Raw genomic sequence first — 259444 nt, 5'->3', positions numbered from 1 at the left:
GTTTCATGTCCCTACGCCTGCTGTATCTATGCTCAACAAAAGGAGATGAAGAAGAATACTACATTGCAAACCTTTTGCACTTTAGTGTACATTTTAGCTTCACGTAATGGTTTTATTTGTAATTATTTTTGTATTTTAACATATTATGGTTATTTGGCTCTTGAATTGTAAACAGTTGAGACCACCAATGATGCTAGCTAACATCTAATGGCTTATGGATGAACTCTAAGGTTATAGTTATGATTCTAAATGTAACTATTTTATCCAAACAATATCAAATAGTTTTTGGGGGTTTGGTTGTTAAAAACAGCACAGTTTCAAAGACCTGCAGCTATTTTCTTACATTTCCTTATATTACTTTCCATAATTAAAAAATCCATGTATGTTTCTGTGTTTGATGACATTATTATACTAACTTATTTTTCCTCTACGTACTTACTTACTTCATCTACACTTACATTATATTCTATTTAAATCTACAGTATTAGACTGTATCAGTACTATTTCGTCAAATACATTCTGCAAAAACCCTTAGAATGAGTGCCAACACTTTAAACCTGTACCAAATATAAAAATATTGCTTCTGCGATATCATCATGGTTATTTCAATTGCATAATGTATGTACGCCAGAACAGAAACATCAGTCACGCAATGAAGGCAGAATCGTTACTCAACCACCCACAATCCACCATTCCACCAACAAGCATTTACAGTCGGGCACACTACTTATATCACCACTAAACACTGGTATTGAAGGAAATTGTGACATTCACAATCATCCAGTACACTGGGCTGTCTTAAGTGGCCAGATGTTCGATTCTCTCTACAGTGGTGTTATGGAACGTGTTTGCTGAGAACAAGGACATTGTGTTGTTGAGCAGTGAACTCAATCATACGTGAATGTGCTGTAAAACCAAAACAATGAGCTAAAAGAGGCCGTACAATGAGGTGATTATGCGCTGTGGTTTTGTCACTTTGAGTAACCCTCTTTCACACATGTATTCATTTGATTCCATGTTAAAACAAAAAACGTATTTAAGTGATGCAGATTCGATTTTATGGGCCCCAATCATTCACAGAATGTTCTGTAGTACAAATTAGAGCGAGAACAATAGACTTGGAACAACGCATGGAACACAGATGCGTTGCATCGCCATTAAATGGTGAAAGCACAGTTTCAGTCGCAGAGAGAAAAATACAGGGGAACATAGTCATGTCAGGGTGTATTATAGAGACCCAGAGCTGGGATGATGACGCACAGTGTGAGAGACTGGTTCAATCACTGACTGTGATTGAAGTAGCATGTGTGGTACTCCAGAGTCTGGCCCTCGTGATGCATTGCCCACTCCTCATTTACCTCCTCGACCAACTCAAAGATGTTTCATGACCAGTCACCTGCTACCCACTGCCGGCTGGATGTCACTACAGCTATGCTGGCAAGTGAAATAATTATTTGGCAATTTATTTGTGGCTGTTTGGGAATACTGCTATGTTTCAGTATACTCAAATGTGAGAATGCATGTGTTTACTCGTGTTGGAAGTGTTTGTCTCCCTTTATGTATCCATGCACTCTTTCCTGTGTGTGTGCTCGTGTGCGTATACGAAAGAGAGGGGTTAGGGAGAAGTCACTGAGTCAATGCATAACCTTGTCTAACCGACTGGGTATCAAACTCATGACAACTAAAACTTTTTCAGCCCTGAAGCCTATTTATACACCCGTACAAGCCTCTTTGATGTCGGCACTTAAAAGCACCACTAACTCACCCTGGAGGAAGAGTCTGGCACACAGAGGATGCTCTGGATGTCTCAGCCCGTGTGTGTATGTGTGAGAATATGTGCACTTGTGAGCGCATGTACGTGTGTATGTGCATGCTCGCCATCCGTGTTTAGCTTATTGATGACTAACCATTTTTAAACTTTGATATTTCTAGACTTTACACCTCTCCTCCCTTTTATGTCCATCTGCTCCAAAGTCTGAACGTCTGCAGTCTTTGTTTTGGGGTGAGATGTTTTAATACACTTTCACACATTTAAATTCTGCCAGGACATTTTTGCATCTCGGTTAAAAAAAAGAAATCATCTTCAAGTCTAAACCTGAACTGCAATTGGTCCGATTGTTGAGTATGTATACTGTACCTGTGTCCTTTATTTCAACAAGCCACTGATCTGATAGCCTACATTGTATTCCTCAGACTGCCGTAGTCTACTTGGCTACTTGGCATATCCTTGGCATTACGCCATTGCAATTATCTTTTGCTTTCACTTTCTTTGGAGTGATCTTTTAATCGTACCGCTACCCACCTTAGTCTCAGGCCAGTCTTTGAAAATCACTTAGCATTTTTTTGTCCTCTCTTTAATGTATATCTTTTCTTCTATTTCATGCTGTTTTGTGTCTTGCAGCAGCGTACTGCTGAGCAGGAGCATGTTAACAAGACTATTATGTAACATTTTCATTAAAAAAAGTTTGATTGAACTTATACAAGCATTGAATTTATATTCCAAGCATTTGTTGTCATAGAGGGATTTAAGTCCAACTAAATGTTTTATTTTGTTAATGCTAGTGATGTGGTGCACATGGTACATGGTGTTTACTATTCTAGTCTTCAACACTTGGTGTGAATGTGAAAATGCAGGGATGACACAATACAATGTTTTCAGGGTCTGTGAGGCCCTTTAACAACTAAAGGGTGGGGTGTGTTGCACCTCTAACAACATCCAATAGTGATATCAGAGGGTGCTGACACACCTTGGAGTACACATACACATCACTGCAGTAAGGTGAGAAGTTATACCGTTAAGGTCAGCAATATTTCAATTTTGCTCTTCAACGTTGCTCTTTAAATCTTACAATTTCATTCCAGCTATAGCACAAACTATTGAGTTAAAGATGTCTATTTTTGAAGATAAAACAAAAACCAAGCATGTCAGTGGCATTTAAGAACATAGGTTGCTTCACCTGAATTTCACCTTTCTTTCACTTCAGCTGGATTGATCCTGGTTCAATGTCTAAATAAAGATGACTGGTTAGGGTAAAATAAAAATGCAGGTCCTGGCACCACTCCCAGAAAGTCTGTCTCTGTCTCACCACTCAATGCTTGGCTGCCTCTCACCATCTCACCATCTCTCTCTCTCTCTCTCTCTCTCTCTCTCGCTCTCTCTCTCTTTCTCTCCTCTCTCTCTCTCTCTCTCTCTCTCTCTCTGATCAGTGTTGCTTCCAGCCAGCGATAGAGAGGAAGTCTGAAAAGCTCATGCAGAGAGAGCAACTCCAGGAAATGACAGCAAGAGAATGACTGAAACAAGGAAAGTGCACGTGTGCCTGACTTATTGTGTGTGTGTGTGTGTGTGTGTGTGTGTGTGTGTGTGTGTGTGTGTGTGTGTGAGTATTACATGTCATTCTCCACTCTCTCCAGCTTTCTACCTGTCTGATTATCTTCACTTGAATGGATACGACCATCAGCCTGACAGGGTTATAATGCATAGCATAGCATGAACTGTGGAGAACCTTATTGTTTTAGTCAAAATGGAGCTGCTATAAATATGTTGCAACTTTCACACACACACACACACACACACACACACACACACACACACACACACACACACACACACACACACTCCAAATATGGAGTGTCATTTGCACGAGGCATTTCAGAGCAAAACATGAAATCCATTTTAAGGCGTGTGTGCACTCCTGCCATGATATCACTGAAGTGGTTGTCCCAAGTCAGGATGCACATGAGCTGCATGCAGGAGACGTGATGATCGTCATTTCAACACTTAAATCATAGATGTTTCAACCCTTAAATGCTGTAGGAGAGGAAATGGAAAGTTGTGCTCTCTGCCAATGATATGAAGCATTAATGGATAATATAACACACACACACACACACACACACACACACACACACACACACACACACACACACACACTTCAGTGGCTCCTGAGAGGAACAGTTCTGCAGTTTTATCAACCCTGAAATGGGAAGCGGTTTGTGGTATTAAAAAGGAATATGTGACAGTGCCAAGTGGAGGCAAAGAGGGTGTTGGTCAGGAGGAAGAGAGCAGAAAGGAAAGTACTTCAGGCGAACAGGGGCCCTGTAATCCTAATCAACTCGACCATGAAACATGATTCTGGTTCAGAGACGAGCCTCCCTTTGGCTGATGCCAAACATGGAGAAAGTAGTGAGTTGACTATCACTGAAAGAGGAAACGTACATAATGAGAAGCAATACACAAAATGCCTGTCAGAATAAGCTTTAATGTAAAAACATCATCAATTATTATTATTCATAATAATAATAATAATAATGCATTTTATTTGTAACGCACTTTTCATTCAAAAATAATCTCAGAGTGCCACAGAGCCACTGGCATTTAAAAAGCTTTCTTTTTTAATATTACCCTCAATGTTTATCACCGTAGAAATACAAGAGTCTTCTTGACAATTAAGTGGTAATATATAAGTGGTACATAATATATATGTTTTATCAACAACAAAGGTGAAATCATTTTAACTCGTGTCAATACATGAGTTAAAATGATTTCACCTTTGTTGTTGATAAAACATAACTGTATCCAAAGTAAGTATATTGTTCACTCACGCAGTGGTCCCTATACTATAATAAATATGTATAATATATAGTAGTAAATTTACATTTAGCCTCACATGTTGAATTAAAACCAGGACAGGGAATATAATGCACCATAAAGTTAATAGAGATGAGTTTCAGACACAGTCCATGAGTTTCACCTGCTGTTGCTCGGGATTAGATGCCCGTTGAATGTGCTAATCAGAGCTGCAAATTCAGAACACTATTTTGTTGCAATTAAAAAGCACTGCACAATAGTTGCTGAATGTTTCCATTGACCAACAATCTCAAATGGAACAGCCTGAAATCCATTGTTGCCAATGTAGACACACGGCGAGCGCCGCCGCCGCGGTGTGAAAGCATTTCCAAGCGCCTACTTTTTCAGGGTGCGATTGCTGCGACCCAAGATAACAATAGTTAAACTTTTGGAACTCTGCCCCAACATTTTCTTGTAAATAGGTTTGTATCTTTGACTTTTCTCCCAAGAAGCAGATATTTTCTGAAACATCTGTTCATTGTTTGTGTTGATGATTGAACTGTGAATGTGTGAGTCTCGTAAAATTGTCTAACGGGAAAAATCCATGGCACTTTGCTAATCTATAAAAAAATTGTATGACATAGGAAAAAGAAAATTTGAGAAAAAACTAAAATAATACAATGGTTGGTGTTGTTTTAAGAATGAATGCAATTCATTTACTTTGACTGCAGGTACAAGAGGCCAGATATATTGATATCCTATAAAACATATTCTGGCAAAGTGAAATATGACTTTGATTTCTTCATATTTTTCCCCAAAGGAAACACTTAAGATAAGTATGTCTATGTCTAACAAGTACTCAGACCTGACACACATAGCTGTAACAGAAGTACTGAAACGAGACCACTTGAGTGCCCAAAAGCTTTTATAACAAATTATTGTTTTAAGAGAGATGCAAAATGGCTGCTGAAGGTTGTACCATCAAAGTGTGACCACAGGTGAGGACATGGGGATGGTACATGATTTAAAGCATTTTAATGAGCTCAGGCCATTGTGTTTCTGCATGTATAATTATCGTGAATAATGCCAGTGAACTGTTCAGTTACCTCCCACTGTGGGTCCCTGTGTAGCCAGTCCCTTCGCTTTCACATCTGGCTAGAGCTTTGAAGTGTTAAAATGGCAGGTGTGCCATCTACATGCCACACACACACACACACACACACACACACACACACACACACACACACACACACACACACACACACACACACACACACACACACACACACACACGACCGCCATGTTGGTGAAAGAGAGTGAGACATAGCCCTTTGTTGGCAGGTACAAAGAACACACACATTGTCGTTTTGGTGTTCAGGGACTGTTTTTGATAAAGCATAATCAGATTCACACATCTTAGGTTACTGCGGCTTTAATGAGCAAAAGAAAACAAGCTTAAAACACACATGCTTGTCAGACGCAAGTCATCAGGGAAGAACGTTGACTTGTCTCAAGTCTCACTACTCATGTGTGAAAGATCTGATCTAACACAATTTCCCCTCCCAGTGGCATGGCAGAATTGTATTTGATGGATTTTACACACATGCGAGTACACTCACACACATGCAAAAAGTGCCTTGAAAATATGTGCAAGTGAGCCAAAGCCGCAGTAGAATAAGTAAAAAAAAAAGAAAAGTCATTGTCAGTTGTCACTGTTCCAAACATCAGCTTGCATGTCTCGTTTTAAAGGTTGCAATGAGCCAAAAAGTTTGACAAAAGTACTTGGTTATTTTCTCCTTCTCTGGGTACGCACAAATGTGATCGCCAAAAAGAAGCGTATGATGTTTTTTAATCCCCAGTTTATCGTGCATTGCAGGAACACAGAAAAGCAGAATAACACAGCAAATAGTCTTTGAAATACAACACATATGGTGGAAGAATAACTCAAATCCTTTATCTTATTAAAAGGACAATAACACAAGAACAGAATTCACATCAACTAAATTTACTTAAAGTATCACAAGTAAAGGTAATTATACTGCAGAAAATCTCCCCCTGTGACTGAAATAATATCACATTAGTAGTGTGTTAATGCTGATGCGAGGTTTTGGAAATTTTAACAACTTTAGGCTATATACAGTAAGCTAGGCATCAGTAAATACATCTGAGAGGCAGGAGATAATTAAAGGTGTAGGAAAGGAAATTAATAAGTAACATAACACTGTTAAGGTGAGTGATTTCAAACCCTGTGAATCAGAATGAGAGCCAGTGGCTCTGGGAGGTTTTGAAAAAACAAAATGAGCACAACATTCCAGTAGTTAATGTCCTAGAACACTAACGTCAGGTGATTTTCACCCGAGCGATTGTGGTTACGTAATTTTCATTGTGTCGCTTTTGTTGTGGCATGGGTCTTTGTGTAGCTTCATGCTGCTTACTGAAGTTATTAAAGGTGGGCGTGTCTCTCTGCTCCAATCCCATTTTTTTTCAACAGGTGATTTTCACCCGGCGTTAGTGATAGAGGGTGAAAACATTTTGGATGGGTTTTACCATTGCAGGTAGACTTCCTCTGAAGTTCAGGCTCACTGCAAAGGTCCTCAAACGCCTTCTCCTGCTCTTCTCCCCAAACAGACTTACCTTGAGATTTGTGTGTCAGAGGCTGCGGAAGAGTCATGCACCTGCCAACCAGACCCAGAAATGACTTCTGCTGGGTTTTGGCGGTTGGTCTCTGACAGGCTTGAATTAGCTGTAAGAGGCTTGGCAGCTTCAGTAAATGGCAGCTGCCTGCAGCCTTTGTACAAATTTAGAGTACTGCATTGTGCGCTCTCTAAATGAGGTCCTCAAGTCTTGGCATCGGATCTGCATCAAAGTCTGACTGAGCATTTACCTTGCGAAAGTCAATGCAGGTCAATTTTCATCTGAATGTCATCCATCACCACAGGAACCAACCTTTCAGGGATTCGCTACATCTTCTGTCTGATGGGAGTTGAATTATTCAGGTTGATATCATGGTTGACGAGATTTGTTCTTCTTGGCTTTTTCCTTGAATGGATGGGAAAGAGGAATAATGGGCTGGAGCTTCATCTGCCGAGCGGAAAAAAGCTGAGCGGATTGGTTCTTTGAAATATATTCACCCACAGTGTCATCCTCTCCCTCAACTGCCCGCACAAACATTTGCTGTTTTTGTCTGAGCTTCCCAGGATTTCCAAACCTTCAGCAGATTTATGTGAAACGTTGGTTTGGGATGCCTTCTCTCTGGCAATCTCTCAGGTAATGGCTCCCAGTTTCCTGGTCACCAAATACGGACCGTGCCACCTTTCCAGTAACTTACTTCCCAGTAAGCAAATATATGTATTTAACAGGGAAGCTACTCATCCTTAGCTTACTTATTTACATATTGGATTATTTTATTATTCTAGGATGCCAAGCAACATTACGCAAATGGACTGACTAATGAAGACTAGCTGTTCAGCCAATTAAGAGATATTTACATTTGTTTGAATGTTGATTAATGTACATTATCCAAACAGGTTGGTTTAGATGACTGGTTTCTTTTCTGTGAGCTAACTAGGAGATACACATACATCCCTAGACCCTGAAGCTTCCAGAAAGTGTTTTAACGCTGGACACGTCCCCTCGCTGTTCATCTGTTATTTGATTGGACGCTGCAGCTGAGCGGACTGATCGCTGGAGTTTCATACCAGAGTGAAGACGATCACAGATTAAACTCAAGTTATATAATAGATCTGTTTTCTTATTCACCATCTGGTTAAAATATGTTCATTGTAGGTCTGAACAACAAAAGGACCATAAACAACTGTCTTCAAAGATTTGATCTGTTGTTTCCCTCAATAACTTTTATTATGTATGTAATTAAAATCAGAGAGAGCTGAAGAGAGGAAATGCTTGTTTACAATGCGTAATGAAGAGAAACTATATTTATATTGTGGGTTATTTTATAATGGTGTCACAATCAGAATTTCAAAACATACCGACGTAAATGATAAATAAATAAATAAGACGCATTCCGCCGGTAGAAATGGATCCTGCGCATATAAGCAGGACACATCACAGTATATAAATACTCAATGCAGTTTATTAAACGGTAACAGACGACAGAGAAAACATCTCCACTCTGACACTCATGATAAATGTGTCTTTATTAATATAAATTGTAGTTTAATACCATTAAATCAACTGAAAACATACAATAATTGTTATCAATATTTTAAGTGCATTTTTATTGGAATGTTCGCTAAAAACTCTCCAGACAAAACTCTGTCAGCTGTTAAAGCGACTGACAGCTGATCAGCTGTGATCAGCTGTCAGTCGGCCGAAGTCATCAGAAACCGATGTCGCTTCACGTGACGCTTCAGAGGAAAGGACGTCTCATGTCTCTTTAAACATAATAGGCTTGTTCGTGATGAGCCAGTTCTGCGCAGAATCGATCGGCGGCGATCGTCGCGCAATGCATGCCGGTTAGATTTGTGTCCAACTTGCTCCCGACTTGCTCTGACATCATGCACACGTGGTCAACGATACTCTCACGAGATCAAGTCACCGTTGATTTCAGAGTCAGCCACCGCAGTTGCTTTCCAACGATTGCGTGGCCCAGTGCATGATGGGGAAACGCCTGGCTGTCGCCACATCAGAGAGCTGATTGGCTCTTAGATCTGACAACAAACACCACGTGTTGTAGAAAATCCTTATTTTATGTGTAGTTGGAATACTTAACGCTGGATTATTGGCTATTAGTCTCATGTTTGATCTAAAAACATTTCTTGTGTGGTTGTTAATACAAAATCGTATTTATACAACACACACCAAAACTACTAGTAATGTATTTCACAGGCAGACATAACAAGACCAAAAGATGCAGCTACACACACATTTCTACATAAATATATATTTACAAACACATACAAATAAATCCAAACGTGATCTGTAAACTATAAGTAGACAAAAGTTCGGAACTAACAGGAAGTCATTTTTTCTGTAACTTCCTGTGTCTACTTTGAAGGCAGCTGAAAACTGTCCGACTTGATCGCAGTTTCTTGTCAACGCCTCCTGCTGCGGCCGCCTGCTCTCGTCTGGATTCCAGGCGAGACGCAGCTCTAACGAACGAGCCTATTTCCTCGCGTCTTCTCTCCCTGCTTGGTTTACTTGCATCTCTCCATGCATCCCTGGTGGGAGGGACTAAGACGCAAGGAAAAGATGCAAGTGAGGGAAACGGGGATGCAATTTAGAGACTTGGGATGCACCCATTGTCTCCCTTGATCCCTGATTGGTTCCACCTGTTCCCCATTACCCTCATGTGCTTATAGTCTGCGTCTTCCCTTTGTCCTGTGCAGAAGTGTTTCGTCTCATGTCTGATTGCCTAAGCCAGCGCCAAAGCCATGTTCATAGCTACCGAGTTCTTTTCGTAAGTGTTATCCTACCTCGAAAGAGCGATTTTTGTTGTAACTTTCCTAGTCCAGCTTTCTGTTTCTTAGTACTTAGTTCAGTCGAATCTTGGACAGACTCCCTTGGAGAGAGTTTCAGTTCTTTGTCATAGTGAGTTTAGAATTGTTTAGCCTCCATCTCTTAGGAGGGTTTTTGTTTTCATTAATAAAGTCTGCTCACTGACACCTCAGCTCTTGAGTCCTGATTGGAATCCCGGCCTGACAGTTACAGTGAGTCATAAAGCACCACAAGTGAGTTATGGCTCCATACTGTTTTTTTTCATACCATTGTTTTTTGTTGGGATTCTCCAGTGCTTTTTTTTTTTTTGCAGCACTTGACCAAATTACTTAGCTGTAATAAAGTTACATAAAATAAAGTGACATGAAATGGAAACTCTCAAGTTATAAATTCTAATTAAGTATAGTACTTGTAAATTAGTTAATATCTATCCTCATGATCAACCTTTAGGTCAAATGACAAGCTTAGAAAAATATTGATATAGCAAGTAATAATGATATACGGTTCATACACAGAAAGCACTCTAAGAAACAGTGATCCTGTTTTAAAAATAACCACAGTGTAATTATTTTTCTGGTTTGCTTGGCTGTGTGTGTGTATGAGGGAAAAGATGAGGCATCAGCAACAGAGTAATTAACAGAAATAGGTCTTTGATCTTAATGAGATTTTTCTATACTTGTCAGTGTGTGAGGGGTGTATATATATATATATATATATATATATATATATATATATATATATATATATATATATATATGTGTGTGTGTGTGTGAGGGCGTGCGTGTGTGTCTACATTCTTTAAAAAAAGTAAAAGTCTCCTAAATTATCCCAGTCTGAAATTAAAAGCGAACTCAATTTCTGTGCATAACAGCAGGGAAGCCTGATCTTTGTCTGCTCCGGTGACTTTCTGCTTTTTGTTCACCGATTACATGTCATTTCTTTGGAATAACAGATCTTTAAAAAAAAACTACATCAGTTTTTCTTGCCAACTTTGTGAATAATTGACTGGAAGATAATTTGAATGCTGAACAGTGGCAGCAGGAGTCCACTCCATTGAGCGGTGAGATTGATGCATCTAAACAACACCAACAAACATAGCCTGCAATCACTCCAGAGGGGATGCTCCACTGAGAACATCATTACAGACTCTGTGTTGCCTGCTAAATCAAAGAGGTTTCCCGGCTTTGAAAAGAAAGGCTGATGCCGACCAGAGTGGGAGAATCTTCCAATGATGAACCAAAATGTTTTCTAGTCTGAATGAACATGAATTAAACATGAACATCAATTAAACAAAATTACCAAAAAATAGAATGAGCTAAGGTTTTATGTGCTGATCATGGAAATAACAGAATTGCTGGTTCAAGCTAAATGATAGACAATGCAATATTATCAAACATAATACAGTAAGATTGGAAACATACTATGAAATACAATCAAATCGAATACAATTAGTTTACTAACATTTATGGAAATGTTTACTGATCTGATGCAGCAGGTCAACATCATTTTGTTGTGCTTTCCAAAACTGTCACAAATCAAATAATAGACAAGAAATGCTGTGGTTAAAGGAACCGTATAAATTGCTCTGGAACCAACAAACAAAATGCAGCTATGCTAAAACAACCAGGGAAGAATAAGATTGCTATGATGACAAATGTGGACGGAAACAATGCAGGATTTAAAATATGTATTTTAATCATTCAACACGTTTCTTAGACCTCAAAGATACAATTAATGTGTTTTGGTGAGTGACACTGGGGACATTTAAGGTTGGGCTTGGTACGGAATATAAACAACTTGGTGGTTATATGTCATTTTGAGGCAATCACTAAAATAAATAATATATTTTGGGAAGAAAGTCTTGAGACGTAACAAGAAGCAAAACCTCAAATAATGAGTGTGCGCAATAGAAACATTACAAATGTAAACAGTGCACAACCTTCTGCCTAATTAAATGGCCACCTTTCACTGCAGGAACCTTTCCAGTAAACATTTTCAGAAACTCAAGAACTTGACCGCTGTGGTCTTGATCTAAATATAATTTGTGTCCTGGTACTTTCCAATGGCCCAGAAACTATTAAGGTAGAGTATATTTTTTTAAACAAAGACCACAACAAAACAAAGGAAGGAAAGAAGGAAATAAGGGAGGAGGGAAGGAAGGAAAGCAACAATAACATCCAGTATAATCAAATTAAAATTCCTGAGCATATATCCCATACACACAGTTATACAAAAAGAAGAAAACATATACTGAAAGAAACAAGTTTGAGGAATGTAATGGAAATTAATGAACCTTACCAATCTCCTTTAAAGAAAACAAATTCGATGTAAAACACTTAAATGTCTTTAAGCGTTTATTAAACAGAAACTTGGAATAATTCAATTGAATGGACAGAGCTCGTCACCACGGATGGTTCGGAGGTCTGACCCAGAAAAATAGTTCAACATGAGCTTTATACATCAACAATTATTATTGAAATGTTTGCCCCTTTTCCCCCGTTCCCCCTGCTCCTCTGTGTTCTTCTGACAGGCCTTGGGAGCCTGTCTAGCACCTGTTGTTTGGCTGCAGCCCTGCGAGCAAAAGTGAGAGCACAGAGGAAGAAACAAAAGGATCAGAAACGCAAAACAATACAGAGATCCATCGGTTATTGCTTTACACGGATCGCACAGTTCAGACTGGGACAAGATGAACTGAACTCTCCTTTCAGAGTTCAGCTACACATTTAAGAATAAAGCACTTATGATACATTTTCCACCACAAGGTACACATAAAATGCTTACTCATAACATGCTTACATACACACTATGACAATAGTGTGTATGTAAGCAATGATGTTCATCAAAAGTGTGTCCACCAACATGCAGAAATGTATTTCTTTTTGAGCAAGGTAACCCAACTTTGCTATGTCCTGCTGTTGTTTGGAAAACTGCATCTGATTAATTGTTGTATTTATTGAAGTAATGTGAGTTTGTTTGGTTGCATGGGTGTCGCCAAATGAACCCATACTGGAATCTGAAGGAATACAACTTTAAATTGTCCAAAGATGAGAGTTAAAATGCCAGTATGCTTCATTGAAAAATTTCTCTGAGAAACCTGCTGTTTCTCAGAGAAATACAGTATCTGCGAGGTAACTCATTTGAATCGTCCGCTGCATAATGAGGCCGTTCAAAGTACTCACTCTAACTTCTGCAAACTTTGACTTGCTAATAAACACACTAGAACACTTTGAGGAATGCATAGATGTCACTGGGTAAATGAACAAATGTTTCACACTTTCTGAAAACTTGACCTTTTTAGAGCGCAGTCTGTTTTCTGTTTGTGGGACACAGACGATAGGTGTCTTAATCAAAGTGGAGCATTTGGTCCGGGCTGCATCTGACAGCTTCAGACAGTTTCTCATTACTGAGCTGGCATTTAGCATTTAGTCATTTTAACATGCAGCTCCACTCTTGTCTGCTGAGTCAGAGCCCAGTCTGTGCCTTCCGACTCCAAAACACACCCAAACACACTCAGTGGGACATTAACAAGGTTTGAAAACACTTAATGGAACAGTAAACACTGACTAAATAGACTGATTAAGAGTGATAAAGAGAACAACGCATAGGTATAAATATGGAGTGACAAAGTCTTTTGCGTGCTTTGTTAATTCTTTTGCTTCATTTGCTTACTTAATTCATTGTGTTGATGGCTTGTGTCTCTCACTTTCAGTGAGACACTTGCTTCCTTTTATTACTGTAAAACTTTGTAATTTTATTCCTAACCCCGCAGTCACACTTTGAGTACCATAATCAGCAAGTCACTGGAAAACTATAAATTTCCTTTAGAGCTGAGAAACAAAACTTGGCCGTCGTGTGGATGACACACAATCCCTTCAAAAGACAAAAAGTTGGCCACAGTTGAACTTCTCTGAATCAATGGGCCGTCAACAGCCAATCAAATTCTCACACTTCGCTGTAACCCCATCACTATAATTGTGTTTCATGAACAATGGCGGGTGAAAAATGGACGAGAAGCTGATTACAAGCATTCAAAGATTCCCAGTTCTCTACTGCTTTGATTTGAAAGGCTGCAGAAATAAAATGATGTTTAGAGAATGGCTGCAACCATCATTAAGGTCAATGTCAAAGCATAACTCGAGCATGATTGAACATTTTGCTCATTTCCTGCTTTGTCCTGCAGCTTTACATCATGAGTACTTACTCTCCATCACATTTGGAGATCTCTTGTGTTGCTTTAAGCACTGGTGGGATACAGGACGTTCTAATTAACTGGAACAAATGTGTGGGTTTAAAGGCCTATCAGACAGTAAAACTGTGCAGCGGTTTATGATACTGAAAAACAGAATATCACAACCCTGGACAGCTATCACGATTGCGAACAGTTTCTTTCGGCCTGACGATCATGAGGTAAACAGTAGAAATATGGCTTTTACTTGACAAAGTTATCCGCCAGGAAAGTGTGCTTGTATAAGTATGTGATTGGCCAACGCAATGCCTTGTTTTATGAAGCTGCAATGTATTGTGGCAAAAGTTGAGCCAGGTTAAACTTTTTTGCCAGATCATCTTGTGTATTCTTTGCAGAAATCCTCTGGCTTTCCAACGCTGCCGTGTCAATAGACTGACCTCATTTAAATAAATGCAGAATTGACATTTTGGATCCAACATTTTTGGAGCTTGACCCATACTAGGGATACCCATACCATTATTTTAGAGTGATTTATTTTGATGAGGTAACATATTGTAAAGTAAGTAAATCTTCCCTTATTGTCTCACCATGTCTCTTGCAGTGTTCGGACATGAATGAGCAGATTCATATGAATATCTTAATTGTTTACGAGACAACTAGCCAAACTGCATTTGCTGATGAAGATCATTAGATCAAAAGCTCCAGAACAGCTGATGAATATATCTTGTTGTTTCCTCAACTGCTGTCTCCAATAAGGTCAAGAATAAACTGATAAACTGATCCGTTTCTGCCTTCAAATGTCATAGTGACTCACTCAGGGTAAACTATCTCCTGTTGCATTGTTGTTAGTAACCCCTGCCTCTCTCCGGTGTCATAATTTAGGAAATCCCACGGTAAAAAGGCCGTCGACCTGCCAGGTAATAGGACTTTTAACCGACTATCACATGCTACCTGTACTGCACATCTCGCTGCTACACAACACAGTATCAGATTATCCCCAGGCATACAGTGAATCCTCATCTTTGTGTTGCAGTCAGGATTATTTTTCCCTTTGTTGTGGAAGCACCAGGAAGAAAGGAGACTTTGAGACGTAATAAAAGCAAAACCCATCAAAATAGAACGGACATCTACTGGAACTCTATATTACCGGATGACTCTCCAGTACACCCAAGTTAGCTGCAATAACATTCAGCACGTTCATTTATTTAGTTGGCATGACTCAGAAAACCGGCACAACACTAGCAGCACTAGGCTGCTGAGCCAAGAAAAGCTTCTGCCTGGCAGCACCTCAGGTACCACAGGTGACACAGAGACCTCCTCTTAATGTCCACAACAGTAAAACTCAAATGCCGGCAAAACACACACTGAATCAACTTGGACTGAAAAGACTACAACTGTTTCAATCCAATACGCATAACATGCACAAGAGAATGAGTGCATTTATCAACTTCGGTGTGCACATTCTTGAGAGAGTGTGTGTGTGTGTGTGTGTGTGTGTGTGTTGCACAGAGAGATTCTTGACTCCCAATAGATGTCATTATTTCCACTTGCAAGCTCTCATCTCAGCATGAGTGCAGAGGTATTTTCATTATTCCGTCTGTGTTATTTTGTGTGCGGGCTCATGCACACATGGATGAGTGTGTGGTAGAGGAAGGGAGGGAAAGAGGCATGTTTTTGTGTATGTTCGTGTGTGGGCTTCAAAAAATGTCTCTCTCCCAAAAAGTTCTACTTTCTGGTGCTTTCTGGTGAGCTGAAACCTGCGGAAAATCTAATTTCCAACTAAAATTCCTGTAACAAAGGAGCCATGGCGCATCAAGTGTCACAGCGTCAAGGGAATCGGTTCAAGTCACTGGCACAAACACAATCTTTCATCTCGTTCAGGAGCAGGCTTTTGAATTAACTTCATATGTGGCATGACTGTCTATCAGGCTGGCAGGCACAGGGTTTGTGTGTTGGAGAGTGGGATGGGGTTCACCCCGGGAGAAAATAGATGACACGATCAATTACATCAGCAAAAAAGCTTGCAGGAGGTGTAAAAAGTGCTTTTGTGAGTGCTGCACCTGGATAAAGGCAGTCAAGCGTTGCTTTGTTGCTGTCAGCACCACGGACAGCTCCTTGCTCACTGCACCATGACTTCAGGTCTCATCACTGACTTTACCTAATGTTTGACCAATTAGTCCATGTAGACTAATTTAAGAGACATTTAATTAAAGAATCTCAACATTGGACCCCGGCTGGTGCATAATTGCTGTGCCTGTAACTCGGATGATGTCTGACTCAGGAGGTTGTCAGTTCTAATGCTAAAAGTGTAGAAGGACTGTAACAATAGAATAATAATAAAATAAAAACCATCCTATTTTTAGGCCCTTTCCTCGAAAATTGCATACCCAAACTAAAAAGGGTGTATCTCTGCAACCACTAGGGCTATTTGAATAATTTGGGTGTTATAATAAAAGGTACACATGTCAGATTTTGTTCAGATGTGTAAATATCAGTCTATATGTTACTGGTTAAGAATAAATGAAGATGACACACAGAAAACAATGAAAAGGTGTCAGGTCCGCCTAGAAAAAAAGCACTTTCAGGATAATTATTTATTTGAAATGATGCAGCTGTAAGTAAGGTCTAACTCTAACCTAAATCATATCACAATATGTGAACATTATCTCTGCAAAGGTTGACTTTGATAAAGTGAAGCAGAACAAAGTTAAGGAGGGTTTAGTACAAAGACAATTCAGGCGAGGACATTTGCATTGGGGCACATTTGCGCACATCTGTGACATTTGAATTTTTTCACATGTCACCAGATATTTCTCTTGTATATCACTTATGGTGTTCAATACATCGAAATACAGCAGTTTGGGGCTTTTTTTTTCATAAAGCAAGCTATGATTTACAGTTTTATACAACATCGCTCAGTCTCCCCCCCCCCCCCTAGGGGCGATTGTATTTTAAAAGGTTAAACTCGCATTCCAATCAAAATGTCTTTCGCTGTTGAAAGCATACAGCAGCTCTATAAAATGACATTGAAAATGCATGCTTTGATATTTTGTTCACTAGGTGATTCAAACTATAACAGGTTCTGCAGAGTTCACTAAGTTACATTTAAGACATGTAATATCACGTAGAATGTTATAGTTGTTTCACAATGAGTCACAACTAAAAGCACTGGGGACAGCCTCTATTGTCAAATCATATATTTTTCAGTATTTCTCATTTTTAACCATATGATTAATCAAGTTAAGATGACATGAATTTTGATTAACAGAAAAGGGATTGATGCATTCATCAATGAAAAATGATTATGTTGTTCATTTAAGTTGTTGCTGTAATTTTGCTTATTATGAGTAAATGGTGCTGACTGACACTCCACAAAAGAGGATTTCAGCATCGTCCACTGTGAAAATAGCCCTTTTCAAACAATTGTTAAGTTTATAGGTTTTACGCCTCTCGACAGCCTGCAATTAGATACAAAACACATTATATCTTAAATTGCTGGCTACAGCAGGCAAGATAAATATGTAACATCCTTTCAATTGAATTTATGAGTTCTTTGATGCCTTTTATTGAGGGATGTAATTTTTTTAAGACCTACGGTTTCCCTGTTAAAAGATTGTGAATTTCCAATGTCTTACCTCGTTATCAAACTTTAGCAAATCAAATTAGTTGCAATTCCTATCAGACTAAATGCACCCTGTGCCTTTCTGTCAACTTTTATTTGAATCTTTTGTATCTCAGGCTTAATAGCTTTAATAGTTTCTGCTTAAAAAATAATTTCCGCTTTCTGCCATACAAATTAATTAAATACAATTAAACTCTAGTTTAATTTCAGTTAAAGTCAAATCAAATTAATTACGTTCCCTGCTATTCACAGCCGTATAATGTTCACGAGTGTTGGTTCTGACCATGTTCTATTAAAGCACCTAAATGATTCAATGAGTTGTTAAACATGTGATATATAGAGCTCCACATCACCTTCAACAGTATTTCCCAGGGGTGCAGTAAGTGGAGTTGAGTGTTGACTTTCACAACCCTTTTCTCAATTAAGCTGTTATTCTACTTCACTTTTTATCTTCATCAATAATTTGAAAATGTAAATGTAGACGTAAAGGAAACAGACAATATGCAGTTAGTTTATGCCCTTTCACCATCGCCTTACTCTCTACTCTGTTCCTTTCCTCTTTAGTTGTGAAAACTGTGACTAATTTGATGCTGAACAACTCCCTGCAGCATTGAGTGAGATAGAAAAAGAGGGAGACAGACAGACAGAGACAACGAGAGACTGGGAGGGCAGAGAGATGAAGACAGCAGGCAGTGGAGAGAAAGGTAGAAAGTGAGACAAAAGAGAGAGGCAGACAGATAGACAGACAGACAGAGAGAGCGAGATAATGAGGACAGACAGAGCAGAATATCTCAACACTGAAATACTTCACACTTCACATAATATTTTATTCTTACCATCAGATTTCTAGCTTTGAGATTCTACCCTGGGCGGACAGATTGACAGACTATTTTTCATCAACCGTGCTTTTCCTCTCCGGCTCCTGCAACAGTAAACCTCTCCCTAAATGACTGCCATAAATCCTCCACGAATCCACATATATTTCTGCCATATTTCTGGTGACAGATGATTATTTCTGCAGAGGTTAATGTGTGTGTCCACAACTACTAGTGTATTAATCTCAGTAACGTAATCAAATCATGAAGCCGTGGTTGTGATTATGGTTGTGTTTTGATTCAATATAATAAAGAACAAAAGGCCCATTTAGAAATCAAAATAAGGTTCCTGACCTGAAAAATGAATTGTTAATTTAAGAAGTCCCTCTTGATTTATAAATTAATATATTTAAAAGGTAATGATTATGAGGGTCCGGCTATATTGTTAATTCATAGTAGCTAGTGTAGTTCCTGTATATATGCAGTTGACAGAGCAAAACATATTCATATGATTTTTTTAAACCTGTACAAACATACTTAGTTGATGATCCATGGAGGAAACTTTTTTCACTTACCCTGCACTATATAATACAAGTCCACCACCTTCCAAATTTTTTCCATTAGATAGGATTCACCGTCAAAAAATATTTGAGTCAAACCAATGTTTGTGATACCTGTTTTAACAAAGGTCACCCTGGCCCAGATGATTGGTAATCTGAGTCTTGCACCATTGATGCTCTCATGGTTTCTCTATTCTATTTCATATTTCCCAAAAAAACGTAAACTTTAAATCCTTTCAATGTGAAACAACACTTCCTCACAATAAAGATGATGTTGTCTTTGCAGACAAATATTTTCTTTTTTACTTTACTGCAGAGGATAAACTGCTAGAAAGAGAATTTTCCATCTGTCTTTCACTCCTCTTACCATCTGCCTTTGTGATAAACTGAGGCGTTAGTTCTGTTTGTGAATGAAGAACATTAATCTCTTCCTGGTTTGTGTCATAAAGCATAAAGTACAACTCGACAAATGCAGGCTAGCGTCCGATAGAGGCTGATAGTCTTCCTGAACCTGTGCACTCATCTGTGTTCTGCCATCAAACAACCCCATATTACCCACGTCTGGCACATATATGGCTGCCAGATTTGGCTAAGATGTTGGGATGTAGAGTTGGGCTGAGAAACAGCTCCAGCACGGTGTCAACATCTGGAACAGGACCAAGGAACCTGTGAAGAAACCAGGCATGCAGCAATTTCCCACTGTGGGACTAATAAAGGATTATCTTATCTTATCTTTTACCTGCTGTTGTTTGGGGCCTTTCTGGCTACCCTGAAAAAAAAGCTTCAAGTCTTACAGCTTCACGTCTTTATTATACAAAAAAAAAATATAAATGTTTTTTTGGTTTCTGATCTTTTCTCAAAGAACACTATGTGATTTATAGATCAGATCTGTTTAGTTTAAAGTATTTATGCTACTAATAAAAAAAGTATTTATGCTACTAATAAATACTTTAAACTGAACAAATCTGATCTATAAATCACATAGTGTTCTTTGAGAAAAGATCAGAAACCAAAAAAACATATATATATATATATATATTTATTTTGATTGTTTTCCTGTTTTAGCATTAACCAGTCGGAAAGCTGCTGGTTCTCCGTCTACGTAAAGGCACAGCTTGTTTTAATTGTAAACTACATTTTCTGTAAATGTATTTACTTTGTCTCCTGTTCCCCTGCTGGGATTCAGTTTGCCCCCTTGGCTGTCAATCAAACATAAACAGTTAGTTTGGTTAAGCAGGAGAGAAGCCCTTCTGCCAAGACCTTTTAATAAAAGAAAAACTCTTCACAATGCATTTGAAAATGGGCTATTAGCTCTTTAGTTTATAACACATTTAAGTTAAGTCTTTCACATTCCTTGTTATCGCTGCAGACACTTTGCTTGCACTTTTCAAACTGGTCTGACATTTAAAAAAGTGAAAGCAGCAAACACTCAGTGAAAAAAATTGCATTTTGAAAGAGGTGATGATGAATTACGTTCAATAAGAGGCATGATTTCTACCTGTAAATGTATGACCCACTCTTGTTCGACATCTAGCTCCTACTTTTTGCAATTTTTTATTGAAATTGCAGCTGAACAGAAACACAACACAATATATGAGCCTCTCACAGGACGATTACAGCTGAGAGCGCCGTCCCAACCGACCTCGTTGTTGTGGAAGCAAAGCACCCAGCCTCCAGTTCTCTCTCAGGTAAACAGTGTTAGCTTTGTCAGCACGATAGCCGCATTTTGCACCATTAGCTGCAACCGAAATGCTACCAATTTCAGATCTTGCACCTTTAAAGTGTTTCTTATTGTGCATGGCAATAAGGTGTAGCATAGTGCTGAAGAAAACAACAGGGGACCCACACTGCAACAATCAGTGGGTCTCTAGTCACACCCTTGGCTGGGCTGGTTAGTATGGAGATTTATTGCCGGAGGTTAAATGAGGAGAAGACTTTGCTTTTGGGAGAAAACCAGCCGTCTGCTGTGGCTTCTAACCATGTGAAATATTAACAAGGCCGGGGAGTGGAGACAGCCCTGGCCTCTGCCTAACGTCAGGGCAGGGACGGCATAGAAAAGGAACTTTGTTCTAAAGAGGAAGAATATAAATAAGATAAAGGAAGCCACAGGCGAACCAATGCTTTCTGAAGCTCCAGAAGCTAAAAGTGATAGAAATCCAATGGAAGAAAATCTGTGAATCCTTATTTGATGATTCACGCTTGAGCGGAGCGATCTGATAGATTCCTTCCTGTGCTGACTGAAGTGTTAAACAGGTAATCAATGACTAATTGCAAACAGATTATCATTTTAAGTAACCTTCTGAGCCCGACTGCTTGTGAGTCAGTCTGAGCTCAGCATGATGAACTCCAACATGATGCAACAATCCTGCAATGGAGACACACACAGAGAAAAATATGCAGACTACACTGCTAATATATGCATGTCTTCTGTTTTTAATATTTTTCCCGATTCATATGTTGGTCGTATCAGCAAACCAGAAGGCACCGACTCATTCTTGATGTAGCACAAAGGCTGCCCCTCGAGAAGTTACAATGATGCTCATATCAGCAAAACTGTAGGCTTTTTCAATCGCTGCAAGCAGAGACGACTTGACATTTGTTTACTGAAGAATGGGAAAGAGGGGAAAACAGTGATGGAGATAAGGGTGAGTACGAGAGAAGAGGATATGAAATGCAACAAAGGATGCAAACTGGATTTCAATCTGCCATTAATCAATTCAACTTTGCCGCGTTTGAAAGATGTTTTTTTTCTTTTTAATCTCGACTTTTCACCACCGGAGTTGCAACAAAAGCATCTCACTTAGATATTTAATTTAGCCTGTGAAGGGATGCCTGGGCCTCTTCAGGGAGCCGACTTCGACTCGGTACCTGAGGAGACAGGGGCCAAATGAGGCAGGCTGATTGCTACTCTGAAACGTGGCGTTGTGCAGCTGAGGAAGACAAGACCAGTGCCGAGAGGAGATCTGTACCCTGACAAAAGAGGAAGAAGTGAAGGGGTGCGAATGTGTGAGAAGGTGTGAAGAGAGGCCACAATTACTGTAGAGATTCATTCTCATCTCAGAGTAGAGTATTTCTCTCTCTATCTACCACACACACACACACACACACACACACACACACACACACACACACACACACACACACACACACACACACGCATTATGACTGAGCCATCTCTTCAAAGATGATGTAAAAAGATTAAAAGCGAGAACCAAATTTCTCTACCGACCTTGTTGCTATGGCGATGCCCAATTTTTTTCTCTCTCTCTCTCTCCCTCTCTCTCTCCCTACCTCCCCTCTTGCTCTCTCTCTCTCCCCTCTCTCTCTCCCTGGTCAGATCCTCAAATCAACATGTGAGTGCAGTCCTGAATACAGTGGCGGGCAACCTGCTGGGGTGTGTGTGTGTGTGTGTGTGTGTGTGTGTGTAGGTGTGTGTGTGTGTGTGTGTGTGTGTGTGTGTGTGTGTGCGCACGCGTGCTGCTGTTGTCGTTATCTGGTGACAACGAGGGAGCCTGAAGGAATCAGACCTCCAAAATGGATTTCTGAATTTGCAATGACAATTAATTCTTGAAAACGTGAAGTCATTGATCATAACCTCATCATATCCCCAACACATATTCATTAAATCATTGCATGTTTCCATCACGATTAGATCAACATATTAAATGTGATTAGATGCTTGTCAAGCACCAGTAACTTTGTGCCATGAGAACATTCCCACCAAAGATGGTATTTCAGTTTTTTTTAAGCAACAGTTCAACATTTTGGGTTTGCTTTCTCGACCAGAGTCCGATCAGAAGGCCAATGCGTCTCTCAGGTCTGTGTGTGTTAAGTATGGCTTCAGAGCCAGGAGGGAGTTAGCCTAGCTTAGCATAAAGACTGGAAGCAGGGGGAAACAGCTAGCCTGGCTACATCCAAAGATGAACATGTACCCAGGAACACCTCTAAAGACAAGGCTTTTTTTTTTTAATAAAAAAATTGTGTTTGTGAACAGATTAAACAAATTAGAGATAATGTCAGCTGGAACACCTGACGACGACAACAATACATACATTTCTCATTTGTGTCTTGTGTTAATATCTGTATAAACACAAATTCACAATAAATGCATTGCGTTTACTACATTTTCAAGCGACAACCTACAAATTATCTATTTGGGTCATGCGGTGCTTCTTGCATATCAAGGGGGATTTCGTAGACGGTCCGACCTTCTGACTTGGCAGTAGGCTATTCACTGCCTCCGCCACATGCTGCTGCCACTCTATAACCTTTTTGGCATTTGGGTCCAGCAAACAATATATTCCTCTTGGCTCTACCTTCACAACAAGTTCTTAAATCTCCCACTGGGTGACATTCCTGTTACAGCCCTTTTCTCTGAATTCGTCATCCTTCTCTGCATGTAGTTGGTATCGATTCATAGTTATTTCGGGGCGTTTCACTGACTTTTTATGGAGATACTAAAAGGGTGGGGCAAGAAGCTCGCCCTTCTGTGCCAATTTTCAAGTTGATGGGATCTATAAAGGGAATTCAGCATGGGGCCTGGGTACACACTGTGTTATAAATCAGAATATTTACGGGTGTAAGCACTTTTTTCATTGGCCAGTAAGCAACCTTCTGATGTGAGTTCTATACACAGCTTTATAAATGAAGCTCCAGGTCAATTTATGCCCATGAGACACCCAGAGAAATACAAAATATATACTCTAACTAATGAAATTAAATAAAAAATGTTCCACAAAATTGCATTTAAACCTTTAGTGTGTGAGTTGCCTTTACGTTTGCTTTTAAATATTCTCTGCAGAAGACTCACACCGTAAAAATAGACTAAACTACTTCCTGCATTAGACTGAACTACTTCCTGCAAACACAGAGTGTGTCTTCAGAAAGCAACACAAGTAGTACCGATCCCGCCAGAAGAATCATTGGCTAAATTTAAACTTCAGAGGCTTCAGGGTAGAAAAGAACAATGGGATGCAGGAAACAGAGATGGGAGAGGAAGGTAAAGGGGGGATATGGTGGGAGGAAGGAAGAGATGGAGAGGATCGAAGAGGAAGAGAGAAGTGGGAATATGCAGACAGATGGTAGATAGCATGGAGATATGTTGACCTTTGACACTGATTTAAACTCTAGGTTTTACTACACTACACATTCATATTGCTATTGACTTAGAGTTATTAACAGGTAAGTACATTCAATATTAAGATTGAGATAAATTTCTCGGCATGGAACCACGTTGAAAAGGTGTTTATCTTACCTCTGCGTCAACTTTAGGTAAGACTTACGAGGATACTAAGTTTAGATGAAGTTGAGAGAGTTGAGCATCAAAGTTACATTTGACCCAAATTTCCCAAATGAAGGTGCTTAGAGCGAGTCCCTGAAAAAGTTGATAATTTCATCTGGATGTGGTAATACGGCGAATCTAGTAAAAATGCAAGACAATACTTACTGGATTCATTAATAGCACACTTCAAAGGAAGGACAATTTAGTAATGAATTGCTCAGTCGTGCACTTTGAATATTAATTATTCATTCTCTGGCACAAACACCCTGGAGACCTAAAAAGTAGGTACTTTTTCCGGATTTCTGTGGAACATTCGGCATACCATTATGGTCCAAAAATTATTTGTTCGCCTCTTTTTTTTTACATGAGAAGAAACCAATACTTCTGGAGAAAACACTGCATAAGTAATTCAAGAGAAGATTTGATTATAAGACATTGTATACCAGGACAAACTCAATTATACTATGTACACCCTCGGTAATGCCATCGGACGCGGCTGTGCATCACTGGAAGCTCTTTCTGTTTAGCTGTGACATGATGAGGTCAGAAGGGATTTACGTCACAAGGCAGATCACGTTCAAAGAGGCCGGAATGCCATAAACCAAGGTGTTTACTCCCTGCTGGGGTTCGAGGGCCACTCCGAACAGAAATATATAGCACTGTTGCTGATGCTGTTTCTGGAATTTCCTTCACTGTTTAACACTTGCTCCCTCGCCTTCTCCTCAGAACTTCCTCTGCTCTTCAAGGATTGTCATCATGTTTAATATATATTAGTGCTGGTGTGATGATAGTGATGATGATACATTGTGGCATTGTTTTTCAGTCTTTAAAAAATAGATTATGAAACAGGTGTTTTTGGTTCTTTATTACGATTGGCCAAGCCGCGTTCAAGGTCGTAGTTGTGACCAAACTACAGCAGTATTACTGCGTCAAACTAATTATTATAAAACGTCAGATTTTAAAGCATAGATAAGTGGTTGGACGAGATGGATAAATTTGAGGAGCCAAATAAAAAAGAAAGCAGACAAAATTAAAGTTCAAGAAACACATACGGGTCTGTTCAACAGACTATGTGACACGTTCTGTGTTCTGGACTTGATCATCCACCTGGACGAGAACGGTCTACGCTGTCATTCAATGAATGTACAAAAACAAAAAGGTGACGGCCGAAGAAACAAGGTTTTGAGATTTATGTTTGAGCAAATGGTCGCTACACTAGAGAAACACATGTTGTTGCTGCCGCTCCCAACCAGACTTTTTTTCCATCCAAATGTTATGTAACTTTATTTGTAGCCTATTACACTCATGCTGCTCTAGCTGTGTTGTCATTTGCTCGTGAAATACGTTTCGTTATCGTGTAGCTTGGTTCCTCAGCAAAGGGACAGGGCTATTTTGTTATAAAAATGATATTGCTGGTAAGTGTCAACAGCTTGGGGAAAGTGAGCAGATTCATATGTGGTTATAGTGTAACGGCAACATGGTGAGAGCTTTTCTCTCCTTTCATCTCAAGTTAGTACTAGAGAGTCCATGGAGGTGGTTCAAACACACCTGGTCAGAGTAAAACATCCCTGTACCAGCAAAGAGTGCCAACATGATTGAACACAACTTCAACAATTGCACAGTTAATGGCATTATCTGGATACATGTCAATAATCACCCCAAACCTTGAGCAGGCTTTCCACTGTGTGTGTTGTTTGGAAACCATCCAGCTAAATGTTGCTGAAGAACTACATTGTTTAGCGGAAGAATGCATATGTGTTATCAATAGATTATTGCTCTTGACATTGCCCCTTAGTTGCTGTAAAATCACAGCCTGTAATTCTGGTCCGACTCTGGCTATATTTAAAGAGCAAATTGTCAAACTTTAAAGGGCCCAATCTCCAACACTGTGAATCTGGTTGACATTGAGCCTCCTGCACACAATTTGTATTCATTACAAATGAAAGTGATTAGCCTAATGGGGTGCAATAATTAAAGGTCAAAATCTTTACCTCAGACGTGATCATTCAAGACACTGCAGGTCTGACTTTGAAAAAGCGTGCAGGGGTGATGCAGCTTGGCACACAGTTCAGGAATTTAAAAAGTTACAGTGCAATTCAAATGTGGTCATGAGTACAGTGACATGTTCAGTGTCATCATATCAAATCAACAAGGCTGCTGTGCTGTGAGCGGATAAAACGCTCTTTAAGATAGGACTTTAAACCTAACTCATTTCATGTTTTTTTTCCAGGTTGCTAGTGGTGCCGACATTGGTCCTTTATGCAGGATATGTACAGGACCTGCTGCTCTAGTGTTGCAAAAATAGACTGTGACTGATATGGACTGTAAAACCTTCTGACTGTCAATCTTAGTCAAATGAAAACCGTCAAACATTGCAGATTATAATAAAGAATAATAATGCACCCTATGCATGTTCTGTATGCACATTGAACATCATATCTATTGCCGCCACACTGCCCTCAACTTGGCGATGGCTCGCAGCTGATTCACTAAAAGTGCAAACAAAGGCAACAGTGCGGACGGAGCTAACATGTGGAAGAACCAGAGGGGTTGGGAGGGCGCTATTAGCTGTTTCCAGGGCTGCACTGGACAAATAATCAATGACAAAACACATTAAGAATTCAATTGATTGCACCGAAAGGGGACATCCTCATAAGACGGCTACTTCGAGAAACAGCAAATATGAATCGTCTTTATTTATATTAACCATCATTGTTGCGTGTCCTGATAAACCATACAGTGAAGGAGTCAATACATAATTGCTAAATAATAAATAATGTCTGATGATTCGTATTAACACATGTTCTTATCAGTCAGGAGTCGTGGGTTTAAATATTAATAGATATCAACAGTCTGTGTGGAGAAAAACGACAAGAAGGCTAAGTCTCTCCTTGACGATAATTTACTATAATCAGGCAGGTCAACTCATTAAAACATGCAATATTTAAGATCTGTGTGAAATAGTGGCAGTAGAAAGTGCCAGTGGGCACCTTTACGGCCCCCTGAACCTCTAGCTGGCTTATTCCCACATGGTTGACGACTACATATCTTTGTGGAAGGCCCTGTTCACCAAAGTAGGGGTTATTTTATCATGGCACTTTTTGAAGGTAGCCTATTTATCACATTCCCTCTCTCTTAATATTACTTGATTCCCTCTTACTCGTAACAGCTTTAGTGTTTTTAGGGGATGACAGGTGTGTGATCATTTGTGGTTGGCCGGTCGGGGTTAAGTGACATCACTTGATGACATTTATCAGGATTAGCGCAGCTCTCTCTGGAGCCACAAAAGGCTTTATTTTATTATTTATCCATATGCAGAAGTACTCATAGACGTGTAAATAGACTTGATTTTACCCTCTGAGATTGCCCTTCAAGCATTGTGCTAATCCAACAACTGCACATTTGTGTTAAAGTCAGCCCCACACACCCAGCTCAAGCCTCCGATGCTCAGAGAGGTGACATTACACGTTGCCTTTCCACTGCCAAGTCCCACAAAGCTTGAATCTGTTCCTGATCCCGTCTCTGTACCTTGCAGATGGCAACTCCACAAGGTAGTGATTCTGCATGGCTTTTCACCTGCAAGTAGCACTCTTGGGCCTCTGTGTTCCTGTCCTGAACAAGGTTGTCTCATCAACCAGTCAGAGGTGTATTTCAGAAAATCCAATGTCGCAAACTCATCTTTTATTTAGTGCTGTAAAGCAACTGTGCTCAGAAGCAGACTAGGTGAACAAAGCAGGTCCTGTGGATTAAACACATCTTAATTGAGGGAAACCAGGCATCCCCAGTTGTCAACAGACATGCTACAGAATGAACAAACAAATAAAAAAGGTAAAAAAAACAGCAAGGAAATGGTCAAAAACAACCAAAACAGGCAACACAAGGAAGTAGGCTGGAAAGCTCCAACAAGGAGGCAACACAGCTAATCAGGCAAACTTGAAGTTCCCATGAATGCTGCATATATATGACTAACAAGTCGGGGACAGTATCTAAAAATGACTGGAAAAGTTAAGTAAAATAGAGACAGTGGATCCGGTGAAGTGAAACACTGTTTTAACATGCAGATCAAAAGAAAGGGAAGCAAAACCACCTAACAGATTCACAGTGTTAACAGACTCTCAGCAAAAATAGTTTTATTCCAAGATGAGACGAGCAAAACACGTCTTTATTTTCTCCATTTGTAATGTTGCCACACACACAAAAAAATAATATTGTATTTATTAGTTACTTTGAGCTACTGTCTTGCTCGGGTTTTGCGTTTGCTTTGCTGGTGAACGTGTGACTCAAGAGCACGAGAGGGCTCAGTTCAGATCTGTGCAAATCTCTCCAGTGCTGTGTCATATTTATTTTAGCAGCCTAGTAGATAGAGATAGCTGCCGCTGACTGCTGCTCAATAATAGATAACCGTTCATTCCTTTAAAAAAAAAAGAAGCGCTCACTATTCATCGTTTTCCTGCAGAGAGCTCTGTGAGGGAAAGATAGAGGCGGATGAAAAGAGAGAGAAACAGAGCCAGAGAGGAGGAGAAAGAATCACGTCGTCTCATCAAGTACAAAGTCGGCAGAGCAAAATGCATCACCAGTAGACCAGTGTGGGGTAAGAGAGTCAATGATGTATCCAGGGGGTTGTTGGGGGAGGAGAGCAAAGACATAAATGTGTTGGTGGGGTTGTGTGAAGATGACTCACTCTATGTGACACACACACACACATATCATGAAGAATCCCTTCTTTTTTTCCCCCCTTCCTCCACCATCTTCTGTCTCTTCACCTCCTTCTGTCACTCACTCTTTCCACCGGCGATGAAGTCATGCCACCACACCCAGTGTTGTGTCCCCCTCTAACACGCCTGACCAGGCTTTGGTCTGTTACTACTGAAAGCCATTAACCCTTGAAGGAGAGTGTTGGGGCCACACGCACAGCATCATCCATAAGACATGAGCTCTGGCCCGCTTTTCTTAACTAAAGTAGACAATGAGATGCAGGCAGCAAATTTGCAAAGAATTACTTACGGATGAAGATGTAACTCTGGATTACGTTTTTAATTACATCAATGCAAGCTTAAAACAGCTGGTTGCGTCCCATCTCCTAAAAGCGGTAGACATTGGTTTCCTTTCACCACAAAGGACTTAATAATGAACATATTTGTTGGGGATTATTTTCCGATTAATACAAAAAAAGGACAGCATGCTGTAGTGAGAATTTACGGCAGCATGCGGGATTAATTCAAAATAAACACCAATGTCCATAATAAGAAAGGAAAATGTCTGAAGTCTAATGGTCTGTCTCATTTTTGCCTTTTTAATAGTTTTTGAAGAAAAAATCTGTTCCTGAGATTTGTTGACAGTTTCTTATCCTTTAATCAGAGGTGGCAGGTAATTTAAAGCTCTTATGAGTTGCTTTTAAACGGTTGTTTTAGAGGGAAGGTTCATATGATGTAGCTGATTAGGGGTCGGGGAGTTTGACTTGCATTTTCCATTCAGTGCTTCAGTGAAATAAATGGAGAATGTATTTAATACTTTTAACTTATAGGCCACATTTTATTGTAATCAAATTTAATTTCCCGTCACTTAGCTAGAGTTAACGGCTTTATGTCAATTACACTCCTAACGTGTATTTATTGCACTCATTAGCAATTTTCAATAGTTCCTGTTGTGCTGTTAATCAGTTTCGTAGGAATTGATGGGTTCTCACTGCTCTGAATAATACGCCGCAGCAGACTCCACAGGCTGTCAGGTAATAGGTTTCTTTTATAAGTGAATTTAACTTTAAATGTGATTCAATTTAGCCCGCCTTGTGGGTTTTTGAGCTTTTGTAAATCTTTTGTCGGCTCAGTTGTGTTTAATGCCTCTATAACGCTCTGAAGAACTCCAGGCGATCATTCAAAGTCGTCCTCCCAGGTAGTAAACTTTTCCATTCATAAACAAAGAGTTACAGTCCAAAAACATGATACTCACACATTGAAAAAAAACTGACTCTCACTCCCATCAATGATTAATTTAGTCTTCTGGCATACGAGTGGAAGTCATTATAGAGTTTTATTACCTTTTTTATTGCTTTTCAGAATGCAATTGTCCTCTATAATCTACTAAGGAATTTATTGTCTAGTGTGTGATGTATAGTGAATGTTGCCTCCAGGAGAGAACATCAAGCAAAGAATATTGAATTGCCCCGGTATTATTATTATTATTAGCATAATTAACAATCTGACCTACTCAGTGATCTGTGTATGTCTCGAGCACCCTGATAGACTGCTTAAGAAACAACTGTTCATCTTTTCCTCCTGTACTGTGATGCATTCCCCAGTGAAACAGAATATTTTAGCATTGTAAAGTCACAAGAGGGATTCAAATACAATCCTACGCATTTGTTAACATAAAACCCTAACGGGCTAAGAGCATTGCGTGATACAAAGCTACAGAGGACTGAGACTCTTCTCTTATTGCTAAAAGTTCATGTCATGATAGTGTTTGGTTGAAATCGGTTGATACAAGCTCACGTAAATGTGATAAAAACAATGTTAAGTATGTCTCAGAAGTTGTTAGAGAAATAGTTTCACCCTTCAGTCTATGATAAATACGAAGGTACCAAAGCAGCCGGTTAACTTACCTTAGAGCATAAACACTTGATTACCAAAGCCGATCAATGTGATTGATTTGTCTTTATTGACAAACAGTGCATTGTAAATTTAAGACTCAGAAAGTTAACAGCTACAAATTCACACACGCACAATGTACACACATTTAACTGCACATTGAACAGCACACACACATTATATTACACACACACATACACACGCGCACACAAAAAGATGCACAGGCGTGTGCATACTCACATTATATTACAGCATTATAATACATTACAGAGGGATGTTCTGACTATATGAGCAGTAACACCGATAACAGTAGTGTAGGTAAACAGAGAAAGGCAGACTACAGCTGATCACTGAGCTGTTTTTTTTTTTTTCAAGAGAAACCAATATACATTACATACATAAGGTATGGCAAGCAATAGGAAATTAAATAAATAATTACAAATTAAATAATTAAAAAAGGAGGAAAAAATAACAAGTTTTTGCATTAGAGAGTTTACAGCCAGACTATTTGTGTTCAGGTTAGTTTGATGAAACATGGATCAAAAGCTAAAATGAGATGGGAAGACCTTCACTTTTACAGTTTCAGGATAATTGCTCTTAAAAACCAACAACACATTGCATTTTTTGTTGTGCGAGTAAAAGTGTTACTTGTCAATACATCCTTAAAGGTTAAAAGAGCAAACGTTTGTGAATAGTTTATCAGCGAATAAAATGAGTGATGAACTTGTTTGCCTTTAAAACTGTGGAGATGCAGACTGGAAGCAGATTGAGTTGTACAGAGAGGTTGTGGGCTTTCGGAGAAGAAAGAGGACAGCTGGGTAGAGCAGGGAGTGACAAAAAGAGAAAGAGTAATCTCTCCACACCCAGGCTCATTTTTATTCATACACCAGTGTCAAGCTTGGCCTCTCGCCCATCCACCCCTCCTGTTTTTCTCTTCTTCTTTTACACTTTCCTTCTCCTCTGGCTCCCTCCATTACTTATTCCCTTTCACGTTTTTCCCTCTCATCTCCAACCTCACCTACAGTATATATTACACCGGAGCAACAGGAGAGGAGAGAAGCAGCTGAGTCCGTCCAGTTCTTCCGGAAAAAAAACCTGCAATTAAAAGATAAATCCACCCTAAAGTACGTACAGGTCCTTCTGGTGACGCACCTTTTATTTCTGGGCCTATTTTGTTGTATATTGGTATATTTATCCCGTTATGAGTGGTTGATTGGCCAAACATAATGGGACATCATGTTGATATATTTTATCACAGTGGAGTCTGAATAGGGTTCTCTATCTAAAACATCTGCAGTAAATGTCAGGTTTTGGTGTCAGTCCCAAGCGAGGGCTTTTGTCTGCAGCTGCCATTTGTACCGCCATTCAACAATGAGAAATTCATCATTGTCGTCCCCATTGGCCGTGATCCCAGCAGACCAGAATGCATGAGTTTTTGCAAAGGAAAGAGACTGTGGTCACAGATATATAGGCCAACCTTTTTTTAGAGCAGCCAGTTTCCACACAACAATAAAGTGCCATGGAGCACTACATAACAAAATGATGTTCTAATTAAACCATGCATTACACATAGAGAAACCTGAAAGAATATCCATAGGTGGATCTTTCCTTTAAAGGAGAAACCCACCGTAAAACAATGCGGTAGCTGTGTCCCAAACCAATACTATATAGAGATGTGAAGTGGGAGGAGCTATTTTGGTGCCTCAGGTTTGCAAGTTAAAGTCCCATTCATTTTTCCAAAGGACAATGATCATTTAAGGCAGATTCAAATCAGATTGTTCAAACCAACTCTGGAGGTGGTGGTTGTCTCCCTCGTTAGGTCTGGATGGTTGTTAGCTAACAGCAGCTTAACTGTTATTGTTGAGAATAAACTGCTGAAGTGCAGAAGTTCTTCTTCTTCCAGCTGTTGGCAGTTACTAAACAGCTTCAGCTTTGTTGCCACCTCCTTTTTGACTGGGTGAGGGCCGAGCCTGATCTGCAAGTAGCTCAGTAAAACCAAAACAGATTGTGATCAGTGCAGACAAAGTGCAATTTAAAGTGTCTTAACTTAAATCACATTGGTGGTCAAAAACCACTAATAGCACTATGGATTTATGTTTTGATGAGTGGTGGTTCTCTCTTCACATGCAAGCGTAATATGAAGAGATGCACCAATGCATGCCAGTAAAACTGCACCTTTCAAATGTCAAATATCCATTAATAATTCTTTAATAAAGTATTTTTTTAGTTAATATACCGGCACATTTTCGATATAGAAACCTAAGACTTTAGTATGTACTGTAGTATGGAATTGGGACACAGCTAGGAAAATATTAGATCTTTAAAAACTCTGCTATGAATTAGCGCAAGATATGTCTGTAAAAACAGTCAAAAATAAATAGAGAATGGCCAGAAATTGGACTTTCATTGGAAGCGTGGTGATTTTGTTGTGTACCATTAAACTCTTTAGAAACGAAAACAAAATGGAAGCATTTTAAAAGCATCATGTCAAAACTTCCTACTTTCAATAAAAAGGATTAAAAAAAATAAATCTAATTTAGCCTTGAATTAAAAAATGAGCCCATAGATTCAGCACTGATATAATCAGAAAGTTAACTTGCCCAAACATGAATCTCTTTGTTTCTTTGTATAAGAGTCTTGTTCACATACACAAATAGGAAACTCTCAAAGGATTTAGTAATGTTCCTCTCTGTTAGGGCCTTGATTCAGGGTGGATTTTACTTTTAATAAGCACTTCAGAAAACTAACATCAAACACAGTTTTCTCCATGAACTCTTGAAGCACCTCATCTTGCATTAATCTCTTCATATAGTGCATGATTAAACAATGAACGATCCCATTCTACGCAGTAATGTGGACAAAACCCACATCAGTCGTGTTCCTGAGAAATCCTCTGCGGTGTATAATTCTGCTCAAACCAACGCGCCATAGTATAAATACAAGACGTCCTTCATTGTCTTTTCACAAAACACTGACACGGGAACATGTAAAAAGCCACATCTAATCTTGCTAGAAAGAAGAAGAAAAAAACATGACGCAATGTATCGACACATCATACGTAGCTTAAAGCTACGTAATGTATTAGGAAGCCTCTCTGGGTTGATAGCTTTTGTTTTACCTGCATGACATTCATTAGGTGGCATTCAACATGAGCTTTTCTGCTCACTCTTAGTTAAACCCTCGATCCAGCGCTAAAAGAAAATTGCCACGGACATCTATTTACAACGAATTACGCCTCTAAACTACTGACACCACCCCAGTTGATCTCAATCCTCTCTGATAAAAGGTTCAATAAGCTCTCGTTTCCGGGCAACAAATGCAATTCCAGTCGCACCGGACAGTTCTTTCCACAAAAACAGTGGAAAAATGTAATGTTTGGAGGTTTTTCTCAATGTCACAGCGTTCATAAATGAAAGCGTTCGGGCCATCCGGGCAGTGGGGAGCGGCGGTGCGAGACAAACACAAACACATCGTCCTGTAGGACATGTCAGCAGTAAAACGTGTCGAAGGCAAACAACTAAATGCTGTCCAGGAAGGACAGCACAGAAAAGGATCCAAGGGGGATGACAAATAAAATCACCAAATACAAAGCAGGGCTGCAGACTGGTAATCCTTGGGACGTGGGGGCACACGCACGACCAGAGGTTTGGGCTAAAGGCAGAGCGAGCCGGCTGTTGTTTCACAACTGGTAATCTGCTCAGCGCTGAGATAAAAGACTGTGCCCCAGAGTGAGATCAGGCCTTCCAGATAATGTATTTTATGAAGACAAGTGAGTCAAACATCACATGACTGCAGCAAAACATGATAAATACGCCAGAGCATTTTGTATATCACTATCTTTGCTTGTTAGATCATTTCTCTGACACGTTGCTTGTAAATGGGTGTTGCGTAAGGCCTGCCCCATTGAAAAGGTTGCTCTCCACAGATGTGAACATGGATAGGTCACTTCATGTCATTTCATCTGTAAACTGACACAACGGTATTAATCACCGATGTCAATCGGGAGGATATGTGGCTGTCAAAACAGACTCTGAGAACGATGACATATTCAGCAGCCATTGAATACCAAAATGAATTGATACAAAGGCCCCCTGCCTGCCTGCTGTAGAGTGATTACCATCTGGACGGCAGCGATACAGTTTTGACAGAAAGGAGATTTGTTTCATGCGTGGACACAGTGCATGAGCATTGGATTCTTGGTTCGTTCATGCGTCGTGTTAATGCCTAACTGGCAGTCAGCGTGAGGATTTGCAACCAAATCACAAGAACGTTGCCTTTGTGTGTTCATAACATTTGCATCTCAGTAACTAGTAACGACTCACTATCTACAGTATATTTCAATGTTTTTCCTCTTTCTCTATTTCCTTTCTTGAGTTGCTTAATAGCTTGGAAAAAAGACTTATTACACTGCAAAAGTTTGATATATCTTCACCTGATGTTGTTTCCGCTTCCCGGTCTCTAATTGCCTTTACTCTGATTGTTAAACTTAATCTATTGTGAGTAACTTCTGAATTAAGTATTTTAAGTAGGCCAGGCCTTTCTAGCTCTCTGTGTGGAATTGTTTATCTTTTCCTTTTGTTGCATGGAAAGTAAAAAAAAAATAGAAATATTAAAACTTTTTTTTGTCTGCAGACCACAGCACTTACAATTTTGCTCCAGTGATGAGTGAGAGGAAGATAATCATAGAGAACTCACAAAATACTCCAGTGGTGATTAACTTGTTCGAAGCTGTTGGCAAAAGTGAAAGCATATAGGAAATAAACATCCCATATCATAATATATACAGACTCTTCAATATGAAGATGGATTCACAAAGTCCCATTCACTGTTGGTTCTTATCCGGATTCAGATGTTAGCAGTTCAGTCTCAACAAAACATACCGGAGACGACAACAAAGCTTGCGATGGGTCTCCAGAAACACGTTTTTTAAAATCACCTTTTGTCAGGCTTTTCGTCCAGTTTGTGTCCCTTCATGGAAATGTCTGTTCAGTCAGTTTCTTCTTCACAGTAGCATGTTTGTGTGATTTATCCCTAAAGAAAAAACAGGCCACTGAATCAAACAGTCAGGCGGGGGAAAACTGGTCTGTGGAATTCAACGATGGAAGTTATCTTGCAGGGAGATTTTAAGGGCGAGGGATTGTAAAACCAGACACTAGTTTTTTTTAATGTTGTTTTGCAGTCACATATCATGTCTGCCTTGTATTTTGTATGCGCAAACTCTACATTGAATTCCCTCCAAGAAGCATTTAGTTCACATAAATTTGCTAAATGGTGTGAAAGAAGTCTGTCCAATGACTGAAGGATGACCTGGGGACCGCTGAGGCCACGCAGACACACAGATGGCCACAGTGATTGTTAAAAACATGGTGCTTTAGATCTCCAAGAGCAGCGCATTGTTGAGATGTACGAGGGTAAAACAGAAGTGTAAAGGCGACAGCCTGCTCGCTCAGACTGTACACTTGCCAAAGGTTCACACTGTGTCACTCCCCTTTGTGGTTACACTGATTCAGTAGGAGACTGGTCATCGATGCTGTGCCTCATCGACTGAACACTGGTCAGGATTTTCTTCTGGTGTCCAGCTAGAGACACTCCAATCCTCTGAAGATCTCTGGAAGAACACAGAAAGAGGCACAGATATGAGGTTTCTTCATCATCACACACATGGCTACTTTAAAAAAGGTGGTATTTGCTACTACATTAATCATGAGTGGGGCTTGAATTGGAATAACAAAATGTACGTGTGCTTTAAATTAGCACAGCAATGACATGCTGGGGAAGGTTTGATTGGATTAAATCATGACTAAGTAGTAATCTATGGGTTCGATTAATAATTTCTGAAGACAAAATTACAAAATATTATGCATAATTCTTTCTTAGCTTTTAAAAGTATAGCTACATATATTTGTGTGGATAAACTGCTTTGGGGAATAAAAGCAGCAAAGAAATGTCTTATTTTTTTCTTATTTAAAGGTCATGATGGATGTCCACAGGATCGAAAATGGGCCTAGATTTCAAAATATAATACATCAGTCCATTTTTTCCCTGCATAGCTGTGCATCTTCCATTGAAAGACCGTTCAATACAGTTTAGTGGCACATAGCCAATTCTCTGTGGCTCTATCTGCTGTCTCCACAATGGTTCTATGTTAAAATATAATTAATTGATCCCTGTGGGGGAAATCATCTATATGTTTGAGCCACAGTGGAGTGCACAGGGATCGACTCCAGGTCTGAGGTTGGCGTCTCGTCCAAGGATAATGAAGCTCTCAGACAGGAGTGGTGCTAATGTGCTTCCTTCCTATACAGGCTTGTTTAAGCAAGAATCTACCTTTCTTTAAATAGCTAACAACCAAATTAATTCCACTATGCATTATATAAGGTAAATTAAGATAAAGAAATTCTCACAATGGCAGATGGTGAAAGGAGTGAAATGCGGATCAAAACAGTCATAAACGCTGAGGTATGGGAAATAGCTGGATGAAGGCTTTAAAGAAACCACGGCATCACCAACATCAATTCTTAATATTTTGACTGGCTCAAATCTTTTCCAGCAATTACAGTTTATTTGACACACTTGTTTTGTAATTGTCAAAGTATGATGAAAAGAAGAAGAGAGGATGGAAGCAAGTAATTCTGGGAGATTGTTCAGAGAGACAGACAGGCGTGGACATGGAACCAGAAGTCGGCCAACCGGCCGTCCTGCCAGTTGTCCAACTAACAAGACACCGACTTGGCAGAGTCGTGTGAGAAGTAGGCCAGATAAACAAAAGCGGAGACGCAGTTAAATGAGTGGACTTACTCGGCTGTGATTTGTGTGACGAGCGGCAAAGAAGTGAAGCCTGAGCCCAGGAAGGAGTCTCGATACTGGGACATCTTCAGCGCAGCCAGCCAGTCTTCCACAGAGCTCACCCTGCTCAAGTCCGGAGCTCCACGGTCTAACAAGGGATGATGGGAAGGACTACACACAGAAGATAACATAGGAGAGACAAGGAGGTGTTAATAAAAACACACAATTCTGTGTGTTTGTGTATGTATATCCGTATCTCTCCTCACCCGGGGGCGACGTTGTTGGTGCCGGTTTTGAGAGATGCAGGGTTGCGTATCATTTTGTCCAACATGCTGACAATATCGGGGAATTTTGGCCGTGCGTTCCTGTCTTTCTGCCAGCAGTCCAGCATCAGCTGGTGCAGCACGACCGGACAGTCCATGGGAGCTGGCAGCCTGAAGTCCTGCTCGATGGCATTTATCACCTGGGACACAGTGAGAGAGGGAAGGAAGGAAGGAATGGATGAAAAGAAAGAGACAAACCATCAGAGAATTATTAGAGGACTCTCAGCTCATTTGATTTGGTTTTACAGCTCCGCAACAGTTTTGGTTCAGTGTCACCGCTCTCATCGGTACTTTACAGGTCACCAGATTTATGACTCCAAATAAAGGCTAGTGTTTCTCTGTTGCTCTATTAACACATTCATCAGCAATTTTAAGCAGGATAAGTTATCAAAAATAGATTTTCAGAAAGAAAAAACACAAGGATTGACATTTAATTGACATGTATTGGAAAAGGAATGAGAACTGGGAAGGGAAGCAATATTTGGAGAAAAAAATATATATTACTTGTGAGCAGACATTAGTAAATTGCACTCAGCATGGTGCTGGTTTATGAGGCTGAAGATATCAGACAGATGAAAGAGGCAGAAAGATGAAGAAGTTGAGACCTGCTTTCTCACTGCTGTTTCGGGGAAACTATGTATGTCTCAAATTTTGATTTGTGACTTCCTGTTGGCAGAGAAGAGTTCAGTCTTCTCTGTTACAGCTCCTTTGTGATTTTGGAAGGTGTATTTTTTTTTTTTACACAGGAATCCTGCCTCGTTCAGCTTTAATTAAAACCCCAAAAAAGAAAACTTGGATTAGTTAAGAGGATTCAATTTCCATTTGAGAACTTCATCCCGACACAGCGTGCAGTCGCACAGTATATATCCAGATATTCATCACTAAGCAGCGGTTGGCGCCTGCTGCGGTCTCTGATGTCGAGGCAGGTAGTTTTACACTGAGGAGCTTTTGATTTAATTATGCCAGCGCAGATATTGAGAATGATAAAGATCTGTCTAAGCTTTTTCTGGGAAAACTTTGAGGCAACAATGTTGTATTGCAGAGAGGTTGTGTTAAATATGCCAGCCTACCTTTGAGTGTAGAATCTAATTATCCCGAACATCGCAGAATAAAACAATTCCTTTGACTGAAGGAGTAACTAGCTGCCTTGCCACCCCAAAAAAATGAAGAAATCAAGGAAAGGAGAAAGTTCTGTGATCATTATCTCAAATTAATCAGCCCCCTGAGCCAGGAATGTGTGAATATTTGTTAAAATGTCACCCAAACTCAAATAAGGATTGTAATGCTTTAAACTCACATTGTTGTGTAAGCCGATGACCTTGCTTATAACATTTTCTGTCTTTGTAAAGATTTCAGATATGATCTATCTTTCATCTCACCCTCCACACTATCCTTTAGTGGCCCAATAGATATTTCCATGTCATCAAACCCTTTGTTTCCAGTTTTTGTACGCATTAACCAAAGAGAGATATAACGTGTCCATTTTTTATCTTTAGAGGTGCTGGTAGACGGCTTGTGTTACCTTTGAAGTCTTTGTGCACGGCAAGAAAGCAAATAAGCATATTTTCCCAAAGTGTCAAACTATTTATTTGAATTATTTTGGTATTATAGTCAGATATAGTTATAGGAAAGGTACATTTAAGGTCAACACATTCTGGCTTTTTTACACCTTTTTTAAAATGTTTTTTGTCTGCTGGTCACAACCCTGCCATTCCCTCATTGTCCCGACAATGTTTCTTCATCAGCGGAACACATGCTCATTATTCCCTACGTAACTGATCTGAAGCAGTGCTCTCCATTTTTTGCCTTTTTGAGTCCACACCCCGCTTCTAAGCTCTTACACTGTGCCTTTATTTGTGGTGCTGCTGCTACGTTTTTAAAGACAGATTCTGCCTTTAACAAAGCAGATGTGGCATAAAATTCCTTGAAATAATACTTCCCGAACTCCCCGTAAATGTAAAGTTACTAGCCAGTGTACTTGTAAGCCTACCGAACAGTAAGCTGAGGGAATGCGGCGCTTCGACTAAATTCAGCGCCAGGGATTTGTCTGCTCGCTGACTGAACTCTACTTGACCCCGACACACTTCTCAAGCTTTGTGCCGCATAAATTCTCTCTAAGCACCGCTGTCAATCAAAATAGCACCGAGTGTAGTAAAACATCACAGGTCTCTTTCATGATTAATTCATGTCGAACACAGCACCTGTGGTGGCTTCCGCTGACAATTTCACCGTTCTTTGAAATCCTGTATGTGTGTGTGTGTGTGTGTGTGTGTGTGTGTGTGTGTGTGTGTGTGTGTGTGTGTGCCTTCATACATGTCTGCCTGCATGTGTGTGGTTCAGCTGTATGTGTAGCATGTGTGAGTTTATGGTGTGAGGTTCATGCATAGTTAATGCCCCAGCAGACCCTCGTTAGCTATAGAGGTAACACACACTTTCCCCATCATTATACACTGTGTGTGCCATTAAAAAACTGTCTCTGTCATTAGACTGACTCTGTCATTACCACTGTATAGAGCCACCATAAGAGAACGAGGGGTGAGGCTGCAAGGGAGGAGGTGAGGAGAGACAGCAGGGGGGAGGTAAAGGGGAAAGCGTGAAATAATGGGAAAGAGGTGGTTAAAGTGATGTCGATGCTAATGCAGGGAAATGGTTTTCTGCTGACAAAAATAGGGGGATGATTTCTTTCTATTAGTTGAAATTGTGTGTCTGTCTAACAGTTAGAAGGGCATTTCGCTACTGATTACCTCCTCATCAATCGGACAGCTAACCAGATAGAGAAAACTTCTCATATAGTCCAAGTTAATGAGGTCTAAAGCAGGTTAAACATGGCTGGAGTCTAGCTCTGTGTCTGGAAATGTCACGTCCTAGGAAAGTTAGGGATTATTTATAGCTATTACTTCCTAATACAAAATTATTTCGAACATTTTTAAGCACAACTGAGGCAATATTTTGGAATATTTTCTGCAGCAACAACATTTATTTTCAAGTTTAAATTCAAGACAAACTGGAGGCTTGAAAAATTCCCTGGCTCCTCTGTGTCCAAGCTCTTAGATAGATAGTTCCAGAAATATTTAAATTTAGAGCCGCAAAGCTTTGAAGTGGGTTTTGGTGCCAAAACTAACTATAATTTGAGCATCACATTCCTTTTCGGGAATAGAAACCTAAAAATAAAAATTGTCAGCAATACGATCTTCTGGAACCTCCTTTTTCATATACTGTACGTGCTCCCCTTTAGGTTTAAATAGTACAATTAAAGTGTTGTAATATGACACATTTTAACACAAGAATAGTCGAGAACTTAGAACTTTAAAAGAAAATAAATGCCAATCATGTCTCGCCTGAACAGCACAGGGATAAATGAAACCTCAAACCACTTAATAACATCATTGAGATGCCAGCGAAAGGAGAAAAAAAAGGTATCAAAACGCTGCAGCAAATTGATACTGTGAAGGTAATTGGAATAAAATTGTCAAGACAATGAGATATTCCCTGAAGAAAAGATGCAAAACCAAATCCTGATGCCTTTTGGTCTGATGTTCCAGGAAACAAACATTTCTGTGACACTTAAATTGATGCCCTCATTTCCCGTGTTTTTCCAAGAACTGCAGACACCCTGCTGTGAGAGACGGCAAAGGAAACAAACATGCACGCCAACCACCCTCCCCCGTCCCCCCCACACACACACACACACACACACACACACACACACACACACACACACACTCTAGAAAGGCAGTGTGTGACAAAAAAAGGGTAAACGTATACAATCCTATACAGTTTTAGAAATCAATGAGAACAGAAGAAAATAGGACAAAGACTCTCTCTCTCTCTCTTATGCACACACACACACACACACCTACACTACACGGGACAGACACACACACACACACACACACACACACACACACACACACACACACACACATATACAGTTTTAGAAATCAATGAGAACAGAAGAAAACAGGACAAAGACTCTCTCTCTCTCATGCACACACACACCTAAACTACACGACACACACAATCCTATACAGTTTTAGAAATCAATGACAACAGAAGAAAACAGGACAAAGACTCTCACTCTCATACACACACACACACACACACACACACACACACACACACACACACACACACACCTACACTACATGACACACAAACACGACTCACATCTTGGTTGCTCATGTCCCAGTAAGGCCTCTCTCCGTATGACATCACCTCCCAGGTGACGATCCCATAACTCCAGACATCGGAAGCCGACGTAAACTTCCTGTAGGCGATCGCCTCTGGAGCCGTCCACCGCACCGGGATTTTACCCCCCTGGGAGAAGAGGAAGAGAAAAGGGAAGAAGAGAGGCGGAGATAGACGACGGAAAGAGAGCAATTTAGTTTCACTCTGGACGTGAACATCTACACACGCATCACGTGGTACTAAGTCTGATAATGCCTCCTGTGAGACAAATACATTTTCTAATGTGTAGTAACTACAACAGCTTCACAGGGCCGCGAGCGTGTTTTATGTGGATGGACCGGCCCAGCCTCTCACATAGTTATCAAAATTACCATGGGAACGAGAAAGAAGTTTTGACCATATAGAGATGCAGCATATCCTCTCGAGGATAAGTTTAATGCATGCTCCATGTGTGTGTGTGTGTGTGTCCTCACCAGTGAGCTGGTGTAGGTAGGGTCAGAGGTGTCATCCTCCAGATATCGTGATAATCCAAAATCAGACACTTTACACACCAAGTTACTGTTAACCAGGATGTTCCGAGCAGCCAGGTCCCGATGAACATAACTCATTTCCGCAAGGTACCTGTAACATAAACAAGATTTATTGTGTGGATGTGTGTGTTATTTATCGGCAGTTACCTGGGCTACGAAAATAAGTAAATAGGATTCAGTGTGTGTGCGTGTCAGTGTATGCGTGTGTGTTATCACTGCAAGCCACCTTTGATGAAATAGGAATGGGATGTAATGTCTGTGTACATGTACACATTTGTGTGCTATCACAGTTAGATACCTGCAATAAAACACAGATAGGATCTAGTGAGTGTGTGTGTGTGTGTGTGTGTATGCAGTGTTTCAAGCTGCCAAGCCAATAATTTGTGGCACTCTTATTTAAATAAATAGACTTGTGTTTGTTCATGTGTGTGGTGTGTGTGCGTGTGTGTGTGCGTGCGTGTGTGTGTGTGTGTGTGTGTGTGTGTGTGTGTGTGTGTGTGTGTGTGTGTGTGTGTGTGTGTACCTCATTCCAGACGCGATGCCCCTCAGCATACCAACCAGCTGAATCACTGGAAACTGCCCATCATTTTGCTGCAAAACCATGAACCGTGACAGGATTATTTATATTTTTCCGTTATTTTATATATTTTTTACTTACATCTAGCTATTTTGAGAAAGAAAAATATATGTCAGTATTTCACAAACAATGTCCTCACAGGAATTATAACAAACAATTTGGGGAGGAAAAGAAGTACAAGTTTTTTCCAACCAGATGACAGATACATGTTACAAAATGTGGCTGTCATGTGGTTACGGAGACGTGGAAGACGAGCATAGAAAGGCAGCCTACGGATTGCTGGTGATGTGGAAATGTGATATCATGTTTTATCTTCAATTTACAGTAACAATTTTAATGATTACATTTTCCACTTTCTATCATTAGTAAGGACCTATGCTTAAAAGTGCTCCTAAGATTATTAAACAGTGTCTAAAATCTCCTGCCCTCATAATTTCAAATTTAATGGAAATGGTAAATGGACTGTACTTTTTCGAGTCTTCCGGCCACTCAAAGTGCTTTAACACTACAAGTCATCATTCACCCATCCACACACTGATGGGAGGGGCTACCATGCAAGGTGCCACCTGCCCAGCAGCACTATCTAATCATTCATACCAATTCACACACACACCGCAGGGGGAAAATCGGGTTTAAGAGTCTTGCCCAAGGGCACAACGACATGGACCAGTGGAGCCGGGGATCAAACCAACCGATCCTTTGATTGAAGGACGACCCCGCTCTACCACTGAGCCGCTGCCGCCCCTCCACCTCACTTCCCGCTGCTGGGAAACTGCTTCGACGGAGAGGAGGGCGGGCACATGCTTGAAAGACAACCCGTCGTGACTGTAGCAACTTGAACTTGTCACAGCGCATGAAGGCCGATTAATATCGCCAGAGAGATAATTCATTCATTATTAAAAAGGATTCACCAGATTGTGTGATGTTCTGAGTGAACAGGCGGGTGGCTGTGCTGTGATTGTAATGCTACACAGTGAGATAGGTGCCATGGGGTGAGGCGAGGAGGGGTCTGATTAGGGGGCGTTAACATTCCTTTCTGTCATGATTCGTCCCAAACGGTCGACTTGATCACAGAAATGGCCTAATTAAGATTCAAGCCACTTTCAACCTTGAAATGCCGATTTTTATAAATTTGATGAGAAATGTCAAAATTAACACTAGTATTGGTGTGTTTCATCAAGGTACAGTCATTCCATTTAATTTATAGCTTAACACATATGCAGCTATTCTTTAAGAATGCTGTTTTATCCCCTTGAAGAACATTTCAGTTCGCCAAATGTGTTTTTTATGCTGGATTTATTAAACAGGGACTTTGATAACACACATTGGTGGGCTTTCATTGTCCTAAAGATGTATAGTATGTGCAATGATGTACAATTGGCTCATGCTATAACTTAAATAATTTCAATCAGATAATTAAGAGGTGATATTTATAGATTGATGGTACTATTTGATAATCTTTGCAAATATCTCCATAATGCACACAATCAAACATAACATTTCCTGAACTGAATACTGAAAATCAACAGAAAAGAAACACACATTATCAGGAGCTGGAGGCTTGTTGTAGTTATGAGACATGTTGACAAAAACATTTTTGCTCTTTTACTCTTTTCACCTTTGGGCCAGAAAGTCTCCGTCTCTTATAAACCTCCCTGCTAACATAGTTGCAGTCGAAGGTGTGTGTGCGCCTTTTAATTCACTTTGTGCATCAAACCGTGCCTTTGATGCTCTTCTAGCCTAATCCTCTGCAGGCAAAACCTTCTTCAAGGCACAGACACACAGACACAGACACACACACACACACACACACACACACACACACACACACACACATCCTCTGGGTCTTGTGCCTGCAAGATGGTCACGCTAGGACAGCAACACCAGTGAGATCGATCATTTTGTGTGTGTGTGTGTGTGTGTGTGTGTGTGTGTGTGTGTGTGTGTGTGTGTGTGTGTTCTCGCATGAGTCAGCGGATGATTTCTGAGTCAAAAGGGGTCACGCTGTGAGAACCAAACATCAAAGAGTTTCTCTCTCTGTCTTTAGAGGCACCTCGAAAGGAGGGCAGGATCAAAGAGTCGAACAGACTGACGGACAGACATCCTCGCAGGATGAAGAGCGCAGAATAGAAAAGAGGAGAGAAAGAAGAGCAGGAAGTTGGTTCTGTGTTTGAGTCCTATTCTCAAAAACTCCCTCTCCATCTTTCTCTCCCTTTGGGTATCTATGTGTTTGGACAACAGGTGGTTTTGAACTGAAGAAATGTGTGTACATAGATATTGTCGTAAAATGCCTCAACACATACAGTATGTGATGTTTGTAAGCTATTTTTTTTTAATTAACCTCTCCTACCTTGTGTTAGAAAATGTTACTCAGCCAAACTACTTAACTACTTTCAAATTGTAAAGTGCGAAGGGCGGTTTCATAAAATCTCTGTTGCTTTCTCCGCACCATAAGACTCAACCTGCTGATGAGGACCATGTGACACAGGAGAAAGCTCCAGAAGAAGCAAGTATGTAGACATTAGTTTGAGACTGTCAACTGCGTTTGGGGTCATTGTAGCAGTACAGTGTACATTCCTTCACCTCTTTACCTCTGCATCTGGCAATATTTAAACTAAAGATATTATTACATAAAGTTCAGCAGTACACTGTTGGAATATCTACACATGTGTGTGTGAACAGTATTTATATGTTTTTTACCCTGAGAAACGAGTCAAGTGCTCCATTCTCCATGAACTCTGTGATGATCATCGTAGGCCTGCTCTTGGTGACGACGCCCTCCAGTCTGATGATGTTTGGTTGGTCAAACTGGCCCATGATTGACGCCTCGGACAGGAAGTCCCTCCTCTGCCTCTCAGAATAACCGACCTTCAGGGTCTTGATGGCCACAGGAATTTCCTTTTTCCCGACAGGCTTCAGGCGACCTCTGTACACCTCCCCAAACTCACCTGAAGAAGACAAAACCATTATGTGGCTGACATTAAAGCGAAATGGAAACAGTACAACATACATGTAACGTTCTTCAGGAACTGTATGTGACTGAGCAAGAAAATACAAGTAGATTATTGGGGATATTTTTTAGTTTTTTTAAAGCTCCTTTGAATTCAAAATGTTTAAATAAATGGATTATACTTCATAATAGCTGTACACTATTAAGCATTAGTTAAGTATGAGTACACACCTCATTCATCATTTATAAAGCATTGTTCCACACTTTATAAATGATGGATTCACCATTTGTAAATGAAGTATTATGTAATGCTTCATAGCGTGCAGTTATTATAAAGTGTTACCGAGCCACAGGGCCAGAGAGTCTGCCTCTGACCAAATATCAGAGACAAACAAAAATAAACGGTAACACTTCATAATAACTGCACGCGATAAAGCATTACATAATACTTCATTTACAAATGGTGAATCATTTACAATGTGTGGAACAATGCTTTATAAATGATGAATTAAGTGTTTACTCATACTTAACTAATGCTTCATAGCGTGCAGTTATTCTAAAGTGTTACAAACAAATGATTACATATTAAAAGGGGTGAAAAATTATTGCATTTTAATCCCATTTTCCGATGTAGAAATGTCTCACCAGGCTGAGAAATTAGATGGGCTGAAGTTCAAACTATTTGGCTACCATTCATTATTAAAAACTCTCCATCAATCAAACTAGAAGGAGTATAGTGTCCTTTGCAGCAGCTGAGTTGGGTAGTAGCGAGAAGGACAGTGCGTGTTAAAGACATAAACACTCAGTTATGGGCGCTGCCCTCTGCACCCTAATGGGTGAATTCACAAACAATGGACTGCATCCACCGACGGCACAATGAATTGCACATCACTGGCAACCGCTATGTGCCCCCGTACAGCGCAAACACACCCATAAAGGTTTGCAAAAGATAACAATAATCTATGTGGGTATAAAGTATAAATGTTACCTATGCGCTAAGAACACAGGGGGCAGACAAAAGAGAAAAAGAAAAATGCAATTTCCAGCCTAAAAGCAAACCTCAAAACTTCAGGGAAGGAATTTAAACGTGGCAGAGATAAATAGTTTTTGGGATTTAAATATCCCAGTCTGTCAGTATGCTTCAGTTACACAAACTCTCTCAAGATGCTAATTATTTGTAACTGTGTGTAGCTATTTGCATACATTTTACATTACCAAATTTAATGGGGATCCACCGATCCAACTCTTTCAGTCCCAATATGGATATTTGGGCTTTGGGCATCGGCCAAAAACCGAGAACCGTTGCGATGCTAGCGTTAAATGAATACGCTGCATGCCTCACTGTGTCGAAGGGAATGGGACCATCCTTTTATATTTAAAGCAACCTTTCTTAAATTTGTATAACTAAATGTGACAAATGAATGAATAGATATAAATGTACCGAATTGTTATTTATTAAAATAATGGTATCTTATACCAGATCGGCTTATCGTCACTGATACCCGATCCAGCTATTTGAGTTTATTTTTGTGTTATTTGTGCAAGACTGCAAAGGCCGCCGCTTCGTCTCATACGGATGTCCTTTGAGCAGCTTTGCTCGAGCAGATTGGCTTTGGTAAAGGGGACATTGATGGTATTTTTACAGACCGAAAGAACACCAAAAATGCAATCCCCTCAATAGCTCTTCTCGGGGGTATAAGACGTTTGTAGCAGGGGTTACAAACAAGATAGAAGCGACAATGTCATTATCATTGCAAAGGTACTTGGCTTTGCACACCACACCTCAAGTTTCCTCTCGTAGTTTAGGGAAGCAAGGTGACCTTAATGGATAAAGAGACAAAAGATCATAGGTTCAATCTCTGCCTGCAGTTTAATTTGTGTTGGAGGCTGAACAGTTTCATGTGTCCTGGTGCATTCATTTACTGTGCGGAGGTCTCTGTGGTCGCACAGTATGCCATTTGTCAGCTAGGTAGGTGAGTTAGCTTTTGCTCCCTGACAAGAAGTAAGAATGAGTATTTCACAATAATGACACAGGTCTGATTAGACCTTTGCGGTGATGGCCATAGTTTTGAGTTATGAGGTCACAAATCTCCATCTACCAACAGGAATGGAAAAGGTGTCATCAGATCTAATCAGCCAGATTAACTGAAACAACTGTGTGAGTTCTCAGAGGCTTTAATAACTTCATATATTAATGAACATTTTGTAGTTTCATAAAGCAGAACTGGGATCCAGCTGGTGTCCCATATTATTCCTGTTGAACTGACATTGAATGAGACATGTTCTCATTTGGACCCTTCAGTGCAATGTCCCACAACGTTAAAAACAAAGAAGAGAGTAATGCAGTTTGGTGCAACCAAAAAATGGATTTTGTTATTGCTTTCTTCATGCATTGCTATGATGATCTATGGATTGGTTGGTTGCAGTCGGTTCCGATGCCAAAGATATGTCTAGAACTTATTCAATGTACAGACAATTTCCCACAGTGCTGGAGACACAGATGTCTTTTGTCAAAATAAATGCAGCCATATGCTGCTTGGGGACGGGAAAATTGAATATCACTTCAAAATAAAAGTCGTCATCTCAGAGATATAAATCATGTGTGAATAATGGATGACTGATGGGAATTGGATGACAGGCTGTGTCGTCCTGTCTCACTGTGATCTCTGCTCCACATCTCACTGCTCGTTAAAAAATATATATTGTCACCGTCCTAAACCAGCTGAAGACGAGATGGATGGAGGGAGAATGGAGAGAAAGGATGGGGCGAGGAAGGAGGGATGGAGGGTGAAGAAATGAACGAGTGAAGAATGGAAATGAGACATGAAATGAAATTTTGATAATAAGGGAGAAGAAAGAAGGAAGCGTGGACAGAGGAAGAGAGAGGCGAGATCAGGTGACTTGTCACTTCCTTTTTTTTTTTCTAAAACAGAGGTGGTCAAGGGGAAGATGGTGCATTACAAGAATAAGTCATTGGTTTTATTCTAAAGTCTTAAATCTACTGTCCTTCTAAATACAGTCGAAGTAAATTAACTGGCCTGTCAGGGGCGATGTTATCACTCATTTCTATTTTAAATTAAAGTGTTTCAGGCCTTAAAGTGCTTTTTATGAGGGACCTTTACGAGTGATAGTAATAAGGAAAGAGAAAAAGAGCGGAGAGAGAGTAAGAAAAAGTGAGGTGAGATATTTTTATCATCTCCTTCGGGTGCCTTCCTCTTTTATCTTCCCTCCTCAATCTGTTGTTCAGCTTCCCCCCCCCCCCCCTGGTTCTTTGTTTTAGCATTTCTCTATATGCAAACACACTCTAAAACTCCACAGAGGCTGAATCACAGAGAGATATGAAAATAAGAGGAAGTATCAAAGAAGTACAGAAAGAAAAAAACAGAAGGGAAAGTTGGAGAGAGGGAAAACGAAACGAAAGAGATCTGGATATAATTGTACTTTATACCGCAGCAGAATTGGAGAGAGTCAACAGTTTAAGGGCTCAAAGTCCAGCCACATCTCATATCACCCGGTTCATATTTTCCTCTCCCTATGCGTTGTTTTCATCCCTCCTCTGTCACCTCTGGCTGAGGTAAGAAACCTTGCCCTGAGAGAAATAAAGCGAGAAACGGAGGGATTACGGAAAGCCTCTCAGAGCGGCTCAACAGACCAAAGCCGTAAGCACATACTCACAGCGGTGAGGGTCTGAATCTGGTTCATGACCTTTATCACCTAGAGCTCCATGGCCATTTGGGTTTGATTGGTTTTGGTGCAAAGAAAAAAAAAAGAAAAAGAATGAAAAGTTATGATTTAATAATAGTAAAAACTGGGCTGCACGGTGGTGTCGTGTCGCCTCACAGCAAGAGGGGCAGTCCTTCTGTGTGGAGTTTGAATGTTCTCCTCGTGTCAGCAAGGGTTCCCTCCGGGTTCTCCGACCTCCTCCCACATTCCAAAGACATGCAGCTTAGGTTAATTGGACTCTAATTGGACTCTAAATTGCCCGTAGGTGCGAATGGTTGTGTGTATGTGCCCTGCGATAGACTGACGACCTGTCCAGGGTGAACCCTGCCTTCACCCAATGACAGCTGGGATCGGCTACCGCGAAATAAATAGAATAAAGCGGTTCGGATATTGCAATAGAATAATAGTAAAATCATTCCTCCATCTATTGTGGATTAAGATTAAAAACAAATATCCCTAATAATCAAAAAATCTGGTCAAGATAATGAGTCGTTTAGTTCAAACAAAAAAACAATTGACACGCATTGTGTTTCAATTTTGTCTGTCCCTTTGGACGAAAGTGGCAGTGTTTCCATGCACCATAGTCCTTTTAGAGAACCTCTCATTTTACTATGACAGGGTCTGCCAGTTTGCTCCGCACATTCCTGGTTCTTTTATGCCCCCCTTCCCTCCAGCGGGTCCATCAATAACACCCTGGGCCTCCAACAACGTGACGTCGGTGTTGGCGTTGAGGCAAAGCTCTGCTCCTGCAGCTGGAGGAGGAGACGCTGCTGCTTCCCGCTGAACTCTCCTGCTCTGGCCGGGGCTCCGCCTGCAGGTCGAAGGCAGCAGCAAAGCTAACCTGGGTCTGCCTGCAGCAGGCTGGTTTCTGCAAGAGGCCCCACTGGAGTCTGAGCTAAAGGAGTTCCTGGTCAAGCCGCATGATTTTGCAACGAATCCAAACCAGTGGCACCGATGTCAAACATTAAAAGTGTTCATATAGAAATAGTCAATCATCTTCTGGCTCAGTGGTTCTCAAACTTGTTTTGTCACGCCCCACTTTGGAGGAAGAAAAATGTTCACTGCCAACAAAATTGTAATAAAATCATCTATGCTGAATTTGCATTGAAATCACTTTTTGTGACTCCTCCATCTGTGCTTTTTCAAATAATAGAATAAAGAAAATTGCAATCACTTTCAAGTAAACCAGATTGCTCCATCAGACAAAAACTAATAACATGTGCAATCACTTTGTTGGAACAATGCAAATAAAGTTATATCTGTGCAAAAAATTACTAATATTTGGCACAAAAAATTAGCTTATTGTGGTTGCAATTAACCCGTTTTGCACTGATTATCTTTTCAAGGTAATAACGATAACGTGCAACCTGTGCAAAACTAAAGGAGAGGAGAGAGGAGAGAGAGGAGGGAGAGTGGTCCTCCTGAAACCGCAAGGTAGCCGGTTCGATACCTGTTCTCCCCATAGTTTGCATGTTGAAGTGAACCCCTGGGTGCTTCACAGCAGCACACTGCTCCTTAATTACTAAGGATGGGTAAAATGCAGAGAATCATTTCCCCACAAAGGATTATAAAACAAATAAAAAAATCTGCATGCCCCACAGTTTGAGAACCACTGTTCTGACACATTTACTTATGCAGGTCATATAGAGAATGTGTATTACATTGGGACTGTTTCATAACCTGGTAGAAGTTCCTCTCAATAGCTTTTAATAAATAAATACAGGAATATGTGCCATACAAACTAACATAATTAATTAGATTTGAATACAATAACTCCAAGACGAGGCTACACGATGAGGTCTAAATGCAGCACCCACCTTAGTTTAACATTTTTTAATAATCCAAGTATCAAGGTTGTTCTCTCTGTATTCCTGACAGACACATTTTTCCCCCACATTTTGAGTGAAATGATTGAATATGTTGCATAGTTTCCGTACTTGGGAATCAGTGGTAAAAGAAAGTATTTAATCTCAGCAATTTTAAAATATGTCCATATTTTTTGTTCCTTATTTCCATCTTTTCCCCCCATCTGACAGCTCTGTCCCCTCGCTAAAATCAGAGGATGCACTGGGACTCCATTTCACATCCAACTTTCTCTATTTGCCAAACTTCACACAGCATTTTTATAGTTCAGATGAGATAGCCAAAGAGAATGCACGAAGGCAGTTTTAATTTATTCCTGTGAAAGTTTTCAGCATGAATAAAACATCTCTCCTGACTTCAAAGTAAAAAAATAAAGCAAAAAAATAAACTGACATTGCACGTTTCCAGATCTTTTCATTGACACAAATATCTGGCACAGTTGAAGTAATTGATTAATTTACTGTAGACTATCTGCTGCTTCAAGTGACAGTTAGTCTCATTAGAGAAAACCAGAGTTTCTTTTTTATAATTTCCCTTTTGAAGCAGTTTTATAGCATATATGAACATGGACTGTAACTTTGATTTTCATCCTAATCTTGAACAAAAGCTCTTGTTCAAGTAGAATGAATTCACAGTAATATTTGAGACCGTGAAATAACCATGGATTTTCAGTTGAGGTAGTTGATGAGTCAATATTGAACACTTTATAGAAACAACGAGAGAGAGAGAGAGAGAGAGAGAGAGAGAGAGAGAGAGAGAGAGAGAGAGAGGGCAAACCAGGGGTTAAAGACACTAAGTCTATGAAAGTATCTACCTGATCCAATGACTTCCTCTATTTTGACACAAGAGGGGTCGATTTCCTTGGCAAACTCCCGAACAGCCTCATTGGGGTCCTCGTAGGTGAACGGGTCTATGTAGATCTTGACCCCTGGTGAACTGTGACCTTCAGACATGGTGGGAAAGGTCACTGTGGGGGTGGGACCACTGAACATGTCAGGCCTCAGAGTCACCTCTGAGGAAGAAAGTAGGAAGTGTAAATATAAACGCCGTTTTAGAAGTTTGGTGTATATCAAGGTATAACTCAGTGAAGGTTTTAGTGCTGGTCGTACCTCCTCCTGCGTTGTACTGCTGCAGCTTGTCACCATACATACTCTCTTTACACTGCCTTCTTCTGCAGCACAAACACAAACGGAGAGATTTGGGAAAAGAGGCGAGCAGACAGAAAAGTTACAGAAAAGTGAGAAAGGCTAATTGGTTGCGCTGCATCTGGGAGGTCGTGGGGTCACAGAAATACATTTCTGTGCAAAGCCATGTTGTCATTGTTCAAAAATAATTTGGGGGTAATTAAAAATGTTGTTCTCAACTAATTTTAATTAATTGCCATGTCAAGCTTAGAAATACATTTTCCTACAGGGATAATTCCATCTGCATTATATACAAAAATGTTACATTATATAAAAATGTTAGTTTCACACGATAACAGATGGTCGTACACGAGGGCCGTGGGGATTCTACACCTGTTAGCACGTGACTGAGCTTCCAGGCTGTGAGGTGTGGTTGAAAAAAGCTCTGGAAAATGCCAGTGAATGAAATCTGAATTAAGAATCCTTGTCACAATTTGTATTAATGAATGACGGGTGAATTCCAATTTAGCTGCTTCAGTTTCAGGTATTGTGCACGCTGGCTCACCGTCACACCGTCAGGACGTACTGAGACACTTGAATAGAAAGGAGCCACTGGTAATGTTATTAGTAACACCCATGCTTCAAATCAAAATGTCTGCTGTGAAAAGGACCGATACGATGTTGGGTTACAGAGTGTTTGCACTGCAAATAGTCACATTTTCACCCCTTTGAATGTGAGTGTGTGTGTCTGTTACCTGGTACAGATGATGACGATAGCTACCAATGAGACGATACACACTCCACCCACTAAAGAGCCTGCAATCAGGGAGAGCTGCTGTCCCAGCTCTGACTTATACTCATCTGCAGAAACACACACACAATCAGCCATCTTCATATTTTTGAGATTCTCTTACATAAACACAGCTGAGCATTTTCGGGAATGGAAAACATACAAACAGTCTCTCTCTCTCTCTCTCTCTCTCATTATCATTCACACGGCTCACTTCACATGACTGCAACACACAAATTCAAAGTAGGGCAGAAATGAATTACTTCACCACCAGATTTTCACTCTTCCTGCACCTCGCACATTCCTCCTCTCTTTCCTCTCCACCATAAAACCCCCACCAACACACACACACCTCCACACATTCCAGCCAGCCAGCCACTTACCGTCGGTGAGCGTTTGGAAGAGCATTTCCTTGCTGTAGGCGCCGTAGCCGGCCACAGTGCGGGCCCTCACCTGGACCACGTAGCCGGTCCCCGGCCTCAGACCCTCCAGAACCACATTGGGTGTTTTGCTCTGGACCTCTGAACTGTTCTGCACTGACGACAGGGACTGAAGAAGAGATTGAGAGAGGGATGCATATGTTTCACAGCAAGCCAAGACGGACCATAACACTTCGTCAGTCACTGACTAAAAGCGACTAAAATGTAGTCCTCAGTTTTGGCCTTCGTTAAAACAAGATTAATTCGTCCCAAAGTTATTTCATTCATCTTGTCAAACTCCATCACATTTTTTGTCATTGTCCATTTCCAACAGTAACAAAGAACAGTTCAAATACCCTCAATTGATTTTGTGTCATATCCATCCATCCATTTGTCTCATTCAATTCACACCTTAAAGGGTCATTTCACCGGCATTACGCCATTTTCACACTTACACCTGGTTGCCTATTGTCTATTCATAGAAATATATTGGTTTTTATTTGTCCATATTGAGATATTTGCATTAACACCGATACAATTGAGGAGAATGGAATTTTGTTCGTGGTTCTCAAATAAAATACTTTTTTGAAATTATTTCATGTTGTCCCAGTTACTCAGAATAATCCAGAGACATATGTGTCAGTATTTAGTGCAGCATCAGAAAAAAAATCTATTTACACTTAATGCACTGGGGTGGGACAGATATTTGACAGACTCCTCCTCCTGAGGTAAATTTGACATCAGACCTATCAGGCCTATCTTTTAAACTCAAAGCTACAACCTTTTACCTCCATCGTTCTATGCGTCTTCTCACCCATTTCTTTCAGATAAAAAAGGTTTTTATTGCAGCAAGATCGAAACTGTCCAGAAGGAACGACAGATATGGTGCGGTGATGGCATGAGAGGATTGGGGAGGGAATCATGCCGTGAGGATGAAGGAGGTGGAGGGGTCGACGGGAGAGCATAGGAGGAGAGGAAGAGAGATGATGAGGAGGGGAAAGAGCCTGAAGAAAATTAGGGTTGGGGGTGGAGAGAGAGAGAAGAAGAAGAGGGAGGACATGCACATGAATACAAAGGGGTTAAAGATGGTTGAGTTTTCATTACTGTTATCATTATGATTCTTAATAACAACCCCCCTTGATCGTCCGAGACAATTTGTTGTTCTTCTTGATTTTTTGTTGTTGCTTGTGGCTATCGTTTTTGTTACTATTAATATATGAGCCGTCTTGAATTATGTACTCGGAATTCAAGACAGCTATCTAAGGTATCTTAATATAATGTATTTAACATAATTTTGCTGGGATTTATTTTACTGCACTACTGATAAACTGCACTGCGACCAGCCAGATTCCTACTGCCATAATTAGGAGACGCAACACAGGGCAAGTTTGCAATTTTTAAACCTGGAGATAATAATATAGCTATATTTGGAAGTGGCCACAGAAATGGAGGTACTGTGTTGGGGTGGGGTTTGGATTTGTAGGTATGTGTGTGTGTGTGTGTGTGTGTGTGTGTGTGTGTGTGTGTGTGTGTGTGTGTGTGTGTGTGTGTGTGTGTGTGTGTGTGTGTGTGTGCATACGCTTGCCACAGTGGAAAGGTTAGAGGGCAACCCATCTGGGAAGGTCTGGAAGCCAGAGATAAGTAGTGGGGAGAATTCCAGCCTCACTGTGCCATATCAAATTTACAACATTAAAATCTCATTATCTATAGAGTGGCTATGAGGGGAGGAGGAGGTGAGGGAGGGAGGGAGGGAGTGAGGAGATGGAGGGAAAGCAGGTGGAGAAACGTATCAGAAAAGGAGATTCAGTACAGCTGTCTGGTAAAACGCTCTCTTTCGCCCGGCTTATCAAACTGCTCCCAGAGGAATTCTTCACTTGAAGCCATGAGCTAAAATTAGTCACTTTATGTGGATAGCTTGTCAGTGTAATATGCATTATTTCTCCCTTCTTAAGATGTCTATCAAGGAAGAAGAATGAAAAAAAGAAACAATGAAAGAACTGCCAGCTTTTGATTCTGGGACATTATTGGCTCCCATGTTAAATAATGTTAAAGCAAAAGGCAGCGGCAAATAAGTCCGGCTTACAGTAAAGTCGCTGCCCTGATTTTGACAATGCAAGTGTTTTATCTGTGACTGTCAGACTGCAGCTACAGTACATCTCTCTGGTGCAGCTCCTCTCACTCTGTCCTAAACTCTAACTCTAACTCACTCTAATTGCTCTCCGCGAGGCAGAGTGTCAACTTTCTCTTTCTGCTATTCTCTGTCAATCCCCAGAACTTCACTTTCACACAAACTGTGCACAGTAGCACCACCTGACGCTAGGTGCAGCACCCCCACCTCCGATCATGCACTTGTATTGTTGCATGTTTTACACGTTACAACCCTGTTACCCGTAACTTCTTTTATTTATTTTTGAATCATCACCAGCAGCGTGAGCGTTCTCGATGGTTCCCGATACAAATGGTGTACAGTGGTGTACAGTGTCCTATAGATTCAGACAGTTTTTATCCAACAGCTTATGACAAAAGTACACGTCCGATTTGCCATTTTCATATGGACATACTGTTTGGATGAAATAATGTCATCAGGTGTAGTCCGCATGTGACTTACAATGTTGCAAGGGCCCCATACTGTGCTTTATTGTTTATCTAATGTTCCAATGTGTGATTTGCTTAATTAAAATGTGTCGTTTACTGTACATGATCATTTCAGCCCTCATGTGACAATAACACAGATATTGTTCAGTGCCTTCTAAAATGACTGTTTCATTCAAGTCAATAGAGTATTTTCTGAGATGCCACCTCTATAGTTGCGTTAAGGGAAATAAACCAGTCTTGGCTGTTGGTAGGAGTGACTGTGGTTTCTGCTGACAAAGACAGACACTTTGCACAGCCAACTTTACACCTTAGCTTCTTCCCAGAAGGTTTTGAGACGGTACAATAATGTGATGATCACAAAAGTTTAGCTGTCAAGATCATTTAAACATCATACAACAACAATGCTGCCGTTTATTTGGTGAGCACAGTTAGGACATTTTTTAACTCTGCAATGTTTCTTCTCTGAACACGCATGAAACACATTCTGATAATGACATGAATGCATTTCAGTATTTGCAATAACAGTCAAGATCTTTTTGAAACGCACTTCATAAATAAAAATTAGTAACGCGGCTAGTTGTGAGAGGAAGACAGGAAGGAGCATGGTAATAAACTATACTGATCATACATAATGCACAAAACATTATTAATAAAGTATGACTTGATTTGGCTTATTATTGAGAGCTTATATAATGATAGCCGTTGTGCTGCATTTAGTTATAGGGCATAACTATCTGTACGTGGCACACACTGAACCAAGAGAAGCAACCACAATAACAGAAAACGACACAAGCTCTCGCTTTCCCTTGAGCAGCACAGTGAAAGTATAGCCTTCCACTGCACTACGTTGTGCTGTAAAATTGGAAACTGTGAGCGACCCCTCTGGAATCATGGACTCTCGGCCTGAGTGTTACCATCAAAGAGAATAGATAAGAAAGAGAGTTGACAACAGTGCTGAGCATTTACAGTTTGTAGTTATGATTGTATCTAAGTATTTTATGTATGTGGTTATGGAAGCACTGACAGTATGTATTAAAAAAGAAAGAAATGAGCACAGGCACTAGCAGTGGTAGCCCCAAACTATTTTTCTTCTTGTTTCTGTTCTGTAAAAAGGAAAGCTAGATGGCAGGAAATCAAACGTGGGCTGTGGATGAGGAGGCATGTAGTTCTTTTGGTGTATCTCACACAATCCCTTGTAAGTGCACTGCTCTTTGTTTTTAATCTGCGGTGAAAGTATATCTGTTTTTGCAGCCGTTGGCTCCGCTTCAGAAAAGAAGAGGATATACTTACGTTTAGCTTTGGGTGATAGAGATATGCTTTTCATTCCACTTTCAGTCTCGACATACTGAATTATAAAAGACGACAAGATATTTCCTTTCTTTGGAGTTTTTTCCCTGTCCCGGAGCAGCAGTCTTTACTGGCAAAGCAATCAGTTCCTGCACGATTCACCCCTGAATCAGAGGCCCTTGTTGGTGCCCCGGGTTTGGCCTTCTTTATGCAGGCTAGTTTGATCATTGGACTCCTGGAGTGAAGTGCTTTATGTCTCAGTCTCCTGGTTCATACACGCTAGGACCTTGTCCACTACAGGACAGCCGAAGGCTTCAGTCAGACACTCTTACAGGCAGAGTGGTAGGGGTTTTGATTTCAGCAGCATCCACTAGCAAATACATTTGTGTTTTAGTCTTTAAGCGATTAAGTTTGAGGGATAGAAAGATCTTCCTGTGCTCCCAAGGTGTTGATATACACAGCAAAAAGCAGTGGAGTGACTCAATCATCACATTCACTGTTTATTCTCTTTCGCAAAAAAAATTAAAACAAGCCCTTGGAGATGGGGTAAGGCACTCAGGCATCTGGAGGGAGATCAGAGTAGAGCTGCTGTTCCTTCGCATTAAAAAAGGAGCCAGTGGTTTGGGCAGCTGTTAAAGATGCCTCATGGGCTCCTCCCTTTCAAAGGTTTTCTGGGCACGTCAAGAAAACCCCGGGGAAGACACAGAACATGCTGAAGGCATTATATAGCTCATCTGACTTGGGAACGCCTCGGGATCCTCCAGGAGGAGCTGGAAGACGTATCTGGGGAGAAGGAGGTCTGGACTACTTTCACCGGCCCCGGAGAAGCAGAGAGAAGTGGATGGATGGAGAAGTAGTGGACGTGCCTGTTGCACAGTGGTCCAAAGTGGGAAGGATAAAGCTACCTTCCTAAGAGTTTGGTATAACGACATAATGGCACTACTCAACAAGCACCTTTCTGTCCATCAGTAAGTCGAAGACTTGGCTTGCTAGCAGTCATTCAAGATTCATATTCAACACTTGACTCAATAATTAAAAAAATCTAAGTACGCTTCTAGTTTAGAATTAAAGGATGTCTGTCTTCTTCCAACCGGAAAATTATTGTGCAGTCAACCTTCATGTCTGTCTTTGATGATGGAGATATTCTGTGTTGCTGCCCCATCAACACTTCAGCTGCTAAACCCTGTGTGTCATCATTTTCAGACTCATCATTGTTCTCTGTATCATACGCTTGGATAGACCTCGTGTCAGTCAAGACAGACAAGATGAAATAGTCAGCTCCTGTTGTTAATTTATAAAGCTCTACTGTTCAAGCTTCCAGACGACCTCACTTCTCTTCACTCATTTAAATCTCGTAACTACAGTACACGGTCCAGTCTCTACCTCGCCTTGGCTATCCCTCATGTATGCACTGATGTTGTCTTATACTATTAGAATTTATAGCTATTTTTTTATTATTCTTAGTTTTAATTCTAATTTTTACCTTAAGTTTATTGTAATTCTGTGTGGAAGGAGGACCGGGCAAAATACGTTTTATCATTGTATGGAGTCTGTTATCTGTGTTTATGGCAATAAAGATATCTTGAAAGAACACCTTTTTAATGGAATAGACTGAAGACTGCCCTAAATCTAGAGTCTTTCATTAACCTTGGAGATGTTAAAGCTTCATTATCTGATCTTTGTTTTATGATTCTCATAGTTGTTTTTCATTTCTGTTTATTGTGGAGTGTAGTTGTATTCTTTCTGTTCTGCTGATTTGTGTTTTTGTTAATGCTTCTTGTGTTTACATCTTACTTAGAAAAAAACAATGTTAATCTCAATGAGACAGCCTGATTAAATAGAGATTAAATACATAAATAAGAAATCTGCTGAGCATTGTCAATTGCAAAGGGAATACAACTAATAATTTAACGGCAACTATAAACCAAAAATCTTCTGGCACATAGACACCAAAGTCAACACAGTGAGTTCAACAGTGAGCTGAAGAAATGACTCCAAGAAATCTCACTCAACAAACAATACAACAATATGAGTATAGCTGCAGGACACAAACACTGTAGCCTACACTCACCTAAAGGATTATTAGGAACACCATACTAATACTGTGTTTGACCCCCTTTCGCCTTCAGAACTGCCTTAATTCTACGTGGCATTGATTCAACAAGGTGCTGAAAGCATTCTTTAGAAATGTTGGCCCATATTGATAGGATAGCATCTTGCAGTTGATGGAGATTTGTGGGATGCACATCCAGGGCACGAAGCTCCCGTTCCACCACATCCCAAAGATGCTCTATTGGGTTGAGATCTGGTGACTGTGGGGGCAATTTTAGTACAGTTAACTCATTGTCATGTTCAAGAAACCAATTAGAAATGATTCGAGCTTTGTGACATGGTGCATTATCCTGATGGAAGTAGCCATCAGAGGATGGGTACATGGTGGCCATAAAGGGATGGACATGGTCAGAAACAATGCTCAGGTAGGCCGTGGCATTTAAACGATGCCCAATTGGCACTAAGGGGCCTAAAGTGTGCCAAGAAAACATCCCCCACACCATTACACCACCACCACCACCAGCCTGCACAGTGGTAACAAGGCATGATGGATCCATGTTCTCATTCTGTTTACGCCAAATTCTGACTCTACCATCTGAATGTCTCAACAGAAATTGAGACTCATCAGACCAGGCAACATTTTTCCAGTCTTCAACTGTCCAATTTTGGTGAGCTCTTGCAAATTGTAGCCCCTTTTTCCTAAAGTCAAAGTTGCTCTTCAATCAGCCTGAATCAGTCGGCCCATTCTCCTCTGACCTCGAGCATCAACAAGGTATTTTCGCCCACAGGACTGCCGCATACTGGATGTTTTTCCCTTTTCACACCATTCTTTGTCAACCCTAGAAATGGTTGTGCATGAAAATCCCAGTAATTGAGCAGATTGTGAAATACTCAGACCGGCCCGTCTGGCACCAACAACCATGCCACGCTCAAAATAGCTTAAATCACCTTTCTTTCCCATTCTGACATTCAGTTTGGAGTTCAGGAGATTGTCTTGACCAGGACCACACCCCTAAATGCATTGAAGCAACTGCCATGTGATTGGTTGATTAGATAATTGCATTAATGAGAAATTGAACAGGTGTTCCTAATAATCCTTTAGGTGAGTGTATATAGCTTAGAGGGAAAAACTGCATCCAAGCCGGTACATATTCCATTGAGAAAATGAACAAGACTTATATTTCTATAAAACCTATAGTTTCATCTCCTGCAGTTATCAACATATTGAATAATACAACTAGGATGGGAACAGAAGTAAATGTTTTTATCTAATTTATGTTTGTCTATATCATTGCCCATAATCGCCTGAGGTCCTTTTTCGTCTAGTGATTAAAGTGTGGTCTTCACAAGTCACACAAAATAAGTTACTTGACCAATAAAAGTATGTTAATTGGATCTTCCAGAGCCCACAGATCCCAATTTGATTCCATGTCGTGTGTTCCATCTTATGAAACTGTGGCACCTCAAACTACATCAGTTGTTCATGAGAGAAACATACATAGTTTTATAGATTAAACAAAATCTATACATTTTTCTTTCACAATTTAGTTGGAGTGATGTAGGCTTACAGTTTACAGAATAACGAATAGATTGCTGCACGACTACGATCAACAATTGATGTGTGGTGGATTAAAGCGAGGCTCTCCATCACTGTAAAACCCTGTCAGTGTGACTACAGGCTCCGTGAAATATGCTTCGATCAATCCATACTCATCAGGAAATTATATTGTATCAAAGATGATACATGAACCCAACTCTTCAATAGACAATGAGCAGAAAATACATTAATAACTGGAATTATTAATCTAAGAAATGCATTGACACATTCCTGCCTTCAGCTTCATTAATGATCATGTCAGGTCTATGAGGAGCAGCATTCACCACATTCCAGTCTTGCAACCAATAATAATAATAATATGTTTTTTTCAATCATTTAGTGATCAATAATAACTATATAAATGTGACAAGAACTACACACAGACATTGTGGTCAATGGACACATTGAAAAAACACAAATCCCAAGTATGTCATAGTGCATATGTTATGGGAATAACAGTGGCAACTGCCGTATTTAATGAATACTTTGAGTTTTTGCTCAAAAAGCTGACACAATATCTCACAATATGAGAGCAGTACCTTAGGTGAAAAACACTCCTGCTCAGTATTTTGCTTCCATTAGGTTTTATTAAACGTATTTATTGACAGTTTGGGTAATTTGATTGATGCAAAATAATGTTATTAATTAATTCATTTTGATTAGTCATCCTTTGTTCTCATTGACCTAAAGTAATTGTCTTTCTAGTTCTTCAACTTTTGGATGGTCTGCAGGATGTTTTTTTATTCTGTGAAGGAAAGGGATAAATGTATATTTACTTCCTTTGCCGAGTTATGATCTTTACCGCTCTCATGTCCGTGAAAGTATATTCATCATGAAGGGAGAGCCAGGAGACATTAAGCTGAGGGCAGCATAAGGACTGGAAACAGATAAAAAATAAAAATCTGCCTACCAGCACCTCTAAAGCTCACGTCCTATATAAAAACGACGAGTTGTGGTTCCACTGGGCGGTTATGAGTTGATTTCTACGATTGAGCAATGCTAGTTATCCCCCTTTTATCAGTCTTCATGCTTTGCTAAGCTAATGTATTCTGGCTGTTGTTAATATTCCACAAACATGTATGAGATTGGTATCACTCTTCTTATCTAAGTCTCAGCAAGAAAATTAAGTGAAAGTTTTTTTCCCCCTAAAAGTTGAAATATTTCTTTAGGCAAAATTACCTTTTTTGTTCCCTGGATTCCCTGGATGGCAATGTGTGTGTTTTCTCAATATGTTTTATTCACCAACTGAGCACATTTTCTCTTGTCATCTGATTCATAATTTAATTAATTGGTTAATTCACCCATTTCTCTGAGCATGCAGGAGGTTCACTTCTATTGAAGTTATTTCCAGCTGAAGTATTTGACAGTATTTGAAGCAGTGGGACTGTCGCTGCTTCTCAGCGAGTCCTGATAACAGACGACTGAGATGCAGTTGATATTGATTCGCCCGTTTTATCGACTCTAATGAATTACTGTCTGTGACCATAACACAAAAAAACACAAAGACACACAAACACTCACAGACATTCATCATCCCACTCTACCTTGTCAAAGTATCGTATCTCGTAGTCGAGGATAATTCCGTTGGGCTGCTCGGGCGGTGGCCATGACAACGAGAAACTGCGGCTGGTGGAGCTCACTTGGTGCATTATGGGAACTACTGAGGGAGCTGTTAAAAAAAACACACGCAAGTACACACGATCAATTATCTAGTTACAAGATTCGCAGGCATGCTTAAACTCCATAAATATGGAAATATGGTGTGTAATGTGATGACATATTGCCGAGGATTATTTACACCCAAAGGAGAAAAATGTTTCCTCAACCAGGCTCATGAAAACAAATTACTGCACTTGTCATTGATTGGAAAGCAAGAGTTATGTCTGAAACACATTTTTGCCCATAATTTTAGGATGCAATAGCTCTTGGCTATAATGCATTTCAGGATGTTTGCCTTCCTGATCTTTTTATGGGATGGTTTTCATCACATTTTGTACTTCACGGAATCAAGACACAGAAATTGATACAGTATCCAGTCAAATTGATCAAAGTTATCAGAATCAGCTTTATTGGCCATATGTGTTTACACATACATGGAATTTGACTCCGGTATCACGTAGCTCTCGTTCTACATATTATATACAATAAACAAGATAAATATAACAAAGACATTAAAGACAACGGAGACAAAAAGACAATTAAAGACAACAGTAGTCAGAGTTGTGCAAGTACTTGAGAATGTATCCATCTTACACAGCCGAGTCATCAGGACACCATGGGGCTGTCGTAATGCTCAGTAAATGCTGCAATACCTTGTGAGTCAACTTCATCTGGAGTCATAATTTGACAGAGTGAGCGAACTGTCAACTGGAAACCTCCCTGTCATTTTCAATATTGCCACAATTTACATTTTACAGGGTTCTCTATGTGTCGAGTGAGTTTCATATCTTAAGGTCCATACAGTAAAAGCTATTCCATAATGTACATCCTCCCTCCATTGCAGTCAACCTGAAAATAAATATGTTTTTGTTGAGTACTAAAATATTTCAGGGATAAGAGAGTTTTGCATCCGTCAGTGGTAAAAAAAAAAAAAAAAAAAAGGGCTCAGAAACGGCCGGGTGACAATGTATCATGTTTCGATTAGGAATGAGCCTGGGTTGCTGTAGATGAGGTAAATGATGTGTTTTCCATCAGAGCAAAGCGGCTTTTAAATCTAAATGTGGGTAGCGGTGAAAATATCACTTGAGTCTGTCTCTATAAAGTATTGATGGAGCGGTAACTCGGCTCACTTTATAGTCTCTACGAATTACTGTCAGAGACACAGAGAAGGGGTGCAGAGGGGGGGAGGAGGGCAGGGAGAGGGATAAAGGAGAGAAAAAGAGAACAGAGAGAGAAAGAGAGAGAGGCAGAGGGGAAAGAGGGAAAACAGGATGAAAGCTGTTAATGTGCAGGAAAGACAGAAAAGGGGTGAGAGATAGAGACAGAGGGAGAGCGATGACACGCGTATAACATGTTTTATGAATTAAAAAACTGTAGCTCAATTTCCTTTATCCCCCTTGCCATCCCTCCCTCGCATAATCCACTGTGCCCCAGGGTATGCTCACACACACACACACACACACACACACACACACACACACACACACACACACAGAGAGAGTTCGCCCTCCCCACTCACCGGCCTGATTGGTTGTAATGTTGATTGACAGTTGCTGGGCGGGATAAGGGCTCTTGTTGGAGACTCCGTTGACTGCCTGTGGAGTGCAAAGTGTAATGGTCAGCTATTCCACCCGACAGACACGAACCCCCATAGTTGCTGTTGCTCGGCCTGTTAACCATTGTTAATGCTGGCAGACATAACACTTTATAACTCTTGATTTGGCAAATCAATCATAGGCACTTGATTTCAGACAGAGGTACACAAAGGGATGCTTGTCATTTCTAACCCGTAACTGATTTTACCAGCTGAACAAACAATTCAGTTGGTTAAAAACTAATTTACTGACGGAAGGACTCGTTTTAAAAAGGAGACCAGTGGAAATAGGGGGACTTTCCATTGTTATGACGGGCCATTATTCCAAGACTCTAATAGTCGAAAAGATGTCCCATTGGACCGAAAGCCCATTTGTGAGACAGCTTGTTATCCCGAAAACAAACGGCCATTGTTCTGAAGGCCCATTGCTCCAGAAATACAACAAACAGTACTTAGATAAGTATTAAGAAGAATGAGGTCATTGGATCTTCACAATTGTATTTACTATTTTGGCAAATTCATGACCTGACCTACACTGCCTCTGACTGGCTAGTACACGTTGCCTTCCTTGGTTAGGTTGGCTGGATTTAGGAATGAGGAGTGAGATTGGAAAGTGTGAAACATCGGGGTAAGCCAATCAGAGGCAGAGTAGGGCGGGTCATGCCTCCACATCCATGTGTTCCGTTTGTTGCATGAAACATGTACATTTTTTGGAGCCATGGGCTTTCAGAAGTATAAGCGTTGGTTTTTGTTATAACACACTGCCAGACATATTGGTTATCGGGCCAGTTGGACATTTTTGGGAATATTGAGGTTATCGGGCCGTCTGAACAATAGCATGGCACCATACATGGATCTTAAATATGCACTCAAAGGGCATATTCATGATATTGTGCTGAAAGAATAAGACTAAAGCTGCATGTCCCAGACAAAATAAGACATTTAACCAGTTCATGATGCATGTAGAAGACATGGAAATAAAGAAGCAACAATGTTCTTATATTTCACTGTCGAGGTAGTTAGTTCTACAATGTAATATCAAACTGTTATTTCCTATACTTATTTATGTTTTAACATTTGTTTTGTTCTTTTAATTTTTTTTTAAATAGGACATTCATTTTCAATGGTTAAGGTTGCTGGTGTGATAAAGAACAAGACAGACTCTGACACTGCTAATCTTTGATTGGACGATCACTGTTCAGGGGAGGGATTTAACATAATTTAGTTCATTTAACAGCAACAATGAGATGGTTTCAATTTCAGTGTAGAAGTGCTGCCAACGTCTTTATGAAACTGTGAAGTCTCACCGTCTGTCTCGTCTTGCCAACACAAAGACACAATTAGCAGGTTCCGAGTGCATTTTAAAGACCACCTAATTAGCTGCCTCATATTGTTTGTCATGAGCTTAGTTAATCATTTTGACAGCCAAAACAATGTCTTCCGTCACAGCAAATCATTAAATAAAGATGTGATAATTAGTGACGCTAGCTTAATGGCTTACTCCAAGCTCCAATTCTATGTGTTTTTGTTTGTTTGTTTCTCTCTTTCACATTTTATTTTGTGTTTGTCCTTTCCTTACTATTCTGAGGATTCAAAAATATCACTATTGCCAACATCCTTTCTACATTTCACTAGTGACTATTTTCTAGGTACGCCGATAATTCTACTATCAAAAACTAATTTGGCAGGTTAAAGTCTTCAGAGGATTCCTAACTTTGATGCCACCATTTATTTTGTTAAAAGCAGTTGTTTTCACTTAATAATAATCATAATCACACTTTGGATGGATATCTCTATGATATTCAGCTCTGTCTTTACTAGTGACTGCTTTCAGGATGCACATTGAATAACAATCAATACTTTCACAATGGGGTCATTGTTTAAGTCGTTCATACATCATTATTGATCCGCCCGTCCCACAACAGACTGCATTCAGAATGGATCAACTCATGTATTCCTGAAGAAAAAAAGTGTTTATTATTAAAAAGACCATTGGACTTTGGCAAAAGATTTGGCCACATTTAGATTAGAAGATTAGGAGAGATTTCACAATCCAGGACTGAAAGGGGGACATAAAGAAACACACTTCCTTCCCTTAACAAATACAATGTATGTGACCTTGACTTGGACACCCGGCCTTAGCCTTGATGGTAAAGGCGGCCAATAGCAGAAGATTGAAGGTCCACCATCCTGCTGGCTTTATATTGCATCAGAGTGGCCTTGACGTTTGACAGAACATAATATAACTGGAAACTGTGCATAAAAGCCTCCATGTCAGCAAGCAGCCAGTCGTCTTAGTATCCTTGAGCACCACAGTGAATATCTGACAGCTATTTGCATATTAACACAAGCGTTGAGCCAAACGTAACTACAAAAAAAGACACGTTGACTTTCAACGCACACTTCAAGCCCCAAGGCAGTAAGTGTGTGATCATCAAAATAAGGATTTCCATTTGAGTATTCCTTTAACAACACTGAACAGCATGCATGCTGAATGAACAAAGCTGCAGGAAGGAACTCTGCGGACAAACCTGTATTTCGAAGGTGTACGACGTGTGGGCTCGCAATTTGCTGATCTCCACCCTCGTTTCCTTTAACCTTTGCTTGCCTGACAGGAACGCCACGCTGTCGTCACACGGCTGGCATGCCCGGCGCTCGCTGCTGTGGCACCGGCGGCACATCACGTTATATGACAGGTCGTCGCGGTGCCCGATGTCCCGTGGCGGGTTCCACTCCAGCTGCACCGACGTCTGGTTGACCACTGAGACCACATTGCGAGGAGCTGAAGGGACACCTGGGGGAAGATGATTGGACGTCGCAGGATTGACAACATGTTTCCAGAGTCTGTGTCAGAGTCTGTCAACTTAAAGTGAATCACTGCTGCACACCTGGATGCAATCACACCTCATTACGGAGAGCACTTGAGAAAATCATTTGTTTTTTTTATTAAGCAGTGCCTTACTAATGGCTTACATATGGATACTGGATGTCTGGTATTTTATAGCTAAGCAAGCTGTTGTATAAGCAGCGCATCACTGCAATAAGCAGTTTGGAAACATTTCAGTTTGATATACTGTGATATTTCAGATTGACTTTAAAGTAAATGTGTGATGGGAGGGTACTGTATCAGAGTTCTCTTTTTTTATGATTATACAAAAGCTTGAGTATCATAGTCCTTTTACCCACAATTATACTTTTAAATTGGGGCTGACAGAGGGGAAACATAGCATCACTGACTGTACAACCACCTCCCTACATTTCACCCCGAAATATTTATCTCAAGGCAGTAGTGACTAGCTACTTTTTAGATAAAGATTTGACAATAGTTCAAAAACAGCTAACTGATTAGTCCGTCAACAGAACATAAAGGACAATAATCTTAATAAATGATTATTGTTTAACTTTCAAACAATTCTTCAATGCGGAAAATAATCACAGAGTGCACCCTCAATTATTCATAAAACACATAACACAATATTAATCTGAAGAAGCTAAATACTGCTTTTCTCTATATTTTTCAAAAGTCTAACATTCTAAATATTTTGTAAAAGTAGCAATGGTTATTATGGTCAACCCTACAATATTGTGGCAGAGCTGGTCAAAACTATTGTGATATTTGATTTTCTCCATACCTTGGCCCCTTCAATCTTATGTATTTGTGGGATCTTTAATTTTTGCCAATTATATTCTGCATTAAAGTGCAGGCAGTGGTACACACTCATTGGCCAAAGAAAAAGAGACACAAAAACAGGACTTTTCTTCTAGTCTGACTCCCCACATTTAATATTTTGTTATAAACCTGCCATTGGTCGCCTATTTCAGTCGGCATCTATTTTGCAAGGGTACCGTTGCTGCATTGTGGGCTGAGGGTCGTCCAAGACTATTGTATTTCTTAAAAACAATCATAAGCAAGCCAGGACGTTTTTTCCCCCGATACCAGAACGATAATGTGTGGAGTCAGACTTTTCTTTAGCGCTGACACAGCGCTGTGGAGGTACGCCTGGCTATGCAAGACTAGGTTTCTCTATGACCAGTGAATCTGAGGGCGATTACTTTACTTTTACTTTACTGACAGTCAGTCAGTGTAAAGATTCAGCCAACACTGTCTCTAATAGTCAGAAGGTGACCTAACAGCTCACCGCCAGCCAAATAATCTCTTTGTCAGTCAGTCAGTCAGTCAGTCAGTCAGTCAGTCAGTCAGTCAGTCAGTCAGTCAGTCAGTCAGTCAGTGTCTCCGTCTTGGTGGTTCTCTCTCTTTTCTGTCAGCTCATCTCTTTGATTTGAGGAGAAACTCTGGCTTTTAGGGTGTTATAGTGAGTCTAAAACGCACACCCAGAGTTTTCATAAGGTTAAACCTAGCGGGTTCACTTCTCCTCAAGTAAGAAAAGGGGTAATTATCATTTTAAATTGGCCATTTGAACTCCTGCAACAATAGAAAGCGCTCCACTTCAAAGGGTCAGCTGAAATGCTGTCTATGCACAACCACTCTCTACGCTTCCTCGCGCTATTAAAAGTGTCTTTTGCAGCATCAATCTGACCTAATCTGACACAGGAATGCACTTCACAAAAAAAAACACACACAGATACAGTACACACACACACCTCCTCCGTACCTATGCAGTCAATGAGGCAAGTTGAGGGAATGATTTTCCGTCAGGCAGCCATCCGCACACTGCATGATCACTCTTCCATCTCACTGATCTGAATTTATACCAAATCAAAATAATTTGAAGATCCTTCCTATGTGGAAGTTTTTCCCGACATATTTTTAGAGTTTTCACTCTTCCTTTCCAGTGCTTATGTTTGAAAAGAAACGTGTGACTCAATTTGGTTTTGTCCTTGAACTGAAAGTACTAAGTTAATTCACAAAGCTGTGTAGGCGGAGTAACTTGACACCGGACACCTTTTCACTGGTAAAGTAGATGTGTTTTCATCTGTCAGCATCAATTTGATGAATGTGCTGCTGCTTGGTTGAGGGGAGGCTTTCATGTGATTTCTCTGTTGTCAGAATAGGATAACCCCAGAAACTGTTCCATAACCACTGAGGTAAAATCATTTGTATGTTCCCTCTGTAATATACTATTTGATTGCAATAACTGTAAAGTAACCAAATAATTGAAAATATTGCAGCATGTACCCCCAACAATATAATAATAATAATATTATTTACATAATTTATTCCCTATATGGATTTTTTTCATGGATCATTATGTAACTATTTTTAAAAAAAACCTTGATTACTGTATGACTCTGTCTATTTTCACACTTTTGAGCTTTTGGTTCAATTCATATCGACTAGAGAGGAAGCTATCAATCAAACTCTGGGCCAACTGGAGTAAGAGTGCCTCAAAAATGGTCTGTTAACCAAACACACATGTAAGTGAATCCAGGAGTTTACCCCGATACATCAGGAAGTGAAAACAGTTAAAACTTTGTTTTTTTGCAGTCCACCAGAAAAAAGTGAATGAAACATAGATGTCTAGATGTATGTAAAATACAAGAACTCTTTTTCATCCCGTTTCTACTGGTCGACATTCTATGTGCTTTATGTATATAGCCTGCAGTGTGCCTTAATGGCTCACTTACGAACGTCGTTTTGCCGTTTATACGGCGGTAACCGCAGCTCAGCCGGAGCCATGTTGAGAGCCATGTGGAGGCAATCCTTGAATCAAAGATATGCTCTGAATTTCACATTAAGAACCATTAATATTTACATATTTTGATTCATTTGCAATAGCCCACATTTCCCGATTTTATCCAAACTGTGTGGAGGAAGCATTATATTATTTAGTCAAAGGAATCCCAAACTAGTAGGAATGAGGCCTAATTCGGTCCCAGATCCCAGGGTGGTGCCCTGTTGTTAATAATAATAATACATGCTAATAATCCTATTGATATTAATGTAATTGCTAATAACTAAACACGCTCCTGCCAGATCTCAACAGTAGACAGAGATCAAAACTAGTTCTAAAGTGGACAAACGAGGCTAAATGGGCTCATAAAATGGTCATAATTCGATCATTGCACATGTTTTTACAGTTTTCACCTTACCTTTTATATATTCTTCTGGCAGAATGTTGCAAATTCATTCATGAATGTAAGATGGGAAAATAATGATCCGCCCATGAATGAAGCAGAGCTTTTTATAGCATAGAAAAACATGAAGTTTTATTCAGGTCACTAGGGCGTGCACAAACACGGGCGTGTACCTGCACACCCAGACACACACACACACACACATACAGTTTCACAGTTTGAGACTAGCTACAGAGACAGTCCAAAATGATTCATGTCTCAACCTACTTACACCATCTCTCTGTGGAACGGAGAGGCAGCATTTTTCAAACTCTGTGCCTCGCCTTGCATAGCAATACAGCCTCTTTGACACACTAAACACATATTCACTTCAATGGAAAGCCTGAGGAGTGTGGCAGTGTTATTACTTACTGCTCCCCAAATCCCCAAACAAGGACAGGAACATTGCGGCACACCAGCACGGAATGAGGTGCATGAAATTAGGGTTGGAATAATAAATCATAGCAGATATTGGCCTTCAATTCAATGATGAGATATTGGATTGTCAGTGTCACTGATATGCTGTAATATGTCAGCTATTGGTCAAAAAAAAATCTGCCTTCACGAACCTGCCTCGGTCGCCCTGCGGCACAACCACACTCAGCTATGCACTTGAAAGGGTTATCGAGTATGTATTTTTGTATTTGGTGTGCATTTGTTCGACAGAGAGAGACAGACAGACTCACTGGTGCACACGTCATCTGCTTTGTCCATGTCTCCGCGGTAATAGCCGTTGCGACAACCGCAGATTGTGGCGGCCTCGATGGTAGAGCGACTGTTGAGCGGACATTGCTGGCATAATCCTACCCCCTGGAACGACTTAAAGGTGCCCTGAGGGCAGGCTGAAGAAAAGGAGAGAGAGAGAGAAAGAGAGAGAAAGCTTTACAAACCAAATACATAGACGAGGATGAAACACGACAAATAGACTCCGTTTGTTGGCCATTTGTTTTGATTACAAGACATTTGGCAAACTTTGTTTTAGAAAGACCTTGCAGTGGTGAAGTTATTATAACTGGTAGTATAAGGTTGACAAAGCACAGCGGGGGATTATATGGGAATAGCAGCACATTATTTTAAGAAGATACACAAAAAAACATTTGGTGAATATCCACAGTGTCACACTGATTATCTTCACTGTAGATTACAGTTTCTTTTCTCTGGTTATTTTAACTGGGTCAGAGTTGTTTATACATACATATTGATTGAATTATTCTTTGTGACATGAAACACATATATTAAAGATGATATTTCCCTTTCTCCAACGGTTATTCATAGAGGAACGGCTGGTTCTGAGCGTAAAGCATGCTTTTATCCACCTTTATGGAAGTTCATCATTAGCACTGCAGTAGCATGTTGTTTTTTCATCTTTATTTTACCTGTCTTTTGTATCTTGTGCACCTGACGGCAAATCAAGTGTCCCATCTGTGATAATATTGACTGAACTGAACTGGAATAAGACAAGCCCGGTAATGGAGGCTGGGGTCGGTGTGTCACTTCTGTAGAGGATGTAAAGGGATGCTAGCCTCTCATCTACAGTGGTTAGTCGGCTGCATGAAGGCCCTCCCTTTCAGCTCATTAAATGTGAATGCCAGCAGGTCTTGTTATGTGTCCCTCTGCATCCTTGAATTTGAGGGAGAACCGCGCCCATTTACAGAAAGATCTGAGCCTTTGTAGTTATCTCCATCGGAGCATGTGCATTTAATACCCATCTGTTCCACAATAACCTCACGCACTTCCAAGCTTTTGAACACTAGTCCGCTTTAACTGTGTGCTGTTCATTGCTTTCTCTGTTCATGCAGGGGAGTCTTCAGGGAACGTGCACACAGTTCCACAAAAACAGCAAATAGATTAAATGTTCTCACTCATCACTATTACTGTACTTCCTTCTCAGAACTGGCACTTCACACCTATTCCTGTGTTTTTAACCAAAAACACAAAGTTCCTGTGATGCCACCCAAGTATGCATCATCCCCTTTTTTCCCAGCTGGTCTGCTGAAAGTAGCATTGCATTTTTAATTTTTGGCATGAATTTTTTATTGCAAGACCTTTGTCTGAACATAATGTCATAGACTAGAATCGTGGCTGCTTCTGTTTCAGTTAAATGTATCCATCTGTATCGATTTTACTATCTCTTTGATCAATTAATCACAGTATGTTGGTAATAGTGCGGCTGATAAATGACAGTCATGTCTCTCTTGCCTCAAAGATGTTTTCTGGAACTGTGTTTGCTGGTCATATACATTACCAGAAGGGTCTATTGAGATCAGTTTTTCAAGCAAGTCCAAGCAAAAGCAGTTTACAAATAATAAATAAAGCACAGCTTTTAAAGAAAAAGCTTGACATTAATCAATCAAGGTTTGAATCTTAAGTAAGGGTTAGAAGAGTTCAGGCTAGATTACTTAATGATATGTTTCTTGCCTGAGGTAGTAGCTCTGGCAAATTAAACATTTCCAAGCTGGTAAACAATCGAACCCTTAAACGCTCCAATTTGTAAAGAAACACAGCATTCCTACAGCTGACTGTGACGAACAGCAAATTAGAAATACACATATTCCATCTAGTTTGAAGCAAAAGCAGAGAAAAGATTCACTAAACAAATGACATGCAACATTGTGACATTGGTCAAACATCTTAAGTGAAATATATCACATTAAATGAGAGTACTTTGCATCCCAGAGGACACCTGCTTTTAATTAACACAAGGGATTTCATAAGTGCCTTTTTGGTGAAGACAAAAACACATTTGGAATTATGACTACAAGTAAAATAGAAAGCAGAACAGGGAAACAGAAGTGTGAAATGAGAAATTAGAGTGAAACAAAAGCTCTGCCAAAAAGGCTGAGGGAAAAAAACAAATGAGTTTTTTTAATGTTACTTGTTTCCAGGTTTGATTCATCTTTAGCACTTCCTCCGCTTGTAATGAATGTTCACTTTATCTCGGAGATGCTTCAGATGCTGTAAGACCCAAATGCAAATGTTACACAGATTTATGGCGGCGGGAAGAGGAGGATTGCACAAGCAGGCTTTTACGGAGTCCGTACAAACCGGAGCCCAAATGATAACTCCAATTGAGGGAAAGAGGTAAATGAGACAAAGTGCCAGCGAGCTAAGAGCCTCAGAGTGTCACTTAATCAAACATTACAGGGTTTCAGGGTCAGGCCGATTTTGTTCGGGAAAAAACAAAGACGGAAACAAACAAACAAAGACAAACTGAACGAGAAAAGACGAAGAAATGTAGCAAAGGATAATAAGGGGAACAAAGAAAATGCTGTTTGTATTCTTCCCTCTGAATATCATGACTTCTGCAGCACTGCTCTATTGTGTCTTTCCTGAAATGCCATCTTAACGTTTCTTGGTCTTGCTTATGCTTTTATTTTAACATGACTTACAATGGCAGATGCTGTGCTCTGCCCCCATGTTTTTAACTGCATATTACATTGTGCATGAACCACAGAGCTTGAAGAAACTACTCACATCTCAGATTTAAAGTACATTCCACAATGTATTGCAGGACTTTATCAAGCTTGTATTAACTATGAACTTTCTGCACAATGTTTATCTGTCTGGCTCAAATTGTACTGTTTTGGTTTAGTCTCACGTAGGGATGACCCCGAAACTCTGTTCTAAAAGGGAGCCGATAAGACGGAATTAAATACCGGAGTAACGATAAGGTCCGGAGTTAACGGTTCTGCAATCGGTACTTTGTAAGTTACTTTGTAAGTGACATCTCTGTGGAGATGTCACACACACACACACACACACACACACACACACACACACACACACACACGAAAAAGAACACGCAGAGCATAAATGTGCATAAATTAACAGATTACGACTGTTTGTCCCCTGCAGGTAACGTTGGTGATGACATACAGAGTTTGGTATTAAGAACAGACAAATAAATTAACTCTAATCGATTAGCTAATTGTTTAACTGCAACTGTTAAGGATTTTGGAACTTCTCGTGGAACATACAACCAGAGGTTACCCAGTTTGATGATAAAGGCCTGCACCTACTCTCAGTGGAGTCAAAGAGACTTAGGTAACAATACGTCGGTCAGTGTATGTTGAGTTGTTTAATACATAGTTATTAATAAGTGGAGCAGCTGTGTGTTTGAACTATATTTAGCCCTTTGTTGCTAAGAATATTTTTTGTATTTGTTGAGATTGAAATAGCACGTACAATAGCAAGTTATTTAAACATTGCTGCTCAAGAATGACTATTTGTTTGTTGATTCTTTTCAAATTAATTGTCTTTTTTTCCACACAAAATAATCAAAATAATCAAAAAGAACAAACGATACCCATCCCCACTCTCATACCACATTTTTGGCTGCAGCAGGCAACCGTTTCAGCTAAAAAGCTCCAAAAGCCTTCTGTGTACCACCATGGCACCCAACAGCCGACACACCCAGTGAGAGACTCGCTGGTGAATGTAGACGAGTATTTACGAGCTGAAGTCAGATATTTCCCCCGGGAGTTGGTGGAGACCAAAAACAAAGATATTGGACTTGTGTGCACCCGAAACAAGACCCCAAAAGCAACGGATTGCTGATTACTTCAACCTAACAACTTCAATAGGCAACAATAAGTCAATGTTGTGCTTACAGCTGGTTGTTGCTGCCCCAAAGCGGTTTAAGAAATCACCTATTTATTGCAATAGTAAAAATCTGCGGGGTGCACCTGCAGCTTATGGGTTAAGATGCCGACCATTAAGTGTAACGCCCCCAGTTGATTCCTCCTTTCCTGTCATATCTCAACCGTCTGAAATAAAAGGCATAAAAATGCCCAAAAGATATTTCTTTAAAAAAAATAAAAAGCTGTGAAAGACAGAGCGTCTCGTTCCCTTGAAATCGGTGGTAAAGTGGGTGTACTGGTTGAAATTCAATTCAAGCCATTATTTTATCTCGCAGATTCAAATTATCTTCAGCTAACAGTTTTCCCAATGTTTCCCTCAATCTCCCCATTTGTCAGAGACACTTTTACTCCTTTATCTCTGTGTCCGTCTACGTCACTCTCCCTTTCTATCAGTTGCTTTATATTCAGACCTTTCTTTTAAAGTTGTCTCTTCAGGAGCGTCAATGGTTTGTACCTTTTGCTGCATGTTTGTGTCTTGAATAGGCAGATAGACATCTGGCTTGTCAAGGTCATATATTCAACAACCTGGCTCATATGCATGGGGTGTGTCACCATGGCAACGAGTCTTGCTCCCCTTCTCCCTGTTAGATGACTCTCTGCAGCCTATAGTTATCTCTCACTTTTTGTCTAGCTGTCTGAAGATTTTAAACTACAAACACTATATGTGCATATTGCTATAAATGAGCAATATGTACCATTTTTATAGAATAAAACCAGAGGGACTTTGTCAAAATCTGGTTGAGTCTGTTATGCTACAAAGCCATTCATCGATGTAAGATCATTTAGAAACAAAGTGTGACTTTGATTGACCATAAGGCCGTGACACACCAAGGGCGTGACGAATAAACAACACAAAAATGTGAAATACAAATATTCATACCGGCAGCACTGTACTTTTTCAATTAAAAGGTTCAAATAGATTTGCGCAGACAGAGAACCAATTACCAGGATCCGGGAGTCTGTTAAGGTCAATTGTTGTATAGCCGAAGCCACAGGAAGCCATTTTATTGAGGTTCCTTTTAGCAAAATGCTCTGATTGAATTTGCCTCTGGAAGGAGGGGATCTTCATCAAGGTTGAAAGGAGTAACACCGTGTGCAGTCTATGGAGTCTCCATGCTGTTGTACACTAGAGTGTACGTTTGGAATATATCTGCTATGCACAACGTGATTGGTTGATGCCTTTATTCTCGATGCAAATTTCCGAAAATTGACGTTCTGAAAAACATTTCTGCTGCTTTTTTGCTGCTTAATATTCACATACGGTATGAAAGTACTCATGACAAAAACAACAGTTCAAAAAACATATTGAAAAAAAAAACGCCCCTAGTGTGAGACGGCCTTTACATGGACACACAATAGTGTAACACTGTTTATCATGAACTCTTTAAAGAGTAACATTCTAGGGGTACTAGTTAAACGTTTGTTGTTAACATTTTTGATACTGAATAACAGTAAATGGATAAAGCTTTGAACCCCGTTACAAAAGAAGATAGTTTCCTGTTTTATGTAAAATATTTGCTGACAAAAATGAAGAAAAAAAAGCCTTTGAGTTTGAACTGACAAACTCATCACACAAATGGAAGAATTCAAAGAACGGATGGTGACACAAATACAGAAAGAAAATGCCAAAAGATTGGAGCGATAATAGGAAAGCACGTATAATTCCAGAGAATGAGAGAAGGAAGTTAAAAAGGGGACAAAGAGAAAAAGATTATTCCCTCTGTGCCTTTAGAGTCACACAGCGACCATGTGGATGACAATGGTCTAAAGTTGGCATACAGACTTACTGATCAATTATTTAAGGCTTGCATACGTGTGCGTGTGCGTGTGTGTGGTTGTGTGTGTGGTTGTGTGTGTGGTTGTGTGTGTGGTGCAAGGCTGGCAACTTTAAAAACTCTTAGAGCTTCATTGAAGTCCACAGCAGGGGTAGTTTTGTGTGTACTCAATGGTAGTGCTGACATTTGTAGTTTGGTGCATTTGAAGTAAGGGTCTATTTAAATATGTTTACTTCACACACACTCCTTGTACTGTTGAGCCAGTTTTGACGGATGGTTTGCACAATATGCTGGTTTGGTGCAAAATAAACACCATGTCTGTGGCCTGACACACACACACACACACACACACACACACACACACACACACACACACACACACACACACACACACACACACACACAGAGAGAGAGAGAGAGAGAGACAACCATCTGTTCCAATAGTCAGTCCAGTTTTCTGCCAAGTTGTTATCAGCTGATTGGCAGAAGAGCACACCCAAAAGATGCCAGCTTGGTGGAGACAGACGGGACGGGCTCTGTCCCACGACGTCTTAAATCACAGTTTAAGCACTAATGCTTTAAATAAAAACACACGAAGCAGGTGTACGTGGAAACGTCAAGTCTGTCTTTGGTCTGCGTCCAGTACGACTTTCTAGTCGGGCTGGGCAATATAAACAATATGAACAATATGAACAGTGTTCACAATGGAACATTTTCTCTGTCGGAAATCTAGAAACTTTAATATGATGTTCATAAGTTACATTACTTGACAACTTACAAATAACCCTATCCCAACACAGAAACAAAGCTGTTTCTAACCAATCATTTAGCTGTCATGTAGGAACTGAGTAATTGGTTGAGTAGCTAAAAACACCACTTTCTTTTGATGTCTGAAGTTGGATGGGTGAGAAACACTCCCTTTGAGGAAACTGTTTCATGTCGGCACCCAGATCACCAGCTCCACAGTTACAACATGAAAAGATTGTGGACAAAATGTGGAGATACGTTGGCTACTTAATGTCCCGTTTGGCCATACAGTGTTTGATACAGTATCAAAAGGAGACCGGCTAACGCTACTTTAAGTGACACGAAGCAGAAGGATTAAGAAAGTGGAAAGCCTGTGCCATCATAGACAGGAAATACCATGACGTACGTTCATCGCCTGAAGCGTAACAAACTGTAACATCAGTATCGGGCTTCCCTCGTTACTACATCACACATGCTGTTATTCTTTTAATAGCAAAATACATGGTGCCAATGGGTGCTGTCTAAAAAAAAAAATGTAATAATTTTTTTTTAATTAGATTTTCTGCTCGTATAATATTTAGTCATGTTTCAGGTTGTGAATCTCCTTTGAGGTAATTTCCATCTGAAATGCAACAAATTTCATAAATATTAAATGTATTCAACGTATCAACTGATATGACACTTATTATTGCAATAAAATAGTTTGCCATATCTCCTTTCTAGTTTGTTTTTTCAAGGGTAACAATTACAAGCTCAATATCTTTGAGAAGATCGACAGAATTACTGGGAAAATGTTTCCGTAATTTCTCCTGCAGTGGCAATCCAACAGCGCTGTAATATTGTCAGATTTATTCTCTCATGGATCTTTTCTGGCTTACCTTGTACGCACAAAAATTTGATATGAAGAAAAAGTATTTTTGTACAAAAGAGACACTGACACCAAAGGCAATGCTAAAATACAATGCATTTCACTGGAGACAGATAGAATACTATTCATCAGTCTCTTCTGTGTTCTCTATCTCTTTTATCCCACAGTTTTTACCTTTCTGTCCTTGGTTTGTCCTTTTTTTTTTTTACTTTCTTGCCAGTCCAACTCTCCAGAGGGCTCTGCTGTTTTACTTCCTTTATCTTCATTCATTCTTTCCTTCCCACCTTCCTTCCTTCCTTCCAGATGCCCCTCTATCTTGTCGACACTCTCTGGCAGTTCAGGACTAATTTGCAGGAGACTAATCTGGCTGGAACACGCTAAACTAATTAACATGGGATGAAGCGGCCTCACTTATCATTTCACCATATGTACATACATCACACACACACACACACACACACACACACACACACACACACACACACACACACAAAATGGATGAGACTCTCCAGGCAGAATAAGAAATTATGGGTACTTCTTCGGAGAGGAAATGGGGAACGAGGCCAGATATAAAAAGGAGGTAAATGAGATAGAGGAGATATTTCTGTGCCATGTCTGCTTCTACTAATATTAACATATGGAACATCGCACCCTTGGTCACAAATACATCTGAATATATATACATGCATGTGATTATCCGGCTTGGACTGCCAGCAATGACACACGTACACACAATGAAAACAAATGCATTTTCAACAGAATTGACTCAGCATTATAGTCCACCTTATTTTGCGAAGCGGGCCAGCACTTAAATATGGCACATTTTTCATAGTGAATGGAAAACAAAGAGAATTGATTTGCAAACATTTTGTTCAAAATATATTTTCAATACCATATTTGTATCATGCACACATTTTATATCAAATTAAAGTTGAAACTATTTGTTTGATTCTAGCATGCTTGGTGATACCTTTGTGTTGTATGCTTTGTGGGATATTGCCTGCTGCTACAGCATGTTTGCTATGGTTGATTAGAAGCACGTTTGCTTGTTTGCTGGATTGATTTGCTGTCAAATCCGGCTCATTGGCTTGTGCTACAAAACAATATGAAATGTTGTGTGCAGCATGCAACAGTGTTTGCTGCAGCAAGGTCATCAGAACAGGTTTTAAAGAATAAAGAGAATTAATGCACAGATTTACCTCGGCACACGTTGCCGTTGTCTGGTTCATAACCCGCCTTGCAGCTGCAGCTGCCGATGGGTACCATCCACTCTCCGTCTCCGTTACAGTAGAGCTTTATGGGCACGTCTACCTCCTCAGCATTGGGGATACAACTTCCTCTCGCGATCACTAATGACGTGGACTCTGCTCCAGTCAGTGTCTGCAGAGAATCAGAATCATGAAAGAATAGTGACTTGAATGTCTGTATACATGTTGAACAGCTCCACCAAAGTCTGATGAAAAGAGAACCACAGTTCCCAGTAAGTTCTGGTCCATACCTCTGGGAAAAAAGCAAAGTTTTGCACCACACTGGGGCATTTCTTGTAGAACACTCTGACAGCCAGCAGGGACATGCAAGCACCGAGATCCTGGAAGGCCAAGTGGAAGCCTCTACCTTTGGACAATGGCCCGAAACTCCGAACTTCTGTGTTCACCTTCATTAGCCTTCCCCCGAAATCCACCTGGGAGAAACTCTCATCTGCTGCGATGGTGTCCACCTGACAGTGACGGAGACAACAGAGACAGAGGGAAGGATTGGAATGGCAAAAGAAAGCAAGCGAAATTAGATAAAGAAAAAAACCTAATTATTTTAGCTTCTTCTGTCCCGGTTCCTCGGTTCCTAATTTAGATTGACTCAGTAATGTTTGAATCTGCTGTATAATACTGCCCTTATGACCACATACTGTATCAATTCATTATGATAGGATTTAGTCATAATTTTCTATTTCCTCGATGAACCTTGATGACGGCACCAAAGGAGGAAGCTAGGAGTTTTCCAACACTTGGATGGTTTCCAACACTCTGATTCATCAACACAAGCAGTGTGAAACTACACAGAAACGTGATTCAATTTGGTTAATTGAAAAAGCTGCAAACACATATGGCTGTCTAAATTCAGGAGATAATTAATGCCAAAAAACACAAGAAAGAACACATCCAATCAGTAAGCGTTCCATTCTAACAACTGGAGGAAGTTTAAACCTTAGAGCCTTTTTTCAATAAAATCATCAATTGTGTATGCCCCTTTCCTGTGAAAACAGTGTATCTTCAAAATTACACATTTTCATAGGCTAGGAAAAACAAAATCCTGATTTAAGCTCTGTGACAAAGACTTTTTCAGATAATTTAATGGGTTCTCCAATCCAATATACTTAATTAGCACAGGTGTCAGATTTCTAGCCTCTGGCCTACATTTTCTCCAGGGTGGACTGATTACGCCCATGTGTATTACAGCACTTTGCACTCCCATGCCAAATGAAAAAAAAATAAATAAATCAAGGTGTCTTTTGTATTGTTTAACATTGAGATTACCATCAAAATCACACTCTAAAATATTAATGTCCACCAACTTTGCTTCTTTTCTGGACTCATTACCTTAAGAAAAGGGGCATTGGCCCAGTACTCCACCCCTTTGATGCCCTCTGACAAGGTCCTTTCAGTCTCCAGGTAGTACAGGTTGAACGTCTCCTTGCAGGAGCCCAAGACGCTGGGGATGGAGGCGCAGTCGCGTACAGTGAAGCGGATCTCCACGTAGATGCGTTGCGCCAGCCGGCGGTCGATGTAAGTCGTGAGGAGCCAGTTGTTCTGGCTGGGCTCAAAAACGTTGCACACCTGGTACGTCCTGATGGTGTTGAGGTTCTCATCATAGCCGCTCACCTCCTCCCACTGGGGAACGTGTGAGTGAGTGTGTGAGGACGGGGCAGAGGGTATGGATGAGAGGGGAGGCCAAAATGATTAATAGGTTTACCAAGACCTGACACAAATTAAACTTTTTCTTTCCCTCCCTACCATTTTGTCTCTATCTCTCTCTCTCTTCCTGGCTCCCCAATTCCCTCCCTCATTTACTCTTTTTTCTTCCCGCTACCTCGTTCTTTTCTGAAGAGGGACAACCATTCATCACAATTAGAGCAACACACACACACACACACACACACACACACACACACACACACACACACACACACACACACAGCTAGTAGCCAAGGCAGAATTTAAAAAATCCAAGGAGTTCAAGAAGGTGGGTGAAACACCCTATTCTATTTCATTCAATTGTAGTTCATATATTATATTAATTTGTCTTTTGAAGATTCTTGTAAGCCTCATCTCCCTGATCTATTGGAGTCCATTCTGTTCTGCATCAATAGCAGTTAATTGGTGTCACCTTGCAACTGTAATTAGGATTTTGACAGACTCCTTATTAGAGCACTGTAAAGTGTACTCAAACTGCTTTCCCAAGGGTACACAGTGTACACATCCGTACGCCTACACACTAGCACATTACTCCTCTCCACATTGTTCTTACTCCGTTGGCAGGGAACGATATCCAGCCAAGCTCAGCTGTCGCTGTCCTTGTATCCATCACTGTCTCTGTCAGACAAAAAAAGAGAGACAGACAAGGAGAGAGGTGAAAGAGAGGTATGAGTTTAATTAACAGTCCGCTCAGACACAACTTTAGCACTGCATAGTGATTCTGGGCATTCATATTTTGAAAATCCTGCTTTACTCTGTCAACAAAGTTTATGCAAATATAAACTACAAATATGGTAGTGTTTCCTTCTTAGTCAGCATCCATCTCATATTGGACAGCACCAAGGCGTAACACTATCAGTCAATGCACATACATTGTGCATTGACTGATATCACTTACTACAGTATATAATGAAGTATGTGTTCAAATCCTAGTGTATCAATTTGATGATCTGATACTTTACGAATAAGTTTGCAGTGATGCGTGCTATTCTACAAATAGAAGTTGGCAACAGCGATGGCAGCAGTTAGCAACATAAATGATTAGCAGCATTAGCAACTTGCAGCACCAGAAGCAGATAGAAATAGAACACAGTTTTTCTTTGCAACAGCAAAAGTCGTTATCAAGAGAAAGCAATGAACAGCTAGCTTTGCAAACCGATACAACAGTTAGCAACAGAGGACCGCTAGCAGCAGCATTAGCAGTTAGCAACAGAGGGCCATTAGCAGTAGCATTAGCTGTTAGCAGCAGAAGGCTGTTAGCAGCAGCATTAGCAATGCTAACAGCAATGACTACATGTCCCCACCTGAACCTACATTATCAGCTCTATCTGCAACAGTAATCTCACATACTAACCGGACTCATTGATTGAATCGCAGCAGGGCGACACAACGACAGCATTGTACACACTGCATGGCTAAGTTAAATGTTCTCTCTCAGATGGCAACACAGATGATTGCAAAGCTAGCTGACTTGACAGCAAAAAAAAACAAACAGATGGCAACATTAATTGTAAAAGTAAAACACGTTATATTACACCATCTACTGTGTTAATGGGGACATATTGCTATGTGAGCAGCTCAAGACTATGTTCTGCATATTTCCATCTGGTATGTGCAAAGCAATGCAGGCTGGGAAAAAAAAAGACTTACGCTGACATTCCATGCATATTTGTTGGAATGGTAACCTACAGTAAGTAAAGGAAAACCACATGCTCTCTAAAATGTAGGATGGGATTATGGAAGACACTTTTTAATACATATTGGCAGTCTGTGCAGACAGTGGAGCAAGATGGCAATCTTTAAAATGTGCATGAAATGCTACTTCTCCTGCAACTAAAGACTATTAAAAGAATTATGCTTTGGCATTTGGCTTATGACTAAAATCATGTTTTAACCACACAGAAAGGGAAAAAAAACACATAATTTCCCCTTTATTGTTTTAGATTTTTAAGCACCATTTTGCTCAGGTGGTTTCTTAGCTCTACTACGTTACTTGAGGGTGATCTCAGCTGCTGTCTGCAAAATATAGAGCGAATTTACAGGCTGAGACGCTCAAGACGACATAAGTTAGTTGGAATGCTGACAATACAGACCTTAACACATAGTCCTTTGTAATAAAACATGGTGAGAAGATTCAACGACATCACACCACGAGGCAGCCACAGGCAAACAACCCCCTTGATTCTTGACATGCTCTCCTTCTCCTGCACTCTTTCAATCTGTCACCCTGCCTCTCATTATCTTCCTCCCTCCTCCTCACATCCTCCCCACCTTCATCCTCTCCTTCACTCTACCTCCCTGTCTTTTAACTCACCCTCTACCTTGGGTGCTTCTTTTTCTTGCCAGCGAGTGGTCCTAATTACAGCAGAACCCAGTTTGTCAGCTCTCCCATGGGAGTGAAGGTCGTTCGTGAAAATAAAAATGCTTGTCACACAAAAATGTGGTCGACTTATCAAAAGTCTTGGACCAAAGCTTATTCAAACGCTGACAAATGTCCCTATCTAATTTGTAGCTTCAGTGCGTTTAGTGACATGTTGTCAACAAATATTTTCAAACACCAATTCACTGTAGAATATAGACCAAGTTTATTTCTGCCTTGCATATTTTGCCTGATCAGAGGTCTTTGAAGTCTGGGTTAAAAAAAGGAGGCTTAAAAGAAAAATGGTAATATCGAGAGAAATCCACAATGTTGACAGAAGAGATGTTGGAATAGCTCATGTAGTCTTACAAGCTATACCTTCTAGCAAAGACAGGATTTGATTCAGGGATTTGCTTAAAGAATAGAACAATGGCTGTGCAGTGTCATACTCCACCATACCACCATATTTCTATTTCAAGAACAGGGTATTAAAGGCATATTCTCAGGCACTTGTATCATACAATAACGGCTTTGCTGGTAATACGTTTATTGAAAATTGATTGCACCACAATGCCCAGGAACTCTTGGGAGACCTCTGTGATTCATCATGTTATGTTATTACATACTGTTCACAGCTTGAGCAATAAGTCCAAGTGCAGAGAGAGTAATGTGGGTGTACACGTTGAAACAACTTCTTATTGAATAAATGATAAAATATGAAACCAAATGGCTGATCTTTTTTTATCTGGGCTCCAACTAACCATCATTTTCATCATTGATTATGTTTATTTTGTTGATTGAACTATTTAATTAAATCTCACTGAGATTAAAAAAAAAAAAAAGTATCCTGGCCATTACAGCAGCACCTTGTCAAACTAAAATAGGAGGAGTCTTGACTTTCTCGACAACGGTTCATCCGGTCGACTTCATACTTCCGGTGTATTGCTGAGGATCGAAAGAATTATATTGTTGAGTGCTAACTTTTGAGAACAACCGGGTATATTTAGTTGTGTGCTACGTACACACTGCATAGTGTATTGAGAGGGGTCCCCTGTTAACCATTACACAACCAAACGACGTCGCTCGATCTCCGTCAATGTTAGTTAGTGAGAGCTTTTGCAACCAAATGACAAATATACTCTGGCATTGATGGAGAATGCAACTGAGAGGTTCTCGAGAAAGCTGCAATCAACAATATCAGAGGCCGAGCAATCATTTCCAACCAGTCTAGATGGGCACGTTTTGAACAGGGTTCCTATCTCATAGACAGGAAAGATGTGCTGAATAGTCTGAGTGATTGCACTTTGAATGAGAACAAAATACTGTTTTCCTTTGATGTAGAGAACATATATGGTTGCATTTCCCAGGCTTTGAACTCTGCTACCTTTTACCTGAGACAGAAACAACCCAACGTCCTACCAATGAATTCCTATTGAACTGCTACTATTTGTTCTGACTGGTACCTCCAACAGAAATGAACTGCGATGGGGACAGCAACAGTGTCCTCTGTGGCGGGATTGATTGTGGGAAAATGGAAAGAAACTGTCACACGTGACTCCAAAAAAAACCCCCATATCACTCAAAACCAAAGCTTTTTTTTTTGGGAAGGGATGCAGGGGGCATTTATATAAATTGTGTCATATCCTAATAACAGCTGTGAATACAGCACTGCCAAACTCAATTACTTGAACTCGGCCATACATGCAAATGAAACTGGAGCCACGCTTCTATACCGAAAAGACAACACAACTCAAATATGGCATGCTGCTAGCGAGCATCCCAATAAAATAAAATCCCAGTTGGTCAATTGTTGAGGTTAAAACACAACTGTTCATAAAAACATCAGACAGCCCTGCATCTTGTAAACACCAACTCTCGCTCTGATCTCTTCTCTAATGAGCATTAAGAAAGAATTCAAGACGGGCCTGTTTCTCTGCAGAATACAATCATGGTGCTTCACAGATTAAAGAGGCACTGAGGAGACACAGAACCACTTCTGCTTGAAACAATGAAAATGTCTCTTTACTCATTCAGGAGAGCACCCATAATTAAAAGCACTGTCACGTACGAAGATATGACTCAAAACAAGACCACATGGCTGACAACGGGCATGTCTCCATGTGGAAACTGCGACTGCTGCAGCAAAACAACAAGCACAAAATCATCCAATCTTCAAAGGGAGGAAACTTCCCATCCACAAGACTATAAATCAACACACAATATATATATGTTACTATGTCCCTGAGGTCGAGCATATGTCTGAGAAACTAATCCAACGCCTTAAACACAAAGCAACAAACTGTGTTTTTTCAAGTGTCCCCCGTTTTGCCAAATAGTGTATTGTTTTAATAGTAACACAATGATGGTCAGAAACAGTGTTTTGTGGAGCTCAATATTGCATGTAATGGCATTTGGATCAAATTTAATTATATGATTGTGGTTGGTCCCTGTATCTAGAGCCATGGGAAAAGAAAAGTGATTGGTTCCTAAATAAATGGATCTAACGATCAGCTGTGTGTTAACTCTGTCAATGTGTTTATTACTGAACTTAACGTGTAAACATCAAGCGCTCTGAAGAAGGCTTCGTATCAAAACGTATAAGTCTATTTTGGGTCAAATAAACTAGGAAAATGCTCATATTTTGTCCTTTTTTTGGTCAAAAATATTTATAATTATCTATTTGCCGACTAATTTTCTTTCGATTGACAATTTATTGTCTGATGGGCTTATCTTTTTACAATTACATGGTGTATGGGCACCGCAGAACCAAACCATATCTTCTAACATGCCTTGTGAATTCTCAGTTTAAAAGAGAAGAAGTGTACGGTGGGCTTATTAGAGTGCACACTCATCAGTCTAATTAACGGCGCACAGCACACACCTCTTTGTGCATAATAGGGTATACTCTCCGATCAGCCTAATTACTTTTGACATATTGGAGGCTGTGATAGCGGTGTGCCCACCTCCCCCGCAGTGCTGCACCTCCTCAAACAAATCTACACACCACTGAACAAAACCAAAAGATTGTATGGCAGAAGAAACAGCAGGTAAATCTGAACCATATTGTAGCAGTCAAAGAGGCTGTTAAATCCTTGTTGTGGCCCAAGAGGGAGAAATAAAAGTATTTCCATCACATACTGTGAATTATAAGTAATTTTACTGTTTCACTGCCAACTCCTATTTCTTTTTTTCCTCTGTGTGTGTGTGTGTGTGTGTGTGTGTGTGTGTGTGTGTGTGTGTGTGTGTGTGTGTGTGTGTGTGTGTGTGAGAGAGAGATAGATGAAGTACAGGTGGTCAAATGGCAAGTGAGGTTGGTTCATCTTATGTTAATTAGTCTAGAGTGTTCTAACCAGATTAGTCTAGTGTTCAAAGACTGCAAATTAGTGCTGATTTATATGCCTCTGAGTGTGTGTGTGTGTTTGTGTGCGTGTGCGTGCGTGTGTGTGTGTGAAGGGAGCGCACCAAAATGACAGACACACCAGCCGAACGCACGCTATAAAAGCCCTCCTGGAGTGAAAGACGTCATGCCGCCGGTAGACACAGCCGTTGACCAATCAGGCGTTAAAGTGAAATGGCAAAGCATCACAGAAGCACCACTCAGTCAAGAGCGCACACACATTCAGACACAGTACTGCACAAATCAAATATACGTAGGCTATACACATACTTGTGTACGTACACACACACACACACACACACACACACACACACACACAAACTCTGCAGGACTCACACAGAGCACCTTTTCTTTTCTCTCATTCCCCCTGAATCAATTATGAAGACAATTATGAGGCCGGGCACACTGCTCTAATAGCAAAAAAACTCTTTCACGTAACCTTTGCGAACAATTACGTCTCGACAAGAAATTATGCATTTATAATTAAACACAGTAGGATGAAAACAAAAAAAAATGCTTGGATTATAAGAAAAAGAATAAAAGCAAGTATATAACAAGTCTTATCAAGTATCAGCTCCTGCCAAAATGTGTTCTTGTATTAGACCCGCAGGAGCTCTAGTGTCTCAAAACTGCTACTTATCTGCACGCTGTTTGTTCCCTTTCCTTCAGCTTTGGCTTGTACACAAGTCTCACCTGATAGTTTTCACATTCAACAACAATCTGAAGTGTACCGCTAATGGGCTGACCCTGTTGTCTTAAAAGAGTCTGCTCAGCAGTTCAGAAACACATTGTGTCAGCACAAAATAGACATAACTGTGCAACAACAGTAGATTTACACGTGGAGTCGCGGATGTTGTGGACAAAATTATAATTCTGCTCCAACACCATCGTGTCATGAATGAAGGAGAGAGTTTGGTTTTGGTGCATTTTCTTTATTTCATCTATTAGAGTGAAACTAACACATAGTGGTACTATTTAAGGTTTGAAGATATACTATATAATACAACACACTAAAATTACTAGGTGTGTATTGAAATAAGGAAATACAGCTCCAAAACCTGTATGGATAGTTAGTCTAATTAGGCTACATGGTGTAGGCAGGTCAAAAAATGGAATATCCTGATATGTTGTCTTTAGTTTTGGTGAAGCTCCCACTTGTTTTGTATGCGTATAGTCATCAGTGAGATTTTCCAGCCCAAATAATCAGAGCCCCAGAAGACGTCAACTGTTTTCACGGGCTGAAAGGTACACCCCTTTAATCCTGTCTCAGTAGATATATTTCCAGGATTAAGTCATGCAAGTGCACATTTATAACCGATGCCCTGATGTAAACTCAACCATTAGTAATTAAACTATGTCAGTTGGTCGATTCAGTAAGTTGAAGCTACAACGTGATGCCTGACACTTAAGCAACATAATACGTCTTCAGCAACGCTTTAACAGCAGCTTGCCGACAATGTGTCTATGTGGTCATCGTGATGTCACTCATGGGTTTGTGGACTGCCGTTATGATGCCTCGAGTTTGACAATTCCGCCGTTTTTTGCAACCAATGAACAGAAGTTACCATATATAAAATGCGGCGGAGTTGCATCGTGACGCCAAATACGGCTCTGGTAGTGGCAGCGACCTGTCAGTCACAGTAAGCCCGCCCTAAAGCATACTTTGCTTTATGGTCTATTTGACTCTAAATGGGTTTAGAATTTACTAAATGAACATTATGCTTTGTTGAAGAAGACTTGAAACTACCAATTGAGACCGCAAACTTTAAACTTTCGCATCAGCTTCTCTCGGCAGAATCGGAGGTTGCCGCCGGCACGTAACATGGCATTAGACTTCTGCACAGAATAACTGCTAACTCTTGTGGCTAATAATTCATTCCTTTCTTGATTTCTCATGCTCTGTGAGCTGCAAAAAAAATAAAAAAATAGACACATGGGGATACTGGTCCTTGTGTATTAATCTCTGTTTATTTTCTTTAACACACTGCAGGGACTTCAGTACTCGGACAGGCCACCGTGTACCAGTTTTGGAAAAGGCCAATCTGCAGCCTGACAGTATATAAGCAAGCGTTGATGGTGAACACAACGGACTCCAAGCCATTAGTTAAACTGTTGGGCCAATAAAGAGATTGTTCAAAAGATACATTTTATTGAAATGCTTCCCAGTTAAATGTCTTCCTTCTTCTTGATTACTTTAAAAAGCGGTGCTGACAAATCGTGCATCGTCCTTGTGGCAGTCTGTTGGATTTGCTGCTAAATTAGGTGCTACGCCTCTTTAGGTATTTTTGGTTTCAGCTGCTGTCAGCTCCACTCTTATTCATGCACATTTAAACTCCTATCACCAAGAGGGGTAATGCAAGACTCCATCCCTGCTAAAACAGACTATGGCACACGGACCCATCGGAATAGAGCGGTTCAGTTAAACAACGTGCAATACATTATGAAGTTACATCATGTGGCCAAGAATACGTTCACAATAGTATTCATATATCTTTAAAACAAGTCAAACTTCTGACACAAACCAATCCAAAGCAGCTGCATGACAAACCTGACCACAGGTGATAAACAGATAATAAATGGACACAGATTGAAAAAAGTGCATCCATCCATCACACTCATTGTCGACGTTTTCAGGCCAAATGTGCCCACAGAGCAGTGCACTGCTGTCCCAGCGACAACAAATCTGTAGGATCAGATCAGGTGTAACCAATGCCTTGTGGCATCAGGTGCTTTTTGTCACTGCTGACATCTTGTTGTGAATGGGAGCTGGGCGAGACGCAGGGCCGCTGTGTTAAAAAGAACAACCGAGCTGTCACACATGAGCATTTATCCGTGTCACAGTCTCTTATTGGACAAGCATCCCACACAAAACACACACACACACCTTTTGGCTCAGACTTTGTTTCTTTCTCTAACGTGTCCCTCACCTTCCGATTTCACCTCTCCTCTTCCATCTGTTGTTAACCGCCTTGACCGAGAAGATTTGTGGTGTCATGATTTCACTTGATGAAAGAGGACATGCTCATCACTGCTGGAAAATATATCACAATTCGTCGCTGTCCTACAGAAACCTGCTATCTGGAAAAAGGCCTGTTAAATCCCCTGATAACTGTGTGCGTTTTAACAATTTACAGCTTTCTCTATCGCTTCTGTCTAGAAAATCCAGATTGAGAAATGCTTGCACATACGTAGCTCCTCTAATGTTGGATTTCTTTACAATAGTATAGTTTGATGACTTGTCAGTAAAACATATTATATGTTAGATAATTCAATACAACACAGGGAAATAGGGCAGACCTGTCAACAAAATAGATCGCCTTTACAGACGCAGGGCAGGTTTGTGGCTTTAAAACACAGAAGATGTATTGTGGTTCTCCAGAATACGATTGCTTGTCAAAGTAGAGGCTTGTCACTATAAATACTACTGCAGCATATTGAGTTTTTAGACAACAGGGTGTGCTAGTCACTGTAAAATAAATATATATAACTAACTTATTGTCTTTTAGAAAAATGGCACAACAATAAAACGAGAACATATTGGGGTTTTATTTTTAGAACTGAGCCCTGCTGATGCTCGTCTCTCTCTCTCTGGGAGAAAGCATCACATGGAATTGCCACGACCACAAAAAGAATCATGCACACGCATGTGCACACGTACGTACGCGCGCGCGCACACACACACACACACACACACACACACACACACACACACACACACACACACACACACACACACATACGCTCACTCAGAGACACAAGCAGTGTGAAACATCCAGTCTGTCAATGTTGCAGAACGCTTTGTGCTTTTGTGACTAACACAAGGGGAGCAGGCCTCCCACTGACATGCTCTGTATTTTAAGGAGAGCGACGCCTGTAGACACCACATTAAAATTCTTGCCGTGCCAGATCATTTGTTAACGTGAATGTTGAGTGCTTTGATGGGACGGGTAATTCAGAGGGCTACATGAGTGGGCACCGGTGAGGCTGAGGCACAAATAAAAGCGGATGTGATCACGTTGGAACATATGGATAAGTGGGACGGGCAGCCATTTGTCCTACTTTGTTAAATTGGTATAAAAACAGATACGAATACAAGGAATGTGTAATGGGGTTAGAGGGAAATGGATATATACTCAGTTAGGAGGCTTGATTTCTGTCTCGCATGAAGACTGTCAGAATCCATCTGGAGGTATCCAAGTGACAACCAGGTGACAGAGGAAACGGCTGTTGAATGCTGAAGCAAGTAATGCCCCAATTATGAGACAGGCCTCATTTAGGAGACTGGCCAGATATGATGAATGCATTTCAATGTGAAGGCAGTGGCATTGTTACAGTCATAGATCCAGCCTCATGTTTATTAATCTGACTGACCCACATGTGTTCAACGCAGCAGGGAAGCATTGTAAAGATTGGGGAAGCAAAAGCAGCATCGGTTAGAATAAGGAGTAGGACTCGGTATCAGTAGCTGTCATGAGATATCGGAATTTGCATCGGGAGAGCGCAAAGTCAGATTGATACATTGATTATGTTTATCTGCAGAATAATAATTGACACTTAAAATGCATCTTAATCCTGATCAATGCACCCCTCGACACGTGCTCTAGTTGTATTTGATAGGAGAAGAATGCTTCAAAAGGTCAAGTCTAAAGTGAAATGGTATCTCAGGGATTTAATATTGCACTTCCATAAAGCTGGGGAAATAATAAGACAGATAAAAAAAAAAGATTGGTCAATATTGACGCAGAGACATCATGATTTTTAGTCCCCATTATGGGTCAAGCTCCAAAAATGCTGAATCACATTTTTCACAATACAACCAACATCATGTTTTTGGTAGACCCCCCCCTTCATGTGCCCAACACCCACATCTTTTTAAATCCATGTTCCCAGAAAGGCAATCTTTCTGTTATGAATGTACAGTCTCCAAACCCCAACCACAATAAACCTGTTTACATTACTGGGGTTATTTTCTCAGAGCAACTATTTAATCGGCTGAATACTAACCATGACAAGTAAAGAAGGAATCACATAATTTAAACAAATTGTCTCCTGTTGCTGATGTTATTAGAAGAAAATCATAGCATCTGCATTTAATGGGCTGGTAATGATTATCATATTTGTCAAGTACACTTTTACTTGCATCTGTTTGATAGTTAGGAACTGTCATTTTTGATATGACATCTAGAGTACACTGTGAATGAGACTAGAACTTCAACTTTTATGAAACTCACAAAACTACGCAGTGAAATCCAGCAGGGCTTTAAGAGCATCAAGAGATTTCCAGTGTTTTCACCGAGTGTGTCTCCGAGCTGCCAGTCAGAAATGAAAGATGTGTGGGACACCAAATCAGACCAGTCAGAACTGAGCTACACACTGAAACATTACAGCTCCAAACGCCAACATTTAATCTCCAAGCCCCCAACATCAAAGCCCTAATCCCCCACATTTTTCATCAAATCAATCTTGAGTAAATATATTTCCATTTTATATTTATTTAGCATTTTGACATGTAAACTGACAATAATTTAGAAACCCACTGGAGTCTATCAAAGTGGGGTGTCAAAATAGTGTTATATGTGACTCAGAAAAAGCCTGATGAAAGAGGACTCGGCAGCTGAATAGAACGTAACTGAAAGGAAATGGGCCACAGTGTGTATTGTGCGTCTAAATACTGCACATCTACAACGCATCTCAAACGATGACAAGCCCATCACGTTCACAAAGAAGACACCCACAGCAGCATTACAGCCTCCTAAGTTTATATAAGTGCATTCAGGAGGCAATGTGGATCCTGAAAGAGAAGTTTAAAAGATTACACATCTTCAGCATATTGAAGACTGCAACAAGCCAACGTTTTCATTCGAGCCTACAATTATAAATCTTTATCAGAAGAAAGAGTTCCTTTAAATGGTGCTGAATGTGGTCAAGTTCTTAAAATAAGCTTTTTTGTGTGTGCAAAGGTTAGACTTGGACAAATAACGCATATAAAAATATACTCTGGCTGCAACTATGTGATGAACATTTTAGTATTGATTAATCTGACATTTATTCTCTGAAGTAATCAATTAATTACTTGAACCCAGGCTGACATATACAAGGATATTCAGTTTAATATGACTGAAGACATAATGAAAGAAAGCTGGCAAACATTGGCAATTGGCAAGCTGAATTCAGTGAATGTTTTGCAGTTATTCCTTAATTGTCTTATTTAAAAAAAGAAAAGTAAATTAACTAAAAATTAACTCAAAGCTTCAAAAAAAGACTAAACAGATCTATGACGGACATAATCAATATCATACATTTTAATTGACACATTTCTTATCTCCAGTATGTATTTGTTGAGTCCAGCCACCATAATATTTCTGCTTCTCTCATGTCAGCCTCAACTTGTGTTTTCAAAGACAGCGGAGAGCATTAATTAATGAATGTCTTCTGTGTCCTTCTCATAATTGGACATGACTCTTGCCCTGCCATACATGTCCATCAAAAGCAACAAAGCAATTTGGGGGTTTGAGTGCTAATTATTGTCGTCATTTACTGCATAATGATAAGAACACTAAACGAGGACAGAAAAAGACCCGTTAATGCATCACTATAACGAAAAGTGAAAGCCATTTTCTCAGCTAACGTTCTTAAAACTGTCATTAATGTTCCCTTGTCAATATCATTGCCGTCGTCTGAAATTCTGGCAGCAACTGAACATGAAAACATGTCCGTCATCTTGGTCTTTACCTTTTTCCATTTTTCCTGTCTTTTGGCTTGCCAGATGACATTGAAAACAAGGTGGAGTGATCTGTTAGTGCTGATTTTCTTTTTACGGTTCAGGGAATCTACGTTGGTTTTTCAGTTGGCAGGTATGTCGTTTGTATTTGGCAGTAAGGCTGAGTAATATGAACAAACTCCAATTTATAAATATGTCATTTAATATCTTGATAACGATATACATCAGAATTTAGCATGTTTTCTGGTTAAATAAATGTCTATAAGAAATAATCACACGGTAAAGCCTATTTTTGTTTACCCCGCGTGAATTAAATACTTAAATGAAAAGTACTATATATTTTCTAATTTAATTTATGAAGAGCTAAGGTGAAAAATAAACAAAGTTTCTGAGAAATAGGAGTTGGTATGTGCTTGTTATTATCATCAATATGGACTACCTAATTGTGTATCATGATATCTTAATATATGATTTCATCACGATACGATTTAATTAAACATGAACATATAATTTACTTTACTGACATTATATACCAAAACAAGAATGACCTGACAATCAAATCAAAGCACATCCCAAAGCCGTACCAGTTTTATTCGTATGCCATCCCCCTCCCATACATGGGGTATCAGCTTGAAGCATTAATTATATTGTGAACCTGGCTTTTCCTTGCTTGGCATAAAAGAGGTTGTCTAATCGTCTAATTGGTATTCTATTAAGGCAGACCATTAGTCACAGATCTGTTTATCACATGTCAGCATGTGCCTCCGCTTGTCTCCCCGGAGACGGCCAAAGAAACAGAAATGAACAAAGAAAGAAAGAGAGATATCAGCTGACCACATGCCACCGTGCCTCTGCTGCATCTCCCCTGACAGTCTCCATCTATCAGCGGCTCAATCTGTTGACGGACGTTCTGCCGAAGCCAGCCGGGGAAGACATCCGCTCGCTCAGTGAGACACCTTGTGCTAACTCGAAGTGTGCAACATGCCTGAGAGACACATGCTCGCTCAGTATGAAGCTCGGTCCTGTCAGCGTGGAGCTGCACACTACCAGACTGTGTGGACCACAATGTGAGGGCGGAGTAGCTTTTTTTAAATTGTCAGATATTTTCCGTTTCACTTAACAGCCTCTCAAATGTGATAATGTGCTGCTTTTCTCTATTTGAATGTCAATGTTAAATAAAGATCTTGGTTTAGATAAAAACAAGACATTTGAAGACGCAATCTTGGACATTTAGTCATTTGGGAATCAAATTGTTCACAAAAGACAACACTTAAGCCATGTTACGATATTACAATATAAAAAATCTAAGACAATATCTAGTCTCATATCATGGACAAAGCGTAGATATACTACCCATCCTAAATCTGGGTCTTTATGTTGACAGAGTATATGAACGATGATTCAACCTTTGCAGAGAAACGGAATCATTATCAACAGAAAATCAAGAGACGTCACATTGCTGAGCAAACTGCTGATTACTAACCAATTATTGTTCAAAGGATACTAAAGGGCAGGAGCCACCCTTTGCCACAGCCTGTTCACCCTGCTGCCGGCTGGCAAGCCAGAGAGGCATCAGCTGCCGGACCACCAGCCTTCAGAGCAGCTTTTCTTCCTCAGACTGTGAGACTCCACCAGTGAGACAGAAAACGTCCTGTTGTTCTAGTTTTGTACCTCTACACTCATTCCCACTATAAACCAAAGTTTTCTGTTTTCACAGGAAACAACTCAGTTCTGTTGAGTCAACTAAACTACGAATGGGTGTGATAGGCAGAGGCTCAGGAGCAGAGGCCAGGTGAGGAAAAATCAAAAAGTACTTTACTTTCAAAGTTACAAAACAAGGGAACATACTTGTACGGGAAACAAACACTCGAACACTACGGCTTTAAGGCGATCCAACATGCGGGAAGACAATCCTGCAACTGAAATGGGAAAGACAGACTAAATGCACAGTGGAAGACCGGCAACGAGGCACAGGTGGAAACAATGAGGGCGGGGCTTTACAATCACTGAAGTACTCAGGTTACATGACAAATAAATCCACGTTGACCGCGATCTCCTGGGTGAGAGATTTCTGTTTTTGGACCCATACACCCGTCTTTTTACTTCCTCATTCATGACTCAAAAATATTTAGTGGGATTTCTACGAACTACGACGAATTCATTTTTGTAAGTGTAGCTACGAATGCTGGATGAGACACTCGTGAAATAGAAATTACTTTAATCTGTAAGTAATTACACAATCAATTTGGTAATACAATAACACAATATGCAATCCCCTCCAATGTAACAACACAATAAAAGACAAAACATGGAACATGTTCAAAGACAGAGAATGTAGGATAAAGCTAAACTCTATTACACCCACCACAACTTGTCAATTAAATTAAACTGCCTCTACAAAATAGTACCAGTAGTTACAAATAAATTCCTCATTAAATCTGATCATTACTGTTACAAACAGTGGAATGGACATTTTTGATTGCTGCATGAAATGCTTCAACATGTACCATTTCATATCTCCTGTTCCTCATTTAAATACTGAGAGGCCACTTTGAACATTTTGGAGAGGTGCCGCAAAATCAAGTGTCGGCACTGAACAGACATGAAAAACTCCAGTTCTGTGTCACAGAGGTGAGGAGAACAGATTTAGACTTGAAGATATGTCATTTAAAAAGCAGAGTTCGCCAAAAGGTCGCCTGTACCGTGACATGCCACAGCTATTTTCTGAGCCAGTGAGGATGGTTATGTAAATTCTGCATGCAAGCAAAAGGTAAACCAAGCATACCTAAACCACTTCAGCAATGTGAGAGACATGTTGGTCCGTGGGAGCAGAGTTTTAAGTTTGCTCCTCAGGGTAGAAACCTGAAGAGGATGAGTAGCTTGGGTCGGGGGGATTTGAGGAAGGACAAGGGGTTAAATATGAGTTCAGTTAATCTCAGAGTTAATTTACAGCTTTGAGATGACTCAGATTTGAACCTTTTTCTCTAAGTTTTAGTTTCACCATCAGCAGTGTTTCCATGTCACTTTGATGGGTACCAAGCTCATCATCTGTGCCCTGAAGATGCTGTGTGTGTTTGTGTGTGAGAGTGAGAGAGATAAGTGTATGCCTTTATATGCGTGTGCGTGTGTGGGTCGTCAAAGTCAAGTGTTGGAGTCTAGTCTTCCGCATTGCTTTGCTTGAGTGCATTTATACACATATGCACAGAGTTTGATCTACTGTAGAGATGAGCCTGTCTTCTCTTGGATCCAGTCCACCCTCAGGGCTGCAACACAACAGCTGCATCCATCTCCACTTTTCTTCTGTGGATCTCTGCTTCCCTCCCACCCCATCTCGACCTCTAACCCATCACTGCTGTCTTTTACTTTGGGTGGGTCTTGAAGCACAGCTTGTCAGTGTTCAAGAATAAATTGGGTCCCCGACTGAGTGTGAGCCTACTCTTTGCTGTGGCCTTTCTAAGTCCCTTAAATATATAAACTAGTACTCTACACTGCTTGTCTGAGAGATGTACAAGGTCTTTTCCTGACAAAGGTTACATTTTTGATGTCACCAGCCAGAGCGAGATTATGTTTGTCTGACAGATCATTTTTTTAACAAAATCCTGAATGTATTTACAGCTAGCTTCCATATCAGGTTGAGAACAACAAATAATTATGATATTTAGTTTTTCATTTGTCTGGTAGTCATCAGAATCTTGCCAAAAAGTATACTGAAAACAATGTGACGTCCTTCACTGTGTTTGCAGGTTTCACAGCTATGCAGCCAGTTAAAAGACTTCCAATAAATACTAAAGACTTTTGAAGAATTTGCCTTTGAAATGTTAACTAGAAGCAATTTGAAACAACGGGCTACTGGCAGTTCAGTACAGTACATTAATTATGTATTAATTATACATTTAGAAAAAAATATATGATACCTGAAACACTAAATTACATGCAGCACAGAAAAGGCCTTTACACATCACGGGGGTGTGACAAATAACAGGAAAAAGCTAAATACTTGCCCACAAATATTTGGCATCAAAACTATTCATACCAGCAGAGAGAACACATTTTTAAGTAAAAATTTGCAAAGGACTCAACCGGGACCATTTTGACCCAGTGAAAACACATCTTGTATAATAGTTAGTATAATATATAGTATAATAGCTAGAATAATAGATAGCATAATATATAGTATAATAGCTAGCTTGCTTAGTAGTAGACTGATAGCAGAAATGCAAGAACTCTTAAAATCACAAAGCAGCTATAATAAAAACAGATGAAGCGCCAATAAAGTGACAAGCGGAGGCACACGCTTGTCTCCTCTGCCAGGCATATGACGGTGCCAGTGTAATGAGGGATGCCACTTCAGGTGTTACTGAGAGCTCTTTAAACCGCGCCGCCCAACTGCGCCCCCCCCAAAAGAAAATTCACCAGCCGCCACTGCTAGCAACAGAATGTGCAACTAAAACAGCTGGAAGCAGCTCAAACGTAAAATACATTTAAAGAGACAGACTATGTATCCACCTTAATAAAAGTATCATTATACATTGTAAATTGAACTGCATTTGTAATTTTGCTGGTTACTCACTTAAAGTAAAAAAAAAATGAATGTCTTCTGTGTCCTTCTCATCATTTGACATGACTCTTGCCCTGCTATACATGTCCATCAAAAGCTACAAAGCAATGTGGGGGTTTGAGTGCTAATTATTGCTGTAATTTACTGCATAATGATAAGAATACTAAATGAGGACAGAAAAAAAATAACGGAGTAAAAAACAAAATGAGTAAGAAAAATAACTGTATGTACATCTGATAACAGCTACTTTGTGAAATTATGAATGTTTCATTTTTCATGTGAAATCGTTTGAAACTCACAACCGATGAGGAAAGTGCGGGTGTGAAATCAGCATCATATGTCAATATGTACATTGTCAATATGTACATTGTGATCCTGACAGCGATTGTAGATTATCCCTTCGGTGCTTTTGTCTGCATTGAGAGATGAAGCTCGTCTCTCTCAATCTCAATCTGCAAAACACATTTCTGCTGTGTTCATTTGGTGGCTGAATTAAGAAAGATTTCAAACTAAAATAAAACTGCTCAAAAGCACATGAGCTTGAAGAGGTCAGTGTTCCAGTGAAGGAGATTTCAACCAGACAATCAAGTGCACTGTGCTTTAGTGTGTACTCTAGGCCAGTACCCACATCAAATATGTATTTTCTCATTTTGAGGTGAAGAAATGTGTTCGAGCTCCAGGTGGACCGTTGGCTTCCAACACACATTGTATGTTTGCGATGTAGCTCTATGTTTGCAGTGTGAATATTGAATCTGGCTTAAAACCAACAGAATGTACCATGCCTTGAACCTCCTCCCATCTCTTCTATCTTTATCCAAGACAATACCTTAAAGAATAATAATACATTATTAAAGAGGCTGCTACACTTTGTTTACTTGTGGGTACTTTTCAATGTGTTCAGTGTTCAAATTGTAATTCCACAGCAGTCAGAAATTGTGAGTCTGGATTACAAGCCTGCTAACAGCCACTCAAACACTAAGAGCTTGTTAAAATGGCTCCCTTGTGGGTGGGACCTGACACTTATTGGCTCTCTGTTCCATATATAAAAATGCATAGGGCTAACCACGAATGTATCATTTGTCTCTGTATTTATGTATTTTTTTCTGTGCTCAAACTCGTTTTTCTGTCTTCCTCCCTCCCTCGTTTGCGTGCTCTCCGTCTCACAGGAGTTTTTTTTTTTATCAGAACTGATGTCACACAGAGTAAAACTGTCAAACAAAAATTGCCCCCCCCCCCCTCCCCGCTGCCCGTCTGCTCTGCCCTGGGTTTTGCTTTGCCCCTGTTGTGATGAAAATGTTGTAAGGAGAACAAAATAGGAAAAAAATGTAGCGAAAAAAAGAAGAAGAAAAAGCATGACATGTTGCGTCTTGATACGTGCACTGTTCAAGCACGTGGTATTTTACCGGACAAAAGCCGACACTCGGAGTACACATGCTGGACCGGAACAGTAATCTCTCCTTTTTCCTGCGGTCAGTTTCCATCTGTTCCCGAGCAGAACCGCTGAACACCCACAGCTGCAGTCGAGCAGCTTAGCGGTCAGCCGCTGGCTGGAAGAGGCAGGTGTGGATGAAACCGAGCGTGTGTGAAGCCGCTTTGAAAGAGCACGGGCGCTTGGTCAACCAACCGCGAGCTGATAAAGTGTAAACTGAAACGGCACCGCCGGATAATATTACCTGTACTCTGTGCAGGTAGAGAACGACAACTATGAACGGATATTGCTTTTATGAAATACAACAAATAAAAATGAGTGTGCTTTTTATACATTAAGATGATTCTTGGTCTTTGCCAAAAACTCAAATAATTTGACAGCTGCTGAATATGTGAAATGTCCACGGCTGAGACTGTTGATTATGATTTTAAATTAACAGCAAATATATTGAAAACTATTTTGAAAGTAAATCCGTTAAGCCATTTATCAAGAAATTAAGTCTCCAGCTCCTCAGTTGTGAGTATTATTTTGCCCATATGAATATTGAAAGTGGTTTTCCTAATGCACTTCCAATGTATTTAGTTGTGATGCCCCGGTAGCTAACCTGGTAGCCACCTCATGCACTAAGGCTGATTACTTGCCACAACATCCTGGGTGTAAACACCTCACCCGCGTCCCTCTGCTAAAAACTGTTTAGTGGATATCTCTGGCGTTACAGCCTTTATTAAAACAAAATGTGGTTTTGTTACTATTCCTCCACTGCAGCTTATAGCAGAGAAACACAAAAGGGAATTTAATAGAGAGAGTGTAACTTTGAAGGGTATCAACATTTGTCTGACTTAGAATGCTGATGCCACATATTACTTCAGATAAAGCTGTTTTCCACTAAGCGAGAGCTGTGGATTGTGTCCCCCATCACTTACATTAGAAACACATTACGACGGAATGCAGTGTGCATCAACAGGCGGGATGAATACAGCCAGCAAATCCTCTTTCCTCGTTCATATTGGCACCTGAATAATGCTTTGAGGCGGCCTTAAAAACGTGTGAATATATTCCATAATCCAGTCGGTGAACAATCTTATACTGTTTAACATACTTTCAAATCCAAACCGATTAAAATTCCTGATGAGGCATTTTCCCCCCCTACAACCTTTTCAAGGTGAGGCAAATTCACTGATGTGCGTTGTCTCACCCATTATGGTCTCTCCCCATTTTCTTTTGCTTCAACAATGCCACAGTCCATAATATCCAGCACGGCTATCTGTGAGACCATATGCCCATGGCAGGATCCCTGAAGATGCTGGCAGAGAGCCCACTCTCAACCAGCAAATAAATAATGGGCCATTATGTTCAATCATATGCTGAGCTATAAAGGTCTAAAGCTCAGAGCTGCAGTATGCAGCATGCAGAGGGGAGAATAGGAAAGAACACCACCGAAGAGTAGGGTGTACTTTTCATGATACTACGGCACGACTATGAACTACTCAACAGCATTGCTCATTCCCATCAAGGATGCTTTTAAACAACTTCAAACCCTCCTCACCCTCTTGTCACATATTCTGTGTTTTACGCATGTGAAACAATGGGGTTGAACAATTTCCCGTCTCCAGTTTGGAGGCATATCCACGAACAGCTAGCTTATGCCACAAGACACTTAACATTAGACCCAGTGACTGCACACAGGCTGTCCGCCCAGTGAAGCTAAGTGACTGTAAACACCTTGCAGATCTGAACAACCCTATGATTACCGGCTGCAGGTTGTAATGTTGGCAAGCCAACAGAAACATGGAGATACCTGGAGAAGCATTGTTCCGCTACCCGCCTCCCCTCACCTCCAGCTAAGCCGACACGTCTGTCCAGTATACACCAAGAAAAACAAAACCAACACCAAGCTCCCGGTACAAAAGAGAACAATCCTCAAACACGTCAAAGTTACTGAGGATTAGTACATTTAATGTTCATGAATTTTTATACAATAATCCCTTTCACTTCTCGTTACTCATGAAAAAAAAATAATCCCAAACTCTTAAAGCGTAACACAGCTATTCTGGTAACATGTGATGGGTATTTTTTTTTGGTAACACTTTGTTAACCATGCAATTATTTCAAAAAGGTAACCGATTGATTGAGCGACAATGTAATGGATAGTTAGTTGCAGCCGTAATATAAACGTGCGTTTGCATTACAACCAGTTTTGACCTCACTATACTTGGATATTAATGTAAAAAAAAAAAGTGTATTACTTAATGTGCTGTATAGTGCAAGTCAGCGCCACACAAGAATATGCATGCAACTCTTGTGAGGTGGAATAATGGTGCTGTGCCATCACTAAAGGATAAATGAAAGAACCGCAATCTGGAGCAATATTTCCTTCCCATAATGCCTATTTTTGCATTCAAAGGAAGTGAAGGAATATTTGTAATTCTCTCTTTTGTCCGTTTTTTCCCCCCTACGGCCGACAAATAGAGAAGTCCGCAAGAGGCCTAAGGTCAAGATAAAATAAGGTGGTTTTTTTTATTGGTGAAGTCTACTGCAAGACCGTAGAGAAATTTTTTACCTTCGCCTGAAACAAAGGGCAATTGTTGCCAGCGCTTACCTTGCATGTGGAGGAGACAGAACAACTCAAGGAGCCATTTCCATCTGTCTAGTATAGCGGTGTATTGATGTGACTCTTTGAGCTGCAAATTAGTTGAAGTGACAGCATAATGGATCCAAGTGAAAGGAAAAGGGGAATTTTAGGTGAAAACAAAGGATTCTTTCATTTCGTTCATGCCCACCAGTGCTCTGTATCAATTATAGTCTCATATCAGGAAAATATAATCTATTTGGACTGGTTTGTTATGCAAATAACCCGAGGAGTTTGGGTGGTGAAGTGTTTTATTATGCACAAGCCTTCTGCTTTTCTCCGCAACTAAAATCAATTGATGCTTTTTTTAAACATGTCATTGATGGCAGCTGTGGAGTAGAAATAGTGATTGGAGTTAAATGCTTGTAATAAAAGGTAATTGTATTTTTTTTTTTTAAATGAACCCTATATATCACATCACGGTCAAGGAGTCGTTCCCGGTCTAATGACCAAAAATGAGGACCGCAAACGATCATTCATCTGCGGATCTTTCTATGGTTGGGGGGGAAATACTAATTTTGATAGTCATATATATATATATATATATATATATATATATTGCTAGAAACAACTTGTTATGTTTTGCAGCACTTTCTACATGAGGAAAGACACAAGCAGGGATTCTCCATGTCAAGCTTAAAGCTGCAATATAATCCCCTCAGCTCTACCGACAATTTTAGTGTCTCTCAGCTCATTGTTTTGTTCAATTGGTTCACTCTAAATGCTCAACCTTATTTCCAGCAGGCAGTCGCAAAAAGCCCTGCTAAACCGACAGTAGACGGCCTGCAAAGCACAAACGACAGGCAGGGAAACCATCTTGTGAACATGGTGGAGCAACTAGCAGCAAAAGAGACGGATATTTTCCTCACGAGTTGGTGGAGAACAAAACCGAGCTAAAAGATAAGAGCTTCAGATACAAGTACTGGATTGGGTAACTGCAAGTCCACAAGTCTATGCACTGATCCAATATGAGGTTATCATATGGTTTGTCGGATCATTAACGCTTCACAGGAACAACAACAATAATAGGTGTCATGTGTGCAACTCTCAACAGAGATAAGAAAGAAGCAAGAGACGGCTCACCTGTTGGCTCCTCCCATCATCAGCTCTGGAAAAAACAATCGGCGAGTCCAAAACAGTTGACGGAAGTAGCCAGCGAGAGGGCCACTTCCCTATATACTATTAATACAGCATGGCGTTTTTTTGTGATTTTCAAATGAAACAGGCGGTTAAGTTTTGCCCGAAAGAGACTTGAGATTACAAAATTAGCCACAGCTGCAGATACAGTTATGAAACAATTTAAGATCATGCTGCACAGATCTCATCCACATTAGACAAAGATGCACACTGTGGCCCACATATTTGGGATAGTAATGCTGGTAACAGTAATGCATTAACAAAAAGATAACTCTCCTCGGTAATTGACATGACTGATTTATCACAACAAATTCTTCCTCGAATATAAGAGGATTGTTGAGTTGTGTGAAAATTCACAGCCAAGGTGTGAAGATAGAGTCTCGAGGATATATTTTCACACTAATAGAAGATATTAATCACACCTCAGTAAACATTGAGCATGTTTTGTTGGAAATGACTTCCTGAACTACTGAAAGCTGTGATATTGAGGTCTGATAGCCCGCGTGGGATCAGGGAAAAAACAGACTTACTGATCAGAAATTGACTGGGAAACACACAGCCCCAAAGCACAGGAATCAGAATCTCTCAGCAGAAGGTAAATATTCCCACAAGTTCCAAGTACCTTACAGAAGAAAATGCATTCTGAAATAATTTGAATGCTACATGGAAATACATATTTAATACTGACGGGAGGCCCTGAGGAAAAGTAAAAAGCCTCAGAACCGGTGTGAAGGATCTTCTCCCAGACTCCTACTTTTCCCCAGTTCAACCATCTGCCCGTCACATTGATAACCTGTCACCAGATGAATATAGAAAAACCACATCTTTAAAACATGAGCTGGCAGAGAATGGTGTAGGGTACAGTATGTGTGCCTGTATGCACATTGCTGTGTACGTGCAGGGTATCATCTGCATATCTATTTGCGATAAGTATGTGATAGGTTTCCCTGAGGAAATAATTTGTTTATCATTAATTGCGCACACGCACACATGCGCACACACATGCGCGCGCGCGTACACACACACACACACACACACACACACACACACACACACACACACACTTGTTTTGAACAAAGTCACATATTACAGCGTGTGACATTAATACCAGCATCAATAAAACAGAGTTACAATATCTAACCTTTGGCATTCCCACAAGATGACAGATGGGGCTCGGCACATATGTGTTCGGGCTTCGGGCGAAAGGACCAAAATAGTTTAACGTGTAGAAGCAGAATGATGTATGCAGTTATTCATACGTACAGTGCATATATTTTACAAGTAGGCATGCCGTACCAACAAACAAATTCAGGATTTCTTATTTAGGCTCCGACTACAGAAGCAGCTCTTGCATGAAAAAGTCGAAAGAAATTAACTTCTCGACCTCTCAACACTCAACGCTGACATAAATCTGCAATTTCAGTGACAGAGCCTGCTGCTGACTGGGCGTTTGGTTCAGACACAGATGACTTTGCCACCCCTCCCAAGGCTTGTTTGCGGGATATGAAGTACTTACACCCAGCAATATCCGCTGGGTCAGGGTTTGCATTGACTTTCAAAATTGCAGGGTCAAATTCTCAATGACTGTACTGCATTTGGGGCTCTATGACAAGGTGTGAGCCCTGAAGGAATGTAAAGGGCACAGTATTTGTGCAGCAATATCAGGCAAACAGAAATGACTGCAAGCAGCTATAGCCAGAGTAATGTTTGTATTATACTTCCATTCCTGTGAGCAAACTTTTCCCATATTTTGGCCCAAATATGTATTTTTCTGTACATTTCTAAACAACAGATATGATCAAGACAAAAATATTTCAAATCTAGCAACGCACTCACTTCATACACAGCAGTCAGCAGGGTTTGGGCAGAAAGGAAAATATAAGAGAAACAGAAAAACACTGAGGCAGACAGAAAACACTTAAATATGACTAATAATGGATTTGAAGTCATTTCATTTGAAGTGAATGGCAATCAGTTTCTGAGATTCACAAAGAATGCATGGCTTCTCTATAGATTTATTTACATTTTTGTATTTGTTAACTGCTGTATTTTTTTAGATACTGTTCCTACTTGCAGCCACAAACAAAACACTGTGCTCAATTATTCGTTTAATAATTTAAGGTGAAGAAGAAAAAAGGCACACTGTGCCAGTTATGACAACTGATTCTAACTCAGCCTGTATTGTGACCTGCAGGCACAAACTTTCAATACAACTTTGCAAAAGATTGTTTCTGTGTCTGACTTTCTTACAAGCTCTTCTTGTTTTGGTTGGGCGGGCTCTGAGGATCAGGACATAAAGCGGCAACATTGCCTTAACTAGAGCTGCACAATTAATCAAAATCACAACATGGCTTACTACGAGTTTCACAGTAAAGTAATCTATTAAAATCATGAGTCAACTCTGTGCACCTTGTGCACATTTGTTATCTGTGGTTCGGTGCGCGTGGCTCGGCAATGCCAAAATATAAACGATAGACATTGTTATATTGTTTGCAGATATATGTCGTCATATCGCCCAGCCATAATTCTGGAAAATTATGAAGGACATTTTTCACAATTTTAATATTTCATGGACCAAAACATTAACCCATTAATTGACCATTCAAGAACATTTTGGCAAGATTGATAATTGGTCAAATAATTTTGAGCTGCAGCCCTACATCATATTAAACTTCAATCAATATGTATAAATCAATGCCGATATATCTGTGAGAGGCTAATATCAGCCAATACTATCGGCACAGTGAATGTATTAATCGGGCTCTTGCAAAAGAAAAAGTCTAAAAGTTTACATAGAAGTGTAAAAAAGTTCAGAGCAGAGAAAATTGCAGTGACTGTGTCAGCAGTGGGTCTATTTTACACCAACAGACTCAGATCAGCTTATGCATCAGTTCATTAAGCACCTACTAAGCATGAAAAGGCCACCGTGACCACAAAACAACCCACCACCCACACTACCTATTTGTCTCTCTTCACCATCTTAACCTTCTACCCACATGCACACGCACACACAGTTGTGTTTAATCAAAATAGACCTGCTCATTTACATGTCTCATAATGTGGGAGACTCACTACGGAGCCCGTCATTACGCGCACCATTAAAACACAGCAGTAGACTAATCTAGTGCTTCCGTAAGGTACCAGCAGCAGCAGCAGCAGCAGCAGGAGGAGCAGGAGGAGGAGGAGGAACAGGAGGCGACGCGTTCGAGGACATAGTCCCTGCCTCTCCGACAGCGCTTTAAACTGGCTTTGATCATACACAACCGGGAGAAAATTTGAAGTTAGTCTGGGCGATCATGCATCAGAGAAGCATGACTTTCTGGTATTGCACAAGGAATCTGTCTCGGTCCCCTGCTATTGCCTCGATTGCTTCCATCAGGTTACATCATCAACGAGTTCAATACAAGTTGCAGTTGCTACGCAGAGGACACATACTTATACATGATGGTTGAGCCAACTAACTCCTCTGACCGTCTGTTTGGCCCTGATAAAACAACGGATGAGTGGCTGTCCCTTTAAAACAGAGATTCTGCTACTGGGACCCTAGAAGTAGGGATGTTGTGAAGGAGCAGCAGGTGAGATAAGTGAGAAGGAGTGGCAGGAAGAACGGGGAGGATGTTGGAGCAAGAAATGCAGCTGGAGCAGCAGGTAAAGTGTGAGAAGGAGCAACGGGTGGAGCAGGAAGTGATGCACAGGCGGAAACAACAAGAGGAGATACTTGTAGAGGAGCAATAGGAAGAAAAAAAACAGGAGGTGATGTTTGGGGGATAGAAGGGTAATTAGCAGGAGGTCATGCTTGGGGAGGAAGAGAGAGGAGAGGAGGCAGTTGGAGAGGTGCAATGTTCAGAGAGGAGCAGCAGGAGTGATTATTGGGGTAGTAGGAGACGGTTGGAGAGAAGCAACAGGAGAAGAAGAGAGTTGTGTTTGGGGAGGAGTAGAAGAAGGAGCAGGTAAGATTGCAGAGTGGCTTCGAAGCTGGCTGGGTTATTCTTAAGAAAGAGGAGAAGTTAAAGAGTAGAATTGCTTGGGAAGCAGAAGGAGGAGGGGATGTGTAGGATGAAACAACACAAAGATGCTTGGGGAGAAATGGCAGCAGGGGCATGAGGCTTAGGAAGGAGCAGCTACAGCTGTCAGAAAGGGAGCCGCAGGAGGTGATGCTTGTGGAGGAGCATCGTAATGCATTGAGAGAAGGAGCCATGAGTTCATACATGGTGAGGACATTTTGAGGATTGGAGAGAGAAGCGTTGCCAGTGGGAGATGCGGAACGACAAGTAATAGAGGGAGCAGTGGGTGATGCTTGCAGAGAAGCAGCAGCAGCAAGATATGAAGAGGAGCAGCAGCAGGCGATGGAGGAGCAGGAGCAGATTCTGCTTGAAGAGCAGCAGGGGCATCAGCTGGTGATGCTTCGGCAGAAGTAGCAGGAGATCCTTTCATGGAGAGACAGCGGGTTATGTTTGGAAACGAGCAGGAGGTGATGTTGGGTAGGAGCAGGAGGAGGAGAAGCAGGGGAGGTGGCAGCAACCACAGCTACTACAGCTGTGAGCTGTAATTATGATGCACTTTGCTGATCCAAGTGTGTTTAATAGTGCTACTCCAGTGCACTCGGGAGGGAGAAAATACCTGATATAGTTTAAGCCTTGTCTAACACCATCGTCATGCAATACTCTATGATTAGATTATGTTATTGGAAGAAACACATGCTATATCCAATTGGCTTGGTAGCAGTTTGCGCGCAAGACAATGAGATGATTGTGTAAATGTGGAATAAATATGTTCAGAGGAGCATGTTGGAGCAGTAGGACACTTATTTTGAAATTTCTTATGACAGAATTGTGGGCTGTGTATCTCTTACACCTCCAATAAGCCACATGCATTCCTGTACTGTCCAAAATTCCTCAGCCGAAAGGTAAATTAACCCAATATTAATAAACCCGAACAAGAAAACTTACTGATAGGGAGACCTTATCGTGTGATATGTAGTCTGAGAGACACTCAAGGAGTGTCTCTCAGACTACATATCACACGATAAGTTTCTGTTGGAAAGTTAAACTGCATAAAAATATAACAAGGATGATAAAAAAAGCAGGTCAGTTAGACAGGACCACATTAACCACAGTTCAATTCACCGAGCTGTCCCCCTGCACCATCGGAACAGACAACCCCCCTCTTTGCACACCTACCTTCCACTGCGCACACCGAAGTAATCACACAGAGAAGCACCGCAACCCAAGTGGCCCGCATGGCCAAAACCACTCCCCGGTCGTCCTCTCTCATTAGTCGGCTGACAGGACCCAAAAAAAAAGAAAATCCCACAGAAACACGCTGTATTCCTCTGGTTAACAGTCACATCTCAGCCCCCGGTGTGTGTGTGTGCGCGTGTGTGTGTCTGCGTGCTTCTCCAGAGTCAGCGGGGACTGAAGCGGATACACTGCCGGTGGATCTCTGGCGCTCCTTTGCCTCGCGCACCTCTCTGTCCAATCAGGAGACAGCATTGCGGATCGTAAACCAATCACCCGTTCCCTTCCACCTGACCCAGGCGGAATGCCCAATGGACAGGTCTCCCTTCGCCGCGGCGCGGAGGGTTGTGCGACGGGACAGCGACACCCAGCGGTCAGACTGCAGTACAACAGTTACACTGAGAGGAGTACAGTCGATGGAGAGGACCCTCAGTGGTGTGTGCGCATGTAAATGATTGGTGCCTGATGACAGGAGGGGATCAGAGTTGCAGTATTTAAGCATGGTGCAATTACAAATAATTTGCAAGTGGTATAGTCTAAATACAAGAGTTAACAAATGTTTCAGGACTTTTGACAACTTACTGCACAAAACCACAGCACCGCTCTTCATCAATACATTAGACTTTATTCACCAGAAGTTTTCGTCCATGCCTTCACCAGAGTTGAGGTTTTTGTTGTGGCAATTAATGGTGATCTATAAGTCACATTATTACCAGTACCAGTAACACTACTCTGTAAGGCAAGACAGCTGGAAAGTCCTGGAGTAGGACATACTGTATTACAGTTGATTAAATACTAAACTAAACTAAAAACTAAAAATGTTTGTGTTTTCTAAACCTTAGAATGAGCCCTTTATATGTCCATGTGGAGCATGTCCTCTTCATGGCCTTGTTTCCACATTAACCCAGAATGGACAAACCAAACACTGGCTTTAGATATTTAAGGCCAACTGTGTTTTTTTTCTTCATTTTTCATGTCAGCCACTGTAGTTCTCCTTCACATTTGGCCCACGGGAGAAGTTTCAGTTTGCTGCAATCTGAAACCTCACTGCTAGAAGTCGCCAAAGCCTACACACTGCACCTTTAACCTTCCAGTCTGTCAACGTTAACCCTTTAACACCAGTTTTCCTTTTAGTGTAGGCTCATTTAAATACAAAACTAAAATATCTTTGATACATTAATGCATAACGTTTTTACAGACTTGATTTTGAGCTATTTAAAAAAAAAGGAACCACAATCACCCCAAATGAATATTTAACACATAATACATGCTCATATTTATGTAACCTTTAATAGCCCTCACAGTCTGTGAAGGTTCTTCATATTTTCAGCACAGTTAGAACCAGTGGGTGGTGGTAAAATGTTAATTACTGAAATGAAGCAGTATTTTCTCCTTAATGACATTAAATACAGTTTATTTGTGAATGTCATTATGAATTTATTGTATCCAGTCACTCAGTCACTCAGTCATGACTGATGCAACTTTCAGTGACACAGACCATCACCTGCTTCACGCTATCTTACATTTTAAAAAAAAAGTTTTCAATGGGTTCCACGGAGTAACGTATACATATTCTAAAGTGGGGGAAACACTGCATCTGTCTTGGATTGGTGCTTTGAGGTCCTGATATTGGTAACAGGAGAGAACAAGTTGGTACATCCCTAATAGCTGTGGCATGGAGCAACGAGTGGACAGGAAGAAGGAAAAAGTTTCTTTGGCCCTCTGCAACAACAAGCTAAAAGTTGAACTTGGTTACATGTCAGCCCCTGATGGCCTTGGATCAATTTGCTCTTGAAGTTACTGGCCTGCCTCTCGCCTCCTTCATCTCCTGCAGCTTCCTGTCTCTTACACTGTCTGTATAAAGGGGAAAAAAGCTTCTGAACAACACAACAGTTCAGATCGTTGCTGTGACACTGCGTTTTCCAGTTCAGACAGTTCATTTGCTGGGCAGACAGTACATTTCACTTGTCAGTATAGCTTTCATGTCACTGAACCATGTGCCACTGCAACAATCACCTTTATTCAGTAGCTCTCGCATCCTTGTACACATTGACCAGTATTGAAGAGTTGTGTATATGTCTGTGTGTAAGAGAGAGGCAGACAAAGAAGAGGGAGATACACTTCTTATCTCAAAGCCAGCAGTCCGAGGCCTTTTAAATCGTTGGAGACCCAGAAATCAATTCTAGACCTGCTGGCTGCAACATGAGCACAATGATTATGTTTAAGCTGCCTCCAGAGTTACGTTACATTTCTTGAATTTGTGCAGCAAATAAGTTAAGTGGTAAAACTCTCACCTGGGGGACTCTGCGTGGTGATTGTAGCCAGACAGCTGAACTCAGTTTGCTGAGCGTCGATACGTCGCCATGTCTAGACGAGTAAAATTAACAGTGTGGTAGAGACTGTGTGTCCATCTGTCCTCCCACATCGCATTGAATCTCAGTTCAGATTCTACCTTTAATTCCACATCATTCACAATTACAGGACGCGACACAATTCAGGAAAGACACATGACAGAAAAAGGCCAGATGTTCAGATCAGGTGTTGAGAAATTAAATGTGAGCCCGGTACATTTCAGACTTTTCCATCCTGCACTCTTTGTGCATATGCCTGCTGCTCTGCTTCATTCTGTCGTATGAGCATCAGGAAAATGAATCATTCATTAACTCCAAACCAACTGGTGCAGGATTGTCATCCCCACACACAACACGTGGCCCCGTTTTTCTCCAGCAGGGCCACATGAGGCTTGTCAGTGCCTGTTACAAAGAGTTATATGTTTATTTATAGCTGTAGTGCAGCTGGCAAATTGAGTTTTTCAAGAAAAAGAGCGAAATCAGGGAGCGAGTTGGCGCAGGCAATGTGAAGACGACAGCAACTGGTGCTTGGTCACATCTCTGTGGCTAATGGAGAGATTCCTGGATACGCAATGAAAAGCTGGATCAGATGGCTTTTCACTGAGAGGAACATAGAGAATTCATAGTGGCACTCCAGTGATTGAATATTGCACCTGCGTAAAGTTAGGGAGACTTGCAAGAGATTTTTGAAACAACAGAGCCCATGCTACTGGCTCTTTGAGGCTGTAAGTGGTGCTTTGAGTAAAATGTAAACATCAGCATTTTAACATGCTCGCAATGACGATGCTAACATACTAATTGATGCCACACAAGCAGTGTTTACCATGTTCATCATTTTAGTTTATCTTTGATTTACGTACAGCTGAGGCTCATGAGAATGTAATTCGGTTTTCTGATTAAAAATGAAGCAACCCCAAAAGGGATTAGAATCAATCCTGCTGGGCGTGACTTGTTGAGACGTTTCACTTAAAACCACAAATGTCAACCTCATTGTGGTGCTGCAGAGGAAAAGTCATTGTGTCATCAAAGTCATTATGGAAATCCATCCAAAAGTCAGGACCAAACTGATGAACCACCTGACAGACGTGCTTCCAGTATGGCAAAGGTGAGGCAGAAATCCCTATTATGGATCACGCTCCGTAAACACTGGATTCTTTATTTGCCTCAACTCAATAATTTAGTTTGACCCTCTCTGGCTGGTAAAAACCCACGTCTTTTAAATGTGATGTACCAAGTTCATAACACAGTCTTTCTGTTTTACATTTTTAGCCTCCAAAGCTGATGATTTCCCTACGACATCCTTAGTATTATTTCCTCCAACTTTAGAAAGCTCCATCATCCGGAGCCTTCTTGTTAATGGATGCTAATCATAAACAATTTAAATCCAAATGTACATGGCAAAATCCACTGCGACAATCAAACAGAGTTTAATGAATGAAATGTGTGATTAAATACACCAATGAATAAAAATCTGCTTCATACACAACCCCAGTGTGTGTAAATGTGTGTATGTGCAAGAGACTTGTGTGAATCAGGAGTCCCATATGTACCGGTATAGTAGTGTAGACTGCAAGAAAGGCATGCCGAGTAAATGGTGTATCACCAGGCAAATGTACACATGACGTCAATATTCTGCACATATCATGTAGTTTGGACAAAACATTTGTTTTTTTAGTGATGATTCTTCTTCTTTAACATATGCATATACAAAACATTGTGAAAGGGTTGTCCCTAATGTTCAACGTTCTCGGGGGAATGTCTGATGTCCAAAAATAGAAAGAAAAAAAAGTGTACAGTGTAACAAGTGCTTTGGTTTGACCTTCTGTATATCTGCCACTGTGTTGCTTGGACTTCATTTAAAGTTATTTAATGCAGGTGTGCGTTCAACAAGGAGTCCTTTCTGGCATTAGTGTGAAAACCACGCACCTGTGCTCATTTACAAGTGCCTTCACGACGCTGCTCGTTTCTCGACAAAGGAGGTGGTTTGTTAAAAATGTGGTAATTTCCTTTTTCTTTTGAAATGGTCAGTTTGAAATCTTGGAATCACAACATCTCATACATTTCAGGAATGTGACAATGTATCTGCTTTATGCCAACACACACCAAAACATCTGAACGACCACAGCACAGATTATGGGGGGATTCATTGCCAATATAGTATTATACTGTACATTCATGGCTCAATATGGTGCCAGTCTTTTAGCTAATGTACACACACATTTACAACGTACACAATGTTCGTAAAGGTAGACAACTTTGACTTGGGTTAAAAAAAACGAAATGAAAAAAAACAAGCCTTGTTGAACGCACCACATAACGGGAAACGAAACATTTTTTCACTGAGCTTTGCCACCTCCTGACTGGAAAATGGAGCTGAAAGGACCTGATAGAGTGTCATTAAATCAATATCACCATCGTTATCTTCATCATCATCCACAGCCATCATTCTCTTTGTCTTCGTCACCTTCTTCATCTCCATCTCCTTCCAACAATCCATTGAAACCAGCTCAACAAACTGAATCACGCCCGAACTAAGACATTAAAACTGAGCAAAACGAAATAAAAGAATATTGTCACTGTCAAGTTTTGCTCCTCTTGCTCAAAGAAAATGTCGTCCATTCATTCTCCAAAATGTCATTTTCATTTTTTTGGCAAAGTTACCTTCTAATCTCCCCCCTCCCACCCACCTAACCCCTTTTTGTGCGTCCTGTCGGTCGGCCCTCCCCTAGACTTCAGAGTCGGATTGGAGGCAGCGGCGGTCCATCATCGCTGAAGCAGCAGCATTGCCAAAGGGGACAGGAGCAGGAGGCCACAGAGGCGGGCTTGAGACGCGGCTGCGCCTCTGACCCGGTTGTTGTCTGGCGAGTAAGCGTACAGTCCCGGTCTGTTCCGAGGACACTGGCCACCTACGCACATCCCGCTTCCTGAGCCGCTGATGTCGTCACCTAGAGAGGTCATCGGGGCGAGACGAACACAAGAGAGATGTCACCTTCAATAGCTCCTGATAAGTAGTGTGTAATTACTGAGTGGGCACCATTTGACCTTCATGAATGGAATCAATGATTTAATTAGTCATTACTTGTGAGTATTTGGTCTGGTTTAAAATAGGGCATAAGACCATTAAATACTATCATACAGGGGTATAGGTGCGTGTTTGTGTAGAGTTCGAGTTTGTGAAAGGAAGAAACACAACAAAGAAGGTGTGCTGTGGACAAAATATGAACACAATCTTTCGGGACAAATATTAGGAAGAGACCCACTTGCATCCTGGAAGTCCACGTCGTTGCCATCCAGTGCGTTTTTCAGCCTGTTGCTCATGATTTTGAGTTGCATGATCTGCTGCCGGATGGTCATGTCTGGCTTTGTTATGTCAAGCTCCACTTCTGGGTTGTTGATCTGATTGGCCAAGCCGTCACCCATCACCTCTGGAAGGTACCTAATTAGAGGAGAGCAGGGAGGGAAGGAAAATGTGTGACAACATCCTCAGGACAGTTCTGGTGTTTAAAAACAATCTGTATGGTATAAGGGAGAAGATCTGGTTAATGAAAGGCTATATAGCTCTATTGGAATATGTTGTTAACTTGAAAACACATGCTAGCGGTCACTTTGCACAGCTGTGCTCAATTTTGTGTGTCATGTTGTGCTTTTGTCTACACTCCCGCAACATTGTTGGTCTCCCATGGACAGTTTAAAAAAAATAACTGGATCAATATCGACAACATGCAGCACAACCAGACATATTCCAGCTTTTTTCTTCCTTGTCGAAATCTGGCGCCCACAATGCAACTCAATCACTGTTCAAGTAGAGAGGTTCAGGTGTGTTATATGCAAGTAGCCTCGAGCTGAAGCCTTGAGCAGAGATGAGGATCAAGCTTTTGGCTTTTCATTGCATGAAACGTAGAGATTCTCCATACGATATTCAGATCAATAATGTTGCATTAAAAGCACAATAAATTTGAATGAAAGCTCATCCCTATCCTTAACCTGAGCTTAACCAATCTTAATGTAATTCCAACTTCAATCCTGAAACCAAGTCTTGGAGGAAAGTTCACATTTTCGCCAGGTTAAACAGGTTCCTGCATTTTTGCTTACTTTAATTATGAATTATATTCACACTGGAAATCCCTTTGCACTTCCAGAGATGGGGGAAAAAATTCTTAAGTTGAACTCATTCTAATATTTGGCCTCAGCAGTCTGAGGAAGAGAACAATTGGGTATCTTCCTCAGTTACTATGCGAGATCTCCTGATGGTCATGAGTGTGAACAGGAGGAATGCTTACAGCCAAATGAAAAACCTGAACCTATGCTTTAATTAACTCCAAAGTTTCCCTTTAAAGAAGTGAGAAATGAGGGTTCAAAATGTACACACACACACACACACACATACACACACACACACACACACACACCACGTGCTTATTGATTTAATGTATGTTCTTGCAGCTGCTTAAAAATGAATACAGCCCTATTTAAACTCTATACTTCAACGCTACATTCCATCATCCACGCTGAGAATTTATTCGTTATAATTTAGTGTTTGACATTTATTGAGCTCTTAAGAGATCCACGAGATGTCGCTGTAGAGTCTCAAACTGCTATAATTCACTCTGCCACACCGACACACACATTTCAAAAATCTCATTAATTAAATGTAATCCAACCCCTTTAAAAGATGCAAGGCGTGTGTGTGTGTGTGTGTGTGTGTGTGTGTGTGTGTGTGTGTGTGTGTGTGTGTGTGTGTGTGTGGAGGAAGGTTGAAGTAACGTGCATGCACATCAACATGGAATCAAATTGAATGTCAGTTCATAACACCATAGAATAAATTTCCATTCATTACTGTTTTCAGTTTGTCTGAGAAGAAATAGCTTGTTGTCTCTTTTGTTATGACACAAAGGATACACATGGCCTTCAACAAGAAGAGAACTGGCCTGTGTCAAAGCAACTTTACAAGAAGCTAGTCGCCCCCTTTTTTACTCGCTTTATACTCCCGACCTCAGGAGTATCTTTCATCTTTTAAGTGCTAAAAAACATGAGTTGTCTCTCTGCAATGTACCATTTCATAAAGACATGGCATGAATACAACTTGAGCTGAACAGATTTCAGACCTTGAAAGTCTTCTATTCAACACTCTACAATCCAGTTTTCTGTGGGAGGATTGGGGAGTGGTGGGTTTAATCAGAGCTCCGTTGCAGGAACATCGTTAAAAATCAACATGAGTTCAAGGATTGCAATCAGAAATGTATAAAATCCATAAATGAATGCACGCGAAGTAGACAGAAATGTAACGAAATGTACAAATATACGTTTTTGATGCAAAGCAAAGAAACAGGTTGGAAATCTAGTTGACAGAATTGAGACAAAGTCTGGATTTGAGGGGCATTTTGTTTCTTGGAGAGCAGGTTGGCTGGACGTGAGTGATAAGTCATAACTTAAACCTCAACAATCTTGTGATCTTGTGACGATCAACGTTATCCTGTCGAAGGTTTCTTCCTCACCTGGCTTTGGTGATGCCATTCCAGCATTTATCTTGACCGGCACCTCCTGCTGCCAGTTTGCTGCACAGTGCCACAGGGAGCTGGGTCCAGTACTGCCGCATCTCCCTCAGCTTACTGGACAGGTCTGACACCTGAGGACAGACACAGTATTGTTTTACGTCAATGGAGAGGCTCAACTCCCAAATCATATAGCTTGGGTATAGAGTCCCAAACAAGTCATAATGGGTTTTAAATGCCGTTAAATCCCAATTAAAGTGTCTGTAATGCATGACAAGCTTTGGTTAAAGGCACTTAAATACAACAATGTTATCCTGGAATGAAGTCTGAACATAAGAAAGTAAGTGGTTCAAACATAGCCAGCAATTCAAGGTTTTCTTTTCTTTTTCTTTTCACAAAAACACTTCAATCAATAACAGACTGTCACATTCACATATGCAATGTTCTTTGTTTCCTGTTCCTTAAATAGTAATAATATCTCCCCATGCACACAGTTAGACACACGCACACACCTGCATCTCCAATCGCAGCCCAGCGGTTGGAGAGGGCTTGTACTCAGATGCGGTCAGGGAGCCGCTCTTCTTCCTCTGCTCATGAAGAGGGGGACTTCCTGTCGCTGGTTCACCTGGAGTTCCGCACGTCTGGTACACCTACACACACACACACACACACACACACACACAGACGCACATCAATACAAACACGTGCTTGAAGCAGTGAACTCACACCTCTAAAAATTGTTTGGTCTTATTGCAACATTTTGTAAGAACTAAAAACCTCCACTAGATGTCACTATGGACAAGTCTTTCAAACTGTGAGGATATTTGGTTGCCATGTGAGGGTTGAAGAAGAAAAGCACTGATATTGCGATTTGAGCGCCTTGGCTTTGAAAACAAGGCCGAGACTGTTCATGGCTGCACTCACTGCTTGTCTAATAAACGGGCATTGATAAATTCATCAGTAAAAGTATGAAAGCCAAGCAATTTAATTAATAACGCTGCCAAGACCTATTTGAAGAATGCATCTATAAAACCAATAAAAAAGCAGTGGTAAGAGGTTGAGCACATTAAAACTAGAGCACATTGTTGAGCTCTGCTCAAGGAAAGTCAATAACTTTCTTTTTAAATAACTTTTTGCAGCTTTCTTTTTAAAGCTACAGTTGGTAACTTAGAATATAAATTACTTATTGGCATATTTTCTCAAACAGTCCTGACAAACGGTCCTTTTAGTGCTCCCAACGTGCATAATGGCATAGGCAAGATTTCACCCAAAGAAAAACAACCAATCAGAGCAGTTTACAGCCAAACAATACACTAGAATACGTTTCTGAAAACATTTGAGCCCAAAAACAGGCAATACAGTAACAGAATCCTGCTTCATATTGGACCAGCGCTGCCTAGTTTGACAGTTCAATCAGAGTTCACACATGACTGGCAGTGGAATCTTACAAATGCCATTAGGAGCAGTAAAAAGTGTTCACAGCTTATCTGTCTCGTGTTCTAACGTCAGGATATCGTCACAGTCTGAGCAAATATGACAAACACATTTTTTAATTAAAGTTATCAATTGTAGCTTTAATGAGCCAATCTGATAAAGAGGTGAAAAGTTTGACTAATCATTCTAAGAGTGAGAGATTGCAGAGGTGGGACGGCATTTGAGTTGAGAGTGACGAATCAAAGTGAGATATTTTACTCTCGCTGTGAAGGTGTCCATGTTTTCCTGCAGGAAGTGAACGGCCTCGTAGATTCGAGCAGGGATGGAGGAGAGAACCACATCGAGACTGGGCTCCGTGCTGAAACTAGAAGCCACCTGGATCATGGTGTCTGAACGGAGAGAGAGAAGAATGTTTGGGGGCATAAAACTTGAGACGCTCAGATACATTTATATGCACAACAAATGCGTCTTCAGTTTATTTTTTTCATCTGCAGTTGCATTTTAATCTTAACTTCATTATGACTTACACTCAGTGGACCTCATGCAAGAACATTTTCGTATCATTAGCCTAAATCTGTCACACTTGCTTGTACAAGACTTCCAAGGAGAATTCCCCCGACGCTTTATTAACTGGATAAACATGTCAGTAAATCAGTTCATTTCCCCGGATGAACGCCAGCTGTTCATGACGACATGCATGTTTCTGAGATGTGGTCATCAGCATTATCAACGCTGCTGAAATTGCCATACATGGATGAACAAGTTTCATTGTTGGGTGCAACAGAGCATGACACCGGACAGTGACCTGCATAAGGAACCTGCATAAGGAACCTGCAGTAGCTGTTGAAGTGAGAGAAATATCCTGACGACTATACTGTAAGGTTCTGTGGTGAAATGTGCCAATGCAATCACAACTCCTCAGTAAAAGAAAAACTCTCAGTACGAGACATAATGATCATGATATGGTGAATAGAATATCAATTTTGCATTTCAAGGTGATATATATATATATATATATATATAGATGATATATTGATTATGAATTAATTCAGATTAAGCCATTATCATTTTAGCTCAATATGAGGACGTCTTTTAGTCTTAGAAGAAAAGAATTGGTGAATTCCAAAAATTTCCCTGAATCATTTGTATGTGCCACATACTAATTAATCATATACGAGTGGTTCTTGCATGATGACCAATGTCTGTCTATACACTGAGACTAATATGTACATCTGGATGCTCTCGCTTTACTTCACAGTGTATTATTTTGGGGTTTGAATCTCACCGATAAGATTCTGCCACTCAGGGTTCAGGTCAGCTTGGTTGGCCAGGCAGCCCTTGATGACGTTGGAGCAGTAGTTGGAGCAGGGCTTGACGGAGGCCATGCCTCGGCAGTGGGGGCAGTAAACCATCTTCATCAGGGCCTTCATGCACTCTGGACTCAGGTGGACCTGGGGAAGATCCACAGAACAGTGAGCATCACAAACCTCGGGGGCCAGCAGTAAAAGAAGGACATTAAAATATGACAGGAGTTTGTTCTTTCAAGGTTCTATAATAGCTCAAGGAAAAGGACAAACAGCAGAGGGCGGTATTTGGACACTATATACTGAACAAGCTGAAGAACAAGAAGCAGTGACAGCCCTCCTTGTCTTTTTGTACAGGACATGGTTTCTGTTTCACTGTCAGCCTCTGATTATGTTCACAAGTCATGAAAAGGTGTCCAGTTCCACAGTGGAGGTATTTTACCAGTATCCTGCACAGATGGGACGGAGGCACACCTCCAAAATGGGGACGGGGGGGGGGGGGGGGGGGGGGATGGGGGAGAGAATCACACCACTAAGTTTGCAAGATTTCCACTTTGGTGACTATTCTAAAATGCATGCTATACAGTTTTAAATATTTGGATGCAATTAATTATGTTATATAGTATGAAGAGCAGTCTCCAGACTTTAGTTGTATTAGGATCCATCACCTTCAACATCACATTTTGTGTCAATGTACCTAATAATTGATCAAATCTGATTTTATGTTTTCATTCTATTTAATTTATTAACCTATTTATTTTATATTGTTTGTTTTCATTATGTTACTCTTAATTTAATTACAAATGTATGTACTTTGTATTTTTTTTATTATATTGTATATGTGAAAGCAGTGTACTTTATATAAATGAAAACAAAAAAGGAACATGTACAAAATGTGCTACAGAAATAAACGTGTTACACTATTGTTGTGTCGTAATGTTGTTTAAGTGCAAAGTACAGAGTCATAACGATAATGCAGCTTTGACAAGAATGAATGCAGGCATGATGTTCCCTGTGATAGATTACACATGTCAAGCTAGTTTCAAGAATGTGTATGTTTATTGCATCAATGGGAAATTCATAGAAACTGATTGAAGAAAAAAATACATTTGAATTTCTGAAAGAAAGTAGAACATTTTGCTAAATAATGAACTGTGTCTAGCATACTTATGACAGAGGCTTGGACAGAGAAAGAATTGTACACGAACTGTTCTCGTGATGACACAAGCTGTGCCACATATTAACAATAGCCTTTTCACGACAACACACACAGAAAAAAACAATCCCACAGTCGCATCTGACACGTATTCAAGTGTGAAAAACTGCATCGAGAGGTGAAAAGACATCATCACATCCGTAATATGACAACATTGTTGTCATCCCTCCAAATGGGAGCTTTGTTCTGATGGCAGAGTCTGGTGCTTTACTTTTGATGAGTTTTGTTTGTTCTTTTCATTATTAGGGTGGAGACAATTTCTCTGACAGTCAGGGTGTGACGAGCACACATCCATCACATCTGCTTTCCTGGGACTCAGTCCAGCAGCTCTCTATCTCTCACACACACACACACACACACACACACACACACACACACACACACACACACACACAATTTTCTCTCACTAAGACACAAACACTGACTCTTGAACTCTTTCTGTCACACCAACAACTTATCCTGTCTCTCTCTGTCTGACTCACTCCCTGTGTCTCTCCTTACGTCTCATGAACACACACACACACACACACACACACACACACACACACACACACACACACACGCACTCTCTCTCACCTGTGAGACCTTCCTGACCACCTCCCCGCTGACGATCAGCCCCTGGACAAATGACCTGGCTGTGACAAAAGCCCGGATCAGCTTTGCCTTCATGTCCCGTGGGACGTCTCCAAATGGCCGCAGCGTCTCCTGTTGCTTAGCAACACATTCAAGGTAGTCCTCTGACAGGGTGACCTGCAAGACAGGAGGTGACGGGAAGACAAAAATGTTGGAGAAGTGTCTCAGTGTTGTGCAACTGCTAAAACATAATTTCTGAAACTAGAGCACTCTTTGTCAAAACTCTCAACACAAAAAGCAAAAACAGATGCATAACATCTATATAATATAACGTCAGATATGTCATATATTACATCTCTAGAAGCAAACTAAAATATAAACTCTTCTAAAAAATATATTTTTAAATCGCAACTTTGCATACCAACCCCATCTAAATAGCTCTGCCTACCTGCAAACTGATGTGGTAAATATTACATATTTTGTGTCTTTGGCATTTTCATTTGTAGCATTCTGTAAATATAGACTATGAATACAAATGCAATGGAGAAAATAGCAGATGTGTTTATTCTCAATGCTCAGAACTCAAGATGACATGGAAATTGTTACTGGATTGTACTGTAAACCAACACAATATCTTACATTGTATTGTTAGTCCTGGTCAGGAGTTAGTGGCAGCGGTGACTGAGCCACAAAGTACCAGTTTGTGTGTGTTGGCAATCGCAAAAAAACTGTACTACCAGTTTTATTCTGGCCTGTTTTCTCTTTATTAGATAGCGTGTATTATAGAGCTGACAGCACACGAAGAGAGACGGAGGCTGACACGCAACAAAGTTCTGAGGCCAGAGTCCAATCCAAGACGATTGTGATTACATGATCCGCCATGTGAACCCTAAAAAGTATGTCAATATAAGAGATTACAAAATGCATCTACTTCATACGGGTAGAACATAAATCAGCATTCGGTTTTGCATTTAATAATAAGAATAGATGAACATAGTCCACGTGATGCATCTAAAAATGGACATTTTTCCAAATGTGTACTCTCTTTGTGAGCCAGAACAGAAGCAGGAAGTGACGAGAGGCCGTTCAGCCAGCAGCTGAATGGATCAGGAGAACTAGTTCACGAAATCCTTCCATCGTGTCGCCCCAGTGCCTCCTCATGGGGGCATGTTTGGCTCTGGGAATGACAGAGTAGGGTAGACACCTGCTTTGGATGAAAAGTGTCCCGGGTAACTTCTGTTGATCATCTTTTTGTATAATCTAGGATTGTTATCAGGGTATTATTAAACATCACAAGTGACACAGCCATATTGTGACCCAGTGTCTCCTCTCTCATCTCAGGTATCCAATCAGCGCTCTGTTTTCTGCTTTACTGCTTTTACTGAACTTCTCTACTCACATCTGTGGGAGCGGAGATCTTAAAGGTGCGCTCCAGGAGGCGGGACCAGAACTCAGACAGGGTCTCGTCCAGGTTGAGAGCGGAGCCCCGGTAGTACTGTCTCAGTTCAGCATAGAGATCTCCGTAGAGACGAGTGTTTTGGGAGTACAGGGGACCGAGGGGAGACAGAATCTCCTGGAGGGAGCGCTCAGAGCGGCCATGCAGCTCAGTGAAATAGGCTGGAGAGAAGAGAAAGAAGGAAAGACAATAGACAATGGAAAGATAGAGGGAGAAACAAGAGGAGGAGGATAAAGTTAGAAAACCAAGTCCGGACCTGCTAAATGCTCACCAGCTTGTCACTACCTTTGTTAAAGTGCTCTTTGATGCTGGGCAGGTAGGGGGTTCATCAGAGCTGCCTGCTACCTCTGTGCACTTCACCAATGAGAGCGGAAAGACCGGACCAAAACAACAAAGGTGTGGGCTGTTAAATCAAAACTCAAGCTGCAGAGTTAAGATGTAATTATCTGTGTGTTGCTATGAGCCTCTTTCACTTTACACATAGTTATCTAAGAGCAGCTTTAAATGTCATTTAACAATTGAAATACTCATGAAGCATAACTAATGAATAAGGAATTACATTGTATGGAGAAAATGACCTTGGATGTTATGTGGTTCAATTTCTGCCCATTTATTTAACAGTGTGAACGGTTTCGTTGAAATGTTCTTCGCAGCCAGATGTATACAAAGTGATGGAGAGGTAAAGAAGAAAGAATAAGGGAATCAGCTCGCTGTCTCTATGGTATATTGGTCTGGGCTTTTCCCCTCATGCTTCAAAGGCTCTGGACCAATGCCAGCCTGTTGTAACCACGACCAGATGGGCGGCCACATTACTGCTACTGAGGTGGCCTGCCGCCTAGAGACTAATACTGCTGTCCTCCTCCTCTTGCTCCTCCTCCTCCTCCTCCTCCTCCTCCTCCTCCTCCTCCTCCTCCTCCACCGCCTCCTCTTCTCCTGCTTCTATTTCTTCTTCATTTCTTATTTTGACTCATTGTTTCTTCGCTACTAATGACCCTTTTCTTACTTGCTGCATTTGTCTGTCCTGTTGTTAGCGGTGGCACTTCTCAGTATTTCCTTCTTTTCTTCATCCCTCTCTCTCTCTCTCTCTCTCTCTCTCTCTCACTCTCTCTCTCTCTTTCTCTCTCTGAAGTGCAGTGATCTGCAGCCTCGACTCCTCGGTGGGTCAACTGCTCATTAACTGAACCAGCCACTGCCCTAGGGGACACCCCTCTGTTTGTGTGTGTGTGTGTGTGTGTGTGTGTGTGTGTGTGTGTGTGTGTGTGTGTGTGTGTGTGTGTGTGTGTGTGTGTGTGAGTGTGTGTGTCCTTTGAGATCAGGGGATCGGCTTATCACGTTTCATTGTGTCTGGCTGATTCCGCTCTCATTATAACACCCAGTCAGGGGTCCCCTTGACGCACAGGACACAAACACATCCTCCCTCGTACACACACACTCACACTCGCACACACACAGACACACACCCACACATAACACACCGTTTCTATTGAAGCTGCAGTATTGAGCGCTAAGCACAGCCAAAGCTTGTTCCAAACACAAATTCACAAATACCAAACATACTAATGTTATACTCCTCTGGGCCCACTGCTGACACTTTGGTATTGAGCAGAAGCAGTAATGAGCATCTGTCCCGCAAGCACCACACACACACACACACACACACACACACACACACACACACACACACACACACACACACACACACACACACACACACACATCATACTTACTGTCGAAGCCCCTGTGGAGAGCGTTGAAGGCAGACTGCAGTGACCTGCCGGCCTCTCTGATCAGTCCCTCTGTCTCCTGGGCGCTCAGCCCGCCCAGGTTCTCCTCCATTGTGCTGGTACAACATGTTGGACCCTGAGGACACATCCTCAGATGTTCACCTGGCGAGGTGGAAAGACACAGCGTTAATTGTTTTATTTATCTCAATTTACATATCTTAATCACTGCATATGTCACCAGGCTTAAATAAACAGAAGTTAACACTAGTGGTATTGCCCTACTGTATCTATTTGGATGGATTGCCATTCAAGGCTGTTCAGACATTCATGGTCCCCAGAGGATGAAGCCTACTGACTACTTATTGTATTGGTCAGCTAACTTTTTGTCTAGTGCTACCACGAGGTTGGCACTTGTGGTTTTGAGAGAAATGTCTCAAAAATTATTTAATCGATTGCCATGCATTTTTTTCAGACATTCATGAAGGAATTATAATAATTTTGCCTAACCCCGAATTGCTCACCGTACCTGTGTCTACGCTTTATAGCAGAAAAAATGTAAGTCACTTTGGATAAAAGCGTCAGCAAAATGAAATGTAATGTAATGTATTCCATGATTTTTAATCGAACGATTTTCATCACTTCAATTTTGAGAGGACTTAAATGATCTGCACTGTTGTTTTTCTAAACCGCCAGCTTGAAAATCTTGAAAAGCATCTAATTACTTAGTTAGTTACAGTGGGGATGAGGATTCTGCGTGACAAAAACCGTATGACACATTATTTTAACAATGTTTTTTGTTTTCAGCTTTTGTAATAATCTATTAATAATTAACTTTGTAGGATTCATTAGAGTATGGATTCTGGTGTATATTGTTCTGATAATATGTATTTACTTTGACTTAATTACAATTGGAACGCAGGACTGGAGTGTTTTTTGTTTATGTGGTTCTGCTTTGAGATTTGAGAGCCTCTCACATCACTGCATGAATCATTTATTGGATTCCTTTTATAGTTACCAACCAAAAAAAGGTCTCTGTACAGTAAGTACAGTCAACTTGATTTAGCAGCCATGTTTCTTTTTCAGCTGTTTGTCTTTTTCTATACTCACGCACAGTGCTCGGGGTCATTTAGTTGTACATTTGTGTCTCTACATCCATTTTGGCACTTTGTACTGGGACCAGATTCAAATTCTTGTATTCCTATTTTATTTTATTAAGAAACTTTTATTAAGATATCTTCTGTAATGCAGAGGTCACTGTTTTGAATTCAGCCAGAGACCTTTGTTGCATGTTATCTCTCATTCCCTGTCCCCTCTACAGTACTGAGAAGTTTCACTTAAATACAAGTAGCAATACATAATAATGAAAATACGTCATAACAGAAAAAGGTCATGCATGCAAAACTTTACTGAGGTATGAGTATGGATGTATGAGCAAAAATAATGCATCACTATACAACTACCTAAAGGATTATTAGGAACACCATACTAATACTGTGTTTGACCCCCTTTCGCCTTCAGAACTGCCTTAATTCTACGTGGCATTGATTCAACAAGGTGCTGAAAGCATTCTTTAGAAATGTTGGCCCATATTGATAGGATAGCATCTAGCAGTTGATGGAGATTTGTGGGATGCACATCCAGGGCACGAAGCTCCCGTTCCACCACATCCCAAAGATGCTCTATTGGGTTGAGATCTGGTGACTGTGGGGGCCATTTTAGTACAGTGAACTCATTGTCATGTTCAAGAAACCAATTAGAAAAGATTGAAGCTTTGTGACATGGTGCATTATCCTGCTGGAAGTAGCCATCAGAGGATGGGTACATGGTGGCCATAAAGGGATGGACATGGTCAGAAACAATGCTCAGGTAGGCCGTGGCATTTAAACGATGCCCAATTGGCACTAAGGGGCCTAAAGTGTGCCAAGAAAACATCCCCCACACCATTACACCACCACCACCCTGCACAGTGGTAACAAGGCATGATGGATCCATGTTCTCATTCTGTTTACGCCAAATTCTGACTCTACCATCTGAATGTCTCCACAGAAACCGAGACTCATCAGACCAGGCAACATTTTTCCAGTCTTCAACTGTCTAATTTTGGTGAGCTCTTGCAAATTGTAGCCTCTTTTTCCTATTTGTAGTGGAGATGAGTGGTACCCGGCGGGGTCTTCTGCTGTTGTAGCCCATCCGCCTCAAGGTTGTGCGTGTTGTGGCTTCACAAACGCTTTGCTGCATACCTCGGTTGTAACGAGTGGTTATTTCAGTCAAAGTTGCTCTTCTATCAGCTTGAATCAGTCGGCCCATTCTCCTCTGACCTCGAGCATCAACAAGGTATTTTCGCCCACAGGACTGCCGCAAACTGGATGTTTTTCCCTTTTCACACCATTCTTTGTCAACCCTAGAAATGGTTGTGCATGAAAATCCCAGTAATTGAGCAGATTGTGAAATACTCAGACCGGCCCGTCTGGCACCAACAACCATGCCACGCTCAAAATAGCTTAAATCACCTTTCTTTCCCATTCTGACATTCAGTTTGGAGTTCAGGAGATTGTCTTGACCAGGACCACACCCCTAAATGCATTGAAGCAACTGCCATGTGATTGGTTGATTAGATAATTGCATTAATGAGAAATTGAACAGGTGTTCCTAATAATCCTTTAGGTGAGTGTATGTATTAACATGCATTAACAAGTAAGAAGCACTTCGATGTTGTCACGGTGGAGCTTATCGTATATGTTGTTTTATCCTGTGGTGGAAACAACAATAGCTGTTGTACAAATGCAGTTGGATATAAAGCAGAATGAAGTATTAAGTAGCACAGCACATATATATATATATATGTATATATATATATATATATATACATATATATAAAAAAAAATATATATATATATATATATATATATATATATATATATATATATATATATATATATATATATATATATATATATATATATATATATATGTATCCTTTATGTCAGCTTACAAGACAAACTGTTTGTTCGGCCAGAAGTAAAACACAGAAACTGCAGTGATGATTGTTTTTTTACTGACTCCTTTAACCCTGAAGCCAACAAATAACACCATCATGACACGCCAAACCTGAGTCTCTGCCATAATTTTGAAAATATAAAAATGTAGAATAGGAGGCTTGAAAATTGAACACCTCGTCTACATATTCTTTTTCTATTCTTATGGGGATACTTCTACGGGGAGAGTAAAAATAAAGATATTTTTCACACACACACACACACACACACACGCACACACACACACGCACGCACACACACACACACACACACACACACACACACACACACACACACACACACACACACACACACACACACACACACACACACACACAGAGTCTGCCAGACAGCCTAGAAAGCAGTCTGAAGCCCCAGTCTCTTGACAGACTGGATGTGTGTGTAGGTGGTTGTGTGTGTGTGCCCACGCCTGGAAAGGTTAAGGGTGAGTTAGTACCCCACAGCTGTGTGCATCACTGCTCTCCTTCTTCTTACAGGTCCTGGATGTGTGTCTGTGTTTGTGTGTCTGTGTGTAGGTGAATGTGTGGGTTGGGGGGCAGAATTTGTCCACCAGGGTAAGTGGAGCAGAAGAGGAGACGCCTTAATCATCACTCCTGCATGAATCTTTTATTGGCACTGGCTGGTGTGTATGTGTGTGTGTGTGTGTGTGTGTGTGTGTGTGTGTGTGTGTGGCAGAGGGTTGGGGGGGACCAGTATTCCTCTTCCACTTGTTCTCTTGTAATCGTCTTAAAATATCCCAAAATGGGATGGGAGACAAGAGTTAAGATGGAAAATAAACTGCTATTTCCTGTGCTATGACACAAACACACACACACACACACACACACACACACACACACACACACACACACACACACACACACACACACACACACACACACACACACACACACACACATACGCTGCACAGATCAAACACGACACTCATTTAATATTCTTAAGTAATCCTTGTGTCAAGTGCAGGTCAGTTAGTCTGAGATGAGATGCACTCCTCTGAAGCCAAACACCATCAAACAAAATCGCTTCCCGCTAATCACACCTGTTATCTACTGATCTGTGTGTGTGTGTGTGTGTGTGTGTGTGTGTGTGTGTGTGTGTGTGTGTGTGTGTGTGTGTGTGTGTGTGCGCGCGTGTGTTGGTCTGATTATTGAAAGTTGGAAAGAGTTTTAAACATGTAGCGGCATCTTGACACTTTAGCTGTTACTTTTCACACGACCAGGATCCTGTAAATCTTGTTTCTACAATATGCTGAGAACTATGCCTCACCTCTGTTTATCAGTGACTGCTCACGTCAACATCTGAGGGAAAGATTTAGTTTGCTATTGAAATGCTATAATCGGAAAGTAGCACCTATACAATCTCATACAATCAAGTAACCCTACAATAGTTCAATGATATTGTCACATATTCCTCAATGTCCTTTTTCAATACAGCATCATGTTCATTTAAAGACTCCTCTGGACTAAAAATGGTAACCTCCGTTCACCGGTTGCAAAAAGTCAAGATGACAACAGCCAAAATGCCGAACTCAAGGCTTCTGAACGGCAGCCCACAAACCTACACTTCTTATACACTCTAGTGTCATAGAGATCTGGGTACTGGTTGGTAATCTAGCCTCGGTGCTTCTCGTTGCAAAGCCAGTCCTAAAATGTCAATAGAGCATAATAAGCTACGGGTAAGAGGTGAGGAGAGGAGAGGAGAGGTGAGATCTGAAGCATCATTCAACGTAATTTTCTTTGATTAGATCACCTCTCTAAAGATATCTTAGATGGCTTCACAGAATGAGGACTGAACACCATCAGTGTGACACATGTGGGTCAGAGACAGCAGACACCATGTGTGTAGGCATGTGCTGCAGCTAATGTGAGTAGCATTTAGTTGTTGGTTTTGCTTACCAACGTCGACGACTCAGGGCGTTTACCACACGCACACATATGCTTTCCTGCGTTCCTGGGTTACTGGGTAATGGAAGCAGCTGGCATCCTGCTATAAAAATCTACTTTGCAATTTACTTGGAAAAGACAGAACTGAACACAGTGCTGACACACTAACACATGTTCAAAAAGCAAGCTTGCCAACATGCTAATACATGCACAAGGACACATCACAGGAGTGGAAAAGACCAGAAGTTAGTGCCGGCTATCTGACGAAATCTGTGAATAAGAGCCTTGTTAAATGGCTTCATGGTGGGAAATGGAAAGCCTTCGGGCAGCAATCTTCATATAGGGAGAATATGGTGCAAAGTTCTTTTGAGCAAGGCCTTGAAGAGAAAAGTGCTGCATGGAAAAGGAGTGTAAACACAAAGAGGAAAGGAGAGGAGAGATTTGGGTCAAATAAAATCAATTTCTAAAGGTGATTTGGGTGCTTACATTATTTTTTCCCCTCAAGCTTCAGTATATATTTAGTAAAGTCCACATCCCGAGGGCCACACACACAGACACAGGCTTGTACTACACTTGTGAGGACCCTATTGCCGTAACACATTCCCTTGTGCCCAAGGCCTCATTCAGATGAGAAAAACAAGATGCTAAGAGCACTGCTAGAGGAGGAGATATCGTGAGAGACAATAACAGTGTGGTGCTCAAACGTAGTCGAAGCTGATGGAAAATGGTTTGCCTGATGTTGAATTGTTAATGTTAACATACCGGACATATTATCTGAAAAATGCACTACAGAAATGCACTACTGATTTTGTTTTGCTTTGCTTTGTTTGTCTTGTGTAGCATAAAGGGACTACAAGTGCATTTTGTTGTTCAACCCTGTGTTGTAGAATGATAATAAATGAACCTTGAGACAGGAGTAATAACTGTACTAAAAGGTGAATGTTTGAAACATAGTCTGTGCTACGTTCAGTTAGCATCACAACCATCCTTTCAAAATACTGTGCGTCCCCAAACCTAAAGGCCACAATATGCTGAAAACAAATTTTCCAGTACAGTTAGGGACAGCTAAGGGCCACTTGCCGCTAATGTGGAAGTGTTTGTTGTGTTTGGAAAGTTACAATACATTTCCTCACAACTATACTACTAACTCTTACTCTAAAATCTGGAGCTTCAAGGCTTCCCCTCAACAAAAGATTTACTCTGACCTCAAATATATCCACTTGGACACCTAACCCCGACCATCTTTGTGGAGCACCTCTGGATCTGATCCCACCTGGGGCTCTGTTCCAAACTGATGCGTGAGACAGGGCACAGCGTTATTTAGCCAATTTTAACATATAAACTTTAAAGAAGTGAAGACCAGAAAAACAACTGCTCTCCCTCTCAAGGTTTTAAAATGGAAATTGGTCTGCACAAAGAAACACACTTAGTTATAAATATGCAGAGCATGTCCAGCAGTGATAAGACAAACTCCTTCTGGACTAGCACCTACAAAAATAGTAGTGTGATGATGACTGTCCGCTTAGCGCTCATGTCGTGCCCTGGTATGAACATCTTGACCTTTTATTGTTTCCCAGGAAAGACCTGATCAGCAGAAAGTGATTTCCTGCAGCACTGTAAACAGAGATGAAACGTGAGAGTGTGCAGCTCCAGAAGACCTTCTGTGTGTTGCAATACTCACACAACCAGACTATTCAGTACGGCATACACATATTCAGTATGTCCAAACACATAGTGAGCCAAATGCAGTATGCCAAAGATACCAGGTCGTCTCACTGCATCCGGTCGCATTTTGCAGCATGCAAGCCAGCGTGGTTTTCTGGCTATTCTGACCCACAATCCTCTGCACAGCGGATATCCGAGCAAAAGGGTCGAAGGCACAACGTTATGCAGAAGTATTGTGTCCCAATTGAATGCATACTGCATGCAATACATGCTTTGTGGAGCTGCAATAAAAGTGAAAAGATGAAGTGTGTTATTCAGAATGTAGTGAGTGTCTCACCTCTAACCTGATATTAATGTTACGCTCCTGCCAAAAAATGTGTTGAAGACACAAACGTAACAAGAACTAATCTAACTTAAAAACCTATTGTACATTCATTGCCTGTTCATATTTTAAACATTTATGTATCCAGGAAAGGTCAACTGGGCTCCTTTCCAATACGATTCTGCTTCTCTTTATATAATCATCATCACAATCAACCTTGAGTGCTCCTTAGTTCAATCACATTTGTCTATTTTTGGCCACAGCTCTCTCGTTTTCTCCTCTTACATTTTACCAGCAGCTCAGGGACTCAAACCAACAACCTCATGGGCTCAATCTGCTTTCTATAAACTCGGAGTCAAGGATGTAGTCAAGGCAAAATCCATTAAAACTCAGATCACCCTGCTTATTATTTGACGAAAATAGTTTATTCACCTCGTTAGACTGGCATCCTGATGAGGTAAATTCTTGAGTATTGATTATGTGGAGCTGTCTGATGTAATATGTATGGGTATGAATTCATTAGATGTAAGATATTGTGCCAAGATCACAGTTTCCCACAGCCTTCCTGGAGCTAAGTGCTGCTTCAGAGCAACTGCAGAACCTTGCTCTGCTGCGAGGCATTTTTGCACTTAATCATTAGTGAATCCATTTAATTCGAAACTTGTTTTTTGGTTTTGCCCGCAGACGTTTAACAACTTACGCAGGTCGCCATGGAGACCACATCAAGACAACATTGCGTGGCCATTCATTTCCTTTTCCCATCAAAAGCATCTGGCTCTCACTTTCTTCTCCCTGTCACACCCTCCTGCTCCGTCTCCCTTTTATTCGTTGCATTCCTTGTGGCAGCCCTGACATACCTGAGCCCGTCTCAACAAGCGAGGCGGCAATCAGCACGTGTGCCAAGCAGGTGAACAGGTACCTGCACCGCAACGCAGGCCGACAGGAAGCCGGGCAGCTGCGGTGCAAGGAGCTGAATCAAAACCCCTTGTTCTGCTTTCTGCTTCTTGTGTGGGAGAAACATCTACGATCTAGAAGCCATTAACTTGGGCAGAAATAAGCTGAAACACAAATCAAACCGCCATCGAACCAAACTCTCAAATATGTCAAATATTCTAGTTTTGGTAACACCCAGATTCGATAAAAGATACAGCAATTGATTACAACGCTTGACAGCAGCTGTCTTTGTGCCTCTGTCTGACACATGGTGGCATGCTGCTGACAGATGATTGGTATTTTCCCTGCAGCAAATTGAATTTTTAATATTCATGGGAAGATGTTTATCTTTGCAGCATGACATGGCAAGCTGACTTCACAGATCTTGGTCCAGCAATCACCACGGACTGGAACTTGTTTGCAAAAACATCACACATTTGGTGTGGCTGAGTTCAAGAGAATAGTTTTAGAGCCCAATTCAAATGAAAGTCCTGATTAAGTTACTGTAATTATCATCAGTGACATCTGTATTTTTAATCCACTATTAATTTGTTATCTGTTAATAGGAGGGGTTTGTTAGATGATAAGATCTAAATCACTCTCATGTCTTTGCATTTCATACAGAGTCAGAGGAGGCAATTACCTTATTTAGCACAAAGCTTTATAGCTCGGCTCCCACTAAAACCACACATTATCACTTTGATATTACTGTTTTGTGTGGATTAAACACATTAGCTATACCTTGTTAATTAGTGCTCCTCAGAGATAACGCGAGGAGAAAGAAAGGATGCGAATAACCACATTTACCAAAATGTTGAACTGGTTCTTTACAATCATGATGATCTCGTTTAATTACTGCCACAAAACATTAAAACCAAATGGCAACACAACTGCTGTAAACCTTAGGCATATTGCAGGTAATCTGAGCAATAATACACATCATGCTACAGTGGTCTAGTTTAGCCGGTTGATTATTGAATCATAAACTACTATACATCCATTATAATCTATACAGGGTAAGATTAATACGACTAGCAAAGAGGCCCATTTCCATCACTGAATGGGAGCTTAAGAGAATGCACACACACACACACACACACACACACACACACACACACACACACACACACACACACACGTGGCCTTGATTAGGTGGATCAGGGTCACCAGACACACAATTAAAAAGATCAGGTCGCTGTATTTCATAACAAACGCACACCAGTTTTTTAAATTATATGTATAAGCGTGTATCCATGAACACACACACACACACGCACACACACACACACACACACACACACACACACACACACACACACACACACACACACACACACACACACACACACACAGAAAGGTAGGGAGACGTTTAATGTTACAGACATAATACCCTGAGGCTGTAGGTTACGCTAAAAGGAATGTATGCACAAGATAGTCTCTTATCTTTCTAAAACACACACACACACACACACACACACACAAAAAAAACATACAAACATCACAAGTTTTTGTATGTCTCTAAAGCCATTATAGTCCCATTAACACATCGGTTGTTGCTGCTTCAGAAAGTGTGGACCGCTGCAACTAAAACAAAACAAAAACCCTAATGTATTCCCCGATGTTTTGAATGAAGACAAAACCTTGAAAACAGCCAGACTTCGCAATTACAACTTTAATCATAATAAAGTATTTAAATGGCTGAACTTTGCTGAACTCGTTGTTTTTGTTTGCACAGTAATGAAAGACTATTTCTGTCCCATGAAAAATATAAGATCAATTCGGTTTCACTTGAGAAACTCAAGCGATGTTTCCAATATCTGGGATTGTCGAGCAGGTTAAATGAGACGTGTAAATCCAATTACACCCTCAGCCACAAAAGTGCTCCATCACACATAACCTGCACCAACACGGCAAATCGATCTTTCTCAGAGGTCGGACAGTACACACTGCTGAATCAGCACACTGTAAAGCATAACTGAAGTCTCTCCAATCACTAGTTTCCAGATGTTAGACCGTTGCTCAACCTGTTTCAGCTGCTGACAAAGAAATTAAATTAGAGTTTGACGAACAGCTCTCCTGTTGGGTGGAGCATCACTGTTGTCCATTTAAAAGAATGAAACACATACCCTCAATGATAATTCCGGTTTATTACAACATCAGTCACACTTTTCATCATTTCTATCGGAGTTACTAACATTGTGATTACCTGGTTTATTACAGTGAGCTGGAAACGTGGCAATATCGCTAAAATAATTCAGTTTGCCAATAAGTCAGCAAGAAATACAAGCACTCAGATTTTCCAACATATTTGAAGCAAATCTCTACATTAACCAGGCGGTAACTTTTAGTTTCACCTTAAAATAAAATGGGTTTGATCTTCTGGCAAAATAGTTTGGCAGTTTCTTGCCCTTTTGGACTCTGTTACTGCGTCTCAGTAATTACGTATATCTGCATATTATTTATCAGTCTAATAATAGTTGCTGAGACGTTTCACTAAAAATGGGGAGAAATCAGGGGATCACCAACGTTAGTAGCATCCATTCTCTGAGAAACATGTCTGGACAAAAGTTCATGGTATTCCAGAGATATTTCAGTCCAAACCAATGTTTTAGTGTGAAACACATTGTTGGTTATAATAATTATTGAAGTAATTCATGTTAAATGTCATTCAATGTCCCATATTATGGAGCATGACTAGACAGCCAACACAACAAGACACCTTTGCACTTTCTTTTATGTTTCTCACTCCGAGTTTGATCCACTCATTTTATTTCCTTTCATGTCTTCCACCTACATGACTTCCATCCCTCTTATTCTTTGTTCCTCCCTCTCTCCTGCTGAGATGAAAGTTTGTCATGGGAAGTGACCCCGCACTGTGTTACCGCAGTAACAGTCCGTCTCGTGGTAACTGATCTGACCTTTGACGCTTGAGGCTGCGCTGGACAGACAAAGACACACAGTCCAGTGCACACATACATGATACACGCAGAGCAAACACATCACACGTTATACTGTGATCACATTACATGTAAAATGTAAAATCATTGTTAGAGGACATAACTACAACAGACACACACACACACACACACACACACACAGACTCACACGCCCTGAGTCTGCCCCAGCGATGCCATGACACACCACATCAAAGCGGCTTATTGCTGAGCAGTAAAAGTGGTGCACTGGTTTGAATTTATTCCCTTCAGTCAGACGTTTATTCACTGCTTCCCTTTCTTAATGAGCGTCTTTCAATAACCCTGTCACTTACTGCGGCAAATTACTGCGACCTAAATGAGGGGCTGATGGTGCCTCGGTGTGCATGTGTGTGTGTTTCCGTGTCACACTCTCTTAAGGGCACCTGGATGTGATTTAACGTTCCACATGGCCTTCCAAAGTACACTTTTACCTTTTTACTATCCAGCGAAAGGCGAGGGGAGGGGGATGTAATGATGAAAGGGGAGAGAGATGGAGGGATGAGAATGCAATAAAATGGAAATGAATGGAGAGGGAGAGGCAGGAGAGAGGAGTGAAAGATCATCAGTGGAGACTGAAGAGAAAGCAGAGACAGAGAAAAAGGGGAAATGAAGTAAGTTATAAAGCTGTAATCTACTTTAAAGTGTCTAATAAATCTCAAGCTCAAATCTTTTCTCTGTGGTTTTTTTTTTGGCTTATTTATTCACAGTTTCTCACAAATGACTGTGTAATTGATAGACACTTTATTGAACACGATTCTCCATCATCACAAAAAAATGACTGACAGTGCAGCTTGTGACAGTTCATCACGATGTTCCCTCAGCAAGCAGAGCTATTCGAAGCGCTGGTCGACACGCAGATCAATGAGGCCTCTTGTTGTGCGGTTTATATCAATATTTGCATGTTTACGGCAAAGAATACTGACAAAGTCTCTTGTCGATGCAAATCGTACTTCAAGTCAAGGTGAACTGATTAGTCAATATGGTGATGATTAATTCATCTTATTCAAATTCTCCAATATGAGTGTTTATTTTGTTTTCTTTGTTTTATGTGATCATGAAATTAATACTTTGAAATCCCACGTCCATCTCATGGCGTGTCTGTAAGAAAAGATACCTTCAGCACCTAAACGCATCCTGTATTGACACATATGGAAGACTGCTGCTCTGCTCACATGCTGCACAGGCTACGCAGTTGTGTGTTGGTATTCTTTTAATATATTTAAAAAACTAAGGGATTAATTGAATGATCTGGAACGTTATCGTCAGATTAATTGATACTGAAAAGGATCGTTAGTTGCAGCCTTCTTTCAACAACTCTAAGAGTCTGCAGCCGTGCTAGCAGCTCTGTGAGGCCGCACTCGGGTGAAGCTATATGCTAACATCAGGATCCTAACTTTCTCACAAGATGATGCTATTTTGAATCAAATGAGTCTGAATCAAAGTGGTGGACGCTAGTACATTTTAAGTGCCACCACTTGCTTTGCTCATTCTTTATATAACGCATTAACCACGGTCAATATATATGAAATACTGTGTTTATTGTTCTCAATATAGGCGTGTTTAATGAGAAAAAACAAACATGCAACACGGAGCAATGAAAAATGTAATTGCTGACTTATAAAATGAAATAAAAAAGGGAATGAAAGGGTGAACGGCGGAGTAAAGAGGCAGAGCGTGGAGGAGAGGGAGGTGTAGGCTACCAGTGTTTTGGGTGAACCTTTCCTTATTTTATACAATTACTGAACTAAAAATACCTCACCGCGCCACAGTCCAGCCCTGTCTGCTGCCCAGCAAGTGTGCACGTGTGTGTATCTGTGTGTGCATGTGCATGCGTGTGTGTGTGTGTGTGTGTTTGGGTATTCCCATGGCACCAACTTCACCGTATAATACCATAATTCTATGTTATTTCTGGGAGTAGTTAAAAGCTCTTAAACTAACTACTACTTTGACTTCCCTTCACTCCGTCTGTAAAAAAAAAGTGCCAACTGATGTGTGCCATGCTGCGGAGAGTCGGTGTCTGACGGTGCACGTTTGTGCGAGTATGTGGATAAGTCAAGGATCAGCTATCTTTGACTGTTGGGATTAGTCCTTGTTTACAGTTGACCGTAACAAGAGATTGTGCTGGCCTGTCATGAATCAAAAAGAGATTTATATGAAATAATGAGTGTTTCTGCAAAAATAAACACGCTGAAGGGTCAAACAGACAGAAACAAATATGCAATTACTCAGGGAGAGTGTGTTATTCCTTCTCTGGCAAGGTCAGTGCATTAACTGGCATGCTGTGAACTGAAAAACTGTTAACACATAGATTATCAGGCCGGGATTAGCAGGAGATTAGACATTAGGCTCTAATCCAAACGCACAGTGCTGCTGCTGGTGGTGGTGGGAACGGTGAGGCAGCAAATAGAGAGAGTATGTGAATGTGTGTGAAGTGAGATGAGGGGTAATGGGGCCACATCAGAGGCAGATTCTCCATCCCTGCTCTTTCTCAGCAGGGAGCATACAAATCTCTGTGGTCGGGGGGAACATTAGGTCACAGCCCCGAGGTCAGCCGTTTCCAGGTCAAGACTTCAATGTCAGAACAGTGGAGAAACTGAATGCATGTGGCACTCGCCGCCTGATTAGAGCTGCTGGGAGGACAGACACGGGATTTTGGAGGGAGCTGGACAGAAATGTGATCTGACGTTTGACTAAAGAAATGACAGCGTTCTGCACATTTGAAACTCTGTTGTAGCCTTTGATGTAATACACACAAACACCATCTGTGTCTCTCCTGCAGTTGTTAAAGTGGTTATCATTTAAAACAAGAACTGTCTGACTATTTGCAGTTAGAGCTGTTATTAAAATGGCTACTTTGCCAGTTGTTTACTGCGATGAGATTGCATCATTCATTGGTAAAGCTGGCATTGGACGTCAATCATGAGGTGTAGAGTTGTCCAATATGGATGTGATGTGTAGGGACTGGATCTTTAAATGTGCTGCAATACAACCAACAAACCAGTTTAGTACTTTCTGAGTTATGATGTTGGTATGCTAATACGCAACAAGCATCCTGTTTTCATTAGAGGTTAGGGTGTTGCATCCCCAATGTGCTTTATAGAGTAGTCGTAATTCATCACAAAACATGGGGGTTTGTCAAAGCCAGGGAAGGTTCAAGATGTGCAGAAGATAATCAGTGTCTGTTTTACTGCTGCCTAGCGTGACTATACATGACAACATCTCACAAGATGGAAAAGAAAAGTTAGGAAAGTGCAAAACAGCTATTTAAATTTCATAAGGAGCGCTTCTTCTTTCGCTTGGAAGTCTATTCACAGAAATGTATTATTATGTCTCCCATGGTGCCTTTGGGCAAGGCTTTTTAAGAACTGTGTTGGATTTACTGCACAGAATGTGAAACATTTTGAAAAACTCAGGGACACCCGGGTGCATCATCAGGATATAATGTACAATGCGTCTTTAAAATGTTATGAGCCGAGGAGCCATTTTTTATGCAGTTCACCACCTCTATCGAATAAACTTCTCCGTCACTCCCGATGGCAATCTATCTAATAAAACAGAAATGCCGTGAAAATAACAATAAAGAATAACATGAAATAGCCTCTGAGCCAACACTCAGGAGGTTAAAATAATTAAAAAAATGGAAAGAAAAGTATGTGGGGAAGTATACAGAGCACAGTAAAGCTCATAGAAACAAAAACACAGCAGATGCATGACATTTGGATTTTCATAAAAACATGTCTAATTATCTATCTGATACACACATGAGAACACGAAAAACACACTGCGATGGCTCCTTTCTTGAGATGCGACATTTAGTGTCACGTTCTCTATTCATTTAGCTGATCAGGTGAAAGCTTCAGCATGATATGATCCTTTATTGATCTGGCTTTTTAGATACACTCATCGACATTAAAATCAATCATCTTGTCACTAACTTGAAATGCATCATGATCACTGCCCTCTGTTGCTATTGGAAACTGGTGAGGTTAGCTCGTAGAGCTGTGACAGATACACCGGCCACAGACACCCAATCACACTCGACGAGATTGGCCTCTGATAACACTGGCCAGCGATCGGTGATCCTATCAGTGCTATCTGTGCATGCATGTGACAAAAACATCCTCTATTCTACCAAAGCACTGAGTTGTTTTATATTTCCTTCTACAGAGACCGCTCAAGCTATAAAACGGATAAAAATCCCTGCTGGGGTTTGAGGAAAATACTTACAAGCTCTGTGATTAGCGGTAATAATGTAATGACTCCCCTGGTGGCTGTACAGTACAGCCAACCAGCATTCTACATGCTGAGTCTAATTGGACCGATACACATTCTTGGCTGCAGATTGAATGCAAATTCCCATGTGAAGACATTAGGTTTTATGGTCCTTTTCATGGTTTTACTTGACAAATTAGATTTTTCTTTATTGATTTGCTGCCCTTTTCAATTGGTTCACTTTCAACGGTCTTTACTTTGTGTTGTAGCAGCAGCAGCAGCTTGATATTTACATGAACAACTTCAATGCACTGATGTTTGACTCATGTATACAACAATGAATGTTATTAAGTTATCAACATTATTTGCATTCTTCACAAATGATCAGCAAACTAACCGACTCTAATGATCTGGAAGATTTATAAAACCTCACTTCACTAAATGATATGACATACTGTATAACTAACACATGGTGGCCAGTGCATTAGGTACACCAAAGTAAAGCTAACACAGCAGTCCTGCAATAAATCTGTAAGGTCATGATTGTTGGTTTTCATTTAAACAGTGGTGTTTCTAGCAGACGTCTATATCGCGTTGCACTCTATTACTTATGAAACTAAGTTAATTATTCTTATTTATCAGATGTAGATAATGACCAGAATATATACACACTATATTTGTTTACATTATTATAATATATATTTGTATTTTAATTGACCAACTAATTGTTTAAATATCGAATGAGCATGCTATTTGATTGCATTAACGTAACTGAAGAATCAGCTCAGAAACAACCAGTATAACCAGTTCTGCACCAGTTCACTTCATTATGTAAATGCATGTTACACCAATAAATCTTCTTCGCACACACACACACACATACACACACACACACACACACACGCACACACGCACGCACACACACACACACACACACACACACACACACACACACACACACACACACACACAGTGTATCGGGCCCTATGGCGCATATGTATGAAGCCTTGACTCATAAAGCAACCAAGCAACCACCGAGTCAACCACATCAGACAAACTGTGCATCTTTTCATTTGGAAAACAGATGGACGTTCGACTCCCCGGGAGGGGGAGAAAGATGAGAAAAGGAGGACTGGGAGAAGGAGGAGGAGGAGGAGGAGGAGGAGGAGGAGGAAGAGGAGGAGGAGGAGGAGGAAGTAAAAATAGCGGCTGATAAGAAGGAGGAAGTAAACATTCAAAGTGAGGAGAGAGAACAAGGAGGTGTGAACCAGAGCGGGGAGAGGGAAGTGGAGGTTATCGAGAGACGATGCTGGTTTGTACCTCATTGATTTGAGGTGCAAAGATTGATGTTAAGGCATCGAACGGTTTGTGCTTTTGCTCCTTTGTGCTTTTTCCTCCTCTGCCTACCACTCCTTTAATATGGGATCATCATGGAGACGCAGCAGGGCTGTATGACTCTTACTCTTGCGTTCATCACTTTGACTTGATTATATGTTGGCAATGGAGGAATTTAATCTATTTAGCCTTTCCCCACCATCATCCTGGATAATAGCTATATGGAAGCACACGCACCAGGATCAGTATCAAACTATCAAACCAGTTGTAGCAACATCCATCCCATGTCAATGACGAAGAGATGACAGGACAGAGCCTCCACACCCTTCTTCTTTCTGATCTCCTCTGCTCACATCCCCTCCTCCTCCTCCTCCTCCTCCTCCTCCTCTTCCTCCTCCTCCTCACCTTACGATTTGTCTGTCTCTCTCATGTTGCTGCATCAGACATCATGAAAGATTCACAGGTCTGCTTTTAACAGACCTAGCCCCCCTTCCTCCTCCACTCTCTCACAAACACAAGGCAACCCTCCTCTCATAGATCTGAGCCTGTCTTGGAAAGCAATGCTGAGCTGGAAACAGGAATAAGACAGAGAACAAGGGACAGGGACGAGTGCAAAAGTTATAAAGAGAGAGAGAGTGTATGTGTGTGTGTGTGTGTGTGTGTGTGTGTGTGTGTGTGTGTGTGTGTGTGTGTGTGTGTGTGTGTGTGTGTGTGGACTGGGTATCCGGCGTTCCACTTGGTGGCGTGTGCTGTGAGCGCCTGAGTGAGCATGTGATGTGTGACAGATGACGGACAGTATCAATTTCCTCTCTCTCACACACACACACACGTAAACACTCACACACACAAGGGACCGACAGACACAGTGGACAGATATGTGCCAGCATCACCGGATGCTAGAGCAGGTAAAATATTGTACGGCTTAAATCTCACACATGCATTTGTCCTGGGCTTTGTAGTGTTGCGGTATTCTCACATGTAAAATAAACTTAAAAACATACTGAGAGGAAATGCTCTTCAGGCAGGGAACGTTTGATTAAAACGCAAACCAGTCTGACCAGTATAGTTTCACCTTAAGGTTCCTAACATGTGAAACTGAGCAGGGACTTGAACTCACCACACTTCATTATAAAAAAGAATAAATGTTTCCATTTGCAAGATGCAGCTTTAGCAGCGGCGTTGTAAAATGCTGCACATCATTTATCTCTAAACATTCTTTATAAAATTGCCGCTATGGATAATTTTCATCATCAAATATTGTTTAAATTAATCAATGTGTTATTAAATCAATTCAAAGTTCCAAGAGCCCCAAACTGACATATTTGTATTGTTTTTCAGTGTACAGTGTATCTAAAGAAATGGCATTAAAATGTTGTAAATGTAAATGAATGGAGTTATTGACTGTTAACCAAACCAGTAATGCATCATAACTAGGTGATCTGCCCTAAACCACAGTGCAGTATGTAAAACACACATTCTTTCTATGTTCTTTCGAACAAGCAACCACGTGACAAATGCTCAATATGTATAGGCTACACAACCCACACATATAACACACATAACGTCTCAGTGTGTCTGTGTGTCATACGATCACATGGGTGTGTGCTGCTCTGCATGGACAATGTATGTGTGAATGAAAGTAAGTGTCTTTCCTGGAGAAGGTGTTGGCTTTCACTGACTTTTAAACACACATACATACATTCAAACCCATGCACACACACACGCACACAGACACATACACACACCATAGGAGGAGCTAGTCATTAACTATTGACCAGGTACAATGAGAGTGAGCTAACAACGCTCGCGGGCACAAAGACAGACGGGCCGACAGCAGGAAAGACGACTTCCATTCACATGGTGTTAAGCCTATGGGACAAAGGGGTTGAGAAGAATAGAGGCTTTTTCTTAAAGGTCTGTGCAGGAATTAGGAGCATCTGCTTGTCAAATTACACACTGTTTACTTTGGCATTATGCTATATATCATATCCACTTACAGATATAGATCTTACAACCTGTTTACAACTGCAATAACATGCATTTTATATTCAGACTGTCTTCTGTACACATGGTATTATATTGTGTTTCATACTTCTTTCCCGTGCAATTGGCTGCAAGTATTCTGAGATCATATACTTCCTTTTTAATCTGCAAGCACATTTCTACACCTACCATTTTGGTTTGGGAAAAACAAGAGATACAGATTGAGAATTTTGATTACTTTTCCCTAATTGCATGTTACTGATGTTTTACTAGTTGGTAGTAATAAAAGTAGTCTGAGTGAAGGTAACAGTTGTCAGAACTCACCTGCAAAAATAAAAATGAATGAAAAATGTGCTCACAATCACAACTTTCTGCCCACAATTGTGTCATGTATTACTAATTGTCAAAGCACTTTTGTTAGACATTGTATCTCTTATTCGTGGGGCGGTTTGAATGTCAAGAGGCACATGGTGAGAAAAGGGACCTCAACACTGTTTGACTACAGAGCGACACGTGTCTGTAGTGGAAAGTCAAAACTAGAGATGGACTGCTTGGTCGTCTCTAAACACTGTACTAAGAAGTTTGACCTGTTTGGTTTGGTTTTAAGGGTTTTGTGGAAAACACAAGTATATATTTCTCAAACTACGGTATTGAGGGAGGTGTTGTTCTGGTACTGAGATGCAGGTCATGGGATCAGAAGATTCCAAACAATTTCCATTTCTATCCAGGAGTACGGTAGTATCCTGTATATTCAGGATTTGTCTCCCGCTGGTCTCAGTAAGACGTAACCTTCCTGACCACTGTTGTGCTCTGCAGGTCACGCTCATCCTGAACTACTCTTGACTGGCAACGGCTGGATCTTGTCCCAAATCATTAATAACTTATTGCTCCTCCGAAGATGAGCCTGCATACAGGAATGGCTGTAAAATCTATATCTGTGTTTACAGTGCTGAGTGATCAAAATACATTTAGAAATCAAGCATGCCTGAATATTTTGTTTGTTTTGCTTTGTTTCACTGATTTGACACATAGTTTGCCTTCAGTGAAACATGTTTAAGTTGTATTCTATTAATATAACTTTAATCGGCTCACCCTTAGGAAAGCTGCACAATCAGACTAAACACTTCTGATTTACAAAATCACCCATTCGCACATTACAGTGAAGGAAATTAAATTATTCTTGTGATGATTTTTTAACTAAGTTACTGATTATGTTCACGACAGTCTCATATATATATATATATATATACATATATATATATATATATATATATATATATATATATATATTTAAAAAAAAGAGACATTCCATATCGGCTATCCTTACAATCTTCTTAAATTCATCCAGCAGTTCTCTGCCCGACGGTTTTAAGACCTTTAATACGTTCTGACAGGCAGCAGTGGCATCAAAGCTGAATGATTTGTTTAATTAGGTCAGTATGAAACTTTGGAGACATTGGGAAGAAAAACAAATAGCATAAGCTCAAAGAAAAAAACATAAGAGTTGTGCATGGAGACTTTTTACCACTGCATGTCAGCCAAAATAATTGTGGGTGAAGATGCTAAAACTGTAACAATGAAGTTGCATCATCCAAACGATCAATGTTGCTCCTCATGGCCGTGCAGGTGCAGAAAAGGCATCCAAATGAATAAATATGCATTTCAGGTTCAAACATGAGCCGGCTGCATCGAGTGGAGGAACCCTCACCCTGCGTGACACCAACACCCTCCAACGTGACACTGACACAGGAGTCCAGGGGAGTCGGTTTCTCCCTGAGCGGAAAAAGCTAAATTTACCAACCTTGGGTCTCTGGGATGATTGAAGAGGCCTGCTTCCTATCTGGTTGTAAGTTTGTCTTTAATGGGTTCTGGGAAGAAGAAACTCTTGCTCAAATAACTAGAGCAGATCAAGGTCCAAGTGACTGAAGCATTGTGTTTTGCATCTGTCAATAAAAGATGAGTTTTTAATGGAAAGGGAGGGAGAGAGTCGTGTCGGCTTTGACTGAGACCTTGAGTGACTCACTTGCAACCCACCTCACTGTCTGTCTCTTTTCTGTCTGTTTCTGTCTCCACTTTTCTTTTGCTCAATCCTGTCTTTTTTGTTGGTCTCTATTTCAAACACACACACACACATACACACACACACATGGACAACCAATATTAATAGCTCACCCCCACACACGACTATTTTCATTGACACAACATAAAATGACCTTCAGATCATACACGCTGAGCACATAGACACACCTCAGTCTCACCTCTCTTTCCTCTCCTCCTCGTCCTCCTCTTGTACATCTTTAGGTGAAGCAAAGGAGGAGACAGGGAGTCTGACGATTGCTTTAAAGGGGGAAACAACTCCATCCCACATTTCCCATCTGCACTTTCTTCAAAGCCGGGAAAATGTAATCAGTATGTGTGAAGAGTGGCGACCAGAGACACAGAGACTGTGATGTGATGTCTGGTTGACTGACTGAGGGTTGAGCTGATTGATTAATTGACTGGCTGGGTAATTGACTGATTGATTAAACACATGATTGCTTGAATGGTTGAATGGCTGTCTGACTGACTAGAGAGGGTGCCACGATGAAACCAAAGAATAGAATAACAACCCGAATCTTACTGTCTCCAACTTTGTGACAGCTGGTTATCCTGTGAGCCTGCTGAGCTGTGCCTTCTATTGAATGTTGCCCCAGGCTAGCCTAAATTATTACTTTATGCAAATGGTAAAAACAGGCCATTTCAGCATCTATTGACTCACACACACACACACACACACACACACACACACACACACACACACACACACACATATATATATATATATATATATATATATATATATATATATATATATATATATATATATATATATATGAACACATGCACACCCCACACCACACCTGCAGTCTGAGCAGAGCAGACAATGAAAAATGTCCCAGAACACATTAGTATGGTTCAACATGGAGTTGCAGCAAACACGGGCAAAACGCAAATCTATATCCTCCTCTATTGTTTATATGAAAAGCTGTTCACACCTGCAGTGCAAACATCAGCAAATAAGCATAAGTGCCCAGAGAAGACCATAATAGCTCCACAAGACACATTGCTCACACCCACCAATCTGCAACCCGGACCTCAGCAGACAATGAAAATGCCCCAGAAAGCCCTGAGATGTGCAGGAGAGCATCGACTGGGAAACACCTCAGTTAGGATGGGTGCATTGCTCAGGGAGGGGAATGGGAGGGGAAAGGGTGTATGAAGAGAATTTCACAATAAGAGCCATACAATGAGATATAGCCTAATATAATCAAACCTGCCTTTCGGGACGATAAAACATGGCAATGCAACTTAAAACTTGGCAACACAAGCTTTCACTATCAAGCATGTACACTGTTGCCTTATAGGTGATACAAAAGCCCTCAATTTCCGAGAAAACTCATTGTTGAGAACATCTAAACATCCTTTTTTATATTTGAGCCAAGCCAGCTATTTCCTGTTTTAATCGTAATTAATAAGTGGTGCGAAGTGCATGGCATTGAGTGCGTCTCTTTTCAGTAAATCTCCCCAAAACTCACCGGAGATCTCCGTCTGGGGAACCTCCACCAGAGTGAACCCTTTCCCGGTGTAGAGCTGCCGCAAGTCGGCGCAGCTCTTGTCCGCCCCGGACACCGGGCCCGGTGCCGCGGACCAACACAGCAAGACACAGAGAAGCACCGGGACACGCATCTTCGGAAGTGTAGTCCTTTTCTTCTTCTTCTTACAGTCAGTCAGAAAAGCCAGAAGATTTCTGGTCCGAGTGAATCCAGCAGAAGACCTCTGTCTTCAGCGTTGTGTTGCTTTTTTGTGTGTTTATATATATATTGTGTAAGAGTTTTAAGTCTGTCCGGAGAAGCCGTCCAAACTGCACAGAGCTCCGGTTAACTCACGCACGGACAACCTGGCGAGAGAAAAGAAAAAGGCACCCGTGGCGGGCAAGTGCTGGGTGTTTCTGCGGGAGAAGAGCTGCGACGCGCGGCTGTAGGTGTCAGGTACACCCCGCTCCTCCTCCTCCTCCTCCTCCTCCTCCTCCTCCTCCTCAGCGCTGCTGGCTGTGAGATGCAGAGATGTCAGAGACAAAAGAGAGTGAGTGTGTGTGTGTGTGTGTGTGTGTGTGTGTGTGTGTGTGTGTGTGTGTGTGTGTGTGTGTGTGTGTGTGAGAGAGAGAGAGAGAGAGAGAGAGAGAGAGAGAGTGCGTGCGTGCGTGCGTGTGTGTGCGTGTGAGAGAGCAGGTGTCACTTAGTCAAAGCGGTGCAGATCCACCACGCGTAGACTACCGGTTCATGATTATGGAAATCAGCCCGTTTAAAGGGAACAAAAGAGCATAAATCCGGTATAACAGGAGGAGAACTGCGCCATTTAAATCTCTCTTTCCAGTCTTTGGGACGATGGAATGAGTGTTTGAGAATGAGAAGGTGTGCGGTAGAAAGTGTCGATGCTCTCGCTCTTATTTCTCTTTCTTTGTGTGTGAATGTGAACGCGCAGACTGCAAGGACCAGGGCCTAAACAGCGCCACCTGCAGGTGCTGCTGTCAGGGGGGAAGCGTCGAAGAATGGTATTCCAGGGGTTCCCCATCAAAAAATGTATAATGTGTAGTCTCATTAATTTACAATTACAACGTACACACTGGTTTCATTATTCCTACACACAATCCTCAAAAATAAAGTCTTACCATTTTAATAAATCACAAATATAGAGAACGTTTTCCATTGTATGAAATCAAATAGGGATCCATGTTTTTAGTCCCAAATATCTAAAAAAATTGCAGGTAATGTTGCTTAAATGATAAAACCTTTATGATGATTTGCTTACATTACTGTTAAACAAAATACAGCATGCTAAAAAAGCTGGTGTCTATTCTCAATTGTATGCTATTTAAAGCATATCAACCAATTACTTTATTTTTAAATGGTAGCGGTACTTTCCATGGAAAATACTTTCTGCACTATAATTCAATTAAATACAATATCAAAAGTACAGGGGATAAAATAGAATAACAGCACGTGGTAAACACGTCTAATTGATAATCCATAACTTATAGGGGTAATATTAATAACAATCTTATGTCAAACATATTTTGAAGATTTAAAAGATGATTTAAAAGATGAGTTTGAAAGATAAAGGGACCCAGGCTGATTTATTCAACCACAGTCGGCTTGCAGCGTTGGAACATGAGTCAAATGTTTATACTTATACAATGATATTGAGGTCTGGATCTAAGGTTCAAGGGTACCTTTTCTTCTGCAAGTACATTTATAAAATGGTAAAGAAAGAAGAACATTTTGGAAAACAAAACAAACTTGACACGCTTTCCCTGCAGGGAAGCGTCTAGTGAGGATTCAGTGCCTTCCTCTGGCAGGGTTGACGGACGTGACCGATGAGCTGTCAGACGCTCCCCAATCTTCCTCCGTCCTCCCCATCAGCAGAGCTAGGTCCAAAGGCTGCCAAGGAAAGGTCACAGGCAGCCCTGAAATCTGACTCACACCTCAGAGATGCAGCTGGAATAGAATCACATTGTTGGTGAAATTAAAACCACAAGGGGTTTCAATGTGCCCTAATTACTTTTAGATTAGATGTGGCAAAAGAGAGTGATGCTAATGCTGCAGGCTCAAGGTTAGGATATGTTAATTCATCATAATAAATGCTGAACATTAGGAAAAAACTTCTGATCAGTTTGGTTTTGAAGAACTGAGAAACCATTGCTGTAGTCGAGACACAACTAAAGTGTCCTTCCTTTGCAGCATATGGTCAATTTGTCTTTTTTTTACAGCAAACATTTTGACTTGTCATAGTAGGAAAAGCAAAGGTCTTATTCTGTTGGATTCAAGTGTCCCACTAAGCCCCAGCATGCACAATACCTGGACTCTGAAAGAGAAGAAGCTGAAATTCGAACATCATTTATTGTTTTATTTACACCTGTACTATTCCCACTGTGACATAAGAAAAAGGCTTCTGGTGCACTCAGCTGGTCATCGTCAACTCCTTAAGAACAATCACATGACCCCTCTGTGTTTACCTGGTATTTGGTTCAGGTGGTCATTCATTACTGAACTACACAAAGGAAAAAACCTCACTGTAAAGTGTAAAAATGAAGCTATACTTATACAATCCTCTGTCATCAGCAGCCTGAACATGTTGACGTACAGGCCATTTTATTCATGACTTACCAAGCACGCGTTTGCCATCTTGAACTGAAGTTAAATGTCACAACTTGTCCTATAAAATAGGGTATCATGGAGTTAACGACCACTTTGTTGGCTGTTTGAGGACGACTTCCAGGTCAAAGACACCATTTATTTTTTTGGCTGGAACATCTAATTTTAGAACAACAGGTTCAGCCAAACCTTCAGGTCACACCTTCATGGGCCAGCTCCCTCAGAGAGAATTAGAGCCCCACTTCCACATAATCCCACATGCTCCGCTCCATACCTATATAGTGTGAGGGCAAGTGCTAATCCAGCCAATGATGTATTGCCTTGGCAGGCTAAATGCCCTGAGGATTCATGTGTTAAAAGCAACATAACAGCCACTTCAGCCCTCGGGGAGAAAGACGTTTTATATCCGTTCCCAGAGAGATAAAATGACGAGTAACATGTCAAAACGCAGCTTCTCTCTCAGACTACACCTGTCTTCATGGCATCTTCCTCTTGTGAAAATGTATTGATGCAGCCAGATTTAGGATGAGGATAGATTTACTAGACAACGACATTGGTATTGTTCTCACCTTGTGAGTTGGTGTCATCATGGTAAAATGTGGTCCTGGAGACGCCAACTGTAGCAGGAACTAGAGGAGGTTATGTTGCCAGGTTTGTGTCTGTCTGTGTGTGAACAGATTTTGTCAACAAGATAGCATACTGCGAATATAATACAATATGATAAACTAACTAATAAAATCCACTATGGGGCCGCATAGAGGTGAGGCTAGGACTGTCACCTCACAGCAACACCCAATCCTGTCCAAAGAGATCCAGCTTAACTCAATTGAGGATTTAAGGACTCCAAATGACCCAAAGGCCCGTCGGTGTGAAGGTGAGCGTGAATGTTTGTCCATGTATGTGTGCTGCGATAGTTGGGCGACCTGTCCAGGGTGTACCCTGCCTTCACCCAATTTCAGAGATCCCTTAGGATAGGATAAGTGGATCGGATAATGGATAAATGAGTGGGTAATCCACCATGATGCAATGGAACGGTAATTGAGCTCCACATCAGCAGAAATCAAAGCTGTCACTACTGGAAACGGGTCTGAACTGCACACATATTCAGTTTGTTAATTCATGCAACAATATAGATGCTGTCTATGGACGAGTCAAGCGTTATCTCATCTTCCTTTTTGGCACCACAGGACTTCACTATGGGCCACTGAGCCAACGATGCCTAAATGTTGTTAGTGTCGGAGAAGTTTTTGACATATAGTCCGTTGTACTTATGACCGAGCAAGAACATTCCCTCCAAACTCAGTCTCTATCACCGTCTGAACCTCTAAGATCTTTGCTAAAGTCATTATGTGAAGTCAAGCCAGGTCATTGACACTCACTTGAATTAACCACATGCCTGAGCTTCATCAGCTTAGCCCAGTCTCCCTTAAACTCAGCATCAGTCTTGGTTTCTTCTAATTTCTCCTCGTCTGAACTTCCTGCACTCTTTCATCTGCCCCCACCTAAGCCCACACACTGTAGAACCTTTTAATACTTTAATACGTTTTCAGTCTATTCCCTGTTCGCCATCTTTGCACCTTGCTCTCCACACACACTTAGCCTTTTAGTATCATACAGATACATCAAAGGGCACATGTGTTTCCAGGTCCATGCTGGAGAAGCATCAGAACATTAAGATGTCAGGGAGAAAAATAATAAAAGAGGAGGTAGCTTAGCCTGCTATGACCTGTAATGTGTTGCGCTGTAGTACTTTTCTGTTCTACTCATTCTCCCTTTGAGTCTGTTAGACAAATATTTCCTTCTCAGCAGATTTTAAACCGTTGGCACTCTTGACTCCCACGTCAGTCATTCTTGGCATCAACTGCAGTAGCAGGACTGAACCAAGAGATAATACACAGCAGTGGACCTTTTGGATACACTCTCTATTGTGTCTATCACAAAGCTCACTTGTGCTTTACGCACTCATAAAAACAATCATCATGACATTTTAATAGCTTACCTGCCACATTTGATTTCCAACTATCTGTCATTTAAGATAATATCTCTGAGCCGTAGCCAATATATGCTAGCATATGGCTGGCATCCAGATCATTGTTGGGTCAAAACTGAAATATCTCAACGACGTGTACGAACAAATCTTTAACGCAGAGCCTTCCAAATGAACTGACTTTACTGAATCAAGGAAGTGTGAATCATGCTCATTTTAGGGGTTGATACTTGTATTTTGTGTTTCTTCTAAAACATGTTAGGAATGCTTTAATGTTTTAAAACACATATTAGTTATTTCTGTCTGAATATATCTGTCTTTTAGCACCTGGCTTAAAGACAGGTGCTTTTTTGGGCACCTGTCTCTTTAAGCCCCCCTCCTGTAAAGCCCCGACTGCTTTGATTGGCTCATGAGAAAAACATGGCGCACCTTTGCAAAGGAGAGCTCTGTAGTCTAATGTCACATGCTTTGTGACTTTATTGTGATGTGTTAGCTATGTTGTAAATAGTTAGCTGCTGAGCTTTAACCTTATTAGCAATACTTGTGCAGACTAGTTTTGTACTGAACTTAACTCAGTAGCTGGACATCCATCACCCCGACTCCCGACCCCCGACCGATGCAGACTTCAGTGGACTCATTTGAAACTTCTTTCTTATACATCAAAAGCAAAATAAATCTACAACAAAATAAGTTTGTCTTGAAACTTAAATCACAATGCAGTATCGCTGTGTGGGAAACTACATTTTAGGAGACAGGGGTAATGCTGGATAAAGAGACAACCTTGCTAACTCAAAAGGAGATAATAATTACTTGTTCCTTGTTTCACCTGCTCGTTCATTGCAAAAATAAAAACATCAGTAGTTGCTGGTTTTCCTGGAAACGATTAGTAATTTAGAGCATAAAAGAGATGACTGAGATGTGGGTGTGTTAAGGATAGTTAGATGATTCAGGGCTCTCCTTTCGTGAGAAACTGATGTGTCAGCAAGACACTTGATCTCTGATTGCTTCAGCAGAGCTGCTCTCTGTTGGCATATCAGAGACTGTGGAAAAGGAGGCTGCCAACCATCATCTTTCAGGTTTAAATAAATCTTAAAAACCTAATCCCCAATTATTGCCACACCACTGCCATGCAGATTCCATCACCAGTAATTGATATCCAAGGCTCTTTTAATAACCGTAGACGCTATAGAAAACAATTGGCTTTTCACATTCACAAAAGAGTAATTAAAAGAATTGAACACCTGAGTGATAAGAGATCCAATGTTGGCTAGCACAGATTATTACTTACTCAATGAGGTAAAAGAGCACGTTCTTCAATCTTAGGTTGCAGTTCTTCTGTATAAAGAAGTACAGACACATAACTTGAACTAGTACGGGCAGATCAAAACAAATTAATCATGGGCCCTATTCCAGATTGATGGATTTAGATGTAAATAATAAATGCCTAATACATTTCCGAATTTGACATTTATAGTCTTGTCATAGCCTTACAAATAATTTTTTTTTGTGTCTTCCTGGGTACTCGCCATACACCTCTAACCCTTAGAAAGCCTCTGGTTATGGTTTTATAGCTTCAAACAGCTATAAAACCATGTAGCGCTGCATTATGAACACAATGAATAATCTGACACAATGTGCGTCTAAAAGGTGGCAAACCCTGGCGAGGATAGGAACATAAATAGGATTTAAATAACACACACCTCAATTACAACCTTTTGACAGGGTTTAAATAATCAGAGCACTGATTTCATTAGTGCTGGCAAAGAGGAAGGATATTATTCAGCAGAGAAAATCATCAACAGCTCGTTGAAACAACATCCTGCAAATCCCTGGTCTCGCTCCTTCTCTCTGTCATGAACCTCATGGGCAGAGTACACTGGCCCTTTAACCTCTTTTGCCTGCTGTTAATATATAAAACACCAACAATACATTTAGAAAAAAATTGCATTTAAATACATCATCAGGATGAGTAATGTCAATACTCCTCCTCCTCCTCCTCCTCCTCCTTCTCCTCATACTCCTCCTTCTCCTCCTCCTCACAGTCTTTCTCCTTCATTCTCTCTCTCTCTCTCTCTCTCTCTCTCTCTCTCTCTCTCTCTTCCTCTATGTAGCAATTTGCATTCAATGATGTCTTTATTTCCCATCATCCTCTGGCAGTTTCCTGTGCCAACCAAGCGATCCGTGCCAACTCCCTGACCATGCCAATCCAATCACAGTAATCTCTCTTAAGGGCCAGAGGCCAAAGAGCTGCAGCTGTGTTCCCATATATATGTACACATAAGGTGCTAATGGTACCAAACTGCTCTATGATTTAACCCATTTTAGCATCACAAATATTGTGGATGCTCTGATTGTAAAATACACTGCAAAACATATTTTTTTCCACAACCATATCTTTAATTTGACGTATGAAAGCTTCATTTAGAGCGACACATTTTAATTTTACACCTCATTTCAGCACTATCTGTGACTCATCTTACTTACACTAAGACAGTTACACAATATATAAAAGACAAAGTCTGTTTGTATTGGAAAACAGTTTATTACTGATGATATTAAGCTGTAGATTAATGACACAAGGTAGCAGGACACAATGTATTACAATAGGTCTATTTATGTTTCACATGAGAGTCACTGGTTAATTCAAATTAAATTACCACAGTGGTTTCAGAGTGTGGAGAGAGAAACCATACTACTGTATGAACTGGCTGTTCAATGCATCCTGGGGCATACTGCTACAACAACATTAGGATATCTACACAAAAAGAGCTGTTAAACCTTGATAAAGTACATTTAATTAAATCTCGTTGACGATGACACACAGCACAGCCCCCTCTGTGACACACCAGTGTGCCTCAACACACATGCTGCACAGCATTATAACAACACCGTCCTAGAGGAACGACAAAAAGTCACTCTATAGTTGATGTGAAAAACATTTGCTTGGTCTTATATACATACATGCACAAACAATATTCATACTTCATTCACTGCAAAGATTTTTACCTGCGATCCGTTAAAAGTCACAGCATATTTTTTGATACATTTGAGCTTCTCTTTCCAGGTGATTTCATTTGAATTATTACCCAAGAGAGCTGTGAATGCTCAATGTTTTACAAAAGTATAGGCATATAAAATTAATTGTTTACATTTTCCAAACTGAAATATTGCTGCCAATATCCCATCCTGGTTTTTCCCCGGGCCGAGTAACCACTTTATATATTGACTTATCTGTACAGTATGTGCATTGGTACGAGTTGGTGTTTTGCTTATGTAGGTCGTAAAGCAAGAGCTGTCAAAGATGATGGGGTTGGCTCACATGCAAAATCTCTTTTCATTTGGGTATGGCGTTTCAAAATTAATCAAATAATATCATATTTGTTTGACAGATTATGTTGTAAAAGCATCACGTAATACTTACACGGTAATTGGGCTCTCTGCCCAGATAACTCATACATGGAGAATCTTAATGGTATTTTTGATGTTGTCTCAACTGACAGCCACATTTCTGCGATATTAAAAAGGACTATGAGAGAAAACTATGAGGAGAAAGTCAGTCACAATCAGACATAAATGCACAGTGTCCTTCAGCTGGTTCATTTGCTCCACTTTGAGAGCACTAATCAGTCGTCTAGCTGTCTGTCTGCTACTGTTAATTACCATGTCTGGATCTGGGCTCAGCTGTACTCTGATCACTCTCCTGGTACTCCACCTTTTCTGTGTCTACATTGGACACAGGGACAAGCTGATGACAAATGTATTACACTCAGAAAATGCCATCAATATGCTGTGTTTTGTTAGATGTCCTAAATACTATCATTGCATTAATACATTGGGAGACTAGTCAGCTTGAGAAATCACTGTGACAGACAGCGAGATGTAAAATGAGTCATTGTTCAGGCAGACGATTGTGTCTTGTTGCTCTTACATGTGGCCCATACTCATACTCACATGAGAGTCTTCTCATGTATAAGCTGCATTCTATTGTTTATGATACTTTTATTTATAACAGAGCCTTCTGCCAAGGATGGCTGGGGAAATAAAATTGAAGTTGAAATGTAAGCTGCTGCATCCCTCCCTCTGGGGCTTTTACAACTGCACACTGTACAGCTTGAGAAGGAAATTGTCTTAACTCTATATATATATATATATAAAAGGTGTTATATGTGTAGAAATGTCAAACTACCAGAGGAAACCATTTATGTGGAGAGATCTCCGCTACTGAAGAGTCATTTTTTGAGGATTTAACATGTTGAGCGAGTGCTCCACAGTTAAATCTCTCAGCATACTAATTAAAAAAAAAAGAATCGCCAGCTTGCGTGAACAAACGACATGTTTATGTGAAAAATAAGAAGTGCCGGATGGGCTTAAATCTGCACAGACTTACAGGCCAAACTGTCAAGTTCTTCATGATGCTACATGGCCATCTGTATACGGTTTGAAGTATCGCATTATAGATTGTTTTGACCATCGAGTGCCCGAGTTCTCTTCAAAATGAATACGTCCTCACGAGTGTGCTCGACCTATATCTGTGGGGGATACACAATGTCAAGGTCAAACTAAACTAAACACCCCTCAACGTCAAAGTCAACCTGCTCTGTTCTATATTATTCGCTATTTACACATCAAGCCATTTTTATCTATAGAAATTCTTTATATAAATATATAATATATATATATTTGTATTTACATCTCTCTTCAAAAAAAGTCAGTAACGCTGTGCAGTCTATCCTATCAGAGTTAAATACACATAAACAAACACGTGTGGAGGTCAGTACAGGTAACGTAGAAATGCAATACAGAGCACCTGCAACTGTGATGAATCGACAGCTCGTCCCACCCAAAACAAAAACAATCAGAGTGGTTGACCTGCACTTACAGGAACTCCAAATACTCAACTCCACCACAAAACGTGTGTGGTCGTCTCTTAAGTCTTTTTTGTCTCTGTCGGACCGTCTCTCAGTGATCAGCGGTGTTCCCATGACGACAGCAGTAGAAGCAGCAGGGTCGCCAGGGTCAAAGGTCCAATAGACAACGTGTCGGCTGAGCCTCGAACAACCACCTAACAGAGAGCATGCCTTAGTGTTATATGGCAAAGAGAACAGAGGGGAGGGAGAGAACGGGTGTGAAAGGAGGAACAGCTGGGACCTACCTGTGGAGGGGAGAGGTGATGAGGAGGGACGGGGTGACGAGGAGGAAGACGAGGAGGAAGAGGAGCCATGTCCTTTGTTACTGCACGATGACCGCTGGACGTATCACCTGTTTGGTCACCTGAACAGATGCAGTGGAAGACAAAGTACATGTAGTAGTAGTAGTAGTAGTATGTGTTTTATTCAGTCAATCATTACATACAATAAGTAAAGCCACAATCTAATATACACAAAAGAAAGACTGAAAAGGTATAGAAGCATAATGCTTATATATTCCTATCCTACATTCCTATACATTAAATCAGATAATTAACTCAATATGAAGAAAGAAAAATAATAATAAAAAAATAAATATCATATATACATACATTTCATTCACACTTGTAATCCTAAAACATAGTTTTTATCAACAATCCACAAGTAGAGCAGTCATTGTGTGCCTATGATTGTGTGCGTAATCAGAAGAGCTGAAGTTCCCTTTATAAACTCTGCCTGTTCTGCCCCAAATATGTGCATTTCAACTGATCATAAACTGGGTGTAATTTGACACTATTCATTATAAAGAAGTGGATTGTGTGATTTAATGTTTTCACGAGACATAATGATCCTGGAATATCCATGTTAGTCTCTCTCTCTCTCTCTCTCCCTCTCTCTCCCTCTCTCTCCCTCTCTCTCTCTCTCTCATTATTCATTAGTTTCAGCTATCGACGGAGCATTTTCTGCTCACTTACTATCACTTACTACTACTAACTATATTTCACATATTCTTAATAACAGCCAGTGGTGTTAGTTTGTTACAGCTGACTCATATTGATTTGAAGTGTGCCCGATGCAATTAGTGCACGATAGCCATAAAAGTGTGAAGTAAAAGTATTCATTATTATTTCTGCTTTTTTCTTTTAAGTTTGCTTCTCTTTATTTCTTTTAAATGATTGAACAGATTATGTTTTTGTTTTTAAATTCATAAAGAATTTGATCAAAATAATGTATCTTCTTTTTCCATTTACTTTTACTATTGTTGGTGTTTAATTTCAAAGATCTAAATGCTCTACAAATATACAATCCAAAATAAAGTATGTTTTATACCGCCTGAAGATAATCTTGAACACATTCATGTAGTTTTACAAGCAATGAGCCCATGTTTGTTTGAGAAGATCAATTCAATGAACCCAAACAAGTTCAGGCCTTTGCAATCATTTGAAGAAGTTTATCTAGTATCCCTATTAATAAATAAGTCAATAAATCAACAGACTGAGTCAAGATTTGTGGAAGTAATTCTTAGTTCTTTTTTTAGTCCCATCATTGCACAAAATCTTACATTATTTATGGCTGTCTTTGTTTAGGCCTGCAAAAATATGTATGAATTTCAACCCACCCACCCGCAGCTTTGCACAAACACTGTTACCTACACACATAAACACACAACCCACACAGATGTGTAACATTTTGCTTAATTTAATGGGCAAATGGCTGGACTTCCCCAGCTGCTTTGAAACTTTCATATGCATGTGTGTGTGTGTGTGTGTGTGTGTGTGTGTGTGTGTGTGTGTGTGTGTGTGTGTGTGTGTGTGTGTGTGTGTGTGTGTGTGTGTGTGTGTGCATGGGTTGGCAATATTCCAGCACCTTGTGGGAGGAACTCCGATAAATGAGTGGATTAGAACAGGAGGGAGTCAGACTGTGCTGGCGGCTAAATGCACACACGCACGCACGCAAGCACGCACGCACGCACGCACGCACGCCCACACACACACACACACACACACACGCTGTCTCATACTCACCTGCTCTGTCACAAAAAACACTCACAGCAAGCTCTGTCCTAGTACACACACACACACACACACACACACACGCTTGGGCAGAAATCTGATTCTGTCTCTTACAATACACATTGTCCTGCAGTACAATAGACAAAGAGCCCCTTTCATTCGTTGAGGAATGAGGTGAGTTGTTAATGTTCACACACTCGCACTAATATTATATCTCATAATGATACAGGCATGAAGAAAGCAGGAAAGCACCCTTATAAACACACACACACACACACACACACACACACACACACACACACACACACACACACACACACACACACAATGTTAGAAATTCAAACCACGGTCATGTTCTGGGAAAATAAATCAGTTTCAGAGACATGCTATGTTTTTAGTTTTTTAATGTGGTGATGATTCAGATGATTTACTCACAGCAGAAGGTTAACCAATTAGGAATCTCTCCTTTCTTGTGTGCTTTCTTGAGCAATATGGGACTGTATACTGTGTGTGTGCTGAGTGTGTGTGTCCATAAACACTATGTTAGTTATGCTTTGATCAGAACTAGCTTTGTGTAAAGCAGAACTGAACCGATGCATTTTAATGTATTAAACAAAGAAGAGGAGCGTTTGTGTACTGTCTGGCCTGAGAAGGTAACCTCAGGTAGGTCAGGTATTTCTTTTATCTGCTCCCACCAGTACTGAAAACCTTTGTCTCACACCTGGTTTTAACTTGTTATGGGAACAGAACTGCAAAGCATTTTTTGTTGCTGTTTCAATTTTTCTGATACTTTTGCGTCATATCTCTCAAAAATTGGAATTATGTGAAAAAATTGCCATTTTTTTTCTGAAACTTGATTTATTTGTTCCTTAATTAAGCCAAACGGAACATCAGACAATGCTTAATATGTTCCTTAATAGTTTACACTGAAGAGCTTTTTATTTTTTAAATTAGATTTAAAATTAGGCTGCACAATTATGGTTTTAGAGGGTTAGAGGCAAAATAATACTAAAACTTCACAAAAAAGATGCTTGAGACAAAACACATGTTCAACTGCTGTTGAAGAATGAAGATCCAGGTCTGTGTCACATATATAGCAGCAGATAACAGCAAATACTGAGGTATAATGTTGACTAATTACAGTTGCCAATATACTACTTACACCACTTTACTTCAAAGGGAAATGCATTTTACACAGTTATCTGACAGCTATAGTTACTTTGTACATTAAGATTGAACGCAAATAACTTAATTTCTACTGAAACATACAAACATAGTTTAATAGAGTTAACTATCAGAATATGAAGTACAAGATGTACATGAACCCCAACCACCCACAATAAAACATTACCCATTCAAGCATTAGTAATAATGATGAAAGAATAAAACCATTCTATTATTATTTGCTGTTGATTTTGCATTTTAAGTAATATGCAATGATTTTGCTACTTAAAGTATTTTAAACTGCAGTATTGCTTAAGTGGCAGCAATTCATGTTCATACCATTATTGAAAAACCTGCTAACAATGTTTTTAACTAAGAAATGAATTGTTTTGTCAATACAATAAATACAATGGTGAAAAAACTTCAAAATGCTGCAAAATGTTGGTTTAATTAGCAATTTATTATTTATCAATGCACAACGGTATGGTTAATTATTCGACTCAATGTCTTAAATCATTGCACTCAAACTTTCAAAGGTTGCTTTGCATGTGCATGTGTGTGTGTGTGTGTGTGTGTGTGTGTGTGTGTGTGTGTGTGTGTGTGTGTGTGGTCTGAAAGCAGGTGGCAGAGTGCAGTTTCGTCATGCCCTTCAGCATGTTTGTCTCTTAGCAACAATCAGAACATGTGAGAGATTGGCTACAAATACGCACCCCACACACACACACAGCTAGTGATGAGTGATGAACAATGTCACTGGTCATATACTCATGGGGTAGTTTAACCTTTACTAGAATGAGTAACGAGTGTGTGTGTGTGTGTGTGTGTGTGTGTGTGTGTGTGTGTGTGTGTGTGTGTGTGTGTGTGTGTGAAGTTTCAGCCTCTTCATTGACATCCATCATGTGAGCAGCTTACGCCTCCATTCATCCATTCATGCTCAGTTTGCATCCTCAGAGGAGCTGAACTGACAGTTTACAAGGAAGGTTCGCCGTGTATTGCAATGACTGAAGGAAGAGAGCGACAGTGATACATCATCCACTCCTGTTCAAGCAAATACATGTGTCCTCTACACCATTGACTTGTAATTTAGATACTTTACAGAAATAATAACATAAAAATGGAATTGGATTATTCGCCCAGGGATGACAGTAAGGGTCGAAAGCAGATGGAGCAGAAGCATAAATCAGAGCTGTGGAATATCTCTCTCTCTCTCTCTCTCTCTCGATTCGTTCATTTATGTCACATGTGAAAGAAGCAGCATGTCTTTGTTAAACTATAGCAATATAATGCTAGTGTATTTGACATACCCTATTATTCATATTTTTAAATTTTTGATTTAAAGATGTTTCTGCATATTAGAAACAAAACAATTCATCTTCCAAATGATTAATGTACATTATTCCGTTATGTTCAGACATTAGCGTCCCAAAACATACATTCCAGAGAAGAAACCTCAGCATTACTGTGTTCAAATCTCTTTCACGCATTCCTGAAGTCAGCCGTCTGAAACGAAACCCGACTGACGATACAGCTTCTTCCTAATAACAGCAGACAGTACTGTGTGTGTGTGTGTGTGTGTCCATAAACACTGTGTGTCACAGAGACATGTTAGCTATGCTTTGATCAGAATTATCTTTGTGTAAAGCAGAACTGAATCAATGCATTTTAATGTGTTGAACAAAGAAGAGAAGTGTATGTGTACTGTTTGGCCTCAGAAGCTAACCTCAGGTAGTTCAGGTATTTGTGTCTTATGTGTGTATGTTTGTCCATGTGTTCAAGAAATAAAAGGTTGGTAGGGACGCAGGATGCGAGTTTGTGAGTATGCGTGTTAATGATAGTGTTTGATATCAGATGCCTGTGGTGTATTGTACAGAACTGTCAATTAAGGCCCCAATTATGCCCGTTCAAGCTGCTCTTCAATTTATATGTATAAAACAGACAGTCTCTTTCTCTCTCTCTCTCTCTCTCTCTCTCACACACACCACACACACACTATGTGAGGTGACCTTGACAAGTGTCTGGATAGCTGGTGTGTGTGTAGGTGTGTAAATGTATCCCCAGCATTTCCAGCTGAATCAGTAATGAGCATTTCATTACTTCAGCCTCAGATCCCCAGGGAGGAAACACACACACACACACACACACACACACACACACACACACACACACACACCACACACACACACACACACACACACACACACACACACACACACACACACACACACACACACACAGAGAGAGCAGGAAGAGCACAGTAAAAGGTAACTGTGGATTATACCCAGGAAGTACTTATCAGAATCAAATTATATAATGATAGCAATATAAAAAAGCTGAGTGGGGAAGAAAGACGATGAAAGGAAAGACAGAAATAACAGTAGGCTCTGTGATGTGAACATCATAGTAAATGCACAGTGGAAATATATCAAATAGCAATGACAGTGGCTACTTCTGAACACACAATGAGCCTTACAACACACTGTACTGTAACTCATAATATTCTCCGCTGCTGTCATCTTGTTATTTATGGACTCAAAGAAAGAGTATTATGATATTGGCCTGCTAGGCAACTTAATCATTTAGACGAGAATCTGTAGATATTAGGATCATCAAATGTGTCCCTGTTGGGTAATTTGTCACAATGTTTTAAGCATTTTAGTCATCTTATATTTTATTATATTGAGTGAGAGTGATGCTTCATATTTCAGAGGGAAGGAAAGAGAACTTTTAGCAGCTCCAGGGCTGCGCACAAAATAACTTATTTTGAAGAGATTATTCTGAGATTATTCTGAGATTTACATACAATATTTTTTAGGTTTTACTTTGATAGACTCATTGGTTTTCCTTCTGGTTGTCCAAGAAAGCGTTGCGTTTCCACAATATTATATCTTCATTTAAACAAGGTGCTGCAGCCATGCTAACATATGGTGAAAGGCTTTGAACCTCATGGTGGCGCTAGAGGAAAAGTCGGGGGATCAGCATCAGTTATTAGAGTACATCTTCAGGGAACCATGCATGGCATGCATGTATGACGTTTCATGGCAATCCGTCTGATATCAATATTGAGATATTTCAGTCTGAACCAAAGTGCTGGACCGACGACTGGCCGGCATTAGTACTTTGGGTTGATAGAAAAACAGGCATGCGTTGATGCATTATTTATGATGAAAGATCAATAAATATACAGTTATTTACCTGAAATGTGAAAGCACGGTTTTTAAACCCCTCACCATGTGTAAACATATACTTAAATCTTTGTAAACTGCTCACTATTCTGCATATTAAAGTCACTAATTGTAGACAAGAGGCCGGTCAGATAATCTATATTGGATCTCCGTCATCTGCTTCCCAAATGTCATAGTCTAAAATGTTATATCCATGTTAATGGCTATAGTGCTTGTTTTCATAACACAGTTAACGGTTTGACTTGCAGAGGAGCATCTTCCCAAGGTCATACTCACTGAGGTTAAACAGAGCCTCCAGTGGAATCATAAAACCATTGGAGGAAACACGTAGAGAAAAAAATGAGCTGAAGATTGGATGCAGCGAGGGACTGTGATTGGAGGTAGATGAAAGGAGGAAGACGAGATTGGTTGAAGGTTGTACAAACCAATGGGGCTCTTGTGTGCTGTTGTGTGCAGTTGTGTGCTGTTGTGTGCGGCATGTGAATGCTCATTTGGATACATGAGGAGTGAAGCTGGAGGTGCAGCTGGAGCAGGCGAGCCAAAGCAAGGGCTTCTTTCAAATGCCAAGTGTGGAAATAACAGCATCACTGCAGAGCAGAGGACTAATAAACTGATAATGTCTAATCCGATTTGCATGAACAAAGTCAGTCAAGTGTAGAGACAAGCAAACACAGGCAGGAACTGCAAACAGGTTGATAGAAAGACGTTCAGACAGAACAGGACATGAATATATACGAATATAGTGCACGTAGCTATTCATGTAGAAAATCTCTGATGTGCAGCATTTCATATAAAGTTCAGTTCTTTTATCTCTTTCGGGGTGAGCTGAACAAAAGAGAGAGCCTTAAATCGCTTTGAATGAGAGAGACAGTGAAAGCAAAGTGAATGTGTAATTCTTTAATGAGCCGCATCTCCTGCCCCGAGGATCTATCATTTTAACTCTACTGCTTATTAACCATTGCCACATGCACACGCATACACAGAGTGTGAGCTCTATCGTTGCGAGTCCCCTTTCTCCTGGCACCCACTGTTACCCCCTACCGGCTCCTCCCCATCTCCTTCTTCTCCCACCCTTGATATATCTTTGTGTGTGTGTGTCTTTATGTGTGTATATGTGTGTATACCAGCTCTAGTCATATATACCCCTAGCTGTGAACTTGGGCAACAAAAGCTAAATGAAACCAAAGAACCGATCGTAGACATTGCATGTGTATGCAATTGAGTTGCCAAATGCATTTTCGTGGAATCGCAATCGCTGCATTGATATTGCCAATGTTTTTTACAATCCAGGAAACCTCACATCCATTCCACCCAAAAGTCAGATGAAGCAGGTTAGATAATATATTTATATATTTTTTTTATTGTTAACAAATCACAAAAAAGGACCACAACTAATAATGTGTGAGTCCGTCTCTCACATTCTGACTTCCATAGTCTGTCAGCTCAAAGCCCATTTGTTACTGACCCGGACACATCGACAGTCCATCACAGGGCTGACAGACAACCACCTGCGGGAGATCTAGAGTCAGCAAATAAGCTGACTTGCATGTCTGGAAACTGCATGTTTGCTGCCAAAACTGCAGACCCTTAAATGGTTTGGCTTTATTAAGGGCATTTGTTGCTTTGAGTGACAGGTGGGTGACGTTGCAGGTCCCTAACTGTCTGGGCCCGCCTCAGCTTCACCGAAGATCCACCTCTGTGCCCATTTTTAGAGTTAGGCTGTGACAGCTGAAGGTACCCACTTTGAGCTTCAGAACAGATCTTCAGAAACAGTGCCAAAGACTGCACCACCTTACCCACCCTCTTAAAAAACATGTTACGATTACTTAAAAAAAAAAAATCAACATAAATTCCCAAAGCAGCTAGACGCTGTTGCGTTTAGCAAACATCACTCAAACAAGGGTTTATAGTGTATTGGGACTATTTTGTAAGTATGTGGGATTTACTGAAAATGAATTACAGTGCACATGTCCATCCTTATAAAAGAGATATGCCATAACAGTGTGCCTCATTGATGTGTTTCAAATTGTTCTTGAACAACAATGGAGGTCGAAGGCACATACATAGGATCAATTTATTGTTGGTCTCAATTGGATTTTTGACAATGGGCAGAATACCACCACACTTATTCTATATTTTTGAATTGTGTCAAAGCAACCCTGACCTTTTCGCTGTATAACTACGACCCTGAACACAATGCTTCGTTTCCAGGATGTGGAAAAATGTTGATGGTGAACACTTTGCTGCGGATATTATATGTTGCTAACGGCGGACAGATTTGTTCAATGTATAGTAAACATTTGCTCTTAAAAACCAAGGATCCAGACAGCATTACAATTCCTACGAAATGTATTTACTAATGCACATTCCTTATTTGTATATAAGTAATAACCAGGGTTGCTCTATTGACTAAATGTGAAAAATAAAGCATTATAAGAAGAAACAGCTTCAGTCTGGATTTCCAGAGTAAAGCTGCTGTATCAGTGGGATACTGATTGCATTCATAGCATATTTTACACCCTCATGTTCTCCAGTGCATGCGTGTACAAAGAAAGCAGTTCCACTTTATTGCTCTGATCAAACCGATCCAACGGCTCCTTCTGGGAACTTTTATCGTCACGGGTGCAGATTCGGAGCCTTGCCAGGCTTTTTATTGTTCTTTCTGGCTCCCTTTAGACAGATGCTTACAAATGCAGATCAAACCTTCCTCAGGCAGAGGGGCAACATGGAAAACACTGGCCTTTCCCTTTAAGATGAAATGGCTTCTAAAGGCTTTGTGAATGTGGCCCCAGGGAAGTGGGGGAGAGGCCAGAGGAGCAAGGCAGACCCGATGAAGGGAAGATACTTGGGAGAGGCAAGACAATAAATAGAAAATGGTTCAGCAATGTACAGTATCCAGTTGTATGGCCATTATTTAGGACAGGATTAAGATAAGAACCCAATACTGACAGTATTTTAACTGCAAATTAAACTATGTTTAACCAGATCCCAAGGCGCTGTTACACAAAGGAGGAAATGAGGTTACAGAAAGCACAATGCAAAAATACAATAGCCTATGTTGCTTGGCCAGGAGAGATGGCACACGATCTGCCACACCTCCTTTCTTCCTCTATCTCTCCATCTATCTCTCTCTCTTCATTGTCATCAAATAAGGACCCATGGGAGGACAGACCACCTGGTAACCATGGTTACAGGGATTGAGTGCCCCATGCGAGTACACATTCTCTTACATCCACACACACACACACACACACACACACACACACACACACACACACACACACACACACACACATCCTGCACTTGGTAAAGATACACAGAGCTCCTGGATATATATATATATATATATATATATATATATATATATATATATATATATATATATATATATATATATATATATGTGTGTGTGTGTGTGTGTGTGTGTGTGTGTACATGGTGTATAGAATTAATCTGTGAGATATAAAGTATTCGAAGGGATTTGCTTTCCAGACTTTACTGACATTATTGGTTACAATGTGACTCATGGACAACTGGAGGTTTTAGTATCCAGCGCCACATTCCAGTTTAAAGCATCGCCATTGTAATGACGCATTATTTCATTTGTTACAGAGAAGAGACAAGGAGAGAAGAGGAGAGAAGAGAAGAGAAGCTGTGATTACATTTACATTATTGACATTATAGGACCTGTGTATGTCTGGGGAGACAGAGAGATCGGTGAAGGGGCAGTTGAAGAAGGGATTGTGCTGGTTTGAAAAAATAAATCAATCAATATAATCTCTCTGAATTCAAGGGGAGGGGAGGGTGACAAATTACTAAACGATGAAAGAGGAGTAGTGAAAAAAGCGAAGAAAAAAAACTAACAGAAGTAGAACAGTGTGGCTAGCAATGTTTTCACCTTGGGAGAAAAATGTGTTCCTGTAGACACCTACTCTAGTGGCAACTACCACAAAAGCAGTTTTGAGGGGCCAGGTGTTTATATGTCTGTCTGGAGACAGATTTTGTCAAGGTGAATTCTTTTTAAAGCAACGTTTGAGCCATGTGTCTCCAGACGTGCATCTTCTTCTATTCACATACCTCTTAAAATATTCTCTTTTGCACATCCATAATCGTCTGTATAACATTGATTTCCAAACTACAACGTAAGAGAGAAAATTACAGAAGCAGCTTTTCTGGCTGGACTTCACTGCCTCTTTGTAAAAAAAGCACAAATGGCATTAACTTAAGCTTTCTGCATTTAACTGCTCATATGTTCAGACATCTGCCTTTTTCTTTGCTTTTAATCAGTGAATAATGTTAACCGTGTGATTCTCCCTCTCTGGGCCAAGTTCAACTTGTAAATGGACTTAAATTAAACACTATTAGGCTGTGTACTGTCTCAGCATGACTAAAATAACTTCTCACTGTTAAATGTCCCACATAAATGAAGTGTTGAGTTTTTGAGGTTTGATTTAAGCCCTTGGCTGATATCGTCTGACACCCAACCTCCACTTTTCTTGTTCTCTCTTCAATATTGAGTTAATTAGAGGACGGGGGGGGGGATACTTGCTTAATAAACGTAATATTTCTGCAGCCCAGGGATGGAGGGAGAACTTAAGCTCAATCATGTGTGTGTGAAAGAAAACAACGGGTTGATATTGAGACATTACAAGTCAAGAAGCAGCACACAACTGGATCCGTTTCAGTCAGTCAGAGAACTGGGCCATCCATAAAACATAGTGCATTACACACAAATGTTGCGCAGAAACAGATGTACCGCCCGGATGAAAACAAACACACTTAAATCGTACACGTGGAGCACACGGCAAACAAGACGCCATGAACATTCATTTGCGATTTCTTTTTTCACGCAAGCAGAATTTTATTTCTATGCTCCTCCTCTGCTGTAAAATAATAAGCTCCACATTTCTGCAATTCAGACCTAGAGACATGTTTTGTTGGCTGAATTTTAAGGAGAGAGAGAGAGAGAGAGAGAGTCAGAGTAGAAAGGCTGATTTAGTGGCATATCTATCCAGAGTAAAATCAGAGCAGCTTGCATGTATTCATTTGATAGAGTTTTATTTATACATTAACTCAGAACTATTGATTTAACACAGTATAGGCATAAGAAGTACAAATAATTCAAAAAAGAAATGAATCCCTGTGATTTGTGTGGTCTGGTTGATGCTGCATCACTCTTTCAGCTTCAGTGCGGGTGAGGCTTATTTATGCATAGAGTTGCCGGCGAGCGGCTGTACATGCATAAAATCCCCTTTTGTCACTCTTTATTGTGATTCTTTTTCCAGGCATTCATTGTGGCTTGAGAGACACGATCCCTACTCACCGCCGCAAGTTCTGTAAATCTTAACCAGCTATTGTCTCTGTAAATAGCCAATGTACTAGTTTCAGGCCCAGCGGGAGTTTCCCCCGATCTGACACATTAAGGTCAGTAAAGGTATGACAAACTGCCCAACAAAACATTACTTTTAGAGCAGTGAGATAAGGGGGTGATGCAGTAGAAGACAACAGACATTTAAGGTGGCATACATGTTGTATCATTCCCCCCATCCTCAACTACTATTTCAACAAATAGTTGATCTTGAGTATGAATTAAGTGTGTAAACAAAACTATCAATTATTATTTCCTGTCATGAGCATTAGGATTTTGTGGATTAGAATGGTCTAAATGACTCTCACCAAAGCTTTACAGCACAGGATCTTAAATACAGTTTTGTACTTAGAATGCATACAGAAAATCTTAATTTGGACACTAGGAAATCGCTTAATTTTGGATACTTATTTTGAGATTACTTTCCTCAATCAGCCACTGCTATATAAAATCCCTTAACTTCAATAGCAATCTTTATCACGTCATACCAACAGCGGTTCCAAAACCTTTTTACACTACAGATCATTTTTCATCACAATATGTTGGATGGACTGTCTGACAAGGGGGTGCGGGGTGAAAACTAATTGACTGAATAATTGTGTGGCCCATTTAGGACATTTTAGGATATTGTACCACATGCATTGGGCCTTTAAACTTCGCTCCAAAGAAACTCTCAAGCTCTCTCAAGGTTTTTGTTGAACAATAACAGTGAAACACCTCATTTGAGTTCTGCAGATGCCTGAAATTAAGAGTTAAACCCAACATGTAGCCACTTCTTTAAAGCCAAACCTGACTCAATACTACCAACCAAAAGCTGTGTTTTTCTACAATGTATCTATTATATGGCCTCGCTACAGCATTTTTCTTCTTTCACCACGGTCTCTTCCCTTTCACAGCTCTTCCCTGTCTGTCTGTCTCTCTCTGTCTGTGTTTGTCACTGCCTCGCCCCTTTAGGAGACTAACAACAGTCATGAGTCTATTAACTCCAATAGGAGAAGTGAACGCAAACACAGATCTTGACCGATTTATTTGCTTAATTTTCACCAAAGTAAATATTTTTTACAATATCTTCAGAACATTCTGACACTAAAATTAACGTTGTTTAGGACCTTTCTCTGCATAGAAACACACTCGAGTGAGATCTGGCAACTAACATTCACAAATGCTCTGACTAACACATTTTTGTAATGCTAAATATGGCTGTTAGCTGTGTAAATATCGAATGTTAGTAAAAGAAAATGTAATTACATTATGCAAATGTAATTTTTAATCTGCTTTGATCCATCCACACAAAACAAGACGAGGGGATGGGGGGGAAAGTGGCAAATATGCTATAAATAAGTAAGCTACAGGAGATCAAACTAAATAACGACTAACTGAACTCGCTAAATCAAAGATAAATAAAAAGATCTATTAATTATTTTACATCTCTGGTCTAATGTCTAGTTGTTTCTTCTTGCCTTGAAGCAAATGTCCCATGGCCTGGTACCAGTCCACGGCCCAGGGGTTGGGAACCACTGTTCTACAGTTCATGACTCCAGTAATGACGAGGACAGTGCAAGGATAATTAGTGTGACAATGACCTTTGACCCTATTACATCCTGCCCTCGAGGAGAGAAACCACACCACCCAATGACATCACCAGAGTGATGTGTTCACGCGGGTGCCTGATCATGGGTTACACAGAGGTGATGAATGAGCCCTGGTTTACACTGGTCTGACATTATTGGTTTGTTCTGAAAATAATTGACCTGGGTCATCACCAATATGACCATAGAAAGTCCAGTCACAAACCACTTGGGTGTCATGGAAAAAAAGGTTGTGGGGGTCTTCTTTGTATGTTGGCCAGTTAATCAACATATGTGTTTTTCCAGCTACCAACGATAGACACGGGCAGTAAAGCTTTCCATAGCGTAAGGAGAAGGTTGACGGGTGAGCAGCCTTCAGACCTCAGGTTGGAGATGACATTGATATTGTCACGATCACGGCCGCAACTCTGGGGCTGCAGTCGAATAGTCAAAAGATTACCTCCTAACGTCTAACCCTAACCACTTTTCCTTGATCTCTGTGGAAAAAGTCACGGGGTCAAGGAAAGATGGGAAGGAGAATTCATGAGGAGTTAGGAAAAGACAACCGCGGTGTTTAGTGAATCCGACTCCACTTTAACTAAGCGACGTAGTTATGACGCAACGGCAGACGGATGTTAGTGACGTCAGTCTGCAGCGGTGAAACTACAATGTTGCAGTCCATCTCGGACCACAATAAAGCGCATCTTAAATACTTTGTCCGTGTGTTCTTACAGTGTTGCGTCATGCAGACGATTCAAACAACCCGGTTCATAGTATTACTTTATTAACCAGGTTGGAATAGAAATGAAAGAAGGAATATGGAAGTGAAACAAAGGTATTTTTCATAGAGTACAAAGATACTAAACTGTCTCTTTGTTCAGTTTCAAACATGCTGAATTAAATACGTTCTCACACTAACAGTGTCTCATATCCCTTTATGTTGTTATGGTTTATATGGAGATCATAATCTGATCATAAGGACATGCAGACAATAGTTTATGAAACACCACACAACTCAGTGTGACCTAGAAGTGTTGACTTGATAGTGTTTTATTGTAATGTGACAAAATAGTGAATTCCAAAGATGACAATCAGAAACACGACTGACTGAAGAGCTCGTCCAGTTGAACCCTTTAATCAAAGCTACTGTAGCTGAAGTAAAATAAAAGAATGAGGGCTGAGGCTTGAAGTACAACACCAGTGAGAATATCAAATACAGCAGTTTGATCACTTTATAGCCTTTTTCAGCATCAGCAATGTAACGCTCATAGTTTGCCAGCAGGTTTAACAGATTATTGAAAGTATTTCCGAGTTATGCTAATGATTATTTACATGTTCTGCTTTTCTCGGTCATGATCGCTTGTTCTCGTGAACGACCGAATGATACGTCACTTTAATTGTTACCGCTGCAAGGAATTGTGGGTGGGCATTATCTCCTTTCCTTTCATAAAGGCAGTTCCAGTGGGTCTTATGATAAAGGAGCTGAGTTAGGAAGCATTGAAGCTCCTTTCCTTTGCATTTAGAGAATTCAACCGGTACTTATCATGGCGGCCACTTAGGTACTTCCGGGTCATTTCAGTCAGTTAGGAAGGTTCCTAACCAAAAAGGACTATTCGACTGCAGCCTGGGGTTTATTTTTGTGTCTTTCCTATGTCTTTCCTGTGTGTGTGCCGGTGGGTGTGGCAGCTTTCCCCCTCCCACCTGCTCCTGGTTGCTGGCTGATTGAGCACACCTGCATCTAATCACTCATCAGGCTCTGTTTTTATCTACCTTGGTTCTCCAGTCACTCATCGGTCTGTTACAGTGGTAGTATTGGCCAAACCCTTATCTAGTCAGTGTAGTTGCGCCAGTGGTTTTTCCTTGTGTTGTTGCTCTTGAGTAGTTGTGTTTCCCTGTGTTCCAGAAACTGGTTCTCTGCCTGCCTGCACTCATCAGCCTGCCAGCCACCTCCCCAGATGGCCTGCCAGCCACACCGTTCACCACTCTCAAACTCCCCTTCAGCTTCGCTCTCCGCCATTCCCGAAAAAAAAAAAAACTCATTCCCCCTTCTTTCCCTTCGTTGCAATACGTTCCATCAATCATTTTACTGTGCATCTGAGTCTGCTTTGAAGGTCCAACTAACTCTGCTGAAACAGAACAGATATCAAACAAAATACTGGATCTGTTTGCTCTTATCATATGGGAACAGACTAGTTGGAAGGGTGGTTGCTTTAGTATGTAAAATACTTGATGTAAACCATCTGCTGAGTGGGATTAAGGTACTTTAAACCTACTCTCTGAATTAACTTTGTACTTGTGACATGAACACAGTACAATGACTGTGGGATGATTGTTCAACTAATGTGTCAACATTACAAACAAATGTGAACATTGATTCAACTGAAAAAGAACAGAAACACCAAAATAAAGTGCTTGAATGCATGTTCCAATTTAAACCCCTTTCATATTTTACAAGGCTCTATAATGTCTGTATTTGTATTTGTACTGATACTACTACAGTTGGTCAATACACCTCAACATTGAGCAACATTTGCTCATCAACAATTTAAATTACAATCTGAACTACATTCACTCTGTGGGATGCCAAGGCCTGGAGGGGTTCCTGTATCTCCCTGTGACACCCATGTATTATGTATAGATATGAGCACGGTGAATAATAGTCAATCGATAATTACGGTTTATTTTTTTCCATTTCTGTATTTGGGATGACCTGGTTGTCAGTGCATCCTTTTTCCCGGCCGAGGTGGAAATAAACTGCTGAGACCAGCAGAAAGAGAGATGGAAAGAGAGAGAGAGAGAGAGAGAGAGAGAGAGAGAGAGAGGCAGGGCAGTTGAATCCATCTTTCAGTACTCTCTCTCCCTCTGGGCATTTCCCTGCTGGCACAAGATGTGTGGAGACTGCAGCATTTTGAAACCACCACCGTGCCAATGAGCAGTGTGTGTGTGTTTGGGTGTGTGTGTACGTATATGCTGATGTGTTATGTATGAATCAGAATCCCCATTTTTGCACAAGCAGAAGACCAGCCCGCAAGTGTGCATCAATTCATGTGTTTATATGTGTGGGTGTATATTTGCTAATATTTGAGGTCCTTTCTTTGCATGTGTTTGTGTTTGTGTGTGTATGACTCACCGTTGTCCACACCAGATGCTTCACAGCCATCTTCATCATCGCAGTCATCTCCGCTGCCTCTCTCCATCTGTGTACTTCCTCCCTCCTCTAACTCCACCTTTCCTCTGGGTTTGCTCGCCCAGCCGAGGTCCACTAACAGCTCCTAAATAAAACACACATACAGACAGGCATGTTTTCATGTCTTTTGGGGGCAGTACATTGACTTAAAAATAATTTCCTGGAGACTTACCCTCAATGCTACCAGCCTAACCCTAACCCTAAACCTGACCCTAAACCTAAAGTCTAAACCTAAATATAAACCTAATCTAACTTTACCCTTACCTTCAACCAAGTCTTCACCCTAAAATTAAGTGATTTTACATTATGGGGACATATATTGTATCCCCATAAGGAAGACCGGTCCCCACAATGTGGTGTCAATACAACAATCATGATAAAAAAAAGGATGTTTTTCTCTTATATTTTTCCCACTAAAAGCAATAAATGACCACACCTTTGTACAAACAACAAGTAACAAAAACATACAAACACACGTCAGAGAGCATACTAAAATACTAAAGGGTAATTGAGGGCATGCTGTCTCAGCGTAAATCCATTTTCTCTATTGCTCAGTTAAGTAACAGCTTGGATGCTGTGGCATGTTAAATAATTATGATGCCGAATGAAAACTGCTCCTAAAATTCAACTAACGAGGTATAAAAAAAAAAACGGTCACTCAGTTCTTAAATCAAATATTTGGGTTGAACTCATAAAGGACTACACAAAGTTTTTGTCCGAGTAAGAAACTATAAAACACCAAAATGGGAGTTATTAGGTTTTCACACATACTGGATACAAGAACATATATAATTGGTTCACAGTATGACAAATGTGTATTGTAGAGAGTCAAGGTGGTAATAAATAAATTCCAGCTGAGGGCAGAGATAAGGCAAACATAGCCACCAGCTTTATAAAGGAAAACGATATACGATACTGACATTTCATTTTATTTCCCTTTAGATAACATTCTATGGCGCAAAGCTGCATGATGCCTCCCAGATTGCAACATCTATTGTAATGGTTTGAGTTAGCTCACACTGAAATGTGTCTGGCAAATTAAATATTACGAAGGCCAAACTGAGAGTCAACTGTTTTGAGTTTTATAACTACAATTGTTTTTTTAGAACTCCATTCTCAAGAGTAATTACAGCAATGCTAAGTCGCTTGTTGTTAGATAACTAAATCCATTCTACAGTCCAATATCTAAACATGGCTTACGTCTGCCTAGCAAATATAATCCCTTAACAAAATAACTATGGTTTAAGCTGTTGCTTTAAATTGTGGTGCATAATGTGATGCACACACACTGAGTACACTATAGTATGCAAACAGTGTATGTTTTTTTGAAAATGTGCAGCTGTAGACCTATCTATAATTGTACTGCACTTTCCATGTATTTGATTGGAACAAGAGGAAACCATTTTAAACTGACTAAAACATATCATGCTAGACAAGACTAGACTTCATGTGTTCATATTTTGAATGAATTACCAAAACGTGCGTGATATATTGTTATTTTTTAACAGTTTTTAAATAGAAATTGATGATGAAGTCTATGTTTTAGAATACGTTTTTAAGTTGGAGGGACATCTGGCCTCCACTCTACAGCAAGTGTGGAGCAGCCTGTGTAAACAAGGTGAACCAAGGTTATTTTATGACAGCATGTCCAAAGGGACATGAAACAGACTTTCTGCAGTGATTCAGCATCATGTCATCGGACCTCAAATGAGGGCTGTGGGAGGACAAAAACACATGACAGCAATGATTCGGTTATTTTCCTGGTCATGTGCACAGGCTATAATTTAAACAGAATGTGGGTCATGTGGCACTGAAACTCTCCAATGAAACCAAGAGACCTAAAAGTCTAATCATTCAAGGGTGACAGCTCCAGAATGGTCTGTCTCAATGACAGGAGAATAACTTAGTTTGGGCTCAAGTAAGGTCAGAATAAATACAAATAAATACATAATGGAATGGAATGGCAATCGTGGCAATACTTCTCATCACAGCTATCAAATGACCAACGCTTTCATTGGTAAGGCACCATCATTTGGTCAAGATATTTTCGAAAACTTGAGTGGTGGGCAGGACCTTTACCGCTTTGTTTGTTTATTGTTTGTTGTTCAGAAAACAGAAACATAAAGTAACAATAACTAGTATAATTACTAGTTGCACCGGTCTAGCTGTTGCACAGAAAAATTTGTGCAACCAATTAGAATAAACCATCGAAAACACTAGTCACTGCTGCTTTATGCTGGTCACCAGGCAACCATATCACCAGATACATTATTATTTGGCCCCTCTAAAACCACAACTTGTCATTTTCGTGACTTTTAGAGGTGCCGGTTGGCTGTTTCTGTTACCTTTGAAAAGAGCCGTTGAGGAGTTCAGTGCTAAGCTAAGCTCATTGGCTGCCAGTTGTAGGTTCATTCATGATTTGAACAGACAAAAGTGTCTCTGGTGTCCTGAATGAAGTCAAGGAGTCCCAAACCTCGTACTTTCTGTATTCTGCTACCACTTAAGGAGTGGTGAGAACACTGCCCTTTTCCTACGCAGGGGCAGCCCTCCCAGGGCTGATAAGGCTCATCCTGCTCAGCTGAACATGTACATACACATCTTAATTGAACTGGCTACGCTAATAGCATCCCTTTAGAGTGCAAAACCACTGATGCACTGGTCTAATTAACAACATAGTACCTCATTAGCGCAGTGAAAAATAAGAAGAGATGGAGGGAAAGACCTCCAAAACAAAAAATCTAATTAAATAATATGTTTTGTCTTATTTAATATTGGGTTCTTCCTCCAAATAGTGCACATTAATGTACACTTTTTGTAAGTGGCCTCCCCCAAAGAAAAAGCACTGGAGCACAGCCTGTGTCCTGGATTTCCAAAGGTGATTTTAAACTATAGTGTGTGTAGTACTTGCACACTGGGTTTGTCTGTGTGACTTGCATTCTCTAAATCTATCAAAGAGATGTAAAGACTGCACACCCATTTGGAGCTTAAAATAGTTTTTGATGCAGATGAGCTGTGTTGTTATGTCGGACTTTTCTCTGTGCGTCATGCTGTGGCCTGTTAGCATCACCATCATCAATTCAGCGAGCATGCATTACAATTCCAAAAACATTGATCTTACTTTCCCTGCCCTCATAGGGTTTGAGTGTGTGTTCGTGTGCGTGTTAGCAGATGCACAGACGCTTCAATGGTCTTTAAAGCAAAGTATAGGACGCAGGACATGTACGGCTTACATAGAATTAATGGGCCAGAGAAAGCAAATCTCGTACATAAGTGATTGCATGGTGTGTGTGTGTGTGTGTGTGTGTGTGTGTGTGTGTGTGTGTGTGTGTGTGTGTGTGTGTGTGTGTGTGTGTGTGGTCGGGCTGCTGACTTGGCATTTGCTCCATGTAAATGCAACATGATTAATGGACTCACCAACAAAATTAGACAGAGCGCAGAAAGAGCATCAACAGCAAAAATACAAAATAAACCAGAGCATGTCCCGTACATAGATTGTATGAAATAGGTCCCATTCCCACGATCTTGCCATGAATGTTCAAAAAACAAACAACACTTTAACATAATTTATCAGATTTTCTTGGAAAACTACAATTTACACTCTTGAATTTACACTCAGATAGTCAGCGTTGAAAGAACTTGCTTACAACATGTCACATCATTTATTCAGTTAAAATTGATTGATTGAGCCGATAAGCACACAGCTTGAAATCTATGTCATCATCAATTTCATGGGTACACCAGCGCTCAAAATAATTTACTTTAAAGGATACATTTGGTGATATTCTGTTTTTCAGTTAGTTAACAAATCCTGTGAAGAGAATAAAACCAAGAATAAATTGATCCGGTCAGTGTAGCCAAAGCTTGACTTAGCTTAATCCTCTGTACCATAGAGCTCCATTGTTATCCAAAAACCAATAGAACCTGGCACTATAAACTCTTGCTAGTAACACAAATATGCTGCTAGAAATAGTCCCCAGCAAAAGCAGTATATATTCCTGTTTGACCTACACATTTGTTCAAGGAAATTATATGTTATATATATATATATATATATATATATATATATATATATATATATATATATATATATATATATATATTTTATTATAAAGCCTTTAAAAAAATTAAAGTATGCATTCGTGACCTACAGACAGAATGTTGGAAAGACTCGAGATATTTTGGTCTTATCATGAAATTTGTTGACAATAACACAAGTACAACATGCGAACAGCCTAATCCTTTAATGGTTAACATACAATATGTTTTGCTGTTGACTTCTTTGCTCATTTGTCTGGTCTTTCCCTCTGTTTTCTTGTCTGTCCTTCTGTTTGTATGTCTGACTCAAAAGGGCCGCAAAAACAGCCACATGGTCTTTAATAATGAAATAATCTGCATCACGGATAACCTTGATATATCATTTCCTGGAATGATATTCACATGATTTTATGAATCATTCATCCAAATCATATTGCCATATTACAATGCTGTTCAGAGCTTTGAAAGTGCAGCATAAATCCAGTTTAATTGTTAAATTAATGTATTTATTATTGCATGTTATTATCTACATCTGCTCAGAGTGCTGACATTTAAGTTTATTATACTATACAGCGGTTCACACATGAGGTGATAATGAATGATTGAGAGGCAGACGAGGACACATCTCTCACACACACAGATTTCTTCAGCAACTGTGTTTCACACCCACATCACACTTTAGAGGAACCAAGAGGCTGAACTAAATATTTCACTATAATAATAATAACAGTCAAGGATCAAACTAACAATAGCATCATTATTTAAGAATGGATATGAATAAATCAGTTCATTAAAGGCAGGGAGACACATTTGTGCAGAATGCTAATCACCGTCATACGCCATGGTGTCAAGGTGACTACAGAAGATATTAATGCTCTATTGAAGAGTTATGAAATCTCCCACAGATTCTCTTTCTTATTCTGACTATCTCCAGCTACATCACCACAATTAGGTTATCCAAAATACAGTTTGTATAAGAGAAGCTACTGCAGAGTCTGCACATTGTGATAAATGAATATATTCCGACCTAATGCGAAGATAAGTCATAGATTACATTATTTTGGAATGGTTAAAGACGAAGAGACAGAGACACAGCCCACATCATGTGGGCCATGGCTAGAAAAATCAATATGCCAATGGCCATGTCAGTTATGGACACGCTGGAATGCTTATAAGCTTATGAGGTATGTTACAAAGTCCATGCTGATGCAAAGTTGGCATTTTGGCCTGATGATGACATTGCCAGAAAGAAAGAGAGAGCTTGTGTATCTGAAATGAAAAATGTCTCGGGGGGCAAATTTCATCAACTTCTGACCATTAGATTGTGTGAGTAAGAGGACATGTTTTCCTGATGTTGCTAAAGGAAAGGTCAGAGGGTTCCCAAATACAATGGGAGTCATCCTCTGGGAAACTATTCATAGACAGGATTTAAATACGTACATATGGATGTATATTGAAAGATCATGAGGTCACCAAAATAATCAAAACCATCATCTGGGGACCACAAATCTATCAATATTATATCAGGATGGCTTGCTCGGGATCAAAGTGTTGATAAACAAATGACTGGCCCATCATTATTGACATCTGTAGGCCTTCCCATTAGCATTTATTTTTACTAAATATTGCCTGTAAACATAAACTGGCTAAAGTGAAATTGAAATGAAACAATGTGATGGTTTGTTAAACATTCACCTTACCTATGTTTCTTATTTGAAGTGTGTGTACCTGTGTTAGCTGCTCCAGCCTCTGTTTCGCCCCCTTCAGGACAGGATCTGTATTACGGACAGTCAACTCCGGGTTCTCCTTCTGTGCTTTAAAACTGCTGCCGACCACACGACCTGCATAACTACAGAAAGACAGAACAAGAGAGAGACATGAAGAACTTTCTGTCCTAGTTCTGTCTGTGTGTGTGTGTGTATGTGTGTGTGTGTGTGTGTGTGTTGCTCTCCTGCCCCACTTTCCCTACAGCCACTATACTAGTGTGTTCAGTCAGGGTGTCGTGATTCACTTCATGTGCAGGGGCGCGTACACACACACACACACACACACACACACACACACACGCATATACACACGCACACACACACACCGACACACATATATTGTAACATTTGTCCTGGCGAGGGAAACAAAGAAACACAGACCTTTATTCAAGCAGAGGAGTCCCTTGAGACCTTCAGCCATGGTGACATGAGTTTGAGTTTGTCTTCTGGCAGACTGATCTTAATCTTAATCGACTTTTATTAAGAACAGGTTGTAAATTATTCATTCAATTCCGAGAATAAAATGTGTCTGTAATTTTAAAAATTAACAACATTTGACTGCCCAAACTTTTTGACTTTAATTGAGCACAAAGTCAACGGCAGTATTTTTTTATACTTTAATCTTAGTGATGGATTTGAATGGTTGTCAATTGAATCTGGTCTTTGTTACTGGACTCTCATCAACCTCTGTATGGTGTAATCAAACGGAAGATGAAGTGAGAAAAAATGAGAATAAGCAGAAACAACAGCTCATGAGTCATATTTTCCCCTAAGTCCCCAAGTTACCAATCAGCTTTGCTAGCGAATACAAACAGCCACCAACTCAGTAACCACTGAGTCCACACCCTGGAAAATACAAACACACTCTGGCTATGGCAACAGGGGAAAAGGGTCATGGGAAACCGCAAGCAGACGCATACATATAAAAATATAAAAACTACTTGACTAAGAGATGATTAGGTGGTGAAGACCCCAACCTCTGGAGCCATGCTAACCCCTGCTGGTCTGGAATCAGATCCCACCAGAAACTTAAGTCTGATGCACAAAGTCTCTTAACTTTCTCAAATGGTTGTTTTATTCTCACACAGATTTTTCCTGACAAAAGGGTCATGTTCTGGTTAAAGTCTTACTCTAGTCAAAGTGTTCATGTCTTGAGGCCTGACTCACAAAGCAACTTCAGCGTAGTCTTTGTGTTTTGGCTTCAATGAGCCCGATATTGGCAGAATATAGAACGGGTCTCACAAAGCTAGAGACCTCCTATGAGCTGTCTCTGAGAGAGTCGTTTTCCAATCCAGCTTTGGGGAAGTTCACATTTAATATGCAGCCAATCGCTTACAACATCAACAGATCAAGAGCTGCATGTTTAATTCAAGAGAGGGAGAGACTACGGATCCTCATGGGAAAATCAGGTCATTAGAAAGGCAAACAAAATATAATGATTGAGAAAGAGCTATAATGAATAAAATCAACAGTGACTGAACTAAATCAAATAAATTAAACATTATACTGCTGACACTTTCAACATATGCAGTAATCTAGATAGGGTATGGGGGAAAAAATATTACAAAGAGCGTTGCTCTTGTGTTTCATGATGAGATGCATTACTACAGTTATGGTCTGGTACAATGCAGAGAAGATTACTGAAGGAAAAGTGTGATGTAAATGATTAAACATGAAAGCTACAGGAAAAGAGCAATTGATGAAGGTCTGTGTGAATGTGACACTGTGTACATATATTAGAGGGAACTACTATTCAGTGTGCACATTGTATTCATATTTTTAAAGATGGATTCATGGTTGACATAGAGACCTAGATATCTGCACAGGTTTGTATTTAGAGTTCAGCGTCAGGTATGCAATTCTATACAGCTCTGTGTGTGCTTTAATTATTAATTCTACAATTACTGTATTGATATGTTTACATTTTATTTGTGATTGGGAAGATCCACTGTATTAGCAAAATATTACACTTGAGATTTGCTTCATATTCTGAAGTGTGCAACAGGCAACACTCGACAAACCACTGATAGAAATCCTGTGAAAGAATCTGAGCTCTGACAATTGTCACCTTTATATCTATCATGTGTGCATCACTGGTCTTAAAAACAAACACTATGTGTCAACGGGACTGGTTGAATTGGTCGGGTGTGGGCCGAATCAAATCATAACATGCCCCAGGGGACGTTATCCACACTGCACAAAACAAATAAATCTAGAAAGTCTGGGTTAAGCTTAAATTAGTTGCCTAAGCCATTAATCGTAGGAGACAGTACATATCTCATAGATTGATCTCATAGAAGTCTATTTTGTCCCACCACAGTTTCATTATAAACCGAAAATATTCCTACACCTTAATGCATTTTCTCTGCAACGGTAGTCAAGAAACTTCTCTCTTGCAGCTCTAGCCATGACAGCTTTACCCCACCTACCCCACATAGCTTATCAGTTGGTTCATATGTTATATTAGGAATCTGAATCTGCAAAGTAGCCTAGATAGTAACTCAGCCTAATATTGTCAAATACATCTAGTGAAGTTAAAAGTACAATATTTCCTTCTGAGATGTAGTAGATTAAAAGGTACAGTAATATGAAAAGGAAATACTCAAATAAAGTAGGTTAGAAGTACCTCAAAATGTTACATAGATACAGTACTTGAGTAGCCTGGACGTACTTAGTTACATTCCACTTCTGCTAGAACAAGAGCACAACATTATTTACAAGAGCACAACGTTCTTCATAGATCTAGCCTTTAATTGTCTTTTAAAGTGCACCAAAAGAAATGCTGTGGCGGGTATCGTAATTATCTCCAGTAATTCATTCTCGAGCCTAATGGTAAATGTGGTCTAAGGACCTAAAGGTGGAGGCAAGAGCATGTCTACAGATTACTTCCCCATAATAAGGAACCGAGGGGAAAACATCTTTAACAATACTTTATCTACAACTCAGGGACATTGTTTTTGTGTATACACACACTTATTGAAACTTACACAAGTTTAATGTCTGAAATTCAAATGTACATTTCTCATTGTGATAGGTTTTAATTTTGTTTTGTACCTACTCAAAACAAATCCCCAAAAAATCAGTGGAGAGATGTCTTTAGATAATAAGTACAGTAAATAGTGCAATAATAATACAAAATGCATCAAGTACCTCGATGGGTTATTTGCATCTTGCAGTTAAAGAGGATTTGTAATGTCTCTGCACAGTAATAATAATAATAATTCAAACTTATATAGCGCTTTTCAAGATACTCAAAGATGCTTTACACTGGGGACAAGAGACAGAGACAAACAGAACAAAAGAAAAATGGAAAGGCAAAGCAAACAAAACAAACAAACAGAACATTTTTGGTAACAAAAGCAGTAGCTGTTTAAACAGAATCAGCAGATCGCAGTAAAATAATGACTGCATGAAGATGTATTTAATAATCAAACAATGACATTTCCAACCCTAATTAGATGTCTCCAGGACCCCATTGGGCTATGATGACACACGCACACACACACATACAGCGATAACATGTGGGGGGAGGCTAGAATTGACGTAAAGTGCTCCAGGAGAAATGTCTATAGCTGGTATTGATAATCAATTCCAGGATAAGTGACAGACAGGACAACAATATGTATTCGGGTCATTGCAATATCTACCGCACATTAGCTAATTTCCATGACTAGGACTATGCATGATGTAATGGAAAGATACATTATGAATGGGCTATGCTTTGCAATGATTGGTGCAATAGAAGGAAGAAGAAAGCATTCATGTCCCCCATCAGCTGTCTAGTACACAGCATTGCAGTGTAAAGCTAAATAAGGAACAGAGATCCAGAGTTGGCTGTATGTCTTAAAGCTCTCTGCCAGCAGCAACTAAACATCTGTTTGAAAACTGAACAGACATCATTCTCACCTAATCAACAGCCCTCAACTTTACTGAGGCTTGAGGTGAAGAAGTGACTATTTGTTTTGACTCGACTGCCTTTCAGTATTGTTAAGTTCGATTAAAATGAATTGAGTTCCATCAGAATGAGCAAATCAATTCAGCTGAACGGTTAATTGGACCTAGACATCACATCTTTTGACTTCAAAGAAATGAGTCATGGCTGTTTAAAATAAATCTGTATTCTGTGCAAAGGTTAGTGAAGCTACAGAAAAGAATGTATGATCAATTATCTGTAATTACCATTCAGCAAAACTTCTTTGTCTGTTTCAGTAATGATTCACATCTTGTGGACTGTGCTTTGTATTCAAGTGGAAAAGAAGATATCAACGGCATCTTCTCACGTCCAATAACTGCTGTCCTGCTGAACGTATTGGGAACCATCGGTGCTGTGAACGAGCTATTGGCCCGATTGGAGACTGTCTGGATTCTCTGTCTGTTTGATGAGATGATAATATTGCAGCAAAGTGTGCTGCAGACGACACAGAGAGTGACACTTAATAAGATCTGGAGAACGACGGACATAAATCACCAGGGCGCCATAATGACAAAGCTGCTCTGTTGTTGCCCTCGGTAACTGCAGGGTTGTTAACGGTAACGTTTAAAGCCACTGGCATGCACGGAAACCCACACTCGTTTAAAGACAGTGAAAATGAGATCACCTGAGAGAGCGTTCTAATCTGAAGGAGGAGTGTAATTATAAGAGCAACAACCTCAATTGTAAATCCAGCTGCATTCCTGTGGAGTCATTTACACACACACACACACACACACACACACACACACACACACACACACACACACACACACACACACACACACACACACACACACACACACACACCTTATAACTGACATGAAAGCGATATGCTGTGGTTCGGATAGGTTTGGAAAAATTGCTTCCCCGGTTTTTAACAGCATTTCCCTGATTCTGTAAAGCATCAATGGCTGATGAAAAACAGATTTTTAACGTATAAAAAAATACACAAAATAGATTAGTACATCGGGTGTGGCAGATCTTCAGAGGTGGAAGCAGAGTTAATTCTCTTGTTGCTTAGGATGATGATTAGATACTTCCCTCTTCTGGATAAAATCAGCTATTACAGCTGTAACTGGACAACAATAACTGTTGTGTCAGTTTAAACAGCTGCAGAATGCATATAATGTTAATGTTTAACTGGAACTGTTTTGAATATACCAGCACAGTAACCCAATACCAAAACAATAGTGTCAAACTTGAACTATCTTGTTCATAGACCAGTCAATCAAGAGTTCAGAGACATAATCAACTGCACATCACACACTCTGAATTTCATTTGTACCACTTGCTTGATTTACATTCAAAACAATCATAGAAGAAGAGATGACTGCTGTAAATGGGCTACAGATGGTGGCTTTTGACGGTAAGAGGGGAAGGATGGATATGAAGCGACGCTGTCACTTTAAATGTCACTATATGATCAAAATGTCTTTTTATATTATGTAGAACAGATACATCAAGACATTATTTTGAGAACTGTTGAGTCTATTGTGATTGAAAAATAAACACAATAGTGAAGATGGTGATGTGTGGATAATGTGCTTCCTGGATGAGTGTTGTATATGAGCTCATGCATTGCCTTTGCATCATGACATTATTTCTATATACAGTTTAGTTGACAAAAGCATTGTGCTTTTCACATGGTGTAATGTAAATGGTTATTCTAAAAACAATATTACCTGAATGTGCATATGGACCCACTGTCCTCTCACTCTGCTCTGCGTGTACTTGAATGTCTCATCTGTGAGTGGATATGGTGGACTGGCCAAGAGCGGCTGGACAACAATCTGCTGCCTCTTGGGTCCTGCCATCGCCTTGGGTTTATATTATAAACAGTCTAGAGCTTTCAGTTTGGGTTGGCAGCTGATAGCAGTGTTCACTCACTGGTCTCCAAATGTATTAAAGTTATTCCAGGTTACTTACTGGAAGAGTAGTATTCTGAGACTTTGACTTAACGTTTTTTAATATTGCAAACATATTGTAGTAAATTCATTGATAGAGGTATGTTCTTCTATCTCCTTTCACCTTATTTTTTTATTGATTTTTGCACAAGTGCATTGTAATGATAAACATTCATGCAAGATGCTATTTAAGATACCCGTAGGAATAACCGTTTCTATGACAGTTCTATTGTGGCGAGGCTTGCCTTTTGGAACGGGGAGGTAATGCTGGACTCTTCGTCCCCTCGACAGGGGCCAGACCATCGTCATCGTCATGCTAGCACATCAAGCACTCTCAGACTCTCAACATTCTGTGTGTTTTGCCTATCTTTTTTCCCCTCACAAATATACATAGACTCTCACCAGCACAGACATTTGTAAGTGAAGTGGGTCAGAGGGCGGAGGAGATGAATGGAGGTCTGAATAGAAGGAAGGAGAGATGAATGGATGGCTGAATTAATGAATGAACGGGTGGATGGATAGATGCAAGAGAGAAGAAGATGTAAAGAGGGCAGAGAGGCAAAGACTGGCTGAACTCCAACACAGAGGAGTGTCACATCTCTTCTGTTCCTCTTCATAAAACAGCAACAAAAACATTTGTGAAAAGAGACGAGTAATACGTGGAAGGTTTCACAACTTTCCACTTCTTAAAATGCATCCAGGACTTAACAGATGTCAAACGCTCACAGACTCAAAACAACTGACCTCCTCCTTCAAACACATTACACAAACTGCTCTTGCACGTCAGGCCACTTTGTTGCTAAACTACATATTTTCTTCATTGCAAAAAACAATCCCTGGTTTAATACATATTTTCACTTGACAATATCAGGTCCTTAACATTGTAATGCACAATCACACCTCATTATTCTCAATAGTATTGCTTCTGAGCCCCTGGGTTCTGCCTAAATATGATTAACTGGTTCTTCCGAACTCCAATACAGTTATGTGTTGGCGTCACATCAGTCACACTATGAGATGTTTATTCAATTATCTATTAAATTAGAAGTGTTGTGAGATTGAGGGCTTATACAGCATCTCTTAAACGTAAAATGATATACGTAAATGTATGTCAAAATGTGTTTTTTAATATTACCGTGATGAGAAATATTTTTCCTCCTCTTCTAAAACATACATTTAGAGGGAGTACTGCTCCATTTCTCTCAAAATACCATCAGAGGCAAAGAAATGGCTGAGCCATTAAATACAAGGTTTACTGGCCTTCACTGAAGCATTGGTGACATAGCAAAGTGTGTGTGTGTGTGTGTGTGTGTGTGTGTGTGTGTGTGTGTGTGTGTGTGTGTGTGTGTGTGTGTGTGCGTGCGTGTGTGTGTGTGTTTGTGTGTGTGTGTGAGATGTTCTTGCAAGACTTCATGGCCTGTTTCATATGGTTGATAGACCATTAATTGAAACCTTCTCCATCACAGCAACTGATGGTGTGTGTGTGTGTGTGTGTGTGTGTGTGTGTGTGTGTGTGTGTGTGTGTGTGTGTGTGTGTGTGTGTGTGTGTGTGTTGAGAAAGGGCTCTGTGCAGTGAGATGTCAGATGAGCTCATATTCTGTGTGTATTGCAGGGTGCATGTTGGTATGTGTGTGAGTTGGTACGTGTCTGTGTGTTTTGAAGTGCATTTGTGTGCACACCCGTGTGTGTGTGTGTGTGTGTGTGTGTGTGTGTGTGTGTGTGTGTGTGTGTGTGTGTGTGTGTGTGTGTTGGTGCGTGTATGTGTCTTGGTGTGTGTATGTGTGCACACTTGTCTGCAAACTGCAGTCATTAAACCACTCCTAAAGAGGGCTAGTTTAGACCCTGAAATAATGAAAAACTATAGGCCAATATCATACTTCCCATTTTTAAGTTAAAAAATGGAAAAAGTGGTTTTTCAACAGCTGAACAACTTCTTGGCCGAAAATAACTGTTTTGATGTCTTCCAGTCCGGCTTTCGTCAGCACCACAGTACTGAAACTGCTCTTGTTAAGGTTTTCAACGACATCCACTTAAACACAGACAGTGGCAGAACTTCAGTCTTAGTATTATTGGATCTCAGTGCTGCATTCGACACGGTCGATCATGACATACTACTAGACAGACTGAAAGTCTTGGTAGGACTCTCTGGCGCAGCACTTCACTGGTTTGAATCCTACTTGAAGGACCGACAATACTTTGTGTCGGTAGGCAATTACACATCAGAGCTGACTAGGATGACATGTGGTGTTCCCCAAGGATTAATACTGAGGCCTCTTCTGTTCAACATCTACATGCTTCCACTGGCTCAGATTATGAAAAACAACAAAGTGTGTTATCATAATTATGCAGATGATACACAAATCTACATAACTATATCACCAGGAGACTATAGTCCCATACAAGGGCTGGCTTAATGCATTGAAGAAATCAATAACTGGATGTGCCAGAATTTTCTTCAATTAAATAAAGATAAAACAATTGTTTTTGGTCCCAAGGACAAACGATTGAAAGTGAGCGCTCAGCTTTAATCACTGATGTTAAAAACCTCAAACCAAGCAAGAAATCTAGGTGTAGTGAGGACACGAGCTGCAGCGTTCTAAATCAGCTGCAGCTTTCTGATTGACGTTTTAAAGAGGCATGTGAACACACCGTTACAGTAGTCAAGTCTACTGAAGATAAATGCATGGACAAGTTTCTCCAAATCCTGTTGAGACATAAGTCCTCTAACCCTTGATATATATTCTTCAGGTAATAGTAGGCTGATTTCGTAATTGTCTTGATACGACTGTTCAGGTTGAGGTCTGAATCCATAACTAAGACCAGGAAAGTGGATCACATCACTCCAGTTCTGAGGTCTTTGCACTGGCTTCCTGTCAAACAAAGAATTGACTTTAAAATCCTGCTGCTGGTTTATAAAGCACTATATGGTTTAGGGCCTAAGTATGTTTGTGATCTGCTGCTACCTTATGAACCATCCCGGCCACTCAGGTCGTCTGGGACGGGTCTACTTTCTGCTCTAAGAGTCAGAACTAAACATGGAGAAGCAGCGTTCAGCTTTTCTGCTCCACATATCTGGAACAAGGTCCCTGAAAGATGCAGGTCTGCTGAGACCCTCGGCTCCTTTAAATCCAGATTGAAGACTTTTCCGTTTGCTGTTGCCTTTAATTGATCCAGATTCAATTGCTGCATCTCACTACTGCATTTTATTTCTTAAACGGCACTGCAACTTGTATTCAATTTGTATTTTATATTTAGCTTTTTGACTGTTTTAATGTTTTCTTAACTGTTTTAAATTCTGTTTTCTCTGCATTATGTGTTGATGCTTTTAATGGTTTTATGTGAAGCACTTTGAATTGCCTTGTTGTTGAAATGTGCTATACAAATAAACTTGCCTTGCCTTGCCTTGTTACCAGTTTAAGCTGCCAATGTAATCACCATGAGAAAGACTCTGGAAACGAACTCTCTAACCTTCACAACCCTGTCAACCCGCCCACCCGGGATACTTTAAGGAGACACAAACATACTCTCATATGCTCCACTTTTGTCCCCTTATAATATAATTGTTACAAAGAACACAGTCATTAATGACTAGCTGAGTGAAGAAAGTATTACTGGTATGTAATGCTCATATATTCAAATATATGCAGAAAACACTAACTTTACAAAAGGAAGGTGAGCTTCTCAACAACAACTCAGGAGATTTAACTTTGATATCAGGCTTACCTAAGTAACAAACACCAGTGAAGGGCAGTTTAATCCAAGGAAGCACTTAACATCTGTCTCACACACCCACTGGGTTATCACTTAACACTGGATTGTGACTGGACACTACAGCACACTAGGACAAATATACCCTACTGTACATCTATATTGCTGGAATACACCGAAGCTTCTGGGCACGTGGTGGCAGTCCAGAGAGCCATGTTGAATGCCGTAGCATCAGTCCAATCATTGATGGACAAATTAACTATGCGCCAACTTGGATTTAACATGGCCTCTTTGACTATTGCACAGGCCTGGAATTTTAGTCCAAGACTGAACCTGGCCAAAGTCCATAGCCAGTATTTGTAACGTCAAAACTTTCTCTTTCTCTGCATGTATTTCCTTGACTTATCCTTTTGTTGCTTTAGCTTTGCATTCAAGCATGCTGAATCTAAAATGCAACAACAAAATATCCCATTCTCTCCAAAACCGCTGCATTTTCATCTCTCAGTCAATGTGGAATTATATGGACATTAAATGCAATAAATTGGTGTTTAACTTGATTAAATCACCCAGGACCACATAGTGTGCCAGAGCATCTGCTCTATATGATTGGTCTTTGGGAGGTTCTTCCAGGGAAATAAATACAACACACACACACACACACACACACACACACACACACACACACCTCTCTACGACGTCTTGGCCACTCCAGCATGTGTGCTGCTCAACCTCCATCTCACTTTCACAAAGCATCTCGGGCAGCTCTGAAAAAAACCACTGGTACCGCTGGATAGAGCCCTCAAACTCCCTGAAAGAGAGAAAGAGGCATTTGTGAAGCATGCCGTGGTTGTTGGTTGTTAGTAATAGTAAGACCAATGTACCATATGTTGTTATTTGTTCCATTTAGACATGTCATGTTCAATTCTCTCGCAAATCCTTTCCGATAGACTCTTTGAAATTACTGAAAGCATGTAGAATGGAAACAAGCCCTTTTTCACTGACTGCATAATGAAAATCCGATATGGAGAATTTCATTTAATGAGTTGGCTGATCTCAGGTTTTATTTAAGCTCAAAGTCCCACCTTATACGGCTATATTCATAAGGAGGAATGACCCAAAACATTATGAAGATGTAGTATTCAAATGCCACTTAAGATACTGAAGAAAGTGTACAATACAGATAATTAAAAGTTCACTGACAACAGCTATGTTGTACTTTATTGGTATAATGTTTGCACTGAATCATTCTAACAGAGGTTTTAAATACTTGTAAAAGTGCAAATGTTAGTCTTACTCTGAGTCTTAGTAAAACCTCTAATGTTTCCTGACAAGATTTCTATCGACACTGGCACTTCTTTAAGGGCTATTGAATGAAGACATTAACCATCCATAATCGCAAAGAAAAATTACATATTATCACCTTAAGATGCAATTTTCCTTCGCGATTATGGACAAATACTTCTTTGATAATACTTCAAAGTGCAAACTGATGCAGTTGAATTTACCGAGACAGTTTTTTCAAGCTGCGACTCTTGTCTCCTCTGGTGCCTTTAAGAAGGAATGACCTGGTGGGATACACAAACAAGCACAGAACAAAAATATATTTTTATTTATTTGCTTCTGCCGGTCAACTGTAATAAAGAACCTCCACTCTGTCTCTTTCCACATGTAATTCACCTTCTCTGGCTGAATTAATATGTGCCCTCGATATTCTAACCTCTGACCAGAACTCAAACATTTCATCAGGTGTGTGTCACTCACCTCCGGGATTGCGGTTGTGGGCGCTGATGAGCAGCAGGACCCACTGAGGGAGGCGATGTCACGTTTGACCTCTCTGAGGTTACTGATGGAAAAGGGCTGACAGATGTAATATGCGAGGAAGCAGGATTTGCACTCTGCATCATGGGACCAGCTGCCTGGGGTCCACACACCTTCTCTACCTGAGGAGGAGACAGTTTTTTTTGGGGGGGGGGGGGTCGTGTTGTGGCAGCTTTACAGAGGCATGCTAAGTGATCAGATGAGCTCAAATACCTCCTCTCAACACCATCATGTCATAAATGTGTTCTTTAAATGTTCCTTATTCAACACTATTAATTAAATACAAGTGTATATTGTTACACACTTTTAATACAAGACATAGCAGCATTATTGATGTGCAGTCTTGGTTCATGAGGTTCAGTCAAGTTGGCATTTCCACTGGACGCTTGAACTATCTATCTTAGTCACTTTGGCTTCTCTGCTTGCTTTCTAAGTAGATTTCACTAACAGTTGCACAATATGGTTTTAGGGTTTTACACATGACTCAGGTATTGTGCAGTCTGCCTTTCATAGCTGGTAGTTAATTGGTTATTGACTCACTTGATGTATGTATGTATATATATATATATATATATATATATATATATATATATATATATATATATATATATATATATATATATACGAAGAATTGGGAAATACTAATTTGGTCAAAATCAGGTCTAAATGTTACCTCTAAATCCAATATAGTGGAGCACAACACAAGATGCATTTTAAACGTCAGTAATGAAATGACTGCCGTCTTAAAATTCATTTTGCAATCATCATTTAACTTTGAATGCTGCACAAACACACCGTTAAAGGGCTAGGGGATAGTCTTTAGTGATGTGTCTAATGAATAAGAAGCTTGATCAAATATTCAATTAAGTGGTATTTTTGTGTTAGCCACAATTAGCAGTGTGATTATGCTTGTGTATGTTTGTTTACCTCTCAGGAATCTACTCTACTAAGTCCACAATGTTCTCTCAAAGTTGGATGGCGACTCTATTTCCTCCTCCAACAGTGTGTGCATGCATGCATGTGTTTGTGTGTCGTCTGTTTGTCCAGAGATTAGCCACAGAAACTTTCTCATCACTCAGAACCAAGCTGCATTCTGGGTATTGGTTGTCCCGCCAACCACAGCCTTTGTCTGGCACTGGATCTGTATTCACACTCATACACACACACATACACACACACACCACACACACACACACACACACACACACACACACACACACACACACACACACACACACACACACACACACACACAGTCTGAGGGGAACCCCAGATTCTCTGAAGAATGAGGCTGTTTTTAGCCCATCTAGGTACAAGGCCTTTGTGAGGAGACCCAACTGCCAAGCAGAAAGAAAAGCCACGGCCTTCCTCACTCTGTGTCCAAAATTCAAATGACTTTATTATTGGGACATATGAGCAGGGATGGTTTAGAAATCTGTTGCTGATCCCTTTTAAGGGATAGTATTTTACAGGGGCATAATTACTTTGGTATTGAAACATTTTTCAATAGACTTGCATCAATACCCAGAATCTCAAATGTATTTCATGTAACAATTTAAAATATAACTTACTGTGGCTGTAATGCGTGGCCCGTGCAGCTGAGCGTGCAGTATAGCATCATTTACATGATTGCGGACTGCTAACAGAGCTAACTCCATGCTGTTGTGGTTGCTGCTGGTTGCTAATGTAGCAGCTAACCGTTGGAGCAACACCACCAAACTTCCCCAGGGGGCGCCAAGCTCGGATACACCCACCTAGGAGAGAAAGGATGGACAGGAAAAAGGGAGACATGGCAACAGTGAAGAGAGGATGAGGAGCAAGGGGGGTGCAGAGGTGACACATGTGAAAAGAAGAAGAGGAGAAAGAGAACAACAACATGTGTAAAGTGAAATCTTAAATACGTCTTAAAAGATGGCAAATTGGCGTCGGTGGGCTCCCTGTATCATGCTTCGATGATTGAGATCACAACTTCCAGTTTCTTTCTCAAAAGGTAGTGAGTAAAGTCAAGATAACATTTTCCATAAATCAAGTTGTCTGTTGCTACTTGTCCCTGTGCCTTTTCCTTGACTTTGCTGTGCACATTTTTCTTTCCTTTACTGAAGAGGATGAACATAAAGGGAGTTGATTTACCACCGCACTTTCTTTTCCAAGAAACTCTCATGAGGTATGAACTGTGCCATCTTCTATCTCTATTGTGTGCGATGTTAAAGCTGTCCAGCACATTTCAGCAGCCCAATAAGATGTACAGAAGACAGTGCCAGTTCTCTTGGCAATGCTCTCGTTGTTTGTCTAAAACGTAATGTGGGCATGATTTATTGATGATAAAAAATGCTGTGAAAGAGTGATTCAGGAATGTGAGAGATGGGAGCGTTCAGACATTGTTTTACTTGCCTCTCTCGAGGCAAAAGGAGACAAATACTCTGAGGCCTCCCATGAATCTAAAACCGTATCAACTACAAACACATGACATGAAAAGAATAACATTAGATTAGCTTTTGCTAACCTCCTAACTCTAAAAGATGGAACGAGTGCTGCCTGGTATTGTGCCTGATGGCTCACTACAATAGCTGACACATCAAATTGAAAGGGACAATAATTAATTTTGTCATTACAGCTGTGTTTACTCTGCGATGAAATGTCGAAATGGCTGCTATGAAAAGGGCCTATTGTTTGTTTCATGGTTATATCATGAGGATAAACAAGAAAGTGTCTTCAATCACTCAGTGGCTTTGAGTAGCAATAGTCAACACATTTAAATATATTGTTATTTAAAGAAGCAGAACATTACTGATATGATATATCTCAAATGTTTTTTTTTTTCAAGTTGCAGGAGGTTTAAAGGAAAGTCTTATTTTCTTTCTTACAATACATGATTTCTAGTGAAACCACACATTGTCATTTTTATATTATTCATATGGATAAAATAGATATGTGATCATTTGTCAAATTTAGAAGTGCTACAGGTTTATTTTTGAGCATTGGCCAAAGCCAGGATAACCGTTTCCTCCTACCGCAAGTCTTTATGCTAAGCTAAGCTAATTGTCTCCTCCCACTAGCCCCATACTTAATGCACAGACATGATTCATCTAGACATACACATACAAACAGTAAAAGCACAAACATTCAAACACTTACCAGACATCCTCTCATAATGTTGACACACAGTCCCGTACAGGGCCGTATCATCGTCATCCCTCTGCAGTGGGAGCAGTACTGCATCCTCACGAGGCCTCGCCCACACTCTCTGGATAACGTGGCCTTCTCGGTCGCATTCACAACCTCTCCAGCCAGTCTCAGCAGTCGGCTCAATGCTCGGCCCGCCCCAAGCGCACGGGACAAGCTGCTGACCAGGAGGCGAGGATGGGGCCCGAAGGGGCTGACATCCTGCCGCGTCATCCGCAGGCAGTCGTCGTGATTGGTGGAGGGGGAGGAAAAGGACTTTGGTGACATGTGGCCGATACCAGGGTTGAGCAGGCGGCGGTAGACCAACGGGAAAAGATCATTGTAGAACTGACGCACAGTGTTGTCCAGTGTGGAATTAGAGTGTCCAGAAACATGGCGTTTGATGTCGCTGAACAGCTGAAACACAAGGGGGCGACAGTCTGACGCAAGAGCAGAGTAAGCGCTGTCAAACAGAGTGCTGGTCAGGTTAGATGTGAAGGACACCAGCGACTCAAGGGTCTCTGGAACAAGAGAGAAGACAGACAGAAAGGGAGTGAGACCAAGATACATTATATTGTACCATATACACTAGTGAAAAACATTCAGGATAATTAGTCAAGAACGTAACTACCGTAAAAGTCGGGTTACAAGCCGCTACTACATTCGGTGGGTGTCCCCGCTAGTTCCCTGCTGTAGCCAGCTAGCGCTGCTGCTAGTTCCCCGCTAACTTCTGCTAGCTATCGCTAGTTCCCCGACAACCACCGAAGGTAGCGGGACCAGCCGACTCGGGCAGAGTTAACGCGAGCAGTAGCAGCAGCGTGGAGCTAGCAGCAGCGTGCAGCTAGCAGCAGCGCTAGCTTGCTACAGCGGGGACAACCACCGAAGGTAGTAGCGGCTTGTAACCAGGCTTCAACGGTAATGGGAATATTAGCATACTTATTAACTGTTACCAAAGTGAGACAATTTATTGTCACCCTTTGTGGTTGAAGTGAAATGTTCATAAAAGTTACCAAATGCAGCAACAGCTGTCTCATGTAACAGCTACTGTTCAATAATCTCTTCGTTTGAGTTGGTTACGTTTTTGACAATTAGAAAGCGAAAGAACACAAAAGTATAAAGATGGTTTGATGATTCAAACTTTCAACCCCTCGCTGCCAGTTAAACAGCTTCTGATACTAATAGTCCTCTGATGCAATTTGCTTTGGGCACTATAATGAATAAATACACCAAATAAACAAAGAAAGTGCCATTAGTATATTGTTTAAAACTAGAAAAAAAACACAGCAACCAAAACATTTTTGTAATATAAGTTTTCAAATCTTTGAGCGAACGCTTTTCTAATATGTAATGTATACAAACATATGCTTCTATAGCAGAAAGAGGTTGTCATATGTTACACACATCATCATATATGAAGCAAACATGTACAGTGTTGTTATGTAAAGTAAAGACAGTGACTCTATATGACATTGTTTCAATTTCCAATGAGGCATAACTGACGTAGATACATTTCATTTCCACATGCTAGATATCACGTTTCCATATCCGTGCATAGTTTTCCCTGTCAAACTGTGTCTCACTAACCTTGGATTGACTTTATCCTGCAGCATGGGAGCCAAAATAGCACAGAACTTAATTCATCCCTGAGCTCGTTTTCACTGCCCTGTTATCTATAGTCGGGTGATAATGAGAGGCCCAATCTCAGGATCTACTGTGTTTAATAAAGTGGGCAGCGCTCTTAACAACGGCTCCATGCCCGTGGTGTGTGACAGTATGTCTGTCTATGTTTGAAACATTCCAAGTAAAAAGGGTGATGTCAATCTGATGGCATCCTGACACACACACACACACACACACACACACACACACACACACACACACACACACACACACACACACAGAGTAAGAGAGAGAGAGAGAGAGTAAGGTATCCGTGACTTTCACTGAGTCATTCAGTCAGCCATGTGCATGTGTGGTGTAGCTGTGTTTATGTCTTTACAACTTGGCTCTCCAAGTGACTGCAATGTATTAGGGAATTTATTAAATACTGTAACTCATACATTTACTAAATAACAGACATTGCTCTCCAATGGCAGCATGGTATTTGTTTGAGTGTGGTACATTCAAACGAATTTCCACCTACACAGATTAAATTAAATCAAGAGACATTGATTGTTGTCGAGAGATGAGCCGGTCGAGAACTACTGAGTGAGAATGTCTCACTTTTATGTGTTTGCATACCCATGTTCTGGCAATAGCAACATGAATACAGACGGCATCGAGTGACACAGCAAAGTCTATTCTGGGGTCATGTGATTAGCTCTTTACCCTCTGTGATTGGATGACAGCTGCAACATGGTGAAGAGGGCACGAGGGACTTACAGTGCCAAGAGAAACACACGCAAGCATGCAGACACATATTCACACACACACACACACACACACACACACACACACACACACACACACACACACACACACACACAGTAACGTAATCCTCAGGGTGTAAATAGAGCCTGACTACAACCGCTCTGGGCATGTCTCAGCTTCTCTAGCGGCTTTTAATCACTGTGCTTTGGAGACGGGAACCTTTGAGATTCAGCCCAGCTGTTGAAGAACGCTGCTGTCGTGCAAAATTAATTTCATTTGTTCAAGGGTTGGGTCGGCCAAAACATAAAACATCTCACTTGCTAAAATTATTTAGCTAGTTTTTATTATTTGTTTTTATTATTTGGGTGAACTTAGTTTATGAATGTTTAAATCATATTGTTTAAATTTCCAGGAAATGCAGCAAATGCTAAACTTGTCTCCTCTCACTTGCTGCAGTTTTGGCATTGTTCAGCCCTTCTTTGTGTGTTTGTGTGTTTTGCATTAATTTTACCCATGGATGGTTTTGCCATCCGTTGGGCATAAATAGCAGCTGAAACGGAGCCTGAATGCATTCAGATGGAGCAGGAGAGGAGAGATAGAGAGATAGAGAGACAGAAAAAAAGAAAAACAGAGGGGTACATGTTTGCCATGTCTGTCTGCTGGGTTTCATCAACTCTACCCGTCTCATAATCTCTGCACGACATGCACACGGACACACATTCATGCACGCACACACACAGGGCCTTTCTATCACACACACACACACACACACACACACACACACACACACACACACACACACACAGACACACACAGACACACACACACACACACACACACACAGGCTGGTGAATAGCGTTGAGAGACAAGTGGACAAGCAAAGTATTCTTCCTCCTATTCAGAGCGGGCCGTTAGGGACCGGCTGTTGCCCACGGCAACAACACTTTGCTGCGGATAAGTCCTGAATGTAAACATTCTCCGTCCCTCGCTCTCTCATTGGTCAAGAACAAAACCTGATTATCGCAGAGACGGACAGACGGAGAAAGAGAGCCGGGAGTTGTAACAAAGTTTTCCGCTGCTCCCTCTGAGAGTTTGCTCTCTCAAAGACTCAATCGAACATCAGTTGTTTGTTTGGCTAGCCACTGTGGCGCCTCACAAGATACACACTGGCCTCGCACCACCACCCTGACACACACTAGCCATTTCATGACGAACACACAAAGTCAGAGCGGCAGGTGGGCTACAGACACTTGACAGAACTGTTAAAACACCAAAATCACCCCCGCTATTAAAGTCACTCCGGATTTACGTTCTCGAACCACCAACAGACATTATGAGAGCTTTCTAATCATAATACTACATTATTAATGTAGCATATATGAAACTGACAAAAGCTAAATGCAACTAATGATTATTTTCACTATCAATTCTTCTTGCAATTATTTTTCTTATCATCAAATGTTAGTGAAATACTCTCATTCAAATTTCCAAGATCCCATGGTGGTGTCTTTGTATAACTTGTTTGTTTTTTTGTCCAAAAACACTATATATCGTATTGTGTGGTCCACACCCCTTCCCTTTCTCTCCCTCACCTCGGTAGGCCTTGGTGTGTCCAGCGATCAGATACTTCAGTTCAAAGCTGTATGATCGCATCTTCTGCTGCGTCTCACTGCGAACAGCCGCCATGTAGTTGTCCTCCATCTTACTGGTGCAGCAGCTTGGCCCAGGGTGGACACACACTCGTAGAGACTCATCTGAAAGACAGAGGCAGAAGGAATTCAGCGTTGATCCACATGATATTGTCAGTCAGAGAGGTTAAATCTCACCCAACACTGTGGGTGGAAGGAATTACTTCATGAAGTCTTCATACATCTTCATTAACCTTCACTCTGACCTTGGTTAGACATCTGTACGTGTACTCACCAAGTTGCTCATGATTAATGAAAAAAATGACATCTGATAAATGTTTCATATTTTTTTCTAGAATAAAAGCTCATAATAAACTCCACCAATACACTTTGGTGACAAAATCTTTCCTCCATGTTTTTCCTTGTTTTATTAATTTATGTTGAGTGTTTCCTGTTTTATTTTGTTCCTCGTTTCGGTCACTTCACTTCCTGCCCTCCAGACAGTTTTGATTGTCTGCCCCACCCTGATTACTTTCACCTGTCCCTCGTTAGCCCTGCAGTTGCCAGACCTCCTGCTCACCTGTCCCCACTTCCCCAATCATTCACTACATATACCAGCCCAGTTCTGTTCATTGTCACTTTGTCATTGTTATTATGTGAGTTTCTAGCGCCTGTTTTCCTGTCACCTGCCAGCTGGACCGTCTCCCTATTTGGACTTTTGCCACCTGTAAACTACATGTTCAGTAAATCCCTTCAGTAATCCTTCTGCTTTGCCAGCTCTCTGCATTTGGGTCCAATCCCTGTTGGAGTATTCCCTTCTTTGTGACAGTTTGGGCTACTCAAAAGCCACTCTGAGCTTGAGATTTGTCCCAAAAGGTTGTTTTGAGATCCATACAAAATCCCACATGCTATCACCAAATAACCAGCAACCAATTAGAATCCATCTTGTTATGTTAGGTAATCCAACCAGAAATCTAAAGGCATTTGGGACACCAAACGGAGTGAATTCACAAACATAATTTAACGAGACTGCTGGGACCTGACATGATGACATTCACAGTGGCCGACATTTCACCACTCACACCAAAGTGAGTGAGTGTGAGTGTGTGTGTGTGTGTGTGTGTGAGAGAGAGGCAGTCTGACTTTGGTAGACTGCTGTAACTGAGATCAAAGGGGAGACAGAGATAAGAGGATTGGACTGTTACCCTCACCATTACTGTTTCCAGCCTAATCCCAATTTGTACCCTAACCTAAACCTAAACCTAACCTGACCTTAAAGTAAGTCTTCACCCTAAAATTTTGGTTACATTCATTTTGTGCTCATAAGGAAGGTGAGTCCCCCATAACGTGACAGTGGAAACATATTTATGTCCCCACAATTCAAGAAAACACACACCAGACCTGTGTCAACTTTAACTTCCAGCTATTCATATTAGCAATGACTGAATGGAAACTTCTCCTCCAAACCTAACTCAGTCAGCCTGATTCACAATCCAGTGGAGCCTCTTTTTCTGTTCTCAAAATTATTCATTACACTTGTTTGAAAAGGTCCAGTCACTGGAGATTTTCCAGAGCTTTCAGCTCACATGACTTTCATCCGTCGATGGAGTTTGCTCAGAGATGGGTCCATTGTTATCCATGACATAAGTAAGGAACAGGTGCTCATACAGTATATGTGGGGGTTACGTTCTAATCCCTCTCAAGGGGACCTTGTGCTAATCTTTTTTATTTTTATTTTTTATGAAAGGTCAGTAAGTCAATTTGTATTTAATGTTTATTTTCAGAACAGCCACCTTGTTTTTTCCTTCTGAATATTAGAAGTGAAGACCAAGGAAAAGGCCAAGGAGTGACAAGTATATTTGTGCAATCAAGACGAGGATGTGTTCTTGTGAATATGGAATATTGTGACGCAGCCCAATGACATCTATCTCAAGTTAATTCATTCATTGGCCCCACACGATCTAAAGACTGTGTAGTACAGCGATGTTGTGTTCAGACTGGTATAAACAGCTATACTAAAAACTAAGTGTTGTCTAACTGTTAAACCCCAAAACAGTGTTTTACAGATATAGCAGAGATTGTTCCTTCTTTTGTAGCTGACGTCTGTCACAGATTTCCTTATGTCGCCCGATCATAGCAAGACTGGTAAAATATGATTCGTATGCATTTTCATGAACTGTATAATTATGACAGTGAGACAATTCATATATGTCAAGATAACAAGAAAATAAAACTTTACTCAATTTATGTGTCATTGTAAATGTCCCATTCAACAATGTGTTGCTTAATCAGTGCAGGACGGAAATATTATGCAAAGAGCCTCTCATGAACCAGACGACATGTCCCATGAGCATTTACATTTAGATACAGCATCTTTAACACCACCACTTATAGACAAGCCTACTTTCAGGAGCTCGGAAGAAGTTAAGGTAAGTTTGCAACATAAATAGCTTCTCTGCATACTGCACAGTGAGGATACCTTATTTCTAAAGGGTTTAAATTAGACTTTACAAAACGTGGAGTTGGTTCACTTTCATTTTATTCATTTAAAAAGGAAAAAAAAACAGCGGTTCTTTTGAATTATTTGGAACTCAATAAAAGTGCCAAGCTCAGCCTGAATATATTAAATGAATAGCCAAGCGTGTGATAGTCAACAGAAAGTTTACATTAATTTATATATTTGAATCTGTAGAGATCTTTATAATACTGTACTGTACTGTGGATAGCAGCATGGATCTTACATGTGTCCAGTAATTGTAAAACAAATGACCAATTACAAGTACTTCAAGCAAAATACCACATTATCAGGCCTATTAAAAGCAAATTGCTAAAAGCAGTCATTATACCGCAAAATGGCTCTCATCTACTCCTTATATTTGACGTGCATTACATTATTGGATTATTAACATTTTGATGGTGTGGAGCTGGTCTAGATTTAGCTAATTGTAACTACTTTACTGCTCAGTACAGCTCAATTCATAAAACTTTCAAATTTCGTTCTGCAGAGTAATGTGCAAATTGCTATCAAATAAATGTAATTAACTAAAACTCACAATATTGCCTTTGAAATGCAGCGAAGTAGAGGTGAAGCACAGGACAAAATACTCAATTAAAGTTCGTCGACCTCAACATGATAATGTGAATGTACTCATGTACATTCCACCTCTGTGTATTTCTCACACGATACCTCCACGGGCGCTGACTGACCTGTTCCCGGCCTGTCCGGCACCAGCTCCACCGGGCCTATTTGGCGCATCATGTAGGCTGTCTTCACCTCATGGCAGCTGTCCGCACCGGCTGATCTACAGCCGGAGTCCGGGAGAAAAACAAAATAAAACAAAATCACCCAAAGCAAGTCCACGTTTTGTAAGGCCGCACGGAACATCGCAACATGTCAGTCAGGGGAGAGAGAGCCTGGGTGGGTCATTTGAAATCTTAAAAGTCCCACGCTGCAGTGTGACCGAAAACTCTGCAGACAGTAAGTCCGTCTGGAGCCCACTGTCAGGCTCAGCGCCCTCCTCTCTCTCCGACTCCCTCACTCACTTCAGCTCAATTACTTAATTGACATGCTCTCAAAATACTTACTATTATAAATACTGTGTGGGTTGAAAACGTGGCTACTATGTAGCAAACTACCGACGTGTTAATAAGTTATTATTGAGGGAGAAACAAATTATAAAACAATAAAAGCATAACTGCCATAACACTCATGAGAAATAAAGACAATTTACTTCCAGTTCACTAATTATGTGGTCATGAGCCATGTGTTTATTTATTGTGTTGTTGTTTTTTACTGACGTAATAGCTTTCTCACTATAGTTTACAGCAGCTGCTTCTGCAGATAAGGTCCATTAAACTTGAGTGATCGCTGTAAGTAAAGTGGAAGAAGAGGGAAATGCTGTTTGATAGTGGAACATGGCTGCCACCCGCTGGTCACTTTGGGTCATAGCAGAGTCATTTTCAATAAACAATCACACTTTTCTTCTCAAGTTTTCACAACGTATTTTAAATCATTAAATTAATCTGTTTCACAAAACATCAAAAGACAGGAAAAGTAAATAAAAACAAACAGAAATAGATGCACAGAGATAATACACACAGCATCTACGCCAGTGCTTAATGGAGGCTGCTGTCAATACGACTGAAGGCGACTTATCATTAGAGATGAAAGCTGCAGCATTTGGCTCATTGGAGCAGCATCCACCTGCAGCATCTTAGTGAGACAATCCACAGGCAGGTTAGTTTGGCAGCTATCTTAACATGTAATTGACTTAATGCGCCAAATCCAGCAGCAACAGGTAACTGTTTTTGTGAAAACAGAAAACGGATTATTATTGCTATAGATAGAAACGGTCTACCATACCAGAGTATGTCTGTCGATCGTCGTTATTTTAGTGGTTTGCATATTTCCTTATTTGCCACGAGTGGGATTCGATACCTCTTTTAGGTTGTTTTGTGGTCTGTTATGTAGACTAACCGGCTGCCTCGTTGGCGCAGTAGGCAGCGCGTCAGTCTCATAATCTGAAGGTCGTGAGTTCGAGCCTCACACGGGGCACATATCTTTTGTTTTTCATTTCATTTTAAACATGATTAAAACATGATATAATAGGTTTTTTTTGTGCCAATCAGAAGGCGCATAATACGGGGTCAGATTTTTTTTTCATTTTTACGAGAATTTTATATTTGAACATGAATAAAACATGATAAAATAGCCTTTTTTGCTTGCCAATCAGTACGATCATAATATGCTTCGTACTGTTTTCGTAGACTGTCTCCTCGTTTTCCCCACGGGCCCTGAACGCATCGCAACACCAGCTGCGGCCCCTTTAACTCCAATCTCCCGCGTTCCAAGTTAAGCGGAAATAGAAAGCCTTGCTTTCTCTATTTAAGCGCTTTAACAAAGACTACAAGAGGAGGTATATCTGCAATTCGTTCACTGGACACCAGACCGTCTGTTTTGTCATTCTCCATTGTCTCTCCTGAAAAAATGCCAGAGGAAACGTCCGCTGCGTCGAGCTCCGGGAGGTAATGTTAAGACTCGCTTGTATTTTCTCACCGCAACGTTCACCGGGGAGACACTGCGCGCTAGCCTCGAGCTCGATAACCACGCAAGGTCGAGGTTATCAACGTTACCGGTTGAATGGCGGCTTAGGTTTTACATACTTTCAGCCATTGCCCATGAAACTAAAGGGCTGTTTAACGCTACTTTGGTGGCGACTGCGACCGTTGCTCACACAAACAACCCTCTTCCTCCTCCGTCTGTGGTAGCTAGCTAGTTGGCTAACAGTCATTACGTTACAGTGCTAACGACAACAAAGCCCAGCGAATAGACGTCTCCACGTGTAGACCCAATAATGTTGGTCACCAGTAACAGTGCGAGGAATCGACTACCGCTAGTTCTTCAGTGTCGGGTTTGGTTTGGGTTGCTTGTGTTGTCGTAGACTGAACTCAAGTCTCCCTTGACTCTCGCAGTGTGGAGAAGCCGTGCTCCTCCTCATCGGCAGCAGCCGCAGACTGGTGAGGACCCAGTTGGAAAATTGAGTTGTTTTTGTTGTCGTTTTTTTTTTTTTTTTAAAGGTCTTTTTTTATTTTGTGTCTATTTATTATTTTCCGCCTGCAGCTCCGTTGATGTCGCCGAAGAGGCAAAGAAGCTGATTGGTACAGGGAACAGGCATCTAGTGATGGGAGATGTCGTTTCTGCTGTCAGTGTCTTCCAGGACGCCTGCAGCATGCTGTGAGTATAACTACAGCTGTGTGGCTCCATATGGAAACGATATCAACACTGTTTGTTAATTTTACTTAATTTGTTTTCTGTTTTAACTTAATGGGTGTTTGACAGTTTTACAGATTCTTTATACTTTAGTTTGTATTTGATTCAGAATGCTCTTTTGTTCAAATTGTACCTCAGTTCTCTACTGTATTCCAATAGTGTAGTTGTGACAGTAATCTGTCCCTTGAGCACCACCTCCTCCAAACAAAACGTGCTCCTCAACACTTGTATGTTGGGTCTCTGCCAGGGCTGCAAAATATGGGGACACTGCAGAAGAGTGTGGTGAGGCCTTCTTCCTCTGTGGGAAGTCCCTTCTGGAGCTGGCTAGGTAAGTTAACTGCATTGCTCACTTTTTGTTTTTATCATACAATGTAGTCGCTGGTCTTACTCTACTATTGAACCCAAGTTGATTTAACGTTATCACTTTGAGGGGGTGAGTTATTTATTTATATATTTTTTTTAAAGCAAGCCCAGTAGTTTGAGCATTGACAGTACAAAAGCATAGTGCTGACTACAAGGTAGGGGTGTTGTGTGAAGTACAGATATTTGATAGCTGTGATATTAAATAAGAAGAGATGTAGTTGCATGATCAAACATTTATAATTACATGTTTAGCTGTTATGTTACACTACACTTGTAGACACATTAGTTGATGGCAGAATTTTCTAATTTCTTTGAGCCATAATTGAGTAATAATTATCGGTTGCACTTTCAGTTCAGAGGGAGAATTGTTTGACTTTTCCTGTTTTGGTTAGGATGGAGAACAGTGTCCTTGGTAATGCCCTGGATGGAGTCCCAGAAGAGTCTGAGGAAGAGGAGCAGCCTAACGGCTCAAATATCGAGAGTGCCAACAATCTTGATGGTCAGTAAGTCATGTGTGCATGTAAGGGTGGCCTGATTAAGAGGATGGAATCAGAAGCTATTTCAAATGGATATTTCAGACTCTTGTTGGTGTGATGTTGCTGACTCCCTATGAGGTACATTAATGGTTCTAGTTTGATAAGTTTTGAATCAGCTGACATGTAAACGGTTGCATAAGTAAACATTCCAATGTTTTGTGCAGATTAGGAAGCCAAATGGCAACTTGCAAATTGAGCATTAAAATGAACACCAAGGTCAGGTCAACTATTTAATGTTAACCCATTTTCCTCATGCCACTCTGGTGCAGAAAACACTAGAGATGAGCTACGGAAGCAGGTGTATGATGCAATGGCAGAGAGGGAGAATACTGAGGCAGTTGACTCCAAGCTGGAGTCTGAGGATGGAAAGGGCAACACTGAAGTGAAAAAGGAAAATGGCGTGGTCAAGTTCCCAGGCAAACGTGAGCTGACTGGCTCGGGGGAACCCTCAAATTCCCCTGTGAGCGGGGAAGAAACTGGTTCAGTCCAGAAAGCTACAGTGACTGGAGTTGAGAAGAGCCCAGTTGCTCCTGTGAATGGTCTGGGGGAAAGTCCAACTGCGTCTCCTGTAAAAGAAGCCACGATAGAGACGGTAAAAGAGCAGAATGGCGAGCAGATTGACGGAAAAGACGAGGAACCCAAGCCAGAGGCTGAGCAGGACAATGAGGAGACAGAGGGCAGTAGATCTTTGCATACAGAGCACTGTTTGTTAAAGGGTGGCGCACAATGTTGGTGTTTCTTGATGTATAAAAAGGACGCATTCACTCTTATTACGAAAGGGGAAACTCACTGGAGCAAGCCTTCACTGCACTCTAGGGATTTTCTTTTTTAGCACATTTGCCTTCAGTTGCACCATATAAACATATATTGCCTAGCCCTCAGTAATTATCATCCTGTTGCGTCAACAGATGATGATGATGACGAGGAGGATGATGACGATGATGAGGATGGAGACGGAGACAAAAATGGACAGGATAAGGTGAGGGTCCTTCATGGAAGGGTCATCAACATGGTAAAAAATATTCTGCTTTTAATGCATGCCTTTCTCATCTTTTCAGGAGGAAGATGAAGTCGGAAATTTGCAGTTGGCGTGGGAGATGCTGGAAGTGGCTAAAGTAATCTACAAAAGGTAGTGACAAGATGACGTCAATCAGACAAAATCAACTCAATCTGCATTTAAGTGACTATAAAGATGATTCATACTGCTCTTTATGTTATTGAGGGCACTGCATGAGTCTTATTCAGTAGCATTGTCTATGTTCATCCCCATAGAAAGGAAGGCAAAGAGGACCAGCTGATGGCAGCCCAGGCATATCTGAAACTCGGCGAAGTCAGTGCTGAATCCGGTATGAATCTTTTATCTTAATTCTTTTCCCTCTTCTCTCAAAGATGATATTCTGAATTAAACTCCACATTATTCTATCATGGTATCTCACATTGGCACATACCAAAAGTGTTCTGTTATTCACCCCTCTAATAGTTGACGCTTATTTCTGAGGCTGTCTGTTTTGTGGTTTCTTGAGCTTTTTCTGACTAAATGAGATGTAATGGGTCTGATGCGACACGAGTGACTCGGCACATTACCGCAAATCATTGAACATGTATCACTTGAGTGGCTCCTAGTAGCACTTATGAATATGACCTTGTTCAAAATCTGAGTCTCGCATGTTCCCTTCCCCAGGAAACTATCCCCAGGCGCTAGAAGACTTCCAGGAGTGCCTTGCTCTGCAGCTCAAGCACTTGCCTTCCCACAGTCGTCTGCTGGCTGAGAGTCATTACCATGTCGCCACGACACTGTGCTACATGGATCAGTACGGCCAGGCCATCCAGCACTACAACAGCTCCATCAAAGTCATCGAGACCCGTCTGGGTAAGTTTTCCTTCTCTGGAGCTTTTTCATAGCTGCTGCTTTGTTGTGCATTTACCCTTTAGTCGCAAGTGCCTCTTCGTCTTTAAATTGGAATTAAAATGCTACGCCAGTTATGGCAGCGGAGTGCCTGTGCTGATACGGTTTGTCATTTTGTTGACCTTAACAGCCATTGTCTGTACAGCCATGTTGCAGGATGCGATTGGCGCTGCAGAAGAAGAGACTGAGATGGACGAGCTGAAGCAGCTTCTGCCCGACATCAGGGAAAAGGTTGAGGATGCCAAAGAAAGCCAGAGAACAGCTAGCGCTGCCTCCCAGGCCATCCAGCAGACACTAGTGAGTACATGGGATGACAAGATGCAAGTCGAGGGTGAAAATCATTCAGGGTTGGCACTAGTCTTTTAACATTAAAGAGCATTTTTGTAAGGCTTGGTGTTCAAGTTTCATTGCTAAAAATAAATGCACTTTTTGTTAGAGTGCAGCATAGATCTACAAAAGCTTAAAACATCAGCTCCTGGGTAACCAACTAACCTCTTGCAGGGCGGAGCCTCAACCTCATCAGCGTTCCTATGTGAAAATGGCGGCCCGTCTTCACCATTTGCCACAGCCAGCCAGGTGAGGACATTGTTTTAGTGCATCTTGAACCCTTTATACTCTGTTTATAGTTATCATGACTAAATGTCTCTCAAAAGATCTCTAAGCAAACATAACTTTTTGATTTCAGATCCCAGTTAAATCGTCCGACAGCGCCTCGCCTGCCAAAGCCGTCTCGAACATCTCTCACCTCGTCAGGAAAAAGGTGAGGCCCACTAATCGCCTGCCAATTGGTTTTCTCATCTTGATTTGTGGCCAATATCGCATGAGTGAAGGCTCAGTCATGATTTTAATCGGTGAATAAAAACCCTGACGGCTGACTCCATACTTGCTGTATAATCATCTGTGTTGTAACTGATCATGTACTTTTTGTTGCAAGGGCCATTTGCTTGCCTGCTTTGGTTATAGGCTGCCATGACAATCTTTGGCTTGTGTGTTGTGGCTTTTGTGTGACTTCTGCTAGTTACCTTCTTGTAGTTGTGGCATTTGTGTTGGTGTCTGCTTTGTGCAGTAATTTAAGCTTTGCCATTGTCAGACTTGTGTGCATGCTTCACTAAAACTGACATATCCACGTTCCCCGCTTGTGAACGTTAACTTGATGTTTTGCGTTGGCTAGTCATGTATAGAAGCGTTCAGTCTTCTCTTCCCTCCCCCTTTGACTGGTTTTATGTTTCTACACAGAGGAAACCCGAGGAGGAGAGCCCAGTAAAGGACACTGATGCTAAACAAGCGAAACAGGAAGCCACAGTTAATGGCGCAGACTCTAGTGCCAGCAACGGCAATGGAGTCCAGGAGGGAAAATCACAGGAGGCGAGTGATAGGCTAATGTCTCATGAACTGCTGCGTTTCTAAGACGGCACTCAAACCAGAGGTTGTGCTGTGACTGTTACCCTGCTTAGATGGAAGAGATGGCCCGCCATGCAGTAGTTGCTACGTACATATGGTTCTTGTTGGAGGCCTGATCTCAATGTGGGCTCAGTTTGTTTTTCAGTACATGCAAGTCATCTGAAAATGCTGACTTATGTTGCAGTCTGCATTTATGGAGGGACTGTACCTCCGTAAAGCCAACTTGAAACCACATACATGACTGATGAAGTTGGGCTGAGTCCCGTGTAATTTGGGGCTAAACACAAGACATGAAATGTGTCTTTGGCTGGTTTCAGGGCTTAGCAAAATACCTAAAAGTGATCAGGCTTTAGCCTGTTTTTCTTTTCTTCAAATTAATTTGAAGTGGATTTTAGCTGTATAGAAGGAAACTGTTCACAGAGCATTTGTAACTAGATATGCAGTATAGGCTCTTACTGCTGTTGAATTGTCAGACTTCAAAACAGTTTTTCCTGTTACTAAGAGCACGTCCCTGTGAAACGTTGTGTTGCATTATGTAACTGAATGTGTTGTCAAGTTCTACTAGTAAGGAAAGCTGCCGCAGTGAGAGCTCTTTACGAGAGCCATGCAGGACCAACCAGCACATGTTTCTTGGGACGGGCAGAGCGCTGAATCTGTTTGTGCTTAAGTGTTTTGTTTTCTTGCTTGTTTCTTGTAGTCTGCCACCCAGTCAGCCTCTGTCGGGTCTTCAGCGTGACGTCCTCGTATCTGTCCTGATCTTCGAAACCAGCACAGCATGTCTATCCAGCCCATCCACCTTCAACACTTTTGTTTTTGTAAATAAGATCATTTTCATAGATTTGTCTGTCCAGTTTTGTATACTTGTAGTAAAAAAATAAATAAAAATAATTGCAGATGAAAGTTTGTATCACTGAATTCTTTAGAATTTCTGGGTATTTAACACGTCACACACCAAATTTTTTTTTGAAGACTTGACCAATAGTTGGGCTACCAGACTGGAAAACCACTTCTTTTATTCACACCCTGAATATCTGTAGTTGGGACGCAATGCTGCCTCCATCTATGGAACAGGTGTTACAGACCTGCAGTGATTGGTGGCTCCAGATTTCATGAAAAAAACATCCTTATTTTATCAGTATCTTATAAGTTTGGACTGTTGGTTGATCAGTGACATGGGTTTTTGGAGCTCACTTCACACTCATTTAACCCAGAACACTAACGTCGGGTGATTTTCATCTAAGCAATTGTTGCGATATTTTCATTGTGTTGCGTGGGTCCTTGTGTAGGTTCAGGCTGCTCACTGACGTTATTGAAGGTAGGCGTGTCTCTGCGCCAATTCGTTTTTTTTCTTTTTCCAACAGGCTCCTGTTGGGGTGTTTTTTTTTTTTTTTTTTTTCCCACCCGCCGTTATTGATGGAGGGTGAAACAGGTGGATGGTTTTACCATTTGAAGGGAGAACAAGTTCATAGCTCCATTTATCTTAATGTTTTATTGGCGATTCCCTAATTGTTCATCTGATTTTGAGCCTTGTTGTATGGTTCAAAGTATATTTTATCGGGTACATTATATCTGGTGAAATGTACCCGGTGTTAGTGATGTTACTATTAACGTTAGAATGATTAGCTGCAGCTAAATGTGCCCTTTTTAGGCACTAGTTGCATCCATATACTATTTCCATCAATGTGCTTCAAGCATGTTTGCTTGAGAAGAGGTTAGCTCGGGGTATATTCAAACCTTACAATGATCACTAAAAATAACTCATTCCAAAGTATTTGTTGCCCCATCAAGACCTTGCTCAACACCGACAGCTGGATATTTATAGTGACTGGTGCTGGTCAGGCTTGGCCGAAGTCTGAACATCTCAGTCTCGTCCGTTGACCAATCGTGCACAAGTGTACAGAAACAGTCGGTTGTGTAATTTACTTCCTTGCCTCATACTCCACTAAAACGGTATCAATCAGCCTGAAATGAAACATCTTGTATCGCAACTACTGCGTAAAAGCGTTTGCCCAAACTACCGCTTTGTCTTTATACGTGGGGTACTGCGTTGAGCTGGGCACACTAAAGGAGGATCTAACCGGCAGCCTGCGCACTGGCACCCTCCAGTGGCCACTACGGCGCTGTTTGTGGAGAGGGAGCTATGCTGTGACATTTACGATAAACCAGAGTATTAAAGGTTCAATGGGACATGAACTTAGATGATGATCTCTGATGGATTAACGATAAACTGTGCCAGATGGTATGTGTGATGTATTAATTACCTCTGCAGGTAAAGTGGGTCTAACATTTAATCTTTAACTGAGTGACGGTTCAGTGATGTTTCTATTTTGACCCACAGCCTTTACAAACCACTGGTTTTTGATTAAACAGCATGATATTAATTGAGCTGCATCCTCCCTTCAAGGTCACAGCTGTTCAATTTTTTTCCCAGCGTATGTTAATGCTCACGCTGGCCCACTGGCCAATCATACGTCCAGAGCCATCTTGCGGGCGCTGGCACGTCGAATACGGCCAGCATGTCAAACTAAAGATCTGATTGGTTGACGTATATGACTATCGTCGATATCGTCCCCATGTACTTTAATTTGCAAAAGCCAGCTTGAAGCCGCTCTGCTTCCATAGAGACACAGGAGGTGAAATCTGAATAAGAGATCTCCTTTTAAAAAAAACAAAAGTGGCACTGGAAGCAATGCTGCAGAGCAACAGGAAGACAGGAGCTGTGCAATGAGAAAATAAGCTAATAGGGGAAAAATAATTACAACACATGTAGCTTATTTGTGGAAAAACAATGAAATTATAAAATTGCTATAACTTGGGAGGGGGGGAGGGGGAGAGCTCTGCCTGTAAAGGGTGGAAGGATTTGATTTAAAAGGTGTATTAAGCTGTAGGTAATTTCTTGGGAATTTAGGAACTACTTTACTTATTTACTTTGGCATATATGTGTTTTGACTGTACTACCTAGTTTGAACTAATCATTCATAGCTAACAGCAGTTTGCATTAACAAAAATAAAACTGACCGTTATGTGTGGTGTTGCTGCCGGACCAGCTGGATCCTGAGGATCTCCAAGTCTCTGGTTCTCCTGCTCCACAGCCAGCAGCTCCCTGCTCGGCCTCCACCGAGGAGGCGTCCCCTCTGGACAAGAGGACAACAGTGATGTGGCTCAGGGCCAAAATGGCATATGCCTGGAGCGTGTACCAAGTATTACAATCTTCTAATTTCAATTTTGGGTGTGCGTTTTGCATTTGGCATGCTGTAACTGATCAATCATCTAATCATCACAGACTTTGTGTGGGGAAGCTGTTTTTATTGTGATTAAATGTAATAAAGGTTCCACTGAGCACAGCTGTGTTGACAGTGACGAGCATTATGTATTTTCTGTTGCTCATTGCTCTTATTCTTACTCTTATTTTTGGACTCAGCTGGTTGGTTTTCCTCCAGACTTTGGGCTTCTGCCTGCAGGGCAGTCATTTGTGCCACAGTGTCTGGATCAGACCCACCTGACTGTGTACGCTTGCCACAGGGCTCTGCAACAAAGAGACCAGATTTACCCTCATAACCAGGCAGCTCAGTAGAACTCAGTCATAATCACATGTAGCTGAAATCGTTTTTGTTTTCCTCGTCTTCTTTGTATGGTGTACAATAAGAAAATCAGGTTGTCTGTCTTGTTTTTCCATGTATGTATGTATGTATTTATTGAAATAGATGACTCCTATGATGTAGGTCCGTACTTTATCTGGGTAGAGAGAGGGCCGTCCGCAGAAGAAACAAGCTCGTAGCTGTCATGATGCATCTTTTTAGTCTTCCATGGATGCGGCTGATTAGCATGTACGGAGACCTCTTGCACACTAAAAAGAAAACAGAAACCCAGCAGATCATCTATATGTTATAATATTGTGGCATCTATGTGTGATCTGTGTGTTATGTATGATAACATTGTGAACTGTCTCAATGTAAGTAAATTATTTTTCAAAAAAAGGGCTAAACAACATAATCTTAGGCCTGGATGGAATGAATGTGTCTGAACTCCATATAGAGGCAAGAGAAGCTTTTAAAAACTGGGTTTTATCAGGAAAAGCAAGACATGGTCCAGAGTGTGAACACAAAAAACGGGCAAATGCTAGATTTAAATATGCTGTGTGCTTTATTAAAATAAATGAACAGGCCACGAGGGCAAACTCCATGGCCAAAAAGTTTCAACAGAATAATGCCTATGATTTCTGGAAAGAGGTTAAGGTTGCCAATAACAGTAAGATGCCCCTGCCATCCAATATTGATGGGGCTATTGGATCAGACAGTATTGCAGATCTGTGGAGTAAACATTATAGGGATATGTTCAACAGTGTTAAGAGTGACACATTTAATATTGGTGACGTTCCTAATGATGCTGGTGTTTGTATTAGACCTGACAAAGTGTTGTATGCCATTGACAAACTGCCGTTGAACAAAGCATGTGGCCTTGACCGAATAGCAGCAGAACATCTGAGGCATGCGAGCAACAGAGCTTCAGTGTTACTTGGGATGTGTTTTTCTGGACTGTTACTGCACGGCGTACTTCCTGACTCTATGCTGACTGTTTTGTTGGTGCCAGTAATTAAAAACAAAACCGGTAAAATATCCAGCATTGAAAATTACCGACCAATTGCTCTGGCCAGTGTACTTTCTAAAGTACTAGAACGGATTCTCTTAGATAGGCTTCAAGAGTACATGATAACCACTGACAATCAATTTGGTTTTAAGAGTAAATATGTATATGTATGTTATGTATATATGCACTGAAGGAAGTTGTTAGTAAGTACTGGAGACTTAACACCACAATATTTATGTGTTTCCTAGATGCATCTAAAGCTTTTGATCGAATTAATCATTTTAAACTATTTGTCAAACTGCAAGAGCGAGGGGTCCCTCCATACTTGATCAGGATTTTGCACTTTTGGTATTCACGTCAAACCATGCGAGCTAGATGGGGTAAGAGTGTATCTGCACCCTTCCTAGTGACCAATGGCGTTCGACAAGGTGGAATACTGTCACCTGCTCTTTTTAATCTGTACATGGATGACCTTTCCAAAAAGTTAAAAGGGTGTAAGACAGGGTGTTTGGTGGGGGAAACTCTTATTAACCATCTGATATACGCTGATGACTTAGTGGTCCTGTCTCCTTATAGCGCTGGGTTACAGCAACTGCTCAGAGTCTGCTCAAATTATGGGCTGCACTATGACATCACATTCAACTCTAAAAAGAGTGTTGTCATGATTGCTAAAACAAAAGAAGATCAGAAGCTACAGTTTCCCTCATTTTTTATGGGAGACCAGCAGCTGAATGTGCTGCACAAAGTCACATATTTGGGTCACATCATTAGGGATGACTTAATTGATGATGACGATGTGCAGCGGCAGTGTTGCAAACTTTATGCAAAAGCCAATATGCTGGCACGTGCATTTTTTATGTGCACAGAAGATGTTAAAACTGCTCTCTTTAGAGCCTACTGTACTCCCCTCTATACAGCACACCTGTGGTGCAGGTACAGCAGAGCAACAATTATAAAGATTCAGGTGGCATATAATGATGCTTTTAGAATCTTGCTAAAACTTCCCAGTTGGGCAAGTGCAAGTCACATGTTTGTGACTCATAATGTTCCCACTCTTCATGCTGTTTTGAGGAATTTCATGTACAAATTTAAATGTCAACTGGATGAATCCGAAAATGTAATTATAAAAGCTTTGACCAAGCCAACCCAGAGTGATACAAGGTATTTTTCTTGTCTCTGGAAGCATTGGAACAAGTGTCTGTATATACCTGTGTCCTTGTAGTGTATTGTATTTTATATATTGTTGTTGTTATATGGACTGACTTACGAGTCTAAAATAAAAGAAAAAAAAAAAAATATATATATATATATATGTATATATATAGAAAGTTTCCCAACCGTAATCCACTTTACAATAGGAAATGATTCTCCCATAAATGCTGCAACGAGGAACCACTAGGCATAATGAAATACATAATTGATGCTCAGTCATCCAGCAGCTAGAAAAAAAACATATTTCACTAAATATTCATCTTAGAAGCAGAGCACCACAGAAGCAGTCATTTATTTTTCGAATGCGTTAAATGAAATCTTCATTGGATCCATTCCTGCTCTGGCAGCGCAATTAGTGATTACACACGGAAATGTTGCAGGTTTGATCCCAGTTCTCAGCGGCATGTATTGATAAGAACCTCAACAAGCCTGACATCAAACGTCAACATCAGTACACACTTACTGTGACGCACAGAGATGTTCAGAGAGTTGTTGCAGTCTCTCCTCGTGCTCTCTGGGCTCCATCGACCGACTCCCCAGATGAGTTGTGTTGCTCTGCTCAAACAGAACACCCATCTGATGGGCCAGCTCTGACACACACACACACACACACACACACACACACACACACACACACACACACACACACACACACACACAGTCTGAAAGCAATCTTTGACATCAACACTGCGTGTAACTCTGAGAAGATGACATTTCACACAAAGGCTGAAGAGGATGGTTGGATTACAGGGTCTCAAAAGAGGTACTGTGTTTGTCCCTCACCGTCTCTCTGCTGCTCCAGCTCCTGGTTGTGAGCATGTATGAGGGCCAGTTAGTGCTCGTGGAGCGTCGACATTTCCCTAATCTCTTCCAATCTCTCACTGTGACCCAGCTGATGCCCACTCGTCTAAAGACCATGTTTATAAATGTATAATGAGTCATGCATGGAGTTGGTTTTTAAACGTGTTACAACCTGGAGCAAAATCCCAATTTTCTTTTTTTACTTTTGTTCCGTCTTCACCGAGTGACCTCTGACTCATTCTGACATCACTGGCTGATGACTTAATCCATTATTTAACATCTCTTGAACCATAGGCCTCTGGCCCTGCTCATAATGACATGCCTGAAATAAATAGAGAATCTGCAACTACAAAAGCTATATGGCATCACAATAAAGGTAACACTTGTGAGATTTCTGCAAAGCTTTAAGCATCAGTATGCATGTTACTTGGCTTAAATAAAGTTGTAACTGCAAAAATGCAAGATTTTCAAAAAAACTACACTTTTTGAGGGAATATCCCTTTTAAATGATGCAGTCGTAGCCCAAACCCTGTTGGTCTATTACGACAGCTCATACTGGATGGTTCATCCACCAGATGGAGGTATAGACCGTGTTTTCACAAGATAGGCTGAGGATCGTTGGATACACACAGATCCTCCACCCAGGCTACTCCTTCAAGCTGTCATTGCTACCATGGAGCCCACACTGTCACTAACTGCACTCTCTGAATAAATATGATCTAATTTATGGAAGCAGACAGAAGGGTACATTTTGTATTTGAAGGAGATATCCAGGATTTAAAACTAATTAAGCAGCAAAAACAAGTTCAACTGAGTAGAGCAGGATAGCAGTAGTAGTAGTAGTAGTAGTAGTAGTAGTAGTAGTAGCAGTAGCCAAATACGACCCGAGCACAGCCACTGCTTGTTTGCGTGATCCACCTCGCTTTAGCATTAGCACCATGCTAACTGTTGGGCTAGTAAAGACACAACGACTGGCACAACGTCCCAATATTTATGGTAAAATTGGCACAATCTATTTAACAGACTCATGGAGGCCCTCAACTACTTTAGTTCAGCTGTCATTCATGAGGTTTCACCAGAGGTTTTCTGCGTGCATTTTCTACCTGCGCCTTCAGTGCCGTCTCTACTACAGATGAACAACCTTTGTTTTTCGTGAAATAAAAAGCAGGGCTCTCAAGTGTCACACATTGAGCGTGACTGTCACGCATTTCGGTCTTAAGTCACGCCCTCCCGCCACACATCGTATTTCTCACGCTGAAAAAAAACTCTCGGCTATTTAATGTGCTGCAGCGCACAAACATGACCTGGTCGCGCTGCCCTCACCATGGAGGAATCAAGCACGTCTCCCCCGAATCCCCTGCCAATCAATAAAAAGAAATGGGCTACACAAATAGCCAATCAGAACGTATCTGTTGTATCTGGGTGAAATGTAATCCCGGCCGCGCCGCCGCCACCCCAAATGTTACATGAAGCGCAACATCGACAAATACACTAACTGCAGAGTGCAGACACAGAGCAGCAGTGTCATCGGCTCTCTTGTGGCCGGTAACATCGTCAAATCTGACAAACCTTTCCTTGACGCCGGTATCCGTCACATAGCGGACCACCAGTCAGCTGCGCTTTGTTACTCACGCCAGTTGTTTCGTCCGCCACAGCGACAAGGGGCACTTGATGTATCTCACGTCGTATCTCCTCTTCCATCACTTGATCACTGATCAGGTCGTTTTGTATTTTGCCCGACGTCCCGGTAAACACTATGTTCGTGGAAAGGTGGAAGTGCAAGTCTGTGTGTCGTGCTCGGCCACAAAGGAAAGTAGCTCCACATGTTCCCCTTATTTGTAGACTCTTTAAGTTTGTCGTATCCCCTGAATGAGAGCTCCTGTTTGCCCAAACGATGACACAATCTATCACTGTTCTTCTTAACTTTTTCGTTGTGGAGCTCCGTATCCCTGCGAACTTGTTTGTTGATCTGAAAATCCACTCGGGTCTCTCCAAACGTTTTCAAGAGCACCGTAGCTTGCAAGTGTCCTGCCGTTTTTTGGTGTCGCGTTGCAGCCTTGCAAAGGCAACTCAGGTTAACAAATCCACCGTGGCTCCAAACAGCAAGACGCTCAGTCGCAAATAAAAGGCATTCCCAGCAATACAATTTGCAACTCTTCTCCGATGCTGTCAGCCAGGAATATCGTTCGTAGTTGGCGGTGGCACACTGACCAATCACAGCGCATGTAAATGGCCAATCATACGTCCACGCCATTTCGCGGGCCCTGGCACATCAAAGAATACAGCCAGCTTGTCAAACTAAAGATCTGATTGGTTGAAGCCTATGACAATCAACGATAACGTCCACTCCCCGTGTACTTTAATCTGCAAAGGCCTGCTTAAACTGCTTTGCATCCATAGAGACACAGGAGGAGAACATCTGATTGGATGAAAGCTTCTCCTTAAAACCAGCTACACTGAAAGCAGAGGAACAGAGGAAGACAGGAGCTGTGCAATGAGAAAATAAGCTATTTGTTAAAAACAATGAAATTATAAAATAGCTATAACTTTGTGATTCTGTTTAGGCCAGCAGAGAAGGCTTAGCTGGCCCTGACGGCCCACCACTGGTTTGCTCAGACTCAGGCGTATTTGAGGAAATTCTCCACTACATTGCTCTTCGCATATCCAAAAGCAGCTTGCTCTAATATGACAGGTGCGATCTTTACAGGAAGATATTTCTCCCTCGTCCATCAAAAAGCAATGATTCAACCAACACTCTCCCACTGCTGCTGTCCAAAATCATGCCTTAGAAAAGGCACTTTAAGAGCATTTCCCGTTGTACATTGGTCGTAGAATTCACTCCAGGATTCTGAGAGACAATCTCTCACAACTCTAGCTAGTTATTTGAGGGTGAAACTGTTTCACCCTCAAATAACTAGCTCATTAAAACCAAACAGGAAACAATGAACACTTCTACATACATCCGTGTGATAAGAACGAGCATTACTTCAAACTACCATCTTTGGGAAAAATGTATTGATATTTCGGGGAGCTGTCATGTCCTCCATCTTTATATACATTCTATGATACAAACGGCTGGAATCCACACAGAAATGACCCAAAGACTTTTGAATATTGTCAGCGTTGGCCCGCGAACACAACCTATGATCACATTGTAGCAAATATTAACTATACTTTATGGTTATCGCTGTATGAAGTGAATTTTATTGTTTCTCTTATTCGTCTGCTAGCTAAGTAAGTTGTGATGGTAGAGTGGTATGACTCATACCGTCGTATCAGGCTAAAGATTAAAATATTTCACGCGAGAAGGAACGTGCATGCATGACATCCTTTGAAGTGCTCACCAGGTACAACACCATGAAGGGCTTAGAGACGTAAGAGTGGAAAAGACCGACAAAAGACAAATAGAAACATAAACTCCACCTCAGTATCTGCGGTCTTTCTTGACCACATTTGCAGATTTTCTTCTCTAGACATCCTCAACTTGGGAAACTGAAAGTCAGGAGGAAGAATTTATTGTTTTGCATTTCACATTAACATTTACTCCTTTGTTGAAAGTTGCTCTTCCAGTGTGTCTTAACTGACATAATGGTGTTCAAACATTCATTTTTAATCAAAGACCATGAAAGCAAGTGCAGTTGTGTTCTCATTATCTTTGGTAAAACAATAGTGACGTTGATATTTCTGTATAGTGCAGTGGCTCAATTTGACCTCATGAGAGAGATCTTGCAGAACAGCGCCCCCTGTCTGACTGGCTGGTATGTCCTCCGCTCTTGCTGACTTTGGTTTGTCATCAACACTTCTCCACCTGGCTATATACCTTCGTTGACCTCTCAGCTGCACCCATGAAGACACATGCAGCGTTCGCCACCGCTTCCCTTTCTTAATTTGCAATGACAGAGATGGCCCTTAAATCAGTTACACCTGCAGTATGGAAGCCAATGTGGCTACAGCAAGGAATGTGTAAAGATCTGTCAGGAATAACAATTCCTAGTGTTTATAATGCAAGGGCATAATCGTTGCACTCATTTTCATTTTTCTTTTCATTTCTTACCCTAATCTTTACTGTATTTTTTGACCTATCGACATGTAAAGGTGACTTTAGCATTTATTTTAGGTAAATGAACACACTTTGATCACATAATTTGCTTATTTAGTTACCTTCTGTCTCTTTCTCCACCTGCTTACACCTTACTCCCCCTCATTAGATCAGTATGACTTACTTACCTCAATGGGATCAGGGGTTCTTGTCTGTTTAGCGTCCCTGACATTCAGGTTTGTCTCTCATGAGAAGTTGAGAGCTGCGTCTTTGCGCCTGAAGGTGCAACGTGTCCTACCTCGTTCCCAATGCAGTGCTTTGTGCTTGTCAAGCAGCTCAGTGGAGCGAAACACCATGTTACAGTCTGCGCAGATCAATTCCATCTCCATCTGGTATAAGAGCTGGTGTTCATCGAGATAATGAAACAGGTTTGCGGGAAGCTGAAATTAAGTTTAGTTTAAATATTGAATAAATAGCCTGAAATGCTGTGGGGGAAAGCACACAAAGCATCTTCTCACAGGTTGTTAAGCATGTTTGGTTTGTTTCTTAACTACGGAGTTACTGGCTTGTATGTTTGCTGGTCATGGTAACTGTCCCCATGACTGTTTCAAGGGTGTGAAGAGTTATTCTAAACATACCACCCACTACCCCGACCTATTCTATGATGTCATACCGCACACGACTGTGGATTTTCTGTCGGGAGCAAACAAAAAAAAACCTCTCCTTTTCTATACTTTCCACTGCAGTCACATTAACACTGCCCATATGTTTTCTTCTACCCATTTGACAATTCATAACATGTCTTTCTTTTCATTCTCAGACTGCCTGATGTTTTCTCACCCTTGAGTGAGCTCTCTGAGAAGCTGTGAGTATAAAAAGTGAGTATGTCCACTCTCACAACTCATGTAAAGACACAAGCGACAATTTAACAAAACCTGCGTGATAAACCTGTCACCATGTGTTCTATACCTTGTATATGCTGCGTTCAATAACAGGACGGTGTCATGGAAAGTCTGGCTGTGCAGCTGTTTAGTACAGGACTCTACAAGGACTAGTAGGCCAGTTCCTTCGAGAGGATTTTCTCACATCTAACGGCAGACTCTTTTTAAATGTGTCACGATCTAGAAGGCAAATTTAAAGCCTAAAGCTACATCACATCACAAAAGGTATGACACAATCAGCTCGTCGTCATTGCAACATGTAAATGTGACACTCTCAACTCAAAACTAACTGAAGTGGTATCTAACAATACTAGTCAGATAAAATGTGGGTCTGTTTATACCTCAGGCAAGTACAACTCAATTTGAAATGTTGTACGGCCTTCACTCAGAACCAAACACTCCACAATAGCAATAATCTGTTTTGGGTTGTTCACTATATGTAGACTTCACTCACATTACAGTAGTTTCTCAGAATATATCTGAGAAAGTCTTGTGGTGAATTTAACTAAAAAAAAAAAAAAACATTAAACCATAAATGTTCACCTTCAAAGTGTAACTTTCTTGTATATTTTCCAATCTCTCCTTTACTCAAGGCAGTTATAATGCTGCCCCTTGCTTTTACAAATTTCATCAGTGCAGTGACAACAAGTATGTGTCCCCAGTTGACTTTATTTAATACTCAAGGGTAACTGCTTGCATCCCAGATGAAACTATAGAACTGAAACCATAGAGATGTGCTTGATATTTAAAATGTTAATGTAGTTATTGAATCAGGATAGGGGAGGTCTGACCAGTGACAGTGCAGGAGGCAGGCACTCTAACCTGAGCCATTTGTCTCGGCAGGATTGTGGGTGAGGTTTGAGAGGGAAATAGTGTATTTAAGTGTATTTGTTTTTGTGAAAACATGACTTTTGTTTCGAGCATACACACGAAGCAGAGAAGGTTGTTGTTGGAGTGGTTTCAGCAGTTTTTATTGATAGTTCGATACTTTTCTGCAGCGCTGAAAACCTTTGCAATCCTTTATAAATCTACTCAAATTATATAGATTTTTAAAAGATAGTGATTTTGGTTTGGATTCTCAATTGAAACTGTCGACTCAAGTGTTCAATCTCTCAGACTCAACTATTTTATTCAGGATGGAGGGATTTTATGCACCATAATAAAGATTACATTGAAGAGTCTTTTCCCTTTTTATCTCAAATAACACAAATACTTACTTTTCTCTCAATCACCTCCTTCATGCCAAGGCTTCCCCGTTTAACGGACTGCTGCATCAGCCTCCATAACACTGAGACAGGCTGCTGCTGCCGAGAGATGAAATATTCAACATCCATCCACACCTCTGAAAAGAGAGAGACAGGAAGAGTTGAGGACTTGGACTCCTTTCTCTCTCCCACATCTCCCCTCACGCTCCGAAACACACACACTCGCACTCACACATGCCAGTCTGTTGCTAAGCAACTGTAAAATAAAGCTGTAGGCTCTGAAGTCAGAGAGAGAGAGAGAGAGAGAGAGGGAGAGAGAGAGACCAAGAGGAGGGAAAGAGAGTTCACAAGTACCGCAATCCACTACTGTTTGTTTGGCTCTCCATGATCCCAATCCCACCACAGCTCTCAGTATAGGCTACCATCTGTGGATCTGCGAGGACTTCTGGTTCTCCTTCAGCCGACCAATCGGTGTTGGCTGGAAGGGGAGGCGGGAGGCGGGCCCAGCGGTTCCCTTGGTTACCTGCGTGATTGGCGTTCAGCCTCCTGCAGCGGAGCACGCAGCAGTGTATCACTGATGCTCCTGCTTCCCCCCGGAGACTGTGGAGAAATCTGGGAGAGAGGAAGAGACTGAGAGAAAAACACGAGCGCAAGAGGAATGCTAATTGTTTAAAGTCCTTCGCTGTCTTCCTCCCGCTCTCATTACTGGAAAGATGAACGCTGGAGTGCTGGAAGAAGCCAGCTGAAGGGAGAGGAAGAGGACTCCTGAAGAAGAGGGATGTGTTGGTAAGAGAAGCCCCTCACCACTTTTCTCTGTCTGTCTTGGCTTCACCTGTCCTTGCCAGCACTGTGTATAGGATAGCAGATTATCATGGGTTTTCTTTGAGCTGTATGTCTGTGTGTGTGTATGTGTTTGTGTTTGTGTGTGTGTGTGTGGATAAGACAGAGGGAAAGATGTTCTGCATGCTGCGTGGCTGTGGAGGAGGTTTTGGTATTGCTGTGTTTTACATTGGATGCCTGTTTTACAGTATAGCCTTTAGCTGAGTCAAGAGCCGGTTGTCTATACTGTAATATCGGAGCCAGAGGGATTCAAATGACACCCTACATATGAGCTGTGTCATTAATTTTGGGGCTACATTTACAGCTGAGGCCAGGATTTCTAGGCTTGCCTACTGTATCTGCATAGGAGGAGGAGTATTAATTACATAACGCTCTATCTATACCCCTGTATCAGCGCTGTGCGGCATCAAGCTGTCCCTGAAGAGAAGAGAAGCTTCACTGCTACTCTCGTTTGGAGGAGTGCAGCTATGTCCTCTAACCTGGAAAGACATATAACGGCTGTATGCTTCCAGTGGAGTAGTCTGGAGGATTTGCAGTGTTTCATTTGTGTGGACAGATGTGTGAGTTAACAAGTGGACAGGTGAAAAACTCTTTGGATCCCCCATGTCTGTGTTGCAATTTGGAAAGAGTGTAAAAGAGAGGCAGAGAGGCGCAATGGCTGTGAGAGAAATGGCATTCGTGCCACCAGGACTCCCAAAAACCTCCATGAGTCACCCCGGGTCAGGCGACAGCAGCTCCTGCGTGCCCTCAGGACTCAGCTGTGCAGTCAGGGGACTCGGCTTTCTGCTCGGCTGCTCTCCTGTCGAGAGTTTTCTCTCCGACCACCTGAGGACCCTCAAACACTTTTAGGCTATTTTAGATCAGGTGTGAAAAGTTTCATCTGCAGGAAATGTTTATTTGTGTGTGTGTGTGTGTGTGTGTGTGTGTGTGTGTGTGTGTGTGTGTGTGTGTGTGTGTGTGTGTGTGTGTGTGTGTTCTCCTGTTGGATTTTGTGAGATTGGCGTTGGGCTACAGAGAGACAAGCTGACCTGTTATAGATCATTTTTCTAAGACCCGACAATTACATTTAGTGACAAAGCTGAGGTATCCTGGAGGGATCAAGTTTGAGATCCCACAGAAAGTTACTGATGCACACTTACAGATGTGTTTTTGTACTTCTGAGACTGTATAAATGCAGCAAAATAAAATATTTTCCTGTCTCCTAAATAGTAGGAAGGCATTGACATTTAATCCAAAATATAATAGGTTTTGGATTACTCTTCTACCTTTTGGATCAACACGTATGCACGTAACACATACATGGAGAGCTGAAAGGATTAGTAGATTATTCCATCAACAGAAAATTAATAAGCATACTTTGATCTCAAACTCACTTGATTTCAAAAGTCATTGAAGGCATTTTCCAAGTCAAAATGCTAAATATTCACTTGTTCTATCTTCTTAGATGGTGAGGAATTGCTGCTTGTTTTGTCATATTTGATAGTGAACTGAATATTTTTGTGTTTTAGACTTTTGGTCGGATAAAACAAGCTATATTTCACTGGGCTTTAGAAAATTGTATTGAGTATTTCTTTTTTTTAACTTTTATAGACAAAACAATTGATTTATCAATATGGATATATGACTGACTGACAATGACAATAATTGTTAGTTGCAGCCCTACAGACATATGTTTTCATGGAGTCTCAAGACTATGAAAAAGTTAAAGCAGCAATATTGGCAGAATATGAAATCGCAATAGATACGTACCGCCGAAGGTTTCGTTCTATGATCATTCTTCATGGAGAGACCCCACGTGAGCTGTACGTTCACCTGAAAGACTTGTTTTCTAAAAGGATGATGCACCCGGTTCAAGTAACCTCTGTGTTGAGCTCCCTGCTTTCGAAAGCCAGCCGCTATGTGGCCATGCTAACAGCCCTAAAACCTAAGATGCGTTTAATAATGAGTCAAACATGAGCCAAGCTTATTCTTGATTAAAACAGAAATGTATGCTTCCCAAATATCTCATATTTTATTACCTAAATAGTAAACAAAAAAAGTATATAGTCAATAAATGGAACTGACTTGTTTCTAATGCATTTTTGAAGAGGATGCTATGCTTCCTCTTCCTGTCATTGCACACTCATAACGGTTACAACAAACTGGAACCCAAAAGCACGACCAGGAGACAGCGGGTACAAAGACAGTTCAGTTTACTGGGTACAGGTAGGGCCAAAACCGGGAGATCAATCAGTGAGGCAAACAAGGGCTTAAGTAGTGAGGGGACTGACGAGGTGATGTGCTGCAGGTGAGGTGGGGAGGAGGACCAGGTGAGGGGAATGAGAGCTGATGCTGTGAGGATCTGAAACAACAGGAGAGTTAGTAAACAGACAGGTGGCATGAAAACAATCTATGGTGTGGGGGAATGTGTGACACTCACCCTGAATAGAGACATTTTCCTTCCAATGGTCTAGATGTAACCGACTCACTTTGCTCCATCTTGTCAACTGTGGGAGAACTGACTAACACGGCATCCTAACCGGTTTTAGAATTTGTCATAGGTAAAATAAAGAGCTTCTGTACACAGTGGATTTTGTTATGAAGCCGTACAGTGACTACGGGTCTGAGATCAGTCCATACAATTAATTCAGGTCCTCTGTGCCGATATGAATCCACCAGCTTAGCTAACGGTTCAGATGGAGGCTTCAGGCTGCTATCAGTGAGAATTAATCAGATATTCTATAGCATCACAGTAGCTACAGTTGGAGGTGTTCGGGTCTCTCGAGCTACTGCCGGTCTGCCTGCCTGCGTAGGAGGAAACATCTCATCTTCACAGCTCTGTCTACTGCAGATATAAAGCGGTGGTGGCAGGGAAGATGACAGATAGAATAAGGGGGAGACAGACCAGGAGTCAGATTTGTGCCCACAACATCACAAGTACACGGTATTCACCTTAGCCCACTGATTTGCTGGGATGCCCCACAGCTGAGAGCTTCTTCTAACCAACTGTACAGTAATGCAGGGCTTAGAGCCCAGAGTCCTGGTAAGCCTCAATCTCTCCTGACTGCAGCTGACTGAGAAAGGTTTCGTTGAAATCAATCATGTTTTAGCACAGCCTGTAAGATCCCAGAATGACAGTGTATCAGTGAGAGTTTGTCATTTGCAATGTGTCAACAAGAGGTGCTAAACTGTAGTTGATCATCTTTCCAAGATGGCTGCTTTTTCCAAGATGGCTGCTGCTGTGCTTCTGTGATCTTGTGGTCGACAATCAGTGGCGAAGCCTTCTCTGCTGTCCTAAACTGTTTTTTTTTATAATTAAAAGTTATATCTTTTATAATTTAATTGTTTTTCACAAATACACTACGTGTATTATAATTATTTTTCCCTATTAGCTTATTTTCTCATTGCACAAGCTCCTGTCTTGTCTGCTCCTCAGCTTCTGGCTGCTCGCAGGCGGCTTCGCAGCTGGTTAAGAGCTCTGCTTAACGCTCTTGTCCAATCCGATTTCACCTCTGTTTCTCTCTATGGTAGAACAGCTGGTTAAACTACATGGTGACAGCTAGCTAGATAGGGTTCTGTACGAGTGATTCTTCACAGGGACAAGGAGCAGCAGCAGCAGCAGCACCCTGAATGTGCACTCCGGTACATCAGGTGGCGGTATGCACTTAGTCTAGTTGGTTGCAATCCGTCATTTATACTTGAAGAAGAAGAACTTTCTGCAGACTTTTCCTGTGTACACTGTATAACATATACACACTTAGCTAACATATAACACCTGCTGTCTTCCCCCACCACTGTAATGACAATTCTATCCAACAATAATCTGAGATATAAAAGATAGAAAAAAACACATGAAAAGTAATAAATCAGGTGTTGCAAAGAGAAAAGACTACCAAAGAGTTTCCATCAGTCTTTTTGGATGGTGACAATTCTCTTGACAAACCGTTTGATATCGCTCAAAGATTTAATGAATTCTTTGTAAATATTGGTCAGGAATTAGCTAGCAATATTCCGGCTTGTCATGAGAATCCACTGGATTTTATTCCAACAAATGTCCCTATTATCTCAAATTGTATGCCCCCAGATATTCAAGAAATAAGTAATATAATTGATGATCTCAAAAGCTTTTCGGCTGGCCATGCCAACATTTCTGCATTTCTTGTCAAACAGGTGAAACAGTCAATACTGCAGCGCCACCTTGTCTTTGAAAACAGGTGTTGTGCCAGAAGATTTACAAATTGCCAAAGTTATTCCTTTGTTTAAAGCAGAAAACTCATGTTTCAACAACTATAGACCCATATCTCTATTGCCTTGTTTTTCAAGAATACTAGGACAAATTGTACAAAAAAGGATTATGTTTCATAGAGTCTAATTAAATTCTTTACAAACACCAGTACGTTTCTGTAAAAATCATTCAACATATATGGCTTTACTTTACCTTGTTGCTAAAGTTATCTCTGCACTTGACAATAATTTATTTATTTGCCGTATTTTCATAGACCTTTCCAAAGCCTTCGATACAGTAAACTATAATATTTTATTGGAACAGCTGCATAAATGTGGATTCCATGACATTGCATACGAATGGTTAAAAAAATTATGTCGCCAAATTTTGTCAGTTTGTTTGTGTTAAAGGTTGTTATTCAAACAAAGCTAGACTAATATGTGGGGTTCCACAGGGGTCCATTCTTGGACCATTATTATTCCTAATTTATATTAATGATTTGTCCAATGAGAAAATTTAAGTTGGCGTAAACATATTGACTGTGTTAGTAGGAAAATAAACAAATATATTGGAATTATAAGGAGGGTTAGACATCTTTTCTGCAAACTGTCTCCTTATTCTTTATTACAGTTTAATTTATTCTTATCTTTCATATTTTAATTTAGTTTGGGCAAGTACTTTACCTACTTCTCAGCAAAAAAATGTTGGTCCTCCAGAAACATTTAGTGAGGATTGCAACACGATCACAGTCACACATCTCAGCTTCTCCTTTATTTCACAAACTGCAGATTCATACCATTTATGACATTAATATTTTCATGTATAAGATACGTTTAGGTGAAGGAAATATTCCTCATCATTTCAAGGCCTACAGATTCACTCTTACGCAACTCGTCCTAAATTACTGACTAGCAGAGGTCACTTTTTATTGGATTTAGGGGAACCACATTATGGAATGACTTTTCCCACCTAACAAAAACATTTATCTCCTATAAAATGTTTAAAAAATTGCCTAAAATAAAGTCTAATTTCTGTTTTGTAAGTTTTTTTTAATGTATTTGTGTTCATGTCTTTCTTGTTTTAGCTGTTATATCTACATATATAGTCATTTCATTCATGGAGACTTGTAGCATTACCATTGCTTAGAAAATACCACAGGGGTATAATCCAACATCCCTGAACAAACACAAGTCATGCTTTCTTTCACATGCGCACACACACTTGATACAATTACATTATTTATTTATTTTATTTCTTTTTTCTTTTGATGTCTGTCTAATAGATATTTTATTTTATGTTTGTAATTTTGTGAAATTGTCATTATTACATAGGTGGAGGCTTCAAATAAATTCAAATTTGGCCTCTTCCTGCACTGTGATATTCATGTATCTCTGTTAGGTTTTTTAATTTTATTGTTTGAATTGTGCAAAAATAAATAAATAATGCCAAATGCAATTGCAAAATGACGCTGAAATGACTTGTTTTCAAACTAGGATAAAAATCTTGTTCAACCAAAATGGCATGAATAGTGCACTCATACTATCTAATATGTCTTTTTCACAGTACACACATCAATGCACCCGAACATACTTTTGTTCTTACTGCAAAAACACATTTATGTGAAAATGTGTCAAATCTGACCTTAATCGGGAGCGTCAAACGATACACAAATGTTTTAAAACATTAACAATCACCTTAAAACCGCATCCAATATATTTAAATATAAAATTCATGTGTCTGTGAATGAGTTGGGTTTGTGATAATATGGCTTGAGATCAATGATACTGCAGAACTGAGGGGTGTTACTGCACAGTGTTTGATGACACTGACACCGTATTTGGTCCATATTCGGGAGAGGTGCATCATGGGAGTTGCTTGTAGGTGTAACAAATGATGCAGAAGACATCTAGTTCTAAGTGATGGCAGGGTGGAGCCAATAAAAAAAGCTTCTACAAGCAGATACAGAAAAAAGTCTCTGTAAAATGTGGTTTTCGACTAATGTCCAGTATGTGTATGTACTTGTTCTTTGTGTATATATGTGTAGTATTTCCACATGATTATCCCATCTGGTTTCACGGTTACACCGTCTGTCTAAAGGCGCACTTTGAGCTTCAGTTTTAACATCCTACTAACAAATATAGTTGCTAAGCAATATCACCCGAGAGTCAGCATGGAGGATGCAACTGGAATTGATTCCTGGCAACGTTCGCTTTTGGAACGTCCTTACTGAGCTTAAGCAGTAGAATTGCTTTTGGGAAATACTCAAGTCACACTGGGCTGTGTCAATAGAGTTGTACTTTACCTACTCAATGAGGAGAGTTTGATTTGATCTATCTGCCTGAGGAAGAAGTGCAATGATGCTTTTGACTGCAACTGACATCTCTATCATCCCATAGATCTGCAAATAACAACCATCACTGCAGCAACTTAGTAACACCATTAATCATAAAGTGCGACATGTCCAAAAGCCTCAGTAAATACAAGGAGTTTATCAAACAGTTTTCCTGTCTTTCTTGGAGAACTGTAAGTTTGAAAATGTATGGTGTCTGTTTACAACCAGAAGATTTTTACTAGATATTGGAGGTTGGGGACTCCTGAGGTGGAGGGATGTTACTCTGGTGCTGAGGACAACTTGATCAAAGTGTCCACAGGCCCACGGTACACAGGTGTTTTTCACTTTTGACTGATTAGACCTGCTCTCAGGACTGTGAGGCTGTTTACAAATCAAACAAGTGTGTGCCTTTCCTGTGTGAGACATGCTCCTGGTGGTCCTTAAAAAAAACAAGTAATATGATATACGCAAATATAAAGTGATGGAAAGTAACATTAATAAAGATGAATGCAAATCTGAGCATAAAATAGGCATTTTCCACATACAACATTTTGACTGGCTGCTTCAGGTCCAGGGTCACCTTCAGTCTGACATGGCTTAATAGGCAGCTTAAATAACTTTAAGTGATAATGATAACTTTTATCATTACTGGTATCAGTAACACCTGTGCTTTTCCTGCTATGACAAGTCTAAATTGTTTGCAGTGGAAAAAGCCTGTTTGGGGAAGGAGATGTCACTTGCAGCTACCATCTTTTTTTGGGATAATGAGACAGGGGTGATTATTTTTACTCTGGATATACCTTCCTTTTGTGTTGATAGACAACCTTCTTGACTTTCTAAAGAGAAACGGATGCGTTGTGATTTTAATGTGACGTCACTGTTGAACCTGTTTGGGCAAGAGAATATACACATGAGGCTCGTTTGGAGGAGCCCCGCCTGCATCCTCGATCAGCGGCCATCACTGCACAATGCATGTCGGTTAGATTTGTGTCCGACTTGTTCTGACGGCATCCACACGTGGGCAAGGATTACTTCCCCAGATCGAGGCTGCCGCAGTCTTTAAAACCAAGTAGAGCCGCAGTTGCTCTCTACCGACTGCATCGCCCAGGGCATGATGGGAAATGCCTGTCCGTCGTCTGACCAAAGAGCTGATTGGCTCTTAGTTTTGACAACAAACGTTTTGTTATAATACAAGTAGCCTACAAATAGGATCTAAAAGGATGTAACTATTTCTGTGAATTCCTCTGTTATTATTCCTCTGTAGCTGCCTGATCTCGTCCACTTTCCAGACGAGGGGCAGTTCATCTCAAATGAGCCTGTTTATGGTTGTTGGAGATTGGTATAAAACCAATGGACTGCCAGGTATGCCCTAAAGAGAGAGGTCTAATTAGCCAGAATAACAGGAAACAGCTGTAACCCAATCAAATTAAAGTAGGTCCAGTAACAAATGGAGCACCCTGACCTACATATGCGACAGACAGGTTGAAAAATAGACGTCCAACACAAACAGAGAGAAAAATTTAAGAAAGATTTATATTTGTGAATGAATGGAGACTAAGTGGAGATGAACTATTTCCTAAGGTGTGTGTGTACTTGCTTGCCTGCCTGTATAGTTACTGTATGGTTGCATCATTCTCAGTAGGATTTTGAAAAGATGAGAAACAAGCAGAGAGGGGAAAGAAAGAGAGAGAGATAAAGGAGGAGAGAGACAGATGAGCGAAACAAAGCTTGCTGCGTTTCCACTGATTTTGTGGTCCACGTTGATGGCAACATTGACAGATATTTACTTCTTATGTCCCAAATCAGAAAAACGGCATGAAGAAATGATGACACAACTACAGTGAAGAGACTCAAAGGACAAGCGTTGTCCGGTTTCCATTATGAAACGACATGAAAGCATTTTTAAGATGCGATCAACTATATATCGATGTCTGTAGCTTCAGATAACCAGTGTCTTTTAGATACTGCTGTCCAGAATAAGGAATCATTTCGTTCACTGGACTGTGAAATCCATATTCTTTTGATTTCATAATGTGTTTGACATTTCAGAGAAAAAAGACTCAAAACCATTAATGTGACACATGTGAAACTATTTTGGGCCTTCAGTCATCCTTCACTCTGGCAAATTGTATTATTTTGAGGAAAAAATCCTCTCGGTTGTCTTCCACTGCAGGACCACTTTAGCTCCACTGTTTCCTCCATTATCTCCAGCAGTGGAAGACGTATTCATGTCCATTAATTAAGCAAAATAACAAATGCACTCATGTAAAAATACTCCATTACACGTACAAGTCGTACGCATTCAAAATCCTCCTCAACTAAAAGTGCAGTATTAGCTGCATTTACTGAAATGTCCCTGCGACTGATATATTTTTATATATGACTAATTAGATTGTTAATACATACTTTTTTACAATGGTAGCTGAAGGAGGGTCATATGTTCATCTTGAGATGATTAATTTGGTTCGGAATGAATGATACCTTCTTTTTTTTTTACTTTTCTCAAATCTATGATTTTTTGGTTGATACTTTGACTTCTATTTGCCTCAATCTATTATTTAAATTTAAATAGGTCACAAACCAAAACAGTTGGGAACCACTGATTATTTAACAAGGTATTTAAGATATAACATGTAGTGGAGTAAAAAGTACCAAATTTTCCTGTAATGTACTAAAAGTATCAAGCATCTCAATGCTGAAGTAAAGTACCTCACACTGCGCTTCAGTGCAGTACCCCGGTGAGTGTACTAAGTTACTTTCCACCCATAATGATCTCTGCGCCTGTTTCTGCCATATGGAGGTGAGAACATGGGGCCTCTCCATCAGGGCTGCCCCAGTGCTCACCTCATTATTTCATGAGGCTGAATCATGTTGTGATTAATATTGCACTAATTGTGCTCCAGGACGAACATAATACAGCAGCCTGAAACAAACAGGCTTTTATTGAACAGCCTTGCAGTTTCTTTGTTTCAATCATCGATGGTTACGACAACAAACAAAACACAAGTCCGCCCACAAAGATTTTTTTTTGTGTATTTGATTTGATATACAGAACAAAGAAATAAAGGACGGAAATGAAGGAAAAAAAACTCACTTTCTGTCGGTTAAATATAAATTCCTCTGTTGTGATTGATGACCAGTTAAATGTGTGTTCTTCCTGGTGACAGTGGAGACCATCAAACTGTTAAGAATCAATATATTTTAGATCAGGACAAGGCATCAAAACACTTCACTGAAGATCTAAAAATAAAGCTGCAGGGGTGGAAATCCACCTGACGAGTGTACGCGCCTCTGCATCTAATATCTGCCAACAAAAACCCACTTGACTAATAATGACTGAAGTTTAGAGGCACAGACACTCTGCATCACATTTTGTGACAATCCACCTGCATAGCACAGCATAAAGGATGGGTCTTGGTTTTATTGAAGTAGTTTGATTTTTTTAAACTTGGAAATAAATCAGGACTGAGTGGTCTTCAGAGCTCTATAAAAGTCATAATATAAGAACACGTTTAAATGTAAGGCTTTCATTCCAAAGAGGTCTTATCTATCTATCAGGTTTATTTTGATAGATAGATAAAACATTTGTTTTAAATAAACAATTGTGAAACCCTCGTCTCCTCTCCTCATTTCTTGTTCCCTTTCCCACCATCTTCTCTTTCCTTCCCTTTCTTCTCCTTTTCTTATTTTCTTCTTCTAAAGTCCTTCCTTCTGTTCATCTCGTCTTTACTTTCCTTTTTGCTCTCCTTCCCTTCGGTCTCCTCTTCTCTTTCCTCGTCTCCTCACATCCCCTCTCTCCTCTCCTCTCTGCTCATCCACTCTCCTTTCTCTCCTCTCCTCATTTCTCTATTCCCCTTCCTGCCGTCTTCTCTTTCCTTCCCTTTCTTCTCCTTTTCTTACTTTTTTTTCTTTCTTTGCTCTCCTTCCCTTCACTCTCCTCTTTTCTTTCCTCGTCTCCTCCTCCTTTTCCTTTCCTCTCCTTTCCCTTTCATTTACTTACTTCTCGTTTCCTCACCTCCTCTCTCCTCTCTGATCATCCACTCTCCTTTCCTTTCATCCCCTCTTTGCTCTCCTCTCCTCCTCTCTCCTCCTATGATTAGCTGCAGCTCTGTAGGTTACCATAGCACCCAAGAGAGAAAAAGTCAACCCACACAGAGTCTCCTGCCTACCACTCGTTCTCTTCTTCTCTCTCATTCTAGTCTGCCATTGTCTTTCCTCTTGCTCTCCCTCTCTCTGTCTACCTCACCTGTCTCTCTCTGTCCTTCCTGTCTCCTGCTGTTCTCCTCAGCAAGACGCCATTATCTTTTTAAATATTGTTTACATCTCACAAGGGATTTTGTACACTTGTGTTCACCTGAGTATGTGTGTGTGTGTGTGTGTGTGTGTGTGTGTGTGTGTGTGTGTGTGTGTGTGTGTGTGTGTGTGCGCTAGCTTATATGCATAGATGCTTGGTTATGAATATGCAGATATGTTCTGTCCAACATGACAACTCAGGCTCACTGTCCGCCCACACACACAGGATGCCCATGGACAGACACACACACACACACACACACACACACACACACACACACACACACACACACACACACGCACACACACTCACGCAGATCCACAGGAGAGAGTGGGCTCTGACTGGGCCTTCTAGACTCTCCAAAGTTATTGACAGTTGCCAGCTAGAACAAAGCCACTAATGTGTGTGACATCTTCCGTTTTCTGTGTTTGGTTGTTGTTTCTATCTCGTGCTTTCTGAATAGTGAAGTGTTGGTAACTGCGTCAGTGTAATTGCTGACACAGCAGTCATTGCAAATGTGTGTGCGTCATTGCTTGTAAGGTTGGTGGTTGTGTGTGTGAGAGAGAGAGAAAGAGAGAGAGAGAAAGAGAGAGAGAGAGAGAGAGAGAGAGAGAGAGAGAGAGAGAGAGAGAGAGACAACCATTAGCCAATTAGATGAGGCGTTTTGGGGTTGCAATTGAACGACAGCCTGCTGTTATTGTGTTAAGGACGGTTTTACGTGGACGACATGCTTGTATGTGCATGAGTGAAAGTCAGGTGGTCACAGCCCAACATCACTAATGGTTCACAGAGGCCCCAAAGATACGCAAAGTCTGATAGATGTTCTCAAGTCACTCCATGGAGTTCTGTTGAACATAAAGTGAAGTGAGGGATGAAAACAGGGGGAGGACAAAGGATTAGAGGAAAGTTGTGAGGTAAAAGAGAGTAAACCAACCGGCTCTGGCGGTCCTTCCAATGGTATTCTCAGTGATCTTTCAGAATACCATCTGCTGTCTGCTCCATTCAGTATTCACTGTGTTAAATAATCTATGTGGCCTCGGCATCATCAGAATGCTTCACTGCTGATCATTGCTTAAATGTTGAATTTTCGAAAATGTATTAAAATGTCTAGAAACACTATACATTTCAATCATAGCAAATCATTTGTTTATTTTTCTCTGCCGCAAATTTATTTTTCATGATCACTGTCATTTTTTAGCCTGATTATTAAATGCAGAGACATATCCTGGATGGATTCAAAGGTTTATGCTGCTTGTGTTTTAACAGCAAATGTGAAAAAACACATTGTGAGGGGACGAGGGCTGTCCTTGGTCAGAATGTTAATGGAGTTTTGCAACGCAACAGGTGTGGGTAGGTAGAGAGGAAATATGTGTAATCAAATTCAGCAGCTAAATTGAAAACACAGCTGCTTCCTTGCTGATGTGTTGAAAGTTATGTGCATGTGAGGTCAGAGTTAGAGGCGTTAATGTGAAGGTTACAACAAGTTATCGAAGCAGCTTCTGAACATGCAGCTGAAAGGGACCATCCGGGGTTTGTGTGGGCAGTTGTGAGTCATGTGGATGACAGTTATGAGAAGTTTATTAAAATGTAACTCTGTTGTGCATTTGTGCGTTAAATGAGTCATTCGGAAAAAAGGTTGGATCATTGTGACGGATTGAAGGCTTTACATTGTGTGCTTTTCAGGTGGAGCCCTGGTTCCAGCTCAACATGGCACTGATTATAGCAAAGATTAAGAGCTAAAGTTAGGGATTACATTCAGATCACAGATACGATGACATATGTAGCGTGTTTCCACACTGGTATGATGTTATGAACAACAACGATGGCATTTTAACTTCATGCAAACATGGGGTAAAAGTGTGACCTTTGATCATTTATAAGTACAGCAGGTTATGGGTTATGCTATATATGAGATGGGTAAAACTTCCTCTGCTCCCTTCATCACACTCCTCTTTTCCGTGCGCCGCTCATTTGTTTCCATGGTAACAGAGTGTTGCTGAGCCGGTCGTCAGGCTGCCCACTCAACGCACACACTCATTCACCCAAAGATACTCTCACACACGGAGACCTGCAAATATGTATTACAGTTGCATTGACTCAAGGACACACAAAACAACTCACAATGATGACAGTTACATACAGACAGATCCACACATATATACACACATATACAAACACATATACACACACAAATACATACATATACACACACATATACACACACGTACACACACATACAGACACATATACACACGCTAAACTTATACAAGTGCTTTGTTGTTTTCAGGCTTTCACGAGAAGGCCACTCTTATCATTGGTATTGTGTATGCGTGTGTGTGTGAACGCGTTCTTGTGTTTGTGTGTGTTTGTCTCTATATTCCCCGATGCAGAGACAAAAGGCCTCCTTTTACCCCAGTACTTGAAGGCCTGTGGTGAGATGTGCTCCCCAATGTGGACACACACAAGTACATGTATATACAAGTACATGTATATTCCTATCAAGTTGGTTCTCAGAAGGATATAAAGGAGCACACACATGCACAAAACTTAAATATGATGTGTATGTGTATAGCTAGCCCACTCAGAGCACTGCAGAGACAAAGACAGAAACAGAAATACCAAAGTAGGTTAGAGCAAAGCATTCTGGGATAGCAGGATACCCCCTGGGCTTCTGCAAGAGGCTCTCTTTCTTTCTCCCTCTTGCCGCTTCTAGACCCTTTTCACTTTTGTAGTGTTTTTCTCCCTTTTGCTTTCTTTCTCCTTACTGATTTTATCGCTTTATGCTGTCTCTCTCCTCCTCTGTTTTGGGCATTTTTTTCTGAGAGTTAATTGCTGCTTTAATTCATGTGCAGGAGAGAAAAAACAGATGCAAAAACTCAAAAGTTTTATTTCTAAATCTGGTGTAAATGTGTATATCTGTTGAGCCTTTGTTGCCTTTAGCTTGATGATATGTCTTCCTTTCCCTGCTGTATTTTACATTAAAATAGCTGTTTGGTAAGATTCTTGTTCCAGTTGCTGCCACTATGCGGAGTCAAGACATATTATATCTCTTCTCTGGGATGAAATACTCTAAGACATGCCTTGATCTTTGATCATGTAATCTCTAGAATTTCATGATCAGGTGATTTAATCATTACAAATCAACTTGTTATTCACCTTCCTTACTGGAAAAGGAGCATGTTGCTTTATGTTAAACAATTCAGAGAGCACCAATGGTGTAAGTACATTTACTCAAGTTCTATACTGAAGTGCAATTTTGAGGTTCTTGAGTATTTCCATTTCATGCTGATTTACACTTCTACTCCACCACATTTTGGAAATCCAATTTTCTACTTTTACTCCTCTATATATTTATTTTGCTAACTTTAGTTAGCCGACTGGTTACTTCACAGATTCTGATTATTGATACAGACTCATTATGCATAGTGAGTACCATTAAACTTGTTATACTTCATTTGTATGCTAATGTGAATGCAGGAATGCAGGACTTTTACTTCCAAAAAATATGTTTATACTGTGGTATTGATACTTTTAAGTAAGTAAGTAAGTAAATTATCTGAGTACTTCTCCCACCACTGGGGGGGCATGTGTGCTTGTGTCAAATCTGTAACATAGCTCTTGCTCCAAAATGTTGAGAGAAGCCTCTCCTTCCTCTCCATGTTCGAGAGAATAAGTGTCCATCGGCACACAACGTTATAGTTACTGTCATCTTTTGTGTAACACAACGGAGGAAATGCAATGTCGCGTCCCCCCTCTGTCTGAGTGACAGCTAAACCTAACGCCTATGTTGAAAATAATGTTAAAACAAATTATGGTGTATTCCCGTTCAAAATTACTGTATTGTGATTCACAGCAACAGTTATTACTGTATTGTGAGTTACAGCAACATTTATTTACAGTAAGATTCACCCGGGAATTAATTTTGACCATGATGCTTTGCAGATCTACAGTAGCATGCTGTATAGGAGTTCTACAGTAAGAATATGGCCAGTATACAGTAATATTACTGTGAAAACTACAGAAACTTGTTACAGTGTACATAGTTGCACTGTATGACTGAGCCTCCAGCACTATACAGTATATAGTTGGCCACCAAAGCCTCATTTAGAGCCAACCTGACCCTAACCTAGTATAACCCTTTTATCACACCTACACTACAATTCAGAAGCTCATCCTAAAACATCACACCAGCCTCCTGGTTTGTGGAGAGAGATCCATAAATCCTCACAATGCTGATGAGCTAATAATGTTTGTGTGTTGCTCAAGAGATTAATCAACCATTTGACAAGATTCAAGAAACTATAACGTGTATAGATTAAATCTTTATCTAGACTGAGACGTCCCTTTACACAATGCATGTTGCATCTCTCTTTTAGGAGGCAAATGAGCCATTCACACCTGTACCGTGTCAGTAGTTCCAGAGGCAGTTGAAGGGGGAAGGGATTTCAAGGTGTCACGAGGCACAACAATAATGTTGTCCGAAGACGTGTTCATAGGCAAAACCCCGTCACCCTAACAGCGAGGTGAAACGCCTGTTGCCATATTATTGTTGTAAGAAGGATAATGCTTTGGTCAGTCCTTTTTTTAAGGCCTTCAGGGTGTTACCTGCTTGTGCACATGAAGAAGGTAGGGGAGGTAGTGAGGGAATTCAGTTCATCCATACTGACATCTTAAATGTCAATTTGTTTCTGTTAAGCGGCGTGGGCAGCCAGTTTTAGACGGTTTAACACGGCTTTTAAGGGTGGCATTTACATATCAATGTCCGTTTCAAAGTCCAAAACTACTGGATGGGCTCAACACAAATGCCATGAACTTAAAACAAATGTTCCAAAATATCCCAAAGGTAGATAGCCCCTTTCATTTTTATTATTCTCGGACTGGAACATATTAAACCCAGGGCTGCTAGTGTCTGTTTTTACTTACTTAAATGTGTTTTTTTTCCTGTGACCATCAGCATGTGTCAACACGTATCAACAGTTCACAGCAGTTTACTAAAGTTACTAAACTTCCTTCACTTCCTTTTGACAGTAGAGCAGTTAATAAACTCATCGAAGCTTTTGTAACCCTGTCATAAACGTTTACTCATTCATTCATTCACACATTAGTTTAGTTTCACTAAGTGATTCATTCGTTTAATGTCATGCACTCGTTCCTTTTTTCCTCTTTTTCTGTCTTTGTTTCTGCCAGCAGATTGAAGGGAAAAACAGAGGAAGATAAAGAGATGGACAGAGAGAATACAAAGAGGGATGGAGTAGAGTGAAAAAGCCCACTGGTTGGCAAATCTGTTAGGAAATCCTGAGTTGCTGGCTTTATCCCCAGTGCCTGGCCATGCCCACTACAACACTCTGAATCACAATTATACTCCTGAGGGAGGATTTTATTATTCGCTAAAGGAGGCTTAATTAGTCACAGGTTTTATTAATGTAAGCAATCAATAAACAATACCTTCCTTCATGTTTGTTGATATAAATCTCTTTTTGTTGCATTTAAGATGTAGTTAAAGCAGAATAGCTTTCTTTGTTTTCCTTTCTTTCTTTTAACACTTCTGGCTGTCAGATTTCTGCTGATGGCTTTGTCAGACAGCACTGTAACTGTAGTGGGACTGTAGCATCAATGCATGACTTCCCTTTGCTGCCTAAATGAGTGAGGACCCAAAATATCATGCTCCAATTTATCATTACAAGGTTCTTTTGTATTCAACATGCAATACACTGTGAATCCATTCACCCAGAGGAAGGAGAAGAAATGAGAAATGAAAGTAAAGGAGAAGAGGGGAGGAGAAAAGGAGTCGAGGAAGAAACAAGGGCGTATTGGGGAGCATTGTTAAATTAAAAAGAAAGGAAACACAAAAGATAGAGGAGAGACGCGTAGAAAGGAAAGGGGAGATGAAAGGAAATAAGACCGATGATGGAAAAAAAGGAAAGAGGAGATGAGAGGAGGAATCACAGGGAGTGGGACCATTGTAAGTTTCACTGCCTTGGGCGACACTCTACATGCATCCCTCCTCGCGTGGCTCTTGCCCTCCCATCTCCTCTTCCTCCTCCTTCCTCAATCTCTTCCACTCTTCATGCCCCTCCCAATCTAAGGCAAAGGCATGGCGATGATGTGATGTATGGATTGTTTTCTCTCTGTGTCTCCTCTTCCCATCTCATTACCCCAGTAATGCACGAGAAAAGTGCGTGTGGCTTTTTGCCTTACATTTGTGTGTGTGTGTGTGTGTGTGTGTGTGTGTGTCTCAGTGTCAGTCAGGGTCCTTATTGTGTTGTCACTTTGTGTGTGTGTGCTTGTGTGTTTCTCTGTGTCAGCGTCCCAGAAATGGCAGACCTGAGGGAGTTGTGCTCCACTTTCACTCCTTTATTAATTCACCCTTCGCTCCCACACTGTTTGCCAGGATGGACAAGATGGAAGGAGAGAAAAGGAGAGGGAGGACAAGTAAATGAGTTCAAAGGAGAGTTGAGAAAGACAGTATAGTCATTGTTTTTGTTTCTCTTGCATTCTGAAATTACAGTACATACACAAGTCAAAACTAGACATGAGGCTATGGCTTTTCAAATCACTGAATATTATGGTTATTTATAAAAAAGAAACCCATTTCCAGTACCAGTCACTTCTCACATCCTTGACTGCAGCTTTTGATCAGGCCTCAACGTGAGGCACTGGCTTTGTTTCTTTTTCTCAGAGTTAAGAACAGAGTGGAGCAGCCAACAGGCTGTGGGCGGCCAGAGGAGTCAGCATTCAGAATATTCAGAGAGAAAAAGACCTTGTCTGTGGGAGCTTTCAAAACTGTGGGGAGTTCCAATGAGCAACTTGCTTCTATTAATTTGCCTGTTCCGCCATAACATCTCAAACTAGAGGAGATTTTAGGCACACGTTTCAGAATGATGCTTGCCTCACTGCTGCAAAGTTTTTTGAGGACCTCCATAATTATGTTTACCTTGTGCATTGGTCAAACGTATGCCATTAAAGGCTGGTGCCCAACGTTTAAGTAATTTTCTTTCCAAGGACCAGTGGCGTAGCACAAAAATCTTTAACAATGAGATTTTTACAACATTATAGATAATTTTTTCAACCATTTTTTAAATTTTCAATTTGTTTGTAATTAAATTATCTTTAAGGCACAATCCAAAGTTACGCTCAGTATGAAAACTAAAAGCTCTGAAACTGGTCCTAATGCAGGTAGCAATGGTATCATACGGTAACTACATTGATAACAAGTGGGTCTAATTCAGCTCAACATTTATAGTGATTTATAGGCTGATCAATCAGATTGTACATTTAATTCCACCTCTAATCAACATCTGGAGGAAACCCTGTATTTTGAAGCATTATGAGCCTGAGCCTATCTTCTTATTTGTATTATTCAGGAATGGTGCTCTAGAAGAACCAGATCCCTCTATGTTGCTCCAGTCCGACACACTGATTACCACAATAAGCTGTGTTAAAATACAGTCAGCTTCAATAAATGATAAGGAGATGTTGTATCAACAATGATACAGTGCATGTGAGAGATTCCAAGGACTGTAAAATAATGCTTAAAATCAGAAGAGTCACCATCATGCGTTTGAAGCTGAAGTCCTTTAGGCGCCGAGTTGCATCAGCCACTAAGACAGGAGAGAAGACTGCTAGAGCAACACTAACGATGCAGAAACAAATAGTCACAGCAAAAGGAAATGGCTGGTAACAGAGATAACGAAGAGTGAGAGTATACAGAAAGCAATTTTAGGCTGCAAAGGGGCTTTTGTTTGGAAAGAGGAAGAATAATTGTTGGAAAGGAGAAGCTGAGAATAGGCTGTCTCTATTTGATACAGTCTATTTATATGCAATACTTGAGTGTGTGCTGGTATCTTGGCGAACCCTCTCTCTCCAATCATAATCATACATTCAACACAGGCCTTTGTCTCCGTAACAAACATCACTATGACTCATGCTGCATCGCCATGGTGACGAGCATCCCCACATTATTGGGTGTCATTTGGATTGCTTTGGACGGAATAACTGAAACACATGCAGGCAGCTGTGGTGGTTATCTCATTGTTGGCTCAACTTTCTGTTAATTTTCCCACGAGGGAAAGATTGCTTTACATTACCGAGCAATAATTCCATTTCATTTGTGGTCTGTTGAGATTTAGTTTGGTGTTAATGAAGTGACTGTAAACAAGGAAGAATGCTGCGTGAATTCAGTGCCGAGGGCACAAGTGTAGTCATGAAGCTCCTCACACGTGTGAAAGGAAACAAATGATGTGTAGTTTGGGTTGTAGTCCACATTAATGTAATGTAAAGAGTCCAGTTTTCTTTAGTGCAAAACAACCCACGGCTTTTATTTGCAGGGATCAGTGTTGTAAAAGTGTATCATGGTCGAAGAAGAAAGCAGGCAGAAGGCTGGTAAACAAAACCACATAGTGCATGGGCAGAATATCATTAGATTAAACCTTCATTATACTTTTTACTGAAGACTGCTATGTTATTCTATCAGTGCCAAAACAGTCACTTTATTACCCAGATGTGACAAAGCATCAACCGAACATTGTCACACTGAGACACTTCTGCATGTTTTATCCAGACTGATTGTGTAAATGGAGATGAGAGACAAGTGTTTCCCTTTTTAAGTGACAAAGGAAAAGGGGTTGGAGTCAGCACAAAGCAAAACAAGCTTTTATTGTAGTTTGGGGATTACTAAATTATAATATGTCCAGATTCGTACTGTTAATATTTTGACAGTTCCATAGTCTTTGTTTTTGATGGAGTCGACGCAGTCCCTGGGCCATCACCTACTGATTTGTGGACTACGGTTTTGAAGCATGAAGTTTGTCATTTTAGCTGTCGTCATTTGGGTTTTTGGCCATCGCCATCTTGGTTTTCTGCAACCAGAAGTGACCATGAAAATACATTTTTAGACGACCAAAATGTTACAATATTTTTCACAAACTGAAAAGGGTTACATTTGTAAGACGAAAAAAAAATCTGACAAATCCCAGACAAAGCTGTGGTAGAGACCTGTCAGTCACAAGGTAGACACGCCCAAAGCATACCAGCTTTATGATCTATTTTACTTTAAATGGGATCATAATTTACGAAATGAACATCATGTTATATTCAAGAAGACCTGAAACTAGCGAGCGAGACCATAAACTACATTTTATTGAGGTAATAAATCAAGTAAGAAGTGGTCTTTCCCAAAGACTATACAATCTGACTTTCTTCTTGCAACCTGATGAGCCGCCCCCTGATATACATTAGAGAGGGAATGCAAGTTTAAGGCACTTTCGCTTTGGCTTCACGTTTCAGAACCGGAGGTTGTTGCTTATCTGAAAATGACTCATTCAGCGCAGTTCATATGTCAGCAGGTTGTGACATGTATACAAGAAAACCCTGCCTCCGATGCTGAAGTAAGGGCATTACATAAATTAAAAATGGATTTAGGAAATTAAAAAAGGATCCAGTTGCATAACTGGAAAGTTGATATTTGATGTATGTCTGTATTTGTTATTGAGGCATTGTTTTAATCTGCTTTAAAATAATCTGCAAATGTAAACATTTCCAAGTAACCAGCTCACCGCTTACAGTAGTAATGTTGCGTTACCTTTAAAGCCAGAAAAAGAAGTTAACTTATTTAATGTCATGTATCCGTTTTTTGATATATTACAGGTTGTATAAGGCTTCAAGCAACATTAGCAGCACTTTTCAGATATTCTATGGTTTAGGGAAGAAACATTCAAGCCGACAATTTTCTTCCACCATTATTACTGTACACTGCTCATGTGGTGATAAAACACAATGCTTATAACAACTGTTATCATGGGAGAGGGTTTAGCAGAGTTAACTGATTCACAGAAATATGATTTGTTTCCTTTATTTTCTGGTTTCACAGGAAACCTACATGAAGACGGCACAAGAAGATTCATCGAGAAGACTTCTACTGACCGCTTAACTGAACGACAAACCCAACACAAACATGTTCAGCAGAGCCTGGTACCCATAAGGCCTTGCAGGGGCCCAGTGGGCGGGGTTACAAGGAGGCAGAGATGAACCTGACCAACCACAGGCCGTCACCTGGGGATATAAGCTCCATCCACCACTGATCTTCAGGGTGACTGACAATTGGACCAACGCCTTATACGCCGGCATCTCAACTTTCATTGGTCCACAGTACAGGTAGGAAACGAGAAGGAGAGGAGCGGAAGACCTCAAAGTTGTGTTTGACTGCATCAGCAATTTTCCTAATTATCACCTTGATTATGGAGCTGGAGAAGGGATGATGAAAACGGGAGCTGAAGGGTGTGGAGGATGAGGTGTGGGAGGTAGAGCATAGGGTGAAGGGGCTAAAGAGGTTTAAGAAAGGCAAATGGGACATGAATAGGAGAGTTATTAAGGAAAGAGGAGGAAAATAAAGGTAAGAGGAGGTGTCGACCACATCTAAAAGAAAAAGTGTTTATTCTTTCTGCCTAATCATGGCCGCATCCCACTGCGTTCCTGATCTTAATTCACAAACGCTGTCTTTTCTCATCTCAATGCAGTCATAAAACTATGGATAATGGCTCACACTTTCAGACAGCATCCTTGAAAGTGTTCATGGTGTTGCACTCGGTTGAACACACAAAAAGGGATTGAAAGTGTGAATCAAGCTTTAGAAGTTATAACCCTGCACAATTCTCGTTGAAGTGGGTGCGATTTTCAGCTTTTGAAAGTTACGAAAACTGCCAGACTCACGCAATCTTTCCAATTTGGATGTTGGATAGGTGTGGGGGAAGGAGGTTTCAGGCCTAATTTGACGCATACTAAGGCACCCCTGCTGGGGTCAGACCTATGCTCTCTCAGTGTCAGCATCAGGATGTTGTTTCCTCACTTAAAATAGGCTCAGATAGATTTGTTAAAACTTTTTAATTGATGAGCAGTTGGCCTCTCTTCTTTTTTCTGGAAATCTATGTGTGTGAAACAGGAAAAAATAATTTGAAACCAATTCAATGCAAGGGATAACACATTAAATTAAATACAATAAACAAGAGTTGTACCAAGAGACTGTAAAAATGAATTAGTACAGAAACAAAGAAAAGCACAAAATTAAAATTAGTGGCAGCCTCAGTGCAGGAAAAGTGTCACCTGTTAAAGAAAAACATTACATCTTCATAGCGTCGCAGCGTGCCAAAAGTACAACTATGTTAATCTTTGGGCACAGCCATCGCACCCGAATAATATGCACTTGCTCTCACTTTTGAGTGCGCCTTCCTCGTGCCTATTTGTAAAAAATGGATTTGAAGGTGCAAAAAATGTTGCATGTGAACTGTCTATTATAATGTTGTATTAGCAATATTATCCTGATAGAGCTATAATGGCTAGCTTGGCTGCCAATAAACTGACCACAGAAAAACAAATCATCACAAATAAAAAGAGCATCTATCGATAATGCTCCAACCGGGAAACATTTGAGGAGAAGATACAAAAAATATGTCTGTCAATATTTGTTTCATCCCAGATGTGACAAAAGACTGGATGTAATGATGTCAGCTAAACTGCTGGTAACAACATAATGTTCTCCTGAAACCAGCTGCTGGTTCAAGAACATGCTTACACACACACACACACACACACACACACACACACACACACACACACACACACACATTGCACAACAGGGTTTCCAGCCACCGACAGAAACACTGCAAAGTAGAAGAAGAACTGAGGGCTGTACGATTAATGCAAATCATGTTCCTATGTGGTTTGAATGAATCACCAAGCTGCTATTGTTCCCCCTGATTCCCGTGACCGACGTCACACCATGTGATGAAAAGCAGCACAAGAATGCAGGTACTCTGGTGACTGAAGCTGCAGCTGTGGCAGCAGAAGCAGATCCGTTCTGTTTCACCACACAAGCCACTGAGGCCCAGGAGAAGCTTTCAAACACAAACCAGGACGCTGTTAACGGTTCAAATCAGACAAGCCGTGAACGCAATGAATGATGCAGAAACAATGTGGATTGTCTGTCTGTTGTGTGGAATGTTTTTCAGATTCATATCTCTTTAACAAGGACACGTCTTCTATGGAGGCACTTGAGGGAAATGCTAAAGCGGTTCATAGTTGGAAGCATTAATGTGCTTGGCTATAAAGGAAGCACATGGAGTGCCCAAAATGTATAATGTTTTGGGTTTAAAAAACCTGGGAGCTACGGGGCGCTCGGCTACCCTGAAGGAGACATTAGTTCCCCAGAAAGCTTCATTTTAACTATTTAGGAGAACTCGGAAAAAATATATTTTTTTGGAGCCACTGGTTTTTTCTGTATGATTTTTATTTTCCTGAATGTTACAAATAGGGCATTTCAATAATATATATTTGACACAGTTTGATGCATATGTAATAAGAGAGAGAGAGAGAGGGAGAGCGAGAGAGAGAGAAAGAGAGAGAGAGAGAGAGAGAGAGAGAGAGAGAGAGAGAGAGAGAGAGAGAGAGAGGTGGGGGGCTCTAGCTGGCTCATAGCAGACAGGTTTTCAGGTTTTGGCAATCGGAGCAGGATAAATTAACTGTCTAATGGTAGTAAATTAAGGTTTTAGTTCATCTATGAATAAACGTTGCAGCTCCTCAAGTTCCAAGTCAAGATCTGTGTCATGATTCCCAAAGTAAAGTGAAGGAAGTTAGGAAAACGTGTCCTTTGATTCTTGATCTTCAATGTTTCAGTCAATAGCGTTGTTTTAGGATCCAAGGGAACATGGGCTGTGGCTCCTGCAGTTATAAAATAAATGAAAAAAAAAAGTTTAAAGTTCTACCACATTTTCACTCAAAAGATTAAACAGCTTCTTGAAAGCATGAATGCAATTTCTAATAGACCAAGCACTCCTCAATGTATTCAATAGCCATGAAACTAACCATATGGTTCAGAGCAATCTGCTTTAAGCTAAACAGAGGGCAACACTTTCCTTCTACATTATTTGTACTCCAGAACTATGGATTCCTGTTTGAGTACGCTGATCCCTCAAGAGTTGTTTCGCTCTCAACAAGGACTTAAAAAGTGTTGATGTTTTTTTGAGGCATACATGGTCATGGCCAAATTGAGTTTACACTCAATTTGGCCATGACCATGTATGCGTCAAAAAAATATCCACTAAAAAATATACATACATTTTTTTCTCTCTCTCTCTCTCTCTCTCACTGTCTACTGTTGCCATGGAAACCAGTCCTACTCATCCCTGTTCGCTGAGTCAGGAAAAGGAGGCTATAGTTTGAGTGGGGTGGTCCTCTCAGAATCACTAGGTGGCATCTCAGACCCATCTACCGAACAGCATCTAGCGACCCGTAGCGGTTTGGAGAAATATAATGTAAATTGGTGAAATCACTTTGGTTGGCGTTCTGTTTTTGGGAGGAAATGACCTCTCCTTCAGCAGCATTTCACGGATGTCTCATTTGGACCTTGTAGTTTCTCTCTCGTCATATTCTATAATGTAGGCTTTAACAGGATATTTCTTCTTTAAAGATCTCAAGATGAAAGATGAAATGGACATTTGAACTTCCAGGAAAGCTGCTTCCTCTTGCTTCTTCAGCAGCAAGGCCAGCATATATACCACTGGTTTACACTTATTAATCCATTCTCGTTAAATGTCCAGACCATGTGACCTGAAATAACATCACTTAAAGGAATACTTCCATCTTGTGTGTATCATGCCACAGTCCTTCATTCCTTGGGAACTATGGTTCTCGCATAGAGTCAATGGGAAAGGCAGCAAATGGTTTGTGCAAGATTTGTAATTTTTTGGGTGTTGCTTTATACAGCAAAGTGGCATTTGCTGAAATGACTCCTTTGTCATTGCAGTTTCTTCTCCTTTGAAGACGACAGTAGGACACAGAGAACCGTTGGGAAAGTAGGAATTGAAGGAATTGCAAATGAATCCCATGGGACAGTATCTTCAGTCTGATGAACTGAACTGAATGGCGTAAATGGCTTTTGTGAACAACCCCTGTGTGATTCCTTCCTGGGGCTACATTACAGTAACACCCGAATGAGAAAATCCTATCTTAATCCCACTTAAGAAAGTAATTTAGAGGGGTTTTTTTTCCAAACCAGAGGGGGTGTTGCTGAATGCAATGGCTGTTGTCTGTCATGCTACAATGTAACAGTCTGTAAATCAGCCTCAATCTGCTGCAGAGGCGACAGATAACCTCATCTGATGGCATGACTCAAGATTGACTTCTCCCTGAGCTATTTGAGCACCTTTCACTGCTTTGTCAGAAATTTCAAAGTTATGATTCGCTTCATAATTGCAAAAACTGGAATGTGTGAAAGCTGTGTGAATAACTCCTTACAGTTATGCCATAATTCTCTGTATAGTATTTAACAATTCCCGAGGCATTATTCCAGGACGTTGATTGTACACATAAATGCCAAATAAGTCCATTTACACATGCAACACAACCACCAGAAATAAGCAGAACTTTTCTATGACAGTGTGTACATTTCCAGAGGTAATATAAGCATAATTTTACCTGTTTGTATTGATAGTGATGCTATCATATTGCTTGTTGTAATGGCATGAAGCAGAAGGTGTTGAATTGTGTTGATGAATGTTTGATGTGGCTCACGCATTAGAGTTATAATTTGATTAACGCAACAACGTGGGTAAGGCGTAGCTATTGTCATCATACTGTGATAATGGGCTATAATGTGATTATGCGCTTAGTTAAAGTAAAAGGATAATCAAGTAATGTACTGTTGTTGCTGAGTGACAGTTGCATGAGAAGACACTTGCTGGGACAGTAAAAGAAAAACAACCTGAAAGCCTATTTGGACTGCAGATGTATAGCAGAGCTCATGCATGGAAATAAATAGAAAAGAGGTGCAGAGAAGTTCTTTAATATGGTAGAGAGGGTGTGATAGTAAATGCCTGAGACACAGCTGCCCACCATTATTGGTTTACCTGAAATCATTAAGGGATTAAGGCAATTCCCTGGTTTCCCAGATTACAGGCAACTAGTGCCTGCAAAATTAACCGTTAAAGTAAAAAAGAAAAGAAAAACACCACATGGATTTTGGAGTTTGCTCAAATTATTGTCTAGGGTTTGATGAGCAGCAGCGAGGAAGTAGAGTCTCTCAATCAAATTTAAAGCTGTAGATACTCGCCCAATACTGTATTTTACCAGGATACCTCTCTCAGTTTTAATACTGCTTTCCATGGAGTCAAGGAGGCAAACAATTGGATAATGAGATAATTCAAACTGTTCAAACAATATATGTTGGTGTACCGTTTTCCAGATTTTGTTAACATTTGTTTTCATTTAGTTTTTCCCCTTGTGTATTTGTCCAGCTGATCGTGGTGGCATGTTATTGCAGGCTGCTCTTGAACACAGTATTTATTGCTTCAGGTTTTTCCAGGAAATGTACTGTATGTCCCATTTCCTCAAAGCCTTTGCTGCTGACCTTGTGCGACCATCAGGGGCCATTGATGAAGCCATCCTGAACAGCTCTGTCAGGCACAGGGGAGGACATGTGCGTTAAAGAGCACTGTCTGTACACTCTGCTGTCATTAACTGCTATTTTCAGAGGTTTGTCCGTCTTTATGTCATCCTCTGGAGGCTGGCCTGCAATGACAGATGCAGCTCTCGTTGAATTAGATCTAAACCTCTTTCATTACCCTCCGATTGTGTTGGGAGATGGAAGGCCGTTCCATTGAGAGGAAGGAGAAGCGTTTTGTATTTTGTGTTGATGATTTCCTCGAAGACTCTCTGAAGATGTTTACCTTACAGAAGGCACAATTCACCTATATTGCATTTCCAACCAAATGAGTGTAACCTTAGTGTAATTTAACAATAGCACCTCTAACGCCTCGTCTGCCAACACAATCTTATGGGAAGGCATATAAATAGCAGGACATTTCACTCATTTCCAGTCCTTTAATGCCACGCTGTTACAGAGAAACAGTAACATTAACAAATCCACTTAGTAATCTAAGCAGCAGTTATATTTTTTAATGAACACCTTTAGTTGTGGTTTTTAGATTTAGCATCTTTCTGATGTCGGCCATGTGTCATGTTTCATGTTTCATACGGCATTTTCTGGTGTTGTTTGTTCCTTGTAATGTGTTTCTTGTCTGCTGTGCACTGTGAACTTCTTCTGTTGTTGTCTGTATGCATTTTGGTGACAAATGAGTTTTCCCCACTGGGGATTAAAAACGTTTTCTAATCTAATCTAATTTTAGGTTAAGGAAAAGAAAAACATGGTCGGACTTAAAACAAAAAAAATATGCAGGACTGGAAATACACTGGACATAAAAGTAAAATACATACGGAAGCACAAAAGGAAAACACATCACTAACGTCACAAACTTAACAAACTTAACAACACCTGGTGACCTGGATGCAAGTCCTGTCTTTGTTTGACCCTCACTTGCCCTCCCGCTCTCCATAAATCGTCTCTCTCACATCTTACATTACATCGATGCTCATATTCACGCGGATGTGTTTACTTTGCACTCTGTACAGTTGGTGCAACGAAAGCTGCTCGTCAGCAGAGCAGCTTCAGTCCTGCGCCTGAAAGTGAATGAGCACATTTCCCCACAAAAATGTCATAATTCACCAACAGTTGCATTATTGTGCACATGCTAACACGATCTAGAAGCTACACAGAAGTGTGTTCATCCACGTCATCCCTATCCATCTTCATCTTTCAGTTTGATCCTCTGCTGTCTCCTCTTCCTCTCGCCAGGTGTTCTTTCTTTCTCAGCGATGGCAGGAACAGTCGCCATAGCAACAGAGAGCCTACAGTGAAGTGAAAGAAAAGAGTGAGTGAGAGGGTAAAGAGAGAGATTGAAAAAGGAAGGTGAGAAGGAGGAAGGGGTAACTTTCAGGTTTAAATCTGCACTTCATCCATCTTTGCCTCACAGCATCCGTCTTTCTCTCTAAACCTGTGCTTTCTTCTCTTTGGGTCTTCACATAGATGTTTCCTCGAGCTTTTATCGGTTTCTTCCATTTCCCTCCACCTTTTATTTATAATCCTCCATCTATCCCTCTGTGTCCTGGAGTTAAGGGACAATTATACCTTCTGGGTCTGAAAAACATGGTTTATGATACACACAGCTACACTGCGCCCTGTGTTTGTGTGCGTGTGTAAAAGCAGCGAGACTCCGCCTCCTTTGTAAACAGGGAAAGATGTGAGTCTTGCTTGGGGTAAAACAGTGCTTGTTAGCTGCATTATTTATTTACTTGCTGTTTGAGATGCTGTGTGTTGATTTAAAGCAGAGAATCAAAATCACACTGGAAGGCTGTCTCATCTATAGGTGGCTTTCATTGTACTTTTAATCCTGTGATTTCAACTTGTTTCGATGCAAAATACACTGAAAACTACGATATTCTTAAATAAGTAACAGGTTTTTATCAGGTTTTAGTTCAAAGTCAATGGACATTCTCACTGCTGAAATGGAAATGATAAAATGTTTATGTGTGGTGTAGGCTTTGGGCTGGAGAAAGAACAAGTGTGTGTGAGTGTGTGTGTGTGTGTGTGTGTGTGTGTGTGTGTGTGTGTGTGTGTGTGTGCGTGCGTGCCTGTTTGTGTGTGTGTGTGTGTGTGTGCGTGCGTGACTGTTTGTGTGTGTGTGTGTGTGTGTGTGTGTGTGTGTGTGTGTGTGTGTGTGTGTGTGTGTGTGTGTCTCTCTGTTTTAATCTCATTCATATAGTCACCAGCAGGCAAAAGTGCTGACGCAAGTGAGAGGGAGAGGAGGCATCAAAGTGAGAGGCAGAAAGTGTGAGATAAAGTGTGAGGAGGAGAAAGAAATCCAGAAATGCATCCATCTATTCATCCAGAGTGCTAATAGTGATGTTTGATGTCGACATTAATTATATACAGCACATAGATGAATAGTGAATGGGGGGGGTGTGGACGTTCAGAAAAGAGGTCAGTGGAAATCAATCCCCTCTCTTCTCTGAGTTGTATTTCTATACGATTTATTTGGGATCAACGAGCAAATAAATCCTCAAATGCGGACCAAAATAACATTCTTAATGCAGACTAGCACTGTCCACAAATGCATTTCAGTTTGCAAGCTCGCATCACAGTGTACCCAGCTCCCTGCTGCGTCTATATCTCTGCTAGCTTTTATGCTGACAACTTGAAGAGAGGAATGAAACAAAGGAAAGTGGACAAAAATCTGATGAGACAGAAAAGCAGGCAAACGGCAGAACATGGAGACATGAGAGAGGAGGATGTGGGATAGAAACTGGAAGATGAATAAAAGGATGACAGGACACATTATTGACCTATGACCACATCCGTCACTATCCATCAGGAGCATGTCCACACTGTGGAAAGCCAGCTGACTCTCACAGCTAACCAGGTGTGACATCCATTGGCGTTTCACAACTGTAAAGGGCTGTTGTACAGTAATAACAAGATGATTACATGCTGGGCACTGAGTAAACATGACATGGAGATGCTCACATGAAATTGTATGTGTGTGATGTGTTAATGGGTGTGTGTATACAGGCTTGTGTGTATTTATGTGTGTTTGAAAAGTAATTTATCCCGTTTGCACCCAAAGACTATATTTAGTATGATAAATACAAATGCAACAACATTTGTTCTGATTAGAAGTCTTGCAATTTGGTATGGATATTATTTGAGTGTTAAACAGTACAGCTTTGAAATGAAAGGTCATACTTTTACTGTATCAAAGTCAGAATGTTTGTGTGCATACTTTTTATGATCAACATATGAGTTCATAGATACCAAATACTTGATTGTGCTCCTTTTAGTTTCTGAGATACATCCATTTTGTTACAATACTATATTAAGTCGTTGGGCAAATTGGGCACTCTAAAATGTTCTATCATAAGCAGTAAACCTATAAGGATTCGTATTATTTTCGGGACATACTGTACATGCAAGAGGCTTCTATCCATATATTCCTTATGAACAACATTTTTTTTGCATAGAACTGTAAGTCATACAGCAAGGGAAAACATCCACTGGAGGAGGCATTCTCCATTAGTTTTAAGTGAGGTTTAGAAGCACTTTTCAGGTCTGTACATCTGTACGTCTAAGCCAAAGGAGCTGGCGGGTGACAGAATCAGTGCAGAATGACTAGAGGTCACGATCCAACATCTCCACCAGAATGCCTTTGCTCACTGCTGTAATAGAGCACATGTCCCACTTTATATTAAAACGTTTCAAAGTCTTCCATAACAAGTAAGGAGCAGATGAAGTCACAGAATGGCTGAGGTACCCCACGTACATTACATCTAATAATTTTGAGATTGACAAATAACACAAGGAGCATGTAATGCATTCGTAAATAGAATTTCTCAGTGCCCCCGATGGTTCCTGCAAGACTCTCTCCATTGTGTGTGTGTGTGTGTGTGTGTGTGTGTGTGTGTGTGTGTGTGTGTGTGTGTGTGTGTGTGTGTGTGTGTGTGTGAGGTGAGCGTGAGCATGTGTGCGTGTGCGTGGCTTCAACACTTCCCAATGAGCAGAATGGATGGACTGAGATGGACGTTGTGTGAAAGATTATACTAGAAGGAATGAACTACTTTTAACAGGGCAGTAGTTGTTGTTTAACTCCTATTAGTTGTTGTCTTACTGGAGAGTGAACACTACATGAGGATCAGGGTTGAGTCTGATCTTAAGGTCCTCCTTTGAAGGATACAGCCCCAGAGCTGGCATTTAGTCAATCTTGCCAGTAAGTAGTTGCTCAGTTATCTTGTTGAAGAATGTTCTCTGATGCATTACTAAACACTGCTACAAATATTGAGATGCTTTACCATCAAAAATAATAATAATAATGCATTTAATTTATGTGACACTTTTTATAGTACTCACTTGACACTTTACAAAACATTTTTCAAATCATCATAAAAGCTATACAATAAAAACAAATAAATAAAAATAAAAACAATAACATAGAACATAGAGCACACAATTACAAGTCAAACAAATTTAAAGTATGTCTGTTTTGTCACCCACAGCTTCTCTTTGCATGCAACTCTTCTCGTTAGTTCAGCAGCTCCAGTGCTTAAAGCTGTTGTCTTAATCCTTAATCATCCTTAATACAAGAACCAAGTCGCCATGGTTTACTGCACTTTTTACAGTTACCTAGCAACACCCATTCACAAAAATCCATACATGGCATAATGCTGTGTGGAGGCTGAATGTACTCTCAGATTCAGAGAGAGGAAGTCTGAGAGGACATTTAGGAGACATGTTTGTTTAGAGTAAATCTCAAACCAGTGAATATCTGTGAGGTCTCTAAAGAAACGTTAAGGGCTCCTGGTAGCCAAGCAGGTTGTAGTCTGATGGCCGCAAAATAGTCAAGATATCTCAATATCACAAGTATTGTCTTTCAACCGTCCAGTCGACCTGCATCCTTACAAAGATCCACAGTCAAATCAATTCCAACAGAAGATGGAGTTTCTATGGCATCAGACCACATGTGTACAGTATCTCTGTCATGTAGTGTTGCAGCTTACCTCGTCATCCTAAAAGCTGCTACCTGCCACATGATCTCCTGGCGTGATCTCGCGTCTTTCCTCAGAAACTTTTCTCCGTTGTCCGTCAGTCGCTCAGCCCGCTGGCCGGTTAACCAGCAATTAGTCACTCAGTAGGAGCAGACTAACACTTGGTCTCGTCCCACACCGAATACCTAACGGATCTTAAGGCTCACAATGAAGACAGTAATAAGCACAGTGCACAAGTCAGCTGCATAAACTGCAGATTTTGACCCCAAGAAAAATTAAATAAAACACAGTGATTCATGAAACTGTGTTTCCACGGCAACCGTGGATATGTTATATTGGCAGAAAGAAGTCAGTGGGACGAGACAGCCTACTGTGCTGCTCTGCCCTATCTCTTCTGCTTCAATCAATTGTAGTTGTATGCGTACATCATCGTGGCTTCAGACCTGTTGAGGAACAGATTAAAGAGCCACTCAAAGTGCGTTGGCCCATATGGCACTGTTTTACATAAATATTTCCTCAGTCTACAGTGTTGCACTTCTGCTTCAAGCTTTGTTGCAACATTTAGGGACTTTTCAGACAGTTTCAGTAACGATATTTCTCAAAAGCAGCTCCTGAGAGTTTTTTCTGGCCAACAACATTAATAAGTCCGCTTGTAAAAGCACAGAGCATATCGGTTGCTGCCTGCAGCAAAAGCTTTTCGAGGATCACAGCCACTGATGGCTCCCCGAACATGCACATTTATAAATGCGAAGTTGGTTCATATTTTGAGTATTTATTAACACAATATTGTCATTTTTGCACAGTATTTTTTTTTTCCTTTCTGTAAAAGTGAGATTGCATTGAAGAGTTTTGTTTGATTTTTACATTTTAGTTTATCTGTATACAACAAAAATAACTTTAACAGATATTTTATTTGTTAGTCTACATCCTTAGTGCTGTTGTACAGGTTTGTTGTGGTACCTCAGTAAACCACATTTACAAGCCCATGGTGGTATCTTTCATTGTAATTTATGACACTGTCTAATCCAAGAAGGCTTATTACTGGTGTTGTCATGTAAGGGGCTTTTCTCCTTCACACCTTTAAGTAAATCGAGTGGAGTGGAAGTGGAGACAGAATAAATTTAATTACGCGAATATAAGTGAGAGACTGGCATCGATTTATAAATTAGGTACCTCATGCAAGGAAAAAGATACATTTCTCCTTTTTCTTTAGGTGCTCAGGAATAGCTCTGGGACAGCCTGTGTGTGTGTGTGTGTGTGTGTGTGTGTGTGTGTGTGTGTGTGTGTGTGTGTGTGTGTGTGTGTGTGTGTGTGTGTGTGTGTGTGTGTGTGTGTGTGCGTGCGGCACTGCCCCTTGCTGCTTGGTGATTGGAGTTGAGTTAGTGTCTCCATGAATCACATTATGATCTCTTATCACTTATTCATAGACATTTGAATTATAGAAACCTCAATGAATCGTTCACCTTTATGCAACATCACGCGGTTCATGTGTGTGGACTGTGTGACTGGACACCAGTAAAAAATGCTTTTGTGATCCTGCAACGAATGTGTACTGTTGATGAGTCAGTGTAACAAACCAAAACCACAGAGAAAAAGGTGAGAGTTTCTGTTGATAACGCTGGACTCCTAAAATATACAACAGATCCTGCAATCTTCTTGTTGAGCTATGTTGTTCTAAAATGTGGTCACACTTGGAAAACAATGTAAGGGGCTACATGGTGTTGCTTCATGTGTTGTATAATAAATAATAATAAATAAATGATCTGTTTGAAGGGTTGTGAGATGCCAAAACAATACAAGGTATTTTACAGCTCTGGGAAGTTAACACAGCTATACTTATTATATCTTTCATCACAATGATGTCAAGGTAAAAAGAAGAAACACAGCGCTCACATAAAGTAATCGACAAGGAATGAACATTTGTATGTATAAGATTGGCCACAAGGCAAAGCACTGCGGTGAGGGTCAGTCAATTTCACTTTTTTGCCCGATCACAAAATCAACAAACCAGCTCTAATAAAACAGCACCGTACCAATAATGATCCAACAAGGACATGTGGGGAGTAGAGGAAAAATGATTGCAAATATTTGTTTGGTGTCACATCTGACAGAATGTTTGATGTGACAACGTCAGTGAAACAGCAGAGAATGTTTAACTGAAAAACTGCTGGTGTCAGAATAATATGCATTCAGTACTTTGTAAATGTCTTCCTGATTCCACGCACTATACTTTCCATTGAAGCATATTCATGTTTCAAAAGAGATATATTATATGCACAGAAAGCTTATTAAAAATGACTCGACCTTGACCCAGGTGGCCTTGATTACAGCTGCCAAACCTCATCATGTGACATTGCAAAGCTATTCATTCTTTGGGAGGCCGATACCTTTTTATATATTTATTTTAACATCTCCCTGCAAATTTGTGTTGCCAAGTGATTTTGGCTAAGACTCCTCTTACTGGCTCAAATTGTTTTTGTTGCTTGGCAACATTAACTTAGTGAGCATCTTAACAGGAAGCAACTATTGAGGCTTCAGTGACTTAACGGCACAACTGTTTTTGTTGGCTCTGCACCAGGCTGTCAGTTCTCTGTATGACATCCTGCTACCTGCAGGGCACCATCTCACACTCATATAGTCTCTTTGGGAAGTGTGTGTTTGTGTTTGTGTGTGTGTGCATGTGCGTGTGTGTGCGTGTTGAAGATACTAGTCTCTCAAGCTGCCTGCGAATACAAAATTCTCTCAGAAACTATTTTGCCCTAAAACACGCATGGTTGTATCTATACGCTTTTCAGAACCACGTCTAGCCCATCAACAGCCCTTTGGAGTATCGTGGTCAAAATGTTCTCAGTTTGCTGTCACTATATGATGTATGCATAACTGGGAAATCCTGCCACTGTGTATATCACAAGCATCATTGTTGTATTTCCAGCTAACACTTACAGAATAGATATGAGGTGTTGAGAAGGAGCAGCAATTTGGTATCACAAATAGACGAGCTCTCTAGATGTACAGCAGGGCAACCTGTGTTTTATAGCGAAGTCTTGCTTGGCTCTCTACACCAGAGCTGCCCAAAATAGGACCTGTGGGCAAAATCAGCTGAATCTGAGCTGCCTGAAATAGGACCTGGAGGCAAAACCTGGCTCTCATAAAATGAGTTTGGCCAACCAAAGTGTTACACAGAGTGTAAAATGTGTTGTATTTCATGCATTGTGTTTCAATTTGCTCACGTCTCACCTGAGTTACTTGACAACAAGGCTCTTATGAGGCTCTTTCTTGTGGCTTGCTTCTTTTAAGTTGTCCTTGTGTGCCAAAAATGTTCCGACTTTCCCCCTGCATTTGCACGAGTTTATGCTCCTGACAGAAGAAGAAGAAGAAAATGATGTTGTACATTTCTTGTACAGTGTTTCATTTCTCTTTACTGTAGGAATGTGTAACTAAGTTTGCGTGCAATTTTCCAGTCTGTAATTCTTGTTTTTTTTATTTAACCATATGTTTTGACAGTGATTGTCTAGAAAGAAAAACAATGCACACAATATTTGTATTCCTATAAAATGATCAATTAAAGCAAATATTGTTTTTGATATACCATTTGGGATTGGACTTTAAGCAAAGCAGTTATTCAGAAAAAGAGACAGCATAAAGCTCCTCATATTGATTTTAAATCACTGTCTGGTCTCATGTGGCTCAATGCTTTTATACAACTGTGGTAACATCACTGTCATAAAACAGAGGGCAAGTGCAAGAGTCCACAGTTGCATGTAGAAAAACCATGAGGAAGTAAAAAAAAAACAGATGTTTATCCCTCAACATTTTACACATTACAATTACTATTATCAGTCTAAACTAAATAAGCAGTCAATAACAGATGAGACTCAGATCTTTTCAAGATATCCACAGGTTGATCCATTTGGACACAAGCCTTTAAAATATGATACTTACCATCCTTTTAACTAATACTACACTGCTATACTGTTTCTGTTTGTGCTGCCGTCCATTTTCTAAAAGCAGATCACTTTATTGTATGAAAACTAAAAGTCAAACTTCTTCTTTACACTTTGACGAAAAAAGCCCAAGGCCCATCTAAATTGTTGCCAGGCAACAAATGTAGTCTCTGCTATTAAACAGGATTTAAACTTTTTTAAATTCAGTTTTAGGAAATTTGCATCCCTGGAAGAATTGTTGTTTGTCTAATGAATGCACCACCTGCCAAGACAAGTCCCTCGTATGTGTAACACACCTGGCAAAAAAATGGTTCTGAAAATACTTTAATGTTGAAGTTGGTGTCTTATGAACTTCTATGGATGTAGACAACCCTCAAGGTGACCTAAGGAACAGGGAGGGAGAGAGATGACTTGTTGACTGACTGAGTGACTGGCTGGCCAGCTTCCTGTTCTCTCCCAGACTGTCGTTAAACTCAGTCAATCTTGGAGAGTCCCGGCGCTGCCATCTGGGTTTTAACTGGAGCTTCATCATGGCTCTGCCAACTGGCACAGATGGCATAAGGATACTATGTCATTTGTTTGAGTATTGTTGAGGGGAGTGGAATGAAGTAGAGCTGAAGGTCCTCAGTCATGATTCGTTATCAAGTGTCCTAAGTCACTTTAAGGGGGCTGTATTTAACACCCAGAGTGTTTATATAGCAGCAAACAACTACGAGCTGTGGGAAGATATCGTTGAGGAATGTCTCCTGGGCAGAGAATGAAGTCGCTCTCCCTCTGTGTGTGTGTTGTTGTCCGACCTTGTTCTTGCTTTGTTGGCATAGCCGGGTCAGCTGCTTTTTAGTGCATGTGTGTGCATGTGAGCGTGCGCCGCTGGTTAGCGCTCACACGGCGGTTACAGCTGCTGTCCTGACCGACGCGGAGGCGTAGCACCCACCCTCTGGTTCCTCCTCAGGTAAACACGGCTAGCTCTGTTAGCGCCGGCTCACCATCGCCATGTTGAGAGCCACGGAGAGGCAATTGAAACACTCTCTCGTATCATCCATCGCCAGTAGCAATCTTGAAGATCTTAATTGAAATAAATGTCTATATGAGACACTATGACTGATGGAGGTATAAGCCTATACTGTGGTTGTCATGACATCCCAAACATGACCTCCCTCATGCCACAAGCCTGCTTCTCTAATCTCAGCTCAGTATCCCATTCGTGTCCATGCTGGAGGATTCCACATGTCAAAATTTAAACTTAAGAATTTTAAAAGGATCATGACGAGTCATTTTAAACTCCGGTTAAAACAGTTATTAATGAGGGAACAGTCATGTGGTCGTGAATGAGCCGGCTCTTGTCAGTGAGTTACATGGTAATTTCATGGCACTATTATTTGTTTTATGATCATATTTGTATTTAGCGTTGAGCATAGTGTATTTCAATGCACCATTATGAGAGGGTGCAATGGTTCATGCTATGCAATGTATGTGCAGGAGTGTATTTACTTTAACCATTATCTGTCCCTGAACTTAATAATCACCATGTGCAGATGTGGGAAAACTGTTTCTTTTGGAAGTAATCTACAACATCTATGATGTTCTTGTCTGAATTGCTAATATTTGCTGATCAACCCAAAATATGTCGCTGAGGTGAAAGACCGCAGGCAACAAATTACACATTCAGGTCAAACCTCTGCGTTGAGGAGATAAATAGTTACGTACTGCACAATGAAGTGTAATCATTTAGCTGCCAAGACCGAAGAAACGGACACCGGTCTGTGAAGTGGATTTATTACTTGCAAAATCATATTAAAGGCAACAAATAGAGTTTAATTGGCCTCATGCGGGGTCGAGCTCATTGGGTTTAGGAAACCGCAAAACAACAATCCACTCAGTGGGCAACTGACTACGAGCAGCAGTTTGCTGTGCTTTGACCTCTGAGCTCTGGCTGTTCCCTGACATATAAAATGCCCGTCACAAAACCAACAGGGGTCCTCGGTAACTCAGCGACTATCACAACCGCATATGCAATCATAGCTGTGGTACACCTGAGGGTAGTTATCGTCCTCCGGGTTTAACTCCATGTTCCAGCGTCAGACATTTTCAGGAAATTTGCTGCAGAAGATTGCTGTCATTTACTCGTCAGATCAAGTGATGAAAAGTAAATATAGACGTGTACCATGCTTCACTGATTCCCTGTAAAGTCAAATAATGAGCTAAAGCTTTATGACAGTGAGATCATCACTTGTGATAGATGGCACCTTGACCTTTCAGATTCAGATTTTAGTTTGGAAGCTAAAGTGTCGGTCAAGAGGAGGGTGAATAGCAGGGGGGCATTTCCCCCGGGCATGAGGCCAAACACTAATGTCTCTTACTCTGGCAGTGGGGACAGTTGTTGCTCATGTCTGTGATGTTTTCGCAAACTGACTCTCAGACACACATCTGATCACCTGAACGTGTTACTGCTGCTATCGCTGGTCAGATTGAAAGATATGCAGGGTCGATCATGTCTTTGTGGAGCAAATTAAAAAAACTAAGTTGACACTAAAAGGGTTTTACACAAGAAGATTGGTTTATTCGTCATTATGAGTATATCCGGCCTGTGCAAACAGTTGAATTAGGTTTTTCTGTGGCTCTGGAGAAGCAAATAACCATGAAGGTCTGCGTTACAAATGGGAATTTTTAAAGATATTGGTGTTTACGAGCCCGGGAGGGTTTGATTCTGCAGTGATTGGAAAATTGTAAGACTTCCCAACGGACGTGTGAGAGTTAAAAAAGTACTGTCCATTTGCATTTTAACACTACAATTCATTAAATGTAGGTCTATCTTAAATGATAAACACCCGTGTTGTTTAAGTTTTCAGTGCACTTCCAATTTGCTAAGCGCCAAGTTGATATATCGAAAACTATAACAAAAAACATTTTCCAGCCATAACTGCAACGGTTAATTGTGCTCTGATAACTCTGATGTGACTTGGGACGTGGCAGAATGAAGGACGGTATGAAGTTGTGTGAGACGTGTCTCGACTCATACACCAGGAGATTGTAAGTCTGGATGTCTTTTGACCGTCTTGCAAGACTCCCAATTGTGCAATACATATCCAACAGTGCATATTATTTTCTAAACTTTTCTAATAAACAACCTC

General features: G+C 40.6%; 4 protein-coding genes across 4 annotated transcripts; 1 reads left to right on the top strand and 3 right to left on the bottom strand.

The window, feature by feature from the left end:
* Window positions 1-36571: 36571 nt before the first annotated feature.
* LOC306738832 (ephrin type-B receptor 1-like) lies at window positions 36572-109710 on the bottom strand (the record flags this gene model as incomplete). Its single annotated transcript, XM_079220754.1, has 20 exons — window positions 36572-36683; window positions 37874-38032; window positions 38128-38324; window positions 42352-42501; window positions 42846-42993; window positions 43426-43493; window positions 46180-46427; window positions 52830-53027; window positions 53125-53186; window positions 53895-54000; window positions 54313-54478; window positions 63424-63548; window positions 65058-65133; window positions 67664-67926; window positions 71894-72049; window positions 80437-80617; window positions 80736-80954; window positions 81832-82122; window positions 82760-82824; window positions 109617-109710. The coding sequence occupies 20 exons, from the start codon at window positions 109708-109710 to the stop codon at window positions 36572-36574; spliced, it is 3084 nt and encodes a 1027-aa protein (XP_079076880.1).
* A 5060-nt stretch (window positions 109711-114770) lies between these two features.
* On the bottom strand, window positions 114771-147313 carry gpc1a (glypican 1a; the record flags this gene model as incomplete). Its single annotated transcript, XM_079221036.1, has 10 exons — window positions 114771-114969; window positions 115285-115460; window positions 117520-117650; window positions 118029-118166; window positions 119209-119339; window positions 120236-120401; window positions 122047-122220; window positions 123443-123660; window positions 125227-125385; window positions 147163-147313. The coding sequence occupies 10 exons, from the start codon at window positions 147311-147313 to the stop codon at window positions 114788-114790; spliced, it is 1626 nt and encodes a 541-aa protein (XP_079077162.1). The 3' UTR covers window positions 114771-114787.
* A 147-nt stretch (window positions 147314-147460) lies between these two features.
* Window positions 147461-200902, bottom strand: LOC306739529 (glypican-5-like; the record flags this gene model as incomplete). The annotated part of the gene is made up of 10 exons (XM_079221550.1): window positions 147461-147675; window positions 173097-173238; window positions 178917-179037; window positions 189225-189347; window positions 190045-190104; window positions 190301-190479; window positions 191929-192111; window positions 193493-194040; window positions 197482-197643; window positions 200725-200902. The coding sequence occupies 10 exons, from the start codon at window positions 200900-200902 to the stop codon at window positions 147461-147463; spliced, it is 1911 nt and encodes a 636-aa protein (XP_079077676.1).
* Window positions 200903-202412: 1510 nt separating this feature from the next.
* On the top strand, window positions 202413-208384 carry nasp (nuclear autoantigenic sperm protein (histone-binding)). Its single transcript, XM_079220485.1, has 14 exons — window positions 202413-202542; window positions 202990-203034; window positions 203138-203251; window positions 203535-203615; window positions 204043-204149; window positions 205095-205165; window positions 205245-205315; window positions 205459-205532; window positions 205868-206056; window positions 206238-206389; window positions 206594-206668; window positions 206778-206852; window positions 207329-207457; window positions 208191-208384. Exons 1-14 carry the CDS (start codon window positions 202505-202507, stop codon window positions 208227-208229), a joined length of 1260 nt encoding a protein of 419 aa, XP_079076611.1. The 5' UTR covers window positions 202413-202504; the 3' UTR covers window positions 208230-208384.
* The last annotated feature ends 51060 nt before the right edge of the window (window positions 208385-259444 follow it).

Source organism: Taurulus bubalis, assembly GCF_910589615.1.
Source record: "Taurulus bubalis genome assembly, chromosome: 7".
NCBI lineage: Eukaryota > Metazoa > Chordata > Actinopteri > Perciformes > Cottidae > Taurulus > Taurulus bubalis.
This window is presented reverse-complemented; position numbering and strand designations above follow the sequence as displayed.

Excerpts from the sequence above, each read along its gene's own strand:
- nasp (XM_079220485.1), top strand. The coding sequence starts at position 202,505 with ATGCCAGAGGAAACGTCCGCTGCGTCGAGCTCCGGGAG. Across the intron at positions 205,316-205,458 it reads GCTAAAGTAATCTACAAAAG|AAAGGAAGGCAAAGAGGACC; the intron begins GTAGTGACAAGA and ends TCATCCCCATAG. Across the intron at positions 206,057-206,237 it reads AGTCATCGAGACCCGTCTGG|CCATGTTGCAGGATGCGATT; the intron begins GTAAGTTTTCCT and ends TTGTCTGTACAG.